Below are 288,358 nucleotides of genomic sequence, written 5' to 3'. Positions count from 1 at the left end.
ATCAGTGTCTTTGGAGTCACCAGTAAGCAGAATCAGACATGCAGGCCACGTTGTGTCAACTTAAAAAAAAATGCACAATGTGAGAGTTGTGAGTTTAGTTTTATTTGGGGCAACATGAAGACTGCAGCCTAGGAGACCCCACCTCGGCTCTGAGAAGCTTCTCCAAAGAGGCAGGTAGGAGGTAGGAAAGGCCAGCATATATGTGACTTCAGTGAAGGGGGAATACACTGAATCAAGGACGTGTTTTCCCAGAAGTTTCCTGCTGGTCTCAAGAAGCTTCAGCTAGTCATGAGGAACAGTCATCAGCATGAAATATTTTAGTGCTTTTCTAGATATGAGGAGATACAAGGATTGGGCTCATAAAATCAGCTCCTGAAAATATCTAACTATCTGAAGACCTGTCCTGCCAGTTTTTACTCTGAGTACAGACTGCCTCCATTCTGCTCTCCACCTTGAACTCCTTTCAGATAGTGTTGGAGGTCAGCAGCTGCAGCCACACATGAGTTAATACTTGTAGAAGTAGATGGAGGAGGAAATGGCAAACCACTCTGTATTCTTGCTGCAAGAACCCCATGAACAGTATGATAAGGTCTCTCAATCGTGTCTGACTCTTTGCAACCCCATGGACTGTAGCATGCCATGCTTCCCTGTCCTTCACCATCTCCCGGAGTTTACTCAAACTCAAGTGCATTGAGTAGGGGATGCCATCCAACCATCTCATCCTCTGTCATCCCTATTTCCTCCCACTTTCAACCTTTCCCAGCATCAGGGTCTTTTCAAATGAGTCAGTTCTTCGCATCAGGTAGCCAAAGTATTGGAGTTTCAGCTTCAGCATCAGTCCTTCCAATGAATATTCAGGACTAATTTCCTTTAGGATGGACTGGTTTGATCTCCTTGCAGTCCAAGGGACTCTCTAGAGTCTTCTCCAACACCACAGTTCAAAAGCATCAATTCTTTGGCATTCAGCCTTCTTTATGGTCCAACTCTCACATCCATACAGGACTACGGGAAAAACCACAGCTTTGACTAGACGGACCTTTGTCGGCAAAGTACTGTCTCTGCTTTTTAATATGCTGTCTAGGTTGGTCATAGCTTTTCTCCCAAGGAGCAAGCATCTTTTAATTTCATGGCTGTAGTCACCATCTGCAGTGATTTTGGGGTCCAAAAAAATAAAGTCTATCACTGTTTCCCTTGTTTCCCATTTTATTTTCCATGAAGTGATGGGACTGGATGCCATGATCTTGGTTTCTGTAATGTTGAGTTTTAAGCCAGCTTTTTCACTCTCCTCTTTCAACTTTCATCAAGAGGCTCTTTAGTTCCTCCTTGCTTTCTGTCATAAGGGTGATGTCATCTGCATACCTGAGATTATTGATATTTCTCCCGGCAATCTTGATTCCAGCTTGTGCTTCATCCAGCCCAGAATTTCACATGATGTATTCTGCACATAAGTTAAATAAGCAGGGTGACAATATACAGACTTGACGTACTCCTTTCCCAATTTGGAACCAGTCCGATGTTCTATGTCTGGTTCTAACTGTCCTGTTCTAAAAGTGCCCATGGTAAGCGCCACCTTATAGCTGACAGTCAGAACTCTTTACACCCAGAAAGTCACTGGGCTGAAGGCATAGTCCACTAAGTCTGTGTTTACAGGAGTTCATTTGCTCACCATCTGCATGTTTGGGACAATGAAAATGGTAGCCTTGGACTTCCATGGTCGTCCAGTGGTTAAGAGCACTTCCTCTGCAAGGGCCATGGGTTCAATCACTGGTCAGGGGAGTTCCTCATGCTGTGTGGGTAGGCCAAAAATCTTTTTTTTTAAATGGTAGCAATAATGTCTACCATTTGCTGAAGAGCTTGACACTATGAGCGTATTTCATACAGATAATCAGAATGTTCCCATGTTGTCATCTTTTTTGCTCTTATTATTTTATCTACTATTTGTACAGTAATAACTATTAAAATTAAATAACTCTACCCAGCGGCTCAGCAGTAAAGGATCCTCCTGCAATGTAGGAACTAGAAGAGACATGAGTTCAATTCCTGGCTCGGGAAGATCCCCTGGAAGAGGGCATGGCAACCCACTCCAGGATTCTTGCCTTGAGAATCCCATGGATAGAGGAGCCTGGTGGGCTACGGTACATAGGGTTGCAAAGAGTCAGACAGAACTGAAGTGACTTAACACGGCACTGAAGATGAAATCCAAAGTGTCAATAAACATGAAAAGATAATCACCAGGAAAACACTCAAAGGAAACAACAGAAGAGAAATTTTAAAAACACGGTTAACATCCCATTCTGACAAAGAGGGAGAAAATAGGCAAACCCATACATTTCTGGGACAAGTGTACAAAGCTACAATATTTTGTTAACACCATCTTGCAACATACACGAAGTCTTTAAATTCACCTACCCCTAGACCCAAGGAGCCATAAGTTTGAAAAGCGACCCTATAAAAACAAAAACTCTAGAACGTTCTTGATGGTACAGTGAATAAGAATCCACCTGCCAGTGCAGAGGACACAGGTTTGATCCCTGGACTGGGAAGATTCCAGATGCTGTGAGGCAGCTAAGCCCATGCATCACAACTACTGGAGCCCTCGCACTCTGGGGCCCGTGAGCTACAGCTAATGAGCCCCTGTGCCTCAATCACTGCATCTGGAACCTGTGCTCCGCAAGAGAAGCCACTGCAATGAGAAGCCTGCAACCACAGTGAAGAGAAGCCCCCACTCACCGCAACTAGGGAAAGCCCATGTGCAGCAGTGAACACCCAGGGTAATCAAAGTAAATAAACAAACACGCAAAAACACACAAAAGCTCCAACTGGGGAGGGACATTGATTTCATTACTCTTTATTGGTAGAAAAAGCTGAGAACTGTCTGAATGGTTATAATGCTGGAAACAGTTGAACTAAATAGGAACCATCTACCCCAGAAAGAATGTCTACTTTCAGTGTCCTGAATATCCCACTGTTTCACTCAGCCTCAAGCCTCTGGACAGTCTGTTTCTTTAATCCACACTACTCCCTAATGCTGACAAAATCTTACTCAGCTTCAAGTCTCAACAAAGATATGATAATGTTTTGAAAAGGTGTGAGAGAGAAAGCGTCATGAAAATGTAAATCACAAGGATGGGCCAGCGATTGAATGAATCTCACAAACAAAGGGAAAGAAGTCAGACACAAAAGAGCACAAACAGTGAAACAGGAAGTTCAAGGATAAGCTCTGGGAGGTAGTGACTGAGACGGGGCACGTGGAGACTTCCGGGCTCCATCACTTTCTGTTTCTTGATTGGGTTCTGGCTAAGGGTGAGTTCACCTTGTGAAAATTCATCAAGTTGTTAATGATGTGTGTACTTTTCTGTATGTACATTGTACTTCAATAAAAAAGTTAAAAATAAACCCAATCTATTATATTTTAAGAAGTTACCTTCCGGACATAACCAAGAAGAAATCTGTACGTGAACCAATGGTACCTAAGAAGAAGACACTGAATTATATCTCTGTGTTGTTGCCTATAACATTATATCCCCATAAAATATAAAAATGTGCACATTTAGAAACTGCCTTTAAGAATTAGAAGACTTGGACTTCCCTGGTGGTCCAACGGTTAAGAATCCGCCTGCTAATGCAGAGGACATGGGTTCGAACCCTGGCCTAGGATGATCCCACATGCTGTGGAGCAACTAAGCCTGAGAGCCACAGCTACTGAGCCTGTGTGCCCTGGATCCTGGGCTGCATAACAAGAGAAGTCACCGCAGTGAGAAGCCCGCATACCACAACTAGAAAGTAGCCCTCGCTCATGGCAACAAGAGAAAAAGCCCTTGCAAAAACAAAGACCCAGTGTAGTGAAAAAATAAATAAAATAACTTTTAAGAAGTCAGAAGTCTTCACTCTGCTGTTTGTTATTCCAGTAATTGAATTGTCATCAATAACAATACAGGTTAACAGCCAGCCTGTTAACAATACAGGTTAACAAGACCTCTCTCAAGCCTTGTACTGAGCATTTAACAAACATCACCCTGCTAGCTCTCTTGACAGTCCGGTGAGGTGGGTGTTGTTCCCATTTTGCAGCTGAGGAAACCACAGTTCAAAGATCTGGTAACTCACTAAAGGTTAGAGGTAATTAGGGTCAGAATTAGTTTGCTAACTCCAGAGCCTATACAGCTACAGGAAAAATATCCCTATAAGAAGTGAAAGTGTTAATCGTTCAGTCAAGTCTGACTGTTTGCAACCCCACGGATGGTAGCCTGTCAAGCCCCTCTGTCCATGGAATCCTCCAGGGAATCTTCCCAACCCAGGGATTGAACCCAGGTCTTATGCATTGCCTGTGAATTCTCTACCGTCTGAGCCATCATCAACTAGCAAAAAAAAAGAAACCAGGGATATCTTTTGAGAAACTCATTTTTTAAATTATTACTATTTCTAAAAAGCTTTACTGAGGTACAACAATAAATTATGGGTCAAGTATACCACTGATGCTTTGACATATGTGTACACCCATGAAACTAGCGCTGCAATCCATATAGTGAACATGAATGCATCATCTCCCCAAGTTTCCCTGTGACCCTGTTCTTGTTCTCAATCACTAATCTGCTTTCTGCCACCATAAGCTAGTTTGAATTTTCTAGAATTTCCTAGAAATAGAGTCCAATTTATAGAGAACTAGTGATTAACAGTGGGGAAGGGGGAGAGGAGCAATAAAGGGTCGAGGAGTGGAGGTACAATCTGATGGGGGTAAGCCAGGCTATGAGGATGTATTGTACAACATGAGGAATATAGTCAATATTTTGCAACCACTGCAAACAGAATACAACCTTTAAAAATTGTGTAAAAATTCTAAAAATTAAAAATAGAATCAAACAGCATCTGTTCTTTCTTATCTGCTTTCTTTCACTCAGTGTATTTATTTTTGATTCATCCATCTTGTTGTGGGTCCAAAATTAATTTCTTTTGGTAGCTGTGTAGTATTCTATTTTTCAATCCATTCATCCTGAATGGACATTATCCCTGTTTGGGGATGTTACCAGTAAAGTTGCCATGAACATTTTTGTGCAAGTCTTGGTAGTAATATATACTTTCATTTCTCTCTCTCTTTTATTACTTATTTGTCTTTTGGCTGTGCTGGGAAAGACCTGCTTCCTCTGTCTCCGCAGTGACTGGGGGCTACTCTTAGCTGCAGTGCTTGGCTTCTCATTGCAGGGGCTTCTCTTGTTGCAGAGCACGGGCGCTAGGTGCACAGGCTCAGCAGTTGTGGTGCATGGGCTTTCGCTGCTCCTCAGCATGTGGAATCTTCCCAGACCGAGGATCGAACTCATGTCTCCTGCATTGGTGGAAAATCTAGCCTGAGTGGAAAAATATGTTTTTCTCAAAAGCTTAGAGTAGTATTTTACCCCAATCATAGGAGAAAAATTGGGTGGTGAGCTTAGGAATAAGGTGAAGTTGATAAACAGCAAAAAAAAAAAAAAAAAAAATAAGTTAAGTCTTAAGACTTTTTAAAAAAGGGTCTAGAATTCTGTGACAAACTTTGAGAAAAACATTCAGACTTGTTTTTACACTGAAAGAGGGGAAAAAATTATTTGGTGGGTTTGAAAATTGCATTCACGCAGAAGATAATTGGGTGTAAAACAACTAAAAGCAGGAGTAGAATAAGTAAAATAGTGAAATTTCTTTGATATTGCTTTTTAAAAAATATTTATTTATTTATTTATTTTTCATTTATTTTTATTAGTTGGAGGCTAATTACTTTACAGTATTGTTGTGGTTTTGCCATACATTGACTTCTTTATAAAAGTGAATTTGTCAGGCAAATGTAAAATTTAACTCCTGACTCTAATAAAAGTGTCAGACTGCAGCATTCTTCAAAAACTACCACCTTTCATTAAACATAAAAATGATAATATTTATACATTCTCAAAAGAGAATTGAATAATCATATTAAACATAGTTTTCCAAACAACATATATTCCTTTCCTCACCTCCAACCCCCTCTCCGGCCTCCAGAAGGTCTCCTTACGTGTCAAACTTGATTGACTGGTTTACATTTGTCTGTTGAGGTCAGCAGGTTCAAGAGAACTTGGTAGGGAGGAGAGCAAGGTCCTTGTTTGTGATACAGTTAAGTCTGAATGCCATTCTCCCTCCCTTTGTCTGCTCTGTTATATAAAACTCCAGGCACAGAACTAAATTCAAGACAAATTTATTGCATGGTCCTTTGCTTTAAAGGATATTGAGCAAGAATCTAATTTTAGAAGTTTATTTTTATGCTATAAACTTCTTACAACTCACTGAAAAGTAACAGAGACCAGGGAGATATCTAGGAGGGCATAGGTGAGAGTAGGCACGTATGCATGTGTGTGCCTATGTGTTTGGCATGATTCTGTGTGTGCATGTGTGAGAGAGACAGAGACGGAGTCCTTGGAAAGGATTCCCAGGCTGGCTCACACTTGACACTAAAGACTGAATATTCTTGCTTGGGGGTTTCCCTGGTGGCTCAGACGGTAAAGAATTCACCTGCAAAGCGGGAGACCCAAACCTCAGGTTGGGAAGATGCCCTGGAGAAGGGAACGGCAACCCACTCCAGTATTCTGGCCTGGAGAATTCCATGGACAGAGGAGCCTGGCAGGCTACAGTCCATGGGGTTGCAAAGAGTTAGACACGACTGAGCAACTTTCACTTCACTTCACGTTCTTTGTTGGGGGGCTGTTCTGTGCATTGTAGGATGTGTGTGTGTGTGCTCAGTCACATTTGTAGAATAATCCCCAGCTTCTCTGGTCTTATACTACCCAGAGTTGTGACAACTAAAAATGTCTCCGGATATTGCCAAATGTCCTCAGAGGCGGTGGGGTGTGCAACATAAGGGAATTTGAAATACCCAACACCCTCACGGTGCTGATCAAGTCCCTGTAAGACCAGAGGGCCCAGACCCAAGCATTCAGGGCTGTGATGTGGCATTTGGAGGATGATGACCTCAATATTTGCTCAGGTATTATTGCTGGCAATGGGGCCAGAACATCTTATGTTGCTTTATAATGTATCCAGCGAATTCTTAATAATTTCGTCTGTTTGCAGAGCACTGTACTAGGCAAAGTCTAGGAGGCATGGGGTAAAAAGTGTCCTTTGTTTAGGAAAGAAGGGAAAAGTTTTCCCAATTATAATTGGTTCTTTTCTAATTTAATTTTTTATTAAGGTAAAATATACATAACACAAAATTTAACATTTTAGGGCTTCCCTGGTGGCTCAGTGATAAAGAGTTTGCCTGCTAATACAGGAGACACAGCTTCCATCCCTGGTCCAGGAAGATCCCACGTGCCATGGAGCAACTAAGCCCGTGTTCCACAACTAGTGAAGCCTGCATGCCTGGACCCCCTGCCCAACAACAAGAGAAGCCACTGCAGTTAGAAGCCCGCACACCACAATTAGAGAGTAGCTCCCGATCGCCATAGTTAGAGGAAAAATTAAGGTTTTCTCTCTAGTTATAAATAAATAAATCATCAATAAATAAGCAAATACATTTTAAAATTAACACTTTAACCATTTTAAGTGTACAGTTAAGCAGTATTAGGCACAGTCACACTATTGTGCAACCGTCACTATTATTCATCTCCAGAACTTTCTCAAACTGAAATTCTGTCCCCATGAAGCACTAACTTCCCATTCCCCCTCTCCCCGCCCCCGCTAAGCAACCACCATTCTACTTTCTGTCTCTGTGAATTTGACTATTCCAAGGACCTCATATAAGTGGAATCATACAAGCTCTATCCTTTTGTGACTGGCTTATTTCACTGAGTGTAATGTCCTCAAGGTTCATCCATGTGGAAGCAGATGTCAGAATTTCCTCCCTTTTAAAGACTCTATGATATTCCATTGTATGGATAGACCTCATCTTGTTTAAGGATTCATCTGTTTATGGATATTTGGCTTGCTTTGACCTTTTAATTATTGTGAATAATGCTGCTATGAACATGGGTATAATAATTTTTTCTGGACTGCTTTCTTTTTTTTTTTAAACATTTATTTGGCTGCTCCAGGTCTTAGTCACAGTGTGTGTGGGGTCTTTAGTTCTGGCATGCAAGCTCTTATTTGCAGCATATGGGACCTAGTTCCCTGACCAGGGATCGAACCCAGGCCCCCTGCATTGGTAGCATGGAGTCTTAGCCACTAGACCACCAGGGAAGTCCTGGACTGCTTTCTTTTAAAAAGGCTCTTGTTTTCTTAAAATTATGTCTCCATTTTTCTCTGTCAGTGCTTCTCTAACAGCCTCTCACTCCCTCTCTCTCTCTCTTACTCTCTCCGCTGTTCTATCCCCATTGGTGGATATCTGAAATTAGGTCTACTTAAGATCTAATTTCTCCTTCCTTTGCTAATCAGTTCAGTTCAGTTGCTCAGTCACGTCCGACTCTTTGCGACCCCATGGACCACAGCATGCCAGGCCTCCCTGTCCATCACCAACTCCTGGAGCTTACTCAAACTCATGCCCACTGAGTCAGTGATGCCATCCAGCCATCTCATCCTCTGTCGTCCCCTTCTCCTCCTGCCCCCAATCTTGCCCAGCATCAGGGTCTTTTCAAATGAGTCAGATCTTCACATCAGGTGGCCAAAGTATTGGAGTTTCAGCTTCAGCATCAGTCCTTCCAATGAACACTCAGGACTGATCTCCTTTAGGATGGACTGGTTGGATCTCCTTGCAGTCCAAGGGACTCTCAAGAGTCTTCTCCAACACCACAGTTCAAAAGCATCGATTCTTTGGCGCTCAGCTTTCTTTACAGTCCAACTTTCACATCCATACATGACCACTGGAAAAACCATAGCCTTGACTAGACGGACCTTTGTTGGCAAAGTAATGACTCTGCTTTTTAGTATGCTATCTAGGTTGGTCATAACTTTCCTTCCAAGGAGAAAGCATCTTTTAATTTCACGGCTGCAATCACCATCGGCAGTGATTTTGGAGCCCCAAAAAATAGTCTCTCACTGTTTCCACTGTTTCCCTGTCTATTTGCCATGAAGTGATGGGACCAGCTGCCATGATCTTAGTTTTCTGAATGTTGAGCTTTAAGCCAACTTTTTCACTCTCCTCTTTCACTTTCATCAAGATGCTTTTTAGTTCCTCTTCACTTTCTGCCATAAGGGTGGTGTCATCTGCATATCTGAGGTTATTGATATTTCTCCTGGCAATCTTGATTCCAGCTTGTGCTTCTTATAGCCCAGCATTTCTCATGATGTACTCTGCATATAAGTTAAATAAGCAGGGTGACAATATACAGCCTTGACGTACTCGTTTTCCTATTTGGAACCAGTCTGTTGTTCCATGTCCAGTTCTAACTGTTGCTTCCTGACCTGCATACAGGTTTCTCAAGAGGCAGGTCAGGTGGTCTAGTATTCCCATCTCTTTCAGAATTTTCCACAGTTTATTGTGATCCACACAGTCAAAGGCTTTGGCATAGTCAATAAGGCAGAAATAGATGTTTTTCTGGAATTCTCTTTGGTAGTAGCATCTTGATTTCTTTGAGAGGACCACATGTCTTCAACTCTCTGTTCACACAAAATGGGCTTCCCTAGTGACTCAGACAGTAAAGAATCTGTCTGCAATGCAGAATACCTGCATTCGATCCCCGGGTTGGGAAGAGCCTCTGGAGAAAGGAATGGCAACTCACTCCAGGTATCCTTTCCTGGAGAATCCCATGGACAGAGGAGCCTGGCAGGCTACAGTCCATGGGGTCACACAGTTGGACTGCGCGACTAACTTTCACACAATTTGGGTAGAGCTGTCACCACCGCCCCCCCATCATTCAGCTCCCCAACCCTTCAGGGGCATCAAGCCAGTGAGACAGTCCATCTCCAAGACCATCCTGACTAGTTGAGCACTCAGCATATGATTCAAGTCAAGCCATTAACATGCAATCCTGAGAATTTTTCTGAAGATTTTGGGGACCAAGACATGCTCTTTCAATAAAGAAAAGAAGTGCTCTTACTCTGGGGTTACTGAGGGGGGACAATAGAGGCCTGGAGCCACTAACCACCATCTTTGTCACCAGAAGAGATGAGTCCTAAGAGAACAGAGCCACGTAGAGGAAAATAAAACCAAGAGGGAGACAAGATTGATGACATACATATTATGGCCCTGATCCAGCCACACTGGACTGTCTTCTTAGATCTTTTCCTTTCTGAAGACAGTTGGAGCTGGGTTTCTGCCACTTGAAATAAAGAAAGGGAATGAAGCAGGAGAAATGAAGGAAGGGAGGAAGAGAGAAAGGGAGGAAGGAAGAAGGAAAGAAAGAAAGAATCATCCTGCTTAATATACCCTTTTCTTCCACAGTTACTATCTGCTTTTCAGAATTCTGAAATCTAAGCAAGCAAATATGTCCTTGGCGTTTCAGGACCACAGAGAATTGTTCCTGTTCATGGGGTGGAGGGGTTGGGGCAGAGCAACATTTCAGTCATCCTGTGATACACCTATCCACCCGGAATGGAGACGATCAAGAGATAATGTCTCGTGAACTTTACAGTCAAATCAGGGAGGTGTGTCAGGCACAAAAATAACCATTGTAAAGGAGGAATGGGAGAGCAAACACCACCTTCAGATGAACTTCCCTGGAGTTTATGGCTGCTCCCATGTTGACCTGACCCTGGGCTGACAGACAGCGTGCGCCTCCTCTGTCACCATGCCAGAAATTATGACTATAAGAGTAGTCACTGGCATTCCCATTCCCTTTGGGAATGCAAGTGCCAAGGTGAGAATTACGTATCGTCATTATCCTCAGAGGGAAGGGAAAGGTGGAAGGACCAAGCAGGACTCCGGCCAGCAGCCCATTGCAGCAAGTTCAGAGGTCATGGTGAACTCTGTTAGGAACTACAAGGTCTCACCCACAGGTGGGCCAGGACTTTCTGGGCTGGGGCAAGAATGGAAGTCAAGTGATGCTGGCCTGTAATGAGAGCAGGCCCTCAGGAGTCGTGGGGTGGGAATGGATGGGAACAAAGCCAAAGGTCAAGGACTCAGCTAGTGTACTCCATAGGCAGGAGCTGGCCTGTTACATAAAGGAACAGAAGCTGTAGGTGTTACGGTGTGCCCTGGGAAGGTTAAATTAAGACCACAGGTCTGAGGGTACCTGGATATAAATACCCTGGGCATAGTGAGTTCCTGCTTTATTTCATTTAGTCCTCCTAACTTGTGTGAGGCAGGGTTTATCTTTATGAACCCATTTTACAGATGAGAGAACTGAGGCCCAGAAAGGAGAAGGGCTTTGCCATAAAATGTGGAGCTGGAATTTAACCAAAACTGCTTCCAAACTGGTGCCCTTTTTATTGCTTGAACTTGGTGAAATGTCATCTTACAATTTTTTTTAACTCTTTAGGTTTGGCAACTCACTCTGCTATTTTATTTTATTTTTTAAATGATGTGAAGATGAATATTTTTCATGATAAAAGATACAATTCGCAAAGAAGATAGACATCACAAACCATTAGATACCTAACAACAAAGAAACAAAGATATATAAAGCAAAAATCAAAAGAAATATAAGAGAAACGGAAAAATATATAATCATAGACATATTAACATTTCTCTGAGAATATCTTATCAAGTGCAGAAAAAATAAGATTAGGAGCATCTTGAATGATGTCATTAATAATTTAAATATGATAGCTATCTATTTTTGTTGATTTATACTAATCTAATATCTTACACAAATATATTTAAAATTTTGTACCTCATACATTGTTATTAGATGTCCACAGGACATTTAGAAGAACTGGCAAAAAGATAAACATTGCTAAATTTCAAAGAGTAGAATCCTTTTTGTGTGTGTGATTCAGTTATACACATATATTATTTTTGAAATAATTTTCTATTATAGGTTATTACAAGATATTGGCTATAGTTCCCTGTGCTATACAGTAAACCTTTGTTGCTTGTTGCATATCTATTTTTTTAAATTAGAAATCTTCTGCTAACTATTTTATTCCCACAATCATGGTTACACATACATACAGATAGAGTACAAATGTATAGCACTTGTTCAGCTATATTTCTCAATTCTAAATACTCTTATCTTTGTGCTGAGGAAAAATACAAACAATCCCATCAACCTGAATAACAAGAGCTTTATCTTTGATATACATATTGCTATCAGGTAAAAAATACATTGCTTTTTAAGAAAGTCTACATGTAGGGCTGGGATTGAATAACTTGCTGGAGTCATAAAACTTAGTTCCTTGATAGCTAGTAGGTTTTTAAAATGAGCCCTTTTAAACCCAAATATACATATGGAAGGGCTTTCCAGGTGGTGCTTAGTCGCTCAGTCACGTCTGACTCTTTGTGACCCCATAGACTGTAGCTCCTCTGTCCATGGGGATTCTCCAAGCAAGAATACTGGAGTGGGTTGCCATGCTCTCCTCCAGGGGATCTTCCCAACCAAGGGATCGAACCCAGGTCTCCCGCATTGCAGGCAGATTCTTTACCCACTGAGCCACCAGGGAAGCCCTCCCAGGTGGTAAAGAACCTGCCTGTCAAGAAGGAAGACATAAGAGACTTGGGTTCGATCCCTGGGTCAGGAAGATCCCCTGGAGGAAGGCATGTCAAACCACTCCAGTATTCTTGCCTGGAAAATTCCATGGACAGAGGAGCCTGATGAACTGAAGTCCATAGGGTCACAGAGAGTCGGACACAACTGAAGTGACTTAGCACGCATGCATGTAAGCATATGCATAGAAATGTAAATTGGGGTTCAAAATCATGGATTAAAGATACTTAAATAAGAAAACTGGTTAGGCTTATTAAAAAAAATTTTTTAATCTCATTTTGTACTTCAAAATTAATTCTAAATGAGCCAAAGTTTAATATGTAAAAGAGAGGTCCATTTCTCTATTAGTGTGGAAAGACCATATTGTTGAGCTGTAGAAAAGAAAAACTACCTTGTCCAACTCTTTGATGAAAACTTCTGGTCATGCATCTGTGATTTCATATGGTTGGAGCATTCATTGTCTGCCTGGGAGTTGGAAATTTCTGTAAGTTTGCTACTGATGAACCAAGGAAGGAGGCATATGCAGACTTCTATGCAGATTTCTACAGAATTATGATTCTATGGAAGATTTTGAAGAGATGAGGAAAACTATTATCTTTCAGAGTGAAAAGTGATTTTTGAACATAAAGTTAGGGCATTGAGTTCCATAGAACTTTGCCACTTACCTGTGTTCCTGAAGGATGAAATGATGAATATCTGGGCTAAGGAAGTCTCTTTTGATAAATAAATGATTAACGAATACTATGGACACTACAAAAAATGTAAAAAAGAGATCATAAAAGCCCTAAAATAAAACATGGGTAAATATTTTTGTAATCATGAGCAGCTTGACATGCACAGACATCTATTACACTGGAAAAGGAATCAAACTGAAACACATAAAATATACAATTTCTGAACCAAAAAGAAAAAAATGATTAGCATAGACAAGAAAAATGAAAAACTGGGGAAAAATACTGCACACAAATGACAAAATGTCACTGTCCTTACTGGGTAAAGAGCTCTTAGAAATCAATGTGAAAAAATAACCACAGAGAAAAAGACACAACAGGGAATTGGAAATAATAAGTTCACAATAATGTGTGAAAAGAGAGTCACAGTAACTTAAGAAGTGTAAGAACATCAACAAGATGTCTTTTTTTCACTTATTTGAGTAAATTCCAGGAGATAGTAGAGGACAGAGGAGTCTGGTGTGCTGCAGTCCATGGGGTCACAAAGAGTCAGCCATGACTTAGCAAATGAACAACAACATTCTTTGGAGGTAAACAGATAAGTGTGAAAAGATTTATACAGAGGGATTGTGTATAATTGCCACATATTTATAATATTGAATTAATATGGAAGCAACATAGATATATGCTAACAAAAGACTACTACTTAAGTAAGGGGCTTTTTATTTTACTTATTGGAGTATAATCGATTTACTAAGTAGTGTTAGTTTCAGGTGTTTGAGTGGCTTTTTGAATATGATGTAAGAAGACTTTCACACTTCAAATAGTTATTATATACAAAATATCCTCTTGATCCATCGAGTCTAAAATATTAATTATCTGACCCTTAAAAAATTTTGTCTCACCTCTGTTATAGATCTCTCTGTGTGCTGTGCTTACAGATCTCTATATATTGTTGTAAAACTTTGGGGTAAAAATAGTTTATAATAAAGTATGTAGCATGTAATTCCATTTTTAGGCAAAAACAAATACATATATTGAATTGGTTAAAATGTTCATTCAGGTTTTCTGTAAGATCTTACGGAAATATGTGTCTGCACAGAGAAAGAGAGATAGAGAGAAATTAATACTTCTATAAATTTTCTGTGAACAGTGGCTCTAAACGTTGTTTATTCCTTTCTAGATTGAGTTATCATGACAATTATTGTTAGTAGACAATTGATGGACATACCCCAACTATACTGCACAGGTTAACAACTAATGATTAAACATAAAAAATAAAATTGTATAGGAAATGTATCTTTTAATGAGATGGATAGAGGAAGTTTTACTTATTTATTCAATGAGCTCATATATCCCAAGATGACTCTAGCTTATTTTTGTAAGACAGGGCTCAACACCTATTCAGTTTCTATTTTTCATTTTTACAGTTGTAGGCAAGGAGAGAGCTTTCACAAAAACAAATAGAAAGAGGTTTCTATAGCAATACTACACATTTCTTTGAACACGTTTTGAGTTATGTGCTGAAAATAACCTATTCTTTAAAAAAAAACTTTTTTCAAATCTATTGCTTTTAAAAAAAGTTCAAAGCATGCTAAGCTATTATATCCCCCTACAGTTTGGTTGAGAGCAAAGAATCCTTCACATCTAAAAAAAGGACTTGTTTGATACGTGGTCATTATTATTTATTCACTTTCTCAGTGCCAGCCAGTACCAGTATTTCTAATTGTTCTCCCCTCTCCCAGGTTTTAATTCCCAGAGCAAAACAGCAGCACAGATGTGAGGCGGGGAGAATGATGCTCTTTGGAGAAATGGGAGGGCCGTGGGGAGAGGGAGCGGATTGCACAAGGCGAGGCCCTAGATATGGATTCTCTTAAAACAGCATTTCTCAACCATTTTTTTTTTTCATGATCTCCCCTCTGTGGACACTTTTTAGCCATTTTTTAAAAATTATCACCCCTCTATTAAGTACTAATACCACAGATAATATTTCATATCTGTTTACGACTCCATGGACTGTAGTCTGCCAGGCTCCTCTGTCCATGGAATTCTCCAGCCCAAAATACTGGAGTGGGGTGCCTTTCGCTTCTCAGGTCTCCTGCATTGCAGGTGGATTCTTTACCATCTGAGCCAGCAAAGAAGCCCACTAATGCCACAGATAATCTTTCATATCTGTTTACATACGGTGGTTCTTTGGAGGGCTAATAACCACCCCCTAACCCTAATGCTGGGCTTTCCTGATGGCTCAGTGGTAAAGAATCTGCCTGCCAATGCAGGAGATTCAGGTTCAATCCCTGGGTCGGGAAGATCCCTTGCAGGAGGAAATGGCAACCCACACCAATATTCTTGCCTGGAGAATTCCGAGGACAGAGGAGCCTGGCAGGCTACAGTCTACAGGGTTGCAAAGAGTTGGACAACTTAGTAACTAAACAGTAACCCTAACCCTAAGCAATTTTTGCTCCAGTGGGGGCAATATCACCTCCGTTGAGAATGGATGCCTTAAAAGTACACTGTGAGCACCCTGGGATATCTCCATGACTTCCTGGGGGAAACATTTGCTCTGGGCAGCACATGGCCAGTCTCTTCTAAATGGTCCCACGCTTACAGTCAGGTACTCTCTTCTTTCTCTCTTTCATCACCCCGCCCCCCAACCCCTGCCTCCAGAGCCCACTCACCTGGCACATCCTCAGATGTCAGCTTACACTCTCTCTCCCCGGAACACCCTCCTGGACTTGCCACAGGATACTGAAATAGCCAAGATTTTTTTGTTGGTGGGCAGGCGGGGGGCACTAATGGCTGGTGCTCTGTGAGTGCAGAGAGCATGCCCGCCATGTCCATCATGAGATCTTAATACACGGCACACAGCTTGACACAGCACAAGCATTCGTGAAGTGAGAGATGGAGTGTTTCCTGTAAACAAAGGATGTCCCAGTCATCAGCAATTGCAGCCACCATGGATGCTGAGCTGGTGAGCCCTGAGGGAACTCGGGAAGGAGAAAATATCTGCCATCTAGCAGCCATCAGACTGCAGCCACTTCTTGGAGCAGTTTCTCAGAGCTATCTGAAATATTGTCTCCCAGGGTGCAGTGCTCATTTTTCCCCAAATAAAACTCGCAACTCTTACACTTGCAAATTTTTTTTCAACAGCAGGAAACATTCAACTAATACTTTGCCTTCTCCTCCCAATCTGCACCCCCGCCTATACGAGTTAGCTATGGCAGGATAACAAACTATCCCCAGACATAGTGGCTTAAGACAAGATCCAGGCATTTAGCTCACGATTCTGCAAGACAGCTGGGCAGTTAAGGTCAGGGCGTCCTTGTACTTCTGTGGTTGGCTAGTAAGTTGCCTGGGACCTGGGTCTGGAGAGCACCTCATCCAGACAGCTCACTTCAGCTCCACGTGATCTTCTCATCCAACAGACCCACCCCAGACTTATCTTCATTGTGGTCACCACATGGTTCCCAAGAACAGTGGGAGAAGGTGAACCCCAATGCACGAGCAACCTGTCAAGTTGCTCATGTTTTCTTTTTTTTCTGGCCGTCCCATATGACACTTGGGATCTTTATTTCCCCACCAAGGATCGAACCTGTGCCCCTAGCATTGGGAGTACAGAGTCTTAACCCCTGGACCACCAGGGGATTCCCCACTCACCTTTTCTTATCATGCTATTGGCCAAAGCAAATCATGTGGCCGCTCCTGATGCAAAGAGTGGAGACAGAGACTCTAGAAGTCTTTAGGGCCATTCTTTACAATCTACTGTGCTTCACCAGTGTCAACATGAAAGCTGCCTTTGTGACTCCTTTTCCAATGGTTTTACTGTAATGTTCCATTTAGCATCATTTCACCAAGGCCTTGCTCCCTGGTTCCACTCCTCAAGAACCACCCCCATCTCTCCCTTCCAAAATAGGTCCCCTCTCCTTATATCTCTGAATTATCTTTCTTCTGCTGTCTGGAAGACATGATCCACCCTAGGGTTTCAGACCCGAGCACCCAAACTTACCCACAGTTGGGACACAACGGGTGGGTAAAACCAGAACAATGGGCCCTCCCTGAGTTTGCAAAGCCGTCCCTGGTCATTTAATTACTCACTTATTACTGAGGTCAGCAAGTTCTATTGGTAGACAGTGCACGATTGCCCCAGCACTGGGCTTAGCAAGCTCTTGGATCTTGTTCCCCGACTCCCTGCCTTTCCTCCCAGAGGTTCAGTGGATCTGGCCTTGAGAGGTACCCCCATGCAAACGGCACCTGCAATACTGCAAGAGTTGTTGCCATTGGAGTCATTGCTTTTCTCTTGCGCCGATCTTCAGATTGACAAGGTGTGAAGCAACACGTTATGAACCACAATCATAACCTACTGGGGTGTCCATCATTGGTGAGAGGTCCTGAGGCCCCAACATCTGAATCTCAAATGTTTTCAGAGAGGTTAAAAATAAAATGTGCCATAAAAGTATGATTGCATCATTGTGCAAAGACGTGATGACAATCTTGAGTCACTTGAGTCACATGAGCAGTGCAATTATTGTGTTTTATTTGGTCACTTGCTCTACTGTTTCTTAGTGCCTCATACAGAGAACGTGCTTGATAAATACTTGTGGAATGAGTAAAAATGATGACAAGTTCACACAAGGGCCATAAAGGCAAAAACACAGGATGTTGAGTTACAGCCCCAGGGATGTTTACACAGGGTGATGGGGAGGTGATGTTTAATCTCAGCTTTAAGGGTGAAGGCTGAGTTAGGAAAAGGAATAGCAGGTGCAAAGGCCAGCAGAGGTAAAGGGTCATGATGTGAGTTCTTGAGTGTTATGATCCCTACTCATCTTGTGTGAAACTTATAGGATTTAAGCTATGTTAAGTAGTTCAAAAGGGAGTCACGGGGCTTCCCTGGTGGTCCATTGGTTAAGAATCTGCCTGCAAATGCAGAGGGATATGGGTTCAGTCCCTGGTCTGGGAAGATTCCACATACCATGGAATAACTAAGCCCATGTGCCACAACCACTGAAACCAGAGCCCCCTAGAGCCTGTGTTCTGCGGTGAGAAGCCTGCATCACAATGAAGAGGAGCCCCTGCTCTCCACAACTAGAGGAAGCCCCCGTGCAGCAACAAAGACCCAGAGCATCCATATATAAAACTTTTCATTTTCTTGCTTAAAAAATGGAGTCACAGTGGCCAATGTGAACATCCATGTTAGTTGTTTTGAAATGTCTGCAATAGGAGTGTGAAGAGTCCTAGAGGGATAGACTAAGAGCGTTACCTTAGAAATGTGATGGGCAGTGTACCTCACTGGGACAGAGGACCAAGACCTCCTCCCCTGGGGGAACTTGACTCCTCTGAAAGAGACCACTGAGCCGAGTGACTTGCAGCCGCTTTGCTGGAGGAACTGACTCCCTGATCTGGGAGCCTTTCCAGATGGAAGCTGCCCGACTCCCTGTTGGAGCAGAAGGTGACCTCCCACCCACACCTACTGTGACTTGTTGCTGGTTGGAAGACAGCTGGGATGCCTCCTTTGAGGACTTCTTGGAGTGGTCTGCTACCCACTTTCCCTACCTTACCCTGTGTTATGTGCCATAAACCAAGGGATTCATGAACTGAATATCGGCTGTGTTGCTTACATCTCCAGCCCCCCGACTGCGGGGCCCTGTGGCAGACAGAGTTTGGTAGCTTGGCAGAGCTGGGAGGAGGTGGTCGTTGGGGCAGAGAGGCACAGAGGAGGTGGGGGAGCCGAGGAGGCATGCCAAGTCTTGGGTCTCATAGGCCATGGGAAAGAGCTGGATTTCATACCAAGAGGAAGTGGGGCTTGAAGGAGGGTTTTTAAGGAGGGGTGTGGATTGGTTCATTTGATATTGGAAGTAGCAACCTTGGAAAGAAGCTCTGCCTCTGGAGTAGCCTCACTTTGCTATGAAGACCTCTGCCCTCCACTGGGCTGGCACTGATAAGCATTTTGATCTGGACCACTCAGTCAATTTGACCTCCCGGTCTTCGTCAAAGGTTCTGACCTCCAACTTACTGTCATGGAATCTTGTATACAGTGTCCAGCTTTGAGACATTATTTTAGCACATCAGTTCTGCGGGACTTTCATTTTCCCCAGGTTTTCTAGATCCTACTCTTGTATGCACTACAGCATCCCAGAGCTATGTACTTGGACTGCACTGCTTTGCTCCAGTGTAATTTCACTTCTGTCATCAGCTTGCAACAAGGGAACCTGAAGCAGCAGCTGCAAAGCCAGGCCCCAAACATTCCCAGATCCCACTGATGATGCTCTGGAGAAGCATCCTGGGTCTCTGTGCAGGAAGATGTGTGCCTCTCTAGAGCATGTAGCTGGCTGTGGTTTTATGGAAGCAGAATCATATTTCAATCCTCTCTGAGGACTTAGGGGGAGTCAAATTTGTAACCCACTTCCAAGACCTGTGTGAGACAATAAAACATGCACATCTCTGGGCCTTTTTTTCCCTCTAAACTCGTGTTCCAGCTGCCCAAGGGCTTTCTAGGTGGCTCAGTGGTAAAGAATCCGCCTGCCAAGGCAGGAGATGTGGGTTCCATCCCTGGGTGGGGAAGATCCCCTGGAGGAGACAATGACAACTCTCTCCAGTATTCTTGACTGGGAAATCCTATGGACAGAGGAGCCTGGCGGGCCACAGCCCACGGGGTTGCAAAGAATCAGACATGACTGAGCGCCTGAGCACACATCTTCTCTCTCCTCTCCAGCTCCCCAAGGCATTTATTTTTGCCTTTTGTGTTAATGTAGTTTTATTAGTCACCTCAATTCCTTTTCTGGAATAAGGGGGGATATAAAATAGTAAAGCAGAATAAAATTATATATCCTGCCTATGACAGGCACTTTATTCATGACCCTCCACGCTTTCCTCTCCTCCCCTTCAAAAAAATAAAAAAAGAACTAAAAAACTCTAAGATGAAAATATATAGTTTGATTCTGCTTTGGACTTCATAAACTTTCTGATATTATGCAAACATATTCTCTGTGCAGGAGAGCAAACACAATCAAGATGACTCCACATTGGGTGGCTGATCACCTAAAAGCTTTCGTTTCTCTTTTGCCCATCTTGCATTACAAAAGCCAGAAAGCCAGATATTTTATTTCCCAACCCCTCTTGCGATTGGACCCAGGTTTAGAGTTGCCAGATTGAAAAAATTATTAATATTTCTATTTATATAAAATAACAAAATAACTGGGGTTACCCAGTTAAATTTGGATTTCTCATGGGACATACTTACACTGAAAAAAAAAAAAATCTGTGTTTACCAAAATTCAAATTTAACTGGGCAACCTGTATCTCATTTGGCAGTCTTACTCAGTTCTTATCATGAGATACAGAAGAAAGTATATTTGAGCACATTTGAGGACCACTTCACTCTGGATAAAAAGAGACTACTAAAGAAAAGACTTATCTTTCCTGCCATGAATGCAGTTGTGATGCCAGACACTCTAGCAGCTACTTTATCATTATAAGGCAACAAAAAAATTAAAGCCAACGCGCTCAGGAAGACAGAGCACAAAGAGCAAACCCAGGTCTTGATGGTATTCTTCAACCAATATTACTGAAAGCATTCTAGATACCCACTGGCGGTGCTGTCTTCTGCTTTTGTCTTTTTTAATGAATTATACTTGATGTATAATGCTGTGTTAATTTAAGCTATATGGCAAAGTGATTCAGTTATAAACATATAAATACATAACTTGTAAATATTATATACATATTGTTATATATATATATACTTTTTTAGATTCTTTCCATTTATTATAAGGTATTGAACATAGTTCCCTGTGCTATATACTAATAGTAGGTCTTGTTGTTTACTTTATATATAGATAGTGTGTTTCTGTTAATCCCGAGCTATCTTATGCACCTCATTCTCCTTTGACAAGCATAAGTTTGTTGTCTATGTCTGTGAATCCATTTCTATTTTATAAATAAGTTCATTTGTTTCATTTTTTAGATGCCACATATAAGTGATATCATACAGTGTTTGTCTTTCCTTATCTAACTTAGTATGGTGATCTCTAGTTCCATCCATGTAGCTGCAAGTGGCATTATTTCATTATTTTTAAGGTTGAATAATATTTCACTATTTATATATACATTATAATTTAAAAACATTTTAGCTACCTCGAGCAACATATGAAATCTTTGTCCCCTGACCAGGGATGGAACTCATGTCCCTTGCATTGGAGGTGCAAAGCCTTAACCAGTGGACTGCCAGGGAAGCTCCTATGACATATCTTCTTTATCCATTCATCAGTCAATGGATATTTAGGTTGCTTCCTTGTCTTGATTATTGCAAATAGTGCTGCTATGAACATTAAAGTGCATGTATTTTTTGAATTAGTTATCATCTTTTCTGGATATATGCCCAGGAGTGGGATTGCTGGATCATATGGTAACTTAGTCGCAGTGTTTTTTTTAAACATTATTTCTGCTACTAAATAATCAAAAGCCTCACTAAAATTTTTGCAGAAAAAGATCACTCTTCATTAACGGCACATAGGGCAGCCCCCAAATGGGAAATAAGCGAATGTAATAAATGTGAACAATTTACCAGAAATAAGGAAATGAGGCATCAGGGCAGCCATGGGGGTATTTTCTATGCTATTTGGGGCAAGGGGAGAAGGGATATAGATATAACGCAGCAGTCAAAAGCACAAATTCCAGAGCCAACCTGCCTGGTTTCAGATCCAGTTCCATCATTTATTGGCAGTGAGAATATTTCAAGGAGAGAGGTGGTCGCCCATATCAGATGCTGCTGAGAAGTTGAAACAGCCATGGACCAAGAGAGGGTCCCTGGGTGTGATGGTTTCGTCACTGATGTCCTTCTTAAGAGCAGCTTCAGTTAAGCAGTGTGTGTAGAAAGGATCACAAGAGGTTTTAGATGAGTGGGTGGGAGAACAGGAGAGGCAGTGAGTGACTGTAAACCCTAGGTGAAATCAGTTCCAAGCTCCAATTCAAAAACTAAAACCACACTTTGGAACGCATGTCTTGATTGTGGGAAGTACAGGGCGGGGGGGAGAGGGCATGAAAGTTGACCCCTGGTGAGATCCTCCTAGAGTGCTGGGTCAACCATCCCCTCTTGCGGTGCTTCTCAACTTCAGTATTTCCAAATGTATCACTTTCGTCATCTCTGCTGCATTCATTTTTTAAATGAAATTTATAGGTACTTTAAGGGATATTTTATAACACAACCATCAACAGTAATGGTGTATCCTTAGCCTCGGAGAGAAATGTAATCCATTAAAAAATGTAAGGAAAAACAGAAATATAATTGAAGCCAAGCCAAGTTCTAAAAACTTCAGCCAAATGCTACTGCTGCCACAGTTGGTGAAGTGCTGTAACACTCTGACCTTCACTTATGATCAAAACCAAAACCGACGCTAAGGGGGAGGTGAGGAGGAAGAGGGGTGGGTTGGGAGTTTGAGGTTGGCAGACACGAACTGTTATATATAGACTAGATAAAAAAACAAGGTTCTACTGTATAGTACAGGGAACTAGATCCAATTGTAATGAAACATAATGGAAAAGAAAATAAAAAAGAATGTATACATATGAATAACTGAATCACTTTGCTATACAACAGACATTAATACAACACTGTAAGTCAACTGTACTTCACTTAAAAAACAAGACCAAAAACATTAGGAACAACACTAACATGGTAGTGCAAACACACATAAAAATGAAACAAGTTATAAAAAAAGTACTTACCCTTACTACTGATAATGTGCTATGAACATTTTCCATTCTATTCCTTATCTTTTGAAAGTAATGGACTTGATTCCCCAAATAGGTTCACCATCCATTAACGGCTAGTACATGGCTTCAAAAACAATGAATTTGTAAATATGACATTACTGTTGAAGACCCATCAGTACCAGCCTGTGATCTTTTCCTTGAACGAATTCTTAAGATTTGAAAGATAATTGAAAAGCAAGTAACTTTCTCACTGGGTCATTCAATGTTATTTCACGCTGTATCACCACTGACTCCCGCCCACAAGCACGCTGGTGTGTAGTGGGACACAGGTCACACTCTAGGGAACACTGATCTCTGATTCTGCAACCTTGAGGGCAGGAGAGGGCTGGGGGGCTGCCTTGCTGCCATTCTGCACACTCAGGTTCAAGTTCACAGCTCACTCACATAACCAAGAATGTCATCGGGCATGGACAGGCCCTATGATTCTGAATCTCCAGGGACCCTTTAATCTGTACTAGTATCATATCTGTATGAGTTTGTTCCTGTTGCTATAGCAAACGACCACAGACTCACCGCTTACAACAATTCAAGTTTATTCTCTTCTTGTCCTGAGAGTAAGAAATCTGAAATTAGTTTCACTGGGCTAAAGTCCAAGTGTTGGCAAGGCTGGTTCCTTCTGGACGCTCTGAGATATTCTCTTGCCCTTTTCAGCATCCAGTGGCCACTTACATTCAACTTTCACCCGTCCCTCATCTTCAAAGAGTATCACTCCGATCTCTGCTTCTGGCATCACACCACCTATTCCTCTGACTCTGCCCTCCTTCCTTCCCTTAAAAGGAAGGACTCTTGTGATTACATCTGGCCCACCTGGATGCTCCCACCTCAAGATCCTTAACTTAATCACATCTAAAATAGGCCCCTTTTGCCATACAAGGTAACATACTCTCAGCTGGGGGGACTGGGAAGGGACATTTTAGAGGGTCATCATTCAGCCTGCCACAGTGACCAAGGTGAAGGAGGATGTGAGCAGGCAAGGGCAGAAATGGGAGCAGAGATGAGCTCCAACCTCTGGTCAAGATGCCAAGTGCAAGGTGAGGTGCCACATATAAGAGCACGTGGGAGTAAATTCCACAACGGATGCAAGGGCAGGAGCTGAGTCTGACTCACGGAGGGTGAGCCAAGGTCAAGGTCAGGCTGAGGATCTTTGGTTCCAGCTGACAAAGAGGGGAACCACAGTCCCCCCACCTACTCCCGCCCCAGGGGAGCAAAGGATAAACAGCAGAGGACCAACACACTGGCAACGGGCAACGGAGATTTATTTAAACTGCTGGCCAATAGGAACAGGAACTTGTACAACCACCCCAGTAAACAAGGCTTCTTGGAGAATGGGGGAGAGTGGCAGCCGGGGCTTCCCCACCGCTCAGGAAACTTGGAGACTCAACTCCGGAAAGGCCGCTGGCTTCAGCTCTGGCTCAGCACGAGTCTTGAACAGATCAATAAGTTATTTCCTTCAAACCTGAGGGGAGGAAACACACAGATGCTGAGAAGGGGCTGTCAGAGGCTGAGGCAGAGAAAACAGTCAGAGGCGGAAGAATGTGACCCTGGGGTCCCAGGTCCACAGGGACTGGCTCTGGGGCCATGGCTGCACATTCAGTTACTGCACCCGGCCTTCCTGGTTGTGAAAGATAAGATTCCACAAGGAAACAGGAGGCTGGATGAGACAGTGTTTACAGGCGGCTTAAAAGGGATTAAGAAATGTTACAGCGGTTTATGGGCTGGCTCTCTGCAGTAAAACCCACACGTCCGTTCTTTAAATGCTGAACTTTTTTTTTTTCTGAATTAATACCTTTCTTTCAGACAACTTGTTTAACGAGTTCAATCTTGAGTGTTCTGCTTTTTACCTTAAATTTAAAATTATTATTGGCCCATTTTGGGTGAGAAAGAAGTCAAAGGGTTACTGACTAGTCTTCGCAATTTTGTTCACCCTTTTCTCTTTGAGTTAAACTCAGTAATAAAAAAGACTGGTGTAGGCAATTTATTTCTTCACATATCTAGTAATTTTTTTTTTTTTTTATCAAATACTGACCAGTCCATCCTAAAGGAAATCAGTCTTGAATATTCATTGGAAGAAATGATGCTGAAGCTGAAACTCCAATACTTTAGCCACCTGATGTGAAGGACTGACTCATTGGAAAGGACCCTGATGCTGGGAGAGATTAAAGGCGGGAGGAGAGGGGGATAACAGAGGATGAGATGGTTGGATGGCATCACTGACTCGATGGATATGAGTTTGAGCAAGCTCCAGGAGTTGGTGATGGACAGGGAAGCCTGGCCTGCTGCGGTCCATGGGGTTGCAAAGAGTTGAACATGACTGAGCTACTGAACTGAACTGAACACGGTGGGTGGTAAGCTGAGGAGACTGAATTCTGATATCTTCCTCTGAAGAGTGTTGAGTTTTGTTTTAGCAGGCGATTTTATTATTGGAGAACCATTCTGATTTTCCAGAGTCTTGGCTGTAGGTTTGTTTAGTATCAATCTGTTTGGATTTTGTCCTACAGCCTATTCTCTAGGAACTTGGTCTTTTAGATGCTGAACTTCGAGCAAACACATACAGTTTCTCCTCTACACACATACAAGTTAAGTATAGTAAGTCCCTAACATACGAACGTGTTCCGTTCCATTGCATTCCAAGAGCGTATTAGCAAGTCCAATTTGTTCATAAGTACAACAAAGTTAGCCTCGGTACCCAACTAACACAATTGGCTATATAGTACTGTACTGTAATAGGTTTATAATACTTTTCACACAAATAATACATAAAAAACAAACACACAAAATAAAGAAAACATTTTTAATCTCACAGTACAGTACCTTGAAAAGTACAGTAGTATAGGACAACAGCTCGGCACACAGGGGCTGGCATTGAGTGAAGAGCCAAGAAGAGCTGCTGACGGAGGCAGGCAGGGAGGTGGGAGGCTGCAGAGCCGAAGGACTGTCAGCAACAGGAGACGGAGGGAAAGCTGCCAGGTCACTCACACCTGACACTGATGGAACGCACGCTCGCATCTTTAAAAGCTTGCAACTCGAAGGTTCGTATGTAAGTAACTTACTATACCCATACCACAAGCAGTCAGGCGCCAAGTGGGGAAAAGAAGCCCCTTACATAGAAAAGCTCAATGCATCATTACTTGACAGAATCTAGAATTAATTCTATACTGTTACAAGTCACCTATATTTTTTAGAAGTTTAAGAAAATTAAGTAAATGCAGACAGAGCTTCATGACAGAATATTTATAAAGACATGAAAATTATGCTCATGCAGAGATTTTAATAGCAAAGGGAAATGCTTATAATACTAAGCTTAAAAAGATCTGGAATCAAGGTTACATAGAAAATTAAACCCCACTAAAAGCAAATCAACAGCCAGAAAAAGAATAGAAGGGAAAAGCTGCCAGAGGTTATCTCTGAATGATGGGCATATGGGTGATTTTTTTTTTCTTTGCCATACTTTTTTCTAGAAGTTTCCAAAGTCTCTGCTTAAGATTACAGTTTCCAAAACTAGAGAAAAACAGCAGTACAAAAACACAGTAATAAATGATTTTCTAAATAAAAAATAATTTAAATGGATTTTGTGGACTGAACTGCCCAGCTGGGTAAATTTATAAACTGGTGGAAAGATAAGCCCAAGGAGGATGATTAACAACCTGGAATTTTCACACAGGAGACAGTCCTTGACTCCCCCAAGCTCTTTGTTTTATACTCACTAGCTGCCCAAGGCAGTATGTCAGACATAGCTATAGGAAGTCTGAGGGCACTTGTAACAGCAAAGGCCAGAACTGGGATCTAAAACTATCTCCACTGGGCTGGAGAGATGCCCAGGGGAAGCAGGTCAACAAGGGGCATCTGTAAAGCAGGAACTGAGTCAAGTCAGGGAAACAAGACGCTGAGACAAGGCTCCGGGCTTTGTCCCCACGGCCCGGCTCGTCCAGGCCAGGGAATTCACCTTCAATGTAAAAGAAGATAAGAGAGAGAAATTCAACCCACAGCTGCAGGGGTGTTAGACAGAAACAATGACCTGTGTGTTTTAACACCCAGTAAACCTGGTGACAAGCAGATCAAAAAGCTGAACACTGGATCCTTTCATTAAGATGATTACAAGACTCAAGGTCTCTTACCATCCAGTTGAGGAAATTCCACAAACAACCCTAAAGGGCTGTTGGTTGGTTTTCATACATGTGGTTTTATTTGAACAGTTCTCCTGGGTTTTGTGCTATAATATAACTGCTGATTTTCTATGTTCACGGATCCATGTATACGAGCCCTAGTTCCTCCTGGGTAGAAAATTCCCATTGAGCATTGTGCTCTCTGGAGACAAAAAATACCCTAGAAAAATTCCAATCAATATAAGTGAAGTCACCTACCTAGTTCGCTTCCTCCTTTGGTGGCCCAGCAAAGGCAGTAATGCTGCATGAGCTGTTCAAGAAGCTCCATTTCATCCAGGAATTCAAGGGACTCTATTCTGTGGAACGAAGAGACAACAGTACAAACGTATCCAATTAAAAATGAAGGCTGCGACGCATACTGTCGGGCATGGAAAAGCGTTCAGGATAGACTATGTGAAAAGAAGCAGGCTACAAGATAGTATGTGTGGCGTGGGTCCGTTTTAGCTTAATTTTACTGAAAAGAAGAAGAAGAAAAAAACTCCATAAGCAAAGTCAAAAGTGACAGATGACAAACTAGAAGAGAATGTCTGTAATACAAATGACATGGAGGTAGATTTCCTTGTCATATAAAAGAGCTGTCACACTTCAGTAAGAAAGAACATTTTTTAAAACTTGTTTAAAAGATGGGGAAAAGACCAGGGTCACTGGCAAGGAAAAAAACAAGAGCTTTTCAATCTCATTTATGTGAAGAGAAACGTAAATTAAACCAGGACTGCTGCCATGTCCTGCCTGCTGTCTGCACATGGTGGGGTTCTGCTCCAAGACCTTGCTTCAGATGTCATAGACTGAGCTCTGGAACCACTGGCAAAGAAGATCTTTAAAGGAGTTTTAGTAGCGGAACCTGTGGGCATTTCTGGTGTGTGTTTTTTGGTTTAAAACGATGAACACAAGCCAAAATTTTAGGCAAACGATGAGCAAGAAATTTCCCTTCACCTTGGAAGTGTATTACAAATCCACTGAACACTCTGGATGGAATGCATGGAGTCAGAAAGCAAGATCAAGAAATATGGCTGAACGGCAAAAATTAGGAGTCTGATTATCGATCAAGGTTTGCTCTATTTCATAGGATTGGGCAAGATTAAAACTCCAAAACTGACATGGATGGATTTTAGAATATTTAAGGTTAAATGTAAATTCTAATTAAGCTGGAGGTTTTATTCTTCAGACTAACTGAAGAAACTGACGGAGGGTTTCTTTTATTACATTATAAATGGAGTTTTGTTTACTACTCAAAATAAAGTGATTCTCCTTAAAAAAATGTTGTGCACCTGAAACTAATGTTGTCTGTCAATTATACCTCAATTTGAAAAACTACTGTCGTTAGCATATATCCACACATCAGTATAAATACCAGGCACCACTAAACAGGACAGGGTAACCCTGAACATCTTGACATGCAGAGATAAATACAAACTATTGTTAAGCTTTTGAAAGGATGGTGGTTTACAGACAAATACATGTATCAATCTACTGATTCAAAAAATACAAATCTATAGATTGATAAATATTTATATACACATAGAAAAAGAATATACTCTGATTTATTCACAGCACACAACTGCTCTATACTTCACACACTTTACTTGAAAATTGTTTTAGAAAAACAAGCATGTATTTCTTTTATAATGAGGGGGAAAGTCCACTTAAAAAATCCATAAGCAGACTCCCCCACCCCCTTAGGCCCCCTTGGGCAACGTGACTTTCCTCCTTTTCCAAAACACAGGGATTGTGCAAGATTTCCACTGCAGAGGTGTAACTGCTTATTTTTGACTAAAATAACCTGTTTGGGCATAAACCTTATCTTGGCTAATAGCTAATGAGTTACTCTCAAGGAGCTAGCAATGTTTAATCTATGTTAGCAGCGGTTAACTTGTTTCAAAATAGGTCTAGTTTGCGGTTGGGTTTTTTTTTTTTTTTTTAAACATTAAAAGGTATGGACAACGATGCCTTTCATTCACAATTACTTGCCATGGAGCGGACTCTTGTCAATCCCGTACCTGATCACTTCGGCACGAGGCAGCTTGCTATACAATTCCATCATGTCAATGGCTGACACCGACTCCCACCCGCTGGTCAGGAGCCGTTCTCTCTAAAACGTGGGGTGGAGAGAAAGGGAGACGACAGGAGCTGTCACAAGACCCGGGCGCTCTTTGCACACACTGCTTCCCTCGGAGGGCTCCTCTTTCAAAAGCCCATTCTGGACCCTCTCATCTGTCTTTTCAGTTTCCCCCTTTTCTCTACTCAATAGTGGGGACACTCCGAAGTATAATATTTAAAGAGAAATAAAGGAAGAAACTCTTCTATGTAAGCAACAGGTTTTTAAAGGGCCCTGGTGGTAATAACATAAGCCATGTAAAAACTAAGTCATTTAAAAGGGGGAAGGGGTGGGGAAGTGCCTCTTCACCAAAAAATTTCTAAATTTTGGGGTAACAATTACAGATTGCAAGAATTTAAGTCAAGTACAAAGTGTGAATCATATTTGGATCCTGATTCAAATACACCAACCATGAACAATTTTTTAGACGACTGGTAAAACCAAGTATGAATTGGGTGGGTGTCAGCTGCTATGAAGGAGTATGTTGACTTGTCAGATGTGATCATGGTATCATCAATATCCTGGGCAGAGGAAGGTCCTTACCGGTAGGAGATTCACACTGAAGTACTTCTGAGGAAAATGAAACATTGTCTGGGATTTGCCTTAAATATTCCAATGATGTGCTCAGACACTCAGTCATGTCCGACTCTTTGTGACCCCATGGACTGCAGCCCGCCAGGCTTCTCTGTCCGTGGGATTATCCAGGCAAGAGTACTGGAGTGGGTTGCCATTTCCTCCTCCAGGGGATCTTCCTGACCCAGGGATTGAACCCACATCTACTCGTGAATCCTGAACTGCCGGCATATTCTTTACCACTGAGCCACCTTTTCAATGACACCACCAACAAAAATTTGGGGGAAGGGGTAACAATATGGCAATGACAAAATATTATTAATTATTGAAGCTGGCTGGTGGGACATAGGTGTTCGCTTTAATTATTTCCTCTACTCTTATGTTGTTTGAAAAACAGCATAATAAAAAATTAAAGTAACAGGAGACAGGAAATGTAAACTTGTATTTTCTATGTTAAGATGGTAGCACAGGGCTTGGATCTCCCCCACATGATGAACCAGTGGCCCACGTGGAGCCCTGGCTGCCCGCAGGCAGGCACTCCGGAAGGACTCTCACATTCTCCCATCTGTGGAGGGAGGAGGCCCTTTCTCGGTTGGCCAAGGGTACAAGGGGACATCTGGGTCTCTGCCCTCTGACCTGCGACTCCAACGACTTGCAAGTCTCCACTCCGGCCAGGTCACACTGTCGTCTCCGCAGGTTCTCGATCATGATCTGCCCAAACCGGTCATCCATGTTCACCTGGGAAGGGAGAGAGGAGGCTGGGCGCTGCCACAGGGTCTCTCTGGCTCTTAAAACATGCAAATTAAAATAACCACCTGCTATTTCTCAGCAGTCATTGCTGACAATCCCCAGTGCAGGTCATGGAACCCCAAGTGCAGTGCTGATGAAGTAAGCCCTTGAAAGGCAACTGGGCAGAGTTCATCCATTGCAAACACTCAGCCTGGCACCAGATAACTCCACTGCTAGGAGCCCGTCTCACAGGTAGACTTGCGTGTGTATGCGAAGATGCAAGAACATTTACTGCAGCACTATGTATGATAGAAAGGATCTGGAAAGAACTTAAATACCCATTGCTTGGGGTTAAATAAATTCTGGCAGGTTTATACAATGAAATACCATATACCCATGAAAACATAAAAAGAAGATAGACAGATATGAGATGGCCCCTAAGATAAACTCTTGAAAAGTAATTTACAGAGGGATGTGTACTGTATGCTCCCATCTATCTTTAGGAGAAAAAAAAAATCTCTCTTCACATTTATGTATGCACAGGAAAATTCTAGAATACAGCAAGGTTGCTTCCCAGGTTAGAGGCTGAGGTCTGCGATAGATGAGAAACTTTTCTTTGTTTACCCTTCAAACTAGATGACTTTTTTTTATTTGCATGTGGCATTACTTTCTGAATAAAGAAGAAACGCCAAAGAATGTTCAGACTACTACACAATTGCACTCATTTCACATTCTAGCAAGGTAATGCTCAATATCCTTCAAGCTAGGCTTCAACAGTACGTGAACCAAAAACTTTCAGATTTATTTCAAAACAGGATTTAGAAAAAGCAGAGGAACCAGAGATCAAATGGCCAACATCCGTTGGATCATCGAAAAAGCAAGAGAGTTCCAGGAAAAACATCTACTTCTGCTTCACTGACTATGCTGAAGACTTTGACTGTGAGGATCACAACAAACTGTGGAAAATTCTTAAAGAGATGGGAATACCAGACCACCTTACCTACCTCTGAATAAAAAAAAAAAAAAAGGCTTAAAAAACATCATGTATATATGTGTGCAAAATGGCTAATGCACGTCAATGTATGGCAAAAACCACTACAATACTGTAAAGTAATCAGCCTCCAGTTAAAATAAATAAATAAATAAATAACATCACGTATATATGTGTGCAAAACAACATATTATGCACATTAATGTAGTGCACACACTGGTACTTTGTCATATATAAGGTATCAAAAATTCAGCACTTTAACAATATATGAAGTGATTCCCCAATCCTCTGCAAGACAAGAAGTTACTCTTTTTTGTGGGGGGATGCATAGGGCTTATATGGCAGTAATGATATGACTGCAGACTATTTGTTAGGAATAGAAGCATATTTGTGAGCACAAACTCCTTCATTTTATTGCCTCGGTTTGAATCCTGGCTTGATATTTAATAGCTGTGAGCAAGATACCTAATCCCTTGGTTCAAACCCTTACCTGTAAAACCAGGAATAGTACTAGTACCTACCTTGTGGGCTGTTGTAATGATTAAACAGGTTAATATATATGAAACTCAAAGAAAAGCGCCGGCTATATAAGTAATCAAATCCTAAGAATCTGAAATCATTATTAATGAAATAATCATCATCCATGTTGTTTTGTCATTTAACTATTAATTAAATAACAACATAAGACATATGAGCAATTGACAAACACAAGGCTGATGATTCTGTACTTGTCAAGAAATAAATGAATTAAAAGTTGATTATTCACAAAATGAAGGTGGTGGGCAGGGTTTAACCCCATTGAGGGACAGCTGTGGTCAACATACTAAAAACTAGTACAATCTCAGCCCTGCTCCAAAGTGACAGGGTCTCTGGCCAAAATTTATTTAACCCCTTATCTTTCACGTGATGTTGAATAAAAGAACACACAAATGAAACAGTACACATCTGAAACGTGTGGACACGTGGGAAGTGAAATTCCTTCTCCCCAGGTATGGTGTCCTGAAAACAGAGACAGGTCGCCAGGATTTCTCCACGTTGATAGTACAGACTGACGAGGCCAGTAGCCATTATATTCATTCACCAGGTCAAAAGACTACGTCTGCTTCCCTGGTGGTCCAGTGGTTAAGAATCCACTGTGCAGGGCAGGGGATGCCAGCTCAAACCCTGGTCTGAGAAGATCCCACATGCCTCAGGGCAACTAAGCCCGTGAGCCGCAACTACTAAAGCCCGTGTGCCCTAAAGCCTGTGCTCCACAAGAGAAGCCACCGCAACGAGAAGTCTGAGCACAACTCGAGAGGAGTCCCCACTCTGCAACCAGAGAACGCCCATGCGAGCGACGAAGACCCAGTGCAGTCAAAAATAAATACATAAATATTAAAATTTTTTTTTTTTTAAAAGACTGAATCTGAGGAATGCTTCCAATTAAAGAGAGGAAAAGAAGAAAACTCAACCAACCAAGAACCACCTATACCAGCACCTGGGCTGGGTGGGGGGTGGGGAAGACAGGAGACCAAGGTCCAGCCCCAAACCTGTATGTAGCTACGTCACACTGGGCAAGGCGCTGCACTGCCCTTATCTGTAATAACATTTGAAAATAAAATAAAAAGCGGTAAAAAAAATAAAATCAATAAAGCTAAACTAAAATAAACAATAACAGCAGCTAACATGTACTGGCACTGCTCATCACCAGTCCACTGCTGTTCAACATCTCAGGAATTCCCATAATAATCCAGAGAGGCAAGTCGTCTTCTTTTTTTAATGAATGCACTTGCCAAATTTAGTCTGGATTATTTAGACTTGAGAGGCAGGTATTCTTATCCCTGGGGCTCTGAGAGATCCAAATAATAACTGAGTTAATAACAGCTTACTTAATGCTGTCAATGCCTGTGCACCTGTTAGCTCATTTATGAACGATGAAGTTGGGGTATCGTTATCTTCATTTTTCAGATGAGGAAACAGGCACAGAGAGGTTAAGTAACTTGTCCAGATCACAGAGCTAGGCAGTCTGTCTCCACAGCACAAACTCCCAACCACAAAGCAATTCTGCTGCAGGTCACACAGACCCAAGACGAATTATTCCAAAACACTAAAACCTAACCTTTTAAAGGCGCCAGATAAGAAGAGAACAAGGAGCCAGAGGCCAGACTCAGTGATGTTAGAAATGAGGAAAGTGAAGTGAATTCTCCAGGAATTCAGTCCTTGGAATTCTCCAGGCCAGCATACTGGAGTGGGTAGCCATTCTCTTCTTTAGGGGGTCTTCCTAACACAGGGATTGAACCCAGGTCTCCCACATTGCAGAAGCTGTGAGCTCACTGAATGAGCTCAGCTCAGCTCATTCCAGCTGAGCCACAGGAAATGTTACAGTAAAACCCTGGATTTCTAATCTCTCTTGCAAAATCGGGAGTTCAGGCAACTCTAGGCTCACCCCACATGGTAACAACTGACTGGCAGTGAAAAGCGGGCATCTAGTGAAATGGAACGTGGGTGTCCCAGTTCACCACAGGCCCCACCACTCCACACCCTATGACACCTGGCCAGCTTCTTCCATCTGCATCACTATCTGCCTCTGAAGGCATGTGAGTTCACTACCCCTACCCTGATGACAGCCAAAATTCCCTCCATCACGATCTATGACTTTACAGTAAACACGGAGGTAAAGTAAGAACACAAAAAGCTTCCTTAAAGGCCAAGATGGAAGTTCCAGAAACTCTAGATAAAAGTTTGCAGGCAGTCATGAACTCAAAAATACTTGGTTTAGGGCAGTGGTTGGGAATCCACCCTGGAATGGAAGGGACACCGGTTCAGTCCCTAGTCCGGGAAGACCCCACGTGCCGCGTGGAAACCAAGCCCACGTTCCACGACTACTGTGCCCACACTCTCGAGCCCGTGCTCCGCAGCAAGAGAAGCCACCACACAAGAAGCCCTGGCACCGCAGAGAGTAGTCCCTGTGGCTGCTACCAGAGAAAGCCCAGGTGCGCAACCAAGACCCAGTTCAACCAAAAAAACAATTAAATACATAAACCTCAAGAAAAGAAAAGAATACTAGGTTTGCTGGAATTGATTAACAAAGGAGCTATATGAGAACTACAGAGGCAGAAGGAAAAGAATAAGGGAAAGCATATTCCAAGGGTGCTCAAGAGCGGAAAAGTCACCCCTGGAGTCCTGTGCAGAACGCGGATTTCTTGAGCTTCCTCTTACCTGTTCGTAGTTTATGAACATGGCAGTCTCAAAACTGCTGGCGGCCCATTTGAGGAGGTTTGCAGACTGCTCCGGAGTCATGTACACCAGCACACATTCAGCTATCAGGAGGGTTGGCAATCTTTAGGGAAGAAAAAAAGGCACATAGATATGTTTTCATCCAGGTGGGACTCTCTAAATGCACTCACGTTGCAGTTCATACCCCAGTGCTTTCGGTTTTCATATTAATCATCAATGCAGCACGAATCTTCAGTTTTACAATGCAAAAAGGTGAGTGATCAGCGATGATTTTTGTCTGGCTGTTGAAAACGCAGACTATAAAAATGGCTACAAGTTCTTCCTAACTGTACACCCACACTGTGGCACTCTGACCAGGCAGAGTCTCCCCACTCAGGAGGCAGAGTTTGTTTCCCTCCCCCTGCAATCTGGGTGAGTCGTGTAATTTGCTTTGGCCAATGGAATAGCAACAGACATGATATCAGCAGAAGCTTGGAAATGACCTGGACGCTGGTGCTTGCTCTCCTGCTGCACTTGGAAACCTGAAACCACTATGGAAATGAACCCAAGCTAGCTTGCCCTCAGAGGGGAGGTCCTGTGGTTGACAATGACACAGCTCCACTGACCAATCTGTTCTCCACACATGAACAAACCGCAGAGGACCTGAGCTAAACCTGTCCCCTAGCAGATGAATCACCCAGCTAAGCCCAGACCAGGTAAAGAAGGCTATTTGGGAATTTTTTGCATGATTTTTACAACTTTTTTGTAGACTTGAATCATTTAAAAAATGAAGTTAGACATATTTACAATATATCTTGTAAGAGATAGCTATTAGCAATATTAGAAAGAGGATTAACACTTTTCAAAATATAAGTGAAAGAAAAGCAGACAAGACAGGCCATAAAGGAAAACAGAGAACACAAATGAAATCTGAATACTTGTTACACCAATTGTTCTTCATCTATTTCGTAAATCTCCAAAGTGAGGCAAACTTCCTATGAAGATCTGGTCCGATTTATACACGATTACTTCCATGACCTTCCAGCACATTTTCCAAACAACTGGCTATACAGCTGCAACTGTATTCAGAGTCAGATGCAGCTGACTCAAGGGCCTAATATGTGCCAATTTCTCAACTGTTTTCACACGCGCTACCTGATCTTCAAGACCATCTTGTGAAATAGTTTTTATCCCAGTTCATAAATGAAGACACCAAGGCTCAAACAGATTAAAAAAAGCAAAAACCCCAAAACCCTGCCCTCTATTAAACAACTAGTAAGCAGAAGTAAGCTTCCTGGCAGAAAAGTTATGACAAAGTCAGACAGTATGTTGAAAACCAGAGACATTAGTCTGCTGATAAAGGTCTGTATAGTCAAGGCTATGGTATTGCCAGGAGTCACGTACTGTTGTAAGAGTTGGACTGTAAAGAAGGCGGAAAGCCAAAGAATCGATGCCTTCGAACTGTTCAGTTCAGTTCAGTTCAGTCGCTCAGTCACGTCTGACTCTTTGCAGCCCCATGGACTATAGCATGCCAGGCTTCCCTGTCCATCACCAACTCTCGGAGCTTACTCAAACTCATGTCTATCGAGTCAGTGATGCTATCCAACCATCTCAACCTCTGTGGTCCCCTTCTCCTCCCATCTTCAATCTTTCCCAGCATCAGGGTCTTTTCCATTGAGTCAGTTCTTCGCATGAGGTGGCCAAAGGATTGGAGTTTCACCTTCAGCATCAGTCCTTCCAATGAATAGTCAGGACTGATCTCCTTTAGGATGGACTGGTTGGATCTCCTTGCAGTCCAAAGGATTCTCAGGAGTCTTCTCCAACACCACAGTTCAAAAGCATCCATTCTTCGGCACCTGGCTTTCTTTATAGTCCAACTCTCAGATCCATACATGACTACTGGAAAAACCATAGCTTTGACTAGATGGACCTTTGTTGGCAAAGTAATGTCTCTGCTTTTTAATGTGCTGTGCTTTTCTTCCAGGGAGCAAGTGTCTTTTAATTTCATGGCTGCAATCACTATCTGCAGTGATTTTGGGGCCCAAGAAAATAAAATCTCTTACTGTTTCCATTGTTTCCCCAACTATTTGCCATGAAGTGATAGGACCAGATGCCATGATCTTAGTTTTCTGAATGTTGAGCTTTAAGCCAACTTTTTCACTCTCCTCTTTCACTTTCATCAAGAGGCTCTTCAGTTCTTCTTTGCTTTCTGCCATAAGGGTGGTGTCATCTGTGTATCTGAAGTTATTGATATTTCTCCTGGCAATCTTGATTCCAGCTTGTGCTTCTTCCAGCCCAGCGTTTCTCATGATGTACTCTGCATAGAAGTTAAATAAGCAGGGTGACAATATACAGCCTTGACGTACTCCTTTCCCGATTTGGAACCAGTCTGTTGTTCCATGTCCAGTTCTAACTGTTGCTTCCTGACCTGCATACAGATTTCGCAGGAGGCAGATCAGGTGTTCTGGTATTCCCATCTCTTTCAGAATTTTCCACAGTTTGTTGTGATCCACACAGTCAAAGGCTTTGGCATAGTCAATAAGGCAGAAATAGATGTATTTCTGGAACTCTCTTGCTTTTTCAATGATGCAACAGATGCTGGCAATTTGACCTCTGGTTCCTCTGCCTTTTCTAAATCCAGCTTGAACATTTGGAAGTTCACGGTTCACATACTGGTGAAGCCTGGCTTGGAGAATTTTGAGCATTACTTTGCGAGCGTGTGAGATAAGTACAATTGTACGGCAGTTTGGATATTTTTTTGGCGTTGCCTTTCTTGGGATTGGAATGAAAACTGACCTTTTCCAGTCCTGTGGCCACTGCTGAGTTCTCCAAATTTGCTGGCATACTGAGTGCAGCACTTTCACAGCATCATCTTTTAGGATTTGAAATGGCTCAACTGGAATTCCATCACCTCCACTAGCTTTGTTAATAGTGATGCTTTCTAAGGCCCACTTGACTTTGCATTCCAGGATGTCTGGCTCTAAGTGAGTAATCACACCATCGAGATTATCTGGGTCATGAAGATCTTTTTTGTATGGTTCGTCCATGTATTCTTGCCACCTCTTCTTAATAGCTTCTGTTAGGTCCATACCATTTCTGTCCTTTATTGAGCCCATGTTTGCATGAACTGTTCTCTTGGTATCTCTAATTTTCTTGAAGAGATCTCTAGTCTTTCCCATTCTATTGTTTTCCTTTCTTTCTTTGCACTGATCACTGAGGAAAGCTTTCTTATCACTCCTTGCTATTCTTTGGAACTCTGTATTCAAATGGGTATATCTTTCCTCTTCTCCTTTGCCTTTAACTTCTCTTCTTTTCTCAGCTATTTGTAAGGCCTCCTCAGATAACCATTTTGCCTTTTTGCATTTCTTTTTCTTGGAGATGGTCTTGATCACTGCTTCCTGTACAATGTCATGAACCTCCAACCATAGTTCTTCAGGCACTCTATCAGATCTAATCCCTTGAATTTTTTTTTTTTACCACTTCTACTGTATAATCATATGTGGAAGCTAGAAAAAACTACTGGGAGTCTCTTGGACAACAAGGAGATCAAACCAGTCAATCTCAAGGGAAATCAACCCTGAATATTTGTAGGAAGGACTGATGCTGAAGCTGAAACTCTAGTATTTTGGTCATCTGATACAAACAGCTAACTCACTGCAAAGTCCCTGATGCTGGGAAAGATTGAGGGCAGAAGAAGAGGGCGTCAGAGGATGAGATGCCTGGATGGCATCACCGATGCAATGGACATGACCTTGGGCAAACTTCAGGAGATGGCAAGGGACAGAGAGGACTTGCATGCTACAGTCCATGGGGTCGCAAAGAGTCAGACACGACTGGGTGACTGAACAACAATAACAACAAGCAGAAGTAAGATAGGAATCCAGGGTAAGATTCCAAGACTCATGCTCTCTTCATTCTGAGTGGGCTCCAAGTCCACCGGTATCAGCTTTAGAAACTAATCTCCTGCTGACCTTCACAAACCCACATGCTCCCAAGAAATCTAGCAACACACCCTTGAAAGTCAAGACTTTCCTTCTGCTAAAAGAAAACACACTACTTGCTCAGCACCACTAATTATTAGAGAAATGAAAATCAAAACTACAATGAGTTATCACCTCATGCTGGTCAGAATGGCCCTCATTCAGAAGTCTACAAATAATAAATGCTGGAGAGGGTGTGGAGAAAAGGGAACCCTCCTGCACTGTTGGTGGGAACATAAGTTGGTGCAGCCACTATGGAAAACAGTATGGAGGTTCCTCAGAAAATTAAAAATAGAATTACCATATGATCCAGCAATCCCCCTCCTAGACATATATCTGGACAAAACTACAATTCAAAAAGATACAGGAACTCCTATGTTCAGAGGAACTATTCACAATAGCCAAGACGTGGAGACAACCTAAATGTCCACTGACAGAGGAACGGATGAAGAAGATGTGGTATATATATTCAACAAAATACTACTCAGTCATAAAAAAGAATGAAACAGTGGCATCTGCATCAGTACGGATGCAACTAGAGATTATCGCGCTAAGTGAAGTAAGTCTGAAGAGAAAGACAAATACCGTATGACATCACTTATACGTGGACCTTAAAACATGGCCCAAAGGCACCTATCTATAAACAGAAGCAGGCTCACAGACACAGAGATCAAGTCTGTGGCTGCCGAGGGTGGGGGCGGGGGGCGAAGGAGGAAGGGACTGCATGTTTGGGATTAGCAGACGCAAACAATTATATATAGAATGGATACTCAACAAGGTCCCACTGTATAGCACAGGGAACTATACTCAATATCCTGCGATAAATCATAATGCAAAAGAATATAAATAAGAACATAAATGTGTCTATCACTGAGTCACTGTGCTACACAGCAAAAACTAACACAACACCATTTATCAACTACACTTCAATTTTAAAAAATAAATTTAAGAAAACACATCATATTCTGCAATTTGTGAACCATGCAAGGGTCTCCCCAAAGAAAAAAAGAAGTATAAATACTCTTCGCAATGTATGGACCTTACTTCTGAACACTCAAGTGAGACAGATTCAGACAGTAATGCTGGAGTAACAAAGCCCATTTTGACATGTGGGCTGGTGGGGACATAAATCCTGTGAATGACAACCTAGCTGATGATTCCAGAAGAAATGTGAGCAAGAACTTCAATACGCTGAGATGACAGCCATCGCCATGCCGATGTGTCAGGAAGACCACTCTTCCACCCTCTATACTTCCCTCACCCTCCACTGCCCAAAGCTCATCTGTATTTGTATCTGTCCTTAGCCTCCTTCTTCCCGTCTCAGGAGACTGGGGGGTGTTTCTCTTCCCTCAAAGGCTAGTTAACTCAGTCCATGCTCTTTTTCCTCCCTTCCCTCTCCTCCAGTGATTTCCCTCATTGTTCATTTTTCACTGTTTGCTGCTGATTCCTTGCCTTCAATAGATTTTTTTAAATAACTTTCCCTTTTCCTTCCCTTCCTTCCAAACCTCTCCCTTGAGTCTTTCACCTCAAATATCCTTGAAAGTGTTATCTTCACCTACGGCAGACCAAGTAGGTATGCCTTTTCCTCCCACTAGCTCTTTATCCATTTGACCAGCATCACTGTGCTAAAACCACACCTGCCACTCCCCTCCTCTGCCTCCCAAAGGTACCCACACTCAAGAATTTGGTGTGTACCCTTCTGGTCCATTTTAAAAATACTTCCTTGATGTATATATGTAATCTCAAAAATACAGTATTCGGGGGGAGGAGTTGATTTTACACATTTGGTATCACACTCTGCATACAACTCTGCCATCTAATTTTTAAAAACTCAACATTAAATTTTCGAGCTCTCTCCAAAGTCATGTATTTTACGTATCATTCATCCATTCTCCTCCTGATGGACATTTCAGTTGTTTCCAATTTTCTGCTACTAAAAATGAAAGCTGCTACTAAAAATGAACATCCTCCTTGTACATACATGTAGACCTTCTCAGGAGAGACACACCCAAACATGGAACTGCAATATCACATGATACCGGCAATTTTACTAAATTCCAGATTGCTCCTTGCAATGGTCATACCAAGATCACCTCTACCAGTGATGTATGACCATTCCTTTTCCCCAGTATCCTTGCCAACACTTGATACTGTCAGACTTCTACATTTCTGCCAACCTGGTGGTAGTAAAATAGAATTTCGTCTGATTACCAATGAAGTTCAATGCCGTTTTAACATGATACCCAGTTTCCTCTGAGCTGCCTGGTCATCTATTCTTTGCCCATTTTTCCACCAGACTTTAAAAAAAAAAAATAGTAGCTATTCTTTTATATCCTGGATGCTAATCCTCTCTTATATATGTTACAATTATATGTTTCTATGCATATAATTATCTCCCCTCAAACTTATGATATTAGGAATCAGTATTTTACAAAAGCAATACAAGTGATTCTCATGGGAAAACAGACTTGGGGAACACTGCTTCTTAAAAAACTTCAGAAAACTACTCTAAATAGCAATGAAATGATAAAGATTACAGGGGACAAGATGGTATATGTAATTACACCATATTTCCAACTGGCCTTATCTTCAATTAGCACGAAATCACAAATGTAAGAGGTTAAAAAAAAAAAATCTCACTGTGTACTCATGTTACATTTCTTTAGCTTCTCTTCCAGGTCAGGTATATCTCGGAGATCTGCTCCAATGATGGCATATCTTGTTGAATCCAACATGTGCCCATCTGTAAACGCAAGAAGAGATGGTAATTTCAACAGAAACTGATCAGGAAGAGACTGTAACTTCAATGCATGTGACTTTTTCAAAACAAAAGTAAATGTACTGTTTTTCTCCACTATAAAAATGCATGCTCATTATAGGGGGGAAAAATCAAGTAAGATGAGGTGAAAATTAACTAAAATCATACATTTCAAAGATAACTATTAGTGTTTTAATGTATAGCATTCTATCCCTTTTTCTATGTGCTTAAATTCATATACACAACACAGACACATCCTCCCCCCATTCTCCCCCCTCAAATACACACACACACACACACACCTTGCACAACAAAAGAAAATGGGACCACCCAATACTTGTTCTGAAAGCTTTTCCTATTTAACAACAGTTATCAGGAACAAATGAACTTACTTACAAAACAGGAAGAGACTCACAGGCTTAGAGCAAGAACTTATGGCTGCTGGGGGGAAGGATGGGGGAAGGGACAGTTAGGGAGTTTGGGATGGACACATTCACACTGCTATATTTAAAATGGACAACCAACAATCACATACTGTACAGCACATGGAACTCGGTTCAATGTTATATGGCAGCCTGGACAGGAGGGGAGTCTGGGGGAGAATGGTTACATGTATATGTGTGGCTGAGTCTCTTTGCTACTCACCTGAAACTATCACAACATTGTTAATGGGTTATATTCCAGTATAAAATAAAACGTGGGAAAAAAAAAAAGTATGAGGGACAACATTCTCTGTAATGATATCACAGTGCTTCACTGAGTAGATAAAACAACTTACTTAGCCAATCACTCAGTATTTGACAGGCAGTATTTCCAAATTTATTTCATCTGAGGCATTGCAATGAATATCCTTATATACATATTACAAAGGACTTGCCCAGTTATGCTGGTCATGATGAGCAGAATCAGGAGATCGAAAAGGAAGCCCATTTAAATACTGGTACTAATTGCTCTCAAAATGCTTTGTCAATTTGCAAGATATTACATTTAAAAGAAAACAGTTGATGTACAACAGTATTTACAGATAAAATAATATTTTGTTGTTCAGTCGCTAAGTTGTGTCTGACTCTGCAAACCCATGGACTGCAGCATGACAGGCTTCCCTGTCCTTCACTATCTCCTGGGTGGAGTTTGCTCAAATTCCTGTCCGTTGAATCAGTGAGGCTATCTAACCATCTCATCTTCTGCCACTCTCTTCTCCTTTTGCCTTCAATCCTTCCCAGCATCAGGGTCTTTTCCAATAAGTCAGCTCTTCAAATCAGGTGGCCCAAGTATTGGCACTCCAGCTTCAGCATCAGTCCTTCCAATGAATATTCAGGGTTGATTTCCTTGAGGACTGACTAGTTTGATCTCCTTATCCAAAGCAGACAAGAGTCTTCAAGAGTCTTCTCCAGCACCACAGTTCGAAGGAATCAATTCTTTGGCACTTAGCCTTCTTATGGTCCAACTCTTACATCTGTACATAACTACTGGAAAAACCATAGCTTTCACTATACGGACCTTTACTGGTAAAGTGATGTCTCTGCTTTTTAATATGCTGTCTAGGTTTGTCATAGCTTTCCTTCCAATGAGTGTCCTTTAATCACTATCTGCAGTGATTTTGGAGCCCAAGAAAATAAAATTTGTCACTGCTTCCACTTTTTCCCCTTCTATTTGTGATGAAGTGATAGGAACAGATGCCATGGTCTTAGTTTTTTGAATGTTGAGTTTTAAGCCAACTTTTTCACTCTCGTCTTTCACCCTCATTAAAAGGCTCTTTAGTTCCTCTTCACTTTCTCCCATTAGAGTGGCATCATCTGCATATTTGAGGCTGTTGATATTTCTCCTGGCAATCTTGATTCCAGTTTGTGATTCATCCAGCCAGGGATCGCGCATGATGTACTCTGCATGTAAGTTAAATACACAAGGTGACAATATACAGCCTTGTCATACTTCTTTCTCAATTTTGAACCAGTCAGTTGTTCCATGTACGATTCTAACTGTTGCTTCTTGACCCACATACTGGTTTCTCAGGAGGAAGGTAAAACAATATTCCCTTTAAGATATTCCAACAGAGGTTGGAAGAAATGGTATATATTGTGATTCTCAAGCTTTGGCAGGAATCAGAATCACCCAGAGACCTTGTTGAAACAACTGATCAGGCTCCACCCCCTGAGTTTCTGATTCATATTTTTAAAAAATTGTTATTGTTATTCAGTCACTAAGTTGTATCTGACTCTTTGTGACCCCATGGACTACAGCATGCCAGTCTTCCCTATCCTTCATTATTTCCCAGAGTTTGCTCAAATTCATGTCCATTGAGTCAGTGACGCCATCTAACCATCTCATCCTCTGCCGCCTTCTTTTCTTCTTGGCTGCAATCCTTCCCAGCATCAGGGTCTTTTCAAAAATGGAAATCCATATTTCTAGTAAGTTTGCAATTGTGTTGATGCTGTTAAGTGTGGGACTATACTTTTATTTATTTTTTCAACATTTATTTATTTGGCTGTACCTGGTCTTAGTTGCAGCCTGTGGGATCTAGGTCCCTGACTAGGGATCAAACCCAGGCCCCCTGCATTGGAAGCATGGGGTCTTAGCCACTGGATCTCCAGGGAAGTCCCAAGGGACTACATTTTTAGAACCACAGGTACAGATGAAATGACACTGGCAATAAAATCAGGCAATGGTACAAGGAGATTCATCAATCTAGTCACATTATTTTTTTGTAGCCCTGAAATTCTTTTCAATTTAAACTTTCCATTTTTAAAGGTAGATTAGAATAAAAAAAGAAATTAAATGGCTTGATTATTTACTCCAAGCACTGTTTGCTCAACTTCCTCAAAGGTACAAACCACGGAAGGAGCTGGGACATTGGACAGCCACCCTGCATCCCTGCTGAGAACTCAGTTCTCTCCTGAGAACCCACAGCAAAAAGGTGTGAGGAAGGGAAACAGCATGTGAGCTGGTTTTCCCTTACTTTCCTGAGAACCCCACTGAGCTAGTTCAAATACACTTGGCCACATCCCATAAGCTAACAAGATATACCTTCTAGGAACCTGCCAGGTGGCAGGAAACCACCCAAGGACAAAGCTAGGAGACCCAGAATCAGTCCTGGGCCCTGCAACACTCAAGTTCAGAAAAGAATAAAAAGGATGTGAAGGCACTTGCTTGCCCTGCTGTGAAAACAAGCAATGACTCTCAAATGCCTGTGTGCCTCCTGACAAATAATACAGATATTAAAGTTGAGGTTTTCCATCCCTGACCACAAAAAAAGAGAGAGAGGCCCAGAATGTTGAAGCATGTGGTTCCCTTGGACCATGCAATTCACAAGAGACCCGTCTTACTAACAGATGTGGATCTAAAGGTATATGCAAGGCAAAAATTGCACATGGTCATGATTACTCTTAACAACTGAACATAAGGTATGACAGAGTTGCAAGGTACAATGACCCGGGCTGCACCCAACAGTGGCCCAGCTGTATTCCCAGGCAAGCTGGCATACTACCTGGGAAGCCCTAGACACAATGACCCCAAGGTGTCATCAAACGATACAATCTGATACTCTAAATCACACAAACACCACACCTGTCATGATCCTCAGAAGTCAGGGGCTACTCAAGCTGTGCAGAAATAGAAAGTCTGTTATCTGCCCTTGAAGAACGCCTGACCCTCATTTCACAAGAAACAGAAAGACGATACAGGCCCAGGGTAAGTTTCAAGGGAGGTATACTATTCTGGAACTTCCCAGGTGGCACAGTGGTAAAGACTCCACCTGCTAATGCAGGACACTCAAGAGACTTGGGTTCAATCCCTGCATCAGGAAGGTCCCCAGGGGAAGGAAATGGCAATCCATCCCAATATGCTTGCCTGGAAAATCCCATGGACAGAGGAGCCTGGGAGGCTACCCTCCATGGAGTTGCAAAAGAGCCAGATGTGAGTGAGCACACACTGCTATTCTAGGAAAATGCGCCAGTTTTAGAAAATCTAACAGTGGCAAGAGACCCAGAAAACAACAGAAGACCTTGGTGCCTTTAGAGTGTCTCTGAAAGCAGGTGAGAAAAAGGCCGTCTCACCAAAGTGAGACTCAGAATCCCTTCCTTTATTTCTATATTCTACTTCCAAAGAGAAAAATAGAAGGGGACTCCAAAGCATTTTGTGTGACATTCACATAAGAACAACTTTCTCAAGGAATAGCTGGTACCCACCCAATTCTGGAAAGCAAATAAACATTGATTTAAAACCCTAAACTGCTACCAATAGCTCTCTCTGTGATCAATCATTACAGGATTGACTTCCAAGATGATTTAAAAGGGAGACGTCCTGAAGGCATAACACCATGACGTGGTTTTTTTTTAAAAATTAAGAACAAATTAATACCAGGCCAGAATGGTGAGACAAGTATAAAAATCCTAATCCTCAGGCTTGGTCATCATTTCATTCAAGCAGCAGCTCTCAACTTTGTCCCTAGGGAACACTGGGTGGCGTCTGGAGACATTCTGGGTTGTCACAACTGGGGGATGCTAGTGGCGTCTCGTAGGTAGAGGTCAGGGACGCTGCTAAAACATTACACATTGTGTGGGACAGTCCCCCAACAGGGAATTATCCAGCCCCAGATGTTAGGAGGACTGAGGCTGAGAAACACTGTGCTAGACTTACACACAAAAATTCGAAGATCATTAGTTGATGTTGAAGTTTAAAAAAAATCCTTGAACAGTTCTAATTATTCTCAGATAGGGGAAACGTAACATACTGTAGCTTGGGAACAGGACATGGTTCCCAAGATGAAAATCCTCTGAAACGTGTCGGCAGAGGAACAGGCTTTGGAGTCAAAACAACCCTAAGAGTAGAGCTCTATTCTGCCAGTTCCCAGTCATATGACACGCCACTCACGCCTACCTTTCTTTTAAACATAAAATTCAGACAACGGAAACCTCATATGGCTATAGCAAACATTAAGGGCAATGTAAAAGAGTGAGCTCCAGGACTTCCCTGATGGTTCAGTGGTTAAGAATCTGCCTGCCAGTGCAACGGACATGGATTCGATCCCTGGACTGGGAACTAAGATCCCACATGGCGCAGGGCAACTAAATCTGTGTGCCACAACTATGGAAGCCCATGCTCTAGAGCCCGCAAGCTGCAACAAGAGAATCCACTGCAATGAGCACCCCAAAGAGAGCAGCCCCCACTTGCCGCAACGAGGGAAAACCTACACGGAGCAACAAAGAGTCCATGCCCCACAACAAAGACCCAGTGCAACCAAAAATTATTATTTTTTTAAAGTACAAGCTTCCTGGTTTCCAATCTGTGTACCCTGAGGTGTCCTGGGACAACACAACCAACTTGGCAGAGCAGGATGTTTTAATAAATTTTTGAGGGAAACACAGAAACACTCAACATGGATCAGACGCAAGCAAACCACCAGTCCAAAGCAGTCACAGTGTCCACTTGAGACTTCTGTACACTCACTTTTAATGACACTCTATCTCTGCAAAGTTGATCAGATATGACTGCGACTTAAAAAAAAACAAAACATGCCACTACTGCTCAAACATCACTTGCAATATTGCAAGAGGAACAGGTGGTGATGTCCCACCTGGCTCCCAGGCAAGGTCATGATGTGCCGGACAAGAGCACGTATCCCATTGGAAGTAACTGTGGTTATTTAAGAAGGAAACTAAAAGAGCATTTGTTCTTAAACTGTATGCATCTTTTTTTTCAAATGATCAAGAAACTGTTAGAATATAAATGCTTACAATGCTTGAACCTAAACTTATTAATAAACAGAATTGTTGATATGTTTTGTAACCCAGAGTCACTATGAAAAGTTTACTGAGGCGCTTAGGGCACTGTGATCCAAGGAAAGTAGGGACTCCTTCTCTGACCCAATGCCTAGGATGTCACGGAGGTCTTCTGTGAAGACCAGACACAGATCATTAAATCCAGGCAGGTGCTGAGAAGCTCCACCCAGATGAAAACTGTTATTCACTCAGTCATGTCTGACTCTTTGAGACCCTGTGGACTGCAGTCCTCCAGGCTCCTCCGTCCAAGAACACTGGAGTGGGTAGCCATTCCCTTCTCTGAGGGATCTTCCCAACCCAGGGATCAAACCTGGGTCTCCTGCATTGCAGGTGGATTCTTAACCATCTGAGCCACCAGTGAAGTCCCCAACCCAGATGAACCCAACCCAAATTGGCAAGTTGCAAGATGGTGAGATAAACAGACAGCTGTTATCTTAAGCCATGTGCTTTCCAGTAGTTTGTTTCAGAGCAAAAGCTCACACAGGCTTTAATTATCTGCCTCATTAAGCTCATGCCTACAAAAGGCATGGAGAAGTGTAAGATTTACACAATGCAACAGTGTAAACACACACACACACAGAATCCACAGGGCATACAAGTCATGATCTCTTCCATCACCTCCAAGTCAGCATTTCAAGAGAGATGGGTTCCTATGTGCTGTTAAGCTGGAGTGAAGCCCATCAATCTCATTTATTGTATGTCTTCAAAGACAGACTCATTATTAGGACTGCAAGGTGTTTCTAAGTCTATAGATTTTCCTAGAACACTTCAGTTTAAAAAAGAGGCGGGGGGGGGGGGGGGGCGGCGTGTTGTAAAATGGATTCAGCCTCAGGTGGATTTCTGGACCACACAGAAGTTTTGCTGGTCTGCCTGTCCATCAGTCCACCTGGTAATACTTGCTGAGTTCTCACTATGTCCGGGGCATTGAGTTTGGGGAATAAGAGGATGAACAGGGAGATCCTGTCCTGCCCGCATGGGGCCTGTGATCCAGCAGGGAAGATGAACAGTGGGCAAGTGTAGAGAGCACTACAAAGATGGGGGGTGGTCTTGTGGCAACAGGATCCCACTTCCCTCAGAACAGAGTCCAGACTTCTTGGCCCGGCCTCCAAGATCCTAGGTGATGCAGTCCCTGACGGCTTCATCAGCTTCCCTGTGAGCCACGCACACCGCCCCACTGCCAAGTTCAGTCACTCTGGGCTTTCAGCATCCTTGCACACTCCTCCTTTGTCTGCACTTGCCTTGACTGAAACAACCTTCTCCCTAGAGTTTCTCCTTCTTAGGGTTAGTTGAAATGCCTGATATTTGGAAATGCTTTGATTGGGTTGCCCTTTTTACTTCATATTCATCCAGTTCCACACAGGAGTTGAGATGGATTACAAACACATAAATGTTCGTTCATTCAAGCCTTCAGGTACGTGTTTATTCCATTAACAATCTCTGTGTCCCAGGCACTGTTTTGGGTGCTGGCGGTACAGGGATGAATGAGACAGGAAGGGTCCCTGCTCTCATGAGGCTTATCCCTTCAGAGAGGGAGACAGTGAGTCACAGAACAAATGAAGAATCAAGATAACATCAGAGTATTAAGTGCTATGAAGAAAAGAGGACGGTAAACCTAGATAGCATATTAAAAAAGGAGAGACATTACTTAGCCAACAAAGGTCCATACAGTCAAAGCTATGGTTTTTCCAGTAGTCATGTATGGATGTGAGAGCTGGACCATAAAGAAGGCTGAGTGCCAGAGAACTGACTTTTGAGAGTCCCTTGGACAGCAAGGAGATCAAACTAGTCAATCCTCAAGGAAATCAGGCCTGGATATTCATCGGAAGGACTGATGCTGAAGTTGAAGCTCCAATACTTTGGCTACCTGATGCGAACAGATGACTCATTGGAAAAGACGCTGATGCTGGGAAAGATTGAGGGCAGGAGGAGAAGGGGGTGACAGAGGATGAGATGGTTAGATGGTATCACTGACTCAATGGACATGAATTTGAGCAAACTCCAAGAGACAGTGGAGGACTGAGGAGCCTGGTGTGCTGCAGTTCATGGGGCCGCGAAGAGCTGGACACAGCTGAGCAACTGAACAATAACAGAAGAGTATGCGTGGAGTATGACGTAGCAGCTGACATGAGACGTGCGTGACGACATGGAGCCCATCAAGCAAAACCAGGGGGAAAGAGTTCCAGACCAACGGGAGAGGAAAAAGAAAGGTCTGAAGATGAGAGAGAGCTTGGCACAATCAGAGGACAGCAGGAGGGCAGTGTGGCGAGATCCTAGTTACTATGGTCGAAAATAAAATGAGGAGGCATCCATTTGACTGATTAACCATGTGGATTTCAGCTCTGGGAAGATTTAAGCAGGAAAGTCATAGAACCTGACTTAACTTTTTAAGCACTCATCATGATTTATTTTTCATTGTGTATCCATATATATATTTTTAATTTTTTCCCCTATGAATACTTCAGCTTATGAAAACACCTATCATTAACTCTAAGATGGATATTTTTAAAAACATTTTAACATGTCTGAAATCAGGATGCATCTAACAGTTGATAATGTATCTGTTTAATTTGTCAACACTCTTTCTTTCTTATTGATAAACAGTGGTGGTTCTTAAAATGACAGACCCACAGGTTTGAAGAAAAAGAATAATTTTAAAATTTTTGTCACTTTTATTATCACCTATCACTTTTCTCAGATTTTCATTTGCATTTTAATTTTAATTTATTTTTATTCAATTTCTCTTTTCTCAGTACAGTGGCAACATCAACAACCATAAAAGGCTGAAAAGACAACAACTATAAAGACTGGAAAATTTACCCACATTAAGACACAGAGTTAAAAAACACAAGCAAAAATAAGAAAAAAATCTGCAATTAAAAAAACTGACAAAAGGCATTTATCAAAGAACTATCTTTATAAGGGTTCCTATAAACTGAAAAAGAAAAAAAAGGAAACACTGCAACTGAAGAAAAAATTGGACAAAGGAAATTTACAAAGAAATTCCCAAAGACCAATGAAATGAAAGAAAAATAACTCACTAGAACTCAGTTATATAAGATTTTAAAACAACAAGACATCATTTCAGCTAATCAGATTGGCAAATTTCTACCAATATTTAAAAATATTTAATATATGAAACTATCCAGCGTTAGAAGATTTAGAGAAAGAGTATCCTCATCTACTCTTAGCGAACACATAAATTAATAAAAAGAATTCTCGAGATCATCTTGGTAGTAGCTATTAAAATTCACAATGCACAATCCTTTAACCTAGCAATTTCTGCAAATATGCACATATACACGTGTCTTCTACAACACTGTTGAATATAGAAACATAAAAAGGCAGCAATCTAAATGACCATCAGTGAAAGTGAAAGTCGCTCAGTTGTGTCCAACTCTTTGCGACCCCATGGACTATACAGTCCACAGAATTCTCCAGGCCAGAATACTGGAGTGGGTAGCCTTTCCCTTCTCCAGGGGATCTTCCCAATCCAGGGATCAAACCCAGGTCTCCTGCATTGCAGGTGGATTCTTAACCAGCTGAGCCACAAGGGAAGCCCAAGAACACTGGAATGGGTAGCCCATCCCTTCTCCAGCGGATCTTTCCAACCCAGGAAATTGAACCTGAGTCTCCTACATTGCAGGCAGATTCTTTTTTTTTTTTCCCCTGGGCTGTCAGATCCAAGGTTGCGCTCACCGGGCTCGTGCCCAGCCCCACCTGTCGGCCTCCCTGCAGGCTGCTGCCGGGAACTGGAGGCAGCGGCGAAGTGTGCAGGCAGATTCTTTACCAACTGAGCTATCAGGGACCATCAGTAGGGACTAGATTAAATAAAATGGAATTTCCGTGCAGAGGAAATGGCTATAAAGCCACTAGAAATAATGAGGAAGGATTATATACACTGACATGAAAAGACAGTCATGATTTAGCAGGACATGAAAAGAGCAAGTCACAGAACAGTATGTATAAATTATTTTATTAAAATTACATATATGGAGAAGGAAATGGCAACCCACTCCAATATTCTTGCCTGGAAAAGTCCATGGACAGAGGAGCCTGGCTGGCTGAAGTTCATGGGATTACATGACTGAGCATGTGTGCATGAGGGTGGAGGGAGATGGGTTGGTAGCAATAAAGTGGTAGAACTAAAAAAAAATAAAAATAAAAAAATAAAATAAAATTACATATAAACCTATATTCATATATAGAAGCATAGATTCATTCATTCAACAAATACATGTTAAACTACAACAGATATTTATCAATCTGTATAGACATTCATTCAACAAAAATTTACTGAATCTTTTATGTACCAGGCATTGGATTATATTTATGTATGTACTTTATTATATGTATATTCACCTTTCTCTGGGTACCCTGTTCATCTATATGAGAAAATACTAGGAACACTGGTTATCTTGGATAAGGGGAAGGTCTTCTCTCCTTCGTGTGTTTCTACACTGATGGATCAAAGTTCCAGCAAAATATTACACAGTTCACTACAGATAATCGTTCTGACTCAAATATTAACCAAACACATAGAAAATTGTGATAGGCAAAGTGTGGAGAAAGCAAATTGGTCAGCAAATGACAAAGCTTGAACAGTTTCTACTTATAATCTGTATAAGGGCAACAGAGGATGGGGGAGATATTATTTTCTGTGGAAACTCTCTTAGTAATCTGATCACTAGTAGGTGTCTAAGGCACTGTGGTTATGTGAAAGAGGAGGCGTACCTAATTATCTGACATTGGTTGTGCTATCTACATCACCCATCCGAGAAGGCCATCCTATCTAAGCACATTTTCTGACCTGAATTTTTAATAAGGCCCCTTAACGTCTCTATCAGATACAGACTGAGAATGATGGAACATTCTGGAAGAGTTTTACTATAATTTGAGAGGCTTTAGGAATGAGGAAAGTGTTGTTGCAAGCATTCATACTTAAAACTTGGGGGGAGGGACTTCCCTGTGGCCCAGTGGCTAAGACTCCACACTCCTAACGGAAGGGGCCCAGGTTTAATTCCTCTGCAGGTAACTAGATTCCACATGCCACAACTAAAAAAATCCTGCATGCTGCAGAAAGATGGAACATCCTGAGTACTGCAACTAAGACCCAGTGTAGCCAAATAAATAAATTTTAAAAAACAATTTTGAGGGGAAAAATGAAGGCAGGTGCCAAGCAGGTGACATAAACCAGGAAGCAGGTCAGGTGTGAGAAAAGAATGGGTGGCGGGGGTCAGAGCTGGGAAGGACACGACCTGTCTAACCAAGGCGGCTGCTGCCCAGTGACCACCATGGAGGAGTCAGGATCTGATGTTTTCCAAGATCTGATATTTCCAAGCAAAACTGGAAATCAAGACTTTCATGAAAAATCTCCTATTTTTGAAACACTGACAACTAATTTAAATTCTCTCTAAAAAAAAGGATTTAGGATTGGGGACCTATGGACATCTAAGGTGAGTCACACCAAGTGAGTGAAAGTCACTCAGTTGCGTCTGACTCTTTGTGAACCCATGGACTATACATACAGTACATGGAATTCTCTAGGCCAGAATACTGGAGTGGGTAGCCTTTCCCTTCTCCAGGGGATCTTCCCAACCCAGGGATCGAACCTAGGTCTCACGCATTGCAGGCGGATTCTTTACCAGCAGAGCCACAAGGGAAGCCCAAGAATACTGGAGTAGGCAGCCTGTCCCATCTCCAGTGGATCTTCCCGACCCAGGAATCAAACTGGGGTCTCCTGCATTGCAGGAGCTATCAAGGAAGCCTGAGTCATACCAAAAACCATTTTAAATTTCTTCCTGGTAACAGTGGTGGAAGAGAACATTGTAGCAACAGAAGGATAGATGTGAGTGCACACGTGCACACACGCACACACAAATACACACACACACTCACACTCAATCTTTAAAAAGAAAAGGGGAAAAAAGAGCTGACATGGTCCTACATCCCAGGTTGTATGACTCAGGTTACAGATACTTGCCCATTTGAAGTGTGTCCTCTGAATGCAAGTCTAAAATGGGTTTTGATAGGAGAGGTTTCAGTCTGCAGAAGATGGGAAAAAGAAAGATGAGGCAAGTAGCTCATTTACTGCTAAAACACACTCACACAGACACAGCAAACAGATACTGGGTTGGCTAAAAAGTTCGCTCGGGTTTTTCCATCAGATGTTATGGAAATATGCAACAGACTCCTTGGCCAATCCAATATCACCAGTGTTCAAAAGAAGGACCACGCCAAACGGTCATCTGTTTAATCACACTTGACCTTAGACCCATACAGTAAAAGTCTATGGGATATAAGTCTCAGGTTAGGTCAGCTAAGCTCTACACTGAGAATCTGCTATCAAATCACAAACAGATCACAACACACTTAGAAACAGCTACAGACAGGCTAGCAAGAATCATTCAAATGTTCCAGTATTTTTCAAGTCATCACTAGTGTCTTGCCTCTTCTCAAACAGAACTTTTTAAGATAGCTTATTATTTCTCACAGACAAACTAAAAATATTGACTGCTACTGGGACCTAAAGTTTAGTAACATTTATGTGATAACTCCCTCAATCAAGAATCTGCAAAAAACTAGGGAATTCACTGGCAGTCCAGGGGTTAGGACTTATGCTTCCACTGCCAGGGGCCTGGGTTTGGTCCCTGTTCAGGCAGCTAAGATCCCACAGGCCATGGTATGGACAGAAAAAAAAAAAAAAAGACTATGCGAAAAATCAGGAATCAGAGAACCAAGTTCAATATCCCAACAACCATATACATATGTCAATGCTTTTTAACCCCAGAAAACCACCCTGGGCCTTGAGCCTATTTGCCCTGATTTCACTCAAGAGTTCCAACAAGTTTAGTCACAGTTTGTATTCAGTCACACTTCGTAGTATTCCCAGAACATCAGAATTACAGTATAGCAGCTTCAAAGCATATTTAATGTAAGAGATAATTTTGTCTTTAGAAAGCGTAAAAAAACTTATTTTCATGTGTGTGTGTGCACAGTCATGTCTGACTCTTTGTGACCCGTTAGACTGTAACCCTCCAGTCTCCTCTGTCCATGGAATTTTCCAGTCAAGAGTACTGAGGCAGGTTGCAATTTCCTCCTCCAGAGGCTCTTCCCGACTAAGGGATCAAACTCGTGTCTCTTGCATGTCCTGCAAGACATGCAGTGTCTTGCATGTCCTTGCATGTCCTGCAGTGGCAAAAGATACAAGGATAAACTAAAAAAATAAAGTTTGAAAATGACCTCCAATTCTCTCTAGATGTCTAGAGATGACCATTATAAAAAGGAGAGTGGACCTGTAGGTTATAACTGTTGGAAAACCTTAACCTTGGTCTTGAAGTCAGGGTTTAAATTTCAATTCCACCCCCTTCTAGCTAGGTGACTTTAGGCAAATTAACTAAACTTCTCTGAGCCTCAGTTTTCTCATCCTGTAGAAAGGGGTCAATGATGCCACTTAATTTATGAGTCGGCTCTGAGGATTGAGGAGGTCCATCCAAGTGAAGCATTTAATGTGGGCAAAGAAAATTGGCAAAGATTAGCAAACTCATCACTTACAACTTGGCAAACTCCTTGAAAACTAAACTCAGAATGGCCCCTGTAACATCTCTTATAGAGTAATTATAATTTCAGCCTCCCATTCATTCATTCAAAAAATTCTGAATGGACTTCCCTGATGGTCTAGTGGTTGAGAATTCACCTGACAATGCAGGGGGCACGGGTCTGATCCCTGGTCCAGGAAGATCCCACTAAGCCCGAGAGCCACAACCACTGAAGTCTGACTGCCCACGAGCCCGTGCTCCGCAACCAGAGAAGCCACCAGAATGAGAAGCCCTCAGGACACTAGAGAGTAGCCCCCACTTGCCACAACCAGAGAAAGCCTACCCAGCACTCAGCATGCACAAAAAAACAAATAAACAAATATGCTATTGTTATTAAAAAAAAAAAAAGAATTCTACTACATATCTATTCTGGGGCCAGGCACCTTTCTATACCCTAGGGATATAAAGGAGTAGGCAAAATACACACAAAAATTCAAATTAACACACAATATTGTTAATCAACTATATTCCATAATAATTTTTTAATTCAGATTACTAATCTACTATAAGTCACTTTTTTGTTAATGTTCAAGGGAATGACATAAACAGAGAGAAGAGTGACAAAGGACGGTATATTTCCTGTTGACAACTGCACAGTACGTTGGAATGAGGGTCCTGGGGTAAGAGAGACAGCAGGGAGGGGATGAAACGTGCGGTCTCCTGCACCCAGACCTGAGGTCTCCCAAGAGCTGGTTCTGAATCCCACCAGGCTCGTGCTTCCGACCAAGGCCACACTTACTTGATGCTGTGGAGCTTCCTCGTGACTATCATCGGAAAGTCGATTTCAAAATATTTCCTTGGTAGAAGATCTTCATCCTGAGAAAAAAAACAGAGAGTCATCTTTATACAAGGTTTCCCCAGTGGCTCAGTGGTCAAGAACCTGCCTGCTAATGCAGGAGACGCAGGTTTGATCCCTGGGTCAGGAAGATCCCCTGGAGAAGGAAATGGCAACCCACTCCTGTATTCTTGCCTGGGAAATCCCATGGACAGAAGAGCCTGGTGGGCTACAGTCCATGGGACACGACTTCGTGACTGAGCACACCTGCAATTTTTATATAATTATTACTCATACATTTACGGATCACTTTCATGTACCAAGTCCTAGGGCCCAAGGAACAATGGGGGTGCTTAAGGATTTAAAGGCAGGGTAATGAGGACTTTCCTGGCAGTCCAGGGATTAAGACTCACACTTCTACTGCTGGGGGCAAAGGTTTGTTCCCTGGTGGGAAAACAAAGATCCCACATGCTTCAAAGAGCAGTCAAAACAAAAAATAAATTAATTAAAATAAAATCAGGGGAACGATATAGTCAGAAATGTACTCTCCAATTTAATTGGTCTCAGCATCAAGAATGGATGAAGGGGAAAAGGAGATTATTGTAGTCGTCCAAGAGAGAAGTGATGGGGAGTCTGAACCAGGAGAATGGTCACAGGGATGTTAAGAGGTGGTTTGGATGCAGGACATGAGGGTATTTCTCAACAGCTTCAGACATATTAGAGGGTCAAGAAACCAATGTGGTAAGTTGTAACCAGCAGACTGGGGGTGAAACAAAGTAATATATATCAGAAAATTTCACATGGAATTAGGGTCAGCACTATTTTGTGATATATTTATTTTTTCCTGTGATAGTGGAGAACAGTGGGGAGGTAAATAGCAGGTACTCTGGAGTCCGGGGGTGGGGGAAAGGTTCAAATCCCGACTCCACCACTTGTTTGCTGAAGGCCGTGGAACAGTCACTAAAGTCCTGGGCCAATGTTTCCTTATTTGAAAAGTAGAGAAAATGATTAACACCTCATAGGGTTGTGAGCATTAAAGAAGAAACATATGAGTAACACTCAGAATGGGGCCTGCCCTTAGTAGGCACCATGGGTGCCCTTATTATCTTGTGTGTACAGACATATGTACATAGATTCAGGTCCTGGCTAGGGGTGTTCATTGGAAGGACTGATGCTGAAGCTGAAACTCCAATACTTTGGCCACCTCACGTAAAGAGTTGACTCATTGGAGAAGACCCTGATGCTGGGAGGGATTGGGGGCAGGAGGAGAAGGGGACGACAGAGGATGAGATGGCTGGATGATATCACGGACTCGATGGGCATGAGTTTGAGTAAACTCCGGGAGTTGGTGATGGACAGGGAGGCCTGGCGTGCTGCGATTCATGGGGTTGCAAAGAGTCGGACACGACTGAGCGACTGAACTGAACTGAAGGGGTGTACAGTTATTTTTTTTTTTTTTTACTGTGGCTACAATTTTTAAAAGTGTGAAACACACACACACAGCCCTCCTTCCCTCTTGCTTTTTCTAGCTTAGTCAGTGGTTACACCCCCATCCAGTCACCTACTGGTTGTGCTACAATTCTTCCCAGCTTCTCCTCCCTATCTAATCAATAACTTAGCCGCAAATGTATGCAAATGGGTTTCCCCAGTGATTCAAAGGTAAAGAATCTGCCTGCAATTCTGGAGGCACAGGAGACTCAGGTTTGATCCCTGGGCTGAGAAGATCCCTTGAGGAAATGGCAACCCAGTCCAGTATTCCTGGAGTCCAGTTCTGGAGACTTCCATGAACAGAGGAGCCTGGTATGCTACAGTTCATTGGGTCGCAAAGAGTTGGACAAGACTAAGCAACTGAACACACACACACAAACACACAAAAGTATGCAGATATGAGATCATGTGTAATAATACTATGAAACTAACATAATATTATGTCAAATTATAAGATATCACTTATATGTGGAATCTAAAAAAAAGAAATGATACAAATGAACTTATGTGCAAAATAGAAACAGACCCACAGACACAGAAAATGAACTTACGGTTATCACAGGGGAAGAAAGGAGGGATAAATTGGGAATTTTATATGTATATACACTGCTGGGTGTTTAGTCACTCAGTCGTGTCTGACTCTTCTTGACTCTCTGGACCATAGCCCGCCAGGCTTCTCTGTCCATGGGATTCTCCAGGCAAGAATACTGGAGTGGGTTGCCATGCCCTCCTCCAGGGGATCTTCCCGACCTAGAAATCAAACCAAGGTCTCCTGAATTGCAGGCGGATTCTTTACCAGCTGAGCTATCAGGGAAGCCCATATATACACACTACTATATAGAAAATAACAAACAAGGACCTATTGTATAGCACAGAAGACTATAGTAAATATTTCATAATAACCTCTAAGGGAAAAGGCGTATGTATAACTGAATCACTCTGCTGTAACACACTGCAATTCAACTGTACTTCTCAGATGCATCTTCAGCTGTGAAGACAAAACACCACCCCCACTTGCTGTAGCAGCTCTCCACACCCCAAGACTTAGCAAGAAACAAGACACCCCACAACCTGGCCAACATACCCAGAAAGGGGCTGATATCCAGAGCCTGGTGGGGGCTTCCTTGGTGTAGGATAGGACAAACAAAAAGGCGGGGTAAGGATGATACCCTTGTTTCTGACTTGAGCGATCCGGCAGCTAAGAATACCACTTATGAAGACAGGAACGAGAGATGGCCCCTTCATGGATCACAGCCTTGTCGTGGCGAAGGGACTCTCATAACTCAGTGAAGTTATGAGCCATGCCATGCAGGGTCACCCAAGGCAAACGGGTCAAAGTGAAGAGTTCAGACAAAACATGATCCTCTGGAGGAAAGAATGGCAAACCACTCCAGTATTCTCACTGCCAAGAACCCCATGAAAAATATGAAAAGGCAAAAAGATATGACGCTGGAAGATGAGCCCCCCGGGGTCGGAAGGTGTCCAGTATACTACTGGAGAAGAGTGGAGCAAACTCCTAGAGATGGTGAAGAACAGGGGAGCCTGGCGTGCTGCAGTCCAAGGGGTCAGAAAAGAGTCAGACATGACTTAGCAACTGAACAACAACAACAGCAAATGAGAGACGGAGGACAGGCAAGAAGTGGGAGCAGACCTGCCCAAGGACAGAGTGATGGGGGCAGAAACCATGAGCACGCACTTCCCGGTAGGAAGGTGACCCCTAAGGGCAAGGAACAGAATGAGGAGATCCACCCACGTGGAAAATGGTCCTCAGTTAAAATGTCAGGGGATCTGGTTTGGGAGAAGAGGGAAAGAAGAGGGAAGGAGGGAGAAGGAGAGGGAAGGAAGAAGGAAGAATAAAAAGCAACAGAACAAAGGGATAACACGGTTTCCTGCCATCAGAGGAAACCTGAGCTCACCCACCCTCAGCCGTTCACTCTTAGAATTGCAACACACGCCTGCTGCACGACCGCAGAGCAGGGCTAGGTAAAAGCTGTCTGAAGATGTTCGGAGGATGTGTTTAAAGGATACCCCGAAATGACTTTTGCTAAGAAATTCTACAACACCTTTCAAGAACTTTTACTCACAAGGTACAGAGAAATAAGAACGCCCTAAAATTGGGACTTCGCTGGTGTTCCAGTGGTTAAGAATCTGGCTGCCAACGCAGGGGACTCAGGTTTGATCCCTTGTCCAGCAAGATTCTACGTGCCATGGGGTTAATGAGCCGGTGCTCTAGAGCCTGTGCTCTGGACCAAGAGAAGTCACTACAGTGAGAAGCCTGCACACTGCAACTAGAGAAAGCCTGTGTGCAGCAGTGAAGACCCAGTACAGTCAAAAAAGCTACTAAAAATTAAAAAAAAAAAGGCCTAAAATTCCAGAAGATCACAAAGACAATCCAAAGCAAATAAATGAAAGACAGCATAGCGTCCTACATCGCTTTTTACTTTTTAAAGCGCTTTCCCAGGCACTCGAGCACTTGATCCTCCTAAGAATTCTGAATAAGGGGTCACTGTCAAAAGAAAGTTTCTAAAAGGCACACCGGGAGCTTTTCACAAACGGCCATTCTCTTTCTTAGCCTCCAGAAAAGGGCAAAATGGCTCTGGCAAGTGATGCTTCAACTTTTCATTCTGCGATTCGCTGTGGCCCTTCTGACACCACTCCCAAGTAGCTCACAGGGCACGGGAGGCAGGGAGACACCCAGGGCTGAGCGTGGCCACCAGGGGGCAGCAGGGAACAGCAAAGAAGAAGAGGGAGGTTCATCAAAGATGCAACATGATGGACTGCTTCACTGGCGGCCAACATTGAGACTGCTTCCCCTCCACACCTGATCCTCTGGTTGGGCAGAAACAGAATCCAAGGGCCACCAAGAATCAAGGCCCTCTGTGATGACACAGAGGGGCGGGATGGGTGGGGGAGGCTCAAGAGGGAGGGGATATATGCACACTGATTCACTTGGGCTTCTCGGGAGGCTCAGATGGTAAAGAACCCGCCTGCACTGCGGGAGACCTGGGCTCAATCCCTGGACTGGGAAGATGCCCTGGAGGAGGGCATGGCAACTCTCTCCAGTATTCCTGCCTGGAGAATCCCAAGGACAGAGGAGCTGGCGGGCTACAGTCCGTGGGGTCGCAGAGTCGGACACGACTGGGGGACTAAGCGCGCTGACCCGCATTGTTCTACAGCACAAACCGACACCAACACTGCAAAGCAACTACACTCCGATTAAAAATGACAATAAAAAAAGGACCGAGGACCCTTACAGGGTTTCACTTACCCTTTATTTTTGGCTCATGACAAGATCACCTTTCCCTGTTCCTGCCTGCTGCCTGAAGATGGGCATCTGTGACTGTTCAGTCTTGAGCCCCTGAGATTATACAGAATGAGCTCACATGTTTATGGCCCCACAAAGCCTGTGACTTGCAGGAGCCTCTGCTGGGGCAGCTGGGGGCACCGTCCCAGGTGGCAAGAGCCCAAGACATCAAGATCAATGGACAAGATTTCCCTGCTCTTTTATAGAGGCACATACAGCTCTAAAACAGGGATTAGCAAACTTTCTGGCAAGAAAGTAAGGAGTTTAGCCTTGGCAGACACAAAGATCTCTGTTGTAACTACTCAGCCCTGCTGTCCAAGTGCCAGAGTAGCCATACGTGAGATGTAAATAAATGTGCGTGGCTGTATTCCAGTAAAACTTTATTCACAAAAACAGGTGGCAGGCTGGATTTGGCCTGTGCAACCTTTGCTCTAAGAGAACAAATCCGATAATATCTGTCTTAAAAAGAAGAACTTTAGATAAAAAAAAAAAAAAAAAAACAACAAACCTTTAGATCAATATAATTATCAGATAATTACACTGATTTCCAAATTTCTATGTAGGACTTGGAGGCCCTGTGCTAGTCCCCTTCCTCGCCTCTTTTTCTTCTAATAAATTTATTTATTTTTGGCTGTGCTGGGTCTTCACTGTCGTGTGGGGTTTTTTTTCAAGTTTCAGCGTGCAGTGTCTCCTCTCTAGTTGCCGCGGCTTCTCTTGCTGCAGAGGACAGGCTCCAGGGCGTGAAGGCTTCAGTAGCTGCGGCACATGGGCTCAGTGGCTGAGGCCCCCGGGCTCTCGAGCACAGGCTCAATAGTCGGGGTGCATGGGCTTAGCTGCTCTGTGGCATGTGGGGTCCTCCCGAATCAGGGGTTGAACCCTGGCCTCGTGCATTTATTTGGCAGGCGGATTCTTATTCACTGAGCCGCTGGGGAAGCCTCTTGTCTTTTTTTCTTGCAAGGGGCACATATGCCTCAGTGTACCTTGCTCAGAAATTAAAATCTCAGATTTATTAATGATTAAATCACCTACAAGAGGGGGAAAAAGAAAAAAAAAAAGCATGATCAAGTCCAAAGGTCATCAGGAGGAGGGATCTCTCCAGCAGCCCGTACTGATGCTGGCGATACACTCTTTTACACTGCATTCTGTTCCAGTGGAACCACACGAAGGTCACGGTGTTACAGAGGCAAAACTAGCCCATAGAAAAGAGCCCCCAAGTGACCACAGGGCTGTGTGCAGAAAAAAGAGGAAGGAATTGGGGACTTGATGAGCTGGAGGCCAATGTTGGCCCACATCCCAATGCTACTAGCTATCCAATATGGGGGAAGAGCTTCCAAAACCCCATATTCCCCATCTGTGTAAGCTCCCCCAACAGAGTTCTCATGTTAATTCCTGAGGTCACGTATGTAACCGCACTTCATAGGGACTTCCCTGGTGGCTTAGTGGTAAAGAATCTGCCTGCCAATGCAGGAGACATGGGTTCAATCCCTGATCCGGGAAGATCCCACATGCCACAGAGCGGTAGCGATTGAGCCTGTGCTCTCGAGCCCGGGAACCGCAACTGCTGAAGTCCACGTGCCACAACTACTGAGCCTGTGCCCTAGAGCCCAAGCTCTGCAACGAGAGAAGCCACCACAATGAGAAGCCCAGGCCCTGCATCTAAAGAGTAGTCCCCACTCGCCGCAACCAGAGAAAAGCTTGCACAGCAACAAAGACCCAGCACAGCCATAAATAAATAGATTAAAAAAAAAAAAAAGTACGTCATAAATATCAGTTATCTTATCCAGAAGGAGGAATGCAGCAGCAAATTATTAACACCAGGGCCATGTTGAGGCCACTCATTTTTGAGTAAGAGAAAGGTTGAGCGTTCTTATGACCAAAGACCTTCTTATCATGTGACAGGGGACAAAATAGATAATGCAGGTTGACTTATAGCCTATACCTTCTGATTTACTTTGTTCTCTGTCTGCAAGAAATCTGGAGAAATGCACATACCCATTACTGCCACCTGATAGAAGAACCAAGAAAAATCTGTACAAACCTACAAAAAAAAAAAAAAGAAACAAACAAAAATGCTGTCAGTGAGATATTTGTAGGGAAAAGGTTTGGTGATAAAATCCAGTCCAGGAATCAAAGATCAGAACTTCAGCGCTGGGTCTGCCACTAACGAGACCCAAGTTTCCTTTACCTGTGAGTGAGTGTAATCCCACCTGCCCTTGAAGAACCCCAAACAGAACAGTTGAGGAATCAAATCAGAGAATAACTTCAAAAAGGCTTTGGATCATGTTATCTTTACCCAGTCTTGCAAATCTCCCAATGTTACTACCTAAGACACTGTATCTTCAGTTCTCATCAAAATTACAAACACATGTCTTCTTTTGTCTCAGCAGCTCTACTGGTAGAGTTCTTTCTCCTGATACATATCCACACGTGCAGAGGAAAATGTACCCAAGGAATTGTATTATAACCCTGTTTGTGGCAGCAAAATGTGAGCAACAACCCACATATCTTCACTAGGGCCCTGATGGGATAAAGTACGGAGCTGATGGAAGTTGTGGGGGATGGGAGACAAGCTGTCACCCCGTTTTAATCTATTTTTTCAAGTTTTTGAACCAGGTGAACATCTTCAACAAACTAAATTAAAATGACTGGAGAAAAGGGGGGAAATTTACCTTTAACGTCCAGAAGGTGGTATCCATCCCGGCCCCAAGATTTAGAATTTGACAATTACATTCCGTCTTCCGTAGAAATGCCTTTGTAAGCTGACTGACGCCATGGACTCGAGCAAAGTATCCTAAGCGACAGACAGAGAGGCAAGCTATCACTTGGTGACGCCAGGAATAATCCGTGCAAAGCCCAGAGTGCTAGGGAGAGCAAAACAACACTTTGCCCTTCTTCAGGGTCAGGAGAAATAATGACTTTCAAATTCTCCCTTTTTAGCTGGTCGGACCAAAATAAGTACAAATTAAATGGTAGTTTAAGAAAAATTTAAAAAAAAAAAAGAAAGAAAAAGAAAATGCCCTGTCCTGTTACTTAGGAAAGACGAGTGTCTTTTATCAAGACATCTGATCCGAATGTCCTCTTGGAAAGGTGCTTTTTCAAGGCTCTAGGGGAAGTTAATGAGTACTCTGCTAAAACTTGTCTGCAATGCAAGAGAAGCAGGAGATGCTGGTTCGATCCCTGGGTTGGGAAGATCCCCTGGAGAAGGGCATGGCAACCCACTCCAGTATTCTTGCCCGGAGAATCCAATGGACAAAGCCTGGCTACAGTCCATAGGGTCCCAAAGAGTTGGGACACAATTCAGGGACTGAGCACACATGGAAAATAACATTTTTAGGTCAGGGAATTGGGCAGATGAATGTCAAAGCAAAGAGAGCCATGATTCTTATCTTGTTCCTTTCACTTCCATCCTGTGTGGGTTACAGCCTCTGTGTTTATAAAATGGCATCACCAACATGAGGGTGGCAGAGCGGGGAAGCGGAGATGCCAGCAAGTGGTGGCCTAATTAATGGACTTGTTAAGCTCTAGGGTGAGAAGCTGGAACAAAGGAGACGGGAAACCCAGAAGGGAGACAGGAAGATAGCAGCTATCTGTTCTAAAGGCCTGATACTCAAGGTGTGAATGCTTTCAGAGAAAAATTTGAGAAGCATGCAGAAACTTTCTTTGTCATTTGACAGAGAAATTTTAGTGAATGTGCTGAGAAATAATTGGGGGGATTCCCTAACAGTCCAGTGGTTAGGACTCTTGTGTTTCCACTGATGGGGACCAGAGTTCGATCCCTGGGCAGGGAACTAAGATCCCACAAAGCTGTGTGGTTTAGCCAAATAAATAATCAATTGATAATCCCTACATGACTTATAAACAAACAAATACTCTGGGCTTGTGTTTGCATTTTATTTTTCGAGTAAATCACCTTTTTTTTTGGCCGCACCGCGAAGCATGCAAGATCTTAGTTTCCCAATCAGAGCTCGAACCCACGCTCCCTACAGTGGAAGCATGGAGTCTTAACCACTGGACCACTAGGGAAATGCCTCTAGCAAATCATCTTTATTGTATTCTGCATAATATCATCCACAATGGATTCAATTTGAGGGAAAAATGTTCTCACCTCAGACGTTTGGGCAGTGCTCTCCTCCTGGGCTAGAGGTCCCCATTCTAGAGATGTGGACCCGGGAGAGGAAGAAGGAAGGGGGCTGCCATGCGGCCCAGGACTATGAAGAACGGTGGCTGCCTGCCTCCAGAACATTCCCTGGGAAATCTGTCTGGACAGCAGTGGAGGCGGGCTTCCGGAAGGCCTCTTGGCCAGGCCTCGCCCAGGCTGACTGCTGCCCAATCTTACCCTCAGTTCAATGTTAACTACCATGTCCTTCTCTTCAGGAACCACCATTTACACATTTCTTTGCAATTCTTATAGAACCCACCTATAGGACCCATCTTCAGTGCCAAGATTCCCCCCAACCCACAAGAATCATGGTCAGTGGTCAATTTTCCAATCTGGCTGCAACTAAGTCACACTCCTGTCTCAAATCCTTTGACTTCCTTGCTAGAAATTACTTGCAGAACCTAACAGTGTTACTAACAAATAGGGCAACAACAACAAAAATAACCCCCTACATGAACAGACAGCTCACAGTAAAAGATATGTAAGTGGCTTTTAAATGCAGAATAATGAGTTTTAACCACACCTTAAAATAAGAGGAATGTAAAACACCATTTTTCATGTACCAGAGGAATAAAGATTAAAAGTTTCATAATACACTGTGCTGGTGTGGAAGTTGGGAAACGAACATTTCCACATTCTGGTGAAGACAGTACACCCCAGAACTCTCTTTTTAAGAATGAATTCCTAGAACCCCAGGCATTCATGAGAAGTCGGGGAGGGAGCTGGGCACTTGCCTCTGTTAATTTCAGGCGCCTTCCTCTCTTTAGAGAGTCTCACCAAATGCTGGATGTAAGGGTCCTGCCAGTAGCCAATGCTCACTGCAAACCTGAAAGAGATGAAAAAGAAAACAGGTGATTAGAGAGTAGGGTCAGGCCAGGTTCCATGGGCAAGTTCCCAGGAACCAGATCAAGGATCCAGAGATTTATCTCTGGCCAAATCATGCAACTGGAGGTTATCATAATAAGCGAAGTCAGAAAAAGAAAGATAAATACCATGTGATATCACTTAAATTTAGAATCTAAACTATGACACAAATGCACCTACCTATGAAACTGAAACATTTGCCAACAAAGGTCCATCTAGTCAAGGCTATGGTTTTTTCCGTAGTCATGTTTGGATATGAGAGTTGGACTATAGAGAAAGCTGAGCACCAAAGAACTGATGCTTTTGAACTGTGGTGTTGGAGAAGACTCCTAAGAGTCCCTTGGACTGCAAGGAGATGAAACCAGTCAATCCTAAAGGAAATCAGTCCTCAATACTCATTGGAAGGACTGATGCTGAAGCTGAAACTCCAATACTTTGGCCACCTGATGCAAAGAACTGACTCAATGGAAAAGACCCTGATGGTGGGGAAGATTAAAGGCAGAAGAAGGGGATGACAGAGGATGAGATGGTTGGATGACATCACCGACTCGATGGACATGAGTTTGAGCAAGCTCCGTGAGTTGGTGATGGACCGGGAAGCCTGGCGTGCTGCAGCCCATGGGGTCGCAAAGAGTCGGACATGACTGAGCAACTGAACTGAACTGGCGAAACAGAAACAGAATCGTGGACATAGAGAACAGACTGGTGGTTGTCAAAGGGGGGGATTGGTGGGAGGATGGAGAAGAAGGCTGGGGTTAGCAGATGTAGGCTATTATATACAGAATGTATAAACAACAAAGTCCTACAGTATAGCACAGAGAATTAGATTCAATATCCTACATTAAACCATAACAGGAAAGAGTATTTTAAAAATGAACGTATGTGTGGCAGTATACACACACACACACACACACACACATATATGTATAACTGAATCACTAGGTTGTAAGCAGTAATTAACACACTGTAAAAAATCCACTACACTTCAATTTAAAAAAATAAAAAGCCAAATAACATTCAATGCTCCAGCACAAGTTTAAACAGACTCATCCATCCACCTTTAAATTCACAGTCATTCCCATCACACTTCCCACCAGTCATTTCTTACCTCTCTGTTCCCACATATCATTCATTCCTTTCCCAGGACCCTAAACAGCAAGTAAGCTCACCTCATATTTCATACAGCTTTCGAACATTTATTCACACAGCAAACTCACTGGCCAGAGCTAGTCAGGTAACTCTGCTCAAACAAAAGTTTTGTGTCCAGGGGAAGGGAGACCCCAAAATAAATAGCAAATATCACTAATAACTAACAAAGTATTTCTCCTGACTCTGTCAGTCCTTTCATGTCCCTTAAGGAGGCTGTGGTGGAGAAACCAGGAACAAATAAAACAGCTCCAATTTGGAAAATGCCAGGGTAGCCTAAAGGTTCTCAACCCTAGTCTACACTACAAGAATGATAGATGCTGTGTTCCAAGCCGGAGAGCTAAAGCCCTGATTACCACTGGAAATCTCCTGGCAATCATGAGTGGAACCAGCCTCAGGACAAATGAGAAGTCAGGGAAGGAATCTGGATCCCTAGGGCCATACCACACCCCCCAGGGGCCCAGAGCCTTCTCTACCTCGCAAGGAAAATTTAGTGAGATAATGAATGTCTTTACCACTTACATCAAATTGAGTCAGGCTTCTGTTACTTACAACCTTAAGCATCCTAAGTGATATCCTGCATGATACATCCACTCCACATTGCCTGGTAAGTAAGCTGAAACTTAAAGCAAGTATGTGTGTGAGTGTATGGTGTCACCCAGTTAAGTTCTAAGCTCCCAGACACACATTTACATATTTTCTTTTCTTCATACCTACCAACAAGGCTTATGGGCTCAGTCACTCAGTCACGTCCGACTCTTTGCGACCCCATGGACTGTAGCCCCACCAGGCTCCTCTGTCCATGAGATTTCCCAGGTAAGAATACTGGAGTGGGTTGCCATTTCCTACTCCAGGGGATGGTGCCAACCCAGGGCTCAAACCTGTGTCTCCTGAATCTCCTGCACTGACAGGCAGATTCTTTACCACTGTGCCACCTGGGAAGCCCCCACCATCAAGGCTTACTGCTGCCTTAACGGCAATAGCTGCTGAATTCTGTACAAACATGCCCCCCCCCCCCGGTCTCTTGCACCCATGTCTCCACATCCACAGGCATTCACAAGGAGGCACATGTGTGGAGCTACTCGAGGCAGCAACTCAACACACCAACACACAAAGTACGAAGGAACACAATTTGCTAAAAGCCCAGAATGTCCAAGGAGAACAGCAGACCCACAGAGTTTTACAAAGCAAACTTGCTCAGCTGTCCAGAACAGTGATTCTCAGGAATTCCCTGGAGGTCCAGTGCTTAGGACTTCATGCTTTCACCGCTAAAGGCAAGGGTTCAATTCCTGGTTGGGGAACTAAGACATGCATCTCGGCCAATGAAAGTAGCGCTTTTCAAACAATGAGTTGTGACCCATTCATATCACAAAATCAATGTAATAGTTTGCAAATCTCCATTTTAAAAAATGAAGTAGAACACAGTAAAGCAGAAAATAGCAGCATCATACTATATTGGAGAAGTCAGGACTGCTTTTGTGAAACTTCTGTTTCAATGTATGTTGGGTATATAAGCGCTATGAAAAAAGTGTTCTTGGGAACTCCCTGGCAGTCCAGCGGTAGACTTGCAACTCTGAGCTTCCACTGCAATAGACATAGGTTCAATCCCTGGTGGGGGAACTAAGATCCCACAAGCAATTATCAAAAAGAAAAAAAAAAAAAAGAAACACTGGTTTAGGAATCATTTCTCGCCATCTAGTGGTAAAAGTCATATGTGCAGCTGAAGCAACACCAGTAGATGATGTAGATGTGATGAGAACACAGGTCAAACTGTTCCTGCCCCAACATCCAGGGCAAGAATCCTGTCGACAACACTGAACCACTGCTGACTACTCCCCACAGAGAAGGCACCCGCCCCACCACCAAGAAGCTCGAACTGCTGAAAAGCTGATCAATTTGCCTCCCTCTAAGTGTTCCCTGCTGGATTCACTTAGTGCCCTCTTGGATAACAAGGAGCAGTTTCTATTCCTTCCAACTCAGCATTATCAGTCGATTTAATACTATTGATTCAGTCCAGCAATGTTTATTGAGTGTCTAGTGGTATTTATTGTCTGCTAAGTGCTGGGCATTGGATTACAGTGGAACAAAACCGAGAAGCGACAGAGACAGAGATCACGACAAACGAGGGATGTAATTATATGGTGAATGGAGGAGCTACAGCAGAGGTGAAAAGGAAAGCCTCTCTTCCAGGGCATGGCTGAGCTGAGTCCTAGAGAATTAGAGTAGGGCAGCTGTGCAAAAGGCATTCAAGACAGGAGGAACTGCAGGCAGAAACGCTCTGGGGTGGGGATGGACGTGGAATGTTCCAGAAGCAGGAAATAGGGAGGGCTGGAGGAGTGTAAGGAAACAGGAGAAACTGGAGAGGAGGTTGGAGAGATAAGTGGACTCAGCTCATACAGGGCCTGGCAGGAGCCTGGGATGGATCCCACAGCACTCAGGGCACAGTCAGTGTTGTTCGGTGGTACAAAAAGGTGGGGCGATGCATGGACATAACCCAAGGACCCCCCAGTCACTTGGGGAGACACACAGACATAACACAAGGACCCCCGATCACTAGTTCCCATTACTCCTGCTTCCTAAGGCTACCATCACATGTCTCTGCCCAGTCCTCAAATCCAGATGACTGCCGGTGGTTACCATGCCTTGGAGTTAAAAAGGATCTCACAGTTTAGCCTGGGAGAGCAGCCAAGATAAAAAGCCGAATTAACACACTGCTAGGAAGAGAAGGAAGAGGGCGCTGCTGGGCCCTGCTACTGGGAAGTCCGAAGGGAGGTGAGCACCGTGATTCAGGATTTACAGGCCGCCAATGCAGCTGAGTAGGTAACAGTGCGCCTCCACAATGAATACTAACCAGTCATCTATAACAGGAACTAGGGGACTTTCCCTGATGGTCCAGTGGTTAAGACTCCACACCCCCGGGGGTACTCTTTTGCCCCCTTCTGATGCCTATGTCAGAAGCTTTCTCTATCTCCTTTATACTTTAATAAAACTTTAATACACACACACCAAAAAAGACTCCACACCCCCAATGCAGGGGAACTAAGATCCCACAGGCTGCATAGGGCGGCCGAAGGAAAAAAAAAGAAAGAAACCTATGAACTAAAAGAACTGGGGATGGCAAGAGGTTCATAACACATACACTATATTTCATCATATAAGACACCATCAATTTCAAGATTGAAAAAAGAAATTTAAAAAACACTACCAGTGAATATTTCTTTTTTAATTGCTTAGAATTTTACTTTTGTAATTATTGAAAAGGCTCCTTTATTGGGCCATAGTGTCATCATCTCCCTCTCTCTTGTACAGACAGAAAAAAGAGTGAGGTAAGCTGGCTAAGCCTTCACTTTCAGAATGTCTGTGCCTTTCCACACAATACTGACCTCTGTGTCACCGAGGGCATTGGTGAGGATGTATTTCTTTCCTTTAATATTTGTTTATGTATTTATTTCGCCTGAGCTGGGTCTTCACTGCTGCTCGCGGCTTTCTCTCTAGCTGCAGAGACCAGGGGCCACTCTCTAGTTGTGCAGAAGCTCCTCATTGCACTGGCTTCTCTCATTGCAGAGCATGGGCTCCCAGCATGCAAGCTTCAGTAGTTATGGCTCCCGGATTCTAGAACACAGGCTCAGTAGTTCTGGCACACAGGTTTAGTTGCTCCATGGCAGGTGGGATCTTCCCGGATCAGGGATTGAACCCATGTCCCCTGCATTGGCAGGTAGAGTCTTAACCACTGAGCTACCAGCGAAGCCCCTGAGGGTGCATTTCTTAAGAGATCTCCAACATTCTCTCTGAGATTTTCTTCCAAGCAGCTGACCCTCAGCCTGGAAGTTTGGCTACTGGCTCTTTCTTGATCTCATCAGATGATATCAAGGAATGATTTTCAACAGCAAACAGGATTTGTGTTCTTTCTTCAAATGGCCTTAAAAGGTAGGTGGACTAAAGCACTGGGGGCTGTGGTCACAGCTTTCCAAACAGGCCATGCCACCAGGAATCTGTGTCTGCTTGCACAGGTAAGGACACCTCTAATGTCACTTGACAGCGACTGCAAGTAATGTTGAGAGTTAAGACACATCTGACTTCAGAAAAGTTAAAATCCAAGACCACGTGCATCACAGAATGGCTCAGATAGTACTGCCACATATATATGTATAACTGAAACCACCTTGCTATACATCGGAAACTACCAATAATGTACATCAACTATACTTCGATTTTAAAAAAAGTACAGAAGCAACCTAAGGGTCCATCACAGAGGAGAGGGTAAAGAAGATGTGGTACCTATAAATAATGGAATATTCCTCAGCCATAAAAAGGAATGAAATCAGGTCATGTGTAGACATGTGGATGCACCTAGAGACTGTCATACAGAATGAAGTGAGTCAGAGAGAGAAAAACAAATACTGTGTATTAATGCCCACATGTGGAATCTAGAAAAATGGTAGAGATGATCCTATCTGCAAAGCAGAAATGGAGACACAGACACAGAGAACAAATGTATGGATACCAAGCAGGGGATGGGAGAATGGTGGGAGGAGCTGGGAGACTGGGATTGCCATACACACGATATTAATAGTATGTACAAAACAACTAATGAGAACCTACTGTATACACAGGGAACTCCACTCAACGCTCTGTGGTGACCTGAATTGGAAGGAAGTCCAAAAGGGAGGCGACATTGGTATATGTATGGCTGACTCATTTTGCTGTACTAGGTGTGTATTTGTGGTAGGAACTAACACCACAATGTAAAGCAACTATATTCCAATGAAAATTAGCTTAAAAATAAATAAAAAATAAAATTACAAAAAACATAGTACCAAACTGTGACGAACCGCCATGACTATAAGGGACTCTTCCCAACGTTAACATTTAGCAATGAAGTAGCTAACGAGAGGAATATTTGCCATTTTTAAATGATGCTATTGTTTCTTTTTTAATTAAATTAACTATTCCCATCAAAAAATTAATGCTGTCTTTACAACAAGAGCAACAGGAAGTTTGGCCATGAAGCAACGGATACCTCGTGCTGCAGCTACTGAAGCCCGCGTGCCCTAGAACCCAGGCTCCACACCGAGAGGAGCCACTGCGATGAGAAGGCTGCACCCACAACCAGAGAAAGCCCGAGAGCCGCGACAAAGACCCAGTGCAGCCAAAAATTCATTAAAAAAAAAAAAGAGCAGCAGTAACTTTGGACTTCATAACCAAACATAAAAAGCAAATATTACACTAGAAAAATAATGCGTAACAAGTCACAAAGTGCTAATATCCTTACAATGTAAAGGGCTCATTAATAAGGGGAAAAACGAGTATCGCAGAAGAATGGGTAAAGGACAAAAATGAACCATTCACAAAAGAAGAAGCAACTGGCCAGTGAACAAACGAAAAGCTCAGCCTTACTGATGATCACAAAAAAACCAAAATGAAGACGAAAGCAAAAACAGAGAGCAGTAGTGCTCCTACCAAATCTGCAATAAAACTGTTTTTCAGTAGAACCTGGCTTTGGAGAGGGATGAGAAGAGGGCCCTGGGCACCACTGCCCAAACTGGTAACTGGCAGTCATGCTTCAAGGCACTGTGGCAACAGGTACAAAGAGCCAGAGTTACCTGTGAACACAATGGCTGACAGTCCCACTTACCGGGATTTTATCCTTAGGAAATAATTAGGAATGAACATAAAGATTTTTTTTTTTCTAATAAGACCACTGAACTGGACTTATAGTATCAGGTCGACAAGATAGGCTACAAGATTACATGGACAGGACATCCCTAAGTTTGTTAGAATGAACGTGTAAGACGTATAAAGTAGATACTGAAATGTTAACAGCGGAGATCTCCCTGGTACTGTGCTCCTAGGTCTGCTGTCATATCCACGATCGCACTCGTTTCCCAAACTCAGAAAACATCCCTTCCATCTGAATATCATGATTTCATGTTTCAAACTCAGAATCGAAGAGTCAACAATCTCAGATTTGGAAAGACCTGAAAGAGTCACTCAATCAGTCTTCATCCAACCTACTGCTGCTTTCAAAATGTTCATGACACTCACGTACCACCTAGTCAAAGTAATATGTCTTTTTCAAAAATTTATTTTACTGAAGTGTAGCTGATTTACAATGTTATGTTAATTTCTCCTATACAGCAAAGTGACTCAGCTATACATATATCTATTAATATATTCTTTTTCACACTCTTGTCCATTATGGTTTATCACCGGATACTGAATACAGTTCCCCGGGCTATACAGTAGGACCTCACTGCTTATCCATCCTATATATGCTAGCTTGTACCTGCTAACCCCAAACTCTCAATCCTTCCCTCCCCAACAACCTCTCCCCAAAGTAATAGGTCTTTAAATAAACTCAATTTATATGAAGTTACAAGTTTTCCAAAGGAAATACATTTAGCTTTTAAAATATGTATAGATATAGTCCAAAGAATAATGTGTATTCTTTTATTATGCAATACTACATAGTTTAATACCCTGTTAAAATAAATGGACTGTGGCCGATCAAAAAAAAAAAAAATAATAAACTCAATTTTCTTAGTACTCAGCTCTGATGTGCTACCTAGTATTTCCTTCTAACACACACTGTAACAAATACCTAACTATTAACATTTAAAAGATCTATCTCTGTCCCACCTAAAACCATCTCACATTCCTCCTGTGAGAAACACTGATCTGGCCCAACCATCTATTCGTTAAAGAAACATTTACTGATTCTGTCCTATTTGCATGAATGTCAATTGCAATACTGGAAAATTCATGGAAAATTGTGAAACGCCCTCCAACAGGGATTTCTTCATCTGAGGATTCAGGGAACGGGAAGGGGCCCTCCCTGCTGTCTCAGACTAGCAGGAACAAGGCAGCGGCTGGTTCGTTTCACTTCTCCTGGAGACTCATCATGTGCTTACTGCGTGCCAGGCATTTATTCAAATGCCTGACAAATAGAGACACACAGCACCCTCAAAACAACCCTAAGTACTAGTTTGTTCAAGCTGTGGAACCTTCAGGGAAATTAATCTGACTACTTTACAAACCTACTTACCAATGTGGATTCAGATCCCACCCCCAACGTTTCAGGGCTTCCCCAGTGGCTCACTGGTAAAGAATCTGCCTGCAAGGCAGGAAACACAGGAGTTGCAGGTTCAACCTCAGGGTCGGGAAGATCCCCTGGAGGAGGGCGTGGCAACTCACTCCAGTATTCTTGCCTAGAGAATCCCAAGGACAGAGGAGCCTGGCGGGCTATAGTCCATGGGGCTGCAAAGAGTTGGACATTGAGGCAACTGAGCACGCACGCCCACCCAATGTTTCAGGTGCTTAAATGGTACGTATTTGTCATGTGTGTGTGTGTGTGTGTGTGTGTGTGTGTGTGTGTGTGTGTGTATTGTTTAACTACTTATAGATGAATATGTATGTGAAAGCCGCTCAGTTGTCTTTTGACTCTTTGCGACCCCATGGACTACACAGTCCATGAAATTCTCCAGGCCAGAATACTGGAGTGGGTAGTCATTCCCTTCTCTGGGAGATCTTCCCAACTCAGAAATCAAACCCAGGTCTCCCACATTGCAGGCAGATTCTTTACCAGCTGAGCCATGAGGGAAGCCCACAGATGCATATGTATATATGTAATTCCATATACTGGCAACCCACTCCAGTGTTCTGGCCTGGATAATCCCAGGGACGGGGGAGTCTGGTGGGTTGCCGTCTATGGGGTCGCACAGAGTCGGACACAACTGAAGCGACTTAGCAGCAGCAGCAGCAGCAATTGCAAAAAAAAAAAAAAAAAAAAAAGGTCAATGAGTATTCTCAGCATTAATTTTCAAGTTTGGGGGACTTTCCTGGTGGTCCAGTGGCTAAGACTCTGCACTCCCAATGCAGGGGGCCCAGGTTCAATCCCTAGTCAGAGAACTAGATTCCACATGCCTCAACTAAGAGTTCTCATGCCGCAACTGAAATAAAAGATCCCTTGTGCCGCAGCTAAGACCTGGCACAGCCAAAAAATACATAAATAATTTAAAAGATTTCTTTTTTTAATTTTTCAAGTCTGGGATTTTTCTTTCTTTTTTTTTTCTTAAAGCAGAGAAAGGTTTACTGCAGGGCCAAGCAAGGAGAACAGGTGCCTCATGCTTAAAAAAACCTGAACTCCTCAGTTAGGGATTTTAACTGTACACTGCTTGTGGTCTTTAAGTGAAAGAGTTAAGTCACTCATTTGTGTCCGACTCTTTGCAAACCCATGGACTGTAGCCCGCCAAGCTCCTCTGTCCATGGAATTCCCCAGGCAGAACACTGAATGGGTAGCCATTCCCTTCTCCAGAGGATCTTCCCAATCCAGGGATCCCACGCAGGTCTCCTGCACTGCAGGCAGATTTTTTTCTGTCAGAGGCACCAGGGAAGCCCTGTGGTCTTTAAGATACTGCTCTCATTTTTAAATTTATTGTTGTTCTTTCACATCTTTTAGTTTCAATTTTTGGTTTCTATTTCCTGTTGGTTTCACTCTTGGTTTATAAATGGAAGACAGGAAGCAAAGTCTTGAGGGCAACAGACTCTGTACTTAAATAGAGTCTGGATTCGCTTCCTTCTTGGGAACTCTGGAAAGCTTCTTGTTGCTTTCCTGAGTAGATCAGCAGACCTTAAGGGATCAACCACCTGAAAAACTGGGTCTGAATAACTAAGAAGACTCACAGGATAGTTTCCTCCCAAAGGAGAATACTGGCATGGCCTCTTGGCTTCATGTAACATCTAATTACTTTATAAGGAGTAATATGATCTACAATCTACTGTCTTGCTTGTAAGAAGTCATTGAATAGGGGACAAAGTGTAAACGGAAAAGGAACCTACATTCACAGAGAGTGAAATAACTAGGAGAATCAAGTCAGTCCCCTTGGTATAATGTCCCATATCTAACTTTTTAACAACAAAACCAGAAAATGTAATTACTATAACACAGAACATAGTAACAGGATGCCATGGACCTGAATAATGCTAAGTTTCTAACTAACTCCCAGTCAAAACCCTAGCCATCTTTTCTTTTTTTGTAAGAAACTAACAATTGATTCTACAATGGAAACACAAAGGATCTAAAATAGCCCAAACAAATCTTCAAAAGAAGAGTGAAGTTGGAGAACTAAAACTGCTTAATACTACTTAATTTTCAGACCCGCTATAAAGTTGAAGTAATCAAAACAGTGTGGTCTCAGCATAAAGGTGGAAAAATAGATTGATGAAACAGAAATAGACCTATACCAGTGCTGCCAGCTGGATTTGTACCCAGAGAGCCAAGGCAGCTCATGTTCCTTTATGTTGGGCTTCCCTGGTGGCTCAGTTAGTAAAGAATCTGCCTGCAATGCAGGAGACCAGGGTTCGATCTCCAAGTTGGGAAGGTCCCCTAGAGAAGGAAATGGCAATCTACTCCAGTATTCTTGCCTAGAGAATGGACAGAGGAGCTTGGCAGGCTACAGTGCATAGGGTTGCAAAGAGTTGGTCACAATTTAGTGACAAAATGACCACACACACCACCACATTTTCCTATATGTGTATGTATATGTAAAACACATCCATCTGAAAAAGTATCTCTATCCAAAATATACAATGAACTCTAACAAGTCAAAAATCAACATTATCATCATCAATAAAAATAGGCAAGGGCTTTAATAGGTAATTCACAAATGAAGATGTAGGAAAAGCCAGTAAGTATACATCTGTCACCAAGGAAATGCCATTTAAGGCCATAATGAGACGCTATTGCTCACCCACTGACAAATGTTAAACGAGGATATGGAGCAACCGGAGCTTTGGCACATTGCTGGTGGGAAGTATAATCTGATAAACCACTTTGGAAATTTGTCTGCAGTTAAATGCATACTCACCCTATGACTAACCAATTCTACTCTTGGATCCAAGAGAAATTTAAGGCTTATATAAAAATGTTCATTGCCATTTATTCAGAATGGCCAAAAACTAGACACAACTCAAATGTTCATCATCAGTGGAATGGATGAATAAATCATGGTGTATTCACACAACACACAAAGGAGCAAGCCATTTTACAGTGACAAAGATTCTCTCCTCGACCAAACTCTAGCCAGGTTCCAATAAGCCCTCCTGGACTAGACCTCGATCTTGGCCTATAATATAAAGACCTGAGCAAACACTAACATGGTTTCTAACAGCTCGATCTTGGCCTATAATCTAAAGACCTGAGCAAACACTAACATAGTTTCTAACAGCTCGAGGCCACACCCCTAAGGATGTCTCCAGTCCCCCATAGGGGGCCGACCTGAGAAAACTCTAGAAGAATTTACTGTTTGTTCCAGGCAACACCTGAAGATAGAGCCTTGCTGTCTCCCAGTTAGCAAATCCAGATGGTTTCACATGGACTAACTCCCCTTTTCACACTTTCTATAATTTTTCTCTGATTCTACTGATTCCTGCCTTGTCCCCCTGCTTCCTCCCTCATTCTCCCCTTCGCACACCCTCTATACAAATCAGAGTTGAGTTTAGTTCATGCTAGATTCTTTTCCCTGTTGCAATAGTTATTACTTACTAAAATATCTGACCTTACCACTTTAACTGGCATCCAGCTTTATCTTTGACAACGTGCACAACATGGATGAATCTCAAAGACCATCTTGAGTGAAAGAAAACACAAAAAGAATGCATTTTGTATGATTCCATTTATATGACATTCCAGAATTGGGAAACCTGTGAGAGCCCAAATCAGAAAAATGGTTGCTGGGTAACTGACCATCTCTAGTTGGTAAAGAGACCAACTAGAGATACAAGGGAACTTTTTGGAGTCCCAGAAGTATTTTATATCTTGTTTCAGGTGGTGGTACACAGATATATGCAACTGCCAATACTCATCAAACTGAATATCTTACTCTGTATAAATTATCTCCTTCTCCTTGCCAGCCTTCTATCAACATCTGAGGGAGCTTTCCCTGGTTGCTCAGTGGTAAAGAATCTGCCTGCCAATGCAGGAGACATGGGTTTGATCCCTGATCCAGAAAGATCCCACATGCTGCAAAGCAACTAAGCCACAACTACTGAGCCTGTGCTCTAGGGCCCATGCTCGGCAACAAGAGAAGCCACCACTGCGAGAAGCCGTGGACCGCAACTAGAGAGAAGCCTGCACTCGCCGCAAGGAGGGAAAAGCCTGCGTAGCAACAAACACCCAGCACAGCCAAAAGTAAATAAAACCATAAAAAATGATCTTTAAAAAAATGACTGTCTGAGGAAATTCTCGAGGGGAAAAAGATGAAGGATGTAGCACATCCTCCAAGTTCCTCCTCCAATATGCACTCACCCCCTTGCCTAAGAGGACCCCAATCTGGTTTCAGGCATCAATCTGCGCTATTAGGTGCACATTTTTCTGCACCCAGGGGCAGAGCCATGTGTTCTAACCTTAGCTGATGAGAAGTACATGGAAGCCTACAGGGTAGGCCTTCCCAAAAAGCTACTGCTTTCCTGATGAAAAGGGGCGGTTTCAGACGCACAATATGTCTCTTGCTAGTATTCCTTCCTTTTCCTTCTGCCTGGAGCACAGCTGCTCAAATGGACAAAAAATTCTGATAACCCTGCCATAAATCTACCCTTCCACTGTGAAGCAAGCTATGGGAGGTCTGAATCAATCCACAACTGAGTAATTGTGTTACTCAGAAGTTTTCAGATATCAAAATTAAAAAAAAAAAAGAAATTTTAACTGCAAGTCAAGAATGACATATGCATTACTGCATTAAAATATATATAGGAATTTGGTATGTGATACAAGAGATGTTTCAAATCAATGGTGAAAATACAGACCACTCAACAGATGGTGTAGGGACAACTGGCTAATAATTTGTGACAAAATTAAGGTAAGGGCTTCCCTGGTGATCTAGTGGTTAAGAATCTGCCTTGCAATTCAGGGGATACTGGTTTGATCCCTGGTCCGGGAAGATCCCACATGCTGCAGGGCAGCTAAGTCCAGGTGCCAAAACGACTGAGCCCAAGTGCCTAGAGCTTGCAAGCCACAACTACTGAACCCACATGCAGCAACTACTGAAGCCCTCATGCCGAGAGTCCACGCTCCACAACAGAAGCCACTGTAATGAGACGCCTGTGCACCGCATCTAGAGAGTAGCCCCTGCTCGCCCACAACTAGAGAAAGCCCACGCACAGCAAGGCAGACTCAGGGCAGCCAATAAATAAGCTTTGAAAAAGATAAGTTAAAACTGCCATCTTATGATGTACAAAACAATGAAGATAGATGAATGATCTAACCATAAAGCCAAATCCACAGAAGTGCTAAAAGAAAATGCTATAAGGATTGAGAATGGCCTTTCAAAGCTTTACCCAAAAACCACAAGCCATAAAGTTACATTGTCAAGACTCTACAACCTGAAGAGTCACCACTTCTGTATTATGAAATGGACAGTACAAGCTACACTGAAAAACAAGCAACAGCTTGAAAGAAAACACTGCAACAAATAGCGAAGCAACAGATCACTACTGCAGATACAGAAGGTTCTTGCCAATCAGTAATAAAAATACAAATAACCAAACAAAAAAAAGACAACAACCCAGTAGGGTAGTGACATGGGAGAGTGGATTTGCACTAAAAATATCCACGAGTGTGAGCAGACAATGCTCGGTCTCACTTGTGATTTTAGAAATGCAAATTAAAAACAGGAAAGCAGCTTGGCATTTGCCTTCAAAATATTTCAGATCAGAAGCTGGGCCCTGCTCTCTGGGGTACAGCTGTGAAGATGCAATCAGTAGGCTGGTCAGGCCTGGGCCCTCAGGAAAACACCGGCTTTCCTAAGAGGTGATCTTGTGACCTGTGACCTGCTTTCATGACAATGGTGGCAGGGCGGGGTGGGGAGGGGGGGAATTTTTGGATTTAGTTGAGAAATCAGATGAACTTCTATAATTTGCACAACAGAATTTCAGCCTTACAGCCCCTGGTCTGGTTTCTAACACATACAGAATGCTGAAAGCCAGCAAAGCAGAACACCAGAATTCTAAGACCTCATTAAGGAAGTATCATCTTGAGCACTTGTATTCAGGTCTAATCATTTTCTGGAGAAGGAAATGGCAACTCACTCCAGTATTCTTGCCTGGGGAAATCCCATGGACAGAGGAGCCTCGTGGGCCACAGTCTATGGAGTCGAAAAGAGTCAGACACGACTTAGCGGCTGAGCATTAATCACTTTAACCATCCGACACATGCTCACTGTGTGTCTATACTGTGAATGGCACTAAAGTAGACAGGTCCCTGCTTTGTTTTTATTCTGAGGAAAGACAAACATTAAACAACGTGTCTGAACTACACCTGGGCTGATTACCACAAAGGAGACGCACAGAGTGTCACAGGAACATGGAACAGAGGCTGTATCTTGCCTGCAGGTGCCGGAGAGGCCTCCTTGAAGACGCCACATCTGACACAAGTCAAAAACCTCAGTGCCATCTACGACTCCTCTCTCTTACCGCATATCTGATCTGTCAATACGCTCTATCAGCTCAGCCTTCAGTGTATCCAGAATCATGGCTTCCCAGCATCTCTACCACTACAATCCTGATCCAAGCCCCCAGCATCTGACTTGAGCTATTCCGAGAGCACGTCTCCCTGCCTCCATGCTGCCCCCTACAGCCTGTTCTCAGCGCAGACGCTGAGAGGATCCTGTTCCACCCCAAGACAGTGGATGTGTCTTCCATTCCAAGGCCCCCAGAGGCTTCCATCTCGCTGACACTGAAAGCTAGGTCCTCACAAGAGCTCCTCTCCTCCTCTTTCCCCCGGGGTCTTGCTACTCCTGGACCAGCCAGGCCAGCTCCTGCCCCAGGGCCTTTGTACCCTCTGCCTGGGACACTGTTTCCCCTGTCCATCCTCAGGCTTACTTCCTCCCCAGCACTGACCTTCTGGGTGGGACCGTCCCTGGGCATCCCAGCTCATGGGGCAACTCCCTCCACACTCCTGCAGCAGCGCCCACCAGAGCAGGTGTCAGGTACGTTGCTGGTTTGTTTCCTGGCTGCTTCCCCCATTACGTGCCCCACAAGAGCGCCGCGTGTGCCTGCTTCATTCACTTCTACATCGGCACTACAACAGAGTCGCCATACATTGAGCAGGGTCTCAATAAAGAACATCAAGTGGAGAAGTTCGTCTGAGGGATGACATGGAGCTGATCAGACAAGGAGGGGAGGCAGAAAGTATCTCGGGAGGGGTTGGCCTGCTGAAAGGCCCCAGGGAAGGCAGGCTCAGGGTGGCTGGAGGAACTGAGAGGGAGGTGGGGAGAAGGGAAAGAGTCGGGGGAAGCAAAACTGGAGAAGCAGGGTGGAGCAGGCAGGGCCGGGCGGGCCCTGTGAGAGGAACTTCGCTATTTTCCTAACAGCAATAGAGTGTGTGTGCTCAATTGTGTCCGACTCTTTGCAACCCCATGGGCTGAGGCCTGCCAGGCTCCTCTGTCCGTGGAATTTTCCAGGCAAGAATACTGGAGTGGGTTGCCATTTCCTACTCCAGCAATAAAAAGCCATTAAACCAGGGAGTAACATGGGCTCAGGCACCTTTCCCAAACCTCTGGCTTCGGTGTGAGAACTGGATTTGGGGAGGGAAGCACCACTGCGGAGTTCAGCAGGCAGATTAGCGCCCTGGCTCAGATCACGGATGACCTGAGCGTGGACTGAGTCAGCAGCCGTGGAGGTGGAGGAACGCAAATAGATTCCAGAAATATTTTCCAGGTACAATCTAAAGTCTGAGTAATTGATCGCAGAAAGGGTGAGTGCAAGGGCAGTTCCATGATGACTCCAATCTTTTTTACTCATGAACCAAGGGGAAATGGGCACCATCCACTGACTTGGGGGCGGGGGGCGGGGGAGGGATGGCTTGTCAGAAAATTGGGGAAGGTTATCTAGAGTGCAGTTTCGGAAATAATGAATTTGAGGTCATTCTGAAAGGGAAAGTTGCTCAGTTGTGTCTGACTGACTCTTTGAGACCCCATGGACTGTAACCCGCCAAGCTACTCTGTGCATGGAATTCTCCAGGCCAGAATACTGGCCATTCCCTTCTCCAGGGGATCTTCCCAACCCAGGGATCGAATCCAGGTCTCCAGCCCTGCAGGCAGATTCTTTACCAGCTGAACTACCAGGGAAGCCTGAGGTCACTCTGAGACAACCAAACAGAGATATCCGGTTGGCAGGGATAGATCTGGAGCAGTGTGATCTGATCAGGAAAGGTGAGGGGTGTCCTACCACTGAGTGTCACGTTTTACCTTGTGGCAGATGGAGAATCAAAGTTTCAAGGAACAAAGTGACAGGGTAACATTTGTGATTCTGAAAAATCACCCTGGCCACAGCATAAACACTTGGACAGGGGAGGTGGCCAGACTAGAAGCGGGCAAAACAATAAGGACGTTCTGTGCTAGGTCAGGTGAGCAAGGGCTGCGGCCAACAGGAAGAAAACGGAACAGACTTTCCGTCTGTTGCCAGCCTGTCTCCCCCCCAGCTGCTGGGGACTTTTCTTTTTCTTTAAATTTTTATTTATCTCTGATTGTGCTAGGTCTTCAAGGCTGCACACAGGCTTTCTCGAGTTGCAGCAAGCTGGCTTCTCATTGCAGCGGCTTCTCTTGTTGCAAAGCATGGGATCTAGACCGTGGACTCAATAGTTGCAGCTCACAGGCCTGATGGCCCCAAGGCATGGGGGAATCCTCCCAAAGCAGGGATCAAACCCATGTCCCCTGCATTGGCAGGTGGATCCTTAACCACTGGACCACCAGGGAAGTCCCTGGGGAGTTTTCTAAAATACAAACTCAAAGCATGTCAGTTCCCCCACTTTAAAACCTGCAGGACCAAAAAAAAAAAAAAAAAAAAACCCGCAGGACCATTCCTGCTTTGTTCTCTGACAACCTCTCCAGAATTCTTTCTACCTAGCCCCCACTAGAGGTCAAGTTCCCCTAACACTTCAATCTCAAGAGCTTCAATCTCTATGCTCTTCGACGTCTCTATTTTCCTCTGCCTGGCCAACACCCATCTAAGACTCAACTCCTCCCCAGTGAAAAAAAGAAAAGTGGTGCTGATCCCTAGGAGCGGGCCTGGCGCCGCAAGCCAGGCTTCACTGCTGTTAGATGCTCGCCTGGTGCTCACAGAGGCCACGCTGTCCTCCGGCTGGACAGAAACAATCTCACAGGACGACCTGCACAAGGTCACACTAGAACAGTGATGAAGTGAGACAAAACCAGGATCCTTCATAATTTTGTCCAAACAGACAAAACCAAGGCCCGCTGCAGGGTCCCCAGTAATCTTGTCCCCCAGCTGATGCTGAGGGACTGTGGCTTCTTCATTAACCACAGCATATCTGACTCGAGTCACACCTCCTCTTTTTTTCATAAATTTTGTCATTTATTTTAATTCTCTTTTTTTTTGGAGTTTGTTTATTCCAGGCTGTGCTGGGTCTTCACTGCTTTGCGCAGGCTTTCTCTAGCTGCGGTGAGCAGGGGCTGTTCTCGGATGCGGAGCTCGGGCTTCTCGTCGAGGTGGCCCCTCTCGCTGCAGCGCTCTATGTGTGCCGCCTTCGGGAGGAGCGGCGCCCAGGCTTACTTGTTCCGCAGCACGTGGGATCTTCCCGGAGCAGGGATCAAACCCGTGTCCCCTGCATTGGCGGGTGGACTCTTATCCACTGCACCCCTGGGGAAGTCTGTCACACCGCCTTCTGAGCTACCTACGCAACCACAGAACTGTCTCTGCCTCCTGTGAGCGCACCCAATCCTGGGCAAATCCCTGCTTCCTTGAAAACCCCTCCCCCCCAAGCAAATTATCCAACCAAAGCCTAAATCCTATAAGTTCTTTCTTATACCCCTTATGGAAAGACCCCAAAGCTCCCCATGAGGTGAGCGCTCCCTCATGAGAATGAGTCATTAAATCCATTTACCATAAAAAGGAACAAAATTGTGCCATTTGCAGAGATGTGGACGGACCTAGAGGCTGTCATACACAGTGAAGTAAGTCAGAAAGAAAAATAAATACTGTATATTAATGAATATATTGGGAATCTAGAAAAATAGTACAGATGAACCTATATGCAAAGCAGAAACAGATACAAATGTAGGGATCAAACATATGGACATCAACATGGGAAGAGGGGGTGGGATGAGTTAGGAGACTGGCATATAGACACCACTATGCATAAAACAGACAAATAATGAGAACCCACTGTATACAAGGGAACTCTACTCAGCGCTCTGCGGTGATCTAAACAGGAAAGAAATACAAAGAAGAAGGGATGCACATATACAACGTCTGATTCACCACGTGCAACAGCAGAAACCAACACAGCAGTGCAAAGCTATGTGTGTGTGCATGTGCGCTCAACTGTGTCCAACTCTGCAACCCCACGGGCTGTAGCCTGCCAGGCTCCTCTGTCCATGGGATCTTCCCAGCAAGAATACTGAAGTGGGTTGCCGATTTCTCCTCCAGAGGATCATCCTGACATAGGGATCAAACCCAAGACTACCTGCGTCTCCTGCATTGTAGACAGGTTGTTTACCACTGACCCACCTGGGAAGCCCCTAAAGCAGCTATCAGTTCAGTTCAGTGTCTCAGTCGTGTCTGGCTCTTTGCGACCCCATGAACCACAGCACGCCAGGTCTCCCTTTCCATCATCAACTCCCGGAGTCCACCCAAACCCATGTCCACTGAGTCAGAGATGCCATCCAACCATCTCATCCTTTGTCGTCCCCCCCTCAATCTTTCCCAGCATCAGGATCTTTTCCAATGAGTCAGCTTTTTGCATCAGGTGGCCGAAGTATTGGAGTTTCAGCTTCAGCATCAGTCCTTCCAATGAACACCCAGGACTGATCTCCTTTAGGATGGACTGGTTGGATCTCCTTGCAGTCCGAGGGACTCTCAAGAGTCTTCTCCAACACTACAGTTCAAAAGCATCAATTCTTCGGTGCTAAGCTTTCTTTATAGTCCAACCCTCACATCCATACATGACCACTAGAAAAACCATAGCCTTGACTAGACGGACCTTTGTTGACAAAGTAATGTCTCTGCTTTTTAATATGCTGTCTAGGTTGGTCATAACTTTTCTTCCAAGGAGTAAGCGTCTTTTTATTTCATGGCTGCAGTCACCATCTGCAGTGATTTTGAAAGCAGCTATACTCGAATTAAAAAAAAAAAAACAAAAACCCTGTTTAACTAAATTAGATATATTTCTAATGTTCTCTGCTAGAGGACACTGACAACTCTCATGGTAGGAAAGGATGGTGAAGTTTCCAGGAGGGAAGTTAATTGAGTGCCAATCTGAAGGCTTCCACTTTCTGTGAAGCAATACCCTGGCATCACCCTGGTGATCTTGAAGATGAAGGAAAGGTGGAGTAAATCAAAAGTTGGAGGAAAGTGAAAAATGTCTGATTTAAGTCTCTGGAGAGTAGTAAAGGGAGCTAGCCAAAGAATCATACTGGAATGAATGAGTCAGCTCGTAAGAGTACAGAAGAGGCTGGCTGACACGAGTCCACACAGTGCCAAGCTGCCCTGCTGTGTGATTTCTACCATCAGTATTCAAGGTGGAGATGGAGAGTCTGGTTCAATCCAGGGTCTGAGGTTTACTAGGATGAAGGGCAAGGGAGATAAACGCACTGCCAAGAGAATTACCAGGGAATGGACTATGAACTCTGAGCTCAACTGACAGGTAGGAGCCTATAGGGGAGCATCTAAAGGCTGGAGAAAACCATGGACGTCCTGAGGTTCTGAAGGCAGAGCAGAAATAACTGATCAAGCATGCTGAAGAGAGACTGGGGTTGGAGGGTGCTGCACTGTTCATCTGTGAGGTGGTATACACAGCACCTGGAAATCCAGGGGATTATGGCAGGAATGGCAATAGAGGTGAATGAGCAGAGGTAATCACTGCAGGCTAGGTGTTCAAGAAAACAAGTACCCTGCCTATAGGGTGGGTCCTGCACACACACACACTAGAAAGTCAACTAGGATGATGGCATGAACAGGAAGGCTTGTGGGCCAGGTGCCCAAGTCGTCAATGAATTAGGTGAGTAACCAGCAAACAGACAGAAAACAGCAATATGGAGGAGAGGATGCTGGGGTCATGGGTCTCAAAGAAACGGGGGGAGGAGACAAAGGGCAGTAAGGACATAAATTTTGACCATCCTAATGCTAAGACCCTGGAGAAGGAAATGGCAATCCACTCCAGTATTCTTGCCTGGAGGATACATTGACAGAGGAGCCTGGCAGGCCATAGTCCATAGGGTCGCAGAGTTGGATACTACTGAAGTGACTCAGCACCCACGCAATGCTAGGACAGCCGGGGTATGAGAAAACAGAGGCGAGACTTGGCTTTAAGTAAACAATGCCCCCAGGGAAGGACCAGGGTCAGTGCAAAGACAGTGAGGGAATGACTAAAGAGAGGCTAAGGAAACAGAGGTGGCTGGTGATCAAAGCAGTAATTTCAAAGGACTCAGGATGAGCTGCAGGAGGGGGCTGGGGGTTAAAGGTAAACAAGAGTGGGAAACTGACTGAGGGGCACAGCATGAAGTGGGAGATAGGAGAGGAGGAATGGGGAGTTGGGGTAAGTTAGCAAGAACACTAAGTGCTTTATAGATAGCTATTGAATCAGACGGGATTCTTAGGCATAAACCTAGTATACCTGAACAGAAGAGCTCTAACTATTGGACTGGAGGAGGGATACAGTCTGTGGTAGTGATGCTGATGAAGACTGGGGACAATGGGATGATGCTGATGACGACAACGACCAGTTTTGAACACCTACTATGTACCAAGCGCTGTTGGAGGCACTGCACGTTTAATCCTCACAACAAACAGCTAAGACCAAGGACAGCATTATTAGCCACAGAAGGGCTCTGTACCAAAGAAGAGAGCAAATTAAAACAGAAACAACAGGGACTTCCCTGGTAGACCAGTGGTTAAGAATCCACCTTCCAATGCAGAGGAACTAACGGTTTGATCCCTGGTTGGGGAACTAAGATCCCACATTCCACACAGCAATGAAGCTCATGAGCCACAACTAGAGAATCTGCACTGCAATGAAGAGCCTGCATGTTGCAATGAAAGACCCGGCATGCCACAACTACTACCCAGTGCAGCCAAATAAATAAATTTTTTTTTAAAAAGAAAGAAACAACAGAACTGTAGGAGCCCTGGCGAGCTAACTGGCTTTTTGAACATGATTTTAGGGATCTCACAGCTGTAACTCAGGGTGGCAGGAACCAGTCAGACTCACAGCTATTTCAGTAACTTCAAACAAATAACATTCATAAACGCCAATACAGTATACTAATGCATATATATGGAATTTAGAAAGATGGTAACGATAACCCTATATGCAAGACAGAAAAAGAGACACAGATGTATAGAAGAGACTTTTGGACTCTATGGGAGAAGGTGAGGGTGGGATGATCTGAGAGAACAGCATCGAAACGTGTGTATTATCAAGTGTGAAACAGATCGCCAGTCCAAGTTGGATGCATGAGACAAGTGCTCGGGGCTGGTGCACTGGGAAGACCCAGAGGGACGGGATGGGGAGGGAGGTGGGAGGGGGGATCAGGATGGGGAACACATGTAAATCCATGGCTGATTCATGGCAATGCATGGCAAAAACCACCACAATATTGTAAAGTAATTAGCCTCCAACTAATAAAAATAATTGGGAAAAAAAAAAAAAACTAACATTCAGACTGGAGACAAATTAAAACTAGCAATAAGAATTTATTTTAGGCTTTTCTTTATGCCAGATCCTGTGCTAACCTCTGTATGACATCATTTAATCCTTAATCCTCCCATCCAAAAGGCCAGTGACCATTACTATCCTCATTTTCAAGATGAGGAAACTGAGGCAGAAAAGACAGTAACATGCCCACAATTCACACAAGGAATCCCTATTTAACAAGATGAATTTGTGACAAGACTTAAGGTTTCTAAACATTACAGGGAAGATGCAAGTCACAGTATCAGACTTTGAAAGTCCTTGAATCCTGCAAAATGTTTTTAAAACATTAACTTATGGATTCTCACCATCTCATCCCATGTTTTTTCCAGATGCAAGAAAACCTGGTGCAAAAAAAAGAAAAGAAAAAAAAGGCTCTGAAGAAATGCATCCAGATGGCAAACAGGTCTGGTTTTTATAGACCCAAGACCCATCCCAGAAGGTTCTGCTTCAGTGAATCCAGAGTTGGGCCCAAGTAACTGCATATGTTTTAAAAGCTCCATGGTCTACGCTGGTGTGCAGTTCAGGCTGGGAACCACTGCCTTAGATTCTCTGCAGTTCCAAACCCAAACTTTCTCTACAATGTTGAGATGGCTGAAGAACACTGAGGCCGCTAAAATCCGAAGCAGAGAAGAGCTGAAACTATAAAACTATCCAAGAGAGAGACAAGGAAAGACATGCTCTAGTTACATTATTTCTCTGTACTTTTTGTGTCTGAACTATTTTATAGCTAATTTGCTTTAAAAATCATTTTTATTGGAATATGGTTGGTTTATAATGTTGCATTAGTTTCTGCTACTACAGCAAAGTGAACCAGTTATAGATAGACATATATCCACTCTTTTTTAGATTCTTTTCCCATAAAGGTCATTATGGAGTATTGAGTAGAGTTTCCTGTGCTATAAAGTAGTTTCTTATTAGTTATCTTATATATAGTAGCTAATTAGCTTTAAGTAAGCAAGTTAGCCAGACTTTCCAGGTAGTGCTAGTTGTAAAGAAACCCCCTGTCAATGCAGGAGACCTAAGAGACAGTAGGTTCACTCCCTGGGTCAGGAAGATCCCCTGGAGGAGGGCATGGCAACCCACTCCAGTATTCTTGCCTGGAAAATCCCAGGGACAGAGGAGCCTGGTGGGCTACAGAATTGGGGTCACAAAGAGACAGATACGAGTGAAGCAACTTAGCACACACGCGAGCAAGCAAATGTTACCAACAAACATTAAATAAGCCAATCATTACCAATTGATATTAAGTAAACCTAACCTAACTTGCTCTTGAAAAGTATTTTATTTTCCTCTGGTAATTCTGAAGACACTTCTGATTTTCTTAGCAGACAGCAGCCAATATGAGAAAAACTGCTTTTAATTCAACAGTGCTACAGATGTAGTCAACAGCAACCAAAAGCTGGAGAAGAAATAAGCTGGGTGTAGTTCATTTAACGTCATAAATTCCACCAAGAACTGCCTTCAGGCCTTTAATACTTATGAATGTATTTATTTATGTAATCAACCACCACTAACACCTAGCACATGCCAGACACTGTCCTAAGTGCTTTACTAATATTGAATCTTATTTCATCTTTACTTTACAGATGACTGAATATTATTTCATCCCCACTTTATAGATCAGGAGATTGAAACAGAAAGTAGTTTAGTAGCCTGCACAAGTTTCCGCAGCTGGGACCAGCCTGACAGTCTGGCTCCAGAGTCAATGTTCTGAATCACTATGCTTCGTCTCCAAGAACCTACACAAAGTACAAGCCCTAAACCAAAACTTGTTTTCTGGACTCAGTGCCTACACGGCCCCAGCTTCCAAGGCATTTACTCAGTTCCTCTAACAGTCCATGAGCCTTCCTTGCTCTGCCTGAACACCCTCCTACATGCATTTTCTTTCTTTTTTAAGTCTTCTGTTCCCAGCTCAAACATTATCAACTAAATTACAAACTCTAATGGTGCACTGTATTTCTCAGCACCCAACACAAAATTGTAATTATGCTACTTCCTGAGTAATTACTTGCTTCCTGCCTTTTCCAACCAGGCAGATGAGTTCAGACACCATGTCAATCTTGTTCATCTTTTGTTCTCAATCACTGAATACCTACCAACCAAAAGGAAAAGCCTGGCACAAAGTAAGCTCTCAATAATTTTTGTTGAATGAATGAAAGAGTAGCATACACTCAAGCCTCATGTTTTCTTCTTCATGCTTTCAGGTACTTGACACATACCTTTGCTCACAGCGATCCCCACACAGCCCTCACCACACCCCTAAAAGTGTAGACTCCCATAACACACAGGTAACAGCTCTGGAAAATACTGGCGCTGCACGCAAATATTAAGTGGCCCTGGACAGGTCATCTCCCCCATTAACTGGCCTGAGTTTCAGGTGCACAATGGGGATCATGACAAGTCCCAGTGAAACGTAACCTATGAAAGAGGGAGGACCTGCACTTCTCCACATAACCCATCAAAACTGCAGTTGTTACTTGCTTCACGCGTTTCCAACACAAATGTGGCTCTGAGAAGGCCAAGTCCATGTCTGCCTGGTTCGGCGCCATGTCCCAGGCACAAAAACCCCAGGCTTGTCCCGTGCCTGGCAAACGCCAAAAGTTGGATAATTAAAAGTTAAGTAGATGAATCCCTGCTCTGAGCATTTCACAGATGTCACACGAGTTGACCGATGCCTTTTGGCGTAAAAGCGTATTCCTTAGACACAGCCCGCACCCCGACCTAGGCCCCAGACCCCCGGGATGCTGGCCCCTAACCCCGCACCAGGCAGGCACCTCTTGCATATAGAAGCATCTTCGCAAGTGCCGCGCACGCCCTCGTCGTCCGTGTCGGTAGGGGAAGAACAGGTGGTGAAAGAGGGCCTCCTCAGGCTAGCAGCCATGGGTGTGGAGGTTTCGGGGTGGTGCGTCCACCGGAGACATGGAAACCGGATCGACGGACGCCTGAGGAAAGAGTGAGCGGGAGAATAGGCAGGTCAGAGGGGCTGGGCTCCACCAAGCTCAGCTCGCGCAGCTTAGTGACGCCACCCGCGGCGGCTACCCCAGTTTCCCGCTGATTGGCCCCTCTATAGAGATGCTCATTGGACAATTTCCCACCCCCTCAGCCTGAGGAGATGCCTATTGGGTCACTCCTTTGGCCCCGCCCACACAACCCGGAAATTCCCTGAGGGGGAAAGTAAACTGAAATTGACGCAAGAGAGTACCGCAATGCTCTCCGGGAAGTGTAGTCTTAACTGCTTTGGTAGGCCACCTGTTTTCTCACAGCTAATCATGGAATTTTATAACTGTAATTAACTCAGGGCGGAAGAGCTGGCAGGATCCTCAGCGTTATGGCGAAGGACAGAGAATCCAGCCGGAAACAAGTGTCAGTGTTAACAGTGAGTTGTGGCTCAGTCTTATTCAGCAACTCAACAAATTGAGCGCCTACTCCGCACCGGTCACACAAAATCACCCTAGCTACATTTCAAGTGTGTGTGTGTGAAGTCGTGGTGGTGACCAGGTTGGTACAATCAGAATGAATCCCAGGAGTTGGATGGGAGTCGCAAAATCTAGAAAAAGCTCTCTTTTCTGGCAGACTTGAACACAGGAGGCTGTACCTTTGGAGCTACCGAGAGCCATCCTGCTATCTCATATCGCCTGAGAAAGATGCTTATTGGAACGGCCCATGGAGTCTGGAGGACTGTGTGCTCAGTTAGGGGTGACCTGGCTTTGCAGTGTGGGAGCTTATGGGAACATCACCAGAATCTGTGACGCTAATCAATCAGAAGAAGCTGAATTCAGAAAGATGAAATAAACCATTATCCAGCACTTGGAGCTTTCATCCTGAGCTGAGTGTACATTATTTCTCCCTACTCATCACCACCTAATAGAACGTCAATGAAACCATTATATTCGTTCTTCACTGGCCCAGTATTCCAAGTTTTTGGCCCATAATGTCATAGCTATAGCCTATTGAAAAGTCTATCTTTCCTCCCTTGAACTACTTTCACACCTTTCTCAAAAATTAGTTCAGCATATTTGTGTGGGACTATTTCTGGGTTCTGTGTTCACTGATTCATGTATCTATGTCTCTGCAAATACTACACAGTCCTGGTTACTGTAGATGTACATTAATAATAAGTGTTAAAACAGTGGCCTGACTGCTCCCATTTTATTATTTTTTCAAAGTTGTTTTGGCTATTCTAGTTCCCTTATCTTTCCATAAAATTTTAGATTAATCTTGTCTATATCTAGGAAAAAAGGCATACTGGGTTTTGATAGGAATTACATTAAATCTATCAATTTGGGGAGAATTGACATTTTACTATGTTTTGTCTTCAAATTCATGACCGTGGCATATCTCTGCATTTATTTAGACCTTTGGTTTATTTTATCAGTGTTGTAGAGTTTTCAGTATTCAGATCCTGGACACACTTTGTTAGATTTACACTTGATTATTTTAATTAGCAATTGTAAATGTATTGTAATTTTTGGTATCCACATGTTCATTGCTAGTATCTAGAAATACGATCGATGGTTGTGTTTATTTTGTATCCTGTGACATTATTAACTCAATTACTTTTTAATAACTTCTTGTGGCATGAGTCCTGCAATTAGAGCTCTATTGTTTTTTCTTGTTTTTGTTGTACCTCACAGCATACAGGGCTTCCCTTGTGGCTCAGCTGGTAAAGAATCCGCCTGCAATATGGGAGACCTGGGTTCAATCCCTGGGTTGGGAAGATCCCCTGGAGCAGGGAAAGGCTACCCTCCCCAGTATTCTGGCCTGGAGAATCCCATGGACTGTACAGTTCATGAGGTTGCAAAGAGTCAGACACGACTGAGTGACTTTCACTCACTCACTCACTCTCACAGCATACAGGATCTTAGTTCCCCAACCAGGGATTGAACACATGCCCCCTGCTGTAGAAGCTCAGAGACATAACCACTGGACTGCCAGGGAAGTCCCAAGATTCAATAGTGAGAGCTGTTTTAACATCTAGTAAAGTTGTTGCTGCTGCTGCTAAAGTTGCTTCAGTCGTGTCCTACTCTTCACGACCCCATAGACGGCAGCCCACCAGGCTCCGCCGTCCCTGGGATTCTCCAGGCAAGAACACTGGAGTGGGTTGCCATTTCCTTCTCCAGTGCATGAAAGTGAAAAGTGAAAGTGAAGTCGCTCATTCGAGTCAGACTTCTAGCAACCCCATGGACTGCAGCCTACCAGGCTCCTCCGTCCATGGGATTTTCCAGGCAAGAGTATTGCAGTGGGTTGCCATTGCCTTCTCCCTAGTAAAGTTGAGAGGGCCTCAAACGGCTTAACTGCAATTCCCCACACCTTCTTCTCCCACAGGTAAAGTTCCCCTAGCCATATTATCCTTCTTATCATAGGAACCAGACACAGTGCCTGCTCATTCCCAAGTAGCAGACTTCAGTTCTGTTCAGCCCACTGAATTATTCAAATAGGCAGGAACCAGGGCTCATCCCCATTCTTCGGTATTACGAAGTCTGCCTCCCAAGCCCCTGCGTGTTCATTCTGTTCCCAAGTGCAACCCCCTGTGTGGCCCTGCATGATATGTGGTAACTTCCCCTGCACTGTAGGTAAATGTGGCTCGTAAATTGCTGTCCATCCCATCTTTTGGGGTCGAATGTTGAGTGTTAGCCAACCCCACTAACCTAGGGTTGGAGTCTCTCTTTCCCCGATGAAGAAGTAAAACAATTTGCATCACAAATAGGATGGTCTAACTCAATTGAGGACACCTCGTTAGCTTTAACTATGGGCTCCTTTGCTAGTTAACTGGTTTGCAAGGCAACAGTTACTATCTTGGCTGGAAGTGCCAGTTGCTGGCCAGCTTGGGCTTTAGCTCATGTTCTGTTATCTCAGATGGATTTTGCCATCTCTTTCCACTCTGTGGTCTTATGCTGGCCAACAAGGCAGAAACTATTGTTATTAATTGGCTACATCCCAGAGTGAGGTGCCATCGAGTGTGGCTTGTGTCTGGCAGGTGGTCGCTGAGGCTCCTACTTGGGATCAGAAACAACATAAAGTCCTAACTGATGGATGCTAGAGTTCCACAGCAGTTTGCTTACTGTGTCTAGCCTGATGACCATCACTGGCTGCTTAGGGCAGTCATAGGGACTCTGTTTGGGAAAGTAGCGACCCCCCTGGCCCCAGGGCGCTTGTGTTTGTAGTCCTGGGGATGAATCTTTGTGTTGTTTGTGGAAAGGAAGGAGGCCACGACCTTAGGAAGATTCAAGAATGATCACTCGATTGACTCCTGAGTCACAGCTATTCGAGCAAAGGTAGTGACTTTGCCCATCTCCTGTGCTGCAACTTCTCTTGGGATTGTTGCGTGCTCTCCTGACCCCTAAGGGTTTGGAGGTGCACATCCATGGCAGTTCATGCTCTGAGAACCGATTAAAAAAAGACAAAAGTAGGAGGAAAGGAGCATTGATACTCAACTGCTCTCTCAGTGCAAAACCCCCAATCAACACCTGTGAGTTTTGCTTCCCATTGTTACTTACCAGCAGGCCAAAGGACTGATCTTGTCATCTAGGGCTTGAGGTCCCCACCCAGCCCATAGACAAAATGATCTTACTGGATGTAGATTCTAACACTGTGGAGATGGACTGGCATTCTCTGGAGGGAGGGAATAGTCTTCTATGGGGCCTGCCATCCAGCTTTCTTTCCCCACAACCACCCAGAAGCTCTGCACCACTTGTGGTTGGACAGAGACAGAAACAAAAACCTGTGACGTTTGAGGGTTAGAAATAAAAAATGTCCTGAGACACTGTGTTCCTGGGGCTTGGGGGAACAGTGCACTTGGGGGAAGAGGTAGGGCTGCAGCAGAAGATGGTTTTGACCCACCAGCTTCGGGGCTGTGATCTTTCACCGACTCCCTGCTGCCTACACCGGTGTGGCACAAAATCCATCATCGGGGTTATGAGCAAAAAACACTAGTGGTGGCCCTGTGTCACAATGAAGGGATTAATTCAAACCTGACTTAAGTCCAGGTTGCTAAACTTTATAACCATTGTCATGAGAGAGGCCCTAATCCTGAGAATACTGATCTGAGAGACTCTCTGTAGGAAAAATGAATAAATAAATAAATGTAAGCAGGGTAAAAAAGACACCCCTGCCCCAACCTCGGAACTTTCCTGGTGATCCAGTGGTCAGGACTCTGCCCTCCAGCACGGCTTCAATCCCTGGTTGGGAAACAGGTTCTGCATGCTGTGGGGTGTGGCCAAAATTTTTTCAAAAAAGACCCTCTCCCCTCAAGTATATCCAGTGACCAAAAAAAAAAAAAGAATGAATGAAAGAAACCTAGATACAGGGGGAGGTACCAAAAGATTCAATTAAACAAAAATTCACCATTTGACCCAAAGGGAAAACCAAAATTTACTAAAAATACCTTTTATGGCAAAAACAAAAAGGGAGTTGATTGGCTTTTGTGCATCTGCAACATAGGTTTGGGACTAATTTTAACACCTGCTAAAATGCAACAGTTGGCAAACTTTCATGGACTTATACTAAAGCATCAAATTACAGTTACACCTAGTGTAATAACCATGCTTTCTAGTTCCTGTATTTAATGCTTTGACATCTGAGGCCTTGCTCCTCTTGCAGGAACTGCCCTGCCAGGGTTAGCTAATCCCTAGAGATAGCAAACAACTCCCCTGTGAGTGTACCTTTCACATGTAAACTAGCCATCCAGAGCCCACACTCACAACCACCTCCTCTGTGGGGCTCTTACAATCAGGACCACTATCCCTCTGCTCTAATTACCCCAGAGACAGATACCAGACAATTATGGACACCGCTGTGTCCCAGAGCCCACAGAGATGATTCAAACTAGCCAATCCTAAACCTGCTTGCCCTGCCTCACCTGCTCTTTCCCATGGAAACCATGAGAAAGCCTCTTGCCCCAGTCTGCTCCTTGCTCCCTCCGCCTCCTGATGGACCCTGGTGCTTCCCCAAGTGGCCCTCCATGGTGAGCTGGTGGGCCTCCTGTTTCTCATAATCCGTAGGCATTAAAAGCTTCTTTCATTTCTATATCTCTGTGTCTTACCACACCTGATTAAAACAAATCCCAGGTACCCTGAAAACACCTGCTGCTGCTAAGTCACTTCAGTCGTGTCCGACTCTTTGCAACACTATGGACTGTAGCCCTCCAGGCCCCTCTGTCCATGGGATTCTCCAAGCAAGAATACTACAGTGGGTTGCCATGCTGTCCTCCAGGGGATCTTCCCAACCCAGGATCTAACCAGCATCACTTATGTCTCCTGCATTGACAGGTAGGTTCTTTACCACTAGCACCACCTGGGAAGCCCTAAAACACCTAAATTTAAATATGCTAAATATTTTGCTAATTATAGGTTTGGCTGCCAGGTTTCATTCAATGCCGATTCTAACATCCTCTCAGCCAGTTTGCCGTCATCTCCAAAGGAGCACAGTATATTTGCACCTTGTTACCCACAGGGTCCCGAAACAGCTCTCTCTTCCCTTTTGGATTTCCCCCCATTCAGTTCGCCACAGTAACTTAAGTATGTCCCCATCAGTTGTCTATATTATACATAGCATCAATAGTGTGGGCTTCTCAGGTGCCACTTGTGGTTAAAAAAAAAAAAAACCCACCTGCCAATGCAGAAGCCATAAGAGAACCAGGTTCAGTCCTTGAATCGGGAAGATCCCCTGGAGAAGGAAATGGCAATTCACTCAGGTATTCTTGCCTGGAGAATTCCATGGACAGAGGAGCCTGGTGGGCTACAGTCCGTAGGGTCACAACACGCATGCATGTCAATGATATATATGTGAGGGATGACATTACCTTTATGACATCCTCCTTTGCAAACATTTGTTTGACACACTTGTTAAGGACACTCGAGCCCAACATCTTTTAGTCCTTTTTGGATTCTGGAGGAAACATATCCCTTGTTCACAAATTTTACTTAAGCCCATTTATGCTGTTACTTTAAAATGAGCCCACCTTAAGTGGAAACCCCTCCAACAACAGACTCTAGAACCTAAAATCAACAGGCCCTCAGAGACTCCCTCAGTGAAGAGGCCTTAGCAACTTCCCCTCCTGATTCCTAGAGTCTCTGGACTGCCCATGTTGTCTATAAGTCATCTTTGGGCTTCTGATGCAAGAAATTGCCCTCTTTGGCCCTGTATCAGATACCATCAGAGCAGGAAATGCTGGCCACACATTGGAAACTGTGTCTCTCCCAGACCCTGAGTTTCCATACCCAGCTGCCCATTATTCCTTGACAAAGGACCAAAGGTATGGGTCCCCAAGCTCAGCATGGGTAGCAAGGCCTCCTCGCTACAGGATAGAGCCAAACCTGGGCCATCTACCACATCTTACTTGTAGGTAGGGATGGCCTCCTGTCATCAGTCTATTGCCAGATGCCATGGAGCTGGAAGATGTCACCTCTCCCTCAGGCCCTTTGGGATCAACTGAGTAATATCAGTGAGTTCAGACACTTTATGTCGTAGAGGACCATCTCTTTCTCTTGGGTCAAGCACCAACTTCACTGCCTAGGAAAGGGCTTCACCTACTACCTAATAGTTTCATTGTCAGCAAGGTTTAAACTGATGTCAAGGGGTTTCCCCAGTGGTCCAGGGGTTAAGACTTCACTTTCTAATGCAGGGAGTATGGGATCAATCCCTGGCTGGGAAACTAAGATCCCACATGATTCACGGCCAAAAACCCAAAACATGAAACAGAAGCGATATTCCAACAAATTCAATAAAAACTTTTAAAAATAGTCCACATAAAAAAAAAAAAATCTTTAAAAAGTAAATAAATTGATGCCAAGGTATCAAACAGTCAATTGTGGTATAAAGCTGTAAAAGCAAGTGTTAAGTGTTTTGCCTTGACATCTGATCAAATCAGAGGGCTTCAAATGACCTTACTTCAAACTCCCCTCCTCCCTTTCTGCTCCCACAGGTAAGGTCCCCTTAGCCAAGCCACTCTACTTATCACAGAGACACAGTTTATCCTCCAGAGCAGCCTCCAGTTCCCTGCCAGCCTGTGAACTCATTCAAACAACCCTCCGGAGCGGGAATTAAAGATACCTCCAATTTCTTGTTCCTCCAAAGTCCTCCCTCCCAAACCCCTGCTTGTTCACTCTTTTCCCAAGTGCAGCCTCTGTGGGCCTACCTGGTGTCGCCACGTCCTTCCCTGGGCTATGAGTATATGTGACATATAAACTGCTGGAGGGCTTATCTGTTCAGTGTTGGGCCTTTGCCATAACCCTGGAGTGGGAATGCCCTTCCCCACAATGGGTGGAAAGGAAGCAGATGAGACACTTCTTTGATCTGCACTCTTTGGGAAGCATTATCCTGCTATGATCAAGCCCGTGGGCTTGAAGTTATTTGGATAATAGTCTGTCTGGGTTTGCAAGAAGTCACATATAGCTGGAGGGTGGCCTGTGGGTGGTTGAGGAGTAGGAAGTAAGGTTGCTTTGGTTACTTTGCTAAAGTTTGGCTCCAGGCAGTGGGGACCCCTAAGGTAATTTAAAGCTGGGAAGTATCATCAGATCTTTATGTTAGAAAGTTCAGCTTGACCGATGTCTGCAAAATGGACCCAAGGAAACCCAGGAGTGGCACCAGCAAGACCAGTGAGGAGCCTACTGTACTAGGTCATGGAAGAGACAGGAAAGGAAGGAATTGAGGGCTCTTTGGTAGTTGATTGGATATGGAGCAGGGGAGACAGAAAGATAAATCATAACTCTGATGCCTCTTGCTTGGGTGACAACATGGACACGGGTTTTAGGAGATGTACAAGTAACAGAGGAGGATTCTGAAGGAAGATCCTGAGTTCCCTTTTGGACACATTGATTTTGAGAAGCCCACAGACAATCTGACAAAGGTGTCCAGCAGACAATCAGATTATTCAGTGTGGAGTCAGGAGAAGGGGAGGTCAAATATAGGCATTCAGAAGTCATCATCAGTGTCCAGGTGAAAGTCGAGGGGATGAGCTTGCCCTGAGACCACAGGGAGAGTGAGAAGGTGCAGTTAGCTGATGGTGGTACCTTAGAGAACATAGCCATCAAGAAGTGGTCCAAAGAACCTGCTGTAGAGCCCAGGGAACTCTGCCCAGTGTTAGGTGGCGGTCTGAATGGGAGGAGAATTTGCGGGAGATTGAATACATGTATATGTGTGGCTGAGTCCCTTTGCTCTTCACCTGAAACTAAAACATTGTTAATCGGCTATACCCCAATACAACATAAAAAGTTAAAAAAAAAAAAAAGTGATCCAAAGAAGAAGTCACAGAGGAAGCAGAGAAAGAAGAGTCTGATGTTAGGAAAGGAACTTACGGAGAGTAGCATCTCCAAAAGAAAGAAGGTGGAGAGAACTTTTAAGAATGAAGATGGAGCTAACATTTACCAGATATCACTGAGAGTTTAGGGAAATAAGAAGACTGCTTTCTAAAACATTAGAAGGAAATGGCAAACCACTCCAGTATTCTTGCCTGGAAAATCCCATGGACAGAGGAACCTGGCAGGCTATATAGTCCACAGGATCATGAGAGTCGGACAACTTAGCGACTAAACCACCACCACCCACTGAGAGTTTAGGGAAATAAGAAGACTACTTTCTAATGCATTAGAAAATACCTGGGACATTGAGATAAGATTTTGTGGTGCTTTCAAAAAGAAGTCCATGAGGACTTCCCTGGTAGACTTACCTGATACCTTCCCAGGTAGGACTTCCCTACCTGCTAATGCAAGGGTCACAGTTTCGATCCCTGGTCTGGGAAGATGCTACATGTTGCAGAGCAACTCAACCCGTGCGTCTTAACTACTGAAACCCGCATGTCCTAGAGCCTGTGCTCGGCAACAAGAGAAGCCACCGCAAGGAGAACCTGGAGCATCGCAACTAGAGAGTAGCCCCGCTCTCCACAACTAGAGAAAGCCCGAACAGCACGAAGACCAACCACAGCCACAAATAAAATAAGTTTCTAAAAAGTCAGTGAGAAATGAGATGGTGGGGAGGAGTAAAGAATTTTTTTCAGAAGCTTTGTTGTGAGAGGTAGAGAGAGATGGTGGTAGCTGAAAGAGCAGAAAGGTAAGGATTGCTTGCTGGAATGATTTGGACAGGCTCTGAAGCTTAGGGGAAAGAGACAGGCACAAGATAAGGCAGGAAGGAAAATCAGTGGCATGAAGTATTTGAAAAGTATTTGAGTGGATAGTTTCTGGGGCATAATGGAGCAATTAGACTTTAACTGCAAAGCTGGATCCCTTTTCTCCTACAACAAAAAGGGAAAAGTAGAAGTGGATGGAGGGAAGTGAGTAGATGGTTAAATATAGGAAGGGGGTGTGGGAAATTGGGAGTTCCTGACTGCTGGCCTCTAGTGTCTGCAAGAGGGCGTAAGGCATACTTCAGGAAAGCGATGACAGTTTAGAGCCGTTCTTAAGGAAATGGGCAAGAGAGTTGGTCATGGCCATGATCGTTTTGCGGATACAAACTGCTTAAATGCTGATTAATAGGAGCTAGTTAAAAGAATTAGGGTACATCTACACAGCAAACTAACTGCTGCTTTTAAAAAAGGGTAAGAGGAGAAAAAAGAAAAGGGTAAGAGGGAATTCATTCACACCTGGAAAGATCTCTAAGATGTAGTGTTTGTTTTATTTAAAAAAAAACAAGTCAGAGAATGTACACAAATATGCAAGTGTTTCTAAAAAGCCTGAGAGAACACAGTTTATTAATAGAGTGGTTTCCCAGGCAATGAAGGGTTTTACAGGTGGTGCTAATGGTAAAGAACCCACCTGCTAATGCAGGAGGCATAAGGGATGCAGGTTTGATCCCTAGGCCAGGAAGATCCTCTGGAGGGAGGCAAGGCAACCCACTCCAGTACTCTTGCACAGAGAATGCCATGGACAGAGGAGCCTGGTGGGCTGCAGTCCATGGGGTCGTCCGGAGTCAGACATGACTGAAGCGACTTAGCACAATAACACCAGGCAATGAAAAGAGGAGTGGGACTTAGCCAGGAAAAGTAACCTTTCATTCTTAAAAATTTTATGCATCTTGTACTTTTGAGCTGTCCACCTTTTTTCTCATACAAAGACTGTGCACTTGTATATTCTATCATTCTGAACATTGTGTGTGTGTGTGTGCTCAGTCGTGTCTGACTCTTTGCAACCCCATGGGCTATAGCCTGCCAGGTTCTTCTGTCTGTGGGATTTCCCAGGCAAGAATACTGGAGTGGGTTGCCATGCTCTCTTCCAGGGTATCTTCCCAAATCAGGGATTGAAACTGTGCCTCTTGAGTTTCCTGCATTGGCAGGCAGGTTCTTTACCACTAGCATCACATGGGAAGTCCCGTTTTGAATGTTAACACAAGGTAATATTTTAATTTCCCAAAATCTACAGAAGTACCTGCTCCTTATAAAAAAGTAAAAGGAAAGCTTTACAACACTATTTGAAGCATCCCTTGACTACAGCCTCCAATCCCACCCATGCCCTTTCTCATAAAAAGTAACTACTCTTTCAAGTCTCAAAAAGTAACTATCTTTGAAGTCCTTAAAATATACACTTTTTAGAAAAAGTATTGATATTTTTATTAAGAAAAGTGACTCTGAAAAGTCATGCTCTGGTAAGGTACACAAACACAGTGACTTTGGTTTTTTAAAGTGGCTCAGTTTCTCGTCTCTGAAGAATCATCTATGGCTTTGAAAAGTCTTTTGACACATCTCCAACTCTCTTGCCGGGTGATAGCACCAAAGGTGGGTATGTAGGCAAAACATCAGTAACAGCATTTAAAAGAAGATGCCCAGACTCAGCGCTTTCAGGTCAGCGTGGGTTAGTCAGAGAGATAGCTGTGAACGTTGATTCACATCTGGTTTGGGGGGTGTGGATTCTGAGATAGTTTTAAGACTTGGTGGTACATTTTTAGGTAGTTTTTTCTTTCCTGGTGAACCCAAAGACTTTGGTTTGGGTGACAGAAGAGTGAGATGAGATTCTGTTTCTAGAAATTTAACAGAGTTCCAAGAAAGAATTCTTCATCCTTGATTGCTGATTTGGTCTCATAGGTGTGTTGGGGACACTTTGTGATCCAAGCCAGCCAGTCGTCCATAGGGTACCGCTGCCTTCCTCTTCATTCACAATCACATGGATTTCTTCCTTTGTGATACCCAGAGTATAACCCATTATCTGCAACACTTCGTGACGTTGCTGTTTTTGGTGTTTGGAAATACACTATGAAGAGGTTCCTCAGGAGGCTCTTGTCAACTTCTTCTGCGTTACTTAGTAAGTTCATCAACTTCTTCTGTACCTCATCCAGCACTTCCTGTTGGACCTCATTTTGTTTTTTTCAGATCTTTAATTTGTTCTTCCTTTAGATTCAAGGCAGCATTCACTTTCTCCTGATGTGCTTGTGCCGATTTTAATTTTCCTTCGAGGTTATCTGCTTTTTCCATCCATTCTGCGGCTACCACCTTCAGGTTAGCTAGTGGATGGCATCCTCCTTTACTTGTTCTCACGACAGAGAAAGCTGTCTCAAAGCGTCATCTCTCTGCGTTGGGATGATATTCACTTGTTCCTTCAACGACTCTATCTGCAAACTGGCTTGTTGATTTGCAGTTTCCATTGCATTAGAAGACAGAAGGAACTTTTCCTCCAATGCGGTGACTTTCATTCTTAGTTTAGCCGCTCTGTCCTCTGCAGCCAAAGCCTCGCAGCTATGAAACGCTTCTGCTTCTACAGCCCATTACGCACTCTCTCCTGCTCCTGCTTTAAGCGTAGATCTTTGTTGTGTAAATGTTGAAACTCTGTCTGGAGGGTATGGTTTTCCATTTGTTTCTGTTTTAGTACCAGCATGGCTTCATTTCTCTCCTGTTGAAATATGTCTTCTCTTGCATCGATGTCACTACATTTAAAAAATGACTTATTTCCCGTTTTGCCTCATTTTGTTTCTTTTAACAGATGCTCAAAAGCAAGTGCCTTCTCCTCCATTGTAAAATATTTCAATTCTTTCTCTCTCCACATCACAGACAGTTGCATATTTGTCTCTTGCAAAGCTTGATTTTTTGTTTCCTTTCCCCTAGATGTTTCTACTATTTTTTCCTTTTCCTCTTCCAGTTGACACATCTCTGATTCAATGCTGACTGCTATCTCCTTCAGGTTGATTAATGCCTGCTTTAAAAGTTCATTTTCACTCACTTTATTAGTGAAATTTTCACTTAAACAAAGTAATTTATCACTTTTTGCCTGGATTAAAAGTTCTCCTTTTCCTTAAGTAAGTTTTGTAAGTCATCTTGTTTGTCCTGTAGCTGCTTCATTTCTGAATTCACTTGTTCACGTCGCTTTTTTTCTAGTTCTGAACTGTCTGCGATGGAATTGGACAATCTCTGATTATCTTCCTGGAGGGTTCTAATGGTTGCATCTTTTTCCTCCATTAATTTTCTTAACTCTCCTATCTCTTCTTTGAGCATTTTGGAAGAGTCACTCAATTCATCAGGTTTAACTGCCTTAAGAGAGGCTGCTGACTTGGAGCTAAGCGATTCTTCAGAAGGCTGTGGTAAAATTAGGTCAGACACTCCAAAGAGAAAGCCTTTGGCACTGCCAAGCTGCTCTAGGCTGAGATTAATTTGTGCTACGTGCTGCTCCAAGTTTTTGAGTTGGATTTTATTCCTTTCATCATTTTGATCAGGTCAGTACAGTTCATCTCTAGTTTAGAATTATTAACCTTGTCAACTGAAACTGGTGCCTGAAATTGTTGAAGTTCTTTCTGAAGACTGGTTGACCCACACTGCATATTCTGTACCATGGCCATCATGTGCTCTTTCCATTCTTCTAGCATCTTCACCTGCTGTCTTAATTTATCATGTTCCCATAGAAGCTCCTCATATGGATCCATATGAACGTCTCTCACCTACCACCATTGCTGGACGTTTGCACTGTTGTCAGTAAAGTCTGACATTCCTGAGTCAAAGCATCAATTTCAATGTCTTTTTCTCGAACCATGTGGGATGAATTCTGAATCATTACTCTAAACATATCCTGAAACCACTCTTTTCAAATCTGGTGAGAGTTCTGTGGTGGCATCTTCGAGTTTCACAAGGTCAGCTTCTTTGGCAACAATTATATCTATCGTTCTGAAATTTTCTCTTGTAAGATGACTATTTTCCCTAGTCTTCTCATCTAAAACAGCTAACATTTGTTCTCTTTCCAAAGCATACGCTTGCAATTGATGAATCTCTTCATTACCTTGGCCACTGGAAGAAGCTGAAGATACTTTCATACGAAGAAACTATCTCCAAATCTTTTTGCCAGATGAGCTGAGTTAGCTTACCATTCTCGCCATGGGACAGCTGATCAATCTGTTCAGTTAAAAGAGTACTCTTTTCAGTTAGAAGTTTAATCTCCAATTTTTGTTATTTCTTGTAATAATCTTTCAGTTTTGGCTTTAGATCAGTCATGCTTTTCACTTCCGTTTTCTAATTGAAGACTCTGAACTTCTGTAACTTGAAAAATGTCACAGTGTTCTACTGGCATGTACTGGGATTCTTCAGGCAACTCGGTTTTGATTTGTTCTGTTGCATTTTGCAAATTCCTGATTTCCTCCCCTTGGGCCGAAAAGAGCTAATTGTGCTTAATATTCATTTGCTTGCATTGGTATCTGAGATCTTTCTATTTCTTTTGATGAGATTTAATTTCAAGATTATCTTCAACTGTGCTCTATGCAGAGTCCTCAGATTCTATTTCTGGAACAGTTTTAGGGTTAATCATTGTTGTGGTTTGACTGTGTTCTTCCCTCAGTCATTCCAATTTTTCTTTCAGATGATTATTTTCTTCTCTCACGGATGCAAGACTTTTGGCTTTTTATGGTTTACTGTAAATTTTCCATTTTTCTTAAGGCTTGAGTACACTGATTTAACTCCTCCTGAAGCTGTGAACCTCCTTGAAGTTTTTCAATAAAAATGGCTTTCTCCCTTATATTGTTTCAACTGCTTCTGCTCTTCTAAACTAGATGACAAAATTTCTTCGGTTTCTTTGTGGTCAGCAATCATCTGCTCAACAGTCTCTCTTGACTGAGTTTAACCAAACCCTCACACTCCAGCTATTAGGCAGAGCTGTCTGCGTTCTCTGTACTTGACGGTTCTTTAATAGCTTGCTCAGACTTCCTCCTTTCTTCCAATAGCCTCTGTTCTGCCTGACACAATTCTGCTTCTAACTGTCCTTTTTGCATTTTTAAATGAATTAACTTTTCTTTTTGCCCATCCAACTCTTTAGTAATGTTCATTTTATCACCTTCAAGTTGACAAACTCTCTTTTTTTTACGTTTTAGATCTTGTTTTAGTTTATTGATGATGCTGTCTCCTTCATTTTTTTGGATCTTTCATCAAAACCACACACATTGTCATTTTTTGTTTCTGCCTGTCCAGCTCTCCTAACTCAGGGATCAGTAATTTCTTTTCAGTAGTGTTCTCATTGAGTTTTCCTTCTTTGATTTCCAAGTCATATCTTAAATGATGTACTTCTGAATCCAAGTTCATGTGTCCTATAGTTGAGCTTTTAATGGGTTCATATTCATTGCTCAATTTGACAAGTGATAGTTGAAGTTCTTCCTTTTCTCTATTTAATAATGAATTTTCTTTTTCCAAAACTTGGGCTCGTTTTTGAAGTTTCAGGTTCTCTTCAATGAGATTTTTATTCTGCTTCAAACTACTTAATCTCATCATTTCATTTTCAGCGTCAGACAGTGGCTGTTGTTGTCTGGATGCTTCTTCCAGGGATGTTCTCTGTGGAAGAACTTTTTCATTTTCTGTCACAGCGTCACTATGCTTCTTAATAGAAGGCTTCAACTCACCTCTTTTAAATCTTTTATTTGTTTCATTTACCTGGTCTTGATCTCTAACTAGAGCATCCATTTCCTTTTCTACAGAAGATAATTTTTTTTTAAGGTATTTTACTCTAATCTCAAGTCCTTTGATTTTCTTGGTAGATGCTACTTTTTCAGCAGCTAGAACTTGAGTAGCTTTTTGCATATCATGAATCATCTCCTCATAGTCCTTTAATTGTTTTCGATGCCTGCCACTTATTTCTGCCAGTTTCTGCTGATGAATTTCCTGCAGTACTGCCATTTCAAGTTGATGGTCATCGATTTCCTTATTTCGATTCTCTTCAAGTTCCTTGATAGTATTTTGCAGTTTATAGATTTCCTTTAGATTAAAACTATCCGCTCCCTGTGCTGTGGAAGTTTGAGCAAAATGTCTCCAATGGCTGACGTCAGCCTCAAGTCTTAAAACTTCATTTGACAATCTATTTATTTCTTGTTGTGACCAAATTAGATCAGCGAAGTCCATATCATCATTCTGGAAAGGTAAAGCATGCTGATAGACATCATAACCCAGTGAAAAGGGTGCAGGAGTTGAGGGCTGAAAGCTATCCTGAAGATTTACTGAGTTGGTGACTGACTGCAGCTTTAGCAACTCATCCTTCATTGCTGCCTGTCTTGCTGTCAGAAGTTTGATTTCTATGTCTTTCTGGTGTAACTGATGTCTGTAGCTAGCGGTTTGCAGCTTCAGCTGAAGCTCTGATGCTTCATACTTCTCTTCTAGATCACTACAAAGAATTCGAAGCCTCTCAATCTCTGATTTTAAGATTGATTCAAAGTCCACAACCTCCTGTCTTGCAGAGTCAGGGAGTTCTTCCACCTTTTCAGCTCCCTTCCTCAGCACATCTTTTGTGAAACTAGAAACATAGTCTGTTAAAGAGGCCACAGTACCACCCACTTGCCCCAGGGAATGGCCTAAGGTTAAGCCAAGGCCACCAAACCAGGACATTGTCCCAGGTCGTAGAACTGACCTGATCTGTCCTGCGAAAAGGATCCAGCGGAGTCGGACAGCCTCACTGCTGACCAGCTCGAGGTTAAGAAAAAAAATCAGTTTCTAGGCAACATGGGCTGCGAAGGCCCCTTTATAGAACCCTCGGAGACCCAGGCGTGGCCTGCGACCTAACAAAGTTGTCTCCTGTGACGTGTCCCTGCTCGGGCGTCTGCTCATCCCCTCGACTTCCCAGCGCTAGGGTTGGGCACTTTTCTGCTTGCGTGATTTTCCCAGGGCCGGTAACACCTTGGTCCCCTGGACCGACTACCGTCACCGCAGCTCTGCGCCATCGGTGAGCGCATGTTCATAGAAAGCACACCTTGTCTCTGACTTTCTCTTTTTCTCTTCTTTATGATATGGAGTGACATTCAAGGTAGATATAAATCAATAAAAGAGAAGCAGTACCACAGTGTGTGATAGTTGCTCAGTCATGCCTGACTCTTTGCAACCCCATGACTGTAGCCTGCCAGGCTCCTCTGTTCATGGAATTCTCCAGGCAAGATTACTGGAGTGGGTTGCCATTTCCTTCTCCGTAATAGTATTCAAACGGGAATAAAATATATTTAATTGCCTCTGACTTTTTTACCAAGTGGCATCTCACAACACACACTGGCCTGCAGCTTGTTTCATGCAACTATTTTTTTTTTCCTTAAAAAAAAAAAAAAAAAATCAAGGTAAATGTACATAGGGACACGGGTCCGTCTTAAGAGTCCAAGTTGGTGTATTTTGACAAACGTCTACACCTGCGCATAAGCTCGGCCCTGATAAAGACTTGAACCATTTCCATCGGCCCAAAGCTCCTTTCCCGTTCCACTTTGCCTCCCGCGCCCCCCAGAGAGCCCTGCCCGGGGGTCTAGTCCCGAGGGTGACTTTTTGGCGGCTCTTGGGGTCTCCACTCTTTGTGTCTGCTTTGCCCACCGCGTGTTTGCGATCTAGTCTGGGAAGCGAGTTAAAGATGAATATCACCCGAGCAGGCGATCGCTGAGCGGAAGCACAAACACGCCGAGGTGCGGGTGGACCGCGGCGCCCCAGGCGGCCGCGCGTCGCCGGGCCCAGGGAACCCCCTGGAGGCGGGGGAACCACGCGGCCCCCGGGCGGGCGGCGGAGGCCTGATCGCGCGCCGCCCGGGGCCTGGCGCTCCTCGTTCCTCGCCCGCCCCGACCCGGCCGGGCAGGCGGGCGGCGCCGCTGGAAGTGACGCGGCGAGGGCGGGGCTGCGGGCCTGGGGAGCAGTGCCGCCGCCGCCGCCGCGCCTCGGCCGGGAAGCGATGTAGGAGCCGCCAGGCCGTCCCCCGTCCTGCCCGGCCCGAGCCCCGCGGGCCGCTGCCGCCGCCGCCATGAAGAAGCAGTTCAACCGCATGAAGCAGCTGGCCAACCAGACCGTGGGCAGGCGAGTGCGCCGCGCCGGGCCGCCGGGGGTCGCGCGGGCCGGGGGTCGCGGTCGAGACGGTGGGGGGGCGGGCCGGCTTCTTCCGCGCGCCCGGCCGCTACGGGCCAGGCTGAGGCTCCGCCCGAGGCCGGCGGGGCCCAGGGTCGGGGTCTGCGCCACGCCGCGGCCTGGAGGCCGGCTCTGGGCCGCCGCCTGGCCCCCGGAGACCGGACGGACGGACCGCGCCTCCCGCTCCCACCCCTCGGGGTCCCCACTGCCCAGCGGAGCATCGCCCTCCTGGGACTGGAACTGCCCTTCGCCTTTCCCTCCCCCGGGATCGGGCAGCCCCGGGCCGCCGCCTGGGGCTGCAACTCCGATCAGTGGTGTGTCCGAGGCTGCCGGGCTTGGGGGGCGGCATTCTCAGCCTTTCCGTGTGGCCCCCCTGCTGCAAAACCTCACTGGCAAGTGCCTGGGGGCGGGAGGTAGCGGGGAGGCGAGCAGCAAGAAGCAAGGGTCAGAAGCCCAGCGGATCTGCCTGGTGAGTTTCAGAACGCCCTTTGAGGGAGTTACGAGGTGGTGCTGTCTCTAGACCAGAGGCGAATATGAAACCGGACAGCTTGACATTTAAAAAAGCTTGGGGGGAAAAAAAAAAATTAGGAGAAAAGGATTCTGGAAACGCCTAGCGCCAGTTTAAAAATAAATATCATTTTAAAAGTCTTTCTCACTTTGGGTTTGGAAGCAGATCCTGCTCCCTGCTTCTTTGGGATTCCTTGACTGCTTGACAAGCCTTGATTCTGAAATGACAGGCGAGAGGGAGTTAGTAGAGGAACCGCCGTCGGGACAGGACTGGTCTGTGGTCTTGAGAGCTTCTGAAGAGGACTGTCATGTGATGTGTTACCTGGGGCAGATTTTTCACGGTCTATCCAGGGCAAGTTAGCTGTATGGTACCGGTTTTGCTGTTTATTCTGGGAAGAGAGATGAATGCGGGATTTTTTTTTTCACTGCGTTGGCTGCTTTTTTGCAGCAGTTGAGTCAAAGGGGGAGTTTGGTTTGGCCAAAGCACGTGGGACACTTCTTTTTTCGTGTGTGTGTATGAAAATACTTTTACTTCCTCTTGAGTTTTCTAAATGTGCTCTTTACTGTTTCGTTTCCCTCAACTTTTTGCTTAGTTTTGTTGTTTAGGTCTTTTTGGTACCCCTCCCTGTTAACTTGGTGCGCGTCTATCCTTTTTCCAGAGTTAATTCCTGTCTAGGCTAAAGCCTAGATGTGTCTTGTTTTCTGTTATTTGTGGGGAAATGATAGAAATAACGTGGAGAGGAAGGTAGACAAAGTATTGTGGTGTTGGTGATTGAGTCGCTAAGTCATGTCGGATTTGCCATCATGGACGGTAGCCTGCCAGGTTCCTCTGTCCATGGGATTTCCCAAGCCAGAATATTGGAGTGGGTTGCTATTTCCTTCTCTGGGGGAATCTTCCTGACCCAGGATTCAAACCCGTGTCTCCTGCATTGCAGGCAGTCTTCTTCATCACAGGTGAATTCTTCATGGCTAAGTCACCAGGACAGAGTATTGGCGATGGCTCATGGTTCAGTCAAGAATCTGGGAATGAATTACAAGATAATTCTGTGAATTTTCTACCCCTCTTAGTGTTCTGGGGAACATGCATCAGGGAATCAATATTTAGTGAGTGTCAAGATGCATTTGTCAGAGAGTCATTTTGGTCTGTTTATACATTGTATCAGGCAAGTGATTTTTTTTTTTTTTTTAAACAAAGTTCTCAGGCTTTAAAAGCTGCAAAGCTGATTCAGGGAAACTGTTCAGGGTGTCTTTGGCCCCTGCTCCCTCTGTCGCAGGTTCTCTTTTTATACTTTTAAATTCTAGTCATACTTGCCTACTTTCAGTTTTCAGTGTAGGCTATACTTTTCTTACATATTAGCCTCTACTTGGAACTATCAGAAAGGAATCTCTTTTACCACACCTGCCCTAGGTCACTTCCCACTTATTCCTCAGGTCTCCTTGGAAAGGTCTCTGCCTCTAAAAGGCCTTCCCTGGGACAGAGTTTGGATGTCCCTCCTTGGCTCTTTCCTAATCCCACACAACACCTGTTTTTCCATAATGTAATTGCTTCTTTACTTGCCAGCATTCTTCATTTAAGAATGATTACTCTTTCTTCTTTGATTCCCAGGATCTTCTGTGGTTCCTATCACTTGGCAGATCCTCAATAAACATGGTCAAATGAATGTAAATCCAGCTCTCACTAGATTGTTCAAGTGGTATGGGAAAACGAGAACTGGATAGACTGAGTGCAGTGATGTGACTCACTGTAATTCTGGCTCTGACCTTTGACTCTGTTTGAAAATCTTTATTGCCTGATGCAGTGTAAGCTGCAGCTATTACAGTGGTATTAAGGGTGTGGCAATTATGCACCTAAAGTCAAAAGTGTTTTTACTGGGGAACCTGTTACTTTACTGCTGTTGATTTCCTGTATATGTTTGTCTACCCCCCCCCACCCCCACCCCCCGCCCACCCCTCCACTTAAGTAATTGTCAAGGACTAGGGAGGCAGCAGCAGCAGGGAGGAAAGATGGAGGAGGCAGGAGAGAGCCTGAAATTGTTATTGGGCAGAAGCAGATGGTTGGTGGATATCAAAACCAGGCTTCTGGATGTACTGGGTTCAAAACAAAGGCTAAAACACACACTCTCGCTAATGAGTGAAGTTGTACATGTGAATGACTTGCCCACAGCGTGTACTGTCTGTAGTTCTGGGTGGTGTCTTTCGATGAAGTATTCTCTTTGCAGAATGAGGACCTTGTGAGTAACCCCACAGTGAGGTTCCATGGGACCAACATGTGGGAGAGTTAGTAATGGCTGGAAGGAGTGAGTTCTCATGATGCAATTTGTTTGTAATGGGTGGATGAGTCTGTTTCAGAAGGTGGTTCGAATGAGGTGGTCTCCTGAGGTGGGTGTCCCAAAGGGGACAAGGAGGATGGTTCTTTTGTGCCCCCTTGCCTTTTGTTGATTCACCGATTCAACAGTTGTTCAGCCCAAACTGTGTGTGAGTATGTGAGGTATTTGAGTCTATTTCTGCCTCCCTGTTTCTGCCCTGAAGGAGCTCAATAGATTTGTGGAAGAGATAGGCAAGCAAAGAAATAATTGTTACCCTGAGATACGTGCTTTCAGATGGCTGGCTAATGCTGGTTCTTATTGGACAGAGGGAGGTAACAAAAACCAGAAGAAAGCTTGGGCAAAGCCTTTTGGCTTTGTCTCCATCTTCAAGCACTTTCAGATTTCTTTTGTATTAATGAGGTCTCCCTTGGTAGTATGAAAACCCATTTCAAACTGCCATAAGTGAAGATGGGAATTATTTGGCTTATATGTGACCAAAAAATATCCAAAAGGAGTCTGGCTTCAGGCTGGGCTGGATCCAGGGGTTCCACTCTCCCGATAAGCTGTGTGTCCACAGGAGAACCCCCCTCGCTTCCATCATCCTCATTTCCAGTCCTAGAAGGACAGAAAACCTTTTCTCCGAGTCACTGTCTCCAAAGGCCCAAAATTGACTCAGTGCTTCTGACTGGGTCCCCTGCTTCTCTCTGGAAATGGGTGTGGAGTCAACTCCCATCTAAACCTCAGGGGCTGAGAGTGGGGGAGCGCTGGCTCCCCAAGGGAAACTGGGGTGCCGGTTAGGAAACAAGAAACATCATGTCAGGCCTTTTGTAGTCTAATTCCCTGGACAGAGGAGCCTGGCTGCAGTCCACGGGATCGCAGAGTCGGACTCGAATGAGCACAGCCCAGCCCAGCAGCCGCAAGAAGCAGGCATTTTGTTCTTTGAAAATCCTTGGTGCAGATAATCCAGTGGATGCAGGTGGCGATTTGGAGAAAGGTGATGCCCTGCCAGGAGGAAAGTGTACATGGCATGAGGACCTCGAAGAAAGTTTAGTTATGAGGTCGGAGTGTCCAGGAGAAAAGGAATCTGAAGGACTAACCAGGAGAGTTATGACCTAGGTGAGGCTCTGGGAGGGAGTGTCTCATTGGGTGTGGGTTCCTGCCTTGACTCAAGTACTCCCTGGAGGTTCAAAGCTTTTGAGATAAGCCAAGGTTACAAACTCAAATACCTGGAGGAGCCAGACGGGTAAAATAAATGAGTGACTGAGGACAGGTAAGGGTTGGGGGCGTGCCCCTCCCCGCCCCCCTCCTACCAAAAAGGGCACATGAGAATATGGGCCCAGAGTGACTCAACCTTTGCAGCTTTCCAGAAAAGCCTGAAATCTGGACTTCAATGAAAGTTTTCAGTTCAGTCGTTCAGTTGTGTCCAACTCTTTGCGACCCCATGAATCGCAGCATGCAGGCCTCCCTGTGCATCACCAACTCCCGGAGCTTACTCAAACTCATGTCCATCGAGTTGGTGATGCCATCCAGCCATCTCATCCTCTGTCGTCCCCTTTTCCTCCTGTCCCCAATCCCTCCCAGCATCAGGGTCTTTCCAGTGAGTCAACTCTTCGCATGAGGTGGCCAAAGTACTGGAATTTCAACTTCAGCATCAGCCCTTCCAATGAGCACCCAGGACTGATCTCCTTTAGGTGGCATTTAATGCAAATGAGACAATCACTGTGATACTGGGGCAAACAAATCCATCAGTGGCCAGATTTGGCCTGTGGGTCACCAGCTGGCAATTGCTTGTCTAGAAGGACCTCGGAGTTCAGGATCCCTATTATTATTTTTCTTATTTTTCCTGTACCTTACCCTGATATTATTGGAGAAGGCAATGGCAACCCACTCCAGTATTCTTGCCTGGAGAATCCATGGACAGAGGAGCCTGGTGGGCTACAGTCCATGGGTCGCAAAGAGTTGGACATGACTGAACAACTAACACACACCCTGATGTTATTACATTCTCGGTTCTTTGGATTTGTTGAGGAGTTCATTCTTTCCTTTATGGTGATGGTTTAGTCATTAAGTCATACCTGACTCCTGCGACCTCATGGACTGTAGCCTGCCAGGCTCCTCTGTCCATGAGATTTTCCAAGCAAGAAAACTGTAGTGGGTTGCTGTTTCCTTCTCCAGGGGTTCTTCCTGGCCCAGGAATAGAACACACATCTGCATTGCAGGTGGTCTCCCGCAGGCGAATTCTTTACGCTGAGCCACCAGGATGGAAATCTTTAAAAGATTTGATAGTGTTATTCGTCAGCTTCTCTCTAGTTGGTTTACCGAGTGCTTACCAAACCAGGGCTTCCCTGGTGGCTCAAATGATAAAGAATCCACCTGCAATGCATGAGACCTGGGTTTGATCCCTGGGTTAGGAAGATCCCCTGGAGGAGGGCATGGCAACCCACTCCAGTATTCTTGCCTGGAGAATCCCCATGGACAGAGGAGCCTGACAGACGACAGTCAGTTGGGTTGCAGAGAGTCAGACACGACCGAGCTTAGAACTAAGTACACAGCACAGTAGCAGACCACCTGGCTTGGTTCTCGCTACTGGCAATGATCATTTCTATTTTAGAAAGAGGGAAATGACTTGCCAGGTTCATACAGCTGCTAAGACGCTGAGGCATGGCTTGGGTCCTGGGCTTCTGACTCTGGATCCCACGTTCTTCCCACTGCACAATCTGGGCTGCCTCTTCACCAGGGAAGGATTAATGTTTATTAAATGTCCTTGGTGCTTATTAAGCTGCTGGGCCCAGTGCTTTGCTTAAATTATCCCATCGCCCTCTTTCAGTAACTCTTAAGAGGTGGTGTTATTTGTTCCTGATATAATGATAAGGAAACCAGAACTCAGAGAGGTCATCAAGCTAGTAAATGACAGATTTAAACTCTGGATTCTAGTTCCAAAGCAGCTGTAAATCCTTACTTCGTGTGGGAACTCTTACATTAAGGAACCTGTAAGAGTCATGAGTGATACTTTTGCTAAAATCCTTGAGGCTGAGAGCTGGATGTTGCTCTAGTGTAGTTGCTCTTACCAGGTATGGTTTCCCCCCCTGAGGGACAGCTGGCAACGTCTGGAGACTTTTTTTGATTGTCCTGACTTGGTTGGGGGAGGGGTAGGTGGCATCCTGGGAGGCTGCTACACATGCTACAATGCCCCTGACCTGAGAGCCTCACAGCCCAGACTTATCTGATCCCAAATTCAAGAATGCTGAGACTGACAAAGCCTGTTCTAGTCCTTCCAGGATCCAGACATGTGAATTATCCAAACCAAGGCGCCAGTCTGTTCTCTTTGGCCTATTCAGTACTTTTTAATTTTTTTTTACAATCATTGGCTCATATTTTTATCTGTTTTTTAAACTATATTTTATGTATTTATTTGGCTGCACCAGGTCTTAGTTGTGGCACTCTGGATCTTAGCTGCAGCATGCGGGATCTGGTTCCCCGACCAGGGATCGAACATGGGCCCCCTGCATTGGGAGCTCGGAGTCTTTGTTGTGCTATGCTTAGTCACTCAGTCGTGTCCTACTTTCTTCAAGGCCATGTACTATAGCCCATCAGTCTCCTCTGTCCATGGGGATTTTCCAGGCAAAGAATACTGGAGTCTTCATTGGCTCCTATTTTAAAATGAGAAGTTTTCACATGAAAACCTGGATTTCCAGTGGCATGTAAAATCTTAGAAGACCTGGCAGTACCTGCTACCCTCCCGAGTATGGGAGACAGGAGCTGAGCTGAGCTGTTCTGTCCGGGTGGGGCACAAGCTGTCCAGTTCAGCCCAGTCCCTACCTGGCTTGTTTTAGTCTGTTATTTGGTTGGCCAAAAAGTTCATTCTGGGTTTCCCTGAAGATGGCACAGAAAAATCCAAATGAACTTTTTGGCCACCCCAGTACAGTCTTTGCCGACCCTCCCTGAAGGTCACAGATATCTAATGACCTTCTCCCCCACCCAGGTGGGCAGCGCTAAACTCTCAAGGTGAGTCAGCAATACCCCTCTACCGGCACACCCAGAATAGCCCTCTGGAGCCACGCAGACTCCATCTTGTCTCTCTTCCATGAGACGGCCCTTCCTTGCTCTTGTCGGCATCACATACTACATCCCTCACCTGCTCTGGGCTTCCCAGGTGACCCTGCTGGTAAAGAATCTGCCTGCAAATACCAGAGACATGGGAGACTTGGATTTGAACCCTGGGTTGGCAAGATCCCCTGGAAGAGGGCATGGCAATGCCCTTGGGATTGCCTGGAGAATCCCGTGGACAGAAGAGCCTGCTAGGCTACAGTCCATGAGGTCTCAAAGAGTCAAACACAACTGAAGCGACTGAGGATGCACCCCCTACTCTGCTGCCTCATTTTACTCATGTTGACTTTCTCTGAACAGTAATTCTGAGACAGAGGAGGCAGCTGTGCTCTGCTCCAATCCGAGTGGATTCCATCCAGCCTCCGCTTAGAGCAGGCGTGGCAAGGAATCTGGTACCTTTGCAGCTTCTTCTGAATCTGACCTTCTGTGGCCTTGTGATGTACTTTACATATTGTGAAATCCTAGGAGAGCAAACAGGGTATTTATAGGTGAGTGAAAACTCATTATTCACTGAGTTGGGGGGTAAAAAACCCCAAAGGATATGGTCACATAGCATCATTTTCACATACCATATAGTGTATGTAATGCAGGAGACCCCAGTTTGATTCCTGGGTCGGGAAGATCCGCTGGAGAATGGATATGCTACCTGCTCCAGTTTTCTTGGGCTTCCCTTGTGGCTCAGCTGGTAAAGAATCCGCCTGCAATGCAGGAGACCTGGGTTCGATCCCTGGGTTGGGGAAGATCCCCTGGAGAAGGGAAAGTCTACCCTCTCCAGTATTCTGGCCTGGAGAATTCCATGGACTGTATAGTCCATGGGGTCGCAAAGAGTCAGTCACGAGTGAGTGACTTTCACTTCACTTTGTGCCTGTGATTCGCAGTGTGTACACGCCTAACCCCACCAGAGTCTGGTGTAGGGTCCCATACTCTGGCCTAGGGTCCTAGAGGCAGCCTGTGCTCTATGCATTCTTCTCAGACTGTGGATGGTTTTGCATATGTTCTATTTCTGTTTCTCACATATAGATAAATGCCATTATAATTAATCAAGTATAAATCCATGTAAAAATATTATTATTTCACTCCCATCTGCTTTGTGTGTGTGTGTGTATTCTTAAATGTAGATAGCAAAATTATAATAGGCCCACAGTCCTTTATCCAAAACCTCTGGGGTCAGATGGGCTTCAGAATTCAGAATTTTTCAGATTTTAAAGAAAAGCGCACATATGCTATTATTATTAAATATAATATCTCCAGTACGGTCTAGGGCAGTAGCCCATAATCATACATGTTAATATTTCTATAGCAAAATTTATGAATGTATTTCACACTAAATGGAATCCTTAAGATTATAAATAGCTTCGTGTTAGCTTAGGTCAAGTTATGTTGTCAAATGAGTTGCAAAAAAAAAAAAAGGTGTTTTTTTTTTTGTTTTTTAATTTTAGAGTGATGGATAAGGGATTTTGGACCAGTAATGTTCCTGGTGAGAGAGTCTGAAATTTTGCTTTACATAATGTCTCCTATTTTCCAAAAAGTTGGGAACCACAATTAATACTCTGTAAGGAGGGAGTCACAAACTCAAATGCCGGGCAAGCAAAGTTAGTAAGTGAAGTGGTTGTCAGGTGTAAGGCATAGGGCATGGTGAGGACTATGAACGTAGTGAGGCATGTTTATTTAAAGGGGACAGTCGGGATCTCCCTGGCAGTCCGGTGGTTAAGACTTGGCCTTCCAGTGCAGGGGGCTGCAGGTTTGATCCCTGGTCGGAGAACTAAGAACCCACACGCCTGGCATTCAAAAAATTAAAGCATGAAACCGAAGCAATATTGTGACAGATTCAATAAAGACTTTAAAAATGGTCCATATCAAAAAAAGAATCTTAAAAAAAAGGGATATTTGCTGTCAGCTCCAGCACTTGTTGCCTTGGTGAAATGTGCATACATTGTAGTCACATCTCCCCATTTTTAATAATATTTATATTCCAGAATGCAATTTCTTGGTGTTTAAATGTTCACAGCCAAAAAGAAAAAATTAGTGTAGGCCCAAGAAAATATATCTTCAGGCTTTATCTGGTCTTGGGCTGCCTGCTTTGACCTCAGGTTTTAGAGACTAACTCTTAAGGTATGAACGTTGGACAGTAGTGTTTTGATAATGAACTTAATTCACTTCTTCTTAAGATGGGGGACCAAACATTTGTTCTATCATCATTCATTATACTTAACACACATGTGATAGATGTTTTGAGTATGAAATTCATAATAAATGAAACATTAAAAAGCCGATAGGCATTTTACTTTATTTTTTTTATTTTTTTTTTTTTTTTTTGGCATTTTACTTTAGAATTGCCTTATTTTCCAGCCAGTGGGAAGTTTTCTTTTTCATTTATGACACTGAAACTCAGTCTTGGAAGTCATCTACCTTGGAAAAGGGAATAAAAGCCCTGTGTTAAAATAGGAGCTTCTTTTTAAGATAAAGGAGCTAAGGGAGGTTAGGTTATAATGCCTCTTATCTTTCCAGGGCCGTAGTGAGCTGAGGTGACATTGCCCACCTGCCCTGGATCGGGACAGGGACATGCCCTTCATCCCTTCTCTTCTGAGGCCATTTCCCCCCGGTGATCTCAGCCCCATCCCTGCCACCACACGACTGACGACTCTCAATTTTATGCGTCTGGCCCTAGTATCTCTTTGTCCCTAGACTGAACGTCTCCATTTTAAGTGTCCTGCTAACCTTGAACTCGTGAACTTCATCCCCAGATTGATCTCCTTTCCTTGGATTCCCTAGTCTCCAGGTCGACAAACTTTGGCCTGCAGGCCAAATCCTGCCCACCACCTGCTTTGTAAAATAAAATAAAATAGCCATGCGCTGATGCAGCAGAGCTAAGTGGTTTTAACAGCGATCGTCCGGCCCACAGAGCCTATGCCGTTTACCATCTGTTCCCTTTAGAGAGTTTGCTGACTCTTGCCCTAGTGCGTGGAATGCCTCCATACCTACCCAGTCGCCTGTCAGGCCCGCCCTCCCCCTCCAGCCCCCCCTTTTTCACATCCAGGCTGTCACTGCCATCTGGCAGTTCTGCCTCCTGAGTATCTTTTGACTTGGTCTCTGCCCCTCGATGACCATTCTTCCAATGACCTTAGTTCAAGCTTTCATTTTTTTTTTCACCTGGACCCACAGGCCTTCCAGCTGCCTCTGCTGACTTGAGCTGGTCCTTATCCCTTCTGAGGAACATCTAGCTCTCCCCTTACTTTTGACATGGCCTGTTGCTATTTTAATGATCTTAGCCATTCCCCTCTAAATTATTATTATTTTTTTCCTGATGAATTCTCTGGAGTTTCGAATCCATGCATTTGTAGGAAATCAGCATTTTTGTGGTCAGTGTACTGCAAATTGGGGGTTCCCTGGTGGCTCAGTGGTAAAGAATCCACCTGTCAAGCAGGAAACGCAGGTTCAGTCCCTGGGTCTGGAAGACCCCCTAGAGAAGGGCATGGGAACCCACTCCAGTATTTTTGCCTGGGAAATCCCATGGACAGAGGAGCCTGGCGGGCTGCACTCCATGGGGTCGCAAGAGTTGGACACAGCTGAGCGACTGAGCAGGCAGGCATGTACTGCACATTGCCTGCTAACGTGACAGTGCGTCATTTTGTTTGCAGGACATTTACAGCAAGTATGTCCCCCAGCAATGCCCATCACCATGCAAGACATGATGAGTGCCCTGTCTCACCATCACCCTCGTAGCCCTAGACATCTTTTTTTTTTTGAGTAGTTGCTTTTGGATGTGCTGGGTCTTTGTTGCAGCACGCAGGCTTTCTCTAGCTGTGGTGTGTAGGAGCTACTCTTCATTGAGGTGTGTGGTTATTGTCATGTCTCCTTTAATTGCAGAGCACAGGCTTTAGGTGCATGGGCTTAGTTGCTCCTTGGCATGTGGGATTTTCCCAGACCAGGGATCAAAGTCGTGTCCCCGGCCTTGGCAGGTGGAGTCCTAACCACTGGACCACTGGGGAAGTCCAGATGTTGTCTTTCTTTAAATTCACTACTTGTTTTACTTTTTTCCACTAAAGTTGAAATGACCACTGTCACTATATTTGTGTTTCCTTATACGTTCAAGTTTTCTGTATGTCATTTGTGTATTTAATTGCCATGGAGTTAATGTTCAATTGCCAGTTTCACTGTTCAGTTACCAATTCGGCTCAACCAACGTGTATTTTGCGTGTGTGCTGAGTTGTTTCAGTCGTGTCCGACTCTTTGTGACTCTGTGGACTGAAGCCTGCCAGGCTCCTCTGTCTGGTAGGATTCTCCAGGCAAGAATACTAGAGTGGGTTGCCATGTCCTCCTCCAGATGATCTTCCCGACCCAGGGATTGAACTTGTGTCTCCTGCAGTGGAAGACGGATTCTTTACCACTGTGCCACTTGGGAATATCCAATGTATATTGAGAACCTGTCAAATGCTAGGGGCTAGGGTTAAAAATATAACTGATGCCTAGGGACTTGAGTAGGAAGACAGACACACAAATAGAGCCAAGTGCATCTATTCTAGTGGATTTTAGGTGTTAGTAAGTAAATATTAATGCCATATCTTGATTTTGAATAGGTAGAGCCTATTTGTAGCAAATGATATGAAAACATATTCAGTTCTCCTCAGCGCTCTGGGTTGTAAGATTTGCTTCCTGTGTCTTGATATTTCACAGCTTGTTGTTTGCATAGGCCTCTTCCTTCTAATTAGTCTTAAGATGTTTCTCTTCCCCTCCTTTCCCTCAATTCTTTTTTAGGTATCTTCCTTATCAATAGTCTAATCTAGTAGTCAATTTGATCTCTCTTTTAATGTTTCATCAGCATTTCTTCTATGGTTTCTCAGTGTTCTTCCACATGGGTTAGCCAAGTTTTTGTCTCCTAGAGTTTAAATCATAAATTGTAGACTAAGTAAACAAATGGTGAAATAAATGCAAATATTTAAATATATAAATGTTCAGAACTACACCGAAATTCTTGTAGGCAACTACCTGTTACCTGTCAGCGTGAACATTTACACATCTACCAGCTTGGATTTCACATGGTCATTGGATACTTTCAGATGCATTGCCTGGAGTGGCCACTTGAACCCATGCCCAGCTGTACCTTGGGGAAATACACCAGAGTATTTCTGCTTCACTAGCTGTGGTGAATGCTAGGCTAGACGGAGCAGGCGCTCAGGCTTGGGGTCTCTGAAATGCATTGGGGTGAAGCTTTTCTGACATGTGATACTTTAGCAGTCTTGGTAACAGGCAGGAAGAGATGACAGGTGATTAAGAATTCCAGGAGAGAAGAAAAGTTCATAGCGGAAAACCTAAAACCCTGGAAAAATATATTCTTTACTTAGTTTTTTGTTTTTTTTTTTTGTCTATAAATTGGAAAAAGACAACGATATCTGACTCTTAACAGTGGTAAAACTCTACCCAGCTCTTATTTTCAAATTAGCTAATGAGAGGTTGTGTGTAGATCCACATGATTTCAAGTCCAGAATGACTGTGGCATTTCAATTCACAAGTCTCTGGATGCATTTCCATCCAGTAGGAGAAGTGCATTGGTCCTTCAAAGCTTTAAGAAGCCTAAAACCAGTATACTCAATTTTCTTCACCTCGTGTAAATGGATGACCATCTACCCCTTTATAGACAGTTGTTCTGTGCTGTACATGGAAAGTCTATTGAGGCATTATTTCCACAGTGTAGCTTTTAGTTTCTTTACTTTCCATTATACTTGTTCATCCTCTCTTATAACCTTTTCACTGCTCTCACTGCTTTTGCATTTCTGGACACGCTAGGATTAATCATAATCCCCAAACAGCCCCAATATGGCAGAACTCAAACACATCGTCACCCATGACCACCGACACCCAACTTTTTGAAGTCAGGTAGTATTGACTGGCTTTTGTTCTCCTCTGTGGAAGACCGTCATTAGAAAGACTTCTGTTCCAGCTTTGGGGACCATTGCAGTGGATCTGGGGAGCCCTTACATGCAGAAGGTTGAGAAAATTAAATCGGTTTTCTTTAGGAAGACAATTCTGGCAGCAGGTGGAGGAAGGGAAAGAGGAGAAGGTGGAAGGAGACTAGCTAGGAAGCTCTGGAATAGACTGAGAGACATGGCGGTGGCCAGAGCTAAGACAAGGGCCCTGGCGATTGACTTGAAAACACATTTAACAGCATGATGTTTGAGGTGAAGGCAAGAGGTGTGCGGTTAGATGTTACTTACGGAAGTAGATAACACCATGATACTTGGCTTTTCCAGTGTTTTATAATGCTTCTCTCTTTTTTAAAACATATCATTCATATATCTACTTTTTGGATTGCACTTTCTCTTCCACTGACTTATGATTTTAGTGTGCCTGTATGTGTGTGCACACCAGTACCACACTGTTTTACTAACTGTTGATCTGTAGCATGTTTTGAATCTGGTACACATGGTTTCCATGAGCTCTTCTTTTTCAGGTATTCTTTCCTGTTTCTGTCTAAAAATGAATTTTGGTATCACTTTTCTAGTTCCTAGAAAAATTCATTTAGGATTTTGATTGATATGGAGCTCACTCACTTATCCAAACAATATTTATTGGGTGCCTGCTATGGGCTAGGTCCTGAGGAGACAGAAATAACTAAAACCCAGGAATTATAGTCTAGGAAACCTGTGAGCTAGACCTGGGGAGAACTGATATCTTTACAGCGTGAGCATGGCACATCTCTTTATAGACCCAAAGCTTTTATGTGCTTCCTAAATATTTTGTTGCAATAGTTCTTGTTGAGAATAGTGCCTAATTAGTGTATTTGATAAGCATGGGTCATGTTGATGTTTGCATATACTTTACAACTTCTCTGCTACAGTTGATAATTTTGTTACTTCTTTGACTTTTCTGTATATATAATATTCTCTGTGTTTGTTTCTATTTCTTTTGGTATTATTTTAATGATTTCTTTTTCTTTCCTTACTTAGTTAGTTAGACTCCCCAAAATAATGTTTAGCCGTATAATTGTTTATAGTAGTATTGTATAAAAGGCATGTGATGGCACCCCTAATGGGCATCCCAGAAACATGATAAGGAGTGCTTAAATCCTGCTAAAATGCAGATGTCCTAACCCGAATGCTTTCCAGTGGAAATCAGCAAGCATTTCCCTCCACCCTTCTCTCTCTCTTTTCTGGCCACACCACTTGGCATGTGGGCTCTTAGTTCCCCAACCAAGGATCAGACTTTCACCCCCTGCATTGGAAGCGTGGAGTCTTAATCGTTGGACCACCAGGGAAGTCCTTCTGTTCTTTTCTTTTAGTCTCACACCTTTTAATATGTATGAGGAGCCTTTATTCTGTGTCTCAGTCATAAGATTGACAGGTGATCTTATGCTGAACTTGCAGAAGATCACCTGTATGGAGAAAACAATTGCAATGCACGTAGGCTGAGGAAGGACTTGGAAGAGAAAGTTGAGAAATCGTGAGAGGAGGTTTTTTTTTCTTTTTAACTTATTTCTTTTAATTGGAAGATAATTGCTTTATAGTGTGTTGGTTTCTGCCATACATCAGCATGAATCCGCCATAGGTATACGTGTTTCTCTCCCTCTGGAACCTCCCTCCCAGCCCGCACCCCATTCTGCCCCTCTAGGTGGTCTCGGGGGACCAGGCTGAGCTCCCTGTTTATATAGCAACATCCCACTAGCTCTCTGTTCTACACATGGTGATGTATATATTTCAATGCTACTCTCTCAATTTGTCCCATCCTCTCCTGCCCCCACTGGGTCCATAAGTCTGTTCTCTATGTCTGAGTCTCTATTCCTGCCCTGCAAATAGGTTCATCAGGACGATTTTTTCTAGATTCCATATATATGCATCAATATTTGATATTTTTCTCTTTCTAACCTATTTCACTCTGTATAACAGGCTCTAGGTTCATCCACCTCACTGGAATTGACTCAAATTCTTTCTTTTCTATGGCTGAGTAATATTCCATCGCACATAGGTACCACAACTTCTTTATCCATTCATCTGTTGACAGACATCTAGGTTGCTTCCATGTCCTGGCTCTTGTAAATAGTGCTGCAGTGAACACTGGGGTACATGTGTCTTTTTCATTATGGTTTTCTCAGTATATGCCCAGTAGTGGGATGGCTGGGTCGTATGGTAGTTTTTTATTCCTAGTTTTTAAAGAAATCTCCATTCTGTTCTCCATAGTGGCTGTATCAGTTTATATTCCCACCAGTAGTGCAAAAGGGTTCCCTTTGATGAGAGGAGTTTAAATGGAGCATATGTGACGATATATTCATAGAACTTGTCAAGTGGTCAATAGGTCACAGATCAATGGACTTAATTGTAGTCTTTGAATCTTAGAATAGTGTTTAGGAACAGAAACCTTGCTAACCCACAGATTTTGATGAATGTTTTAACAATCCTCTCCCCAGAAAAAAATCTCCACAAATATACCCTTTTATATAATTTCATAGACTTCACAGGCATCTTCAAGCCTGTGGACAAGAACCCCAGGACTAAAGGAAACCCATCTATACAGTCTGCAGCTCAGAAAGCCTACTGGTTATCAGAGAGATGCGGGGCTGCATTTTCTGGACTGTGAACTGGCCTTAATGTACAGATGGGTCCCTCACACATCTGTATGTGTATATTGTTCTACTGGTCTCCAAAAGATACACTCGAGGTCTCTCTGAGAGCCCTCCCCTGCCAAAAGCAGAATTCTGGTTATCTAACTGATGAAATTTGATGAGCACATCAAATTACTTCCCCTTGATATAAATCAGCTAGTTGGGCAGTTTGTTAATTTAGTTGTTTTTAAAACTTTTAGATGAGGGCATGAGAAAGCTGACATTGCTTTCGGCAGTTGGGATATGGTAAAAGGCTTCAGCAGTACATGAACCGTGAACTTCCAGATGTTCAAGCTGGTTTTAGAAAAGGCAGAGGAACCAGAGATCAAATTGCCAACATCTGCTGGATCATTGAAAAAGCAAGAGACTTCCAGAAAAACATCTAATTCTGCTTTATTGACTATGCCAAAGCCTTTGACTGTGTGGGTCACAATAAACTGTGGAAAATTCTGAAAGAGATGGGGATACCAGACCATCTTACCTGCCTCTTGAGAAACCTGTATGCAGGTCAGGAAGCAACAGTTAGAACTGGACATGGAACAACAGACTGGTTCCAAATAGGACAAGGAGTACATCAAGGCTGTATATTGTCACCCTGCTTATTTAACTTATATCCAGAGTACATCATGAGAAATGCTGGGCTATAAGAAGCACAAGCGGGAATCAGGATTGCTGGGAGAAATATCAATAACCTCACATATGCAGATGACACCACCCTTATGGCAGAAAGTGAAGAGGAACTAAAAAGCATCTTGATGAAAGTGAAAGAGGAGAGTGAAAAAGTTGGCTTAAAGCTCAACATTCAGAAAACGAAGATCATGGCATCTGGTCCCATCACTTCATGGGAAATAGATGGGGAAACAGTGGAAACAGTGTCAGACTTTATTTTTTTGGGCTCCAAAATCACTGCAGATGGTGATTGCAGCCATGAAATTAAAAGATGCTTACTCCTTGGAAGGAAAGTTATGACCAACCTAGACAGCATATTAAAAAGCAGAGACATGACTTTGCCAACAAAGGTCCATCTAGTCAAGGCTATGGTTTTTCCAGTGGTCATTTATGGATGTGAGAGTTGGACTCTGAAGAAAGCTGAGCACCGAAGAATTGATGCTTTTGAACTGTGGTGTTGGAGAAGACTCTTGAGAGTCCCTTGGACTGCAAGGAGATCCAACCAGTCCATCCTAAAGGAGATCAGTCCTGGGTGTTCATTGGAAGGACTGATGCTGAAGCTGAAACTTGAATACTTTGGCCACCTGATGTGAAGAGTTGACTCATTGGAAAAGACCCTGATGCTGGGAGGGATTGGGGGCAGGAGGAGAAGGGGACGACAGAGGATGAGATGGCTGGATGGCATCACCGACTCGATGGACATGAGTTTGGGTAAACTCTGGGAGTTGGTGATGGACAGGGAGGCCTGGCGTGCTGCGATTCATGGGGTCACAGAGAGTCGGATGCGACTGAGCGACTGAACTGCACTGAAGAGGTGAATCTGAGATCCTGACTGTGCTGTTCACAAGCTCACTGTCTCTCTCTGACCTTGGCCGAATCGGCCTCCCTGCTGTGATTCCACACTTGTCCGCCAGAGAACAAGCCTGGGTATGTTTAGGAAGTTGGCAGGTGATAAGGAGACATTATAATACAGTAAGGAAATGGTCTGAGACAGCAAGTTAGTATTGGGGAAAAGAGTCAGGTGAGATTTCATCTTGCCACTACATGCCAAGATAAACTCCAAATGGATTAAGAGTTTCGTGTAAAAAATAAAACCATAAAATAAATAGAAGGAAATATGGAAAGTACTTCACGCTCTGCGTTGCAAATGCAGAGAATGAACAATAAAAGATAGCCTTTAGATTTAGCCTCATAACTAAAATTCTGTGTGTCATAGATCATAATTAAAAATATGGTGAATGATTAACTGTAAAAAATCAAGAGCAGCCACAACAGAGGGTTAATATCCTTAACATATAAAGCTTTCTTACCAATATAATTTTAGATTACTCTCCTGGGGCTTCCTTGGTGACTCAGGCAGTAAAGAATCCACCTGCAATGCAGGAGACTAGTATTGGAATCCTGGGTCGGGAAGTTCCGCTGGAGAAGGGAATGGCTACCCACTCCAGTATTCTTGCCTGGAGAATCCCATGGACAGAGGAGCCTGGCGGGCCACAGCCCATGGGGTCACAAAGAGCCGGACAGACTGAGTGACTAAGACTTTCACTGCCATGAGCAAATACCATGAGCAGAAAGTCACAGAGGGAGTACAGATGAGCTGCCAATGTGTGAGACGCTCCAAAATTCAAGGAACTGAGAAGCACAGAGCTTTGAGACTCCATTTTTCATTGCCCAAATTGGCAGAGTTGAAACTCCTGTTGTGTGGCTGCCTTGGGAGAGGTGAGGAAGGCTGTGTCACGCCCTGCTGGTAGAAGTGCAAAGTGGCTTTCTTTTCCAGAGAGGAATTTGCCATTGTGTTTAAGAACCACTTCCATGTAGGGGAGGAAGGATAAATTGAGACTGTGGAATTGACATATACACACTACTATATTTAAAATAGATAACCATGGGACTTCCCTGGTGGTCCAGTGGCCAAGATTCCATGCTCCCAAAGCAGGGGCCCTGGTTCCTTCCCTGGTCAGGAAACTAGATCCCACATGCCACACCTAAAGATCTCATGTGCCACAACTAAGATTTTGTGCGGCCAAATGAATGAAGATAAGTAAAATATTTTTTGAAAGAAGAAAATACATTCATTAAAAAAATGAAATAGGTGTAACCAGCAAGGACCTACTATATAGCACAGGGAACTCTGCTTAATAGTCTGTAATCACCTAAATAGGGAAAGAATTTGAAAAGGAGTAGACATATAAATATGTATAACCAAATCACTTGGCTGTACACCCGAAACTATCACAACATTGTAAATCAACCACAGTCCAGTATAAAGTAAAAATTTTTAAAAAGCTACTTCAAACATCCTAGCCCCACATTCTCTGTCTGCCACCTGACTGTGGTCTCTACTCTCAGATTTCTCTGTCATCCAATTCCTCCTGCCCTTGATGAAGCCTCCTTTTTCCTCCGACCTCAGACCACACTGGCGGCCTCCCTTTGCCACCGCTTTCAGAACTCTGTTCACCCAGCCTTTTCCTTTGGCCTGTTCTGCAGCCTAGCAGCCTGACGCCTTTATCTTCTTGGCAGCTTCACTCTAATACCTGGGATGCAGGGCGCGGTCCAGAAAGATCATCCAATCGTGAAGGTCAGGGCTGCCAAAAGTATGGCCTCCCAGCTCCGCCGAGCTCTTCATACTGCCTTCCTATCCTTGGCTGAGTTTCCCATCCCATTTTCCTAAGTGCCTTCGCCAGACTTTTTACTTTTCTCAAACCTACTCCACCCGGCTCCAGACACACCCACTCTCCTCAGATGACCTGCCTGCTCACTGCCGAGAAGACGGGCTGCTGCCCCGGTTCTCGATCCCTGATGCTCAAGGGGACCATCTTCACACTCATCCTTGCTTCTCCTCTGCCCACCTTGCAGGGGCTTTTCTTCATTGGTTTCCCCCAGTCTTTTCTGCATCTTCAGGTCTCCCTCCCTTCGCTGGCTCTTTCTTCTTGACTGCTGTGTTCAGGTTTCTCTCCGCTTTCTGAGAAAGCTTTGCCTCTCCCACCTCCACCCTGCATCTTGGCTTCCAGGAACCATTCTCCTCATACTTTCCTGTCGTCTCTGCCACCATTCGCATTTTTAGCCAGTCTCTCGGCCTCGCTTCCCTCCCCGCCTCTTCCCTCCCCTCCCAGGAGACTCGTCTTCTGTTCCCTGCCTTGGCTCCTCTTCTGTTGTATTCACAAGCCTTCTGTCCTCAGCCTCCATCTTCCCATCTTCTCTGTAGGATTCGGCGTGAACTCCCCCCAAATCCATGTTTGCTGCTCATTCTTACAGCATGATCTGAACTCCCCCCATCCAGACACCTCTTCTGTGCTTCAGAACCATACAGCAAAAAACCATACATACATCAGACCAGACATACATACATCAAAAAACATACAGCTAAAAAAAAAAAAAAAAAAACCTCGTGTAGCTCAGGCTCCACCTGAGTGTTCAACAGAACCCTGAAACTCGGCATTTCTGGAGCTGCCCGCATCGAACTGACCTGCAGATCCCTTCCAAATCTCCTGACTAGGTGAAAAGCCTTGTTACCCAGTCAGCCACTCAGGATAGAAACTCAGTGATCACTCTAGGCTCTTCTTCTCGTTTCCCGCCCACATCACATCACCAGGACCTGATCACTGTACCTCTGTAAAAACTCCTGTCCCCTCCTCTGCCTGCCCACTGCTTTCCCTTTCTTCCCCTTGTTTAAACGTTTGTTTTTGGTTGTGCTGGGTCTTCATTGCTGCGTGTGGGCTTTCTCTAGTCGCGGTGCACAGGCTTCTACTGCAGTGGCTTCTCTTGGAGCTGAGCACAGACTCTAGGCTCACGGGCTTCGGTAGTTGCAGCAAACAGGCTCAGTAGGCACACGGGCTTAGTTGTCCCACAGTGTGTGGGATCTTCCTGGCCAGGGATTGAACCGGTGTCCCCTTCATTGCAAGGCAGTTTCTTAACCCCTGGACCACCAGGGAAGCCCTGCCCACTGCTTTCTTACTTGGGGTCTGGACCGTCCTCTTCCCTTACTGGGATCTCATACACGTGGGTCTCTTAATTCTCCTCATCCTCCAGTGTGTCTTCCCCTCTGTCATTTTCCACATGGTCGCCAGAAACATCCTTCCAAAGAAAAATCATTGTAATAATGATAGCTTACATTTATTTGGGTGCTGACTGTATACCGGGCACTCTTCCAAGTGCTAGTTATGTACCGACTCACTTAATACCCAGCACAATTGTATCAGATTATCCCCCTTTACAGGTGAGAAAACAGAGATTCAGTAACTTGTCTGGGGCCACAGAGCTTGTAAGTCTGTCTCCAGAGTCTATACTCGTAACATCCTGTGATGAAACAATAACTGAAACCATTTGAGGGGCATTCTAGGAATTAGCACCTCACCTGTATTATCTTTTTCAATCCTTTCAGGTCTCTAACTTAGAAACTCAGTATCTCCATTTTGGGGCTTCCCTGGTGGCTCAGTGATGAAGAATCCACCTGCCAATGCAGGAGGTGTGGGTCCGATCCCGGGATCAGGAAAATCCTTTGGAGAAGGAAATGGCAACCCACTCTAGTATTCTTGCCGGGGAAATCCCATGGACAGAGGAGCCTGGAGGGCTACAGTTCATGAGGTTACCAAAGACTTGGACGTGACTGAGCAACTGAACAATTTCCATTTTTCCACATGAGGAAATAGAAGCCCAGAAATGTGAAGTAACCTCATACTTGCACAACTTTTAGGTGGTGGATGGGGCTTTGAGCCCTTGCAGACTTAACCACCTCATCTACCCACAAGGAGCTGGGGGTGTGTGAGGGGGTACCTTCTGAAGTCAACACTTCTATGAGTGTTTTTCTGTTCTACTTTCAAAATTACAGGTGGCAAAGGAAGTATGCATGTATAAGATGTTCTCACTTATAAGAGCATTTGTAGTGGTAAGAAAAGGTTAGCTTCCTGTTTGAACGATATCCAGATATGATAAAATACCAGATTTGCCCCATAATGCCGTAAAAATTCCTGTGCTCACTTAATGTGCTCCATTTGGATTGGTCTCCCTCTGCCTTTTGATCGGCTGATTTTTTAATCAGGAGTTTTTATAAATTCTTAGGGACATAGCTATCATAATAACACAGCACAGCGAATTGAACTGTCATCTCCACTAGTAGCTTCCTGAAATTATCCATGGTCGGAAAATCCTCTGCTGAGGAGAGGAACTTAAGACATTATAGGAGATGGTTTCATTTAAGATGATTGGCTAAATACATATTTATTTCTTCTCTCCCATTAAAATCTATTGAAATGTTAGAAGAGATATTTAAAAAAAAATTTTTTTTTAAATTAAGAAATAAGTTACTGTAAGCCATTCAGAAAAAGTCCCAAGTGACTTTTTGAGTAGCAGGTAGCTCTACAGATGACTAAAGCAAGTGCAGTTTTATTTGCTCATTCATTGTCCAAGGCAGAACAGTGGTTTGTAAGAAAAGTCCCCAGGAAAGATATTACCTCCACTTAAAAAAAAAAAAGAGGGGATGGCTACAAAAAGATACAGGGTTCTTGGAAGTTAAAAAAAAAAATACAATACTGTCACCATTTCATAAAATGTTTCTCAAGGGACTAAAGAAGTAGTCTTTAGAAAAGCAGTAAAGGAAGTTTCTATGTTCTTTTATTTTCCAGGATACAGGACTCCCCCAAATGTACATCATCAGGAATAATACTAATAAAACAAGAACGGAGTTATTTACTAGGTCATTACAAAATTAGAGGAGTATGCTCTCTCTTCCTTCAACCTCCCACCCCATTCATGTGAATAAATTGCATTGATCTTCACACCGAAGGATCGCCACCTTTCTGCCTTTCTGACGGCCGTCAAGGTGCTATTAACCAAAACTGAGGTCAGTTTCCCGCCCCCACCCCAACATTTGGCCATATACCTAGATAATTTTGGCTGTTGTCTCTGGGGTAAAGGGGATACACTGCCACTGGCTTCTAAGCTGAAGGATCCAGGGCCACTGTTAACGTTCCGCAGTGCCCAGGACGGCACCCCCAGCAAGAAGGAATTATCTGGTCCAAAGCGCCAGTGATGCCAAGGTTGAGAAGTCAACTCTAAATTGCCTAGCACACTTGTAGCCCAAAGTTTTACTTTATCTCCTAAGACTTCAGAGATATAAGCAGTTAAAATCTGAAAGCTAAAAACTGGCAGTCTTCTTTATGTGAAACTGTCTTCTAATACTTTACTAGAAAGTAGATGAAATCTCTTAACATTTCACTGTGCCTAATCTGCCTGCATGGTGAAACGAGGGTGTGACTTTAAATCTGACATTGAATGCCTGGGGCAAACATACCCATAGTTAGAATGACTGGCCCGTCTCTCTGCCACTCCGTCACTGTCAGTCTGTCTGGTTCTCTTTCCCAGGGAGTGTGGGTACAGGCTCGTGGTGCCTCCCTGACCCAGGCTACAGGCAGCCATGACTAATCGGACTTGGCATGGGAAGTAAGAGCTCAGAGCTTTCCCCAGCCCAAACTGGATAAGCAGGGGATGTCTTATGCCTAAACTCTCTCCATCTCCGCAGTCCTCCCCACTGCAGTGGTGTAGTGAGGTCTTCAGAAGATGAAATCTTTTTAACCTTTGTCTCTCTAAAAATGTCTTTATTTTGCCTCCATCTTTGAGGAAAACTTTCATTTGATGTGGAATCACTGGTTGACTTTTTCTCTCTCCCCACCTTAAAGATGTTATTCCATTGTCATCTGGTCCTAGTGTTTCTGATGACAAGCCAGCCGTCATTCTTGTTGCTGTGCCCTTGTCTGTGAAGCGCCCTTCTGTTCTTCTTCTTTTTCCTCTCTGCTTTTTAAGATTTTCTCTTTATCTTTGGGTTTTAACAATTTGACCTTGATCTTTGTTTTTTAGGGGTTTTTTTTTTTTGTTTGTTTGTTTTAGTTTGGCCACACCGTGCAGCGTGGGAGATCTTAGTTCTCAGACCAAGGATCAAACCTGTGCCCCCTGCATTGGAAGTGTAGGTTCTTAACCCCTGGACCACAAAGGAAGTCCCTGACCTTAATCTATTCTTAAAAAAAAATTATTTTTATTTATTCATTTCTGGTTGCACTGGGTCTTCATCGCTGTGTTCAGACTTTCTCTGGTTGCAGCAGCCAGGATCTGCTCTTCACTGCGGTGCTTGGGCTTCTCATTGGGGTGGCTTCTGCTGTGGTGGAGTACAGGCTGTAAGGTGCATGGGCTTCAGCAGTGGTGGCACGCGGGCTCGGAAGTCGCTACTCTCAGGCTAGAGCGCAGGCTCAGTAGTCGCAGTACACGAACTCAGTTGCTCCACAGCATGTGTCATCTTCCCAGATCAGAGTTCAGACCTGTGTCCCCTGCACTGACAAGTGGATTCCTATCCACGATGCCACCAGAGAATTTCTGACCTCGTTCTTTTTAGGTGTGTTTTCCTCTATGTTTATCCCACTGAGAGTTCCCTGAGCTTGGGGCAGTGATTTGATATTGTTCATTAAATTGGACACTTTTCAGCCATTGTTTGTTCAACCATTTCTTCTGTCCTATGTTCTTTCTTTTTTCCCTTGAGCCCTGTATAGTTACATATGTGAGAGACTGATACTGTCCCATAGGTTTTAGATACTTTATATCTTAGGTTGGATAATTCGTTTCATTTTCCAAGTCTCCTCTAAAATCCCTCATCTATGCATGCCTTTTCCATTAGCCCCTTTAATATTTTTATCATAGTTGTTCTAAAGTCCCTGCAAGGTAGTTCCGACATCTTGGCTATCTTAGGATCTAGTTCTGTTGACTCTATCCCATCTTAATAATGCACGTCTTCTGTTTCTTTCCTGTGGTTAAGTCTTGATTGAATTCCAGATGTGTGTAGAAACTGCGAGCGCGTGCCTCTTCTGTCAGGCCATCATTGTGAGGACTCAAATCAGTCTAGTCTGTTGTGTGACTCCAGGCACAGGCTTTCAACTTCTTTGAAGGCGGGATGAAAATTTTCCCTCTATCAGGGCTCTTTTAGCTCAATTTTCTTGCTTATCCTGTTTAGTAGGACTTGTGTGCCTGCATCAGGAGAGCTTTTCTCAGCTCTCCTGCCCCTCCCTGTGGTTGAAGACCACTGCCTGATACTCATGTTAGGGTCCAAAGTCCTACAGGTTCCTCTGCTCTCCCCTGCCTTTAAGCAGACTCCGCATACTTGTGCCTTGGGCAGCCTGGGGTGGGAGGTGCCAGCTCTCCCACCCCTTCCCTAAGTGGTGGACTGCCTCCATCTCTTGGTCTGTGTGAGGCCCAGAGTCCTGGAAGGTTGCTCTATTCTCCTGCTTTGCCTTCAGACTACAGCAGGTCTGTGTATCTGAGCTAAAGGGGGTTCTCCCCTACCTGTATCACCATGTGTCTCTCTTACCTCTGTCCTTACTGCCTCACTGTCCCCTTGTTCTCTATCCAACACCCATGCTTCAAACTCCAGTTCACCCAGTGATGGCCTCAAAAGCCATCACTGGTTTCAGAAAACCTTTCTGATGTCTTTGGTCTGCATTAGATGCTCTCTCTTTGCTCTGTAACCATTGGCAAGTTAATCAACTTCTCTGTGCCTAGGTTTCTCATCTGTGAGATGTATGTAATAGCAGTATTGATCTCATCATTATCTTGAGGATCAAATGAGTTACTGTATGTAAAGCACCTGGAACACAGACATTAAGAACAGGATCTCTGCAATAAAATTTTCCAGATTCAGAGCTTGGCTGTGAAAACCTTGAGCAAGTCACTTCTCTGTTCCTCAGTTTCCTCATCTGTAACATGAAGATGATATTAGTGCTACTCACCCCACGAAGTTATTGTTGTGCCTTAATTAATTCTTTTTTAAAAAAATATTTTATTTATTTATTTGGCTGTGCCAAATCTTTGTTGCAGCATGCAAACTCTTAGTTGCAGCATGTGGAATCTAAGTTCCCCAACCAGGGATCAAACTAGGGTCCCCTGCATTGGGAGCTTGGAGTCTTAGCCACTGGACCACTGGGGAAATCCCAGGAATTAATTCTTAGAAGCACCTGGAACAGTGCTAAGCACACGGTATGAGTTCAGTAAATGTTAACTATGGTGATAATAACAGACAACGACCCCTCTTGGAGGGTCCTGGGCTCCCCATTGGAGCACTCACTGCATAGGAGGTAATCGTGTATTTTCCTTGATGGTCCTCCAGCTTGTCAGGGCAGGGCTATATTTCTTACTTGTGATGGCCCACGGAAGGGAACCCAACAAATATTTGTTCAGTGACTAACCACTTGGGAAGGTGAGTGGCAAAATGTGCAGGACAGCAGCTCAATGTTTGGGCTGCAAGCTCCACTCAGTTAACATTTCATTTGAGTAAAAGCCTCTTTTGAAAATATCCATTTTCTGTTTCGAGTCATCCACAACATCCGTTCATCCATCAAGCTGTGGTGTTAGAACACTCTTGCCTTTGACCTTTAGAAAAGGGCGAGTGAAGATTGATGGTGTTCTCCACCCAGAATCTATCCGTCATCCCTCAAAAGCAGCCTCACCCCATTTTTCCAGGTGAATGTTTTTCCCCTTCCTCTTGTGCACCACACTAATCATGGAACATCCTGTGCTACATCTGTGATGTGCATGCCTTGTAGAAATCTAGAGGGTCCACACTTACCCAGATTCTCAGTATTACCTGCTTTTAAAAAAAATATTGATTGTTGTTTATAGAGATGGAATCCTCAATTTGCAAACCACGGTTTTGCAGGTTTCAAAATATCCTTTCATTTGCTGCTTTATTGTGGCTTTTTAAAAATTGTGTAAGATCGTTGATACAAATATAAATAAAGTAAGATACAGGAAGGTAAAGAATGTGTTTTTAGATCATACGGTTAGTTTGTGGTGAAGCTAGGACCAGCACCTAGCGTGAAAGTTAATTCAGAGAGACTCAACTTTGGTTAATGATCTTGAAATTGCTCTCTTTCTGAGGGTCCAAAGAGTTTTGTCTCATTCTGTAATTTATTTAATGAATGTTTGCCTCAGTTTCCACATCTGTGAAACAGGGATACTAAAAATTACCCCATAAGAGTACGTGTAATATAAGAAACTGAAATAATATATGTGAAAGTGCTTTGATTTTTTTTTTAAAAGAAGGAATAGATGCAAAGTCTTGCTTAATTTAACTTAATATTGGAAATAGGGTGGTTTAAACAGGTTATAATCTGTGAATTTTATTTTATTTCTATTTGGGGGGTTTGCACTGGGTCTTCGTTGTTGTGCAGGCTTTTCTTTAGTTACAGAGAGTGGGGGCTGCTGTCTCTTTGCAGCGCCCAGGCTCTTCTTGTGTTGACCTCTCTCGTGGTGGAGCACAGGCTTGAGGCACCCGCGCTTCAGTATTTGCAGCATGCAGGTTCAGTAGTTGTGGCTTGTGGGCTTTAGAGCACCTGGGCTCCAGTAGTTGTGGTGCACAGGCTTAGTAGCTCCATGGCATGTAGAATCTTCCTGGACCACGGTTCGAACCTGTGTCCCTGATTGGCAGGCGGATTCTTATCCACTGTACCACCAGGGACGTCCAATCCATGAATTTTAGTGTCTGCATTTAATTTCTTTCTTGAGCAGAGAGAGCTCCATACTTTATACATTTTTCTGGAACTTTTAAAACGTGTTTTTGAAGCCATGAGTTTATAATTTATAAATCCTGCCCTATTATTTCTGTTAAAATAGTGGCGTGTCTTTGGCTGGCATGAGACTGTGAGGGCTGGGTCTCTCGTCTTATCCCGTCTCCTGGATGATGCTCCGGGGTCCTCCAGGTGTTCTTACCTGCATCCTGCTGTCAGAGTTGTCATTCTAAAATTCAGACCTGGGCTTCACCTTGCCACTCCATCGCCGAGACGCCATCAGTGGCTCCGCCTTGCCCTCGGCTTCCTTGGCGGGCAGAGCCTCTGTTTCAGCCAGGCCCCCTCCCCAGCGCAGCGCCCTCTCCAGATCCCTTCCCCCACGCCGTTCGGATGTTCCGTCTCATCTGAGATCTTCTTGGAGGGCTTCCCTGTGAAACCTCTCCTGGCCGCGCAGTCCATTACCCTTCTCTCTGTGTTTCTGCAGCTCCACGCGAACCTGTTTACCTTTCTGTCTTTCCCATCAGCTCCCCCAGGGTGGAGACTGTGGTTCATTTCTCTCTTTCCTTCCCTTCCCAGTTCTTGACTTTTAGGGAGAGCTCCATGAATACAGGCTGAATGAATCAAGTGAGCACGCACTTGAGATCCACCGACGCTGGCATTCTCACAGCCTCCCTACCGTCCCCGTGAGGCTCAGCCTGCTTAAGATGCTGATCCTTTGATGAAGGGTTTTGCTAGCTCACCACATATTTGATCGCTAAGTTTCTGTATTGCGTGCCGGTGCTTCTCTTGGTGGCCTGCAGCCCACACAGCGTTATCACAACCGAGCCTTTGTTGCAACTGACCAGCCTGCCCTGCTCCCACTGCGTGAGTGTGACACAGCTTTTTGTCTTTGTGTGGTCTGGGCTCAGCCGTGACTTCTCCCAGGAGGAGCTACAACAGCTCGATGACTACAGAAAGCTTTTTCTTAGATGGACCGTCACGGTTTTATCTGCTGGTGGCTGTTGTCTGCTGTAGTTCTCAGAACGGCTAGCACTCCATGAACCGTCACTCAGTGCCAGAGACCAGGCTTATGAGAGCTAAGTCAGATGAGATAAATGGCTTTTCTAAATAACCACTAAAGTGACGGTATTATGGTTATTCCTATTTGAAGCTTTTAGGATTATCCCCATTTTACAGTGGAGGAAGAGGGGGCTCCCGTCTGCAGCTTGTGTGTGTGTGAGTTGCTTAGTCCTGTCCAACTCTTCGCGATCCCATGGACCATAGCCCTCCAGGCTCCCCTGTCCATGGAATTCTCCAGGCAGGAATACTGGAGTGGGTGGCCATTCCCTCCTCCAGGGGGTTTTCCCGACCCCGGGATCAAACCTGGGTCTCCTGCACTGCAAGCAGATTCTTTACCTTCTGAGCCAGCAGGGAAGCCCTGCAGCTTGGCCGACCGCATCACGGGGATTCAAAGTCAGGTCTGTCTGACTCCAGAGCCCTGACTCTCAGCTCTGGTCATGCTGTATCTCCTTGTCCTTGAAACTTACAATGAAACTTAGAATCTGCCATCCATTAGTTTCTTATTCCTTAGCGAACTCCTCCTGAGAAAGAAGAGTGTGAACCAGTTGTGAGTCATTCCCATCAGACCACATCCTGAATGGTCTTGACCTCGAAGGAGGGTGTCTTTGGCCTGTTATCCAGGAACACTGCGGGCTCTCCCCTCTGTCTACATTTACTGCGGATCCCTCTCTCCACCGTGTCCTGGTACTTCCTCTGCCACCGCCTCAGACTGTCTAATGCAGGGGTTCTCAGCTCTGGCTACACTTTGGGGTGGGCTGGGTGCTTTAAAAAAAGAGCCAGGCCCCACCCTTCAAAGTTCTGATTCAACCTTTCTGGTTTAGGGTCCAGCTATTATTCTTTTTTTTTTAGCAACTTCATTGAGATATACTCGTTTTTTTTTTTTTTGGCTTCTGTGGGTCTTCGTTGCTGTGAAAAGGCTTTCTCTAGTTGCAGGGCTCAGGGTTCATTGTGGCAACTTCTCTTATTAAGGAACATGGGTTCTAGGGCTTCAGTCATTGTGGCATTTGCCCTGAGGCATATAGGATCTTCCTGGACCAGAGATTGAACTCATGTCCCCTGCATTGATTGGCAAGTGAATTCTTAACCAATGGACCACCAGGGAAGTCTGAGATACACTTTGTATGTCATAAAATTCACCCATCACCCATCTTAAGTATCCAGTTCGATGATTTTTAGCAGATCTGCAAAGTCGGGTAACCATCACCACCATCTGATTTTAGAACAGTGGCATCACCCTGGAAGATTCCCTCACTCCCTTCTGGCTAATCCACATTTCCACCCTTCCCTTCAGGTGGCCACTAGGCGTCTTTCTGCCTCTCTAGATATGCTTTTTCTGGTCATTTTATACAGACAGAATTGCTTGCATTATTTCGAAAGCCCCCTGTGTTATTCTGAAAGAATTGTAATGTGTAGCCATGGTTGAGAACCGCAGTTATCTCCTGGCTTTTCTTTTTTTACTGCTGTTCCCTGGGTTCAGCCAACGCCCGCCCACGAGGGCTGTCGTTTAGATAAGCTGTAAGTAGGTCCCTCTAAGCTGGGCTGAGAACGTAACGATCATTTATAACCTGCTCTCTATGGGAACATACTTTCCAAAGTCCAAATGTGCTGACTTAGGAAGAAGCCTTCGGAAGGGAGCCAGCACAACCTGTCTTCAGACGCAGAGTGCCTCCACCAGCGGCCCTGGCCCTGAGTCAGAGCCGAGCCCTTGACTTTGTGTGGCTTTGCCTTTGGCACTTTCGATTTCGATTTTCTGTGTGGCTTCGCAGTTGCTCCTGGCCTCATGTCTTGCTTGGCAGTGAACAAGACCCGTCCCCGGCCCCGGTCCTCCTCCTCGCTTCCCACCAGAGGTCTCAGCTCCGCATGCACTGTTTGCGTTGCACTGCTTTGCAAAATATTCCTCACTTATTTTTCACCTGTGTCTGAGGAAGTTCTGAGATGGCAAACTCAGCTGCCCCCAGGCATGAGCAGGTACTATAAGTGACCAGAGCAGGCCTGAGAGGGAGGCACTTGGACGCCCGACCACTGAAAGGAGTCGGACAGTGTGCTGGTGGCCATGAACTTTCTCGCTTTGCCATACGCAGAAGTCCTCGGTGGAGCTTTTAGGCTTATCTCATGGTTACAGCAGGGATGGCAAAGAGATTCCATTCCAGGTGCCAGAGAAGGGAAAAACCCAACTGACCAAACAAAAAGCTGTGGGACAAGCTTATGTATGTAGGAAAATGATAAAACTCAATTCAACTTATTTTAAAATGTAACAATTCACCTCAGTCATTGATTCAAATTCAAATAATATTACAGAGATTCAGTTAAGATTTATAGGGTTTGTTATTGCTATTTAAAGTAAAAAAATATATATATTACTTAGAGCAGCTGTAAATATGTGGATAAAATCCCATCATTTGGGGAAATAAATCAAAGTAGAGAACTATCAGATGTTTGTTGCCCATACTATTACCAAAACAGTTTCTGTTTAATCATTTTCCCTCTGATTTTTTTAAACATTTTATTTTGTATTGGGGTATAGCCGATTAGTACCCAGTTTCTTTTTAGTAGTATGTATGGAGATTTTTTTTCCCCCATACTATCCCTTTTGAGTTCTGTAAATGCTTCTTTAAGGCTTTTAAAATTACTTTGTGGAATGTGTTGCAAATTGATTCATTTATAAAGTGTCAGAGGGGCCTTTATTTTTAAAATCCAATTAAGTGGATTTGCAATTCCTTCCCAGGAACTTAAGAAGACAGCTAATCTAATGAGATAAAACAGGAAAAGCTCACTCAGTAGTCCCCTGGCTCACTGTGAAATCAGATGAGTGAGCCCAAACTCCGAGCCCAGGCTCAAGGGGATTTTGTAAACACTTGTAACAGGAGATGACAGCGTTGCACAAAATCTGGTTCCCAGCAGAATGAAGTAGACCACTTAGCTGTGGGTCTGGCTGCTGTAATTCCTCTGAGAATATAAATTCCGGTGCATGCAGTGACCATGCGGTGCTGTTGCCCCGCGTATGATATTGAGAATCCGCAAAAGACTGATCAGAGTTTATCTTGTTCGTCAAAGATGCATTTAGGTATTTGCAGATAATCAGAATTTAAAATCAGTTTATTAAAAATTCTCTCCATGTCCCATTTCTTTTATTTTCCCCCCACTTTAATTGGCATATCAAAGCAAAAGTGTAAGTGAAAAACCTACAGAACTGTGATTTCTTGTGGATTTCTAAACCAAAAAATGGCAGCACTGTGATCTTGGAGGTAATGGAAGCCCTCGATGTTAGATGATAGTTTTGGCTCCTGTACCACTGATTTGCATCCTTGGGTAGAGAGGGTACTGGGTGGGTGGAAAGATGAGCCCCCAGAGTGGCTGAAGGGACTGAAGAGGAGTAATCTAATGGTGTCCTGCAAAGCCACTGTCTGAAATGCAAGTTGGGAAAGTGCAGAAATCCCCCTTCAAAGTCAGAAGAATTTGGAAGTGATTAAAAAGGATTGGAGTTTCATGGGAAACTGTATTTCACTTGTACATGGATCAGGAGTCAGCAAACTGTGGCCTGTGGACCAAATCCAGCTGCAGTAGGCTCACGATGGTTTTTGCATTTTTAAATGGTTGAAAAAAAAATCAAAAGAAGAAGAATATTTCCTGACATGTGAAGATTATGTGAATTCAAATTTCAGTGTCCATAAATAAAGTTTATTGGAACCCAGCCGGGCTCATTCATTTTTATGTTGTCCCTGGCTGCTTTCGTGTTACATGGGAGTGCTGAGTAATTGCAGCAGAGATGATGTGGCCTGCAAGCCTAAAATATTTATTGTCTAGTCTTTCCAGAAAAAGTGCAATGCCTGACCAGACAATTGTATTTATTTCTCATCCTGCAATCTGTTTACAAGCAGGAATCGAGGAGAAAACCATCATTATAATACATGTTTTTGGGGGGACATGGGTGGGTGGAAGTGGGTAGGCGGAGCGGAAGCCTAATTTCTGATTTTTCACTGTCACCAGCATGACCAGCCCTGGGCTGTGCCTCCACCTTTGAACGATACTGTCAGAGCCAGCAACCCACATTAGTTTTAGCAGCTGCTTATCGAACACGAGGCAGAGAAAATACACCTCCAGACCAGTCTCACATACCAGTCCGCAAAGTGATTTTCGAAAGCCTGTGGGCGTGGTTTGCACCACACACTGTAACCATCACTGCTGCAGCCCCCGGGTCAGCAGACTTTTCCTGTGAACACCAGCTGGTGTTCTGAACTCTGCAGACCACACAGGGTCTCTGTTGCAGCAGTTCAGTTCTGTTGCTGTCGTGAATGCAGCCCTAGATAATACATCAACAGATCAGCCAGGCCACGCCCTAAGAAACCTTGACTTGTGCACACCGAAACCAGAGTTTCATAATTTTCACATGTGATAAAATATTGTTTATCGCTCTTTTGAGTTTTTTCAACCATTGAAAAGTAAAAACTCTTCTTAGCTTGCTGTCCATACAAAAATAGTTGGTGAACTGGATTTGACCTGCAGGCCATAGTTTGCTGACCCCTGGTCATAGGGATGGTTTATGTTTTTTTTTTTTTCATGAAAGAAAGATGAATTTCAGAAGAGAATATCACATTTTAATTGTAGTCATTGTGGATTTTACGGTGGAGGGCAAATCTGTATTTATGTGTGGCTGTTTTTCTGCCTTAGTGTGCCTGAGTTTTTTCCTCGTTCTCTCTTTTGAAATCTAGAATATTCTTTGTTGCAAATATTTCTCTGTCATTATGACAGTCACTTTGTCATTCATTCATTCAGTATATATTTACTAAGTGTCTGGGGTTCCCTGATGGCTTCACTGCACTACACCTGCAGTGTAGGAGATGCAGGTTTGATCCCTGGGTCAGAAAGATCCCCTGGAGGAAGAAATGGCAACCCAATCCAGTATTCTTGCCTGGGCAGAGTAGCCTGGCAGACTACAGTTCATTGGGTCACAAAGAGTTGTACACGATTAAACATACACATACACATTCAAGTGCTTATGTGTGGCAGGCAGGGGCTAATCGAGGTGCTGGGGGAGGTTTAATGCTAAGACAGACCTGGTCCCTGCCCCCAGGGAGTGTTCTGTCATGCTGGGATGAGGTCAGTAACGCTCAAAAAGTGCTTGGAAGGTCACAGTGTGCGTTGAAGGTGTGGACTTGAGCATTTATGTCCATGGCTTCCATGGTACATGCTTTAAGCTGATATCTGTGCCCCAGGAAGTAGAATGGCAGTTCATGATATGAGAGCAGCATCTGGCATTGAGTGTAGTGATGGCAGAAACTCCTCCAGAAATCAGCCCACGGTTAGAGGTGGAAATTGTCAAGGCCAAATGGAAATCTTCCTTTGGCCCTTTTCCTCACTTGAGCTTTTCTGGAAAAGGTTGTGAAACGTTATGGCCCACACAGCATGGCTGCTTTTAGACTTTGGGAATTAGAAGAGGGAAATCTTATGCTTTATCAGAAAGTGATAAGTAAATTAAAAATCGTGCCTGATGGAAGCCTTGTCTGAATGACTAGTGAAATTGTGCAGCGGCTTGCATAGGAAAAAACAACCCCCAGAGTAAAATGGCGAGTGGGAGGTACCTTCCTGCTCTCTATTGTTTTTCCAGTTACAGACAGGAAACATCAAGCGTGTTTTCAAGCATGGAACGCTGGACACAAGGAAGGCTCAGACAAAGCAGAAAAAAAGAAAAAAAACTCATATGCAGAGTTTAGGTCTGTGTAGCAGAATGTTTGATTGAAAACAAGTATTATTTTTATAATTGGATCACTTTGTCTTGATAAGTTCAGTCTCAGTAAAACTAAGTTTCTTTGGCTTAGGTAAAGGCTTTTAGATGGGGACCTTGGCCAGTACTCTGAATGCTAATTGCCAAACTTTCCTTAGGGTAAAAATTCCACATCTGTGGTAAAGATAAATGTTCCAAAGCACTTCAGCCTAGAAAGGGCTGAGTCTTGGACCAGTCACAGTGATGAGGGAGGTCAGGTCATTTGGACCACATATTGCGGGGTGGAGGTGGAGGGGTAGATGGAAACATTAGTGGTTCCCTAGAATTAAGATGGAGATAGCACAGTCCGTTGGGGAGTTTCTGTGTGAGGGAGCCATCCTAGTTTGTATATTACATTCTGTAGTTGTGATTTAGAAGTAATCTTTCCTAGATAACCCATATTCATGGATTGGAAGAATTAGTATTGTTAAAATTCTATACTAAAAGCAGTCCAAAGATTCAGTATAGTCCCATCAAAATTCCAATAGCATTTTTCACAGAAATAGAAAAAAAAATCCTAAAATTCATATGGAACCACAAAAGACCTTGAAATAGCAAAAGCATAACTGAGCAAGAACAAAGCTGGAGGCGTCACACGTCCTGATTTCAAACTGTGTTATGAAGCTACAGTAGTCAAAGCAGGATGACCCTGGGATAAGCACAGACACATAGACCAGTGGACCCGAATGAAGAGCCCCGGACCAAACCCACGCACATACAGTTAGCTGATCTTTGGCAGGGCACCGGGAATGCACAGTAGGGAAGTGACAGTCTGTTTGAAATGCTGTTGGGAAATACATGTATCCATATGCAAAAGAATTAAACTGGACTCCTACCTAATACCACTCACAAAAGTTAACTTGAAATGGATCAAAGACTTAAATACAAGACCTGAAACCATAAAGGCCCTAGAAGAAAATAAGGGGAAAACTCCTTGATATTGGTCTTGGCAATAATTTCACATATATAACACTCAAAACACTGGCAACAAAACTGAAAATAAACAAGTGGGACTACATCAAACTCAAAAACTTCAGCACAGCTAAGGAAACCATCTACAAAATGAAAAGGCAACTTTTGGAATGAGAGAAAATATTTGCAAACCATCTATCTGATAAGGAGTTAGTATCATATATATATCATATATTATATGAGTTTGCCAATTGCATTGATGCAATAGCCAAACAACAACAACAAATAACCTGATTAAAAAATGGTCAAAAGACCTAAACAGACATTTATCCAATGAAGACATTTTTCCATATGGCCAAAATGTAACTGAAACCCTTTTACACTGTCAATGGTGTAAAGTGGTACAGCCATTAAGGAAAGTAGTATGGAGGTTCCTCAAAAAAAGAAGTACCATATATGATCCAGGAATCCTATTTCTGGGTGTATATCCGAAGGAAGTGAAGTCAGTATTTCTAAGAGACATTTACATGTCCATGGTCATTGTAGCATAGTTACAATAACTAAGGTATAAAAACAAAGTGTCCATCAGTGATGGATGAATAGATAAAGAGGTTGCATACACACAGCCATGAGAAAGAAGGAAATTGGGAAATTCTGCCATTCCTAACAGAATGGATGAACCAGAAGGACCTTATGCTAAGTGAAATAAACCAGAGAAAGACCAATACTGTATGATCTCAATTATATGTGAAGTCTTAAAGTTGAACTCAGAGAAACAGTAGAGTGGTGGTTACCAGGGACTGGGGCATCAGGGAAATGGGGGGGATACTAGTCAGAAGGTACAAGCCCTCAATTATAAGATGAATAAATTCTGGGGCTCTCACTCAGCTGGTAAAGAATCCGCCTGCAATGTGGGAGACATGGGTTCGATCCCTGGTTGGGAAGATCCCCTGGAGAAGGGAAAGGCTACCCACTCCAGTATCCTGGCCTGGAGAATTCCATGGACTGTATAGTCCATGGGGTCGCAAAGAGTCAGACACGAGTGAGTGACTTTCACTTTCGCTACAGCATGGTGACTGTAGTAGATAATACATATTTGGCATCTGCTGAGAGGGGATCTCAAGCATTCTCACAACTGTAACAAAAAAGGTAGAGGGATGAGTTCATTAACCTGACTGTGGTAACCACTTCACAATGTCTGTGTAAATCAATTCATCACACTGTATACTTTAAATGTATGGAGTTTTGTCAATTATACTTCAGTAAAGCTGGGGGGGGAAATAATCTTTCCTGATTATAGGCAATTTTAATTAATTTCATTGAACCCTGAAATCTGATTAAGAAGATGCACTGGATCTCTTTCTAAAGTTAGCTTCATCAGTGTGGTATACTGAGTGTCCACAAAGGAGGAGAAGAGAGGATAAACTTATCTTTAAACTGTCTGTTCATGTTTTCACATAGTATGTTCCATGTGTTTTTCAGTCTGCAGATACCTTTTCAAGTAAAGTGCCTCTAAATTTAAAGGAAAGGATCACCATTGTTAATTTGAAGAAAGGACGACAAATACACTGATCTGCCTTGTATTTTGGATGCTCTGATGTCTGTGTCCTGTTCTTCTTTTGTACAGATTGACAGCTGGACCCGTCACTTTACAGTTAAAGTTATGCTTCACTTAAGGTTATGCATCGCTTGAAACCATATCAAGCATGTTGCTGAAAAAAGTAACGAATTGTTGTTACTTTTTAGCTATTTTTGAAAGTGCTATTTTTTGAAATTTGTTGTAATTTTAAAAGTCAAATAACAGGAAAAGGCTTATGCACAAATTACAGTGGATTCTCTCCTCACTCACTGCACTTTCCCAGTTGAGATTCCCTCACTGAAGAGGCAACTGCTTTCAAATTTGAGCTGTTTATTTTGGCATTAACTCCTATCTATATCTATAGATAATATATATAAACCACTGTCTTTTGAGTTATCAAGTTTAGATATTATTTATTGACTTCCTATTATGATAAATGAGGGCTTGGGGCTCTCTACTTCTGCTTCCCCATCCTTCCAATACAGTTATATTACAACTTTTGCATATATTGCTATTTGATATGTATATTGCTATACTCAATCAGTTATTTGCAGCAAAGCATTGTAGTAAACTAGGTCTGTCTTGCCAATAGACTTTTGATTTTTCTGAAGCTAATTCTTGCTTGCTTTTTACATTAGCTTTATTTTCTTTGTGTCTGTAGCAGTGCTATGCTCACATAGCTGACTCTCAAAAAAAAAAAAAAAAGAGCCCTGATTTGTATTATGTGCATTTGTTTGTATTGTATTTGATTTTTTTATTCATTTCAAGTTACTAATGTGAGGTCACTGAACAAGCAGCAGGGACAAGATGCACACTTTATTCTCTCAGACGATTGAGCTGTTACTCTCTCATACCTTCTAAACATCCACATTGGGATTTTATCTTATTAATTATTTTTTAAATTGAAGTATAGTTGATTTACAATGTTGTGTTAATTTCTGGTGTACAACAAAGTGATTCAGTTACACATATCTATATACTTTTTTCATATTCTCTTCCATTATGGTTTACTTTGAGATATTGAGTATCATTCCCTGTGCCATACAGTATGACCTTGTTGTTTCTCTGTTTTATTTATAGTAGTTTTTAATCTCTTAATCCCAAACTCCTACTAACGTATCCCTCATCTCTCTTCCCTTTTGGTAACCATGTTTGTTTTCTATGTCTGTGAGTCTGTTTCTGTTTTGTAAATAGGTTCATTTGTATCATATTCTAGATTCCATATATATTGATATCATATGATATTTGTCTTTGTCTATCTGACTTACTTCACTTGGTATGATAATCTGCAGGTACATCTGTTTTGCTGCTAGTGACATTATTTCATTCTTTTTATGGCTGAGTAATATCCCATTGTGTGTGTGTGTGTATGTGTGTACACATACCACATCTTTATCTGTTCATCTGTCAACACTTACATTGCTTCCGTTATCTTGCCTATTGTAAATAGCGCTGCAGTGAATATTGGAGTCCATATATCTTTTTGAGTTAGAATTTTGTTTGGAATATATGCCAAAGAATGGAGTTGCTGGGTCATACAATAACTCTTATGTTTAGTTTTTTTAAGGAGGAAACTCCATACTGTTTTCCATGGTGACTACACCAATGTACATTCCTACCAGCAGTATAATTAATCTGTGTGGCTCAGCTGGTAAAGAATCCTCCTGCCTGCATGCAGGAGACCTGGGTTCGATCCAGGTTTGATCCCTTGGAGAAGGGAATGGCTACCCACTCCAGTATTCTGGCCTGGAGAATTCCATGGACTGTATAGTCCATGGGGTCACAAAGGGTCGGACATGACTAAGCAACTTTCACTTCACTTCAACAATATAGGATGGTTCCCTTTTTCCCATAACCTCTCCAACATAAATTGTTTATAGAATTTTTAATGATGGCCGTTCTGACCAGTGAAGTGGTACTACATTGTAGTTTTGATTTGTGTTTCTCTAATAATTAGCAATGTTGAGCATCTTTTCATGTGCCCATTGGCCATGTGTACCACACTGGGAGTTTTAAAATTAAGTTTTTCTCTTCTATTTTTAAAATTTTGTTTCATAAGTAGACATATGCGCTCTGAATCTTCTCTTTTGAACTTGTGAATATTTTAATAGGCCTTGGGACTTTTCTCTGCACGTACTTCTACTTACAGAAGGAGATATCAGCATGCTGTCAGAGTCATCCAAGGCCCTATCCAGAACTTTGGGTTCTGGTCAGTGAAGACAAATGAAAGTTACATAGTCTTGAGGTGGTATTTTGCTCGAGGAGTGGCAAGGCTGGGATTAATGATGAAGCTATGGTGGTCTCATGCCAGGTTTGTCCCTGCTAGGCTGACTCACAGGCTTCTCTCTGAGGCCACTTGCTTGAGCTCATAGTCAGCTGGGGTCCTGCTCCACTTCCCTAACTGGCATGACTACCTATGTTTGGCGCTTCAGCAATGCCTGGCACCATGCGTGCCAAGCGAGGGCTAGGATGACATATTTTGGCCGGCTGCTTCCAGAACTCGTTCATAGAGTTGAGTTGACCTCTTTGGGAACCTGGGGCCTTGGGCTGATCTCCAGGCTCTGCTCCTCTGGACCTGGGAGGATTGAATCAGGTCAGAGTTCTAATTTCCTGCAGAAACCACAAGTGAGCCACTCATATAGGCATCTCCAGGTTAACTGAGCACTGCTGTTGACGACTGGTATTGGAACTCTCTGTGCCAACGGCTGGGCTTCACTCGACGTGCCGTCTCCCAAGCGTGGGATTGGGGGTGTGGGCCACCGTCCTTGCATCTAGTGCTCTTCTGAGCCTAGCTGTGTTCTGTGGTCATTCTTGGGGGTCCCACCAGTTTTTCTGGCCAGATGCCTTCTCCTTCTCTTGTGTTGGTTCATGGGCAAGATCAAGGTCATGCAGCCTTCCATTCTGCAGTGTATCTTATAAAAAGGCTTCAAATTTTCTGATTCATCAATGGTCTTCCCTCCTCCCTCCTACAGTGTGATCAGAACTGAATTTTTTTTTTTTTTTTTTCATTTTCCTTTAAAACTTTCCCAGTTTGTTTCAGTGGGAATTTGGTAGGGATGTTAAATGGCTGGGCTTAAATCACTATTTGAACCAGAAGTCCAGAATGGCTCTTTTGTAGTGATCCTGGGTATACCAACAATGCTGCTGTTTTGGACTGCAGAGAAAAATCTTCTTGGAAAAAGATGATGGTCTGGCACATGAGGTTCCAGCAGCTCACAGGGCTCTGCTGATTGTCGTTTGCTGTATCAGTCCTCTAGAAAGGTCAGCAGGAGTTCTGAAGCATAGATAAGGGTGAAAATATTTTGGCTCTTTTGAAAGTAAAGATGAGATAGCTGAAGGAAGGAAGACTTAAGTGTTGTTAGTGTATGTATCATTGCATAACCTTTCTGGATCTGTGACACGCTTGTTGGCTGTGAAACTCATAAGTGATCATTTTAAGAAGTGAAGTTTAATTTTCTCCAGAGCAGTATTTTCTCAAAGTGTGGTCTACAGGCCTCCTGCCAGGGAATTCTGGGCAGGGAGGGGCTTGTTACAAATTCAGGATCTCACTACAGTGGTAGCAACTCTGGAATATGGCATTTTAAGGCCATACCTCCTCCCCCACCCACCTTGCTGGGTCTGTGCATGCCCAAGTTTGAGAACCACTGATCTCAATCATTTGGTCTTTAGGGTTGCTAGTTTCTGCAGACTTTCATTTATTTGTTTCTTTGTGGCTTTGCTAAAGTCGCCCTCTAATATAAAAACTGGTAAAAATTCCTCCCTTGTGATCATTCATTTCTACCTGTTGTGTTTTAAATTCCAGGATACTAACTACTCAGTTTCATGGGTTGCTTTTTATTTCCAGACGTCTAACTCTGAACTTTGAATTTTTCCCACAGGGCCGAGAAAACAGAAGTCCTCAGTGAAGATCTGTTACAGGTAACAAAAGAAAGACTTTTTAAAGTGCTCCATTTAAATAAGAACAACAACAAAAAAGCCCATAGGCAGAAAAAACCAAACAAATAAAAAACCCATAGGGGAGAGCTGAACCTTATGGTTCTTTGTTTTGGGGGGATTTTTCCCGAAACATAATTAGCATGATTAGCATGGTTTTGCGCAGGAAAAGAAAAGCAGTTGGGTTGCACGGTGATAAAAGGGGATCTGAAACTTTGGTGTCATGTTGTGAAGTTCAGATGGGGCTAGTCCCGCGTCCAAGTGCCAGGTGTTGGCGTGGGGAGAGGGGGTGGAGCCTGGTTGGGCCGGCTGGGCCGTGGGCACCGTGGCCTGGTCACGGGTCCCTGCAGGCCGCTCGCTGCGCGGTGCCCTTGATACAACAGGCCCCACCAGCTGCAAGAGTGACCCCACTGGCTCCAACAGAGTTTGGAGTTTTTTTGCTCCCTTTTATGCTTCTTCCCCCAAGACTGAGCCAAGTTGGGTCCCGTAGGACTCAGAGTCTCAGTGACAGTGACCTGGTCTCTCAAAACCACCCAGAGGCCCTTGGGTGACTTCATATGGCTAGGCCAGACTTTCCTCTCTGTACCGGGAGGGGCGTGTCCTGCCGGGGACCTTAACTACGGCTACTCCATGCCACCTCTCAATAGGCTTCCCTAACTGTGTGGCTGGGTGTTTCTCCCAGGAGGGCTGGGACCCTATATAGACATCACCTCACCCAACCCCACTCCATCCCCAGCCACACCGAATACTTCGAGAAAGACAGGGCCCCTTCCACATGCAGGTTTTGTTAAGACTGCTTCACCTGTCTCCTAGCCTCTTATTTTCATAACCTGCCTCAGGTGTGCTCCAAGGAGTCCCTGGAGACCAGAGATCTGCTCCCAGATGACTTTCTGTCTCTTCCCGCGCAGAGGAGCTGCATAACTTAGAAAAACACTGCCTGTGCTCTGCTCCCACCCCATGCAAAACAGTCTCCTAAATTATGACAGTTTTCTGCAGGTAGAAGATTTTAAGAGCACTTTTTTTTTTTTTTCTATTTTTAAGGACTAGAAATTTTTATCAAGGACTCCTTTTTTTTTTTTTTAAGATTTATTAAAGAATCATAATCTTTTAAAAAAATATTTATTTAGATATAGTTGATGTACACTATTATAGTTTAGGGCTTCCCGGGTGGCTCAGATGGTAAATAATCTGGAAACCTGGGTTCGATCCCTGGGTCAGAAAACTCCCCTGGAGAAGAGAATGGCTACCCACCCCAGTATTTTTGCCTGGAGAATACCATGGCCAGAGGAGCCTGGCGGGCTACAGTCCGTGGGGTCACAAAGTATCGGACACGACTGAGTGACTAACATACATACTGTAGCTTAAGAATCAGATTCTTAACACTATTTCCCCACTAGCTTTTATCAGATATTTCAAATCCATTTTCAGACTTTTAGAAATATTGTTTGTTCCAGTTCCACTAGGTTTTCCTGTGAGCATTCTCATTCCCACATCTCATGTCAGTGATTTCATCCCCAAAGCCCTGAGAAGAGACCAGAGCTCTTGCTGGCAGGTAGAGGCAGAAATTGTATGGGACTCGGAGAGTGACCATTCTTGTCTCTTTGCTGAAACATCCACCGGGGCCTGAGGAGTTAGGTAGTTTCTAGAAATCCTTATTTTTTTATATACATATTTATTTGATTAAAGTATAGTTGATTTGCAGTGTTGTGTTAATTTCTGCTGTATAGCACAATGATTCAGTTATATATATCTATATATCCTTTTTCATATTCTTTTCCATTGTGGTTTATCATAGGATATAGGAACTCCTTATTTTATAACACAGACATTCCACATCTGCAGCAGTTGTCTTCCTGCTCTTATTTCTGTGGCCTTTAGCCATAAAGAAGGCGTGTCGTGGTTCAAAGTGCTGAGTCTGGTGAACAGCCACCTGTATTCCATGCCAGGTCTGCCCCTAACTAGTTGGGTGGCCTCAAGAATTCTCTGAACCTCCCTCTGCCTCAGTTTCCACCTCTCAAGAAGGAGGGTAATCGACATATCACCCCGTGGGGTTGTTGGGGGGGGCTCATGGGTTAAACGTGGTCAGCCCTGGGAGCAGAGCCCGGCCTGTGGTAAGGGGTAGATATTAGTGACTTGTTGATATGGTTTTTGTCACTGTCACAAGCCACAGAAGTTATTTTGTTTCTGGTGTGAGACTTCCCTCAATTTGCTCTTTCTCCTGCCTCTTTTCTTAGATCTCAGTTAGAGCAGTTCAAGAGGCCGCCCTTTTATCTTGTTTGTATGGAATTTCCCCAAGAGGCTGTCAACCCCAGGAGGGCAAGAACCACAGATTATTTACTCTTGTTTTTCTAATACCGTGTACAGGGATTCAGTATATACTTGTTCCTTCAACACATACTACCTTCCATTCATGGGCCAGGCAGTGATCAAAGCACTTGGGATAAATCAGTGAACTAACAGACCAAGGCCCTATCCTTGTGGACTTTATAAAAGTGAAGTCGCTCAGTCGTGTTTGACTCTTTGCGACCCCATGGACTGTAGCCTGCCAGCCTCCTCTGTCCATGGGATTCTCCAGACAAGAATACTGGAGTGGGTAGCCATTCCCTTCTCCAGGTGATCTTCCCGACCCACAGATCCAACCTGAGTCTCCTGCATTGCAGGCAAATTCTTTACTGTCTGAGTCTTCAAGGAATTCTAGTGGAAATTGGGGCTTCCTTCGCAGCTCAGTCAGTAAAGAATCTGCCTCCAATGCAGAAGACCTGGGTTCGATTCCTGGGTTGGGAAGAACCCCTGGAGACGGAAATGGCAACCCACCCTGTTACTCTTGCCTGGAGAATCCCATGGACAGAGGAGCCTGGCAGGCTACAGTCCATGGGGTCCCAAAAATTGGACACTACTTAGCGACTAAACCACCACCAGTGGAAAATGGAATCGAGTAAAAATGGAGTTTTCTGGGTTCCCTCCCCGCCCGTGTTTTTATGGCCAATGGAGAATGCATATTAATTTTCCAGTGCCTTACAATCAGGTCATTATAACATTTGGGGCAAGTGATGTGGCATCTGGTCCTAAATTAATGAGGCTGCAGATTGGGGTCTTGGGAGGGGCCCCAGGTCTGAAGAAGGGCTGCTTGAGAAGGAGGCCCAAAACCATCTACTTGGGTAAAATGTTTTGGGGTAAAAATGTATTCTTCTTGAAATCTGTTGATTTTTCTTTAAAATAGAAAGCATCCCTAAGGGCCTGCCCTCATTCTTAATGAGTCATCAGAATACACATTTTTGGCATTCCTTCCTGTAAAAAGCAGCTTTCTTTGCCATAAACAGCCATATCCCAGCAATAATATTTTGGGAAGCTAATGATGATGAGTGGGCCCCCGGAGTCAGAGTTTCTTACTGTTGGCTGTCTATTTTGCTTTAGAGGTTTGTTCTAAAACAATAAATAAATAAAGGCAAAAACAGCCCCCTCCCCCCCAAGCCATCCCAAGCCCAATAAGGAACAATAAGGAATAATTTTGAAAACACTGATCTCAAGTGTCAGTTGAGGAGCACATCTTTGACTCTTCTCTCTGAGGTACTGCGTGTGGAGGACTCCATTGCCACAATCTGGAGGAAGCTGAATGTCCCCATGGCTTTCCCACTGGCAGCGGGCCTGGGGCTGGCCTCAGCTTGTTCATCTGCAGTGCTGCTGGTTGGACCCGGGGCTTTGCCGGTGCTGTAGTGTGTGACTTGGCCACCGCTCATCAAAGTGCAAGTTCTAGTCAGGACTGTCCCTTCCTCCTGCACACAGAGTCAGCCTATAAGGGACCTGAAGCTTCACTGCAAAACCGGGGACCGTTTTGGCCTCTGGGAGGGTATTTGACAATATCCAGGGACAGCTGTGGTTGTCAGAAAGGGGGCAGTTGGGTGCGACCGGCATCTAGTGGGTGGAAGCCAGAGATGATGCTAAACATACCGATAATGCATAGGACAGCTGCCCCTAGCCCAGAATTATCCAGCCCAGCTGTCAATAGTGAGAAACCCTGCTGTAGATGTATGGGAGCCTTTTCCATTTACACCTGAGAGCTGAAAAGTTCCATGGCAGGACACTCTTCCCTGCCTGCGTGCAGACATTGCAGGAGAGGAGGCTGAGCTGGTTCGTGAGCCCCGCCAACCGCTCGTCTGTCTCTTCTGTTTTCAGATCGAGCGGCGCCTAGACACGGTGCGCTCCATGTGTCACCATTCCCACAAGCGTCTCATGGCCTGCTTCCAGGGCCAGCATGGCACCGACGCAGAGAGGAGACACGTGAGTACCGGCTGGGACTCGGAGCCCAGATTCTCATGCCCCTGAGAAGCTTCTTGTCCTTTATCAGTCGATTTTTCCCAAGTAGCATCAGAAGGTTTGACTGCAGACATGAACCTTGTATCACCATTCACACTCATGACTCGTGCCTGACCATAACATTCTTTCATGCTTCCCTGAGCTGAAGGCCCTGCTCACACTGAATTCTCTTCAGGTGCTTTTAGAGATTGAAAGTGAAAGTGATGAGACAGGGTGCTTGGGGCTGGTGCCCTAGGATGACCCAGAGGGATGTGGGAGGGGAGTTCAGGATGGGGAACACATGTACACTCGTGGCGGATTCATGTCAATGTATGGTAAAACCACCACAATGTTGTAAATTAATTAGTCTCCAATTAAAATAAGTAAATGTATATTAAAAAAAAAAAAAGAAAGTGAAAGTGAAATTCACTCACTTGTGTCTGACTCTCTGCAACCTCCTGGATTATACAGTCCATGGAATGAATTCTCCAGGCCAGAATACTGGAGTGAGGAGCCTTTCCCTTCTCCAAGAGATCATCCCAACCCAGGGATTGAAGCCAGTTCTCTCACATTGCAGGCAGATTCTTTACCAGCTGAGCTACAAGGGAAGCCCTTTAGAGATTGTACCATCAGTTAGAAATCCTTTGATGGCAGAAAGCTGAAAGCCTCTCTTGAATTATCTGAGAAAGTAGAATTAACTGACTTACTAACTGAAAAATCCAGTAGTGGGGATGACTTCAGGTACAGCTTGGTCTAGCCTTTCAGCGATATAACCAGGACCCCAGTTTCTTTCCATCTTTCCTCTTAACTTCTTCAGTGTCTGCTTTATCCCTCACGGTGCAGGCTGGCTACCAGCAGCTTCCATGGGCCGCCTGCTTCTTTGTGCATGTCCAGCTGGAGTAGAGAGCATGTCTTTTAGTAGTGTCCTTAATGGAGTGAGGAAACTTCTTTTTTCCCATACCATTGGCAGGTAGAAGTCCCTTTCCATTGCAATGATGTGCGTTGAGTCACATTCTCCATTCCTGAACAACCTCCTCCCAACCCCCACCAGTTACGGTGGGTGGGGGTGAGTTTGGGTGAGGAGACGGGATGTGCTGGTTAGCTTAAGTTAATCACGGCTCATCCCAGAGTTTGGGCTGTGGTCTTACCTCCGGCTTGTAGGCTCCATTGAAACCAGAATAGATCCTCAGCAGGACTCAGGATGCTGTTATAGGCAGGAGGAAGGATGGGCTTTAGGAAACAGTCCGATGTCTACTCCAGGGTACGTTTGCTCAGAGCATCCCAGTCCCCATATCCCTTGAGCAGAGCACCGCAGCTTTGTTCATCAGGCAGTTCCCTCCTTAGTGTTATAAGTTCCCAGCCTGTGAGCGTACTCTGACCCTTAGAAGCCCGTGTAACTTTAAAGTGGGAGTTTCCATGGCTTTCAGGGAAGCTATGATTTCCCATATTGTTTTATTTGTCACTAGATGTCACATAAGAATTGGTGGCAGATGATCTGTGTCATCTCCTTTGATATTTCCTACACACGTTTCTGTCCAGCTTGCCATCAGAACCAGGCCCAGCCCACTGGTCCTGCCCCCACTGTTCCTTCACATTTTCTTGCCATGGCCTCTGCTCTGCTACCCTGTTAATGTCATTCCCTAAGGGTCTGCCGTTCATCTCCTTATTCTTGCCTTCACACTCCTTGGGGCTCCTCCTCTCCTCATGGCTCCTAACTAGTATGTTTATTCAGGCACCTGTAAACCGTGTTGTCTTTTTTTTTTTTTTAATTAAACTTTTAATTTTGTATTGGAGTAGAGCCGATTAACAGTGTTGTGAGAGAGACAGGTGAACAGTGAAGGGACTCGGCCATGCATACACGTGTATCCATTCTCCCCCAAACCACCTCCCATCCAGGCCGCGGTATGAGCAGAGTTCCCTGTGCTCCACAAGTAGGACCCTGTTGGCACCTGTAAACCATTTTCAATCAGGAAAATGCTGCTTCCCCTGGTTGTCTGTTTTATCATGCATAACCTATTCTTCCTTCTGTGTTGACTCGTGAATTCCATGCACCCTATTATGCAGACCAGGTTGTCTTGTTTTCCTTCTTGTCTTATCCTCTCCCTCCCATAGCTGCTTGATTTGCAAGTCCTGTGATTCTGTCTGTGACTATGTCTTGAATTCCTCACCTCCACTCCATCTTTAGCACCTTTGCCTAAATGCAAGACCCGATTACCTCTCATATGGACTATTCAGTCACTTATTGAGCTACATTGTCTGCCTCTAATTTCCTTCTTTTTCTAGCCTTTTTTCAGCGTGATCACCAGAGTTGGTTTCCTGAAATACAAATTGATCCTGGACTTCCCTGGCAGTCCAGGGGTTAAGACTGTACTTCCAATGCAGAGGGCACAGGTTCGATCCCTGGTCAGGGAACTGAGAGCCCACATTCCATGCAGAGAGGCCAAACAACAAACACAGACAACAGAAAAGTTGATCCTGTTATCCTTCTGCTTAAAAAAAAATTCTTAAGCTTACTTGTTCTCAGCAGGGACCAGAACTATACTCCTGGGGATATTTGGAAAGGTATGGAGACTTTTTTGGTTGCCATAAGGTCAGGGGGACCCTCCTGACATTTGGAGGGCAGGGACCAAGATATTAAGCATTCTGCAGTATCTGAAGGAATAGATCCACAGAAGGAAGCATCCCATAAGGCCAGCAGTGTTGTGTCAGGACAGTGGCTGGTTCTCATTGCCTGGGTTTAATTTCAAGGTCTTCTTTTCCTTTTAATTGAAGTATAGCAGCCTTACAATGTGATATTAGTTTCATGATTTAATCTTTTTATAGATTATACTCCATTTAAAATTGTTATAAAATATTGGCCATATTTTCTGTGCTGTACAAAATATCCTAAAGTCCAGGCTCTTTAGAGGACTTGTGTATGTTCAGTCACTCAGTCTTGTCTGACTCTTTGAGACCATATGGACTGTGGCCCGCCAGGCTTCTCTGCCCCTGAGATTATCCAAACAAGAATCCTGGAGTGGGTTGCCATTTCCTTTTCCAGGGGATCTTCCCAACCCAGGGATTAAACCTGCATCTCCTGTATTGCAGGAAGATTCTTTACCACTGAGCCACCTGGGGAAGATGACATGAGCCTTCATAATCCAATCAAATTTTCCTTATCAGTTCAGTCTCAGTATTTCCTGCTTCCTCCCATTCATGCTATAGGTCATTGTCCTTCACACAGAGCTGTCTTCTTGTTCCTTTGGTCTGCTTTAAGACACAACTCTGGACCAAGGACGGATACCAGAGGAGGAGAGGGGTAGTTAAGGGAGGCTTCCTGGAGGAGGCAGTGGCCTGGCTGTAAAGGAGAATAGAGTGGCAGTTGGTGGGCCTGTCCCAGGCAGCAGGGGCAAAGGTGTGTCACCCTCGTTGCTGAAACCTGATGCCTCAGCCTTCGTTTTCCAACCTCAAATCAAAGTGCCGAGGACAGGCTCTGAGAATGTCTATACTCTGCATGTGGGAAGGGGAGTCACCATGGAAATGACAGGTGATTGGCGGCCATCAGATGTCAATCATGTTGAGAAAATTGCAGCAGTCTCTCAGGCTCGAGGAAATACCGGAGGAGCCTCCCCAAGGCCCCATCGAAAGCTTCCATGCTTGGGAAGAGGCAAGAATTAGAGGGAAGAGAGGCGTAGCAGGTGGCCTTGTCAACCCAAACTTCTCAGCTTATATTGTGGGTCATACCTGTTAGATCTGGAATTGTTTTTGCGCAGCTGGCATGCCTTTTGTAAATTAGGACGCCCTCAGCCGTCTCTGTAGAGGCATCTGATGTGAGTAGACAGCATCTTCATTAATCAGCTCAAGTGTCAAATGAGTGGAATGTCTGTAATCTGGACGTTAGGAAACGGGATTGTTGTGCTTGGGAGTAAGGGCATGGAAACCACAGCTTAGTTACAGCTGGGTACTTGAATGACACTTGTCAAAATAAACTCTTCTCTTTATGATTTGTTTCCCCATAGACCTCCATCTAGAATTGCACAAAGTATATTTCTCTTCCTCATTGCATTTAGCATACATTAAGTTCCCTTAGAAAGGCAACATCACTAAAAGGCATGAATTATCCTCTGTTGTGATCCAAGTATACTGCCCATTTTCTTATAGCTTCCTAGTCTAGAAAGGTGGAATCCGGGAGCATCTCCTTGTGGGGCAAATGAAGCCTATTGTTTGTTTATTTGAAAATAACCTGATGGGGAAGGGAGATGGATAAATATATTTGTTGTTATTTATTTTTATTTATTTTTTATGTTATTTTGTTTTATTTTGGCTGCACCATGCAGCATGTGGGAACTTAGTTCCCTGACCAGGGATCGAATCCGTGACCCCTGCATGGAAGTGCACTGGACGGCCAGGGAAGTCCCCATTGTTATTTATTTTTAAATTTAAATGAACCATTTTGAATGGGCTGTCCATTTACATGGTCAAAATCCATAATATTCAAGTGAGCATAACATGATGCCTCTCCCAGCTCTGTTCCCTGGGTACCCAGTCCCCCTCTCCAGGACCACCAGTAGAAGCAGTTTCTTGTATAGCCTTCCAGAGAAATTCTCTAAGTATATTGGGTGGACCCCTTTGAAAGCAGGAAAGGCAGGTGCCATGCGTGAGGTCAGGGCAGAGCTATGTCATGGCAAGGTGAACCCGGGGTCTTAAACATGAGTGCTGTTCCCACTTGGAAGGCGAAATGACATGGGATGCTGTAGCATTGAAAGCAATTTTTGTTAGCAGGTTATGGTGTTATGACCAACCTACGTGCAGCCGTCCTGGCATCTTCTGCCCGTATTCTGAGATAAGCCACCAGCCAGGTGTGGACAGGATCTGAACTGGGGCTTGGGCCATCAGCACCAAGGTCTGGCTCCATGCCCTCACTGGGGTGCTTGGTCAGGCCACATAAGCGCCCTGGGCTTCCCATTTCCCAGCCACACTGTATGAACATTAATCAGATGACCCTTATGGTCATTTCAGCTGAAAAACCAATCTCTGGTAGGAATAGGAATGGTTTTGTGCTTAAAAACCTTAAACTTTTTTGGATATTTAGCTTGGTATTTTCAGATTTTTAACTGAAGCAAAATCTTTATGATTACGGCCAGTGTAAGAGCCAGTTTAAGAATGAGTACTCTAGCAATTTTTGAAATTTGAGCAGTTCATTGCATTTATTTGCCGTGATAATCAGAGGACATGGTCTGTGTCTTATGTCCTATGTCCCTAGTGTATAGGACATAGTATGCTCTTGATTAACGAGTAATTATAGTAATAGCAACAACACAGTAATAATAGCAGCTTACATGTACTAAGTACTTACCGTGTGGGGGGTTGCTTGACCTTGATATAGCTCCTTTAGTCAACAGACAGCCCTAGGACCCTTGCACTGTTAACCCTAATTTCCAGGCATGAGGAAATGAACACAGAGGTTAAGCCACACAATTGATTCCTTTGAGACTGGAACCTAAACCTAAATAGGTATTTCTTACCTGTGCGGTGTACCTGGAGAAGAAACCAATGACTGATGATCTGACGCAGGTAATTAAGAATGGGTGTCAACTCTAATGAAAAAAATAAAACCCCATTGTCTTCTGCCTTCCAGAAAAAACTCCCTCTGACAGCTCTCGCTCAGAATATGCAGGAAGCATCAACTCAGCTAGAAGACTCTCTCCTGGGGTAAGAATTGACTGCTATCAGAAAGAGAACCTAGCGCCCTGTGGGTTGGTGGAAGTGGGTGGCTGGGGGGCGGCCTCCTGCATGGCCAGAGGGACCGTGAGCGTGATGGCGTGGCCCATCTGCCAGGGGAACGGCTCAGGCCCCAGGGGAGGCCCCTGAGATGCTAGAGGATCTTTCTTTTAATAGAAGTGGGGATTGAGGCTACAGAGGGCTAATAACGAAGTAATTGATAGGTCAGTGTTTATTCTGCTGAGCCTGGATATAAAGAACTGAGTCCCTTCCCTGGTTCAGGTGTTGACTAGGATTTATAGGTCCTGACCAGTCCCTTCCAGTCCTTAAGAATCTTTAAAGATGATCACCATAATGTCAGTGGGGGTCATCTCAAATAGGGCCTTTGCTGAATTATGTGGATCTTTTCTTTCTTTCTTTTTTTTTTTTTTTTTTACTATGATCATGTATTACATAGTTTTAAAATCTAGTAGTAAAGCTGTTTTCATCGTAAAAGGGAAGGCTGACCTTTCCTTCCACCCGCTTCTCTACGAGGCTAGTGTCCTTGGATCCTGTTAGCTCTCTCTCCTGCTGTAACTTGGGCCGTCGTCTCCCAGCTGGGTATGACCTTCGGACTTTTCAGCCCATTTCCAGGGTCTGCCATTCTCTGCGCCCTGTAGTTCTCTGTCGTTCTTTGAAGGGCACTGCCTAGGCCGTGAAGACAGAAAACAGATACAGTATAATGAACTTTACTATTATTTTCTAGCAGACAGAAAACAAAATAGAATAATGAACTTGATGTATGTTTTAAACGATTTTCAGAGTGCTTTTTGAGACTACTTGGTTTCCCCCTGATCCAAGGACCTAACCTTTCAGTGAGTTGTCACCTCACTGTATACACACATCCCACCCATGCACACACACAGTGTACCTGAGATAGTCTCATTCATTTTAAAGAACAAGCCTGTGGACTCACGCCCTAATAAATTTACGCATTTTTAAGGCTCTATCGTGTAGCGCCCTAAGGTGTTCCCATCGTGGGGACTGCGGAGCTGGCTCAGTGTGGGCTTTGGGGGCCAGATTTAATGGATGTACATGTGTTGTTGGGGCATCTTGTTTTTTAAAGGAAGATGCTGGAGACGTGTGGAGATGCTGAGAATCAGCTGGCTCTGGAACTCTCTCAGCACGAAGTCTTTGTCGAGAAGGAGATTGTGGACCCCCTGTATGGCATCGCAGAGGTGGGGACTTCGGTGGGGGCTGGGCAGGGAAGGTTCGCGTGTATCTGAAATTTTAACCATCAGTGCTTTTGACATTTACGCTTCTTTTTGGAAATAAGGGGCGTAAGCGGAGGGTACAAAATCCTTTGCCTAAAGAGAAAAAACATTTGTAAATAAAGATCACACCTTCAGATGTTAAACTGAAAAGCCTGGAGCTCGTCCCATGCGGTGTGTTCGTGTGTTCTTTCCAGGTCGAGATTCCCAACATCCAGAAGCAGAGAAAGCAACTTGCCAAACTGGTGTTAGACTGGGACTCAGTCAGAGCCAGGTAAGAGAAAGCTGAAAACAACCCACAGTGCGATCTTCCATGACATCCCCAGCAGCCGTCCCCCTCCTCAACACAGATAAAGACCACTGGGTGGACAAAGCGGAAGTCGCTGCAGACTCACACGCCTGACTCACAACCCATGTACACCTGCTTCCCGGCCTCATTCTCCCAAGTGTGGTAGCGAGATGGTGTTAGAACACCCTGCTTTTAATCAACCAACAATGAAAGGAGACAGGAAAGAAAAAAAAAAACTACGTGTTTTCAGGGAAGAAGTGACGGTTCTAAGAAAGACTAAGAGTGTTGCTCTTGGAGTAGTGAAGTGTAGGAATAAATAGATCTGTGATCTAGCAACCGCAAAGGGTCCCACTGTGTCAAGATACACTCGTGTGGTTTTGACTATGTTTCACAGTCAAGGGATTCTGTGCTCCAGTCCATCCTAGAACAGGCATTCTTGCACATTGCATGTGCTTGTGGAGAACAGACAGGACTCACAGAAGGGAGTAAATCATCCTTCCTTCCCAGAGCATAGTTAGTTTCATTTTTTAATTGTCACATTTTATCGAACCTCTCTTCCCCTCCGACCTTCTTCTCATCTGCACTTTCCTGTGGTCTCTTCCACAAGATGAAAGCTCTGCAGAAAGGGGAACTCAGTTTCCTTCCAGATAAAGGGAAAGAGCCTGACTGTAAATTTTAAAAACATGTAAGAAACTGCTTATGTTTTGTCAACAACCAAAAACAGGAAGAACTGTATCTGAAGCTGTGTCTGCAAATAGATTAAAAAGCACTTTTATCTTTAATTCATCACTGCAGACCTTGTAATCTATTGTATACTCAAATGTTTTACTGTATCAGAGAAAGCATCACGCAATACATACAGAAAAGCTGGGAAAATAATTCAAAATACAATATAATTAACTCAAAAATAGAAAGAAAGAAATGCTGGTGCTCAACAGGGAAGAACTAAGTAAAAACAAGTGACCATCCCAGAGGGCTGATGTCAAGTGACCTGTCAGTGCTCCGGGCTCCAGCCTCAGCTCCATCTGTGAAGGCGTTTGTATCGATGACTCATATGAGAAGCATGGGGATAAGGGAGATGGCCCCCATAGGCCCGATCCTTTCTCATACCTTATACTGGGGTTGACAGGCTGCTTCTGTGAAGGGCCAGATAGTAAATATTTTCAGCTTTGCCACCCAGAAGCTCCCTGTTCCGGCTACTCAGCTCTGCTGTTGCAGCATAAAGGTAGCCCCAGGCAGTGTGTAAATGCATGAGCAAGGCTGTGTTTGAAGAAAACTTTATTTGCAAAACAGGTGGCTTTGCTGAGCCCTGCTTTGTTAATTGTCATCATTGCGCTCTTGTGAAACAGATGTGGTTATTTCTGTTTGGCAAATAAATGGAGACACAGCCACCATTTACTGACTTACTGCGTGTCAGATGCTTTTACCGCAGATTGAGTCTATAACAGAGCTGCATTTCCTTGTTTCTAAGATGCCATTGAGTGTCAGATGCACCACTGATCTAATACCCGACTTCAAGAGGGAAATGAAATAGAAACACCACTGTATTAAATGCACAAATCAATTGGTAAGACACATCCTGATTTAACAAATGTCGAGATGATTAAAGGGACATGTAGGAATGAACACGTGGTGAAAATGGTAATTGCCACCACCTACCAGGCGCTTGCCACATGCCAGATACACATATGTGATATGTGAGTTCTTCCGATTCTCCCACCAATCCCTATTAGTTTGCCTCTTCGTGTTTTCAACAGACATGATGTAGGTCCTTACTGTGAACCAGACTCTGTCAGATCCTAAATGCAGAGACCCTTCAGTGAGAGTTGCAGGGGGACAGGGGTTCGGAGGTTATGTGACATCCCCTGCTTTGAGAGGAGACTTGCATTACAGAGAGAGGAGGCACCTGCACATGGCGTGTCTGTGACTCGCTTTGGCCCTTAGGCACAACAAACAGCAGAGCTAGGATTCTGAACGCAAAGCCCATCATGTTCTTGCCACCTGTGTATGTGTGATTAGAATCTTGTGGCCAGAACCAGCATCGGGGAGTGCAGGCTGCCCAGTGGTAGATTTTCACTGAAGAAAAGCAAGGATGTTTTTATGCTTAATTAAACAAAGCTATGAATCACTCTTGCTGGAGTTGGTTGAGCAATATTATAGATGCCTACCTGCCCGGAATTTACATCTGCAGCACACATATCCCGTAGGAGATCTCAGCACTGACTCTTCGTCCTGCGTTCATGGCTCCCTTCATTTAATGATCAGAGAAACTGAAATAGATGAATATTTCCTCGTTAGTTTTACTTATTCCTGTTGTTTTTCCCTGGAGGAAAATGGTAACAGCTAACATCAAGTGGGACTCCCATCACGTGCACACGCATATACATGTATGTTTGTTCTCTCCTTTGCTGCTTAGGACAGTTCTGGCGGGCAGACGGTATTTGTTTTCTTAGTTTTGCAGATGAGACAACCTGAGGCACAGAGAGGTTAGGCCATTGCCCAAGGTCACACAGCTAACGAAGGCAGAGCCAAGCTTTAGACTTGAGCCTATCAGACTTTAAAGTCAATGCTTTTTCCATTGCCAGCTTTGCTTCAGCAGGTTTCCTGAAGCCTTACTGTGGAGGAGTGCACCACATCAGGAATGTGAAAGAGTGGGGCGGAGCCTTTTGAGGGCAATGTAAGCTTGATAAGATGCTAACATGGGTTCTTATCTGCATCCATATAATATCCATGTTTAAATTTAAAGTGCTAGAACTTTCCACAATAGCAGGTATGTCCGTATTTAAAAAGAACTCAAAACACACTTGAAAACCAAAGAGAAGTTGTTTTAGAGTGTTATTCCCCATGCACCGCCCCCCCACCATGACTATTGCTGTATAATTTGGGGGAAGGGAGTCCTTCTGACTAACTGTGAAAGGAATGTAAACATTCCACATTATGTTTCAGATTTACTGTAGCTGTTGTCTTTGGAGTATTAATCCTTACAAGTGATTTTATTTATTTATTTTTTTTAGTCATATTTCATTTATTTTTATTAGTTGGAGGCTAATTACTTTACAATATTGTAGTGGTTTTTGTCATACATTGAAGTGCTTTTAATTCTTAAAGTGCTTTCATAGCTATCGATGACTTGCTCCATGACTGAAGTTCTGGCTTCCACTTGCTAAAAGTAGTCACAGGTCAGGACAGTTGTTGGCGGTATTGTAAGGGGTCCTAAAGAGCAGCAACTGACCCCCAGTGGCACAGGGAACATTCTAGATCAAAGCAAGAGAGCAAGGGGGTATTTATTTCATGGCAACGATCCTAAGATGGGATGCTAGAGGAAGAGGTTCCATGGACTGATTTCCAGCAGTGGGGCTTGCATGAGACAAGATGTGTCAGTTCTGCTCAGAGCGGACAGCTGCTCCCAGCACTATGAGCATCCTGTCACGGCGGGAAGCCTGTGTCACTTTCGCCAGTTTCCTTTCTTAGAGGATAAACTCCAGAGAAGCTGGCATCCTAGGTACTAACATCTGTCCCAGGTAGAATCAGCTTTGGGGAAGGAATCTGTCTCTGTTAGATCCTTGACTCCACCAGATTGCGTGTATACGGTGGATACTCAGATAATACCTACCCCTCTGCTTCTGCAGGTGGAACCAGGCTCACAAATCTTCAGGAACCAACTTTCAGGGGCTTCCATCAAAAATAGACACCCTAAAGGAAGAGATGGATGAAGCTGGAAATAAAGTAGAACAGTGCAAGGTAGGAAAATTCCCTAATGAATGTGTACTTAAATCAGTCTTTTAGATTTTGCAAATGATGGATGAAAGGTCAAATATTCCAAGTTATTTCATGTCTTATGTAATTCCTATTAGAATTCCCTAAATGATATTCAAGGTGGTTTCTATTTTCATCTTCCTTTTTTCTTTATTTTCTTTATATTGCTTTATAATCAGAGTAAAACATTATTTTTTTAATTCAAGTAGAATATTTTTTTAAAAACTTGATTAAAATGTCTAGGTTTATTTAAAATGAAGATTTTAATAGGTATGTCTGTGGCTGATTCATGTCAATGTATGGCAGAAACTACTACAACATTGTAAAGCAATTATCCTCCAACTAAAAATAAATAAAGAATGGGGGGAGAGAAAGGGAGAAAACTATAGAAAAACATTTCGTAAAAGTTATAGAAATTAAAATAATGCACAGTAAGCACAAAAATAGAATTGTATAGGTTTTCTAGAATGAATGCTATTATGTTTAAGAGTTGAATATATGGTAATGGGGTCATAATATGTCCATAGGAAAGGGAAGGATTATTTTTAAGATGTTGCTAGGACAATTGGTTTCTAACATGGGAGAAATATAAATTTGTATCTCATAAATTAAATTCCAGACTAGGTGGTTAAGTTATCTTATTATCTATGCATTTATCTACAAAAATAGATGTTTATTCAAAATGTTATTTGAGGTGGTAAAGAAACAAGTCTTTGATGAGTCTTAGAATCATGGCCTGAGACTTTTCTTCCTCTTATTATATTCACCATTTTCCAAAACTGGTCTGTTCATTTCTAGGCAGCATTAGGACTGGATATTTTGGTTTATTCAGGCTGTGCTATAATTCACTTTTTTCCAAGATAAGAAACCTTGGACAATTTGTAGTAAAACGACTTGTCAAAAATAATATAGTGGTTAAGAATTAATACTGAAGTCATGCCATAGCCTTTGCATTTAAAAAGATGGTAACCACACAAATGCTTCTGATAAAAGTCTCACACTGGCTTTTTCTTGTTCAGAGAGTTGTAGCTTTGCCATTGTCATTCAAATCTGGTCTAACCTAGCTCTCGGCTGCTGGCTCCTTATGGGATATAAATTTGGCTAGCAGTCTGGGTGTCTGAACTGGTGCATTATGGGCTGAGATCTCTTCTCTGAACTTCCACACCATGGCTTGTCAGAACGTCAAACGGTGAAAACTTACAAAAATATTTTCTGTCTCCTCCTCTCTTTATGTTAACTTCTAGGTAGTTTCTGAAGATCTAAGTTCTGTTTCACTGATTCTCTCTTTGCTATGTATGATCTGATGTTTAATTAACATCAAGTTTTGAATTCCAGTGACTATATTTTTCATTTTAAAGTTCTAATTCTTCAAGTCTGCCTTTTTTTTTATAGTGTATTATCCTTTTTTTACTGCTTATTTCTTTTTTAATGTTTTCAGTCATTTATGTATACTTATTTTAAGTCTTTGTTCATTTTGTTTTCTTAAATTTTCTGGGAGGCTCTCCTTTATGGTGGACTGTTCTGCAGTTTTATATCATGTATGAGCTTATTTTAAGAGGGACTTTATCTGTGGGCCTTCTTGGAATTAGGGATCAGTCTCCCAGAGAGTATTACCAGTCCAGGGCAATTTTAAACTAAACTTTCTCATTTTAAGGATTCCTAGACCATATATATATGATATAATCAACTCAAACTTCAAACCCTCATGAAAGTAGATCTGTGTTTGAGAACTCTCACAGAAATGTTTTACTTTCCCAGATCCAAAACCCTATTCAAAACAGAAAGTAGTACACTAAAAATATATATGTGTGTGTGTGAAATTATAATACATATGTATATGAAAATTTGAAATGTGGATATATCCAATTGCCCAATTTATCAGTTTTAAACAAATTATTTAATTTTTGTGTAGGTAATTCATTTTGTTGTTGTTGTTCAGTCACTAAGTTGTGTCCAACTCTTTGTGACCCCATGGACTGCAGCATGCCAGGCTTCCCTGTCTTTCCCTATCTCCTGGAGTTTGCTCAAACTCATAACCATTGAGTTGATGATGCCATCCAACCATCTCATCCTCTGTCACCCCCTTCTGTCTTTTCCTCCAGTGAGTTGGCTCTTCGCATCAGGTAGTCAAAGTATTGGAGCTTCAGCTTCAGCATCAGTCCTTTCAATGAATATTCAGGGTTGATTTCCTTTAGGATGGACTGGTTGGATCTCCTTGCTGTCCAAGGGACTCTCAAGAGTCTTCTCCAGCACCACAGTTCAATAGTATCAATTCTTTGGTGCTCAGTCTTCTTTATAGTCCAACTCTCACACCTGTACATGACTGCTGGAAAAACTTTAGCTTTGACTGTACAGACTTTTGTTGGCAAAGTAATGTCTCTGCTTTTTAATATGCTGTCTGGGTTTGTCATAGCTTTTCTTCCAAGAATTCTTTTAATTTCATGGCTTTAGTCACCATCTGCAGTGATTTTGGAGCCCAAGAAAATAAAAATCTGTCACTGTTTCCACTTTTTCCCCATCTGTTTGCCATGAAATGATGGGATCAGATGCCGTGATCTTAGTTTTTTAAATATCGAGTTTTAAGCTAGTTTTTTCGCTCTCTTTTGCCCTCATCAAGAGACTCTTTAATTTCTCTTCACTTTTTGCCATTAGGGTGGTATCATCTGCATATCTGAGGTTATTGATATTTCTCCCAGCAATCTTGATTCCAGCTTGTGAGTCATCAAGCCCAACATTTCGCATGATGTACTCTGCATATAAGTTAAACAAACAGGTTGATGATATATAATGAATTCCTTGATGAATTCCTTTCCCAATTTTGAACCAGTCCATTGTACATTAGTTCAAATGTCAAAAGTATAAAACAGTATAAACTCTTTCTTCTGCCCTTGTCCTTCTCCTCCTAATTTCCACTGCTCCCAACAGGTAACCCCTGTTACTAAGCAAACCCTGTTGCTTTTTTTCCTAGAGGTGTTTTTATGCAAACATGGTGGTAAAAATCTTTCCTCTCCCTCTTTTACACTGATAGTAACATACTATACCAGAAGTAGTGTTCTGTGTTTCGTGTCTTAACAAGGCATTTTGATAATAAACCTTGAAGATCTTTCCAAGTCAGTCCATAATAAGCTTGCTTATTCTTTTCATCATCCCTGTGTATGAGTATACCAGTCATTTGATGGACGTTTAGTCTGTGGCTGTTCTATCACGTTTTGCTCTAGGAGTTCATGGAGATCAATTCTCAGATACTATTTGCTTTCACTTCTCTTTTCTGCAATGACACATCTCCTCTTCCACTTACCCAGGATCAACTTGCAGCAGACATGTACAACTTTATGGCCAAAGAAGGGGAGTACGGCAAATTCTTTGTTACGGTAAGCCCTTTGCCCTGGCGAGACATGAAAACACTGTAAAAATTGAGTCATTTTAGCTTTTTTTGCAAAAGATGTCATTTTTGGTTTTGCTCAGCCATTGTGTGTATGTCCATCCAATGCTAACGTTACTTTTGTTTTTGAATGTGGGTCTGTTCTCAGTTATTAGAAGCTCAAGCAGATTACCATAGAAAAGCATTAGCAGTCTTAGAAAAGGCCCTTCCCGAGTTGCGAGCCCATCAAGGTAACGTAACCTGCGTGCTGGCCTGATGCCTCCTTCTCGCCTCTGCCACTTCCGCCTCTGTTGTTCTTCACCCAGCTCCTTTGCATGCGTTTCCTCTGGACAAAGCTGCTCTGCCTAGGCGGGCACTCTTCCCCAGCACACTTTCATCTTCCCTTGCTGCATTCTCTAATTTCTTCCAAGCCCAAATTAACATACTAATGGAACATTCGCAGTTCTTCTGAAACCTTCAGTTGAAGAGAAAGCTGCACCCTTTGGGGGAGCGCCTGTTTTCCTGTCTTCTAAATAGGCTCAAAACCTTCTAGCCTCTAATTACCTTCTCCCAAATCAGTTATTTGTTCCATAGGGCGTTATTCTGGCTCTGAGATTCCAGGAGCATACGTTCTAGGAAAAAAGTTGGGGGCTTCCCAAAGGAAACTTTAGAAGCCAGTACCTGATACCGCAGCGTTAGGCACGTAATCAGTGTGATTGGGTCATGAGAACGTGACCACCTCGTTCAGATCTTGTTCTCATCAGCCCTCACTTTGTCCACTGTGTTCAGGCACATTGCTGATCCTACCCTTGGGTTATGAGCAGTCCGAACTTTCCCTTGATGTCTTGTGTTGATTCTAATCCTCTCTGATTTGCTATCAGAGCATCTCCCAGCAGAGATCAGTAAATGATCAGACACTGCTCTCCCTTTTAGACGTGTTATACTTTTCGCCTTATGGTACGGTCCTGGCGTTTGGAACATAAGTGCCCCTGACAAAAGCATTGGTCTGGAGCTGAAAGAGGATTAAGCCAGGCGCTGAGTGTGACGAGTCTGTGATTGTGAAACATACATGTGTGTGCATGGGTGTGGCTGTGCACACACACTGGCCCCTCAAGAATACCACTCATCTCTCCTAAATATTAATAGCAGGCAATCCCAACAGATAGTCTTTGTGCCTGAGAGTTGTTAGATCTCAGAATTGGAAATTTGTGTCTTGCCTGACCCTTTAGCCCATCTCCCATCTGATCCCATCTCCTAATTCATGGGTAACGGGGTTGAGTTACAGTGCAGGGGAACGAAGCAGCCGGCGAACACTCAGCCTTGCAAAGGGCCAGCTCTTGCTGGCCAAGGTCAGAGCACCAAGAGCCTTTAGTTATGAGATACTTCCTATACGCAGTGCTCTACACAGGACAAAATAGTAAACATCTTAGCCTTTGATGTTAGCCATCTTAGCATTTGAATGGCTTCAAGCCTAGTCTGGAAGGGTTGGCTAAAGGACACAAAAAAGAAATTTCTTTAGCAACTCCACTCCCCCCTTTTGAAAGTTCCCGTTCTATTTTTACCCAAGGCTATTTTCCCTGGAGAAGCATGTCAGAAAGTCATGGGGAACAGGCAGGGGCAGGCAGGCCTTTTAGGAGGGACAAGGGAAGCCGGCGTGTGGCAGGAGCAGCTGTCAAAAGAAATGAGATTCCTTCTCTCTGTTTGAGGCTGTCACCTTCACCCAAGCCTTGCAGTTCAGCCCCTTCCACCTCTGCCTCCAGTCTGCCTCTTTATCTTAGTTCTGTCTTCCTCTTCCTTCTTCTCTATTTCTAGAAGCACTCAGAGTGTCCTTATGGTAGGAAAAAAGCTCAACCTCCCACCCAGTGCCCTGGTCTTCCACTCCGGTCGTCTGGCCCTTGTTCGTCTGACCTTTGTTCGGTACCTGCTTATCCTCAGCATGGTGCCTTTCATCCTGTTCTCCTTTGTTTTTCTGGGAGGCTCTTCAGATGACTCATTTCTATCGACCACCTCAGTTTTCTAACCAGCTTCCCACCCGTGTGCTTTGTGGTCTGATTTCCACTCCCAAGCACTTTGCTATTAAAACCGAAAATGGAAAATAAAAAGCACTGCAAATCCCAATGGGCCAGTGATCCTGGATTGCCAGATTCTGGCACGTGACGTGGCTTGAATGGGCTCTTCCTTGCCAGTTTCCCCCCACTCATTTTGTGTTTTCCACCATTGTTGGGGCTGTGTTTTCTCCACATCAGAAATTGAGCCTTTTCTGAGATCCAGTCCTTGCTCCTGTGTTCTTCTACCTCCTGTCTTTCCCACCTTTTCTCTCAGGCCTCCACTCCCACCTGCACCTTCATCCACATAGCCTCAGGGTCGGGCGATGACTGGCTGTCACCTTAAACTCAGCATAGCTCAAGGAGCAACCTGATGCTCCCCCACACCAGCTGGCCTTTTCCTCCGCCTGGTCTCCTCGGTACCTCCTTTCCCCAGACAGTCCAGGTTTCAAACCTCGGAGCCCTCTTTTCTTTCCTTTCTGAAGTCTCCTCTCCATTCCCACTCATGGTCCCCATCGCCTGGTGCAAGAATTTGGACTAAAGTGTCAGTTCCCAGACTCAGGATCCCTGCTCGCTTCTCAGCCCAAGTCCTCCTGGTCTACTTAATTCCTATCCACCTTCTAAGACTTTCACCAAGCTCCCCTCCTTGAGAAGCCTTCTCTGACAACTGAAGTCAACAGTGAACACTTGCATCTCCCAAATCGCTCTAGCATTTATGGTCTACACCAGAAGTCGCAAACAGCCGTTTCTCACTTAAAAAAAAAAAAAAGCTTGTTTTAAACTAATTGCCATCATTTGAAAACCTTAACAGTCCTAATCTCTGGCTTCTCTTGGAAGTTCAGAGGGCCTGGTGATGCTGGATCTGCTTTCCCGCATGGTGACATGGGTCCAGCTCCCAGGAACGGCTGCCGCTTTGGGGCAGACCACGCACACGCTGCCCACCGGATCAAGCTCCGACAGCACCCGCCCGGCCCCCACACACAGTTAATGTTTGCGACCCTTGTCTATACCATTTTTCTGCAGTGACTTAGCAAACACGTCTCATCTTGTTAATTTCTGTTGTCTGTTTACATGTGTGTCTTGTGTTCTCTTCACACTCTGATTGCTCTTGTCCTGGGGAGTGGGGCTGGGGGGTGTTCTCTGTGACCTCTGACCCAACACTGCAGGTCTGTCACTTCAGGGGTCTATCATTTGAGGGGCAGCCCCGGTGGTGAAGTCTGACTCCGGAGTGGTCTCTAAGCCAACGGCTCTCACACCCATCCTCTGCCAACGTTACACCAAGGTGGGGTGGGACACCCTGTCCAGTGTTGACCTGAAAGTTCCGGCCAGGGTCTGGAGTGTGCCCGTCCCTCAGCATCGCAGGGTCAGGCACAGGGAGGTGATGGCAGGAATCATTTGCAGAAGTCCCTGGGTGATTCTGGTATGTCCCCCCCCCGCCAGGGGAAGGTTAGCTGGCCCCCTTCTGCCTGTGTTGAGAATCATTGTTTTAAATAAAAGGGACCAAGTGTTCGAGGTAAGATCTGACCTTTGAGTGGACTGTCCCAGAGCTCTGTCTTCTGAGAAGGGCCAGGCCCCTGGGTGCTGGTTGTGTTTAGAATTCCACGGACCAGGGCTGGGGCCCTCACCCCTTCCTTTAAGGTCCTAGGGTAGGAATTTACATTGGCCCTCTCCAGTCCTGTATGATAATGCTCGGCTTGTGTTTACATTTTAAAGAAATTATTTCCTTTTTCAATGGAAGGAGTCAATTTCTTGTACCCTCCTTGCTCTTTCCATCAAAGAAAAGCAGCCTTTGACCTCTGACTTGCCAGGAGCGCCCAGGTCTCCAGGTTTGTGGGATTTCCCTTTCCTTCCTGCAGTGGGCCCCTCCTGCCGTCACGTGCGGAGTGGTGTCAGAGCCACACTGGGGTAACACTGCCCACCTGGCATTCAAGATTCGAATAGCGAAGGGGCTGAAGGACACGTGTCCACATGCCGAGAGGAACCCTTCCTGACCACGTGTCCCAGTGGAGTAGCTTCCACCAGCCGGTTTGCTCTCTTTGGCTTCTGCATGCATCTCCATCAGTGCCGGCTCTCCATAGGCCCCCAGGCAGCCCAGGTCCCACCACCACTTCTTACTATCCCTCATACATCCACGTCATAAACGCCTGTTTCTGTCTTCCTGCTTTCTTGTACGTCTTTCTGCTAAGCTGCCTCACATCTTTCGTGCAATGAAGCAGCGCACATGACCGGAAAATAATACACAGCGTTGCTTTGCTGCTGTCGGCACAGCCTCCAGCCTAAGCTGCCTTGGGGGGCTGCGTTCTCTCCACTCAGAATCCTGGGGCAGTTTGGGGGTCTGGCACCAAGAGGTGCTGCAGGTCCTGGGGTAGGAGTTTACGGTGGCCATCTCCAGTCCTGTTTGATAATACTTGGCTGGTGTTTACATTTTTAAGAAATTACTTCCTTTTGCAGTGGAAGGAGTTGACTTCTTATCCTCCAGATAGAAGGCCAGTGCTGCTTTGCATGGCTAGATCAATTTCTTTTCAGGGAAAACTCTGTGCTCAGGTAGACCATTGGTTTTAGCCCAGGGCAGCCCACCCATCTCGGGTGCATGCTGGGCCAGAAGCCCCATTGCAGCTTCCACCGGGCATCTCACATCAGGCACCACATGGGCGTGTCGGGCTCTGTTCCACAGGTCACCTTCCCAGCCTGGCACATACGTTGTGCTCTAGTAAACAGTAAATGACACGAGCAAAGAGGACGCGTTTCCCCCTTTCCCAAAGCCTCAGCTACGGGCTGCTAAAAAAACAAATCCCTTCTGGTGGTTTGGGGGAGGAAATAACTTGGTGTCGCCTGTGAGGTGGTCGAGTGTCTCACTGGACAGTTTGCTGCTCTAGATAAGTGGGCGGAGAAGCCCGCCTTTGGGACGCCTTTGGAAGAACACCTGAAGCGGAGCGGCCGCGAGATCGCCCTGCCCATCGAGGCCTGCGTGATGCTGCTGCTGGAGACGGGCATGAAGGAGGAGGTGAGGGGCCCCGCCACCCCAGCCGGTCTCCCCGGACCAGTGGCTCTTGAACCGCATTCACTGTGACCACATTTCACACTGAAACCCTGTCCATGTTACCTTCTGTCGACATGGAATGAAAGAGAGCTTTCACGGAGCAGTATTTACCTTGCCTACCTGCAGTACACTCTGCCCCCCACTTTTTTTTTTGGTCCCATTTGATTATTTCATTTTATACTGTGATCATGATTTGTGAAAACGAATTTCATGATGTACTACTAAACCAGAGCTTATGTGAGCTTTAGTTTCCGAGAGCAAGATTCTTACATTTGTGTAGTATTCTGTGAGGTGGGGGAGGGTTGTATTTACAAACTTTGTTTTATGAAATCCTTACCCCAGGTGGTGCTAGTGGTAAAAAAAAAAAAAGAAAAAACAACCCACCTGCCAATGCAGGAGACGTAGTGTTCCATCTCTTGGTCAGGAAGATGCCCCGGAGGAGGGGATGACAACCCACTCCAGTATCCTTGCCTGGGACATTCCATGGACAGAGAAACCTAGCAGGCTAGAGTCCATGGGGTCACACAGAGTTGGACACAACTCAGCAATGAACAACAAAAGCAAATAGCTGATTAACAATGTTGTGATATTTTCAGGTGAACAGTGAAGGGACTCAGCCTTACAGATACATGTATCCATTCCTTTCCAAACTCCCCTGTCATCCGTAACTTTGAGCAGAGTTCCAGGTGCTATACTGTAGGTGATACTAATGGCTTTTTGTTGTCTTTAGGGCCTTTTCCGAATCGGGGCTGGGGCCTCCAAGTTAAAGAAACTGAAAGCTGCTCTAGACTGTTCTACTTCTCACCTGGATGAGTTCTACTCCGACCCCCACGCTGTAGCAGGTGAGCTCCAGGGAAGAAGGTGCCTCAAGGTGGTGACAGAGCATCAGTTGAACATTCAATATTAAGTTTAAGTAACGGATAAAACTGAAATGGTCTCCTTAATAGATTTAAGGACAAAACTGAAATGACAAAACTCAAAGGTGTGTGTGCTTTCACTTACACATACATACCTTTTCTGTTCCTGTTTTGGGGGTTTGTTTTATTTTCCTGATTATTAAGTAAAAGTGAAACCAGCTTATAATCCAGATGTTTGGAGACGTGCTTGTATTCTCTTCCCTTTTTTTACCCCCAAATCTCCATCTGCGTAGAGAAATGATGTCTGTTAAAATTACTTTGAAGCTAATTTTACTTTCTGTTGATCTCTCAGTATATTTTACATGGGACAGAAGTTGTCTTATGAATATTTCATTCTCTAACCACTCCTGCCAATTCATGATTTGTTCTATGTATTGTGAATGGTTATAATTGAGGTCATTTGAATTTGCAAAATAATATATCCTGAGAGTCCCAGCCTTGCCCCTTGTCACACTCAAAAGAGGGTGTCACTAATTTCAGGTGCTTTGAAGTCCTATTTACGGGAGCTGCCTGAACCTTTGATGACTTTTAATCTGTATGAAGAATGGACACAAGTTGCCAGGTAAGTGTAAAGAACACCAAGTTGTTTTTTTCTTCATTGATTTACTTTTAACTGAAGGATAATTGCCTTATGATATTGTGTTGGCTTCTGCCATGCATCATCATGTATCCGCCATAGGTATACATGTCCCCTCCCTCTCGACCCTCCCTCCCACCTCCGGCCCCATCCCACCCCTCTAGGTTGTCACAGAGCACCGGTTTGAGCTCCCTGACTCATATAGCAGATTCCCACTGGCTGTCTATATGTTACATTCGGTAGTGTATATGTAACGAACACCGAATTTTAAAAGTTAAAGAAAACAAGGTAATACTCTGTCCCGTTTGTAAATCATCTTACTCTTGGGGACCACAAAACAACAGTAAAATAAGGTATTTTGAGCTGTGTGGGAACTCAGCTGTGTAATAATAGAATGTTGACATGATCAGTAACAATAGTTGATACTGAGCATTTGCAGTGTGCTAAGTACTATACTAATCTTTATGCCCGTGACTTCCTGTAGCCAATAATTAACAACATGAAAGGCAGAAGTGGTTGTTAGCCTCACTGCTCAGATGAGGAAACTGAGGCTTGTGGAAGATTGGTGTCGCTTACCTGACAGAGCTTGGAATCCATAGCCAGAACTCTGCCCCGAAGCCTGAGTCCCTGAGGTTTATCTCTTCCCCTGCGACCCTGGCTTCTGTCTGTCCAAAAGTAGTTGGTTTTAGGCAAGGCAGAACTTGTTGCAAAAGTTCTAGAGGCTTCTCCCTGGCTGCCTCCTGGTCAACTTGTCCCTCCCAATTGACTCGCTTCCTCTCAGAATGCCTAAATCCTCACCTATAAGGGGAGGGGAATATACCTCCCCTCCCTTCCCTGTATCTTCAAATGCTCACATGTTCCCATCAAATGAGCCGTGTTTAGAAATAAGCCATGTGTTTTGATGAGTCATTCGTCATCAGTTGAACCAGGCATTTGGGCTTTTTTTTTTAAGGTGTTGACTCTTTTTTTTTCTTTAAATATTTAGTTATTTTTGGTTGCATCAGGTCTTAGTTGCAGCATGTGGGGTCTTACTGCCCCAACCAGGGATCGAATCTGTATCCCCTGCATTGGAATGCAAATTAGTAACCACTGGACCACCAGAGGAGTCCCTGAGCTTTTCTCTGCAGCTATGGAGCAAGACTTTCTGCCTGGTAGACAGTGAGGATTTTAAAGTAAGAGTGACTCTTGGTCCAGGTGTCCTTGGCACCAGCATGGGCACTGCCTGCTCTGAGCACCCACATTTGTGGGGCCAGAGGAGCCCACGGAGCAGTATCAGGTCAGGGGTCCGGAGTCCCGTGTTGGGTGGGCTACTTCCCTCCTCCTGGACCTTGACTTTTCTCCCTGACTCGTCCCTGTGAGGAAATAAGCGGTAAAAGAAGGAATCTGTCTACTGGTGTGTTGACTCTTTACTTGAGAAATGTCATCGCCTCCTAGTGACACGTCCACTGGCCTCTGGAGTGTCACTGTGTTTAACCCCTGCGCACAGCTCTCCGGGCTGGTTCAGCTGTGGAGGAGGTTTTAAGTCCAAAGGTGTATTGTGTGAGCAACTTCTAACGCCCTCTCCTGCTGGCGGGCAGAGTTGACTCTTGCCCTGCGGGCTCTGAGCTGACCCTTTCTGGGTCTGTGAAAGCTCGCGCATTGAAACTCTGCAGCAGCAGAATTCCTGTAATTGCTTCAAAACAGAAAGGGCTTCTTGGCCCGAAGCCTTCGGGCAGTACTGAGTGCTGGGAGAGCCCTGGGGATTGGGGTGCTAGGAGCTTGGCCCGCTCATCTGCTGCTGGGCCACCCTTGGGACAAGAGACCTGAGCCCCGATGCTATACGTGAATGTACACATTGTCTAGATAGAATTTTCAGAATGCCTCCTGTGTGCCAAGCATTGATCTAGGTGGTTTCTCATTGTTCTGTCTCTGAAAGCTCACAGTCACTTGGCAGAATTAGCATTCTTATCCCTAGTTTGGCACTTCAGGAGATTGAGTCTTAATGAGATTGACTGACTGCTCAGCGTATGTTAGTGTTTGACTCCACATTTGTTTTCTTTCCAAAATCTGTGCTTTCTAATTAAAGTTTTTTTTAATTTAATTTTTTTTTTTTTGGCTATACCACCTAGCATGTTGGATCCTAGTTCCCCAACCAAGAATTGAACGTGCGCCACCCACCCCCTCACCCCGACCCCATGCATGGGAAGCTTAGAGTCTTAACCACTGGACCACCAGGGAAGCCCCTTTAATTTTTTTTTTTTAATCTTGGCTGTGCCACACGGCCTGCAGGATCTCAGTTCCCTGACCAGGGATTGAAGCTGGGCCACAGCGGTGAAAAGTGCCGAATCCTAACCACTAGAAATTGCTGTGCTGTTTTCCAACTGTGCTTTTTCTGTCAGTGGGGGCATCGCTGCTAATATAGCAGATGAACACAGGTATTCCTGAGATGAGTATTAATAAATGGTTATAAATAATTTTTTTTCCTCAGTGTACAGGATCAAGACAAAAAACTTCAGGATTTATGGAGAACGTGTCAGAAGTTGCCACCACAAAATTTTGTTAACTTTAGGTATGTATGATTGGCATTCTGCAAATTAAGCCACCGAGCTGCAGTGAAGAAAGGTTTAATCCGAAGCAGAGAGGTCATTGGTTTCAAGCATGTTTGGCACATCAAAACCATGCTCTGGAGGGTAGCTCAGGGTTGCTGGGAGTGGGGCTTGACGTATGTTACTGTGATGCACCTGAGCACGGGTATCATGCCTGCCATCGGTAGGTACGTCTCCTGACCATTTCATCACTGCAACTGTTGGGAAAAAGTTCTTATGAAAAGTTTGACTGACAGTATGTTGGATTTGGAGTCCAAATTGTCCAATATCTAAAAGGCAAAAATTCAACAATAGTTGTCCTTTCTGTAGTGTCTTTCACATATGCTACATAATTTATTTTAAGCTGAGTACAAATCATCCTGCTAAATAAAACTTCAAGAAATGGAGACTATGTATTAGTTTGTGGAATGGCTGTGTTTGTAGGAAAATTTGCCATGGAATAAATTTCTAGTATTTAACTTCAGTTTTCTCTTTGACTTAAAATGTAACTTTGAAGAAGCACAGAGAGAAGGGTAAAAAAGGTAGCCCGAGGTAATAAAGTCATTTAAAACCAAAGAAAATTTTGTAAGAAGATATGATCTGAAACGACAAATACTTTACTAGTGAAATTTCTGGTATGTCACCTAACCTTTAATTTCAGTCTTAGATCCTATCACTAAGCTCTAAAGCTAAATATTCTAATATTTAACTAATATTTTAAAATCTAAATATTTTAATATCTTAGCTATCAACCTTGCCTTATGAATGTGTTAAATTTATAATCCCTTATTTGATTTATTTAACACACCCAGCTTGTAATTGCAGGCACTCTTTGTTATGGTGGAAACTAAATTACAGTTCTTGGTACTTTGGAATTTGAGCTTTTATTTCATTTAACTTACTCATTATAATTTTTACTAATTGTTTTTTGACTAGGGAGGACATTTCCATGGTTCAAAATTCAAAGATGTACAGTGGAAAAATCTCTTTCCTCTTCTTATCTCTTAGCCATCTACTTCCTCTCCTGAGAAACAACCTGTATTTTCAGTTTCTTGTATATCCTCTCAGCAAGAGTTAATAGATGTAAAATCAAATATATATACACATATATATGTCTGCACACATATCCACAAACATTTCTGTCACACCTTTCACTTTTTTTTTTTAAACCAAATGGCAATGTATATTATGTACATCGTTCTCCTCCTTGCCTTCTTTGCTATAATACACATCCTGGAAGTTTGTCCATATCAGTATGTAATAAATTTTTATGGCTACATAGTAGTCTACCGTATGGATATACTGTGATTTATTTAATCAGCCCCCTCTTGGTAGATAGTTGGGTTATTCATAATTTTTTGCTTTTATAGTGCTATTCTTGTACCTGAGAGTATATGATAAATTGGATATTTTCATAATTAGAGCCTAAAGCATTCTCATGTATAGTTTCTTTTAAGCAATAAACCTGTACTTCTATTTTTAAAATCATGTTTGTAAAAAAGAAATTATGTTCATATTAAGAGCATATTGACCCCACTGTTAATCATATTGTAATGTATTTCAGGGAAGAGAGAGAGGGCATAAAGGAAAAACAGATTAGAAATATATAGCACATAGAGATTGAATCATTGAGGTTTACATTTGAGCTGTTTTCCTGCTCCAAGCTCTGAACTATCTGTTCCCTGAAACAAAGAACATGCACTTATGGAGAAGGAAATGGCAACCCACTCCAGTATTCTTGCCTAGAGAATTCCATGGACAGAGGAGCTTGGTGGGCTAGTCCATGGGGTCACAAAGAGTGGGACAATAAAGGTTACTTCAATAACCAGATAAAACAAAGAAAACACACTTAACCCAAGGCAGCTTCGGGTTAAGTCACACCCTGCATTTAGCATCTGTGCGATCTGGGGCTGAGCACCCCCTGGGCAGGAAGGTACTGCTGCTCCAAGTGTTTCAGAGTAGATGCTTTTCTCATCTCTTTTGTTCCATAGGTATTTAATCAAGTTCCTTGCGAAGCTTGCTCAGACCAGTGACATTAATAAAATGACCCCCAGCAACATTGCAATCGTGTTAGGCCCTAACTTGTTATGGGCCAAAAATGAAGGGTGAGTAACCGTTTCCCGTATCCTATTATCTAAGTTCTGCTTTCCACCTGATGGGAAGGGTAGACATGAAACTTGCTTCTGAAGACGATCTTTCCCTTATAGCTGACTTTCTCAGACCTTACTGAGGTCCTGGGTCCTGTCCCACACGCTGGGCACACAGAGGTGTAAGAGACTTTGTCCCTGTCCTCCGAGGCCCCCAGTCCTGGGCAGCCAGGCAGGTGAATGGTGATCGTGCAGTGCCAAGCTCCACACACACGTCTGTGCATCATCATGAAGGAGGAACATAGCTCGGGCTGCGAAGTTTAGGAGGGGGTGGCACTTGGCTGATGATGGATGAGTGGCCATGGCACAGAGGGCATGAAAAGGCCCTGGTCTCTGTGTCTGGGGCTGGGGGTGGGTGTCACGTGGTCTCATGTAACTTGAGCAAGGGGTCATGAGGCTATGGCTGAAATTTATGGAGCCACTTTATGAAGGGCCTCATGCATCTTGCTGAGATGTTAGGAATGGGTCATGCTGGGAAGAGGGCATCAAGATTTCTCAGCAGAAGAATCACTTGAGCCAATTGCATTTAGAAAGGTTATTTGTTGGCCCTGAGAACTGTAGATTGACTGGAGGAGAGGTATCTAAGAGGTCAACTAGAAAGCGTCTGGGAAGCCACTCGTGTTGACGTCTGCCACATAACCTTTTGAAGTCAGTGATCTGTCCTCATTTTTACAGATGAGGATGCTGAGGCTTAGAGAGGACAAATAATTTGCTTATTGCACAGCAGGGAAGGGGTGGGGCGCGCAGGATCTGTCCTTAGCTTTCACCACTCTTCCCTGCCTCCCCTCACTGCTCTTCAGCTTTGTAAAATCACGAACGGTTCAAGTTGCCATTCAAAAAACATAAGGACTTTCTGAATCAAAATTTTTCTCTTTAATTCATCAATTTCCTCATGTTATGTCCACTCTTGTTTTGGAAATTTATAAATTTATAATTTATAAAATTACTTACAAAGATCCAACATCATAAAGCAAAAGATAAGTGGATATAAAAGCTAACTACATAGTGCATCGTATCCTATAGCAAATAAATTCCAAGGTAGACCAAAGAGGTAAATATAAACAGTGATGCTGTAAACGTAGCAAGTAAAAAAAATAAGTAAATAAACATAAATGTGTCAAGTAAATATTTATTAGCTTTGAGCATGTAATGTAAGAGGGTTTTATAAGCATAAAAGCAGTTTAGGAAACAAATTAGTAAGTCAAAAAGCTCCTTAAATAAACAGCAATTCACAAATGGGGAAGGAGTTCCTCTAAAAATATCCAAATATATAAAAAGGTCTTGAAATCAATAGGTAAACAATACCTCCTCAAAACGAAAAATTGGCCAAGAACACCAGTGAACTGTTCCTCCCCAGTGCTAAGGTTCTAAGGCAGGAGGATCAGAATCCAGGTCAGTGGAGGGGAAGTATGAACAGGAGGGGAGGGTGATTTTCAGGCAGAATTTGGATTCAGATTCCAACTAATCTGGAATTGAAAGGAACTAAAACTTTCACGTGGTTGGAAATCAGAGCAAAAGTATTCTTCCCAGTGGAAAGACAGGTTCAAGTGATAAAAGAAGGGAGGAAGTAGGTTTGGGACAGTCAGATGTGGGATCCAGTCTGTCGGAGATCCAGTGTCCTCTTTTATATGGAAAACTTCAGAACAGTCCTGACGCTGTGCAAATTAAGTGCAGTGAAGACTCTGAGGCTCTGAACATGGTTGGTGCTCAGTAAGTGTCAGGCCCTTGCAGCCTGTCTGCTGTCCTGTGTTCTGACTCTGGACTGGATGTGAGCTCCTTAATGGCAGGAACAACGATTCTTTATTTTCGTTCTTGTGAGCCCTGGCATTCAGACACTGTCAACTTCTGAACCCGCACCTTGGGACCAGTCCACATCCATATGTGACAACCTCAGTTAATATGTGTAAACGCAGAGCCCAGGTCTTCCGTGATAAGAGACACCCTGAAACACCGCATGTGCTTGGTTGCATCATAGCCATGATCACCATTGTATATGTGATCTGGGGTCTTAGACAGTGTGACTCCCACGGGCAAGACTATGGAGTGGGAAAATGCAGCCGTGTCCCGAAACAACTGAAAACCAGCATTCTGAGACATCATTGGTCACTGACTTACGTCGTACTTGTTAGCACAGACTAAGGCGTGACAGCTGAGTTAGGGTAATTTTTCTTCCTGGGTGATCACTGCCACACTCCTAGGCCAGGGCCTGGTGGATCTCATTTTTGCCTTTGTACTTAAATGTTTTATCCTTTTGATATAATTGAATTGCCCTGACTCAGCCTGCAGAAATTAGAGGCTGCCCTGGGGAGGTGGTTTAACGTTGTCAACTTCCTTTGCAGAACGCTCGCTGAGATGGCAGCTGCCACATCCGTCCACGTGGTTGCAGTCATCGAACCCATCATCCAGCACGCCAACTGGTTCTTCCCCGAAGGTGACTGCTGCTCCGATTTCATTGAGACACTAATACATAATAGTAGTATAAACAATCTTTCTTTGTTTATCTTTGAAGTTTTCATTGTGATAAAATACACATAACATAAAACTACCTTTTTAAGTGTACAATTCAGAGGGATTAACTGCATTCCCAGTGTTGTGCAACCATCATCATCTGTTTCCAAAGCTGCTTCTTCATTCCAAACTGAAACTGTCTGCCCATTGACCAATAAGTATACATTATCTCTGCCCCTCAGTCTCTGGTAACTGTTAATACTGTCCTACTTTCTGCCTCTGGGAGTTGGTGATGGACAGGGAAGCCTGGCGTGCTACAGTCTGTGGAGTCACAAAGAATCGGACACAACTGAGCAACTGAACTGAACTTTCTGTCTATGAATTTGCCTGTTCTATGCATGTCCTATAAGTAGAATCATAGAATGTTCAACCCTTTGTGTCTGGCCTATTTCATTTAGCATAAAAATTTCAAGGGCCATCCATGTTGTAGCATGTTATCAGAATTTCATTCCGTTTGAAAAATCTGAATAATATTCCTTGTATGTATAAATAGCATTTTGTTTATCTGTTAGCTGATAGATGGGCATTTAGGCTGTTTGCACCTTTTTGACTATTGGTAATTGGCCGTTCTAAACATTGGTATACAAGTACCTGTTTTAATTCCCAGGCCAGTTATTTTGGGTACATATCCCAGAGTGGAATTGCTGAGCTATGTAAGAGTTCTATGTATAGACAATCTTTTTAAGGACACAAATGCATAAGTAATCCCATCACATTGCCTTTACTTTCTCACACTTCTTTTTAGACCCTTGGCATTCCTGTTTTCACACAATAGTAACCTCACTGTTGGGTATTTCACTTTGTTTCACGGCACACAGAGTGTATGCACACAGTGTAACATTCAGCCAGTGTATGTTGAGTACTCGCTAGGTGCATGTGTTTGCTGGTAAGACGTGCTGTCTTCCCTGGAGAAGGAGACCTGATCATCAGGGAAACTGTAGCACGTGACACATTAGAAGGAAGGAGGAGGGAGAATTTCACAGGCTCAGGTGTCGGGCACAGAGGGCCAGGGATGGCTCTACAAAAGAGGTGACGCTGACATGCAGGCATCCTTGGGGGCAGGGCCCCCTTTCGGGTACTGGTTGGGAGTCTGGCCCTCCCGCCCCAGCTTTGCCTGGAGCAGCCCAGCTGTCACCCTCTGGAGTGTAAGCTCCTTGAAGCCTGGTCAAGCACATCTCTTCTCCTCTGTCTTTTTTCTTCACGGTCATCTTTCTTCTCATCTGTCTCTTTCCCTGAGTTCCCGCCATCCAGAACCACACCCTAGTCATGTAAGGATGCATAGTGAATGTGTGATAGATAGGTGATAATTGGCATTCTGCCCAGGGTTTCCTTTTTTTTGGAGGGGGTCAGTGTTTATTGAGGTCTAATTTGCATAAATTAACAACTGACTATACAGTGTAATGATTTTTAACAAATATATCCAGTGTGTAGCTGCCACAATGATTATATAGACTATATCCATCATCCCAGAGAGTTCTTTCATGACCCTTTTCAGTCATTCCTATCATTCAGCCTGTGGCCATCACTCATCTGCTTTCCGTGTCTAGTCTGCCTTTTAAAAATTTTTATATAAATAAGAGTGTGGAGTGTAGTCTTTTGTATCTGGCTTCTTTCATTTAGCATCATGCTTTTCAATAAGTTCAGTCACTCAGTCGTGTCCAACTCTTTGTGACCCCATGGACTGCAGCACCCCAGCCTTCCCTGATCATGCTTTTAAGAGCCAAGATTTCTTTCGAGAAAACAAGTCTTCAGAACCTGCTGTAGACAGTATGAAGTTGATACCACCCTTTTTATCTATTTAATATTAAGCTGTAAATATCTTCATTTTTTCTGCTTCCAGTAAGTAGTCACCCATGCTCAGTGTCCTCTTCCATATTCCATGATCTTTTTTTTTAAGAAAAGAGAAAGCAGGGGAATTGTGTAACTTGGATGCTGAATCATACCCCTCCCCTAGCTCTAGTTTTCTTACTTTACCCCCCACCCTGGTTTGGTAAACTGTCCTTAAGAAGATGAGGTGCCTGGGGCTTCCACTTGTGAAATAGTGAGGGCTCGTGGGTGAAAGAATGAGTCTCCTATCCCAGTGGGGTGTCCTCCAGCTCTCTTGACCCCATGCGCTGTGTCTAATTTACACATTTCTTTTTCTTCCGGCAGAGGTGGAATTTAACGTGTCAGAAGCGTTCGTACCTCTCACCACGCCAAATTCCAATCACTCATCCCACACTGGAAATGACCCTGTCGACTCGGGGACCCTGGAGAGGAAGCGGCCTGCCAGCATGGCGGTGATGGAGGGGGACCTGGTGAAGAAGGAGAGGTGCGTTCAGAGCTGCGGGTTTTCACGGGGTGGGAGATGGCACAGGGAAGAGTCGGGGGACCCGTGGTCCCTGGTCCCACCAAAGTAGACCTGTCATTCAGGAGCAACTCAGTCTGCTCCCAGGCCTGTTAGAGTCCAGATAGTTTCAGGAATTCGGCTCTAGTTCATTGCAAACATTAATCTGCCCCCGAAGTAGGTGTGTAGCTGTCAGTTAACACTCGTACCTGACACATTCAAGCTTTGCTTGGTGGTCTGTGATGAGCCCTACACAGTAGCATCACACACATGTTATGAATTCACCTAAATGTACTTGATTGGAGAAAAAGAAAAAAAGAGTTAAATATTGAGGATGTCTGTCCAGGAGTGAATGTGAGAACAGCCCACCTCTCATGGTGATCTGTGTGAGCTGGTGTCTCAAGACACACGTGTTTAGTACAGCTTGGTTCCTCACTGGACGCCAACCATAGAAGCCTCAGCTTTTGCCAGTTCTGGAAGAAAAAAAACTGTGTCGGACTTAGTAAGAGACAGTGCTAGTCTCTATACTAGGCTCCTTGGGTGATCTGTGGGATTTTCAAAGGTTATTAAGGCTATTTGTGATTTCTGCCTTCAGATGCCAATCTGTCCAACATGTATGCTGAAATGCTACTGTGTTTACCAGTAACGCTGAGTTAGGAGTCATGTGCTTTTCTCATGTACATGCAATAATCTTACTGGAAATAGTTTTACATTAAAACTAAACAATAAGCTCTTATTCTAACTGCCCGCTCTTAAAGTAAGGTGTGTTTCTTTGTTTTGCCTTTTTGTTGTTTGTTTTTAAAACCCACGGTAAAGGAAAAGCCTTTACTTTTCTGTTCTGTCACTCTGGAGGCCACATTTATTATGTGCCGAAGCTTCACTCCTCTGAACCCACATTCACACAGGCAGAAGAGCTTCCTGATGACAAACCGTCCTTCACAGAATTAGCCTTTGTGTAATTGAAGTTACAGAATGCAGTGTTAGGGTCTAGTTAGCACATGACAAAGAGTTCCCAGTCATCTTCCTGGGTGGATTCTGCCCACCAGCTGACCCAGTAACCACAAGCTCAGGCAGCCATATACCTTTTTAATTTTTTGAACTGGCCAAAAGTGTTAAAGTTCATACACCAGGGGCTTCAGTAAAAAGTGAATCTTCCTTTTAACTATCCTCCAACCACCATCTCCTTTCCCAAAGCAACTATTTTCCCAGTCCTACACGTCCTTTCAGATATATTCTTTGCATATTTACCATCATTTCTGGGCTTCCCTGGCGGCTCAGTGATAAAGAATCTGCCTGCCAATGCAAGAGACGCAGGAGATGTGGATTTGATCCCCGGGTCAGAAAGATCCCTTGGAGTGGGAAATGGCATCCCACTCCAGTATTCTTGTCTGGAGAATCCCATGCACAGAGGAACCTGGTGGGCTACAGTCCATGGGATCGCAAAAGAGTCAGACATGACTTAGCAACTAAACAACAAACAACGCGTCCTTTCGGATATATTCTTTGCATACGCATAGACCAAAGTTTCTACATCTCAGTTTAAGAGGCGACGTGAGGCTGTCTTACCTTGCCGCTGGTGGCACTTCTGTACTCAGCTTCCACCTTGATGCCCAGACACACAGATTGCAGGTGACGGCCTTGTGGAAATAAACTATGGAGATAAACACGCTGACACGATGGCGCTCACTCAGGATGAGGCCTGCGTGTTTGCTTTCAACCGCTCACACCCACTTTGAGAAAGGACGTTGGTCAGCACCAGGTCCAGGTTTAAAGCCCTGTTACTCCGTGCCTGGGTAACAGGCGTGACCATTCACCCGGTCCTCGCCGCTTCACTGCATGCTGGGCAACCTGGGTGGCTGTCCCCGCGCGTGGGGTTTAACACGCGGGGACCGACGGGCTTCTGTGTCGGCGGTCGGCTTGCGTGTGTGTTGTTCACTGTTTCTTCTCTCATGTAGCTTTGGTGTGAAGCTTATGGACTTCCAGGCCCACCGGCGGGGTGGCACCCTAAATAGAAAGCATGCATCCCCTGCTTTCCAGCCGCCACTCCCGCCCACAGATGGCAGCACCTTGGCTCCAGCGGGCCCAGAGCCCCCTCCCCAGAGCTCTAGGGCCGAGAGCAGCACAGGGGGTGGGACTGGCCCCTCCTCTGCGGGCATTCTGGAGCAGGGGCCCAGCCCGGGCGACGGCAGGTAAGGAGGCCAGCTTCTGCTGGCAGTGGGTGCCGGACACCCCAGCCTTCTTGCAGGTGCTGGCCTGCGGGCACGGCCTCCATGCCCCAAGGATCACTTGGCACGGCATGAACCATCTTTGCCTTCATTCCTCCTCTTGGCAAAGGATGGGAAAAAAGACTGCAAATTGCTTGCTTCCTTTCCTGTTTTCAAAAGAAAGCAACATTTGTTTGCATTCTTTACCATACTGCTTTAGGGTTGGGAAGCTAGAAGCTAATAGGTGTCTCAGTCATAAGCCTCTCTTACCTGTTTGATGTGTACTTGCTGTTCACTAGCATTTGCTTGTTGTCATCCAGAATGCTAGCTAGTAAATGTCGGAATGTAACAAGTTAGTAAGATAATTATATTCCTCGCAGTCCTTCACTCATCCATTCATCTGTCCATTCATTCATCCATTCATCCATCCACCATCCATTCATTAATCCATCTATCCAGCTATCCATCCATCCAGTCAGATTTACTGAATAACTGAGTACTGAATAATATGTGCTGGCCACTATACTGAGCATCCCCCCCGCCCCCTGACTTTAAGTCTTGTGGGGGAGGTGATACATGAGTACAAAGCAGAAAATGATCGTCAATTTTCTCAGGAGGCTCTTTTGTTACTTCACCTTTTGATTAGCCACCTGGAGTGGACTGTGAATTTATAGCAACTTTAAGGAAAAATACCTTTCACCTGGAGACCTTTATTGAATTGTCGTGAATTCAGTTCTCCACTCTGACCTGGGCAGATGACCACGAGAGGCCCCTTGAGGTGGTATGTTGGGTGGTTCAGAGCTGGCAGCTGCTGTAAAAGATGAGCCCCTCTTGTACATGCTAACATTTTTATGGTATTTGGTCTACCTTGGCCACCTAGGAAGCACAGAACGTTCATATATCAAGTAAAGTAAAAGATAAAGCAAGGATGACCTGTGAATTGTGCACTTTTTTCCTGCCCAGAGGTGACTGCCTTGGGAGAGTTCCCTCAGGTCTTCTCCTTTGGCAGGGAGAGACTGCTTATCATGTGCAAAGCGTGATGAGATGAGAATCTCATTAAATTCTCATAGCTGAACTCTGAGGGCTTTGTGCATTCCTAAATTCCTTTCTACCAGCATAATTGAAGGAAATATAGTTTCTGGTTAAAAATAGCTAAGGCTTCAAACTCCCTGGTGCTTCAAACACAAATTGTAAGCTCCACCTTGGCTTGTCCATAACTGCTGCCACACAGGTATTCATTTGGGCCTAAATCTTTTGCTTGGAGAAAAAGTCTCAGCAGACTTGCACATTTTCATTTACCTGCAGCATTCAATATTTTACTTAAGACAGAAATTAGTCTTCACTGCAGAAGGACAAATAGGATCTCCATCATCAATTTGCTCTTTGTTTTTTTATGCTCTGTAGATATCTTGAGGTACATCTCATCAATGGCATTTACCTTGACAAACTGTAGCTGTAAAGTTCAGTATACAAAATTCTGAGCCAGGGATTAGTGGAACCTCAGGTCTGATCTCTACACCACTATTAACCCACCCTGGACCTTGAGTAATCATTTAGCCTCTCTGAGTTTCTCTTTCCTGCAGGTCAAGTTTGTGATAATAATTGACCACTTGATCATTTAGAGTAGCATTAGTGTTTTGCTACTGCATTTGCTTAGTTTTGTCCAATGCTTATGTCAAAATGGCCTTATTTTGAAGTCCAAAAACCCTTTCATGTCTTTTAATGTTGCCCAATGTAAGTACAAGCTCATTAGAACTTGAAATTTTTTATCGATTGCTGCAAAATGGCCTCTCGTGATTTTTAAGTGACAGAGTAGTTGGAAGACCATCTGGTGCCATGAATCTCAAAATCTGTGGTCCTGCCTGGCACCAAATAGATACCAGCTTCAGAGACTCCAAGTGAGCTATTTAAAAGTTGAGACTACCTCCTTGCCTGCTATGGGGGAAACTAGTGGGGATCCCACTCTTTATAGCATTTTTAGCTTTTCTAGCTGGGAATGCGTGACCTCTAACGTGGCTTCTGCTCCCCGTAGTCCTCCAAAGCCCAAGGACTCTGTGGCTGCCCCCGCGCCCGGGAGGAACAGCAGTCAGGCGCCCCCCGGCCCAAGCCAGGCCCCGGCGGCCGCCGGCTCCCATCAGCTCTCCGTGGGCCCTGCGCACAATTCCGCCGGCCCGAGCCCGCACACTGTCCGCCGAGGTAAGTCCCCGCCACCTTCACCCGTGCCCCTGGGGAAGGACACGCACACCTCCCTGGGTCAGCATAGCGGTCAGGCTGAGAAGCTCTCTGGCTGATGGTTCCACGTCTGTTGCAAACTGGCAAGCAGAAAAACCAGTCGTTAAGGAAGAGAATCCTTAAGGGAAGTGGAAAAATGGGGAGCAGGCAAGCAGACCTTTCAGAATATGTTCGAGCTCCCAAGCCTAACAGACAGTCGTTTCTCCAGAAATGCTCCCTGTTTTCCAGGAACGTGGTGTTCCAAGCCCTCGCTCTGTTTTCGGAACCACAGCCTCTGTCCCAGCCAGGTTTCCTGGGTCTGGGAGCCCCCAGGCTCTCTGGGTTGGGCTCTGGGCCTCTGGGTCCCCATTCACATGTAATCTGACGTGCTCCCACCTGTGCCGCTGTGGTCCTCACCCCTGCAGGCAGGGACGTGGCTTTTTTTTTTTTTAATGAAAAATTCTTTAAATTCTGTAGTGCTTTACAGTTTTTCAAAAGTTTTGTACACGTGATTTCATATAATCCCATAACAACGCCCCCTTTTTTTCCCTACCCCTCTCTTGCCCCTCCCCGCACCCCTCTCCCTAGTGGTAACTGCTGGTTTGTTCTATGTATCTTTGAGTCTACTTCTTTTTTGTTTTATTCACCAGTCCGTTGTATCTTAGATTCCATGTAGAAGAGATACCATACAGGATTTGTCTTTCTGTCTGATTTATTTCGCTCAGCATAGTGCCCGTCAGGAGGGGGATGGCTTTAAGCCACAAAGCTGAGTGCGTCATCCTGGCTGGAACCCTCCATACCTTCCATGCAGACCTCCCACCAGGCACCCGGCCTGGCCTGGCCATGTGGTCTAGGTTGGCGCCTCTGAGTCCAGCTCTTCCCCTGCCCCCTCACTGACTTCATCCTCACTGGTCCGCTCTCTCTGTTCCTCAGATGCACTAAGCTTATTCACTCTTTAGAGCTTCTGCACATGTTGTCTCTTCCAGAACATTCTGTCCCACATCTTCACATGGTTCCTTCTTTTTTGTTTTATTGGGGTAGGAGCACATGAGATCTACCCCCTTAAATATTTGTGTACAATAGACAGTACTGCACTCTTCCGTGCATAATACAATCCTGTACTGTAGGCACAGTGATATACAGGAGCTCTCCAGAAGCTACCTAACATGATTGATACCTTATGCGTCTTGAATACCAGCTCTCCATCACTCCCCAGCTTTACTCTTGCCCCCAGCCCCTGGCAAATCCCATCCCACTCCTGGTTCCAAGAGTTTCACTGTTCTTGATACCTCATGTATGTGGAATCAGTTAGAATCTGTCCTTCTGTGACTAGCTTGTTTCACTTAGCATCATGTCTTTTTTTTTTTTTCCATTTATTTTTAGTAGTTGGAGGCTAATTACTTTACAATATTGTAGTGGTTTTTGCTATACATTGACATGAATCAGCCATGGATTTACATGTGTTCCCCATCCCGATCCCCCCTCCCACCTCCTTCTCCATCCCATCCCCCTGGGTCTTCCCAGTGCACCAGCCCTGAGCACTTGTCTCATGCATCCAACCTGGGCTGGTGATCTCTTTCACCCTTGATAGTACACTTGTTTCAATGCTGTTCTTTCAGAACATCCCACCCTCGCCTTCTCCCACAGAGTCTAGCATCATGTCTTTAACGTTCATCCGTGTTGTTATATATGATAGAATTTCCTACTTTTTGAGGCTAAATAATATTCCATTTTATGTATATACCACCTTTTTAAAAATCCAGTCATCCCTTCTCAATGTAGTAGGAAAAAAATTTGGAAGTAATTTTTGATGTATAAAAGTATAGAAGATGCAATAAAGTATAGAAGATCCATGTCCAATATGCTGAATACTAAATTTAAAAAATCAGGAGCCACTTAAAGGGCTGATATCCTGTTCATCATAAAATTGAGATAAAAATTAATTGTACTAAGAAAAACCTTTTCACCTCCTCAATAAAAATGACCATTTTTCTTTAAAGAAAAAAATAATCCAGTTATCCATCAATGGGCAATAGATTGGTTCCACATCTTGGCCATTGTGAATTATGCTTCAGTGAACATGGATGTGCAAACAATCTCTTCAAAATCCTGATTTCAGTTCTTTTGGATAAACACTCAGAAGTGAGATTCTTGAATCAATATGGCAGTTTTATTTTTTAACTTTTTTAGGAGACTCCATTCTGTTTTCCATAATGGGTGTACCTATCTACGTTCCCACCAATAATGTATAAGAGTTCCAGTTTTTCCATATTCTCACCAATGCTTGCTCTTTTTTTTTTTTTATATTAGCCATTCTAACAGGTATGAGGTAATATGTTGTTTTGGTTTTGATTTGCATTTTCCTGACTGTTACAATGTTGAGCACCTTTTCATATGTCTGTTGGCCATTTTTATGTCATCTTTAGAGAAATGCCCATTCAAGTCTTGAGTCTATTTTAAAATCAGGTTATTACTTATTTTGCTATTGAGTTGTAGGAGTTCTTTATATACTTGGGGAATTAACACCTTTTCAGATACATGATTTTGAAATTTTTCTCCCATTCTCCCATCTCTTTTCATTCTGTCGACTGTTTCTTTGGTTGCTTTACCAAAGCTTAGTAGTTTGATATAACCCCACACATCTATTTTTGCTTTTGTTGCTTGTGCATTTGATGTGATATCCATGAAACCACTGCCAACACCAATGTTATGAAGCTTTCGCCTTGTGTTTTCTTCAAATAGTTTTACAGTTTCAGGTCATAGATTTAAGTCTTCAATCCATTTTGAGTTGACCTCTGTGTTTCGTGTAAGATAAGGGTGCAGTTTCGCTCTTTCACATGCGAGTATCCAGTTTTGCCAGCATCGTCTGTTGAAAAAACTATCCTTTTTCCATTGTGTATTTTTGGTACCCTGTTGAAGATCAGTTGATGGTACAGACATGGATTCATTTCTGTGCTCTGGTCCCTCCATCCTTCAGGTTTCAGCTCAAAGACTTCCCCAGTGAACCCTCCCTGACCACCCAGTCTGAACTGAGGACCACCTGCCAACCCCTACCACTCACACAAGTCATTCTCTTATCACATAACTCTGTGTCTTTCAGAGCCTGTCTCTCCATCTGAAATTTTTTTAATTTGTGTTTTAACATATTGCTAGTCTCCCCTCGTAGCTCACAGAACTGGGATCTTGCCTGTCTCATGCACTCCTATATTCCTAGTCCTGGTCCCGTGCCTGTTACAGAGAGGATACTCAAATATATATGGTCTGGGAGCTAGAGAAGCTTGAATGATTCAGATCTTGGGATGATTTTGCTCTCCTCCCACCATCTGGGACATTTGGCAATGTCTGGAGACTTCTTGTTGTCACAACCAAGGAGGGGAGCAGCACTGGCATCTAGTATGTGGAGGACCAAGATGCTCGTAAACATCCTACCATGTGGGAGACAGCCCCCCACAACACAGAACCATCTAGCTCCACATGTCAGTAATGCTGAAGCTGAGAAACTCTGGGCTACAAAGAGACATGATTCACTGAAGATGTTTCTAAAGCCAGTTAAATTCCATGTGAACCAGGGCACCCTACATCTTAACTCCAAACTGCATTTATCGGAGTATGGGTGATCTTCAATATAAAATGACATATATATATTTTTAATATTAAATTTGATATAACTTTAGACTTAAAGGAGAGTTGCAGAGATAGTATAGAACATGCACACATAATCTTCACTGAACCTCTCTTAAATTTTTATATTTTTATAGAACAACTATAGATATCAGGAAATAACACTGATACAGTGCTATTAGCTAAACTTTAGGCTTTGACCGCATTTCCCCAGTTTTTCCAATAAAGTTCTGTTCCTGTCCCAGTATCAATCCAGAATCCCACATTGCAGTTCTTTTTTTAAGGTGGACAGTGTGATGATTTAATACATGTATACACTGTGAAGTTATTACCACAATCACATTAAGAGGTTAATATCCAAGGTATATAAGAAACTCATACAGTTCAATAGCAAAACAGAATACCCCATTTAAAAATGGGCAAAGCGTATATTTCTGAGTTCATTTTCTAGTATTATCATCTCTGTAACCAAGACTGGGGAAACAATAAATAACAGTTTTGCTATTAAAAAATCTTACAGAGGCTCTCCTCTAAGCCACCGTCATCTTTGTCTGCATCCTAACTGATGCTCAAGGGAAGTTAGGTCTTTTCTACGAGGATTCCAGGTATAGCCCTGGAATCAAGGTTGAGATTACTTCATAGCCCCTTTAGGAGTTTATCCTGCGTCATAGATCTCAGGCTTCCTCACAAGAAGAGTCTGAGCCTTTATGCACCGTCCGCCTACCCTGACTCAGCCTCCCAGCACCTGCATGGTGGGCTTAGACGAGGCCTGCCTTCCTCCCAGCCTGGCCTCCATGCTGGACTTAGACCTTGTCACGCTGCTCTCATGCTTTCTGTCCTGATTCCCTCTACACCCTTAAATGTCAGGAATGATCTTTTATTCAGCATGAATTTGTACTTAATATTGTTTAGAACAGAATGCTGGAAAATTTCCTTTTTAAGTTGCTTATGATAACCAGAGTGCAGCTAATGTTCCAGATTCCTTTGTCAGTGGGTTGGTTGTTTCTGTGGGAAAAGATCTTCCCGTTTCCAGGGTCAAAAGTTCTATCAGGTCAGCAGAGTAGACTTTATTCCTTTTTTATTCCTGAATTCTGGACCCTATAAGCAGGGAGCCAAGCAGTGTAGGAAGGAAGAAGAGAGAAAAAAAGAGTCCAAGGAGGCCACAGGACATGTGTGAACCTCCGCTCTGCTCCGTACTGGCTGTGTGACCTTTTACAAACACTTGACCTCTCTGAGCCTCAGTTTTCTGCACCATGAAATGGATATGGTAATGCCGGTCTTGCAGTGAGCTTATGAGACTTAAATGAGACTATGTAAAGGGCCTAAATTGGTGCCAGTCATGTGTTAGGTGAATGATACACCTTCATTTCTTCCCTTTGTTTCCTTCTTCCTTTCTTGGAGGATCTCAGCAAAATTTGAAAAAATGCTAAAGTTTCTCCTTTCCACCCATTTCTCCCAGCCCCACACCAGCTCCAGACTTGTTTTTCTCTCCTGCCCTGCCATCCTCGGTACCAAATTCCCACCCCCAGAGATACTGATCTCAGCTGGCATAGGGAGTAGAGTGATGCAATTCAACTCTTGGAACTGAATCCAAGGCGATCATCCAGATTTATACTTTTATCTAGAATATATGTATTAGCACCAATGATTCTGGAATTTGTAGAATTTCTGTTAATAATAATAATAATAAAAAATATCATGCCCTCTAGGAGAGAATACCTTAGGGCAAGGGGTCCATGGTTACATACAGGTGGCCCAGTCATGCTTAGAGACCCCCTTAGCTGTTCTTGGAGTAGGAAATGGCAACCCACTCCAGTATTCTTGCCTGGAAAATTCCACGGATGGAGGAGCCTGGCAGGTTACAGTCCATGGGGTCACAGAGTCGGACACGACTGAGCGACTAACACTCTGCTGTTCTTAAGGTGCTTGACTCCATGTAAGTGGGTCAGCCTCTGTTAACTGAGTGTTCTAATTATTCAGCTTTTAAAATGATGGGTTTTTAAAGACCTATATGTGTATAATGTACTTTTTAAAAATAGCCTTTTTATTTTGGAATAATTTTAGATTTACAGAAAAGTTACAAAGGTAGTCTAAGAGTTTCAGTGTACTTCTCACTCACTTTCCCCTATGGTTAACATCTCCCATCACCAGGGTACTTTATCATGGCTGTGAAACCAACTCTGGTACATTACTACTAACCACACTCCATATTTTGTTCAGATCTCAGCAGTTTTTCCTCTACTGGCCCTTTTCTGACCCCAGCTTGTCCCCCCTCCCAGGACAGTAGTGGCATTTAGTCAACATCGCCTCTCCTTACCGATTTCTAGACTATGACAGTTTCTTAGTCTTCCCTTAGTTTTTCATGGCCTTGACAGTTCTGGGGAGTCCTGCCTTTTGAAGACAGTCTGTCAATTTGCATTTGTCAGATGCTTTTCTCACGGTTAGGCTGAGACCGTGGGGTTGGGAGGTGCCAACTGGCTGACATGGGGTTGGCAAGTGGGGGCAGGTCTGGACCTCACCCGGCTTACACGGTGAGGTTAAGCTCGGTTCCTGGTCCAGGGGCCATTGGCCATCCCCAGCACTCCGCTTCTGAGAGATGTTTTTGCTTTGTGCAGCTGTTAAAAAACCTGCTCCAGCACCCCCGAAACCAGGAAACCCGCCTCCCAGCCATCCCGGGGGCCAGAGTTCTCCAGGAGCATCTCAGCACCCACCCAGCCTGTCACCAAAGCCGTCCACCCGCAGCCCTTCTCCCCCCACCCAGCCCCCAGGCCAGGCCCCTGGCCAGCCCTGCGCCACCTCGCAGCTCTCGGCACCACGGAGGTACTCCAGCAGCCTGCCTCCGATCCAAGCCCCCAGCCACCCGCCGCCGCAGCCCCCGACGCAGGCCGCACCGCCGGCGGCGCTCACCAAGCCGGGCAGCCAGGGCCCACCCGCGCCCGGGGCGCCCGGCGAGCCTGGACTCGAGCAGTCGTCCCACACCCCTCCCCAGACTCCGACGCCCCCCAGCACTCCGCCCCTCGGCAAACAGAACCCCGGCCAGGCGGTGAGTAACCCCGAGACCGCACAGCCACACGCTGGAACCTTACCGAGACCGAGACCAGTACCAAAGCCAAGGAACCGGCCCAACGTGCCCCCGCCCCCTCATCCTCCCGGCGCGCACCCGGCCGGGGACGGCAACCTCAGCATCGCAGCTCCCACCGCCTCCAAAGTAGTCACAGGTAAGTGGGAAATGGATTCAGACAGTTCCCCCTGCCAACTCTACCTTGCTTTTTACTGTTCTCCTTCATTTAGGCTTCGATTTTACATCAGGGGTTGGCAAACTAGGACTGCGGGCCAAATCTGGCCCCCAGCTTGTTTTAATAAATAAAGCCTTATTGGAACACAACCACGCCCATTTGTCGACATGCTGTTTCTAACCACTTCTATGCTAAAACAACAGCGTTGTATCGTCCTATACTGGCAGAGCCTTCAGAGTTACTGCCTGGCCCTTTAAGTTTGCCAGCCCCTGATGTATGGGATCACTATGTTTAAGAACAGTCTACATTTTCTAGGCATAATGACCTAATCCAAGTGGAAGGTATTGTCCAACTTGAGCATGATATTCGTTTCTTAGTGAACTCCTCATTAAAATACTTGTTTTCTTTTTAAGAGTAAAAATATTTAGAGTAAGTGAAGCACTTCAGGTATAATCTTAAAAAATATGTTTTGTGCTAAACCGGATACTCTCAGCAGGGAGATTTGAGACACGTGAGAATGCCAGCCTTTAGTGGCAAAGAACAAAATTGAGATTTCCTTTTAATTCTATGGAAACCTGTTTTAGGTATTGATGATTGTACAGATTTTACCTCTCTCATGGGATATTTTTTATTGGCAGTCTGGAACATGACCATTTATTTAATTGTGATTTTTTTTTTTAAATTTCCATCCCAAGTGCTCTAATTTACTGTTTAAGGATGAGATGGATGAATTTTTTTTAAATGTTTTTAAAAATGGTAATTAGGAGCTTTGAATAATTTCTTAGAACAGCCTAGTTTTACATTTTCCTAAGTGGAACTGTTTTTAGAGAAGTAGCTGAAATATACTTCTGGGCCCTCCAGCCATGCTGAATGATATCTCTGCTAAAAGATGAGCAAAGGATACATCCCACTGTAAGTGGTGAGGGTTAACTGACTAGTCTCTCTTTTGATAACTTTCCCCTCCCCCCCCCCCCCCCCAGGAATATATTGCGTGATTTGCATGTGTTAAAAATTGTGAGCTTTTTTTCAGATGACTCCTCAGCTTTTATTTAAAAAACGAAAACAAAGCCACATTGGTTTGTTTGTTTGTTTGTTTTCCGATAGATGCCCTTCCTAGCGCCCTCACAGGTGGGGAAGGTTTCCAGGAGTAAGTAAGGTCTGTAACCCTCCCCGAGCAGCTTGCCTGCAGCCCCAAACGCTCCTGCTTAGCCGTGTTTTGTATACGTGCTTTTGACTTTGTGCTCAAGAGCAGCCATCCGACCCCCTGCCATCCATTCTCTAGCGGGTAGACATCACCCTTGTTTATATCAGAAGCACTTTGAGCTGCAGTGCTCCACATTCGAGGTGTAGGCGTCAGTAGATCTCCAGCCCAATTGCAAGCCGCTCAGATAAGAATACTAAGAAACGTTTCCTTTCTTTTTGGTAAACCTTTCCCAAGCGTCTGCTCTGCTCAGCGTGATTTCCCTGTCATTGATTGGCTCCTCAGCATCCAACCAAAGAGGACTGGGGTACAGTTAGCCCAGAAAATGGCGTCCCTTATGTCTTGAGCTTTAATTTTTAATTAACTGCATGGAGCTTCTTAATTCGGTGTTTGAAATTCTCAGGATCCCCATCCCCTCCAAAAAACATTCTTTCTCCAGAGATCCCACACTAAATTTCTTTGCATTCTGGCATGCTTACATTTTGCTTTCGTAAACCACATGAGCTTTTTGAAAGGTTCTGTGAGGCTCATCCGAATCTTGCCTTTAGGTCCACGCTTGGAAACATAAGGCTCTTGTTATGTGTGCAACTCAGTTCTAATCAGCTGATCTGAGCCTTAAGCCTTCAGTGGGCTACTTAGAGTTTTCCCAGCTTTGGCCTGAGGAAGGCTTTCAGTAAAAACCAGAATGGGAAAACAAGAACTCAGTTTTTACAACCAGTGGAGGGCTCAGGTCTTAGTCCACCTTCTTGACTCCTGGGTAATAAACCCATAAGTCTGCAGTTACCCAGTTGGGTGTGGAAATCACAGAGTGAAAAGACTAAACCCTAAATAAGCCTGAGCCTTTTAACACTTTAATTCTTGTGATACATCAGAATTTTATTTCCAGATCTTCCCTTTTGTTTAGAGGAAAGACTACAATCAGAATTGTATCTGCTCTTCAGTACCATTGTTATCCGGGTGTTTTTATTCCAGAAACTTATTTTATTGGTGTGCTATGACACTGTAATGTTCTGTACTTTAACAATTATCAGATAAGTGAAATTTGATATTATAAATACTTTTCCTAGGATATTAGCTAAATATTGTAAAAATCAATCTGTATTTTGAATTCTCCTAACTCAAAAAATTCCAGGTCACCATATCTTTGTTTTACAGAATTAATTTTTAATTTCTTCAAATCCCCTGAATTGCCATTAGAAGTACATAAAAAGCGAGCATTTAGAATTTACGAATATGCTTATGTTGATCATGCTGCTGTTAACCAATCTGGGATACAGTCATTGGGTTTTTCAAGAAGAAGAAAATGTTAACTTCCCTAGACAGGTAGTCCTTTATTATGAAATCATGTTCTCACTTGGAAAACTCTAGACAGACAAATTCCTGAAAACAGGTTATTCACTGAAAGCATTTAATCTTAAAAACTGATTTATGGCCTGGGGATTAAGATAAGCTCTCAGGGGAGATTACTGATACCAAACAGGTTTGGCAGTCCATTTCTGGCAGCTTAGCACCAGAGAAAGGAGGGATTCTGCTATCATTCTGAATCTCTTCTTAATTGTTACTCTAGAAAAGCAGTAGGAAAAAAGAAAAGCAGTAGGATTTTAGCTTTGCAAGGAAAAGAGTTTACATCTTGCTGTTTTTAAAGTAATAGATTTTAGAGTGTTCTAATCTAAACATTTCATTAAATAATTTAGATGTATGACCTGCCATATTCAGTAAGAACTGAAATTGGAATATTTAATGGTAAGGAAAAGGCACCTGATTGGCCAAAGCGTTGTTGCTACTTGATGATCATGTTTGCGCACTAATGCCTGATGTTAACCGTTCACTCTAACCCTGCCTGCTCGCACCCCCACTAACAGTGCATGCACGAAAGGAGGCTGGCTTTGTTCATGCTTGCTGCCAAGTACTCTGCTCACACACCCGCAGCACGTCGTCACCGGGCTGGCCTTGTCACCCCTTCAACTTCTGGCCTTTTCTGTCCCGGGCAGGCTTGAGGGGTAGTGAAGAACCACACACTAGAGTCAGACATGCCTGAATTCGAATTTCAGCTCTCTGTGTAACAACGGCACCGCGTCACCTGGTTGATCTGTAAAATGGTGACATTTGCGAGAGTAGCTATCCAAGGCGTTACAGTAGATAAAATAAGAAAAGGATCTTACAGTTCTTAATATACAGGGGGTCTGAGTCAGTGGTAGCTATTTATTATCATTTCTATCAAGAAAAGATAGATAATCAGAGTTAGGTATTAGATTCGTATGTCACCATTTTAAAGACTCACACGCACGGACCCAAACATGTTAGGTCTGGAGCCCAGGCATCCATAGTCTGATCCCCATGTGCCACTTGGTAGTGGGTTGAAAAGACAGTGCTCTGGAGGAGAAGATTTTTTTTTTGGAGTATAATTGCTTTACAATGTTAGTTTCTGCTGTTCAACAGCGTGAATCAATTATATGTATGCACATGTACCCTCCGTCTTGGGCCTCCCGTCCACCCCACCCCCACCCCACCACCTCTCCAGGTCATCAGAGAGCCCTGAGCTGAGCTCCCTGTGCAGGAATGGAATAGAAGATATTCTTAATTTAGTGAGCCTGAACGTTAATTTAGTAAATCATCTGTCCACTGCACAGTGGTAGAACGAGTCACAATAGTCATCGTCAAACACTCGACACTTTGCTGGTTCTCATAACTTTTGCTTTTTAAAATTAAACTTTTTTAGTAGCATGAAAGTAACATATTGGGACTTCCCTTGTGGTCCAGTGGTTGAGAATTCGCCTTCCAATGTAGGGGGTGCAGGTTTGATCCCTGGCTGGGGAGCTAAGATGCCACAGGCCTTGTGGCCAAAAAACCAAAACATAAAACAGAAGCAATATTGTAACAAATTCAATAAAGACCATAAAAATGGTCCAGACTAAAAAAAATCTTTCCAGAAAAGTAATATATTAAGAAAATAAATAAATATGGATACTAAAGCAAATTGGGAAATTAGAAATAATAAGAAATCACCCTTCCATAACTGAAGAAGTCCACTATTCATATTTTATTTTTTCCTTCTAGTCTTTTTTTCTTCTAAAAGGCAAAGGGATGCATGATCATAATTGTTTGGCATATACAGAGTTTGATTTTGCGTTTTGATTTTACTTTACGTCATGTGCTCTTTCTTGTATTATGATATAATTTTTATAACTTTATAACATACGCTATTTCCCATGTTATAATTTAGTTTTTCAATGACTACATTATGTTTCATTAAGCAGATGTTTTATTGCTCACGGTTGGACATGTAAGTGGCTTCTGCTTTTAGTTACATTTTATTTTTAATAAGTAGATGTCAGGATCATGTCAAGATAAACATCCAGTGAGACCAGAACAGGCGCCCTCCTTTGACTGAAATAATAAAAAGTTGACTCAAAGTCGCTTATAGATGAGTAAGCCTCTCCCAGCCCTAGAAAACTGATGAGGATTATAAGGAAGTTATTCCCTCAGACTCTTGCTTAGAGAAGGATTTAATGATTGAGATGGGGTGATTCACCCTGCACTTGTGCCTGAAATGTTGAATTTCAGGTTTGTATTTGGATCCCTTAACGTGTCAAAGTGGCTATCAGAATAACCTTGCTTTTCTGAAGGATAGGTTTACCACCTAAATCACATAATTTTGTTGAAGTGACAGACGTTCTAGGACCACACCCTAAACTGCAGAATGCCAGTTCCCACCCTCGGAGGGCCCGCTCTCAGATGTGTGTGTGTGCTCAGTAGCTCAGTCGTGTCCGACTCTTTGCAACACCATGGACTGTAGCCCACCAGGCTCCTCTGGTGGATCCAGGGTATGTTAGTCAGAGCCCCAGAGCCCTGGTGAACCACATGGCATTCTACCAGCAAGCAGAGGCTGTGACTTAGCCCTCTTCCTCTGCCTTCTTATAATATCTTTCATATGAACTTAACTCATATGGTGACATGTGTGGAGCACTTAGCACCACACCTGGAAAGTAGTAGCTGCTCCGTAGCTTCGGCTACTGGGATAAAGATCAGTCTCTTTCTGAAAGCTGGTTCTGCACGCATGCCATGATTCTTACTGCTTTTGTATGTAAACAGATGTGTTGTTTTCTTTCAAGAAATGATTCGTATAAAAGTGAAATGGGGGAAGTCCACCAGATGGGGGAAATCCGTCAGGCAAACCAGGCAGGGTGAAGTAAAGGAATTTCCCCTTTTCCCCACCACACATTTTTCTTCTAAGAATGTAAGTAATGTGTGTTCATCATAAATAGCTAGAGAAATTCAGAAAAGTCAAGTCCAGAAATTATCTGTGATATTAAAAAAAAAGAAGAAGAAAGATAACAAGTTTGTACTCTGAAAAGGATCTGTGACTGATAGGTGTCACGTTTACATATAAATAGAGATACTGATCAGTAGAAATCTATCTCGTATGCACACTCCCTTTGCATCATGCATGTCAGTTCCATAGTTCTATAAAGTCTGTGAGCCAAGAAGCAGCACTGACTGACTGTCCCATCTGTCTTGCTGGGTTAGGATAAAGGTAAATGCAATGAATTTCTTGTATCGGTGTTGTCTTCAAGACATGGCTACTTCTTTACATGCGGCTATCGGCAAAGCAGATTAGAAAGGTGGCTGGACTAGATGACTTTTTATCTATTCTTCTGTCCAGACAGACAGACAGCCACAACGTTTATTGAATGTCTACTATTAACTCATCACTGTTCTGGGCACTAAGGATACACTGTAAGTAGGACAGACATGGTCCCTGCCCTCTTTGACTTTCATTCTGCTGAGGACAAATCTGAGACTGTCTGTATTCTGTGTACATAGACCACCCTTACCTATACCATTAAACAGTGCAGTTCAGAGTCATTCAGTTGACTTTATGATTCTCGTAAGATCTGAACTGTCTGAAATGACATGCAGCACCTCGACTCTTTGACACCTTGGCACCTCCATAAATCTGGACATTTACCTGAGTTATGGTGCATAGCAAATCTCAAGGGATGGTCTGCCAACCCAGGAGTGACTGAGAGAAAAGGGACACCCCAGGAAGTACGTAGATCTCGAAGCTCAGAGCTCTAGGGATGTGTCAGAGCAGGAGTCTCAAAGAAGTGAGCCTCCTAGGATACACCTGCATTTGCCTGTTCTGCCTATGTGGATCAGGAGCGGCTAAAACAGAAGTCCTGTTTAGTACTATTGAAAGCAGCCTCCAGCAAGGGCAGACTCTGCACCACAGCCAGTACAGAAAAGCAACTCTAAGCATAACAGGGAAACTCCAGCACCACCACCCCTACCCCCCGACTCTGGTTCCCTCCCTGCTCCCTACATGACTAGCTCTAACCTGGCAAAAGGAAACTACAACACATCTAAACATCTCCCGCCTCTCTTCCACTGCCCTAAAATCTCTAACAAGCCTCATCATTTGCTAGAATTCACATCTACTAGAGAAACAAATTTTTCAAGACTGGATGGCCTGTCTCCCCAACTTAGCCATGGGCTTCAACTAAAGCTGTGTCTGACTTGTTCACTACTGCATCCTCACAGCTAGAATGTGGTAGGTACTGAGCAAGTATTTGTTCATGATGAAGGAATCTGAGGCTCACCGTCTCACTAGGAAGAGGGCTGTGATTGGCTCAGGTGTCTGATGAGCATGAGCATGAGTGACCATGCTTGAGGACCATGTATTTGCTATCTCATAGAAAGAGTTCCAGCCAACATAATAAGACACGAAAAAGGAATTGGAGGTATATAAGTATGAGAAATGGGCTTCCGAGGTGGTGCTAGTGGTAAAGAACCCACCTGCCGATGCAGGAGATGTAAGAGACACGGGTTCAATCTCTGGATCAGGAAATCCCGTGAAGAAGGGCATGGCAACCCACTCCAGGATTCTTGCCTGGAGAGTCCCATGGACAGAGGAGCCTGGTGAGCTACAGTCCACAGGGTTGCACAGAGTTGGACATGACTGAAGTGACTTAGCATGCTTGCACAAGTATTAGATGAGAAAATTAACATTTGTAGGAGATTTGGTGCTCTGCCCCAGTGATTGTCAGCCAGGGGTGATTGTGCCCTCCCACCTCCCACCCAGGGACATCTGGCAGTGTCTGGAGACATCTTTGGCTGTCAGCTGTGGGAAGGAGAGTGTGTGACATCAGCATCTCACGGGCTAAGGGCAGGGATGCTGCTGCTTAGCATCCTACAATGCACAGGACAGCCCCACACCCAGGGTGATCTGGCCCCACATGTCACTAATGCCGAGGTCGAGGGCACAGCGTTCATTAATAACAGGAGGAAACTCACCAGCCTCAGAGGAGGGAACCCTTTCCAGTGAAGCTCAGCCCTTCCCATAGCCCAGATGTCAGCAGACTTCCGTTAACGCCTTAGAGGTACTGGTAGGAATAAGGTCTCTTTTCCTCAGTCACAGCAAGCAGATCCTTCCAGGGTTGCATCTCTGAGGATTGCTGTGGGCTCCCAGAAAGGACCACCGGAGCCAGGTGGGTCTGAGCCACGTGGCTGCCCCTGGTCTCCAAGGCTTGACTCAACTTCTTAGGGCTAATGGTGCCTGTAGTAGGGGAGTGTGCGTGCATGGGCTGACTCTCAAACTCTCCAGCTTCTCCTCTTCTCAGAGAACCTCGGTGGCCTCTTGGGCATTTCCGCACCATTGATACCATGTCTCCTCATGTTTTTGTCCAGACGCCAATTCTAGGGTTTCAGAACCGCTTCGCAGCATCTTTCCTGAAATGCATTCAGACTCAGCCAGCAAAGACGTGCCTGGCCGCATTCTGCTGGATATGGACAATGATACAGAAAGTACCGCCCTGTGAAGAAAGCCACGCCCCACCCTTGACCCCTTCCGCCCTGGCGAGTGGAGCAGGGGCAGGCAGATGTTAGTCTTCGCAGACCAAACAGTGAGAAGCTTTCAGTGAAGTGGAGAAAGAAGGGCCTCACCATGTGGGACTTGGCCTTCTCGCAGCCTCAGGAGAGGGCAGAGGCTGACACTTAAAGCTGGATGACCTGTGTCTTGAAGAAGTTGGCTTTCTTTACATGGGAAAGAATCATGCCAAAAAAAAAATTTTTTTTTTTTTTTTTTTTTTTAAAGAGAGAGAGATACCTACAGTGGAAGGTGTATCATTGCCGAGACATGTGTAAGAAGCTTTTGTCCCTGCTGGTCACGCAGGCAGCACCATCGGCAACTTGGAATGAACAAAGAGCCGTGCATTAACTCTCTATTTAATGAAGTACACCATTATGCTCACCTACTTCCTGCTACTTGGACTTTCCTTCTCATCTATCACGAGGGAGTTTCCTCTCCTTCAGACATGCTGCAGAATCGTTTTGTATGAAGTATGGTCTGTGTCTCCCCAACCCCTCTGAACCACGAGCATTGGGGGTGACTGCTGGATCCGTCACCTCAGCAAACTGGATCGCCTTGTGCCTTGTTGGATTGCCAGAATGTAGACAGAAATGTACTGTTCTTTTTTTTTTTTTTAAAACAATGTAATTGCTACTTGATAAGGACCGAACGTTATTCTAGTTTCATGTTTAATTTGAATTAAATATATTCTGTGGTTTATATGAAAACTATCATTCTTGCAGGCAAAACTGTGGATTGTGTGTGTGCATGTTGTCATTTGTCACTTGACTGCAGAGACCTGTGGATGGGGGACTTCCCTGGCAGTCCAGTGGTTAGGAGTCTGCGCTTCCACTGTAGGAGGCGTGGGTTCCCTCCCTGGTCAGGGAAACTGAGATCTCACATGTCAAAAAATTTTTTAAATTAAAAAAAAAAAAAAAAAAAGACTTGTGGATGGGACACCTGAAAGTCTTAACTGTGAACGTATAAGTTTGAAAGGGTCAAGAGCAAGGTCGCAGCAGTGAGACCCGCCCCCGGGGACCCAGACTGGTTCTCTCTCATCAAATGTTCCAGGGGCTGGGCTCTTCCTTTGTCTTACCAGTCCTGATTCTTTTTCTTGTCTGGAGACACTTGTCCAGAGACACTTAGACACTCGGAGGCCAGCTCTCAGTATCTTAGCCCCACAGGCTCAGTGCAGGCAGCAGAGCCATTCATTACCTTCCAGGGAAATCCCTCTTCTAGGGACCGGAAAGCACTTCTTTCCCAGGATTGAAATAACCTGGGAAGCGTGGAGGGGGGCCTGGAGCAAAGTGAGGCCGATTGGCTGGACACATATTGTGTTGATAGGCCCCCCCACCGTGGCCCAGATTTGGCATCATCTCTTGGGACACCCGCTGCCATGCTGGCTGCCCCAAGCGGCTCCATTGATGGAATTGCTCACCAGGCACATCCGTGACCTGACCCCTGCTCAGAAGCCACTGGACCTGCTTCCCCTATTGTTGTTGTTCAGTCACTTAGTTGTGTCTGACTCTTTGCAACCCCATGGACTACAGCACACCAGACTTCCCTGTCCTTCACTATCTCCAGGAACTTGCTCAAACTCATGTGCATTGGATCAGTGATGGCCATCCAACCAGTCTCATCCTCTGTCACCCCCTTCTTCTCCTGCCTTCAGTCTTTCCCAATAAGGTAGCTGTTCGCATCAGGTGACCAAAGACTGGGGCTTCAGCTTCAGCATCAGTCCTTCCAATGAATATTCAGGACTGATTTCCTTTAGGATTGACCGGTTTGATCTCCTTGCAGTCCAAGGGACTCTCAAGAGTCTTCTCCAGCACCACAGTTGTATGAATTGACTTAAATTTAACTTGCAAAAGACAATCACTTTTTTCTCTTAACTCAAAGTTTAACTCCCTACACTTTTAAATTACATTGAAAATATATACCTGTAAACCTATTTACCCCCTATCTTAAATTTGTGTTTACTGAAGGCTCACTCTTTCCTTCCTCATACACCACCTCTGTTCTTTTTCTCTGCTCCCTCCCATCCCTGTTGAGCACTAAAGCAAACCCTCTAGAGAAAGCAAAAGTCTCCGTGTATTGATACGTTGCTCCTAAGTGTTGACCCCTTCTCCAAGGAGCTCAGCAGTCCACAGTCAGTCATCTCCGCAGACCTTGGAGACGCTTCTTTCAGGATGCCTGAACTCACACTCTGGAGGCAGCTGGGATGTGGTACTTGCCCAGGAGATGGTGTGGGTACCTGGGGAGGAGGAAGGGCCATGGCAAATTCTCCCCAGAATGTATGCTGTGTTTTGTTATTTGAGCAAAATGATTCTGAAATACAGCAAACCCTACCCTCGTTACTTTAAGAGCAGTATTCCCGTTTCACTCTTCTGTTGTTTATAGCTATCACCCTAAAGCAGCAGCTCCCATTTAAAGAAAAGGGAATCTTGCTTGCCCATGTATGTGTGTCAGTGGCCACTGTCCTTCTTCCTGAATGGGCGAGTCATGGTGTGGGACGTGGTGGCTCAGCTCCTAGTCAAAGCTGTCATTGCATCACCACGGGAGCACCTCCAAGGTGCCGCAGAGACAGGATCAGCCCTGCGTGGGGGGGCGGGGGTTGCCACGTGGCCGGCACCTTGCCCAGGCACTACACATGACGAGAGTCTTGTCACCATACCCGCCATCAGAGAGGTGGAGAGGTCCGTAATCCAAACTCATGTGGCCTTCCCTGACCATCAAGGAAGGTGCTGGCATCTGCCTTTCAGAGTGTTTCCTTCCCTTCTCCATACAACTACTTATGGCAGCGTCAGTCCTGGGTGCTCAGGCCTTCTGTTCCTGCTGCCCTGCCCACGGCAACACCAGGGCCAAGGACCTGGGCCTCTCACCACACACCCCTTGCAGGCAGCACCCATCTGCCTGTTCGGGGTCTAGCTCTTTGGAGGCTGCAGGGGGTCAGGGTGTCCTCTCGTTGCCTTGATTGTACTGGGTTCTACCCTGTGAATTCCCTAGAGGTCAGATGCAGGTGGGATGACTGAGTCCCTGAACCTCTTTAATACCCTGGTTCCCTTGGGGGCTCCATGGATGGACCCCTGTCCCCTTCTTGGAGCGTCAGCTTCCAGTACTGTCCTGAGCCCAGTGAATCCTTAAAGAGCTCATATTTGCAGGACTTAAGACAAACGCTTTTTCTGGTTTCTCTACCTGTGGTCTAGTCCCACCATTCTGCCACCTGCACCATGAGCCTGATGGTCTGTAACCACATTTCAGAGCCCTAAGTAGCCTCTGACTCACAGTATAGGGTCTTGCATGAGACTGGACGGCACACCACTGACAGATATTTCTAGACCAAAGGCATCCTCTTTGCTAATAGCCTAGTGATGGAGCTGAAGATAAAAAAAGATCTGCTGACATGGTGAAGCCACTGGCTCTGATGCAACCAAAAGGCAAAAAGTGGTTCAAACTGCCTGAGCTGCCAGCTTAGGGAAAAGGCATGGAGTGGTGCAGAGTTGAGGCGCCTTCTCTGGCATCACTTTTAGAGGTGTCTCTACAGTTGACTCTCCCATCAACTCATCTTCATCGCTGAGGCCATTCTGCATTTCTTGCCCTGGTGCCCTCACAATAAATTCTCCCCCCACCCACCTTTTTTTAAATTGCTTTTGCCTAAACTTTGTAGGGTTTGTCTCTCTTACTTGCAAGCAAATGACCCCTACTTGATACACTCTTCAAAAGAGAGTGTATCACTACATGCTATAATACAATCAGAGATGATATCTCATCACCCCAGCCAACAGAGGCTGTCCTCTTCTGCTCACTCTCAGGCACATAGCTGTACAGACCCCTGGCAACCCCACAGGCAAACTCTCCCCACATCACCCCACCCTTCATATCCACACAGACATCCATAAATGGTACACACTGTCAGTTATCTTGCTGAGCAACAAATGACCACAAACTTAGCAGCTTAGAACAATGCGCATTTATTATCTCATCATTTTTGTGGGTCAAAAGTCCAGGCAGAGCTTAGCTGGCCCCTCTGCCTGGGTCTCACAAGGCTGCAGTCAAGGGTCAAATGGGTCTGGGGTCTCATCTGGAGGTCCGACTTGGGAAGGACCCACTCCTAAGCTCCCTCGGGATGTTGTCAGAAGTCATGTGCTTGTAGGGCCACAAGGTCTGAGAGCCTGTGCTTCTTGCTGACCATGATCTAGGTGCTGCCTGCAGTTCCCGATCATATGGCTTCCCCAGGGAGGCTGCTACTTCAAGTCAACAAGGAGACCCCTAGAGCGAGTCTGCTGGCAAGACAGTGTCTGCGTGCTGTAATACAATCACAGATGACATCTCATCACTCCTGCCATATTGTGTTGGTTAGAAGCCAGTCACAGGCTCTGTCCACACTCAAGGGGAGGGGATTACACAAGAGCAAGACACCAGGAGGTGGGGATCATTCAGGGTCACCTTGGGGTCTATCCATCACCCACGTCAAAACGTCATCACAAATGACCCATCAAGATGTACTTGAGCCAAATATATTTTGAGAAGAACAAAAACAAAAATTCATCAGAGTTCTGTTTTTACCTTCTATATTTGTATTTGAATGCAGTTTTCATACATATCAATAAATTATATTTGGATGACCCAAAGTGTTTTTCATGTTATTTCATGGTAGAAACAGCATCTTGCTTTCACCTAAGGATGTTTAGAATTAAAGCCATGTCTTATAATGATTTCTATGTCTTCTTTAGGTGAATACCATGGGCTTACTCTTTCATACACTGACCTAGACCCTGGGGAACCAAGCTGAGCCACACAAATGTGGTCTCGACCTCCAGGAAGCTTGCAAACAAATACTCTGGAAACAGGAAGAGGCTGGGGGATGGGGAGGGGTGGACCATGGAAACACGTGGGAGGAAGGTCCATGTTGGGAGAGAGAGGAGTGGAGAAGCGGGCTCTCCAGGTGCTAGGAATGGCCTGCGAGGTGAGACACAGCACAGAAGTAGAGGGGGAGGTGGGCCATGGGCAAGGAATGAGCCTGGCAAGGGAAGCAGGAGCTGGAGTGTGAAGGGTATGAAGGGCCTCAGAGTCAACCATGGAGCAGCAGGCCGTGGATGGAGGAGCAGAGGCACTGTCGGATTTGTAGTTTAGATCCTTGTGGCTGTAGTGCTTGTTTTAGGGGAACATCATTGTGGTGAGTCAAGCAGAAAGACCCAAGCTAAGGCAGAACTTGGGACATGCAACTGATCCCCTGATTTTCTTATGGCACAAGATTTCAGGGCACCAACTCAGGTCTGTTTCCCAGAGATCATAGAGAGGTACAAACTTCACAATGTACAAGGTACAAACCTTTGGGGAACAGCTATTTCTTCACCCAAAGCCAGCAACAGTGAAAGGCAGGAGACAGAAGGCAGGTCCCATTCCTCGTGCTTGGAAGATGAGCTGAGGAAGAGTTCACCCAACCCAGGAGATGTGTCTCCTGGAGAGCTGAGAGTCTCTGCTTGTCTCACCTTTTAGATTTGGCTGTTGATGTTACATGATGGACAGAAAGAGTAAATGACTGCCTTTTGAGATAAGGAAGCCTTTACTCTTCTCTCTTTTTCCAGCTTCTAACCTTCATTCCTTTGTAAAAAGGGCTAGGGACTTTCCTGGTGGTCCGATGGTTGAGAATCCGCCTTGTAATGCAGGGGACTCGGATTCAATCCCTGGTCGGGAAACTACGATCCTACATGCCACGGAGCAGCTAATCATTCCCTGTGCCACAGCTACTGAGCCTGCGAACCACAGACTAGGGTCCATGCACCTCAAGGAAAGATCCCGCGTGGCAGAATGAAGATCCCACCTGCCGAAACTAAGATCCGATGCCATAAATAAATAAATAAAAGAAGGGCTAAATGTTATGTGGAAGATGGCCCATAAACAGCTTGGACGCCTAGTGGTAAACAAACAACGCTTTATTATTTTTTTCTCTTTCATTAAAAAAATCGGAACATTGATAACAAATGAGAGCTCGGACCCCTGGGTTCACCCCCACGTTAAGCAAAGTAGCCCCAGAGAAAGATGGCACAGCTGATGCAAATGATGAGGCTGAGGTCCAGAAGAGTTTTCACCAAGGGGTTTTCTTCCAGGGAAACTATGACTGGGTCCGCTCTGCTTGGCGCCGGCTCCTTGCCCTTGTTCTCCATCCCACAGAGCCACAAGATGGCTTTCACCACTTTGGACCGCTTTGTGGTCATGTCGCCTAAAAAGAACACGACAGATAAAGGTCATAAGGGTAAGCTGTGTCTCCCAGAGAAGAGGGAAGAGAGCCTCACCCGGTATGTTTCAGGCACTGTGATAAAAACTTCATGTATACTATCAAGTGTGAAACAGATCGCCAGCCCATGTTGGATGCATGAGACAAGTGCTCAGGGCTGGTGCACTGGGATGACCCAGAGGGATGGGATGGGGAGGGAGGTGGGAGGGGGGGATCGGGATGGGGAACACATGTAAATCCATGGCTGATTCATGTCAGTGTATGGCAAAAACCACTACAATATTGTAAAGTAATTAGCCTCCACTAATAAAAATAAATGAAAAAAGAAATATGTTCCTCTTCTGGAAGGTATTTGCTAATAATACCTTAACCCTGGAAGACTGTTGAATTCCGAAAGGTTGGTGTTTTCAGACTTTTCATGATGTTTATGCGCAGAATTTCAGGTGAATTTCAGCCTCTCAGATAGAGGCTCAGAGTAACTTGAGCGAAGCACAGAGCTGGTCAGCAGAGGCAGAGATGGGTTTAGGACCTGCTCGATCCGACTCCCTTTCTGTGTGTGGCACCGCCTGCCCAGAGGCTGAAGGGAGACGGGCACTCTTGCAGGGAACTCTGTCTCCGCTCAGAGCTGGGGCTGCGAAATCAACTGTGGATGGAGCCAGGCAGGTGGCCTATGGGAGTCAGAGGAGCTGATTTGCTTCTTACACATGTCACCTCTACCAAGAAAGAGTCTTTCTCTCATGTTTCCTAAGCACATGGCCTTCTGCATCTATCCTTGCGTTTCCCACTAGAGGATGCCATGGGTTCATAGCCACAATTATTTTTTTTTTAAGCCATTTGCTATTGTTTAGTCATCCAGTCATGTCCCACTCTTTATGACCCCATAGACTGTAGCCCTCCAGGCTCCTCTGTCCATGGATTTCCCAGGCAAGAATACTGTAGTGGGTAGCCACTTCCTCCTCCAGGGGATCTTCCTGACCCAGGGATTGAACCTGAGTCTCCTGCATTGGCAGGCAGATTCTTTACCACTGAGCCACCAGGGAAGCTCCTTTAAAAGCCATGTGTGGTGATTAATGACAACCGCAGCCTTGGGGTCATGTAGGCAGAAGGGACTGCTGGGGACTTTGACTAACTGTATATCCCAGGTCTAAGGACCAGCTGCTTTGCACCTCCAGGCAGCTTTTGCCAGGCAGGCATGTGGGCTCCATGCTCCCAGATCGTCCAATTGTTCAAAAGAAGGTGGAAATCTGGAATGTTATGAAATCTCCTGATTTTTAAATAACTCACATTAAAAGAGTAGGTGGCCTAAACCAAAATATGTCTGCAAGCTGCGAGTTTAAAACCAGTAATTTAGAGAATGCCTACCACGTAGGGTTCTGTGAGGATCCAGTGAACTGTGTTTTAGTAGGCACTCAACAAACGTTGGCTCTCATTGTCCACCTGAAGCATCTGTCGAAAGTTCCTAACCCTTTCAGTGGCCAGAGAGTGAGGGAAGACCAGATCCTGGGAATGATGAGATGCTAAAATGTCAAGTGTGGCCCTTTACTTGCTAGTGATATGATAGAAAAATTTCCTCTTAAACACATAATGCTTCTTGAGGTTCCTAACTGTAACCTAGGAAAAAGGCAACTCACAGCTGTGGGTTTTGGACATGTTTTCTTGAACCATCTCAAACTGGATGTTGGTGCCGCTGGCCTCTGGTGTCCCGTTGTGAGAAAGGGTGAGAGGCGGGGGAGTTGCTGATGGCACCTGTTCCTTCTGGACCACGGGGTCGTGGCGAGTAAACCAGGTCAAGCGACTGACCTAAGGAGCAGAGAGGAATCATGAGATGGGGGTGGGGTGGTGACTTCACCCTTTCTCCTACCTCCTTCCAAACAGGCTCAGCCTTCACATCCAAGTTTCTTCCAGTCTTGCCCTCCCTTTCCACCTTCCAACAAGCTTCAGCTCCCTACACTCTTCAGAATCAATGGACATTTCCCCCACTCATTCCCCATCTTTCTTTGAAAGCCCCAAATCTCTTGTGGGGATCTCACCCTCTCTCATTCTAGTAAGAGCTTAACCCCAGCCCAGGGGTGTGTGGGACCCAGCAACCAGCATTCAGCTCATCCATTTCTCTGGCCACAGGGACTGGGTTGGTTCCTGGGTGACCATGTGTCTTGGGCTGACTCCATCAATGGGCATGAGCAGCTTCACTGGAAATGCTGGGACTGAAATGCTTATGCTTTTGCTTAATGAGACAGAGAGATGTATCCTAGAAGCTGCTGACCCCATTAGGGGCTGGAGAATAGGAATAGAGGTGAGAAGGGACTTCCCTGGGGTCCAGTGGTTAAAAGTCCACCTTCCAATGCAGGAGACACACAGGTCAGGTAACTAAGACCCTGCATGCAACGGAGGAATTAAGCCCTCACACTGCAACTACCGAACCTGTGCACTTTGGAGCCCACGAGCCACAACCAGAGAAGACCGTGTGCCATTACACAGACCCAGTGCAGCCAAAATAAACAATACTTCTTTTTTTTAAAAAAGAACTAAGAGGTGACCAACGGGTCAGATGGTCTTTTCAGTGTTCTGAAATCAAGTTCCTCCAAAGACCGAACCCTGGACTTTTCAGCTTTTTGAAAATCAGCCCTGGCTTTCTGTCACCAGCAGTGAAGGGTCTCAATGGATACAGGGTCAAACCCCCAAGTACCATTTCCTTGGAGGGCGGCTCTGTGAACCAGCTCACGGCACACACAGTGATCAGGGTGACCGAGGACAGGATCATAGAGAAGTAGAGGTAGTGGACATCCTTTACCACGGCCGGGCGCTCATCCAGCTGGTCACAGCGAGGCTGCACGTAGATGAAGTCCAGGATCAGCCGAACCAAGCCTAGGAGGAGGCCTAAGACGAGACCGAAGAAGGCGCCCTGCAAAGCAGAGCAAAGCAAAGCTGTCTTAGACACGTGCCTCCGGAAACCTCAGCAAGCTCTCTCCAGACCTGGTCTTTATAATGACGGTCACTGCAAGGGCCAGTGATTCAAAAAGGGTGGGAGCTACTTATCTGCTTATCTTTTACATACAATTGATCCACTACATATAATTCCCTGTTAATTCAGCTTCCCTTTTGAAAGACAAAATGCATCAAAGTAGAAGCTTCACTGCTTGTTTTCAAAAGCCAGGTCACACCCTCCCTGGATCCTTCTCCCCAGATCTCATTACCACCCCACAATGACACCTGACATCCGTGTGTCCCCTCTCTAAGTCCCTCCTCTCCCATCTAATGGACTGAAGGGCTGGTCCAGAGCTACCTTTTCATTGGCCCGCTTCCAGAAACATCCCATGATGAAGACCACAGCCACAGGTGGCTGTAGGTAGGAGCTGATGGACTGGATGTAGATGAAGAGCTGGCCGCCCTGGCTGGCCTGGACCACAGGGATCCAGAGGATGGAGACCAACACCAGAAGCAACACAAACACCCTGGTTCCGGGTGGAGAGAGACACACCCCACGTTAGTTTTGTCCTCTCTGGATAGTTCTCATTTTTTTATAGCTTTCTGGAGTAGAATTTATATACCATAAGATTCACCCATTATGAGTGTGCAATCAAGAAATTTTGGTAAATTTATGGTCATGTAACAAACATCACAATCAAGTTTTTGAATATATATCACTCCAAAAAAATCCCCTCACGCCAATTTATAGTTTATTCTTGTTTCCAGCCTACAGAAGCACTTCTATCTGCTTCTATCTCTGCGAAGGAAAGTGTTAGCCCCTCAGTCATATCTGACTGTTTGTGATCCTATGGACTGTACCCACCAGGCTCCTCTGTCCATGGGATTTCCCAGGCAAGAATGTTGAAATGGGTTGCCATGCCCTCCTCCAGGGGATCTTCCTGACCCAGGAATCAAACCCAGGTCTCCTGCTTTGCAGGCAGATTCTTTTCCATCTGAGTCACCAGGGAAGCCCCATAGGGGCTTCTGTGTCTATAGGTCTGCTTTTCTGGACATGTCACATAAATGGTATACAATATATACAATACATGGTCTTTCGCAGTTGGCTTCTTTCATTTAGCATGTTTTGAAGTTCATCAGATATCATGTATCAGTATTTCATTCCTTTTTATTGTCAAAACATTCCATTGAGTGGATATGCCGTTGTATAACTATTGTTGAAAACATTCCGTTGAGTGGATATGCCATTGTGTAACATTATTTATCCTTCACCTGTAAGTGGACATTTAGATTGCTTCTACTTTCTGGCTGTTGTAAAAACTGCTGCTATGAACACTTGTATACAAGTCTTTCTGCAGACATATGGTTTTATTTCTAGGAATGCAGTTGCTGGGTCATATGGTAAGTTTATATTTAACTTTTTAAGAAAATGCCAAACTGTTTTTGAACAGTTGAACCATTTTATATTAACACCTGCAATGCACAAGAATTCCAACTTCTCTGCCTCCTTATCTGCTTTTCAATTATAGCCATACTAGTGGGTGTACAGTGGTATCTTGATGTCATTTTCTAGATTACAATCTCATTTTGAAGATTGTTCTAGATTACAAGTCCTTTGTCAAATATTTGGCTTGCAAATAATTTCTCCCAATCTGTGACTCATCTTCTCATTTGCTTTCTTTCCTTTCTCTTTTTTCCCCTTTTTATTTTCTTGGCCACCCTGCACGGCATGTGGGATCTTAGTTCCCTGATCAGAGATTGAACCTGAGTCCCTTGCATTGGAAGCTCAGAGTCTTAACCACTGGACCACCAGAAATCCCCTTTTCATTTTCTTTTGAAGTGAAAAAGTTTTGGGTTTTGATGAGATCTAATTTAGCTCTCTTTTTTTTAACAGAATATGCTTTTGATGATGTCATAGTTAATGGCTCACTCATGTTCGACTCTTTGAAACCCCATGGACTGTAGCCTACCAGGCTTCTCCGTCCATGGGATCTTCCAGGCAAGAGTAACTGGAGTGGGTTGCCATTGCCTTCTCCAGGGGATCTTCCCGACCCAGGGATCGAACCCAGGTCTCCCGCATTGCAGGCAGATGCTTTACCGTCTGAGCCACGAGAGTAAGACCGTACCTGCCCACAATCATGAGCTCCTTCTCAGATGCCCGAGGCCGGAGATGGTTCCAGAGGTCCATGGTGAAGATGGTGCTGGCACTGTTAAAGATGGAGGTGAGGGAAGACGTGAGCGCTGCCACCATCACAGCCATCATGAGCCCGCGGAGCCCTGGGGGCAGAAGGGAGCTCTATGGGCCTTGGGCTTTTTCTGCCTTCACTGTTGACCCCATTGCCCAGGTCTGCAGCCAATCGGTCCTGAGAGGCCCAACACTGAGGAGGCAGAACGCGGGGCTGGGAGCCGAGAGGAGGGACACAGAGGTGGGTGAGGCACAGCCCCCTGCGTAGCCAGGGCCTAAACTTCAACTGGGGGCCCTTGCATCTTGTCCCCCACCTCAGATCGGAGCCCAGCCAGGGTCCTCCTTTCTCGGGGGGATGCAGCTGAAGGGTGAGGGATCATTACCTGTAGGCAGGAGTTCCAGAACAAGTTTGGGATACGCGATGTCCGAGCAGCCAGCGGGGTTGCTACAGACCTCCCGGCAGATTTCTGGGTCTGCACAGGCCACTTCGTCTGTGGAGGAAAGAAGCCCAGAGATGGCTCGATGGGCGCTCAGAGCCCCAGGCCCGGCCAGAACACAGCCTGGCGCCGGTCAGCACCAGGAGACAGGGTTACTGCGTCTAAGTGTAGAGCTCAATGAAATGAAAGGACCCTGGACTTGATTAAGGGCTTCCCAGTGGTAAAGAATCTGCCTGCCAATGCAAGAAACATGGGATCGACCCCTAAGTCAGGAAGATCCCCTGGAGGAGGAAATGGCAACCCACTCCAGTATTTTTCACTGGGAAACCCCATGGACAGAGGAGCCTGGCGGGCTACAGTCCATGGGGTCGCAATAAGTCGGACATGATTTAGCGACTAAACAACAGCCTTGATAAACCATGGCCTTCTCACTTAACCATCCTGGACCTCAACTGCTGTATCTGTGAGATTGGGACCATAACGGGACTTTACTTCATAAGGTTATAGTGAGGACTGAGATGGCATATGTTAACACCCTTAGCATAGAGTCTGAGACGTGGGAAGGGCTGAGTTCATTTCAACTACTTTTACTGTAACCTCAGTAAAGCTGACAGCTCACAGTTAGTCTCGGCCGTGTTCTACATCAGGTTCCTTAACTCCCTAAAAAGGACAAAGCAATTCACCTCTTTATCTAAGTTTACTGGAAATGCAAAGGAGCATGCCATCATTTGACACACGGCAAATATTTTTAAAATTCCTCTTTTCCCCATCTCCTTCCCAATAGCACATATATTTCAACAGCTGTTCCTCATTTGAGACTCACAAAAACTACCCACTCTGAAGCTTTCTCTCCCCCTCTTTCTCCGTTTCTGTATCAATTCTTTTCTCTCCCAAGCAGCATTCTGATTTTCTAATGTAAATTCATCCAGAATTCCTGGCACTTCTAGTCCTTCATCTCTACCATCCAAAGCATACAAGCACAGACCTCTTGCTTACAAGATAGAAAGAGATAAAAAAAAAAAAATTATACTAATGTGTGGTACTGATAGGGACAGAGGAAAGGACAAAGTAGATGATTATATAGTTAATCCCACCAGGGGATTGTAAGTAAAAAAAAATATATAGGAGAGCCTTGTAAGTTAATGATTACTCAAGGGAGCAGGTTTGCTCAACCACAATACCAAGCAGGCTGGCTTAGCAATAAATCTAGGCAACAGAAGCACGGGACCTGCCCCCAGAACAATAAAACAATGGTGACACGAGACCCACAACCTGCCCAGTGAGCTCAGGAAGTTACTGATTCCTAAGACATGCTCTCCGCACACATGAAAAACAATAATCTGTGGACCCAGCTTGACCCCGCAGGGACGAGAAAAGTCCCCTTCGCAACCTGGGGAGCTGATGTTGGAAGCAAGAAAGACAGGCAAGAAAGTCTGCTGAAGAAAGACAAAGAAGTTCCTCTCCCCACCCCCTACTTTTCCTTTGATTATGAAACTGTAGCCCAGTAAGTTCTAGGGGCATGGCACCCCCTCGCCCATGCTTGTAAGTCTCACAGCCGTTCTAAGAAATCACTTCTTATCCATCACTTTGCCTCCCACAGAGTTCTTTCTGTGCTGAGACATAAAGGACTGTGGGACCGGGAGCTCTCTGGAGCCCCCCTGAAATGCCACCAAACAATTTCAGTGCAGAGTAGCTGCTCAATACACTTCTGTTGGGAAGAGGCTAGCTATCTCATTAATAGTGCTATCTTCAGAGAGGGGATGGGACCTGGTTATCATCACCCAGCAAGGTCATGATGGAGACAGGTCTCCCAACTCCCAATCCAAAGTTTCAGAGAAGGCCCAGAGTGTAGGTAGTTTCAGTAGTCTGGCACGTGTTTGAATGAGAGCTTTCTTGTTACTTTCTGTCTTCCTCAGCTCCTCATATCTGAGCTGAGCCATGCTCCTCACCACCGTCTCCATGCCAACACATCACACTCACCCCTGCTGGACCACTTATAAATCTTCATATCTCTTTTGCCGGCTGGATCTATTAATAGGGGTAACTCCCATAAACAACTCCCAGACCCTCCCTCTTTCTTCCTCATTCTGATGGGTGACACTGTCTTCCAGCCCACCTCCGATGGCAAGTGACAACTACCCCAAGACTCAGTTTAGGGGTGGGCTTGGAGCCCATCACTGCCCACACCCATCTCCTCCCAGGTTTTGATGCAATACCAATGTCATGGTGATCGTGTAGTTGAGGCCTCAAATTCACAAGTGGCCTTGAACGCAGATGCTTGACAGGGTTACAGCAGGCAGATAGCTAAGTGTGAGCAGAGAAACGGGGGCAGGGGCCAGGTGGCAGGAAATCTTGTAAACATCTTGTAAATGTCTTGGAAACAGTGAGGCAGATGAAGGAAAGCAGGAAACTCCATACTGACAGGAAACTACATATTTTAGGTGATAAGGGTTCAGGTAACAAAGAAAGGTGGGGAAAGGCAGGGATCTCCTGCCTCCAAAGATAACCTTTTGCTTAGTATGTGCTTATTACAATAAAATTGGCCTTACAGATAAGAAGTACCCACCATGCATTGATGCCATGACACTTCTGGTCTAAGCTAAATAGGGACAAAAATCCCTCCTCCCCTTGGGAAAATGGAACTGGGGTTAAAATCAGGGAATACAAATGCCAAACTCCTCCTTCCTCAGGGAATATTCTGCCCCTTCATCTGTATGAAGCCCTTCAACATGGATGATAAAGAAACCCAGGGTGGCGGCTCCTCACTTGTCTGCCCACTGTCCCCCTTGCTTAAATAAACTCTCACTTTATCTTCTCAACCTCTCTGCTTTGTCTCTGAAATCTTTCAGGACGAAGAAAGAACCTTAAATTCACCAGCAGCAACGTTATCTCCAGATGAGGTTGTGTGCCTGGTCTTTATATTTGTATCTGTGTTAAAACTATTAGTTTAATAAATGTGAACATTTAAAATATATCACAACTTTAAAACCCAATACCGTTGGTTCTTTTCTTTAATTAAAATTTTTATTGAAGTATAGTTGTAAAATACAGAAGCTTACAATGTTTCAGGTGTATAGCAAAGTGATTCAGTTATATTTGTGTGTATATATATATATATACTTAAAATAATAATAATAACAATTGCTATGGAATAAAAGTCAATGCCTGTAAAACTCTGATTCAGTTTAGACAAAATTCAGATCGCAGACAAAAAATGATATTTGACAGGAAGTATTGAGAAGGAACAATCCTTTTGAGAAAAATGCTTTTGAGAGGTCAAAGTTCTTGGCTTGTTTATGATTTGTCTGAGGAAGCTTTGGAGAAGGTTAAAAAATAGTTACATTCCTGTGGCCAGAAGGCGGGTAGGGAGCCTCCCAGGGAGGTGGGGAGGGGGGGGGGGCAAAGATCTTGTTTACATTCACATGTTATGGGTTCAAACTCTCACTGTCCAAAAACTCCTCTCTTCAAGGGACACCAAGAAGGAGCAAGACTCCCCCTGAAATAATTCATTTAACAAGGAAGTTTTTGTTTAACCCTCTAGGAATGCAAACTTCAACCATGAAACATGTGACACAAAGTTTATAATGCATGTTTAGGGCAGAAAATTATGTTTGTTCATTCAAGCTGAAGAATATGTTTGTTGGCTCAGCTAAGTTATAAATGAAATCAACAGCCTTGTGATCGTTAACCCACCATTCACTAGTATCTGCTCGCATGTCTTGGGTGAATTAATCAGCCATTTCATACATTGAGTGGATTCCCTTGTCAGATCCTATGATGCTTGAAATAAAGGATGGCTCTAGCAGAATCCAATCCAAACGCCACATGCCACATCTAAATGTTCACATGCCTCAACAAAGACCAAAGCTCTCAAGTGCTGTAACTAAGGCCTGGTGCAGTCAAATAAATAACTAAAATATATAGTTGAGGCAAAGCCCCGGATAGGTCTCCACTCTGTTTGACCTGGGACATCTATAGGATGTGCCCATTGAACCAACACTGGGGAACAGCACAGAGTCAGTAGATGCCGGAATGGAGATGCCTCAGTCACATCACAAGGAAGGGACATCAGCCTCACTCACACGGGGCAGTGGGTAATGTGTTTAGAACACTTCACAGGGTCTGAGACTCACAGACAATCTCTCCTCCCAACTGTCTTCTTACCTGGAAAGAGGACACGGCTGACCATCCCCGGGAACACCATGATGAAAAGGGGCAGCACCTTCAGGTAAGCGGCCATCAGAGAGCCTCCTTTGGCATGGGACAGGTTCTTGGCAGCCAGAGTCCGCTGAACAATCACCTGGAAAACAGTGGGATGGTTGGAAGTTGAGATGACTTTCTCTTAAAGCAAACTAGATGTGCGTGGCTTCTTGGTAGGCATAGTAGACTCAGGAGTCCAGTGGATCTGGCTTCTCCAAAGAAGCATCTCTTTTATTCTCAATCCCTGTGATCCAATGGTCCGGCCGCAGAAGCGACACCAAGGCGGAGAAAGCAAGAACTGGAAGGAGGATAGAAGAGAAAGAGAGGTTCTGAGATGCTACCAACAGGATTGGTGTATCTGGGCTTATAGTTACTGCATGTTGGTACACCTAGGTCTTAGCCTGACCCCCCTTCTCTCTGATGGGAGGCATAAGGTAGGTCTTATCAAAATTTCTCCCTTCAGAAGAGATCAGTGGTTGCCAGAGACAAAGGGTGGGGGTGGTCAAAAATGGGTGAAGGGGGTCAAAAAGCAGAAATTGTATTTATAAAATAAGTCCTAGGGATGTAATATACTGCATGGTGACTATAGTTAATACTGGGTCGCCTATCTTTAAGTGGCTAAGAGATGACCTTAAAAGTTCTCATCACACCAAAAAAAGGTCTCATCACAAGAGAAATATTGTAACTATGTATGGTGATGAAAAATAACTACATTTATTTTGGTGATGATTTTGCAATATACCCAAATTTTGAATAGCAAAAAAAGATTTATCCACTCAAAGGGAATGACATGCTGTCGAGTGTTTTTTGAGTAGAAAGAAGACCAGCCCCCACAAATCCTGCTCCAGCCTTCAGACTGCATCTACATGAACTCAAATTTTCTCTACTATTTCCTGAAGTTTGGGGTCTTGAAGCATCTGGAGAAGTTGCAGAGACCTTTGGTGAATTGGTGTTTAATCGCTAAGTCATGTCTGACTCTTTGTGATCCTATGGACTGTAGCCCACCAGGCTCCTCTGTCCATGAGATTTCCCAGACAAGAATACTGGAGTGGATTGCCATTCCTTTCTTGAGGGGAGCTTCCCAACCCAGGGATCAAACCCATGTCTCCTACATGGGCAGGCGGATTCTTTACCACTGAGCCATCTACCAGAGCTTTTGGTTGGTTCCATGAACAGTGGACAAGAGGAGTGAAATGTCATTACCATCATAGTACTGTGGTGAGCAGGACGAAGTTGGAATCCTTCCCATTTTTAAAAGTGTTCATCAGTGGCATAGGCTTGCTGGAGTGTCCTGTGTCTTCTTTTGAAACCCACCCCCTCTCCACATGGCTATCCTGTCTCCTTGGGCCCAGATCCTGCCTGATCCAGGGGTAGGCATGTGACCCCAGCTTGGCCAACCAGAGTCCTTCCACGGGGTTTTTGGATCTGGGACTTTGGGAGTTGTCAGTCTCTTTCCACTGGACCTCGATGAGAAACAATGAAGTCCGCAGGTAAGAAATAAAGACCCTGGAGAAGGATACCAGAGTACGTTCCAGGAGTTTCTGAAGGCTAGTACACCTTCCCGCAGTTCATATTCCATGAGGTAATAAATTCCCCACCCTTTTCCTAAGCTGGTTTAAATTTGATGTGTTTTTTTTTTTTCCTGGGACTGCAACCAAGTGTTTCCTCACCTGCACGGATGATGATTATTTGTTTGGACGCTGTCAGTGAACGAGTCTAAAACATGGGATCAGCTTATCTGAGGAAAGGTGGGGGAACAGTGAGGCTCCCTCTATCCAGAGCTGGGGACTTAGCTGTCCTTGTCTAGAAGCTGATTTAACTATTACCTGTCATTTCTCATAACTTCAAACATACACCCATTGGGCTTTCTAGAATAGTTAAGAATGTGGTAGTTTCATGTAACAATATAGCATTTATAGAATACTTTTTTAAAAATGGTTTCAGTAAGATGCCAAAAGGGGCATCCCCAGTAGCTCAGCAATAAGAATCCGCCTGCAATGCAGGAGGCACAGGAGACTCAGGTTCAATCCCTGAGTTGGGAAGATCCCCTGGTGAAGGAAATGGCAACCCACTCCAGTATTCTTACCTGGAGAATTCCATGGACAGAGGAGCCTGGTGGGCTACGGTCCCCGGGGTCACAAAGAGTCGGACACAACGGAGCAACTGAACACAGTAGCTCAAAGATGCCAAAAGAGGCATTCAACCTTCAATCCTTCAGTCCATCTGGAAGCAGATAGGAGAGTTTATAGCTTTGGAAAGCCTAGCCCTTGAGATGGCAGGTTCAAAGCTGTGACTGAAAGGAGTGTTGGCTTTTATTCCCATGAAGTGGAGACTCCAGAGGTGAATTTAAGAGGTAGCTGAGTTTTAAGAGAGTTGTGCTGCTCAAAACCCCACAAGCCCTGTGAAGAGTGTGTGGCCCTGTATGACAACCCCCAGACCCAAGTAATGGAGCAGAGCTCATAGAAATGTTATGAAAATAAACGAGTTAAGACCTAGGAAATGCTTCAATCAGTTACTGGTAAATGGTGCAGTTATCAATAAATGTTTAAGTGTCATGACTTTATTGACTGTGATCTGCCCTTCTGTCTCTGCACAGACAGATCTAAAACACGCTCTCAGTCAGCACACCATGCATGGCCTTTCTTCTGCTCTAAAGTGAGCTACACAGGGAGCTGACCAAAAATGTGCATCTCCTAGGGCAAGACCAGCACAATGAACTAACATAACACAGCCTTTGGGCTCCACAGAATCCAGTTCAGCAGCAACAAGACCGAATGCCGTGGGCTCCAAAGAAGGCTTGGTTTTCTGGGCTCTCTTGCCCTCCCTGGCATCTGGAAGATGATCGACTCATCGTGGATTAAGTCCCCAGGCTCTTGAACAATACAAGGTGGGTTAAAGGTGGGCTTCAAGGGATGAACACTGAAATCCCAGCTAGCAAGGGTGTGAGGCATCTCAAGGAAATATTCATATCGATTAATAAATATAAGCTGGTGACCCGTGTCAAGAGCAGTAGCATAAAACCATAGGAAAAATGTAAATGATTTTAACGGTTTATTAAGTGACCCTGCAATGGAAAGGACTATGAGCAAATTTCCAACGCTTCTCTCTTTTGTGATTACTAGTAATCCCACTCATGAGAAAACAGAGGCTGAAGCTATTAAACAAAGTTATGCCACCTGAGCTTGAGTCCAAGCTTGTAAAGGATGAAAAAGCCCAGGCTCTTAGCCTCCATCTGAACTGTCTCCCAGGCACTCTCCAGCCCAATATTTGCTAAGGAAAAGATCAGGGGAGGAGGGCAGGAGGGGAGGGTGATTTTCTAAAGGTGCAATATTGTACCCATCTCTGCCTTGGGTTTTAGCTCTTCACTCAGGGGAATTCTCATCCATGGGGTGACCAAGGTTCACTCTCTGCAGTGCCTCCTGCATCAATTCAGTGGTCTGACTCCATGATCATTATTTTAGCTGAAGTCTCATCAGCTCTGAATATGAAATACAGCTTCCAAAATGGCACACAAATTGCGGATCTTTAATGTAATGGAAAAACCAATTTCAACAGATGACGTATTCACAGGGCTTGAAATCTGAGAAAGTACAAACAGGTGTGCAGTGAAATGGCTCCCGTCCTTCCTGGCACACCTACCCCAGGAAGTAATCACCCTCGGTTTTAGGTGATCCATCTGGAGTTTCCTTCAGCGCACTCATGTGTGCGTCCCTGCTCATTCAGTCGCTCAGTCGTGTCTGACTCTCTGCAATACTGGTGGCTCTGTAGCCCACCAGGGTCCTCTGTCCATGGAATTCTCCAGGCACAAATACTAGTGAGGGTTGCCATGTCCTCCTCCAGGGGATCTTCCCAACCCAGGGATCGAACCAGCGTCTCTTACGTCCCTGCATTGGCAGGTGGGTTCTTTACCACTAGCGCCACCTGGGAAGCTCTTCAGCAAATGCAAGCAAATGCAAATACGGAGTCTATCCCCACCTCACCTTTTAACACAAAAGGCTTATTTTACCCACAGCAGTGTTTTTTGCCTTTCTAATTTCTTTTTTTTTTTTTTTATAGCAGTTATATATTTGCTTTAAGGGATTGGCTTTGGTGGGTCCCTCTGCCCCAAACTCTCTTCCCTGACAGTCACCGGAAACCGCTTGCTCTCCTCCTTTGCCCAAAGGTCACTTCTCAACCATGATTCCCCTGACCACCCTATTTTAAACATCACTCTCACATTCTCAACCTCCTTTTTTATTTTTTAATGACAGTTATCACCTTGTAATGTTCCATTTACTTATTTACTGCCTGTCTACTTCCATCAGAAAAAAGTGAGCTCTACAAGGACCGAGTGTCCTTGTTTACTTGTGATTTCCAAGCAGCTGGTACAGAGAGGACACCCAGGATTTGCGGAGCAAATAATACCAATGTCAGTTAAAACCTCCATTTAAAATATATCACCTTTTTTGCTTACTGGATCTTTCCAGACATTCAGCAGGATGTATCAGGTTTTCCCTTTGCAAAAAGCAGCAGCTTCAGATTTGCCATATGAGCAAGAGTAAGAAGATAAGGTGTATAGTAGTAGAGAAATAAGAGAACAGATGGGGAAGGACAAAAACCCAGCTTCCAGACACCCCCAGGAAGGAAGCATTCCGGGGGCGGCTGGCTCAGCCTGCTGCCCCGTACCTGATCCGTGCACCAATACCAGAGCGACGGGATGGACATTCCAAATAGGATCCCGGGCCACGGGAGGTCAGACGTCACTGGGTCTCGGAAAATATGGAAGGCATCTTCCCGGGGCAGCCCGCAGCTGCTGTTCCCACTCCGGTTACTAGCCATGGCCAAGAAATATTTCTCCTCCAGGCCTTCCAGCCCACCAACTGCAGCGAAACCTAGAATTCAGAGGAAGCCCAAATTTGCCAGGAACTCAGATTGATCCACAGAAGCTCATGAGGGGATGGTTGGAGATTGGTGAAATCCTACTTAGAACCACATGAAAGTTAATTGACTTAGAGGTTCTTAGCCTCCTATTTAAAAAAAAAAATTTATTTTAATGCCTTTGGTAGTGACTATGGGTTGCTTCTTAGAATAATATTTCTAAATTTATAATGCAAAATGGTCATTTAGTCGCTAAGTCGTGTCTGACTCTTGCGACCCTGTGGGCTATATAGTCCACCAGGCTCCTCTGTCCATGGGATTTCCCAGACAAGAATGTTGGAGTGGATTGCCATTTCCTCTTAATACAAAATACATGGATTATAAAGGAAACCAAATACATTGAAGGCACTCATCAAACCATGAGAACTCAGGCATAGTAATTTATTTATTTGCACCATTAAATAGAAAGACTCCACAGTGGGTCAAATAACAATCTAGTTTTAAAGTAACCATGGACACAAACAGTGTTTCAATGCATCAGCAGCAATTATAAAAACATTTGGATAAAAACATCAGGCTTATATTTTGGTTTCAAAGTCACAGATATTGCTAATATTCCTGTGGTGAGCTGCCTATACTAATAACTGAAAGATGCCAAATGTCACTGATAGGTTTGTGAAAACAGAGATGGACTTCTTTCCCATCCAAGGTTCACAAAACCTGTAAATTCTGTCCATGGACCCCAAGTTAAGAAACTCTGCCTTAAGGAAACATACTTTTACCTCTAAACTTCTTCTCAGCTATCCCAACTTATGGTATTTCAAGAGTGGTCCAAGTAACCTATGGCCTTGAGAAAGTCATTTCTCCACCTGAGATTTAGTTTTTCATCTGCGAGTGGGAATAATATAGTGCCAGCCTCACAGCACGGGAGCAAGGACGAAGTGAGATGCTGCACATAGAATGCACAGCATCTGGCACAAACATGAGTTGTCCCTAAAAAATAATAAAGCACTGTAGTTTTCAGTACTTGGTCTCAAGTACTCTTGGAAGGTTCATTAAAATAGGCAATGTTTCTGGCCATAAAACAAACCTCAATAAGTTCATAAGAAATAAAATCATACAAAATATATTCTATTATTGTAATGGAATGAAACTAAAAATTAGTAACAGAAATATATCAGAAAAATAGCCAATATTTGAAAATAAGTTGTCCCTGTTTGCTGATAATATGATATCATATAAAAAACCCTGAAGATTCCACCAAAAACAGTTAAAACTAATAAATGAATTAATTTAGTAAAGCTTCAGAATACAAAATCAATATGCAATAATCAATTGTGTTTCTATATACTATACTCCTGCAATGCGGGAGACCTGGGTTTGACCCCTGGGTTGGAAAGATCCCTTGGAGAAGAGCATGGCCACTCACTCCAACATTCTTGCCTGGAGAATCCCCATGGAAAGGAGGAGCCTGGTGGGCTACAGTCCATGGGGTTGCAAAATGTTGGACAAAACTAAGCGACTAAGCACATAAACAAATACTATTGGAAAGAGATATTCAGAAAATAGTACCAATACACATTACTACATATAAAATAAACAACATGGATTTATTGTATAGCACAGGGCACTGTATTAAATAATTTATAATCTATAATGGAAAAGAATCTGAATATATATACATATACATATTTACACCTCAAACTAATACATTACTATAAATTGACTATGCTTCAATGAAAAGAAAAGAATATAATTTCTAATTGCATCTAATAGAATAAAATAGGAATCAGTTTAATCAAGGAGGTGAAAAGATCTGTACACTGAAAACTGTAAATAAGAGTGATAAAAGAAATTGAAGAAGACACAAATAAATGGACAGCTATTCCATGTTAATGGACTGGAAGATCAAGATTGTTAAAATGTCCATACTACTCAATGTGATCCACAGATGTAATGAAATCCCTATCTAAATTTCAATGGCATTTTTCACAGAAATAGAAGAAAGAAAGAAAAAACAAAAAACAATCCTAGCGTTTACATGGAACCACTAAAGATCCTGAATAGCCAAAGCAACCTTGAGAAAGGTCAAAACTGGGAGCATCACAGTTCCTGATGTCAAACTATATTACAAAGCTATAGTAATCAAAACAGTATGACATTAGGGAAAAGCAGTCCTGTAGACCAACGGAACAGAATTCAGAGCACAAAAACAGGACTTCCCTGGTGACCCAGTGGTAAAGAATTCACCTGCCAATGCAGGAGACATGAGTTAGATTCCTGGTCTGGAAAGATTCCACATGCCACAGGGCAACCAAGCCTGCGCACCACAACTACTGAGGCTGTGTTCTAGAGCCGGGAACCGCAACTGCGGAGCCCTCACACCACAGCTGCTGAAGCCTGCGCACCCTAGGGCCTATGCTCAGCAACAAGAGAAACCACAGCAGTGAGAAGCCAGCACACCACAGCTAGAAAGTAGCCCCCCTCGCCGAAACTACAGAAAAGCCGACACAGCAGTGAAGACCCAGCACAACTAGTAAGTAAATAAATAAGTTTTAGAGGCACAGAAATAAAACCGTGATAAACAAGGAGATTGGAATTGACATATACACATTACTATATATTAAATAGATAACGAAAAAGAACCTACTGAATAGCACAGGCAACTCTCCTAAATGCTCTGTAATAACTTACATGGGAGAAGAGTCTTAAAAAGAGTGGATATACATATATATATGACTGATTGATTTTGCTGTAAGCAGAAACTCACTCAGCATGGTCAATCAACTTATTCAAATAAAGATTAATTCTAAAAAACAAAATAAGCTTTATGATTTAAAAAAAAGAAAGAAAATCATGCATATATTGTCAATCCGTTTTCCACATTTAAAAACCTGCAGATACCTTAAGAGAAAGTCTGCTAGATATAGCAGAATGAGAAAGGTTGCTGAAGGTGGATGGGTAATCTGTCTCCTGACTGGTCATAATAAATTAAGTAGTGGAATTTCCTAATTAAGTAGTGGAATTTCCTCATTGAGACCCCATATTTTAGAAAGAAAGATCAGGAAGTTTGGCTAAATAACAAACCGTGTGAAGGTCTATCTTTTGGCTCTTTTGCCTCCAAAACCTGAGAGTGTTATGAGTCACTTATTTGGCACTGGGAGTTTCAAAATGTTATGACAGCAACCACACCCAACATTTATCTAATGAGGCTGAACATGTGTCTTTATATATTTATTACTCATTTGTTTTCTTCTTTATATAAACCAGTGAAGTTTTTCTTCTTTGTAAGGGTCCAGAACATTTTCTGTTGAAGTTTAGAATAAGCAAGTCTTATTGCTGTTTTGTGTGTGTGTGTGTGTGTGTGTGTGTGTGTGAAACTAATTTATTATTCCATGATTTTTTAAAAATCTTGCTTGAAAGGTAAAAATAATGCATGCATAACATTCTGCATAACTGTGCAGAAAGACACAAAGTTAAGGTAAAAATTCTTGCCTATACTCTTTGACCCCTGCTCCTAGACTCTTCCCAATAAAGTTATTACCACATTATCTCCTCACTCTTTTCACCAGGCAGTGTGATGGGGAAGGAAGAGGGTGACGTCTGAGGTCAGTCTGACTGGGGCTTGAATCTTGGCTTTGAGTTCTAGCTTTGTGACACTGGGCAACTTTTCTAACAGTCGGTGCCCTAATTTTCTCATCCAACAAAGGGTGTAACAGTAGTACCAATACCATTGGGTTGCTGTGGGCATTAAATGACAGCACATCCAGATCACAAGGGTTTTAATACTTACTAATTTCTGAACTTTTAATTTTGAGATAGTGGTAGACACACAGAGGAGTTGTATAAGTAGTACAGAGAGTTTCCATACACCCTTTACCTAGTATTACGGAAACTAAGAAATCAACATTGGTGCATTACCGTTAACTACAGTCGAAGCTATTCCGATTGCACCACTCATGATCTTTCACTCTTCTGGAAGTCAGTTCAGGATCCTACATTGTGTTTATTTGTTGTATCTCTTTATTCTCCTCCTCTCTTTGTAGTTCCTCAGTCTGTCTTTATTTTTCATGTCCCTGATACTTTTGAAGAATACTGGTCACTGTAGTTTGTAAAATGTCCCTCAATTTGTCTGATGTTTATAAATGATGAAGTTGAGGGTATATATTCCAGCAAGAATGGCACAGAGGTGATTCTGTGTCCTTCTCAGTGACCATATCAGGAGCTACATATAGGTACATCTGATTATTGTGTTATCAATGACTATATCTTGATCATTTAGTACAGTGGTGCCATGTTTCTCCACTGTAAAGTCGATGTATGTCCCCTTGTAATTAATAAATATTTTGGATGTGATGCTTCAAGACCAAGCAAATACGCTATTTCTTCATAAACTTTCACTTGCTAACTTCAGCATTTATCGTTGGCTTTTGCATGTAGCAGTTATTACTATGGTGTTCTAATGGTGTTATTCTATTTCCCTCACCCCACCTGCATTTATTAATTGGAATTTTCCTGTAAGGAAGAATGATTCCTTTACTTCCTTTTATTTTGTTATTTAGTTATTTATCCACACCAGTGTCAGAAGATCTATTAATTTTCCCTTATGAAACAGTTAAGTTTCCATGAGAAGCACAGTTCTCTTCCAGCTAAAATAACCAATGCTTCAAGCAGGAATCCCCAGCTGGGTTTGAAACAGTGAAGAAAGCAGATGTCCCTTCTTGAGAGAGGTGCTGTCATCCACCCAAATGACCCTGGGACCCCACTTACTGTAGCCCATCAAGATGAGCGCTCCTATAAGCATGATCAGAGTCTGTAGAGCATCCGTGTAGATCACAGCTGCCAGGCCACCTAGAGAGGAGATGAGCACAGAGGTGAAGGTCAGTACTCTGATGGAGAGGAGTTATTCTGGGTGGTGGCAGAGGAAACTTTGAAATTCAAGACCTGATGGGACAGAGGTCTTAGTTTTGACTCTTTGCAAAGATGGCCACAACTCTATCCATTTCTCATGTGCCTGCCCATTTTGTCATGTAGCTTTGCTGCTCCTTTCATATTAAGGTGAAGTTAATTTCTCTTCCTCTTAAATGTGGCTTGGCCAAATGGCTTGCTTTAACCAATAGACATGGTGGAGCAGGATATTACAGAGCTTCAGGCCTGGGCCTCAAGGGGCCCCTGCAGCCCCTGCTGTTGTTCTTGTGTTGTCCCAAGACCACTATGCTTCTTTAAGAAGCCCAGTCTAGGACTTCCCTGGTGGCCCAGTGGATAAGAATCCGCCTGCCAGTGCAGAGAACACGGGTTTGATCCCTGGTCCAGGAAGACCCCACATGCTGCAGAGCAACTAAGCCCGTGTGCCACAGCCACCGAAGCCCTCTCACCCTAGAGACTTTGCTCCACAAGAAGAGAAGCCACCACAATGAGAAGCCCACGCACCGAAACTGGAGAGTAACCACAGCTAGAGAAAGCCCGTGCGCAACAGCGAAGACCCAGCACGGTCAGATAAATAAATATTATAAAAAAGAAAAAGCAGATACATATCAAGGCCCTGCTCCCCACCAGCCACTCTTCTGGGATGCAAGTCTTAGGGGGAAAGACGAGCCTCAGGCTCCAAAATTGCAGTGGTTTGTGGTCCAGCTGGGCACAGTGCTTGTGAATACACCTGCTCAGCATTTAGTAGGTTCTAAGGAAAAGTTTATAAAGAAATAAATAGAAAATAGCTTTATGCAGGTATGGTACATTTTGAAATCCTCCCTTCCAGCCAGACAATCTTTTTCCTTTGGACAATGGCCAAGAGAAATCATATCTTCCAGGCCAATAGATTGAGAGTTCATGAAGACAAGGTCTTAGCACACTGGAACGTCAGAAGACGGGCCAGGAAAAGATGGGGTGGACCACAGCCCCTGCTCATCACTTCTCCTAGTATCACCCCTTGTCCAGTCGTACCTGCAATGGTGTATAGAGCTGTGACGGCCAGCAACCCGACTACGGCCAAGTAGAGATTCACATGTAAAGACTGCTGAATGAAGATGGCGCCTGCGTACATGTCAACCTAGAGAGGAGTTGATGGGTATATGAATGAATGGACATCTTAGCACAGTTTCCCCAGGTTCAGGCCCTAGCCTTGATTCTGAGAAACACAGAAACGTCATATGTTGTCCTTTCTTCACCCATCTCTTCCCAGATCAAGGGTCTCAAATGGGAGCCCTATGGGTGATTATGTTTGAGATCTCTTCACAAGGCTAATACAAGCTCCTCAGTGGTCTTCCTGCTTCTCTTCTTGATCTACCTACACTCCATCCTCTACACTGCAGCCTTATCAAATACCATCATGATCATTTCATCCTCTCCTCCTCATCAAAACTCTTCAGTGTCTCCCTACTTGCCCCCAAGATTGATGTTCAATTGCTAAGTTGTGTCCGACTCCTTGCGACCCCATGAACTGCAGCACACCAGGCTTCCCTGTCCTTCTCTATCTTCCGGAGTTTGCTCAAACTCATGTCCAATGAGCCACTGATGCCATCCAACTATCTCATCCTCTGTTGCCCACTTCTCCTGCCCTCAATCTTTCCCAACATCAAGGTCTTTCCCAGTGAATCAGCTCTTTGCATCACGTGGCCAAAGTATTGAAGCTTCAGCTTCAGCATCAGTCCTCCCAATGTATATTCCTTGAGGACTGACTAGTTTGAATCTCCTTCTGTCCAAGAGACTCTCAAGAGCCCCTCAGATAATGTCCAAATAAGTTAGAGTAAGTTAGAGCTCTATGTCAGGTGCTTCACAGTTTGCCTGCCACTTGATTTCATTTCCTTTCCTCACTTCATGCTCCCGGTCCTCCAGGCATGCTGAAATACACCCTGTTTCCCTAACAAGTCAAACTTGCTTGTTCTGTCCATCCATCTGGAATGCCAATTCCTCTGTCTCTATATCTTCTCAGCATCTTTCTCACACATAACTTCCTTTGGGAGGCTTCCCCGCATCTATAGATTCCCACCAGGATGACAGCAAGTGTTGTCCTTCTAAGTCTTTCTTTCACATCTGGAGCTGGCAGAGAGTCAGTTATTGTTGTTTGAATTGAATGGAATTCCTATACCCCGCCCTACGCCACCTCACATTGGACAAGGTCTTCCCCAGTTCCAGATTGAAGAGAAGACGGCATGCTTGTGAGTCAGGCCGAGCCACACCTCCTGGAGGTGGCCAAGCATCTGCCCTTGGCCGCTTTCCAGGAGATCTGCCCGTCCAAAGGTCAGGGTGGGGCAGGCTGAATGGCTGTCAGCACGTATGACTCATAGTTCATAACTGCCTGATCCCAGGAGGAAAACGACAGCCTCACCCCAGGGCTCTCGGAGTGCCATTCAGTGTCCGGTGCCATCCTGAGATGTTGCTGAAGAAGCTTTGGCAGGAGACGGGGGAGGAGTCCTCTCTGCCTTTCTCCCATACTTCCTCCGCCCCTGCTTGCCCTTTGCCCCCACCCCTCCCATCTTCCTAGAGCCTCCCAGAAGCTTCCTCAGTAAGAGAAGAATGTGGATGGGCAGCTGACACCACCAGCAATGGGCTGTAATGGCTTCTCACCTCCTGCGTCCCCATCTTACCGAGATCTTGGTGAAGATGTAGATAAACAGGTAGAGTACTGCCAGGATGATGGGAATCCTGTTGCCACCAAACCGTTTCCATAGGTATTCTGGCATCGTGGTGACCTGGGGACCAGAGCTGAGCTTTTGCCTCCCAGTAGCCCTTCCTTCCCCTCCTCCCCAAACTCAGAAGCACAGATGATCTTCCTGGGATTCTCAGTGGGAGACTTAAGAGGGAGGAGAAAATGGGGACCAAAGGGTGGAGTGAGGATGAATTGGGGTTCTGCAAAGAGCTATGTACTTAACTTGGGCTTCCCTGGTGGCTCAGAGGGTAAAGCGTCTGCCTGCAATGTGGGAAACTTGGGTTCCATTCCTGTGTCGGGAAGATCCCCTGGAGAAGGAAACAGCAACCCACTCCAGTACCCTTGCCTGGAAAAATCCCATGGACGGAGGAGCCTGGTAGGCTACAGTCCACGGGGTCGCAAAGAGTCGGACACGACTGAGCGACTTCACTATGTACTTAACTATCATACGTGCCAAATGTATATCCTATCCCAATTTTTGCCATCTGTGTTATTAATGTTATTTTATAAAACTTATTAATAGAATAAATGTTACTATAAAACAATGTTTTTCTTTAAACCAACTCATGTTTATTTTTTTATATTTATTTATTTTTTTAATTGAAGGATAATTGTTTTATCATGTTTACATTTAAATAAACATCTAAAAAGAGAAGGAAATGGCAACCCACTCTAGTATTCTTCATTCTTGCCTAGAGAATCCCATGGACAGAGGAGCCTGGTGGGCTACAGTCCACAGGGATGCAAGGAATCACAAACAACTGAACACACACACACACACAAAACACTCACATCTATAAATAACAATGCAAATCACTACTGTGAAATGGAGAAATCAATCCTAAACTTAAGGAAACCAGCAAAAATATACACATTGATAATAAAATAATTCATTTATGTTCTATTCATTTCTGGCGGCTTCCTCTTGCACACCACAAACTCTGCGCCCAGAACCTATTCATTCTTTCTTTAAAAAAAAAAGTCATCAGCAAAGTGTCGGACAGATGTTAAAAGCAACTAACACCAACATGAGACATTACCCTTGAGCTCACTGTAGACAGTGGAGGAGGCAATAACTTCCTAGATGATTCAGTATCATTGGCTCCATATCTGATGCATAAAATCATCTCAAGAATCTCCATTTGTCCTTGCTCTAAATTTTGGGAAAATTGCTCTACTGTAAACTGTTAACCAGGTTACCAAGAACAGAGAATCCTAAAAGCAAAATGTGCACATTCCAGAGACAGCAGAGAGGAGATCAGGGCAGCACTGAGTGAGTGGCTCCAGATGAGTCTGCATGGTCCAGATGGGTGGTCCCTGGCTGGGTGTCCTTGCCATATGGGGCACCCCAGGGGCTGGCTCACAGTGATGAGAACCATTATTTGGGTTATACTTTTCTTGGGGGATGGCATGTTCTTTCCCAATCTCCTCACTGTACCCCCAGACTTGGGTTCAGAGGATGCCGTGTCTGGGCAAAAGGAACTCAAACCAAAAACTTTTCTTCCATGAGATCCTAGACCTCAGATGGAAAAGGACAGAGTACTGATTATATTCACAGAAATGTCTGCAGCCCCCCTTCCAGGCTGCTGCTGCTTGAATGCTTCCTAGTCTAACCTAGGGAAGAGACAAATGGGTACCCAAACATAAGCTGACAAATGGCCAACTATCCATCCCAAGGTCAGGTGTGAAGGCAGAAGAAGCTTGGAGGGGAGACTGGGAGAAACTGGATGGCCATTCTTGATTTAAGAATGATAAACTGAGACTTCCCTGGTGCTCCAGTGGCTAATATTCTGTGCTCCCAATGCAGTGGACCTGGGTTCAATCCCTGGTCTGGGAACTAGGTCCCACATGTCACAGTTAAGGGTTTGCATGCTACAACTAAAGATCCTCGCTGCCACAACGAAGATCCAATGCAGCCAAATTAAAAAATTTTTAAAAAGAATGACAAATTGTTAATAGTAGAACCTGGGTATTCAAGACTATAAGGGTGTAAAGTGTAAAATTATTTCAACATTAATGTATGCTTGAAAGTCTTTTCATAGTAAAATACTGGCCAAAAAATTGAACTCTAGAAATAAATATGTATGTGCTCAGTCGCTCAGTTGTGTCCGACTCTTGGTGACCCCATGGACTGCACCCCGCCAGGCTCCTCTGTCCACAGGGATTCTCCAGGCAAGAATACTTGAGTGGATTTCCATGCCCTCCTCCAGGGGATGTTCCCAACCCGAACCCAGGTCTCCCGCATTGCAGGCAGATTCTTTACCCACTGAGCCACCAGGGAAGCCCGTCAGTTCAGTTCAGTTCAGTCGCTCAGTCGTATCCGACTCTTTGCGACCCCATGAATTGCAGCATGCCAGGCCGGGAAGCCCAGAGAAGTAAATAAACGAACACCTTAAAATTTTAAAAACTTAAAACGTATCTCTTCCCTCCCCCATCCCTGAAAGGGCATTTAGGGATGCTGACCCTGGTTGAATGTCTTGTTCCTCAACCTTCTGATTTGTTGCAAGGCAAACAGGGTTTTCTCCTGAAACACATGGCACTAAAGTCTGATGCTCTCAGGGAATAACACACAGAGGGATTCAATCAAACCATACTGACCGGACACACTCTTGGTGACGGCTTGTTATTGTTCATTAGTTGCTAAGTCGTGTCCGACTCTTCTGTGACCCATGGACTGTACCCACCAGGCTCCTCTGTCCATAGGATTTCCCAAGCAAGAATACTGGAGTGGGTTGCCGTTTCCTCCTCCAGGGGATCTGCCCGACTCAGGGATCAAACCCACATCTCCTGCTTGGCAGGCGGATTCTTTACCACTGAGCCACCCAGGAAGCCCCCTGGTAATGGTGTCAGAGCTAATTAGAGAGAGCGCATGAAAGCTTCAGCCCACTCAGAAAAGTGGACCAAGGATGATGCTGCTCAAACGGATTCACTCTCTGGTCTCTGAACAACAACCATCAGTGGGTCTTACTGGAGAGTGACATTCCTATCCTTGGCTGACAGCCTTTATTATCCATTGACCTCCATTTCAATCTACAAAGAGCTGCACAGCCTGCTACATGCAGGAAGTTTCTAATGAGCTAAGAGAGGAAGGAGGCGTGAAAGTCATCAGAAAGTGAGCGGCGCTGGTATTTCGAAATCAAACTGGGGAGAAATGTGATGCTAGCTGACAGATGGGAGGCGGAGCCCAGGCTGTTTGTTGTAAAGTAGCTGAGAAGGCGATTTGCCAGAAAACAAGGTTAAGAGACAGAGACGTGAATGACTGTTGACACAGGAACCACCCTCCGAGTGTTGCTGGGATGGAGGGCGGCCAGGGGATGTCAGCATCCCTTTTACTCTCCCTTGAATCACATGCAGACCGCCACACTTCGTCCTCAGGGGAAACCCCTCCCTCTTCCCCGGAAAGCCATGCCATCATCCATAGCAACTTCTGCTCACCCCAACACTCCCCAGAACCCTGTTCAGCAGCCAACGAGAACTTCAGCTCCTTTGTGGTCTTGCCCTCTTTCTAGGCTTTCCCCCAGTCTGGAAGCAGTTTCAAGGACAGTGCAGAGCACTGACATGGGACACTTTGTACAGTGTCTTTAGCCCCAACAACAGACAGACATTTCCACTTCAACAACTCATTTCTCTGGCCAGCATCCAAACCTTGTCATCTCCAGGACTCCATTCACCTCCAATCCCCAAAGTTTTCATCAATGCCACCATCTCATTTGCTCAGCCTGATGACCCTGGCTTTGGCACTTGACTGAGACTTTTAATCCCTAAATGGTGCCTCTTCTTTTGAATGTCAGCTAATCCTTCATTTTAATTCCTTCTGAAATCATGGACCCTGCTACTGAGTAGCTTCAACAAATATTTTTCAAGTATCCACTATGTATCAGACACTATTTATTTATTTATTTTTGGCTGCCCTGGGTCTTTGTTGCTGCGTGCCCAGGCTTTTGATTGCAGTGGCATCTCTTGTTACAGCACATGGTCTCTAAGTGTGCAGGCTTAGTAGTTGTGGCCCACGGGCTTAGTTGCCCCATGGCATGTGGCATCTTCCTGGACCAGGGATCAAGCCCGTGTCCCCTGCATTGGCATGCAGATTCTTAACCACTGGACCACCAAGCAAGTACCCAGACCTTATTCTAGATGCTGGGAGAAACCAGAAATGGTTCTTGCCCTCCTGGAGCTTACGATCTAATGGGAGAGACACAAAGTCTAGTGCAGTGGCTCTTAATGGAAGGAAGATTTCATACTTCCCCAGGGAACATTTGGCAAAGTCTGGAGACATTGTGGCGGCCACAATTTGAGGGATGCTATTGTCATCTAGTAAGTAGGGATAGGGGATACTGAAAAAATATCCTAAAATGCAGAGACCACCCCTCACACATGCATATACACACACACACAGCAAAGAATTACCCTGGTCCAGGGACTTCCCTGGTGGTCCATTAGCCAAGACTCTGCAGGGGGCCTGGGTTCAATCTCTGGTCAGGGAACTAGATCCCATGTGTGGCAACTAAGACTCAGCACAGCCAAATGAATAAATAAATATTTTTAAAAAAGAGAATTAGCCTGCCACAAATGTCACCACTGCTAATGTTGAGAACTTATAGTGGGAAAGACACAGTCTAATGGGAGAGGCATATTAATTTGATAATCACCCAAGCAAATACAAAACAGCCATGACGGCAAACGAAGGAGGAGACTTAAGCTAACCAGAAAGGTTAGCCCTCCAGACAGGGCTTCCTGGAGGAAGAGTTGCTTAAAGTAGGAACTGGACAGATGATAGGAGCTAACCAAGCCACAAAGGAAAAGGAAAACTTTACAAGAAGAGGGGAAAGTTTTGCATTAGGCTGGTGATGTAGAGAGCCTGGTGAGGATGAGGAACTGTTAGATAGTGTCTGGAATACAGTTCACATATAGCTCAACAAATGCTTCTTCGAAGAACGAATAAATGAATGAACTGACAGGCGTATACTATAGATGGAGAGTAGGGTGGATCTCTAAAGAGTAGGAGTCATTTTCCATATTCAAAAGTAAAATTGGTCTGTAATCTTCTTGATGGATAAAACTAGCGTTATCCTAGTCTCAAAACATGGTATACAAAAGTCAATCCTAGGTGGAAAATTGACTTAAAAATGAAAAGTTCTAGCTGGTAATATAGGAGAATATCTTTATGACCTTTGAATAGGAAAATATTTTTAAAATATTATATAAAAGGCAGTAATTAAGGAAAAGTGGTAAATGGAACAACATTAAAATTAAGATCTGTTAAAGAGAACCCTCTTACACTATTGATGGCAATGTAAATTGGTACACTCACTATGGAAAACAGTACAGAGTTTCCTTGAGTGAGTGAAAGTTGCTCAGTTGTGTCCGATTCTTTGTGACCCCATGGAATTGAGGTCCATGGAATTCTCCAAGCCAGAATACTGGAGTGGGTAGCCTTTCCCTTCTCCAGGTGATCTTCCCAAACCAGGGATCGAACCCAGGTCTCCTGCATTGCAGGCGGATTCTTTACCAGCTAAGCCACAAGGGAAGTGGAGTTTCCTCAGAAACTAAACATAGAGTTATTGTATAATCCAGCAATCCCTCTCCTGGGCATGTATGTCAGAAAAAATTATAATTCAAAAAGACACATGCAACCCATGTTCACAGCAGTATTATTTAAAATAGCCAAGACATGGAAGCAGTCTAGATGTCCATCAACAAACAAATGGATAAAGAAGATGTGATATATATATATATAATGGAATATCACAGTCATAAAAAAGAATGAAATAATGCCATTTGCTGCAACATATATACACCTAGAGATTATCTTACTAAGTGAAGTAAGTCAGAGAGAGAACATATATTATATAAAATAACATATTTGACATCTAAAATATGACATAAATTAACTTATCTACAAAACAGAAATAGACTCAGACAGAGACCAGGCTTGCGGCTGCAAAGTGGGTGAGGAGTGGGGGAGGGATGGACTGGGAATTTGGGGTTAGCAGATGCAACTCATCTGTAGAATGGATAAACAAGGTCCTCCTGTATAGCACAGGGAACTATATTCAACATCCTGTGATAAACCATAATGGAAAAGAATATGAAAAGGAATATATATATATATATATATGTATTAACTCCATCAATTTGTTATACAGCAGAAATTAACACAATGTTGTAAATCAACCATACTTGAATAAAATAGTTTTTAAAAAGATCTGTTTTTCAAAAAATACCATTAAAGTTAAAAGGCGAATCACAGAATAGGGGGCAAAGATATTTGCAATACATGTAATCAGCTTAAGGGCTTGTTTCCAGAATGTACAAAGAACTTCTATCAATAAGAAGAAACTGTATACCATAAGAGAAAAGTTGGCGAAAGTCCTAGACATGTTACTTTCCCAAAGAGGACATCGGAATGGCCAGAAAATATATAAACAGAATTGCAAATGGAAAGCACAGTGAGAAAATTACACAGTCACCAAATTGGCAAGAATTTTAAAGCTGGAAAATACCAAGTATTGGCAAGGACATAGAGCAACGGTGCAAAGGGAATCTGCATGCCCTGCTGCCGGGAGTATAAACTGATAGAGCTACTCTGGGAATAAATTTGGCAGTGTCTAATCAAACTGGATAAACACATCCAATGACCCAGAAATTCCACCTATATTTAGATTTTTCTCCATAAACATAACGTTCATATTCATCAGGACACGTGTATAAAAATGTTACCAGGACTTCCCTGGTGGTCCAGTGGTTAAGAATCCACCTGCCAAGAAGGGGTCATGGGTTCGTGGTCTGGGAAGATCCCACATTCCGTGAGGCAGCTAAGCCTCTTCACCACAATTACTGAGTCTGCACTCTAAAGCCCGTGGTCTGCAACAAGAGAAGACACCGCAATGAGAAGCCCTTGCACTGCAGCGAAGAGCAAGCCCCACTCAGCGCAACTAGAGAAAGCCCATGTGCAGCAACGCAGACCCAGCACAACCAAAAATAAAAATGAGTAATTTTAAAAACTGTTACCAGCAACACTGTCCATCACAGGCTAACACTGTGCTGGGCTGGGCTTAGGCTCTCAGTCATGTCCGACTCTGCGACCCCACGTACGGTGTAGCCCACCAGGCTCCCCTGTCCATAGGGATGCTCCAGGCAAGACTACTGGGGTGGGTTGCCATGCCTCCTCTAGGCTAGCATTAGGAACAACCTAAATGCTTGTGAACGAAAGAAGAGACAAATATATCGGAGTATAGTCATACTCTGGGATACTACATAGAAATGGAAATTAATAAATCAGGTACATGCAAGGAAAGAATGTTATCCCTGATTCCATGTACTATATTTCATTCCAAAAAAGTAAAATTAAACCATATTCTTAAGGTGTGCACAATTAAAACTGTAAAGAAAAGTAAGGGAGTGAGTTCAGTGAAAGTCACAAAGAAAGGAAGACATTGCTATCTGGTAAAGGCATGTGAGGGAGGGTATTACACTTTGTGACTCCATTTGGGTATTTGTTTTACAGTAATTTGTTAAGCACCACATTTGTGTCTTGTCACTTTTCTCTGTTTATTTTATTGCCCAATAGAAATGGATTGGGTAGCTTTTTATTCTCCTCAGCACTGTGGCATTTATTATCTAGCATCAGCTTCATCTCCCCTTTGAATAAAATGTTGACCAAAGAACGTCTGGAGCCACAGGAATTTTTAATTCAGCAATAAAGCCTGGAGATCCTTTCACAGCAGCACAACTCTGTCAATTTCAGCCCTTTTCACAGCATGATATTCACAGTACAGATACCCAATCCCCCAATCAGTGATACTGTGGGAGTCCCCAGGTTTTTCTATTATAAACCACAGCAGTCATTTCAATTCTTCATGCCTCTTCTCAACCTTCGACACAAGTTCCTTCCTCACGCCCAGCAAATGACACTACCTTCTACTTCATAGAGAAAATAGAAACCATCAGCTAAAAATATCTGGCCACCCTACCTTAAAACTGACCTACATTTCCGTCATCCTTTACTCCTCCTATTCAAAGTGCTCACTTCTAGTCGGTATTATTCTGCCTCAGAGATTTTGTCCATGTAGGGGCTGGGCAGACCCAGGCTCCCCATCGACCAAAAGCCATGCTTTTAGACTGAGTATTATCTCCAAGCAAGATAATTTATTTATTCCTACCTCACTGCCTTTGCATAAGATTGCACTACTTCCAATACAGAGTGATTTTTTTTTAAGATTTTTCTGATCATTAAGTAGTTCTTTCTACTTTGTACATTTTTTAAGTTTCCATAATAAAAAGTTAAAATCAGTTATTACTTGATGAATAACACTGATACTGTGTGATCTTGCTCTGCCTAGGAGAATACCTAAAACAGGATTAAGTCTAGAGGGTATGTGTGACAGAAAGCTGTCAATAAGAACAGAAGTGATTTTTGTAAACTACCTCTGTCAAAAAGTCTAAAGCACTACTATTTTGTAACAAAAAATTTGACATATCACATCAGCCAGAAATAACTCAATTATTATGGTTTTAGGTGGAAAGGAAGAAAGAAAAATCACTGAATCGTGTGTGTGTGTGTGTGTGTGTTAAAAGCGGTAATCTTTCTGGCTTACTTCACTCTGTATAATGGGCTCCAGTTTCATCCACCTCATTAGAACTGATTCAAATGAATTCTTTTTAATGACTGAGTAATATTCCATTGTGTATATGTATATATATATGGAATTTAGAAAGATGGTAACAATAACCTTATATGCAAGACAGAAAAAGAGACACAGACGTATAGAACAGACTTTTGGACTCTATGGGAGAAGGCGAGGGTGGGATGATCTGAGAGAACAGCATCAAAACATGTATATTATCAAGTGTGAAACAGATCGCTAGTCCCGGTTGGATGCATGAGACAAGTGCTCAGGGCTGGTGCACTGGGATGACCCAGAGGGATGGGGTGGGGAGGGAGGTGGGAGGGAGGTTCAGGATGGGGAACACATGTAAATCCATGGCTGATTCATGGCAATGTACGGCAAAAACCACTACAATATTGTAAAGTAATTAGCTTCCAACTAATAAAAATAATTGGGGAGAAAAAAAAAAGAAAGCAGTAATCTGTTATGCCTTAAACATTCAGAAAAGACTGTGATTTTGTGTTTTGACATTCAAAAAAAATTTTTTTTGAGCCCACATCACTTCCAGCCTCTGAATACCCCATATGTATCTTTGATGTCATTACTTAAAATGTCTCATCATTACTAGGTGGGAACTGCTAAGGACAGTGTTCCTAATAGTCCTAATGAATACATCAGTCACCTCTCACTGATGCTGCGACCTCTTGGGGACTGTGTAACGGATGTCCACTGGCAGGATGGAAGGATGCTGCTGAAAGGGAAGGGATGAATGCAGGGCTGACTCTCCCTAAGGATCTTTCTATTCCATAGCACCTGGACCCCCTCAGACTCACCTGACCAGTGATGTAGATTGGAAGGAAGATCCAGGACAACATCAGCACGAAAAATAAGCCCTGCCGGAGAAAACAGAATCAGGACCCAGCTCCTGCCCACACTGTGGTGACAAGTTTGGATTTCCTTACATCTGGATGGAACCTGGTCTGGTCTGCTCCTGGTTCCATCTCTTACTTACTGAGTAACTCACCCTCCCCGGGCCATCACATCCCCAGATTTAAACAGAACATGGGGATGAAGTGGGGCCGAGTGGCTCCCAGGGCTATGCCTCCTAAACCTTGCATATCCCGCTTCGTCCCCTTGTGTTCCCTCCCCTCCTTGGGCAGGGGTTAAAGCAAGGCTGTGAGGTCAGGCAGGCCATGCTGATGAACAGCTGGTGATGCTGGGAGAGTTTACACAGGTCTCTGAGCCTCATTTTTCTCACCTGTGCAATGACAGTAACAGTGCCGTCACTGGATTGTTGCAAGGGAATCAGTAAGACGATGCTTACTGAGCACTCATTATATTCCAGACATTCTTGTGCACGTCTTACAAGCATGAAGTCATTTAATCCTCACAATGACCTGATATGGAAGGTACCATTATTTTCTGTTTTATACATGAGCCTCAGAGAGGTCAAGTAATTTGTCCAAGGTCACACAGCTTGTAAATTTTAGAGCCCAGATTTGAATCCAGACAGTTTGGTGCTAATCTGTAATTGAATCCCATAATATGATGATGTATGTAGTGTACTTAAGTCTATGGCACAGGGTAAGCGCTAAAAAAAATGAGTTGTTATGAAGATGAAGATCACTATTAATAAGTGCATGCCCTCCCAATCAGTAAAAATCATATCCTGAATGAGCCTGCTACACAAAGAGTGTGTCCTATCTCCTGAGTATCTGCGGGGTGGCAAAAAGATCAAGAACCATGGAACCACATAAGTTTTGTGATGGCCAATTGATATCTAATACAGAGAAACACCCCCCCCCCCCCAGTCCCACAAAACCTTCTATCTCCTGCATCTGCACAGAAGAGACACTGTGCCTTCTTCACGCACACATTTGCCTTACGGACTCCCATCAAGCGAACACGGGGAAGCCTGCAATATGACTTGCAGACCAAATTAATTTTTGCTAATCAGGGGTGCCCTTGATGATTCCTGCTTGTTTCTTCATAAAGCACCACTCTATATTTAGAAGAGCAGAGCATGCATAAAACTGCCTCCCCCCTCCCCCGGATCCACCTGTTTGGTAATCTTGAACTGACATTGCCCTGGAAACACACTTACATTAAGCTCGTAAGCAGTTACGGAAAGACCCGCAGCGGCACCTGACCCTGCCAGGCCAACGAAATGTCCACTTCCAACATTGCTGGCAAACAAGGATGCACCCACCTGTGGGGAGACGGACAGGTCAGATCCTGGAGCCAAGGTCTGGGGTGGCTTCTTCCCACTCCCCTTCTTCCCATACTCCAAAGGGACCAAGACAAAAGGAGAAAGTGGGGCCAACCCTAGTTTATCTAGCAACTTTTTTAAAATTAGAAAAAAACCTCTCCTCCAAGACTCTTTTACTTTCATCTTTAGGAAACTGGTATAACAAATATGCATATCTAGGATGCCTAAAATGTAAATTGTGCCCCCCACTAGGGTTGTGCAGTGTACAACTTGAACAACTGTATGCAGCCTCCCTAGGGGTTAGGGAGGCTAACAGGTGTTGTAGAAAGGGCTCCAGGATGAGAATCAGGAAGCCTATGTCGTTCCTCAGCCCCACTTGTAACTTAGCAAAGTAGAGAGCCCTTCTAATAGAACTCTAAGTGGGTAGAACTGTTCTTAAGGACCCCAATACCTGGACTTCATCGATTACATAAGACAAACCTGGGCACCTGGCCCCAGTTGGGCCAATTACATTCTCTCCTGGGAATCTGGACCTGGGAAATCATCTTTGCTGGTCCCTTAGGCTGGGGGACACGTAACCCAGGGCAGTGTGTGTGTAGCAAGGGGATGGGGAGCGGGGTGAGCAGCACATTCATGTCTGCCGCTCTGAGAGGAGAATGAAGAAGACACAGAAAAAGGCAGCTCAAGGGAGGACAGAACCAGATAGAGACAAAGATAGAGAGAGATGATCGGGGGAGAAAGAGAGAGAGGGACTGTTTGTGAGGAGACTGTGGTACCTCCCATTGACTTTCTCATCTCTGGTTTTCATCTGACTCTATGCCACTGATCTGTCACCATCACACTCTCTTGAATGTAGTAGCTTGGTAGTGTTTTGAAGTAGAGAAGTCCTAAGTCAGTCCTCCAGCTTTTTTCTTCTTTTTCAAGATTGTTTCAAAAAAAAAAAAAAAAAAAGACTGTTTCAGCTATTCTGGGTCCCTGGTGTTTCCATCTGAATTTTAGGATTGCCTTACCAATTTCTGCAAAACAAGGGGTGGGTGATGCAGATGGAATTATGATAGGGATTGAATCTGTAGTTTAATCTGTAGTTCAGCTTAGGGACTATTACTATTTGCATTAAATAGATACTACCTAATGTGCCATTTTAATTCCCTGATTAGCTCAGTTCAGTTCAGGTCATTTCAGTCACTCAGTCGTGTCCGACTCTTTGCGACCCCATGAACCTCAGGCAGCTGCAATGTCAAATTGATGATTTTTTAACTAATACCTCTGGATAAAAAAGCTGCTCACACTGGGTGATCATTGATTCGGATCAAATAAAGACAAGTTGTACAAGCGTGCTTTCTAGGGTAAAATACTGGCAATAATATGAAAATGGGGCTTTGAATGAGATCCAATCCTGTTCTAACCTACTGGTCTTCAAGACTACTGCAGAGCTGAAGAGAAGCGGATGGGAGTAGAGCCAGGTAAGACACCACACAGCTTCCTGATCTTATTGAGATTCAGTTGTTTTTCTTGAATTAAAGCTCCCTGGGGGCTTCCCTGGTAAAGAACCTGCCTGCCAGTGCAGGAGACATAAGAGACACGGGTTCAATGCCTGGGTTGGGAAGATCCGCTGGAGAAGGGAATGGCAACCACTCCAGTACCCTTGCCTGGAGAATCCCATGGACAGAGGAACCTGGCGGGCTATGGTCCATAGGGTCACACAGGGTCAGACACGACTCAAGTGACAGGACACACACACGGGGCTTCCCTGGTGGTACAGTAGATAAGAACCTGCCAATGCAGGGGACACAGGTTTGATCCCGGGCCTGAAAAAGTTCCACATGCCGGGCAGCAACAAACCCCATGTGCGGCAACTACTGACCCCATGCTCTAAAGCCAGCAAGCTGCAACTACTGAAGCCCACGTGCCCTAGGGCCCATGCTCCGCAACAAGAGAAGCCACCACAATGATAAACCCATGCACTGCAATGAAGAGGAGCCCCTGCTGACCGCAACTAGAGAAAACCCATGCAGCAACAAAGACCCAGCACAACCAAAAAAGAATAAAATAAATAAATAAATTTTTTAAAAAGTTCTCTGGAGGAAAGTTCAAAGATCTTTACTCTGCCATTCCCAATGACACCACCCTGCATGTTCCTCTGAAATGTGACTTTTCCGCTCTTCCCATAAAGAACTCGCACTGGCCGATGGCTTATTTTGACCAATATGATGCGGTGAAAGTGACACTGTGTGACGTCCAGGTCAAGGCTCAGCAGCCCGGCAGCTTTCATTTTTGCCCTTTGAAGTCAAATGCCTTGTAAAAACCTTGGTCTGGGTCACTAAACGATGAGGGGCATGTAGAGAGTGAAGCCCTAGTCTTCTAGCCATCCCCACCAGAGCCACATCTATGGATGGGGCCGTTTTGGCTTCCAGCCCATCCAGCCAACAGCTAAATGCAGTGCCATAGAGCTGAAGTGCTAAAGAGCAGGGGAGGAACCACCCACTTGAACCTTGAACCATGCAATCATTAGAATAATGATTTATTATACCGCTGGGACTTCCCTAGTGGTACAGTGAATGAGAATCTGTCTGCCAACACGGGGGAAATGGGTTTGATCCCTGGTCTGGGAAGATCCCACATGCTGGGGAAACAGAGCAACGAAAAGCCCATGCACCACAACTCCTGAGCCCTCACCCTAGAGCCCACGAGCCGCAACTGCTGAAGCCCATGTGCCTAGAGCCTGGTGTCCGAAACACGAGAAGCCACTGCAATGAGGAACCTGTGCACTGCAACGAAGAGCAGCCCCCACTCACTGCAACTAGAGAGAGCCCAAGTGAAGCAATGAAGACGCAGCATAACCAAAAATTAATTAATCTCTTACAAAGAAATAATACACTATATATATATATATAACTGAGTCACTTTGGTGTACAGCAGAAATTAACATAGCATTGTAAGTCCACTATACTTCAGCTTTTTAAAAATAAATTTTAAAAAGAAATAATACACTGTAGTGGTTGTGAGCCACTCAATTTATGGGTGGCTTCTTAGGAGCAATAGCTAACTGATGCACTTGTTCCAAAGCCCGTTCTCTTAACAACACCTCCTTTCTGTTGACATCATTCTCCTGAGTGAAGAAAGCAAAGAAAGTTACACAACTGCCCTTTCCTTCTTGACCCGAAGGGTCATCCAAGCATGTGAGCAAAGAAATGGATACAAGTATGCAAAAGCAGGCATACTTAGGTGAGCTGCTATATTCCAACGGAATTTTTTTTTGAGCCCAGCATCACTCATCATAAAGACCATTTGACCAGCATTTCTTAAAGTTCAATCATTACAGGACTTCCCTGGAGGTCAGTGGTTAAGACTTCACCTTCCAATGCAGAGGGTGTGGGTTCCATCCCTGGTTCGGGGGCTAAGATGCCACATGCCTCACGGCCAAAAATCCAAAACATAAAACAGAAGCAATATTGCAACAATTTCAGTAAAAGCTGTAAAGAAAAAATTCAGTCACTGAGTACTTCTTCTGTAGCCATCTCTATGTCCCCTGCACCTGCACTGGTATTTACTCAATATTTTAGCTTATACTGACTTCTTCTTTAACTTATATATATGATTATGTATTTTATTATTTAACCAATTATTATATATTAATATGATACATGCATATGTATGTATTTACAACTTCACTTGGAAAACCAGCATCAGTTGCTTTACACAGAAGAGAACCATACAAATAAGATGAAAATGAAAAAAAGAGCTATTAAATTATCTCTAGGTTCTCTGGACTACCAAATTTACTTAACCTGAGGCTTGCATTCTCTTTGTTAAACACAGATTAGTCAGTGCTGAAAGACCGGTAAAGCCAACTTAGTAGCAAATTGTGACTTTCTTTTATGTAACCAAGAGGACTAACTGGGAATAGGAAAGGGAATATTCCCACGATGCAATCTGATGTTATTCAATGCTGTGTCTGTGTACAACTGAAAAATCACCGTGCACCTGTTGTTCACATTTCGGGAAACGCTGCACTAGATCACAAGCTCCTTGAGGGTGAAGACAAGCTCAGTGATGTCTCCTCTGTTTGGTGCAGTGCTGGACAGGGAATTGTTCTAACTAATTTACTGAATATATAACTCAGAGCTCATTTTTGGTATCTTTTGAGAACAGTGTGGTCATTGTCTTCAGACATTGTATTGACCAGCAGCTCAGATACTGGTTATCTCTCTGCATCTTACACCTTTTGGACTCCCTGCAAATGGGAAATGCCTTCTCTCTGTTTAGTTGGGATACTTAACACTTACAATAGAAGATCATGAATAAAATTATCATTTCTGATTCCTTACTCAGGACCCATGAAGCAGAGGCCTGTGTGTATATATGTGAGTGTATATGTGTGCATGTGTGTATTTCCACAAACTGGAAAATTCTTCAAGAGATGGGAATACCAGACCACCTTACCTGCCTCCTGAAAAACCTGTATGCAGGTCAAGAAGCAACAGTTAGAACCGGACATGGAACAACAGACTAGTTCCAAATTGGGAAAGGAGTACCTCAAGGCTCCATATTGTCACTCTGTTTATTTAACTTATATGCAGAGTACATCATGCGAAATGCTGGGCAGGATGAAGCACAAGCTAAAATCAAGATTGCCAGGAGAAACATCAATAATCTCAGATATGCAGATGACACTACCTTGATGGTAGAAAGCAAAGAGTAACTAAAGAGCCTTTTGACAAAGATGAAAGAGGAGAGTGAAAAAGGTGGCTTAAAATTCAACATTCAGAAAACTAAGATTATGGCATCCAGTCCCATCACTTCAAACAGATGGCAAATAGATGGAGAAACAATGGAAACAGTGACAGACTTTATTTCCTTGGGCTCTAAAATCACTGCAGATGGTGACTGCAGCCATGAAATTAAAAGATGCTTGCTCCTTGGAAGAAAAGTTACGACAAACCTAGACAGTGCATTAAAAAGGAAAGACATTACTTTGCTGACAAAGGTTCATCTAGTTAAAGCTATAGTTTTTCCAGTAGTCATGTATGGATGTGAGAGTTCGACCATAAAGAAGACCGAGTACTGAAGAATTGAGACTTTTGAACTGGGTTGTTGGAGGAAGCTCTTGAGAGTCCCTTGGACTGCAAAAGATCAAACCAGTCAATCCTAAAGGAAACCAACCCTAAATATTCATTGGAAGGAGTGATGCTGAAGCTGAACCTCCAATACTTTGGCCACCTGATGCCAAGAGCCAACTCATTAGAAAAGACCCTGATGCTGGGAAAGATTGAAGGCAGGAGGAGAAGTGGATGACAGAGGGTGAGATGGTTGGATAGCATCACTGACTCAATGCACATGAGTTTGAGCAGGTTCCAGGAGATGGTGAAGGACAGGGAAGACTTGCATGCTGCAGTCTATGGGCTCATGAAGAGTAGGACACGACTGAGCGACTGAACAACAATGTATTTAGCAATGCCTTTAGCTTCCCTTGAATAGCAGCTACTAATTGGGCTGTTGTATTTGTTATTTGGGTTCTCAACATTCTTTCCACCTGGGCCCAGTAATGGTCTCCAGTTTTCCTTCAGGGTCTAGCCCTTCTTATTTCTCATCACATCTGCCTCAGAGCAGGCTCCACGCCCTCCAGATTAGGCACTGAGTGTGTGACCCAGGCTTGAGTCACTTAACCCAGCAAACTACCTGGTCACAGTGACTAACCCAGAGATGGGCTTGGGACACGTATTTTCCAGGGATCCTGCCAGAGGCCGGGGCTCGTCCCATGCTAGGCTGGAGACTGAGAGAATGGCAAGTCTGGAGCAGTGGCCATCATCCTGTTGACATGAAGTTGAGCTTGTTGGGAATGGCACCCATCCAAAAGAAGAGAAGCTGATAGAGATAGATAGGTGATAGACAAATAATGGATAGGCAGATAAACGTGTGTGCTTAATCACTCAGTTCTGTGTCCGACTCATGCAGCCCTATGGACTGTAGTCCACCAGGCTCCTCTGTCTATAGGATTTTCCCAGGCAAGAATCCTGGAGAGGGTTGCCATTTCCTCCTCCAGGGGATCTTCCCAACCCAGGGATCGAACCCACATCTTCTGTGTCTCCTGAATTGCAGGTGGATTGTTTATCCTCTGAGCCATCAGGGAAGCCCAGATAGACAGGCAGATAGATAGAAAGATAGACACAAGTAGAAAGACAGATAGATAGACAGATAGATGGGATAAACCAGATACCAATGATCATTTGAGCCCCTATACCCTGCCATACCTGAAACCAGACCAACTCTAGGTTTTTCCCTTAGATGAGCTGATGGATTCCTTTTGTTCAAACTGTTTCGAGTTGGAGCTAAGTCTTCTCTAGTTTAGACTGTGACTTCTAGACAACAAGGAACCAGAGAGTCCTGAGAAAGCAAAGGCTAGACAGAGTATCGGGACCTGAAGAGTCTTTTAATTGAACCAAAGACTACTTACTGGCCACCACAGCATGTTCCCTCCAGCTAGAAAGTAGCCTTTGACTGTGTCTCTTTTGGTCTTCACTGTCGACTGAAAGACAGAAGAGCATTGGGTAAAGGAAATGCTAGCAATCAGAGGCGCCCCCGGATAGTCTAATCCCTGATTATACCTGGGAGTCCAGCAGGCCAGATTCAGACATCAAACATATTTTGGGGTTTGTTTGGTTTGGGGTTTTGTTTGTTTGTTTTTGTAAGAGTCCCTGAGCAATACTTCCCATGGTCATTATTTGCATGAAATATCTTACTTCACTATTTGTTGCACCATGCAGCTTGTGGGACTTAAGTTCCCCAACGAGGGATGGAACCTGCCCTCGGCAATGAAAGCGTGGAGTGCTAACCACCGGACCACCAGGGAAGTCCCTCAACTCTAATTTTTTTTTTTTTTTAAAGTGAGGGACTTCCCTGGTGGTTCAGAGGCTAAGACTCTTTTCTTCTACTTCCCAGGTTAGGGAAATAAGATCCCACATGCTCTGTGGTGAGGCCCCAAAATAAAAATTTCAAAAAAAAAAAAAAAAGCCTCTGAGGTCCTTTAAAAAAAAGTATAGGTGATGTATGATATTATATAAGTTATAGGTGATTTACAATTTTTAAATATTGTACTCCACTTACAGTTATAAAATATTGGCTATATCCTCTGTAGTATGCAATATATTCTTGAAGCTTATTTTATGCATAATATTTTGTACCTTTTAATGCCCTACTCCTGTATTTCTCCTCCCCTCTCCCCACTGATAACCACTAGTTTCTTCTCTATATCTGTGATTCTACTTTTTTGTTCTGTTTTCTCCCTTAATTTTTTTTTGATGTGGATCATTTTTAAAATTCTTTATTGAATTTGTTACAATATTGCTTCTGTTTTATGTTATGTCTTTTGTATTTTTTTCTGTTTTTTGATCATGAGGCATGTGAAAATATGAGGCATGTGGAAGCATGAGGCTCCCTGACCAAGGATGGAACCCACACCCCGCCAGGGAAGTTCTTCTACTTCTTTTTAGTTATATTCACTAGTGGTTGTACTTTTTAGATCAAATATGTTTTGTGTCACCCATGGTTTGTTTTTCAGGAGTTATTTACTTGTTTGTTTCTGGCTGTGTGGAGTTTTGGCTGCGGCACTCAGGTTTCTCTCTGGGTGTGGCCCATGACCTTAGCAGTTGTGGTTGCACAGACGTAGTCCCCACACAGCAGGTGGGATCTTAGTTCCCCTACCAGCGATCTAACCTGTGTCCCCTGCATTTGAAGGTGGATTCTTAACCACTGGTCCACCAGGGAAGTCCCTGTTAGATGTATGGTTTTTAAGATTTACATTTGAATCCCATAGCGGAGACAAACTCTTCAGGTCAATACCCCCTACAACCCCCTGCCTCACACATGTATTATAACCTACTAGGTCCCCCAGGCATCTGAGTTTTAGACCGTGGTTTTTCTGTGACAGCCCACAGTGGAAGTCATTTATTGAGTATCAGTACCATGTGCCAGGGGGCTGCCCTGATGACTCAGACAGTAAAGAATTTGCCTGCAATGTGGGAGACCTGGGTTCAATCCCTTGGGTCGGGAAGATCCTCTGAAGTGGCAACTCACTCCAATATTCTTGCCTGGAGAATTCCATGGCCAAAGGAGCCTGGAAGGCTACAGTCCACAGGATCTCAAGGAGTTGGACACGACTGAGTGATTTTCACTCACTCACTCACCAAGTGCCAGGCTCTGCAGTAAGCATTTTGAAGAATCATCTCATTTTAATTCTTACCAACTCCTGTGAGAGATTCTTTGGGTGTCTCAGATGATAAAGAATCTGCCTGCAATGCAGGAGACCCAGGTTCCATCTCTGGATTAGGAAGATCCTCTGGAAGAGGGAATGGCAACCCACTCCAGTATTCTTACCTGGAGAATTTCATGGACAGAGGAGCCTAGTGGTCTATAGTCCATGGGGGTCACAAAGAGTTGGACTGAGTGACTTTCACTTTCAATTTCTATGAGGCTGATGTCATCAAGCCAGTCTAATACATGAACAAATCAAGGCTCAGAAACAGTCACTTATCTAGTGCCATATTTCTACACAGAGGAAGACTGAGAACTCAAACCCAGGTCAGCCTGATTTCAGAGCTCGTTAGGAGTGAGCTTCTTGGCCCTAAAGGTACTTTAACAGAAACATTTAAACCACTAAGTGATCTTGGGTAAGTTGTAACTTCTCCCAGTTCTGGGTGCAGATATTGGTAAGCGTAGTCTTACTGGATGGGAGATGACATGAAATGATATCTTTTCATCCCTGCAAAAGATCTTACTACAGCAAACAGACACTATGGCTTATTCCTGCTGAACCCTGACCCAGGAAGTATTTTCCAAGAGTAAAGAACTCCTTGAGCTAAAAGGGATCATCTAAATCCAGGGCTTCCCAAACCAGTACTACATCAGAGTCTCCTGATTCTCTTGTGAAAATACAGATTCCCAGCAACTCTAACCCTTATTCTAACTCTACCTGTACCCCTAATCCTGATCCCAATCCTGTCTGACTTGAAAACCTTGACTCTTAGGACTTCCCTGGTGGTCCAGTGGTTAGGACTCCATACTTTGACTGCACGGGGCATGGGTGTGATCCCTGGTTGGGGACCTAAGAAACCCACAAGCCATGCAGTGTGGCCAAAAATAAAAATAAAAAGCCAGTCTCTCCCTCTGACCTGACTTACCCATAGTCCAACAGCCAGGACAAAGAGGAAATACAGAATCAGCACTGCGATGTCACCTGCTTCCAGCGTCCTCCGGGTAAACGCCTCCAGGGGATCTGACTGTGTGGGTGGAGGGCTGCTGGTGCTGCTCTCCATGGTCCTGAATGAATTCTTGCAACCCTGTGGAAGTGCAAATGTGCGTCACACACCAGGACCCAGTGCCACGTTTCTCACCCTTTCCATAACTGCCTCCTTGGACAACCAAGCAGGAAGACACATGTGGAAGGATGTGTGATGGAGACAGACCTCAGGAAGGCAAATCCATCCGTTCTCTCTCAATCAGCAAATATTTACAAGGAAGCCACATCCAATCTACAGTAAATGTTCACCAACCCCACCACTCACTTGGCAAAATACAAAGAAAAATAAACAGCTTAAGTAGTATAGATGTCTCACCACCCTCTTCCACATATCCAGGAGTGAGAGAAAAACAGGACACCTGAGTCAGTCTGTTTCCCTGGTATCTCGCAGCCGGGTGAAAGTCAAGCCAGCAATTTTGTCTAAGGCTCAGCCAGTCAATACAATCTTGTTTCACTGCTGGATATGCCCATAAAATGTGTATATTTATTTACTTTTAAATTTGCATTTGTTTTTTATTTTGGCTGCACTGGGTCTTCATTGTTGCGAGTGAGCTTTCTCTCATCGCGGTGCATGGGTTTTTCATTGTGGTGGCTTCTCTTGTTGCAGAGCACCAGCTCTAGAGTGTGCGGGCTTCAGTATTTGAGGCTCACAGGCTCTAGAGCACAGGCTTGGTAGCGGTGGCCCACAGGTTTAATTGCCCCGTGGCAGGTGGAATCTTCAGGGACCAGGAATGGAACCTGTGTCCATGCGTTGGCAGGTGGATTCTCAGCCACTGGACCACCAGGGAAGTTCAAATGTGTTTATTTAACAAGCATTTATATAGCACCTTCTATATGACAGGCATCATCCTAAGTGTTTATAACCTTGCAAAGTAGGCAGCCCAGTAATGGGGTAACTCAGCTCATAGATGATAACACAACATGATGTTTCATACAAGTGGGTGTGTATAATGACAGACGTATTAAGGATTCAAGCCGAAGAGTCATCCAGTTGGCTCCACCCCTTACTGACTCCGAGAGCTTGGACAAATTCCCTAACTACTCTAACTCTTTGCATTCCCATCAGAAAATGGGACAATAAGAGGTTACATTTCATAGATCGTCATGATCTAGTACCTGTGAAGTGTGGAGAACAATGCCACACACAGCCATGTTCAGTAAATTGTAGCTGCTATTATCTCGATTACTAATTTTCTACAATAGGCAGTGAGGCAAAGACCACCTGATTTTACATGGAGGAAAATGGACGGTAGTATATGAGCTGGGTTTTGAAGAATGCGTAGGCGATCCTACATGCCATGAGCAGGGATGGGGGTACATTCCAGGCTAAGGCAACAGTATCCACAGACATTAAGATGTGAATAAGTGTGTTATCCTTAAGGGACCATCAGATTCTTTCCTAAGGATTAAGATTGGGAGCAGGGAAGTAAGCAGTAAGGCTCATTATCTATAAAAGCATTATACCAGCTCTTTAATACCATTCAAAGGATTCTGTAAGGTCAGTAGTTTTCTTTCTACAGAAAGCAGATATCATCATCTTCAAATATTATCCCCTGTTTCTATAACAAATATTTTATAATACTCTGTCTACTGAATACTGAAACAAAACTCATAGATAATGTTACCTACCTATACACATTTTTTAAAAAAATCAATATAAAGCTCTATTATAAAAGAGAAACAAAAGAACAGCAATTTATGGTTAAAATGATGGGTAATTCAACATACAATTGCTCCATCTGACTCAAAGGGGGAGTCAGATCATTTTACCTATTATACTGAGTAAGCTTTGAATTTAAGAGAAATAAGAAAACCAGAATCCATTTGATTCCAGAAGCACAGAATAAAGCGTGACTCTACAGAGGAAAACCAGAATGTTTAAATCTGTAAAAACAAAAAAGAATAATAAAAAGCCATGCCCTCCTCCAGGGGATCTTCCCAACCCAGGGATCGAACCCAAGTATCCCACATTGTGGGCAGATTCTTTACTGTCTGAGCCGCCAGAGAAGCCCAAGAATACCGGGGTAGGTAACCTATCACTTCTCCAGGGGATCCTCCAGATGCAGGAATCAAACCAGGGTCTCCTGCATTGCAGGTGGATTCTTTACCAACTGCACCACCAAAGAAGCCCCAGAACTGATAGAACCTGGAGATTAACTGAGAGAGGGGAAGAACTGGGGAACCATTTCCTGCTTCTAACCAGAGCTGCCCAAAGATGGAGTAGCCTGGTCACCTGGGTGAACATTCCTGGTTCTTAAACCAAGGCTTTTCATCTGCAACACTATTGGCATTTTGGACCTTGCAATTCCTTGTTACGGGGGGCTGTCTGGTGCATTGTAAATGTTTAGCAGCATCCCTGGAAGCCACCCACTCGAGGCCAGCAGCACCTCTCCACAGGTGCGGCAGCCACAAATGTCCCCTGTGTTGAGAAGCCCTGGAGGAGACTAGAGACATTAATTTAGAGAAGATGCCTCAGGGGGGCGCTCAATAACCTTTAACATCCCTTCCCACACCAAGTCACTCCCTGGGCCTGGGCCTTGCTCTTCTGTTAAGAAGATGCTCACAGCTTCTCAGACCTGTGAGAAGATCCAAACAACCACTGATCTATAACACTGATCCAAAGATGGACGGACAAGAGAAGGAGGGAAGGAAGGAAGATGGACTAGCCAGTATCAGGCAAACCCAACTCACTTACCCAGCTTGAAGGCAGGAGTATGTAGCAAAAGCCCAAAGTCCATCCCAGGTCACCCCTCAGCCCTCCCTGCCTCAGTCAAGCTTAGGTTTTATGATCATTGTCATCAGTCCAATGGGATGGACTAACTGAACCAGAGAACTTGCAAGGAGAAAGTGGGGTGGGAAGACTGCTGGAGAGCTCCCTAGGGTGGAAGTGGAGATTCATAAAGAAGGCTCTAACCAGGAGGCAGATTTGGAGGCTTGAAGACAAGATGGCTAGATGATCTTTAAGGTCTGACTCAAGGGTGAGGCCCTTCTTGGTTAAGCAGTGTTCTTACTGCCACTCCACAGACAAGGAAGTGGTGTCGCATGACTGAGTGCCCAGGGCGGGACTCAATTCCAGATCTGATTTCAGAACTATGTGGTTTTTTATTTTTTAATTTTTTTTTTTTTACTATGCAATTTGTGGGATTTTAGTTTGAACCCTCATCCTCAGCAGTGAAAACATGGAGTCCTAACCACTGGACTACCAGGGAATTCCCTGCCCATCCTTTTAAAAAATATATTATTATTAAAATATAGCTGATTTACAATATTGTGTTAGTTTCTGGTGTGCAGCAGAGTGATATATATCCTTTTTCAGATTCTTTTCCATTATAGGTCATTCCAAGATACTGAATATAGTTCAGTACAGTAAGCCCTTGTGGTTTATCTGTTTCCTATATAGTAGTATATCTGCTAATCCTAAACTCCTAGTTCATCTCTCCTCTCTTCCCTTCGGTAATCATGTTTGTTTCTATGCCTGTGTCTGTTTCTGTTTTGTATGTAGATTAATTTGTTCATTTTTTTAGATTCCACCTGTGAGTGTTCTTCGATTTACTTCACTTGGATGATAATTTCTAGGTCCCCCCATGTTGCTGCAAGTGGTATTATTTCATTCTTTTTTATGGTTCAGTAGTATTCCACTGTGTATATATGTACCACATCTTCTTTATCCATTCTGTTGATAGACACTTCTGTGTCTTGGCTACTGTAAACAGAGCTGCTATGAATATTGCATGTCTCCTTTTGAATTCGACTTTTCTCTGAATACATGCCCAGGAGTGGGATTGCTGGATCATATGTTAACTCCAGCTTTTTGAGGAACCTCCATACTGTTCTCCATAGTGGTTACACTAATTTACATTCCCACCAACAGCATAGGAGGGTTCAGCGCCTGCATTTGCAAACACTTCAACTGCTTTCAAATACCCTGTTGCTTCCAAAACAGGGGACTCGAGGAAGATGAGGACTAAGAGTGGAGGAAGCAGCTTAAGGTGGAGATTTATATTGAACTGGGGAGTGGGGCGGCTTGTCCTAGAACTCCGCAGGTCTGAAAGGGAGGAAGGGGAGGCAGGAAGGAGGGGCATCAGACAGACTGGTGAGCCAGCCCTCCCCTGTCCACGGCCCCGCTGCCAGCGGCCCCTTCCAGGCCTCTGCCTGCCAGGCACCGAGAGGGACAGGAGCAGATAAACAAGCCATTCATCACCGGCTCTGGGCAGGCTGGCACTGACTCCAGGCTCTTCTCGAGTCCCAGGGAGGTGGGGGCCCTGCCGGTGGCCAGGATGTACGGCTTTCTTCAGGGTGGGAATAGGAGCTAGCAACATGGACCAGAGAGGCTGCGGAACCCAAGTGCTGGAGCCTTGGCCACGTGTCCCAGGGGAGCCCTCCACATGCCCTCGTAGAGCAAAGCCACGCCATCACTGTAACCGGGATCATCTCCAAGGCTGTTTGTGGAAGTTGCAGGCCTGGAACTCAGGTTGCGTTGGTCCTCTTCCTCATCCCTGTCAGCCCGTGAGGCAAACACACTTGTTGCTATTGTTCAATCTGACTTGTGTCTGACTCTGTGACCCCCTGGACTGTAGCCCACCAGGCTCCTCTGTCCCTGGGACTTCCCAGACAAGAATACTGGAGTGAGTGGCCATTTCCTTCTCCAGGGGATCTTCCCGACCCAGGGATTGAACCCAAGTCTCTTGCATTGGCAAGCAGATTCTTTACCACTGAACCACCCAGGTTATACTTCCATTTTACAAGTGGGAAATGGAGCCACCGTGAAGTAAGAGTGAGCTGGCTTCAGGTCATGGCTGTGCCACTAGCCTCTGGGTTATAGGAAGTGCAGAGGTGGGATTCGAACTCAGTTCCTGAAGCGAAGCTCGCTGCAACCCAGTACTGGCTTGTCTGTCTCTTTTTCCTCCCTGCCCTTCTCTCCTTCTTTCTCTCCTCCCCTCCTTCCTTCCATCTACTTGTATCTTTGCACAAACATTTATTAGCACCAGCTGTGTGCCGGGGGACAAAGTGGTGATGACACTGAACCCGGCCCCCATCCTCGCGAGATTTCACCCAGTCCGCGACCTCGCGAGATCTCACCCAGCCCTTTGCAGCCCCTTGCATGCCCAGAGCTACCCTCTGCACTGCCCCGGAGGGCTTCACTTCCGAGGACAGAACCACCCTGTGGGAGGCCAGGGTTAACAGGAGTCTATGCAAAGCACGCACTCTAACAACGGCCCTGTTTGCAAGAACAGCCTGCCCTCGCAGCTGCCAACTGGCCCAAGAACAGAGGAAATTCAGCAAGCAGAGATGGCTGCTCACCCCTTTCCTTCTGGCCGCTTACATAACTTGCCAGAGCAGATGTGGAAATTTTCCGAGCCCCGATGCTAGGCAAAGATGGGCCAGCATGCCCACAGCAGGTTGGGTGCTCTGACTGTCTTCACTGCATTGGGTTTCTTAGGCTGGCTCCTCTGTAGGCATCCACTGGGGGGGCTACGTTATTTTTTTCCCCCACATTATTCTTTATGACATGTGTGCATCTGAAACATTTCATAATGAAAGAAAAAGAGGAAAATGGAACAAGATTTACAGCATAAAACTGTACATGTATGTTAAATATGGATACATGCTGATGTGGAAAATAATAGCAACTATTTTGCCAAGACACAGGCCTATTTTCTGAAGAATAACAAACATATCACAGGGATGGAGAACGAGAGAGATGGAGAGAGAAATCAGGGAAGAACTCTGCACTGGCTAAAGATGACAATGACTGTCTAATTACAAATTTTAATTGTGGGCAAAAATTCCCTGGGAAATAGATGCCCTTCGATCAACTGTAAAGATGTTAGAACTGCATTGCCCAGTTCAAATCCCAGCTCTACCTCTCACTAGCTCCATGATCTTGGGCAAATAACTTCTCTGAGGCTCAGTTTTCGCATCTATAAAATGTGGATAATAATCAGGCTTATGTCACAGTTTTGCTAAAAACATTAATCGAGTTTGTTATAGAATGTGATCAGACCCACTAGATCTGACCTCATCCCTCTCTTTTTTTTCATTAAGCATTTATTTATTTATTTATTTATTTTTTACTTTTTGGCCATTCTGGGCAGCATGCAGGATCTTAGTTCCCCGATTAGGGATCGAACCCAAGCCCCCTGCAGTGGAAGCACAGAGTCTTAACCTCTGGACAACCAGGGAAGTCCCAACCCACCCTTCTTGTAAAACCATTAAAAGAAAGAGAAAAAAAAAAAAGAGCATGGACTCTGTGGTCATGCAGATCCTGGCCCTTACATGTATGAATCTCATTTTAAGCACATCGCACCTCTAAGCAGCCAGGTCTCTGGTTAACCCCATAGAAAGCCCAGGCTGGGGCCCCAAGGTCACGCCACTGGTAAATGACTGAACTGGGGCTTCCAACCGGGGCTTGAGCTGCAAGTTCTCAACTACCGCTCGGCATGTGGGCCCTTAGCAGGGAAAATTCCAGAGGTGACCACATGGGCCCACACAGGCTGCACCTCCCAGGGCCGGCAACCCCTCACACCCTTTTCTTCCACTCCCCTGTGAAGGTAACTGCCCCCTCTCCAACCATAAGCTTGGCCTTTGGCTCAAATTCAAGATGCTTATGGTAGAGGCAGCCCCATCAGAGGGAAGGGATCAGTACTGAGGCTGAGTGAAGCCATCAGATCCTAAAACAGCGGAAGAGAGGATGAAAGGAGGACCAGTTCTGGCCTGCTCAGACAGCTAATGCCATGTGGTTTATTAGGAACAGGTCTCTTGAAAGAGACCAGAGGACAGATTCTGGGGGTCTCTGGGCTGAAGCAGAGGCTGAGACTGTCCCCTGCCTGTTAGAAAGAGCCACCTCCCTGGCCTGACAGCTTTCCACAAAGATTCCCTGGGGGGTTAACAGGTGTGAGTGCAAGGGACTCTGGTGTGAGGCTTCTTCTCCAGCCCCTTCCCCACTTCAGTGATGACCTTGTCTCATGACTCCTATAGAGAACAGATGTCAAAAGGGCACCTTCTGAGGCCAGACCTGTCCATCCAAGTGCCAGCATGGAATCTCTCATGGAGTCTCAGTCATCATCTCAAAGGTAACTTGTCCAACACAGAGATCATGATCTTCAAGGACTTCCAGCCCATTCCATCTCCCTAAACGGCAACTTCATCCACTCTGCTGCTCAGGCTAGAAGTCTGAGAGTCATCCTCAAATCTTGCATTCATTTAATTTTGTATTCATTCATTCTTGCATTTGTTCACTCATCCAGTGGCCTGCAAGCACATCTTACACGCTAGGTACTGTGTCTAAGCACCAAAGATGCTAGGCCTGACAAATATACCAAAAAAGACATTATAGTGTCTCTTGTTCAACTCCCAGAATCTCAGTCTCCCAGAATTGACCTTTGACTCCATTCTGTTGTATGTCCAAAGCAGAGCCGGACTCCATCTATTTCCTCTCACTTTACTTCTCTTGCTTTCATTCAAGCCACCATCACTGGTGTCTAGTGCAGAGGAAGAATCTCCCACCTTGCCTCCCCAGTGTCACTCTTCCTTCCCTGGAATCCACTCCCCTCACATGGAAGCCAGAGAGATCTTTGAACATAAACCAGATGGGTTCCTTTTCTTGCTCAAAGCATCTCAGCCCCGCTGACTTGCTCTGCCAGCCCCATCTCACCCTGGTCTTCTTTCTAGCCCATAGATGCTACTTCTGCCTCAGGGTCTTTGCCATTCTGTTCCCCCACCCGGCATGCTCTTCCCTACACTCTTGGCTTGGCGAACTCCTACTCATCCTTCAGATGGCACCCCACTGTCACAGCCCCAGAAGAGTCTTCTCTTGGCTTCAGTCTAAGTTGGATGATTTGCCATCATAACAAACACGACTTCCCATCACTGTTGAATCAAGCAGGACATTTCGTTTGTAAGATTCTCTCATTACCACTCGTTCCCACTGCACTGTAAGCTCCACAAAGGCAGGGACTCTGTCTCGCTCACATTGTGTCCTCTGAGCAGGCACTCAATGCGTGCGTGCTAAGTCGCTTCAGTCATACCTGACTCTTTGCGATCCTGTAGACTAGAGCCCAGCAGGCTCCTCTGTCCATGGGATTCTCCAGGCAAGAATACTGGAGTGGGTTGCCATGCCCTCCTCCAGGGTAATCTTCCCCACCCAGGGGTCAAACCCAGGTCTCTTATGTCTCCTGCATTGGCAGGTGGGTTCTTTACCACTAGCGCCACCTGTTAAGTCCCCATGCGCTGAGTAGACTTGTATAACAAACAAATGGGGGATTTTCTGAGCCTTTGCTGTATACTCGCAATTGTCACCCAGCTTCGGACTGTCCTGGCGGTTCAGTGGTTGACCGCACGCTTCCAATACAAGGGTCGCAGATTCAATCCCTGGTCAAGGAATTCAGATACACACACACACACACACACAATTGTGACACCCCCCCCCCCCACACACACACACCGACTACCACCCAAAGTCATATTCTCAAGACGTCCAGTGAAGGAGAGCATCTCTCCCCCCCGCTCCCCAGAATCGGACACCTTTTGAAAACCAGACTTGGTGGATAAGCTCGCGGCTGTCGGAGCTGAGTCTCAGCTTAGCCAGCTCACTATCTGTGCAGCCTTGGGCGCAGTTCTTTCGGAATCTGTCTCCGCTGTGAGTTAGGGTGGCTGGGCCAGTCACTCCGGTCCACCATGCAAAGCTCTCCGCACGTGCCTGCCATGTACAAGTGACTCCTATTTGCTTGCAGTTAACAGCAGCCGCATGGCAGTCAAAGGCAGTGTCCCCCCACCCCGGCAGGGTTTTGCTGTTTATGTAGGTATTTTTGCACCTGCTTATCTCCTGGGGCCTCATGAGTCCACCACACCTGTGGGTTGGGCTGCGCTGAGGTTCACACCGTCAATTGACAGATAAGGAGAAATGCTCACCCCAGGAGCCTGAAGCTGGGTAAGTGGAGGATCTGGGATCTCGGCATGGCCTGGGGCTCCGGCTGCATCTGCCCATGTGCATGGGGCAGGACCAGCCCCCTCTCGGGAGAGGAGCTCTGCACCCCCCAACCCGTCCTTCACCAGCGCTGCCTCCGGTCCCTGGAGTAGCTGCCCGCCGTCTGCAGAATGGGTATCAGTTTGGGGGCTGCGGGAGTGCTGGACAGAGTCTTACCTGACTCTGGATGCAGGGCCCACCTGCCCTGGGTCCCGGCGGCGGCGGCGTCTGAGGCAGAGGGAGACAGAGCTGGCCGTGAGGAGGGCGAAACTTCTGGATTCCTTTTCCCTCGCAGCCAGAGTTTGAAAGGACAGCGGTGGCCTTCCCTCCAGCCCCGCCTGCTGAGAGAGGCTCCTCGAAGGTCAAACTCCAAATTCCAGCCTGGGCTTACTGCAGGGGTTAGAGAAAGTGTCAATGATCTCCCCCAGGGCAGTAGGAGAGGCCCCAGGCCAGCCGCAACCCTGAACTTGAACTTGAACTCTGAGCAGGCCTGACCTGAGCCCCGCCTACATGGCCCCACCTCCTCACCTGGTGGGGGGCCCATGGCAACGAGGGGGCGGGCAGCGGCTGCCGCCTGCCCGGGGCGCGTCCTGCCCCGCTCGCCCCCTCGGCCACTGGCCCGCCTCCGCGCTGGGGACAGGCGGGCTTGGGACGAGCTGGGGGCGGGAGCGGGGAGAGGCTGGCAGGGGACGCAGGGGACAGAGGGGCAGTCCCAGGAGGGCACTCGCGGCGGCCCCACCGCTGGGACAGCACCAGTAACAGTGACCACCTTTGTTTGGCTCCTTTGCCCTGCGCTCTCCAGACCGAGGCAGGACAAAGGCAGGCGCCGGGAGCCCAGAGTTGTCAGCAGTGACTGAGCCCGTGGCCGGGGGCCCACAAGACCAGGACAGGCAGTGGGGGACCGTGGAAGGCTTGCGCTGGATGCTCAGAGCATTAAAAAAAAAAAAAAAATTTTTTTTAAAGAAGAAGGATAGTTACTAGCGTTTGCAAAACAAGGGATTAAATACGACTCTCGATTTCCCAGTTTACTAGAACAATCTGAAGATCTGGCCATACCACTTGGCCGCAGGACAGCTAGAGCAGAGTGCTGGCCGTCCCCCCTCCCCTCCACCACAGAGGCCACCTCTAGCCCCCTTCCCTCCACCTGGACCCTGGGCAGGGGCAGCCCCTGGCTCAGAGCCCTTCAGAAAGCATGGTGAGAATCAGTATGCTCCAGTCTCCATTCTAAATGCTTCCACATCTCTGCTCACTTGGTCTTTCCAGCAAGCCTTCTGGATGGATAGTATTATGTCCATTTTACTGATGAGAAGACAGAGGTAGAGATGGGTGAGTGGCTTGCCCAGGTCACCAGCTGTGAGTGGCAGAACCGGGATTTGAACCCAGAGCGTTTCCTTCCAGAGCATGGCAGGGATTGTGGAGGTGGCTTAGAAACAACCTCAGTGGACGGAGGCGGCCTGGATGCACAGACACTCAGCAACTAGACTGACATCAGCATGAACAGGGGGCCTGCCTAGGCGGAAGGATGGACAGAAGGAACAGCTGGTGTTGGAGAAGGGGGACTGGCAGACAGACAGCTGGGGGATGGACAACCTGAGCTTGTGACCGAGGACTCAACACCAGAAAGGCAGAATGGGCTCCATCAACCCGAGGTCCAGTCCTGACTTCTTAGGGGCATGTCTGGGGGATGACGGGCATGTTCCTTGGTTACAGTGCTGCAAACAAGCCCACGAATGAGCAAGAGAGGCCAGACGGCACTGCGGTGGAGGGAGAGCTATGTCCCAGCCACGACTCAGCTCCAGCTGGGGGAACACAGGCCAAATGGTGCCAGGCCTTCCAATCGTTCTGGAAAAATGAGAAGTCCAGAATTTTAACCTCATGATTATTTATCTATGAGGGCTGATGGCAGCCCGCTGGTCCCTAGAACGTCACTTCCTACAGTTTCTCTCATTGTCCAGCTTCTTTGGCTCTCGTTTGATACTGTAAAGAATAGAAGATGGGGCTTCCCCGGTGGTTCATTGGCTGAGACTCGGCGCTGTCAATGATAGGGACAGTGTAAAGGGGCAACGTAGGTGATTCAATAGTTAATTCCACCAGGGGAGTGTAAGTAGAAAAAATATGAGAGACCCCTGTAAGTTAATGATCACTCAGGAGGGCAGGTTTGCTCAACCACAAAACCAAGCTGACTTGCTTAGCAACAAAACCACACAGCAGGAACATGAGACATGTCCGCCCCCCACCCCAAAAAAACTGCATGGTGGCATGAGACCCACATACTGCCCAGTGAGCTCAGTAAGTTAATGACCCCCTGGATCGTTAACCTCTCTGCACATGTGAAAACAGTAATTTGACCACGTGTGTTCTTGTTTAGTCACTCAGTCGTGTCTGACTCTTTGCGACCCCATGGACTGTATCACCCACCAGGCTCCTCTGTCCATGGTGTTTTCCACGCAAGAATACTGGAATGGGTTGCTCTTTCCTTCTCCAGGGATCTTCCTGACCCAGGGATTGAACCCGAATCTCCTGAGTCTCCTGCCCTCATAGGTGGACTCTTTACCACTGAACTACCCACAATAATTTGTAGAACCAGCTTGAGCAACTCAGGCTGACCAACTCCAACCTGAAGGAGGAGTTGATGATGGAAGCATGACATCTGCTCAAGAAAGACAAACAGGTTCTTCTGCCACCTCCCACTTTCTGTTTGATTATGAAACTGTAGCCTCAGTTCTCAGGGAGCAGCATTTCCCAGTCGCCCACTTGTAACCTTCACAAGCATCCTATTCTGATAAATCACTTATCTATCACTTTGCCTCTCACTCAATTCTTTTGTGCACTAAGATATAAAGAACTATGGTACCGGAGTTCTTAGGAGCCCCCGTGAAATGACATCAAACTATTTCACCAACTCAGGGGGGCCTGGTTTGATCGCTGGTCTGGGAACTGGATCCCACATGCCCCAGCTAAGACCTTGCACAGCCAAATAAATATTTTTTTAAAAAAAGAATAGGAGAGAAGGTGGTGCAACCACTTTGGGGAATCTTTTGGAACTTTCTTATGAAGTTAGCATGTTCCTACCCTCTTGCCCAATTGCTCTGTCGTGTCCAACTCTATGCGACCCTATGGACTGCAGCCTGCCAGGCTCCTCTGTCCATGGGATTCTTCAGGCAAGAATACTGGAGTGGATTGCCATTTCCTTTTCCAATCTCTACCCTTCTCTAGTTCATTCCACCACTCTTATCACTGAGTAATTTGCTTGAAGGGAAACCATGATATATTTTTAAATTGCCCTGGCACTGAGCTATACTGAGCCCAGTACCCCCAGACTGACACCTTAATTGGTCCCAGATGGAAAGGGGAACCTATTGCTCTTACATGGGTCTTTCCTTCCTGCAGGCCTAATGCAGGTCACATGTGAAGTGGTTTTCCATCTCTGAGGACTACTCTCTGCTGACAGTGGCCTGCATGTCACAGTGAGTCTCCTGAGCTGGACAGTCTCTCTCCAGAGAACTGACGGGTAGGGTGGGGGCGGGGGGGATGGCTGGCTGAAAGTAGCACAAGTGTTAGTTGCTCAGTCTTGTCTTATTCTTTGCAACCCCATGGACTGTAGCCCGCCAGGCTCCACTGTCCCTGGAATTCTCCGCACAAGAATATTGGAGTATTCTCCAGGGGATCCTTCCCAGAGATCGAACCCATGTCTCCTGCATTGCAGGCAGATTTTTTTTTTTTAAACCATCTGAGCCACCAGGGAAGCCTATGACCCCGCAATTCCACTCTTAGTTGTTTATCAGGAGAAATGAAAGCATAAGTTCCACAAAGACTTTACACAAATGTTCAGAGCAGCCTTGCTCACAATAGCCTCAAAGGGGAAACACAGTGTCGATCAACAGAAACATGGACAGACTGTGATGCTTTCATGCTGTAAGCAGAGAGGGTAGGGGTTCACAGGAGACAGAGAACCAGGCATGGCTTTCCTGACAGAAGAGAACCCTTTTTGGTCTAAGCCATTTTACGATCTAAGCCTGGCCATAATGCTCACCCTTGAATAGGTCTCAGTAATTGATGATTTTATGGGAACAAAGGGAGATGGTGAAGGACAGGGAAGCCTGGCATCCATAGGATCCCAGAGTTGGACAAGACTTAGGGACCGAACAACAACAACAAAGGAACAAAGAAGTGAACAGGGAAATGGCAATCAAACAATGGTGCAGTGATGAGGCAAGGTCCTGGTTCCTCCTCCAGGGATACACATAACAATATAACTGTGAATTCTGCAGACACTAAGGCTCCCACCCAGGTGGAGAATGGAAGGATGTTGTTGACCCTCCTGACTTCATCAGCTAATAAAGCTTGGACCCTGTCACCCTTGGCCCCAATTCTATGCTGAATTCTCCTTTGCTTAAGTCCCTTCATGTGCCCATACATGTGCCCATAGCTTAAAATTTTCCCCAATTTGCTATTCTGGGAAACACTGCTTTGGGAGAGATCCTGATGTTCTCCCCACTTGCTGCAAGTAATAATAAATCCTTTCTTCTCCTTTTCTTTGGCTTGGTTACTGGCTCGACGCCCACCAAGAGGCAAGCTCAGTTTTCAGGTAACAATACTCTGTGGAGAAACACATTTGTTTTTAGTAGGACAAACTAATGACATAAAGCCATGTATGAATCTCAGAAATATGCCAGGCACAAACAGACATTATGATTCCATTTATGTGAAGTTCAAGAACAGGAAAGATGAATCTATGGTGATAAAGTCAAGAGATCCAAGTACTTTCTGGGGAGAAGAAAATTTCTGTATCTTAAGTGTAACTATATGGATATATACCACTGTTCAAATCCATTGGACTGAATAAGATTTGTGCATTTCATCATATGCAAATTATACCTAAAAAAGAGAAAACAGGGCAGAAGGTGTAAATGGTGCATTTGGCAATCAGCTCTTGCTTCTCTGATGGTGGAGGCTGTGGTCTTTACTCAGATCTTACTTCCCAGGGTTGAGCTCCAGTTCATTGTCTCCATGTAAGAAGGTGGGTCCCGTGTCATCAAAGTGCCTGACTTTGCAAGAGAAATCCCAAAGCCTCCATTTTTATATGGACTCTCCTGTTTTATAAGGTTGAGTGAGTAGTTTGGAATTAACAAAAACAGTTACAACTGCTGTATAGTCATCCTTCTGTATCTGTAGTTTCTGCATCCTAGGATTCAATCACATACAGACCAAAAATATTCAGGGACAAAAAGTCTGAAAAGTTCCAAAAACCAAAATTTGAACTTGTCACATGCTGGCAACTATTTATAAAGCATTTACATCGTATTAAGCAGTAGAAGTAATCTAAAGATCATTTAAAGTATACAGGAGGAAGTGGTACATGTAGTTTATACAAAAACACTATGCCTTTTGATATAAGGATCATGAGCATCCTCCAGTTTTGGTATCCACGAATCCTGGAACAAACCACCTGTAGATACAGATGGACCACTGTGGGTATCAAGTGATGCATGTATGGTGTTCAGTTGGTAACCCTGTGTGATATTGTGGTTCATACTAAGAAATATGTTTGGTCTTCACCTCTGTTTCTGGTTTCCCTGGTGGCTCAGATGGTAAGGAATCTGCCTGTAATGCAGGAGAGGAAGACCTCCTGGAGAAGAGACTAGCTACCCACTCCAATATTCCTACATGGAGAACCCCACAGACAGAGGAGCCTGGCGGGCTACAGTCCACGGGCTCACAAAGAGTCAGACAAGACTGAAGCAACTTAGCTGCTTGGAAGTGTTTTTTGTTTTGTTAATGAGATGATTTGGGGGCCTCAGATTGGTTGCCAGGGGAACTAACCAGGTGTTCAGAGGGTTGGAACTTTCAGTCCAACTCTATGGCCACCCCCTGGGAGTGGGGGGATAGGAAGGGAAGGGCTGGAGCTTGATTCAGTTGCCAATAGCCAATGACTTAGTCAATCATGTTGTTCACTCGCTCAGTCGTGTCCACCTCTTTGCGACCCCAAAGGGTACCATTTCCTTCTCCAGGGAATCTTTCTGACCCAGGCCCCGAACCTGAGTCTCTTTCATTGGCAGGCAGATTCTTTACTGCTGAGCCAGTGGGGAAGCCCAAACCAGCTATGTTGTTATTCAGTCCCTCAGTCGTGTCTGACTGTTTGCAACCCCATGCACTGCAGCACGCCAGGCTTCCCTGTCCTTCACCATCTCCTGGAGCTTGCTCAAACTCACATCAGTTGAGTCGGTGATGCCATCCAACCATCTCATCCTCTGTCATCCCCTGATGCTACTCCTAGGTAGACAGAGTCTGGTGCAGGTGTGTGGGCCTTGTGTGGTGGCCAGGAGAGGGGTCTGGGGAGAGGGACCCACAGGTTGATATTGGTCCCACAGTCTTACCCAGTTTCTCCCAGTCACATCCCCTGCTAGTCTGGAGTCCAGGCTGAGCTCCGTGTGAGGTCATATTTCCTTCCTGTATTTTTTACAGCCTTTTGGAAACACACCTCACCCACTCACACACTATACTCCAATATTGCTGTTTATAGTAACAACTGAAAAGATCAAACCTTAAAAACCCTGAAATAGGTAAGCTATCCTGACCAATGGACAAGGGTAGTGCAGTGAGCCCAGTTGGGGGATAAAACGAGATACCTTTTTGAAGTTAGAAACTGTGAGACCTGGAATCAAGCAACGTTCACAGCCCCTGCTTGGCAGGAGATGAGATGCAGATGAAAAGAGATGCCACTGAGAAGCTCTGGGCAGCAGAAGGTGCTCAGTCCACGCTGGCTCCTTCCCTCTTCCCAGACATAACCCCAGTTACCTGTGTGCTGCCCGCCTTGCATCGTTGCCACTGCGAATTTCAAGCCTTGTGCATTCTCTTTCTGATGGCTTCAACCAGTCAACACTGCGTTCTCTCTCTCTCTCTGGCTTTGTCTGTTCCTTCCTCCCAGAATCACGTTTCCTACAAATCTGGGACGTGGCTGGCCTTTCACTCACAGTGGCTGCAGGACAGTGTGCAGATTAAGAGCCCAGAGACGGGGTCAGGCAGACCCCAACCTCCTTCTGGTTCCTCTGCTCCCAGCTGTGTGTTCTCATGTAAGTGACTCAAGGGCTCTGAACCCAGATTTTCTCATCTGAAAAGGGGGATGTCATAATAGTAATACAGAACCATTTGATCAGGAAGACTCAACAAACTAAACCATATCACGTTCTTTACAGTTGTTGCTCAGTTGCTAAGTTGAGTCCAACTTTTGGTGACCCCATGGACTGCACACGCCAGGCTTCCCCGTCCTTCGCTGTCTCCCTGAGTTTGCTCAAACTCATGTCCCTTGAGTTGATTCTTCATAGTACTAAGATGTTGTTTTTCTTTTCTCTCTCATTATTTCATGAATGTCTAGTGAAGTTTCTGGAAAATTACAAGACCTGAGATGTTACAACAGACTGAATGCAGAAGCGGATGTCAGCGTCCAGGTGTCTTCTATTCAACCAGACATTCAAGAGATTTGCAAATGTGTAAAACAATGCCAGTCTTCTCACTAAATCTTTCTGGGAAGTCTGGTGGTTTTTCATAAAAGTATTATTTATTTAACATATAATGGGTTTCTTACTGTTCTTTTAAAATTGTCTTTAATTGTTTCTTCATTTAAGCATCTAATTCAGTAAGATATCTCTATCTATTAATATAACCCATATAAATGAAGTGAAAGAATCTCCTGAGACCAAAAAGTCTGAGAATCGCTGTGCTGTGGCAAACTTAATATGAACCTGTGGATCTGGGAAGAGTCTTGGAAATGGTCTAAACCCAAATCCATCCAGTTCATTAAAAGGTATGTTCTGATCAAAGTGAACCCGACCTGGGAAGCCTGTTTGTGGCCATAGGGTCTTTGAGAGAAAGTTGTTTGTAACTCAGGAGACCTTGCGGGTCAGCGTATAGTGTGGATCGTTAATGAATCAACAAGGATTCTCCTTAATCACTAAACGCTTTAACAGCAGGTCATCTGTGACAGCGAGGTTGAAGTCTGGAGTGTGACTTCGACACACTTGGAGATTATTGGAGTGGAACGGCATCCCGTGAAAGCCAGCTTGACCAACACTGCCCCCAGCGTGAGTCTGGGTTACAAGAGACGGTTGTAGAGACAGCCCGAGGTCATTGGCATCCTTCCAGCGTGGGGCCAGGGGAGCAGCCCCTGGGCTCTGCTTCCCGGGTTTGGTTGAATCCTGGTTCTACTAAACTAGTGGATCACTGTCCCCTCTCTACTTCACCACACTGGTCCTGGGTGTTCTCCATTTGTCAAATATTTAGTTAGGGTTGTTGTAAGGGTTAAGGGTAGGTAGCATCATCAACTCAATGAACACGAATTTGAGCAAACCTCAGGAGATAGCGGAGGACAGAGGTGCCTGGTGTGCGGTAGTCCACGGGGTCGCAAAGAGACAGACAAGACTTAGCGACTGAACAACGACAAGGACTGAGTAAAAGGATTATCTGGGGTGGACACTAGCCAGTAACATTTGCCCTTCTCCCTTCCTGCACGACACGTGTGGCGGGGTGGGACCCCTGGCTTGAGAGGGCGTGTGGTCCTGGTGATTTCTCTCTCTCTCTTGCTTAAGACAGGTCCCTGGCCAGAGCTCTCTCTCCTTCCTGCCTTTCCTCTGGTCAGGATGCTGACAATCGGATGGTCTTGGAGGCACCTGTGGAGGCCAGCAGCTGGGGTCCCTGGCGGAGCAGAGAAGTTGCCAAAGGGGAGACTCCCTGGGGACTGAGAAATGCAACTGCGAGGGCTTCATTTCTTCAGTCATGTCGTCACTGGGACTCTGGTGGTAACAGCACAGCCTTCTGTCCCAAAACATCCAAGCAAAGCATTTGGATGGATGACACTGTCAACTCAATGGTCATAAGTTTGCGCAAATTCCAAGAGATAGTGAAGGACAGGGAAACCTGGCGTGACCGAACAACAAAGCATCTGGAAGAGCTTGTGCCTATGATGGCCACTAAGATGTGCCATCAGGATCCGGGGGTCCTCCTCTGGAAGGACACACCATTTCTTATCCCTCATCACTGGAAACACACACAGAACACATTCTTAATCTTCGACGGTGCAGCAAAGACTTTTCAATTTGCTTTTATTATTAGTTTTTAAACTTATTTTATTGACATACAGTTGATTTATAACATTAATTTCTGCTGTATAGCAAAGTCATTCAATTATACATTTATATAGTCTTTTTCATATTGTTTTCCACAATAGATTATCCTAGAATATTGAAGAGTTCCCTGTGCTATACAGTAGGACCTTGCTGCTTATCCATTCTATATAATTGTGATGAAGATCATGGCATCCAGTCCCATCACTTCATGGCAAATAGATGGGGAAAAAGTGGAAACAGTGGCAGATTTTATTTTCTTGGGCTCCAAAATCATTGCAGACAGTGATTGCAGCCAAGAAATTAAAAGACGTTTGCTCCTTGGAAGAAAAGCTATGACAATACTAGACAGTGTATTAAAAAGCAGAGACATCACTTTGCTGACACAGGTCTGTCTATTCAAAGCTATGGTTTTTCCAGTAGTCATATACGGATGTGAAAGTTGGACCATAAAGAAGGTTGTACTCGACTTAGCGACTGAACAGCAGCAAATAATAATTTGCATCTGCTCATCCCAAACTCCCAGTTCTCCCCACCCTCCCCTCCGTCTCCTCCCTTGGCAATCACAGGTCTCTTCTCTATTTGACTTTGCTTTCAAACTTCACTCAGTGTATGATCTGAGCAAGTCACTCTCCAAAGATTCTTCATCATCTGCTAAACAAGGAGAAATGGTATTGCCTCCCACACAGGGGAGCTGGTGAGGCTTCAACAATATAATCCATGTAAACTGTTGAAGTTTCTTCTGCAAGGGTGGAATAAATGTGTGCTCTTATTTTAGTGACTGTTTCCAATATTTCTGGCAGAGATGTCTCATAAATTTCCATCTATTGCAATTGTTCTGAATCTTGATCTGGCTGCTGCATCTAGCAGGTGCTTTGCCAGCCAGTGAAAGCCTTCCTCAGAGATCAGTGCAAAGAAACAGGAAAACAACAGAATGGGGAAGACTAGAGATCTCTTCAAGAAAATTAGAGATACCAAGGGAATATTTCACACAAAGATGGGCACAGTAAAGGACAGAAATGGTACGGACCTAACAGAAACAGAAGATATTAAGATGAGGTGGCAAGAATACACAGAAGAGCTATATAAAAAAGATCTTCATGACCCAGCTAACCACAATGGTGTGATCACTCACCTAGAGCCAGACATCCTGGAGTGTGAAGTCAAGTGGGCCTTAAGAAGCATCACTGTGAACAAAGCTAATGGAGGTGATGGAATTCCAGTTGAGCTATTTCAAAATCCTAAAAGATGATGCTGTGAAAGTGCTGCACTCAATATGCCACCAAGTTTGGAAAATTCAGCAGTGGCCACAGGACTGGAAAAGGTCAGTTTTCATTCCAATCTCAAAAAGGCAATGCCAAAGAATGTTCAAACTACTGCACAATTGCACTCATCTCACATGCTAGCAAAGTAATGCTCAAAATCCTTCAAGCCAGGCTTCAGCAGTATGTGAACTGAGAACTTCCAGATGTTCAAGCTGGATTTAGAAAAGGCAGAGGAACCAGAAATCAAATTGCCAACATTCGTTGGATCATAGGAGAAGCAAGAGAGTTCCAGAAAAACATCTACTTCTGCTTCATTGACTATGCTAAAGCCTTTGACTGTGTGGATCACAACAAACTGTGGAAATTCTTAAGTGAAGTGAAAGTCGCCCAGTCGTGTCTGACTCTTTTCGACCCCATGGAGTTCATGGAATTTTCTAGGCCAGAATATTGGAGTGGGTAGCCTTTCCCTTCTCCAGGGAATCTTCCCAGCTCAGGGATTGAACCCAGGTCTGCCACATTGCAGGCAGATTCTTTACCAGTTGAGTCACAAGGGAAGCCCAAGAATACTAGAGTAGATAGACTATCCTTCTCCAGGGGATCTCCCCAACCCACTAGTCGAACCGGGGTCTCCTGCATTACAGGTGGATTCTTTACCAACTGAGCTATCAGGGGGAAATTCTTAAAGAGATGGGAATACCAGACCACCTTACCTGCCTCCTGAGAAACATGTATGCAGGTCAAGAAGCAACAGTTAGAACCAGACATGGAACAACAGACTGGTTCCAAATTAGGAAAGGAGTGTGTCAAGGCTGTATTTTGTCACCCTGTTTATTTAACTTATATGCAGAGTACATCATGCAAAATGCTGGGCTGGATGAAGCACAAGCCAGAATCAAGATCGCTGGGAGAAATATCAATAACCTCAGATATGCAGATGACACCACCCTTATGGCAGAAAGCAAAGAGGAATTAAAGAGCCTCTTGATGAAAATTAAAGAGAAGAGTGAAAAAGGTGGCTTAAAATTCAACATTCAAAAAACTAAGATCATGGCATCTGGTCCCATTACTTCATGGCAAATAGATGGGGAAACAATGGAAACAGTGACAGACATTATTTTCTTGGGCTCCAAAATCACTGCAGATGGAGACTGCAGCCATGAAGTTAAAAGACACTTGCTCCTTGGAAGAGAAGCTATGACAAACCTAGACAACACATTAAAAAGCAGAGACATTACTTTGCTGACAAAGGTCCATCTAGTCAAAGCTATGGTTTTTCCATAGTCATATGTTTTTCCATACATAGTCATGTATGGATGTGAGAGCTGGATAGTAAAAAAGGCTGAGCACCAAAGAAAGGATGTCTTCAACTGTGGTGTTGGAGAAGACTCTTGAGAGTCCCCTGGACAGCAAGGAGATCAAACCAGTCAAACCCAAAGAAAATTAACTCTGAATATTCATTGGAAGGAGTGAAGCTGAAGCTGAAACTCCAGTGCTTTGGCCACCTGATGCGAAGAACTGACTGGAAAAGACCCTGATGCTGGGAAAGATTGAAGGCTGGAGGAGAAGGGGACAACAGAGGATGAGATGGTTGGATGGAATCACCAACTCAATGGATATGAGTTTGAACAAGCTCTGGGAGTCAGTGATAGACAAGGAAGCCTGGTGTGCTGCAGTCCATGGGGTCACAAAGAGTTGGACATGACTGAGCAACTGAACTGAACTGAACTGATCACCTGGAAACAAGGAGTGTCTGGTTTCCAGTCCCAGGCCCTTCCCTGTCCTCACACAGCCTTGGCCTGTGGTAGGGAGTGGGAACAAATTAGAGAAGGCAGATAATGGGGCCTGCTAGACTTCCCTGGCAGCTCAGATGGTAAAGAGTTCACCAGCAATGCGTGAGACCTGGGTTTGGTCCCCGGGTTAGGAAGATCCCCTGTAGAAGGAAAATAGCAACCCACTCTAGTATTCTTGCCTGGGAAATCCCATGAACAGAGGGTTACAGTCTATGGGGTCACACAGAGTCGGACACAACTTAGCGATTCAACAACATCAGCCGTGTCTTAGGAAATGTCACCTTGTTCATGGTGCCTGTTGACATCACAGCCATAGTTATTACAGGAGCAAAAGTTTATGCACCCAGCACACAGATCAAGCAAACCAAAAGGCTGGAGTTTGGAGCAGAGAAAGTTTATTGGAGGGTCAATCAAGAACAAGTGGCTCAAGTTTCAAAACATCTGAACTCCCCAGTGGTTTGGGCAAACAGTTTTTATAGACAAAATTTGGGCGAGGGTTGGAGGTGTGTGACTTTGTTCTGATTGGTTGGTGGTGAGGTAACAGGGTGGTGCTCCAGGGATCTTGTGCTCAGTGGAAAGTTACCATCCTCCACCTGGGTGGGAGCCTTAGTTCAAAGACATGGTTTTGTCTGTTCCTCAAGGAGGAACCAAGATCCTGCTTTAACACTGGGCTGTTGTCTCTCGACTGCTCCTCCCTTGTTTCTGCATTCCCTCCCTTTCCTGATTAGCAACTGTTGGAACCTGCCCTCGGGTACTTAGGAATGGTCAAGGAGCCTGAATAAAGCCTATTTCCTACAAACAAGAAATGGGGACATAGAAAAGATTTGTACCCAGGAACTTTACAGGGGGCCTACTCAGTCTCACCCGCCAAATATGGCCCCCTGCTTGTTGTTGTAAATAAAGTTTTATTGGAACACAGTCATGCCATTTATTTGCATTTTGTTTCTGACTGCTTTTGTGCTACAGGTAGATTTGAGTACTTGTGACAGAGACCATGTGGGCTGCAAAGCCTAAAATATTTACCGTCTGGCTCTTACAGAAAACTTTTGCTGTCCCTTAGCCTACAGCATCACTCAATGAGTTAGCATCCCCAGAGTTTGGGGCACTAACAGGAAAGGTTTTCATCCCTAATTTTCCCTTTCAGAAGACAATACAGCCAACTGGTTAGGGAAATGTCAGTGGAAAGAATGTAGTCTGGTACCTCTCTGGTAACAAAGATATGTCATTCTCAGAAACCCTCCGAGAGAATTCCCTGACAGGCCAGTGGTTAGGACTCTATCCCCCCACCCCACCCCCACCTTTCTGGGGCTTCCCAGATGGCACTTGTGGTAAAACCGCCTGCTAATGCAGGAGACATAAGCAGGTTCGATCCCAGGGTCAGGAAGATCCCCCGGAGGAGGGCATGGCAACCCACTTCAGTATTCTTGCCTGGAAAATTCCATGGACAGAGGAGGCTGGCAGACTACAGTCCATGGGGCTGCAAAGAATGGGACACGATGGAGGCGACTTAGCATGCACATACATTTCCACTGCAGGGGACACTGGTTCTATCTCTGGTTGGGGAACAATCTCGTAATCCCTCAAGCTATGTGGTGTGGCAAAAACAAAACAAAAAAAGCCCTCCAATCTGACCATCAATATGGTTACTTTGGGGACTTCCCTGGTCACCCAGTGGTTAAAACTCTGAGCTCCCAATGCAGGGGTCTTGGGTTCGATCCCTGGTCAGGAAACTAAGATCCTGAATGCCAAATGGTGTGTCCTCTCCCCCCAGAAAAGTTATTTTGAGACTTTTAATAAAATATGTAATCTTTCTATATCTTTGTCAAAGCCATTGAAAGAAGAAACGAACAGGATAGGATTGTGAACAAAGCAATCTCTAAATACTTCTTTTACATGTTTTCATGCTTAAAATCTCAAAATAGTAGGCTGAGGGGAAGAAGCTAGATAAAAGATGGTACGCATGGGATGCTTCCATTTACACAAGATTCTAGAAAATATAAATGGACCTGTTGTGGCGGCAGATGAACATTTGCCTGGGTGAGGGGATGGCAGGACAGATGGGTATTACAAAGGGGAACAAGTTAACTTTTGGAGGCGGTGGGTTTGTTTATTATCTGGATTGTAGGTCCTTGTACAAGATCCTGCCGTATAGCACAGGAAACTATATTCAATATCCTGTGATAAACCATAATGGAAAAGAATATGAAAAAGTGTATGTATGTATATATTTATAACAGAATCACTTTGCCGTAGACCTGAAACTAACACAGCATTGTAAATCAACTGTGTGTGTGTACACGCGTGTGTGTGTGTGTGTGTGCGTGTGTGCTCAGTCCCTAGTTGTGTCTGACTCTTTGGGACCCCATGGACTGTAGCCTGCCAGGCTCCTCTGTCCATGGGATTCTGCAGGCAAGAATATTGGAGCGGGGTGCCATTTCCTTCTCCAGGGGAATCCCAGGGATCGAACCCAAGTCTTCTGCATTGGCAGGCAGATTCTTTTTTTTTTTTTTTTTGGCAGGCAGATTCTTTACCGCTGAGCCACTGGGGAAGCCCAAGTCAGCTAGAGTGTTGTTCAGTCGCTCAGTAGTGTCCAACTCTTTGCAACCCCATGGACTGCAGCACACCAGGCTTCCCTGTCCTTCACCATCTCCCAGAGCTTGCTCAGACTCAACCATACTTCGATTAAAAAAAAAAAAAAACTCATATGGAAAAAAAGGTCTTAAAACAAAGAGTCTTTTTATAAATGAGTTCTTATGGCAAAACCCAGACCATCTCAACACGAAAGGGAAGCAGTGAGAACCTCCTTCCAGTTCTTCCCCTACAACCTTGCAGAAGGAGATGGTTGGCCTGCTCTGTTCAACCACTTTGCCCTCCCTGGGTTCCTTTTCTGCTCTTCCCGCTGTGCTCTGGGCCTCATTTCACAGAGCTCCTTTCTCTCTGGCCTGCAGTTAGACTCGGCCAGTGAGAGGCACCTACAGGAGGTCCGAGAGTAGCGGAGAGTGGTCAGGGAATTTGTCCTTCCCCCATCCACACCACCCCCGCTCTCTTGCGGCCTCCCTGTGGTCCTGGCAGTGTCTTCATTCCTCCATGACCACTGCTCTGCAGAAGCTCTGTAACATAATTCCCTCCTTCTTTCCAGCCTAGGAATAACTGTTCCCCACAGTGACTCTATGACAGGTGTTTACTGATCATGTCTACATCTCAATCAACTGTCCCTTTACGAAACTATCTTTGGCTAAATTCTTTGGACTGTGATATCTATTTCAGGCTGGAACCCTGACTCACAAAGCTTCCAACTGTCTGTAAGACAAAGTCCCTGTGACATTGTCTAGTGGGACTTTGGGCTTTCCCTGCTGGCTCAGTGGTAAAGAATCAGCCTGCCAGTGCAGGCGCTGTGGGTTCAATCCCTGGGTAAGAAAGATCCCCGGCAAAAGAACATGGCAACCCACTCCAGTATTCTGGCATGGAAAATTCTACAGACAAGAAGCCTGAAGGGCTACAGTCCATGGAGTTGCAGAGAGTAGGACACCACTGAGTACATACAAACAAACAAGGCCCCACTTTAAATCCTGGGTGATCTCATCGCAAAATATGTGTGCAAAGATCGTTTTCCAAATAAGGTCACCTTTGCAGGTTCTGGGGGTTGCAACTTGGGCATACCTTTGGGGGCCACTATTAAACCTGCAATCTGGCAAAATAAATAAATAAAAACAGGTTTTTTTGCATTTTTTTTTCTTTTTTTTCTGCAGGCAATGGGGAGTGATATCATTAAATGCTCTCCTGGGTGTGAGCAACAGAAACTCAACTCAAACTAGCTTAAGAAAAACATCGGCTCACACAATGAAATGTACCAAACTTCTGGTCTGGCAGGACCCAGTGTCTCAAATCATGCCATCAGGCCTTTATTTCACTGGCTGTGATTTCTGGTTTTGTCTTTGCTCTCAAGCAGCTTTCTTCTTCACCACGGTCCTAAAGGCTCCAGCTGCCATCCATTCAGGTTCAAGTCCAGTAGGAAACAAGGACTCCCCAGCAAATCTGACAACAATCCTAACAGTCTCTGGCCTGAATCTTATTGGTTCACAAGCCTATTTCTGAACCAATCACCTGGGCCACGGAGCGCAAGTGCTTTGTCCCTGTTGTCCTTGGTGTTCACTTGCTAAGTCACTAAGTCGTGTCAGACTCTTTGCTGCTCCATGGACTGCAGCACACCAGGCTTCTCTGTCCTTCACTATCTCCCAGGGTTTGCTCAAACTCATGTCCATTGAGTCAGTGATGCCATCCAACCATCTCATCCTCTGTCCCCTTCTCCTCTTGCCCTCAATCTTTCCCAGCATCAGAGTCTTTTCCAGTGAGTCAGCTCTTTGCATCAGGTGGCCAAAGTATTAGAGCTTCAGCTTCAGTCCTTCCAAGGAATATTCAGGGTTAATTTCCTTTAGGATTGACTGGTTTGATCCCCTTGCTGTCCAAGGGACTCTCAAGAGTCTTCTCAAGCATTACAATTGAATGCATCAATTCTTCAATGTTCAGCCTTCATTATGGTCCAACTCTCATATCCATATGTGACTACAGGAAAAACCATAACTTTGATATATTGACATAGTCACTTTGTTGGCAAAGTGATGTCTCTGTTGTCCTTGAATTGTTCCCAAAGAAAATAAAGATTGGTATTTCCAGAAGGTGGAGGGTGTGCTGGACAGAAAGTCAATGCAAATCCACTCCCTTTGCTCATTGGTTCATTATGAAAATTGAGTGAACAGTCCTTGGTTGGGGCATAGTTTATGATGGGTTCTCTCACAAACATGTAGCTGTACCCTTCCCCTCTCAGAAACCAAATGTCCCAAATCCTTTCCATGAGAGGGTAGGTGGCCCAAGAATCAAGACAGTCCTTTGTCCTCTTTCTGTAACTCCGCTCCATCACGTAATCACCTGAGGAACCGTACCCTCCTGTGAACCATTCCAGACTCTTTTAAAATTAACCAGTGTAGAGATAGACTACATATATGACCCATTGACTTTATTTTCCCTCAAATAAAAATGAGATTATACTAATAGTATCTTCTGCAACTGTACTTTTCTTTTTTCTGCTAACCATGTTAGAGATGCCTTTCTGCAGTGGTTTATCTGTATCTTTTCTCATTGTCTTAATAGCTGAATATTCCAGCTTCTGGATAAACTGTAGTTTATTTAATCAGTCCCTCCTTGGAGCAAATACTGCTGATGCTGCCCAATACCCAGTTTCCTCTTTTTCACTAATCACAGAACGCTCACGTGGCAAATGAGGACATGACATTCCAAATAAAGCGTACAAGTCACAGCCTCCCAGATTGGCGTGATCAAGCTCTGACTTGTGGGAAGTGAGCATGGTTGGGGCACCTACATGAGGGTCCTGCCCTTAAAGAGAAGGGGTGTGTCCTCTGCACACCGCTGTATGTGTTCCCCCTGGATGGGATGTGCCCGTGGGAGGGAGCTGTCTCAGGCCACACAGATGAGAGAAACACTGCGCAGATGGAGAAACTCGGGCAAGCATCCCCGACACCTAACAGCCAGCGATGGAGCAGCCACAGCCACTCGGTTCTGTGGTTTAAGCTGCTGTTTGGGGCCTCTCTAGTCCAGCCAGTGAGCCTATACGTCTAACATGAGGTCTAACCAAAAGCAGGAGCATCACCTGGCCACACCCCAGACCTAGGGACTCTGACTCTGCCTTTTAACAAAATCTCCGGCGGAGGCCTTACACATTGATAGAAGGACTGATCTGATACCCTTAATGAAGGGTGGTTCCACCACCTGAAGTTTTTATTACAAGCAAGGCTCCTGTGATGATTGTGGTCAGCGTCTTAGACTGGAATCCCCCTAGGTCAGATCCTAGGCATGGGATTGCTGGTCCATGGAAGACTGATCTTTACAGGAGTTTCTGAGGGTTTTTTTGTTTGGCTGGTTTTGATTCCTTTTTTTTTTTTTTTTTTTAAGATTTTAGAGTGTTCTGGTGGGAAGCCCTGCTAATCTCAGAAAACCTTATGTCGCAAAGCTATTTCTAGAAAAAAGGGAAATCACCATACGCCCCCTGGTGGCTATTTTCTTTATTTACAGACCAGTGGCTAAAAGACCTTGCAACCCCAAACCCGTGAAGGGTTAGGAAACCCACAGCAAATGAGGACTGTGCTCTCAGCGGTCTGGCTGCGTGGCTTCAAGGCTACTCCTCACTAGAACTGCTGTAATGGTCATGCAAGCAAAGGGCTGTTTGCAAGAGTATTAACTTTCTAATGCAAGCCTGACCGAAAGGAGTCCTAAAAAGTGGCTAGATGGGAACATAATTGAGGCACAACAAACCACACACACATAAAATGTCCAGTGGATGAAGTTTTTCTTTTTTTGGCCATGCAACATGTGGGATCTTAGTTCCCCAACCAGGGATTGAACCCACACCATCTTGCATTGGAAGCAGGAAGTCATAACCCCTGGACCACCAGGGAAGTCCCAGGATGTGGTTTTTTTTTTTTAATTGAGGTACAACTGATGTACAATGTTATATAAGTTTCAGGTGTACCACATAGTGATTCACAGTTTTAAAGGTTACACTGTTTGTAGTTATTAGAGAATATTAGCTACGTTTCCTGAGCTGTGTAATAAATCCTTGTAGCTTATTTATTTTGCATATAGTAGTTTGTATCTCTTAATCCCCTACCCTTGTCTTGCCTCTTCCTTCTCCCCACTGGTAGCCACTAGTTTGTTCTCTAGATCTGTGAGTCTGTTTCTTTTTTATTATGTTCACTGGTTTTATTTCTTATATGCCACTCATAAGAGATATCATACAGTATTTATCTTTCCCTATCCAACTTACTTCACTAAGCACAATAGCCTCAAGTTCATCCATGTTGTTACAAATGGCAACGTTCTATTCTTTTTTATGGCTGAGTAGTATTCTACTGTGGAGAAGGCAATGGCACCCCACTCCAGTACTCTTGCCTGGAAAATCCCATGGACGGAGGAGCCTGGTAGGCTGCAGTCCATGGGGTCACTAAGAGTCAGACACGACTGAGTACTTCACTTTCACTTTTCACTCTCATGCATTGGAGAAGGAAATGGCAACCCACTCCAGTGTTCTTGCCTGGAGAATCCCAGGGACGGTGGAGCCTGTGGGCTGCTGTCTATGGGGTCGCACAGAGTCGGACACGACTGACTCGACTTAGCAGCAGCAGCAGTATTCTACTGCAGGCTTCCCTGGTGGCTCAGCTGGTAAAGAATCCACCTGCAAGTGGGAGACCTGGGTTTGATCCCTGGGTTGGGAAGGTCCCCTGGAGGAGGGCATGGCAATCCACTCCAGTTTTCTTGCCTGGAGCATTCCATGGACAGAGGAGCCTGGTGGGCTACAGTCCATGAGGTCACAAAGAGTCGGACACAGCTGAGGGCCTAAGCATAGCACACTACATTATTCTATTGTATAAACACCAACCACATCTTCTTTATCCATTCCCTCAATTTTTTGGTGGACACTTAGATTGCTTTCATATCTTGGCTAGCATAAGGGATGAAATAAAATTTGCATTTTAAGGCAAGACAAGAAAAAATAAACATAAATTTTTCTCTCCGTGATTTTGATTATTTGCATTTCTATCTTTACTGGTGACCTTGAGAGCACATCTTTTCATGTGCTTGTTGGCCATGTGCATGTCTTCTTTGCAAAAATGTCTATTCATGTCTTCTGCCCATTTTTAAAAATTAGGTTGTTTTCTCACGTTGAGTGGTATGAGACGTTTATTATATTTTGGATGTTAACCCCTTGTTAAATATCATTTGCAGATATTTTCTCCCATTCACTAGGTTGTCTTTTCATTTTGCTGATGATTTCTTTTGTTGTGCAAAAGCCAAGTCCCATTTGTTTATTTTTGCTTTTATTTCCTTTCTCTTAGGAGAGACAGATCCAAAAAATATATTGCTATCATTTATGTCAAAGACAGTGGATGAGTTTTGACATATGCACCTGCACCTATGAAACCAATGACACAGGATAATAGCCACCACCCCCATTGTTTCCTGGCACCCACCCCATCTCCAGACAATCACTGATACAGTTTTTGTCACTAGTGACTAGTGTACATGTTCTAGAATTTTTTATAAACAGGATTAGGTTGCATGCACTCTTTTTTGTCAGGCATTTTTTCACTCAGCATCATATTTTGAGATTCATCCATGTTATTGGATTTATCTATGACTGTGATAGCTTGATTGCTTTGATTTTTTAATTAAAAAAATTTTAATGGACGTATAGTTGATTTACGTTTTGTTAAATTATGCTGTACGGCAAAGTGATTCAGTTATACATATATTTATATACATATTCTTTTCATGATAATTTCATTGTGTGGATGTATCACAATCTGTTTTTTTGTTCATCTGTTGGTGGATATTTAGCTTATTTCCAGCTTGGGGTGACTATAAATAAAGCGGTGTGAACAACAGCATAACTAAACACTTAGGTGGGAAATGGCTGGATCACACTGTCAGGATATTATTTTATTTTAAAAAGGAAGGAGGGGATTTCCTAGTGGTCCAGTGGTGAGGACTCTGAGCTTCTACCTCAGGGGACACAGTTTCAATCCTCAATCGGGGACTAAGGTCCTGCATGCCGTGTAGCAAGATTAAATATGAATACATAAATAAATAAAAAGAAGGAAATTCTGACACGTGCAACAACATGGATGAATGCTGAAAACACTATGCTACATGAAATTTACATTAAGCCAGACATGGAAGGCCACATATTGGACAATAAAGATCATTTATATGAAATGGCCAAAACAGGCAAATTTATAGTAGCAGAAAGTAGATTAGTGGTTTCCCAGGGCTGGCAGATGGAGAAGAGATGGAGGGTGACTGCTAATGATGAAATGTTCTAACCCTGACCGTGGTGATGATTATACAACTTTGACTATACTAGAAACCACTGGATTTTATGGCATGTGAATTATCTCTCAATAAAGTTGTTATAAAAAGAAGAAGAAGTGAATGCTCTTGGAATGAAAGTAGATCAATTAAGACAAAAATACAATTAATTTTTTCCAGAAGTTGCAACCCACTGGAGGCATACACTTAAACCAGCTTTAGTTTGTCTGATCACTACTCCTAACTGTTCTACATCTAATAGCTCAACTGCTTTCTGTCATGAAAACAGTCTCACTCTGGAATTTAAGATTCTATGTTAGGGCTCTCTAGGAAAACAGAAACAATAGGACATTTAAGCAATTGGCTTATGCAATTATAGAGGTCAGCAAATCCAAAATCTATAGCGTAGTCCAGTAGGCTGGACACCCAGGAAGAATCAACAGTGAATTTCAAGTCCAAAGGCCAACTGCTGTCAGAATTCATTTCTTTTTATTTATTTATTTAATTTTTGGCTGTGTCCCCTGGCATGTGGGATCTTAGTTCCCTGATCAGGGATCAAACCTGTGCCTTCTGCAGTGGAAGGGTGATGTCTTAACCACTGGCCCACCAGGGAAGTCCCTTTAATTTTCTTTCTGTTTTTTAAAAGTCTATACATTTAAAAATACTCTCACAGAAATATCCAGAATAATATTTGACCATGGCCCAGCTAAACTGGCATGTAGAATTAACCATCCCAGATTCCACCCTGTCTAGTTTGAAACTCTGCTCTCCACCTGCAGCTGAACTTCCTGCTCCCCTCCTTCCCTTCTGGTTTTCAGAACCCTCTTCCTTGAATCTTCCAAGAAAGTGCTCTCTCCCCTGTGACCACCCTGGTCTGGGTGGGCCTTTCCTGGAGACTGCAGGGCACCCCGTCCCCTGTACAGCCCCCTCAAGTTCTCTCCCCACCGCCAGGCACACCCACAGCCCAGCCAACTGCCCACCTGGGGAAGCTAGGTGGCCCAGCTCCTGTATTCGGACTCCCTCAACCCCTCTGAAATGCCATCCTTTGGAGGTTAGGAGCAGAGAAGCCCAGCTGTACCTGGCACCATCTGGCTCACCCTCCAGTCTCTTGAAATTCTCTTTTCCTGCTTGCTCCAGGGGCAGGGGCAGATGGCCGAGGGCCAGGTCACTGCAGAATGAGTTACCCCTCTTTTCTTTAAAAAAAGAGAAAAAAAAAAGTGTATTTATTTGGCTGCACCAGGTGCAGTCCGTGAGATCTTTAGTTGCAACATGTGAACTCCTAGTTGTGGCTTGAAGGATCTAGTTCCCTGACTGGGGATTGAACCTGGGCCCCTTGCATTGAAAGCTTGAAGTCTTTGCCACTGGACCACCAGGGAAGATCTCCCCTCTCCCATATCTTTCTAATGGTCATTCTCATGGAAAGCCTCTTCCTTACCCTGCTCCCTCCCCAACCAGGGTGGAGACCTCCTTTCTTAGCCTGTCTGCCCCAGGGTGGATCCCCCATTGCTTAGCCTGTCCCCCCAGGATGGAGCCCTCCTTCCTTAGCTTGTCCCCTCCCCCAGGATGGAGCCTCTCGCTGTCAGGGCTGTTCAAGTGCCCTTGGGAGTGAGTGCCTTCTTCCATCTCACACCCCAGGTACCTTAGTCCCCTCTCCGTCACCCTGGTCCCGCCTCTCCAGGGACACTTCATCCCCATCCCCCAAAAGGTGCCTCTATCTCCCCATCCCTGAATACGGACAGACTCATTCAGTTTTCTCAGGATGTCTTGGAGGGAAGGGCTGCTCCCCCTGCTGTGACAGGAGGAGAAGGATGTCCCCAGTCCCGTGTGAGATGCCTGAGGAGCTGGCAGGGGCGGGGGGTGGAGAGCATCCAGCCCTCACCCACAGGGAGCCAAAGGCTGGCGGGAAGCCAGCAGGTGGACAGTGGGCTGGTAGAGGAGCCGACAGGTGAGGCCAAGGCCGACAGGTGAGGTCAAGGCCGACAGGTGAGGTCAAGGGCGACAGGTGAGGTCCAGCAGGGCCTCAAAGGCCACGGGAAGGAGCTTGCAGTTTTGCCAAGTGCAGTGGGGACCTCGAAGGGTTGGAGGCTGGGGAGTGACTGGATCTGATCTCACTGCAGTCGGATGGGAGGATGACAATGCATGCGTTCTGGAAAGAGGTAAGGCGCAGGGACTCCTTGGAGATACTGAGAGATGCTCTAAAGGGAATAAAACAGGGCATGTGCTAGACCCGGGCTTCTCATCCTCTGTGGCTGGATAATCTCTTCCTCTGTGTGTGTGTGTGGGGGGGGGGGGGTCATCCTGTACATTTCAAGGACATAGAGCAGCATCCCTGGTCTCTAACTGCTGGATGCCAGGAGCAGGCTCTCCCCCCACCCCCTTGTCGTAAGAGCCAAAAAGGTCTCCAGACATCCCAACTATCCCCTGGGGCGGGGCCAACATCACCTCCAGTTGAGAACCACTGTTCTGGACAGAGGGTGGGAGGGGCCTATTCGAGAGAAGGTTGGGAAGGCGTTCTGTGCACAGGCATCTTTGCTTGGAGTGGGATCAGGGGTAGCCTGGGGAGAGACTGATTCGGAGGAAGAGGTGATTCCCCGGCGTGGGAGAGAGCAAGGGGGTCTGGGGAGGGCTGAGGAGAAGAGAGCAGGTGCAGACAGGGGTGACAGGGTTAGACACGCCAGCTTGCAGGCCGTGGTAAGGGGTCTGGGTTTTTTCCTAAGTGCTACAGAAAGTCATCAGAGGGTCATAAACATGCTGGTGATGTGACGGAGCTGAAGCCCCAGAGTTTAGGGGCACAAGGGGACTTTCTGGGGTGATGGGCATGGCTTTCATCTTGGTGGGATGAGGGCTACGTGAGTGCATGCACTCATGAACCCACTGAGTGGTATGCTTTAGAACTGGGCTCCTGCATTGTATGAACATTATGTCAGTGTAAAAAATAGATATATTTGGCTGCACCAGGACTTACTTCTGACACTCAGGATCGTCAGTCTTTGTTGCAGCATGCACAGTACCTTTTACCTTCGGCATGTGGGGTCTAGTTCCCTGGCCAGGGATCTCAAACTCAGGCCCCCTAAATTGGGAGCGCGGAGTCCTTGCCACTGGACCACCTGGGAAGTCTCTATGGTGGTTTATAAAAGGACAAAAGGCAAAGCTCACCCTGGCTATTGTGAGGCGGGTGGATAGAGTGGGTGGAAAGCAGGAGACGTCCTGGCTGAGGTCGTGGCACTGGGGGTGGAGAGATGGTCTGATTAAAGATTTCTTTTGAAGGCCAAGCAGAAGGATTTTGGATTTTAGGGGTCAGGGACAGAGCTAGTAGATGGTCTGATGAGAATTTCAATCCAGAGTGGTGTAATTTCAAAGGCCATAAGAGACCAATAAAAGGTTATTTATCTACTCTTTTTTTTTTTTTTTTTTGCCACACCTCCAGGCATGTGGGATCTTAGTTTCCTACCAGGGATGGAATCCACGCCCCCTGCAGTTGAGTTCAGAGTATTAACCACTGAACAGCCAAGGAAGTCCAAATTGTTACTCCCAAGGGCACAGGTGTGCTGGTGGGAAGACCTGTCCCCTGGCCGTGCCACCTGTCCTTAGTCACTCAGGATGTCCCATTTCTGCCCATCACCTGACCTGCTATGTATATAACTAAGACTGTCTTTATTTTTTAATAAGGGGAGTGCCATCATATTTCTGGGACTTCCTTGGTGGCTCAAATGGTAAAGAATCTGCCTGCAATGCAGGAGATCTGGGTTCAATCCCTGGGTCAGGAAGATTCCCTGGAGAAGGGACTGGCTACCTACTCCAGTATTCTTGCCTGGAGAATTCCATAGACAGAGGAGCTACTGTTTGTGGGGTCGCAAAGAGTCGGACACGACTAAGCGACTACCATTTCACTTTCATCATATTTATTTATTAAATTATCTAAAAAATTTTAAAATTTGGCTGCATTGGGTCTTCGTTGTTGCGGAGCACAGGCTCTAGCGCGGGCAGGCTCAGCAGCCATGGCACTCAGGCCTAGGTGCCCCACGGTAGGTGGGATCTTTGTTCCCCAACTAGGGATTGAATAACTTGTCTCCTGCATTAGAAGGCAGATTCTTAACCACCAGACCACCAGGGAAGTCCCTAAAGTTGTCTTTAAATGTGAGTCATTTAAAAAGTAAATCTTGCTTTTCAGGGACTGCGAATCTGGAGAGATCCTGGCTGGGAGAAGGACTTGAATCTCATTGTGCTCCCAGCCTTTCGACCCTCCCTGGAGTAAAAAATGGCCTGATTTTAAAAAAAAAGTAAAACCTGAATGTGTTTATTTACAAGGCAACCTTAGCAAACCAGGGTTACTTGTTATATCTAGCAGGGGGATGATAATAACTAGCCCAATAAAACCAGACAATGTTATTGAATGAAAAATTCAAAATAATGAAATACTTGAAAACTAAATTCCTGAGGAATGGGACATTTTTTCTAATTTATTTATTTTTAATTGAAGGATAATTGCTTTACGGTATTATGGTTTCTACCAAACACCAACATGAATCAGTCATAGGTTTACCCCTGTCCCCTCCAAGAATGGGACTTCTGATGCTTATGTAACAAGGGCCTATAGTCATTGCTAGGCCTTAACTGTATTCAAAAATCAATTTGTAATCACTTATCTGTGTTTTTATAGGAAAAATATTGAAACAGAAATGAAACTAGTGACTCTAGGAAGTACAAACAAGGGCTTGAAGTCTCTGATGCACACTTGGGAGGGGGTCATTAGATCCCTTGGAGGAGAGCTTGGTAAGCCACTCCAGTATTCTTGCCTGGAGAATCCCGGGGACAGAGGAGCCTGGCGGGTCGTGGTCCATAGCGTCAAAAAAAGTTAGACATGACTGAAATGACTGAGCATGTGGTACGAATCTTAACCCTGGGGGCACCCTGGGGCCTTTGCTGAGCGCTGGGACCTGCTTGGGATCCTGACCCAGCACATCCAGCACAGCCAGGAAGTCTCAGGAAGGACTTAGGATGGCTATAGAGTTAACATTGTGGTTTTTTTTTTTTTTTTTACTTTTTGTTGTGAATTTATTATTTACCCCTTTGCCAAAATCCAATGAGGCAGGGATTCATAAAAATTTTGGGGAGTTCTCTGGAGGCCTAGTGGTTAGGATTCTAGGCTGTCACTATGGTAGCTCAGGTTCAATTCCTGATTGGGGAACAGAGATCCTGCAAGCTGCACAGCGAGGCCAAGATAAAAATAGGTACAGAGTTTTTAAAAAGATCCTCTATAGCAGCCAAAGAATCAGTTTTACCTCTATTACTTTTCCGAAGGACAGAAATCAGGAACTCTGGCATTTGTCCAAAAGCAGTGTTAAAAATGTCTGCTCCATCAAGAAAATGATTTGACGATCACTCCTTTAGAAAGAGCTTAATTTACATTTCAGATGGAAATTTTTCTTGGGCGAATTGTAGATTCACATACAGTTATGAAAGAAATAATATAGAAGGGAATTCCCTGGTGGTCCAGTGGTTAGGACGCTGTCCTTCTACAGTCAAGGGCCAGGGTTCCATCAAGGTTTTAAAACACGTCTGCAGTGGGGCCCGAGTGGGGACCTCCTTCTAGCTCCCGGGTGATGCTAGCAGGCAGCCACAGAGGAGCAAGCGCTATCCCCAGCTTCCTCTCGGGCTGGTCTCCCATGTCATCCCCCTGGCTCACACTGACGCCCTCCCGGCCTGCAGGACTGATCTTGCCCCAAGCCTGGCTGTTGCTTCAACGCCCTTAGGGATCTGCTCAAATGCCACCTCCTCAAGGACATGGGTTTTACTCCAGCTGCCTAGGCCGTCAGTGGTCATAGGAGCCTTTCTCAGTGGAGGCAGGGAACACTGAGTCAAGGCCTCAGGGCGGGGCCCAGTGGATGAGGCTGGGAGTTATCCTTGACCGCCTGTACACACCGCAGACATCCCCGAGGAGCAATTTCTAAAGTGTGGGTATTCCAAGAAATAAAAAAGCAAAAACATTTCTTAAAAAAGGGACTTCCCTGGCTGTCCAGTGATTATGGCGCTGCTTCCACTGAAGGGAAGTGTGTGTTCAATTCCGGCTACTAAGATCGTGCCTGCTGTGTGGCACAGCCAAAAATAAATAAATAAATAAACAGGACTTTCCCTGGTGGTCCACTGGATAAGCATCCGCCTGCCAATGCAGGGGCCTGGCTTAGACCCCTGGTCTGGGAGATCCCACATGCTGCGGGCAACTAAGCTTATGCGCTGACCGCATGCTCTAGAGCCCACACCCTGAACAAAAGAAGGTGCTGCAATGATAAGTCCCCCTCGGTGGCAGCCAGAGAAAGCCCCTGCGCAGCCACAAAGACCCAGCACAGTCAAAAATAAATAACATAAAATTTAAAAAGAGAAACAGGGACTTCCCTGGTGGTCAAGTGGCTAATACTCTGAGTAGGGGGCCCCAGTTCAAACCCTGGTCAGAGAACTAGATCTCATGCCTCAACTAAATGTTCGTATGTGGCATCTGAAGATCCTGTGAGCTGCAACTAAGACCTGGTGCAGCCAAATGAATTAAAAAATATAAACATTTATAAAGGGTGGGTCCTCCGTGATGCTGTGCCTTTAACTCCTCTGCAAAGACTTCACTCCTCCCCCTGAGCTTTGACAGGTTGTCTCCACCCAGAACTGAATCTATTTTTTGGTTTGTTTTTTTGGATAGCTTTTTTATGGCCAGTGGCACTGATTTTTTCATAGAGTCATGATATCATCTTTTGTCAAAAAATTGACATAAGGAGTTGATTTTTAAAACTGAAATTTATGAAAATTCAGGTGGTTCCGTGACATGGTGAAACTGAGCAGGAAGACCTAGTGGGGCTCCTGGGCACAAAAGCCTTTCTGTACCCCCTATTTCTTGTTTGCAGGAAATAGGCTTCATTCAGCCTCCACAACCTTCCCTGAGTTCCAAATGGTTGTTAATCAGGGAAGGTGGACGATGCAGAGATAATGGAGGAGTAGTCAAGAGACAATACTGCAGCGTTAGAACAGGGTCCTGGTTCCCCCTCACAGGATACACAGAAGACTTTTGAGCTGTCTGGCAGCTCAGGTGGGAGAAGTTAACAGTATGCTGCCCACAAACAGGTAGACAGACCCCAGACTGGTCGGAATCAGAAAATCGATGGTGCTGACTCCCAACTGTCTCATCACCAACCTCAGAAGAATGTTCACGAGCGGGTCACACCCTCTTTGAACCTTTCATAATAAACTCCTCACTACCCCCTCCGGGTTGGGACAATCTTGAGGGTCATCAGCCCTCTGTGTCCCCCTTTGCCTGGCAAAGCAACCAAATTATCCTTTTCTATTGCACCCAAAACAGATTCAGTTTGGTACAGGACAGAGTCTGGACTTTGGCTGCCAGTCCAGGCAAGCTGACCCCAGTGGATTACTGTCTTCAAGGAGAAGGCAGTGTTGGGCAGGCCCTCAGGGAGCAGCTAAGGATGTCTAGAGCCCAGGACACGTCCAGGGGAGGAGGAGCTGTATAGCTCCTGGGAGCTAGATTTGGAAACACATGGCTGGATGCGTTAAAATGTTTAGAGCAACTCTCAGAGGTGGTTAGTGACTCAAGGTCACTGAGCCAGGGGAATGTCACTGTCAAACTGACCATCTAGGCTAAGGGGCGAGCACTTGAGAGAGATTAAGGAAGGTTTAGGAGGAACACAGTCATTTAGGGACTAGAACTGTTTAAGGACCAGGCAAACACCATACCACTTCTTAATTTTTTAAATCAAACACTTTATTTCCACATAACAAGCGCAAAAAACTCCCAAACACTTTAACAATACAATTAACGCAGTTATGAAGTCAATTATATACTACTCAAAGCCCCAAAAGGTCAATCAGCTTAACGTTCCAAACATTTCCAGACGTGGTTTTTCAAAGCTACCTTTGGTTTTTGGAAAAACCAGTATGGAAGTCAATATACATTGAATGCATTGAACAACATTTGCTTATATTAAGGTGTCCAACAACATTAGCTTACACCTGGCAAGTTGGAGCATGATCTGAAGTCATACGCTGAAATACATACACAGGTTCTGCCCCCGCAGCTCCTGCGGTGAGGAGCGAGGGCCGTGAAGGGGGAAGAAAAAGGCCAGTCCAGGCTGTGGCATTTCTCATTTTGTAACAGAGGTATGAGAGTTAACACTAGAACACTGTCAAGTCATTAAG

The 288,358-nt window shown here is 44.4% G+C and overlaps 4 protein-coding genes, 1 long non-coding RNA gene and 1 pseudogene across 12 annotated transcripts; 3 read left to right on the top strand and 3 right to left on the bottom strand.

The window, feature by feature from the left end:
* Positions 1-24,184: 24,184 nt before the first annotated feature.
* LCMT1 (leucine carboxyl methyltransferase 1) lies at positions 24,185-90,248 on the bottom strand. Its single transcript, XM_061153049.1, has 11 exons — positions 90,019-90,248; positions 65,262-65,353; positions 63,038-63,159; positions 55,541-55,617; positions 53,187-53,248; positions 41,312-41,414; positions 34,695-34,815; positions 30,413-30,514; positions 29,106-29,197; positions 27,307-27,404; positions 24,185-24,401 (listed from the first exon to the last, which is right to left on the bottom strand). The coding sequence occupies exons 1-11, from the start codon at positions 90,123-90,125 to the stop codon at positions 24,379-24,381; spliced, it is 999 nt and encodes a 332-aa protein (XP_061009032.1). The 5' UTR covers positions 90,126-90,248; the 3' UTR covers positions 24,185-24,378.
* Positions 27,829-29,015, top strand: LOC133063930 (protein CEBPZOS-like; annotated as a pseudogene).
* A 13,481-nt stretch (positions 90,249-103,729) lies between the features above and the next one.
* LOC133063221 (thyroid receptor-interacting protein 11-like) lies at positions 103,730-107,387 on the bottom strand. The gene is given in 3 exon segments (XM_061152343.1): positions 103,730-104,555; positions 104,557-106,039; positions 106,793-107,387. Coding segments are annotated over 3 exon segments (2,349 nt in total). The 3' UTR covers positions 103,730-104,284.
* On the top strand, positions 107,292-206,171 carry ARHGAP17 (Rho GTPase activating protein 17). 5 transcript variants are annotated; one of them, XR_009694434.1, is made up of 22 exons: positions 107,292-107,438; positions 147,399-147,438; positions 151,627-151,731; positions 157,364-157,437; positions 158,552-158,663; positions 158,894-158,970; positions 162,615-162,726; positions 166,044-166,112; positions 166,272-166,353; positions 171,024-171,151; positions 171,918-172,029; positions 172,585-172,666; positions 175,149-175,229; positions 177,237-177,350; positions 179,732-179,823; positions 182,052-182,211; positions 184,182-184,415; positions 186,463-186,626; positions 192,878-193,480; positions 194,603-194,654; positions 196,394-196,442; positions 201,387-201,524. XR_009694434.1 is itself a non-coding variant. In XM_061153047.1 (21 exons), the coding sequence occupies exons 1-20, from the start codon at positions 107,386-107,388 to the stop codon at positions 196,399-196,401; spliced, it is 2,502 nt and encodes an 833-aa protein (XP_061009030.1). In that variant the 5' UTR covers positions 107,292-107,385; the 3' UTR covers positions 196,402-196,442; positions 201,387-201,524. The 5 variants fall into 5 exon arrangements, 4 of the variants coding, with proteins under 4 accessions (XP_061009030.1, XP_061009028.1, XP_061009027.1 ...); XM_061153047.1 differs by lacking the exon at positions 194,603-194,654; XM_061153045.1 differs by lacking the exon at positions 196,394-196,442.
* A 1,303-nt stretch (positions 206,172-207,474) lies between these two features.
* On the bottom strand, positions 207,475-259,574 carry SLC5A11 (solute carrier family 5 member 11). Of its 4 annotated transcripts, none has more exons than XM_061153042.1 (16): positions 259,289-259,574; positions 250,028-250,186; positions 247,306-247,377; positions 240,747-240,851; positions 239,476-239,535; positions 229,972-230,076; positions 228,329-228,434; positions 227,159-227,239; positions 222,197-222,402; positions 217,496-217,631; positions 213,278-213,385; positions 212,836-212,986; positions 211,068-211,236; positions 210,576-210,686; positions 209,416-209,584; positions 207,475-207,769 (listed from the first exon to the last, which is right to left on the bottom strand). In XM_061153042.1, the coding sequence occupies exons 2-16, from the start codon at positions 250,160-250,162 to the stop codon at positions 207,564-207,566; spliced, it is 1,920 nt and encodes a 639-aa protein (XP_061009025.1). In that variant the 5' UTR covers positions 250,163-250,186; positions 259,289-259,574; the 3' UTR covers positions 207,475-207,563. The 4 variants fall into 4 exon arrangements, with proteins under 4 accessions (XP_061009025.1, XP_061009024.1, XP_061009026.1 ...); XM_061153040.1 differs by having other exon boundaries at positions 207,476-207,769; positions 210,471-210,686; positions 259,289-259,572; XM_061153041.1 differs by lacking the exon at positions 247,306-247,377 and having other exon boundaries at positions 210,471-210,686; positions 259,289-259,573.
* Positions 259,575-262,512: 2,938 nt separating this feature from the next.
* On the top strand, positions 262,513-271,836 carry LOC133063548 (uncharacterized). Its single transcript, XR_009694433.1, has 5 exons — positions 262,513-262,578; positions 266,040-266,184; positions 266,487-266,915; positions 267,079-267,192; positions 267,701-271,836. It is a non-coding gene; the product is annotated as an uncharacterized LOC133063548 (long non-coding RNA).
* Positions 271,837-288,358: the final 16,522 nt, after the last annotated feature.

This window comes from Dama dama, chromosome 10 (genome assembly GCF_033118175.1).
Source record: "Dama dama isolate Ldn47 chromosome 10, ASM3311817v1, whole genome shotgun sequence".
In the NCBI taxonomy this organism is placed as follows: Eukaryota; Metazoa; Chordata; class Mammalia; order Artiodactyla; family Cervidae; genus Dama; species Dama dama.
Note: the sequence above shows the minus strand (reverse complement) of the source record. Positions and strands in the feature narration are given on the sequence as shown.

What these genes read in the sequence shown, in the direction of transcription:
- LCMT1 (XM_061153049.1), bottom strand. Translation starts at nt 90,125, where the DNA reads ATGGCTGCTAGCCTGAGGAGGCCCTCTTTCACCACCTGTTCTTCCCCT. An exon ending in AGAGGACACACTTCAAATGG is followed by an intron (nt 41,415 to 53,186) that starts GCAAGTATCTGT and finishes TTGCGTTTACAG; the next exon opens with ATGGGCACATGTTGGATTCA. An exon ending in AAATGTAACATGAGTACACA is followed by an intron (nt 34,816 to 41,311) that starts GTGAGATTTTTT and finishes TCTTCCCTAAAG; the next exon opens with ATTGCCAACCCTCCTGATAG.
- ARHGAP17 (XM_061153044.1), top strand. Translation starts at nt 107,386, where the DNA reads ATGAAGAAGCAGTTCAACCGCATGAAGCAGCTGGCCAACCAGACCGTG. An exon ending in CCCTGTATGGCATCGCAGAG is followed by an intron (nt 158,664 to 158,893) that starts GTGGGGACTTCG and finishes TGTTCTTTCCAG; the next exon opens with GTCGAGATTCCCAACATCCA. An exon ending in CAACTGGTTCTTCCCCGAAG is followed by an intron (nt 179,824 to 182,051) that starts GTGACTGCTGCT and finishes TTCTTCCGGCAG; the next exon opens with AGGTGGAATTTAACGTGTCA.
- SLC5A11 (XM_061153040.1), bottom strand. Translation starts at nt 250,162, where the DNA reads ATGGAGAGCAGCACCAGCAGCCCTCCACCCACACAGTCAGATCCCCTG. An exon ending in GCTCATCTTGATGGGCTACA is followed by an intron (nt 222,403 to 227,158) that starts GTAAGTGGGGTC and finishes TCTGAATTCTAG; the next exon opens with GTTTCGCTGCAGTTGGTGGG. An exon ending in GAGCTCATGATTGTGGGCAG is followed by an intron (nt 211,237 to 212,835) that starts GTACGGTCTTAC and finishes ACCCGGAACCAG; the next exon opens with GGTGTTTGTGTTGCTTCTGG.